The sequence below is a fragment of the Microcaecilia unicolor genome, chromosome 2 (genome assembly GCF_901765095.1).
Source record: "Microcaecilia unicolor chromosome 2, aMicUni1.1, whole genome shotgun sequence".
Lineage (NCBI taxonomy): Eukaryota > Metazoa > Chordata > Amphibia > Gymnophiona > Siphonopidae > Microcaecilia > Microcaecilia unicolor.
The window spans coordinates 439,508,157-439,796,514 of NC_044032.1; the positions used below are offsets into that span (position 1 = coordinate 439,508,157).

Sequence of the window (288,358 nt, forward strand, 5' to 3'; positions counted from 1 at the left end):
GATTCATTTCTATAGCACTAGTAGATGTATGCAGCACCACTGTACACTTGAACATGAAGAGACAGTCCTTGCGCGACAGAGCTTACAATCTAATCAGGACAAACAGGGCAAATAAGGGAATTAACTAAGGTGGGAAAGATAAAACATACATGGGTACTGTACTAGTGAATAAAGCAGCATTAGAAAAAGGTGGACTTTTAGCCTAGAGTTGAAGAGGGCCAGACATGGAGTTTGACGTACTGGAAGTTTATTCCAGACAAAGAGAGGATGACCTGGGAAAGGCTTGGATAATTTCCTAAAAGTCCATAAGCCATTGTGAAAATGGACTTGGGAAAATCCACTGGTTATTTCTAGGATAAGCGGCATAAAATCAGTTTCACTGTTTGGGGACCTTGCCAAATACTTGCGACTTGGACTGGCCATTGTTGGAAAGAGGATACTGGGCTTGACTGACCTTTCTGCCCTAGTATGGGCAACTCTTATGTTAAAAGATTAAGTGACGGTGAAAGGGGATATGGGTAATACTGCTACTCTAATAAAAAGACAATGAAGGAACAGGAAGATATGTTTAAAGCTGCCTCATGGGTAGAGAGACTGGCTCCAAGAGCACTGTTTAAGGGTTGTTTGCTAGTCTCTTTAATGAACACTTTTTATCCGGAATGCTTAAGTTGCATATTGAAATATTTCCCATTAGCAAATGTCTTACTAATATACAGTAAATAGTACAATAAACTGTTTAATAGTTCAACCAGCCTTATTCACAGTTTTTTTTTTTGCGTTTCCTGGGGAGAAAGGAGGGAAATCCCACCGACTAATACCTTTCTTCCCTAGGTGGATGTCACCAGGGAACAACACCTGAGGATCTAACAGAGCCTGCCAACAGGAGACTTCAGCCAGGTTGGACACATGCAGAGATGCTCACAAGAGGGCATTACATTGGCATTGCATTAGCTAGTTTTGTAACTCACGTTATAACTGCATTAAACATCTAAGGTGGCTTAGTAAATAGGCTCTTTCGTGCAGCATGGCAAAAAACATGGGCTTGAGAACTAGGAGAGAAGGATGAATTTGCCTAATAACATTTTGGAAGAGGAAAGGGGGGCACATGGAGGAAAGGAGATGAAATAATGACGATCCCCAGTGTGAACATGATTGAATTTTATACAGAAACAGAGCCAATGTTGTGGTTTAAGAAGAGGAGGTACATGGTCTTAATGGTGTTGGAGACTGGTAAATCCAAAAGAAAGAGAAAACAACCCCCTAATCAAAAAGCAAAATCAAAACACAACCAACAAGAAGGGGGTGGACCAATGGCTCCAATGAAGGATATTTATTAAAAGATACAGTAAAATGACAAAGACTTGATGCAGTCTACGTTTCGGCACCACAATGCTGGAGACAGGTAAGTCATGCAGATGAATTCTGAAATGCTGGCAATGGAGAAATATCATTCAGCAGTGCACCCATGAAGAGTGGATAAGGGCTCTGGTACTGTGCTTGGTTAAGAAGGGATGGATTTTATATCATGGCTTAATGATTATGAGGTGAGTGACTAATGCCACATAAACATATCAATTGCAGTAACTTGCCTTAAGACTTCAATTTTTTTGTGCATAAATTTACACTAGTAAACTTTTCATGAACAAGGTAACACACTATCATTTTAGCTCATGCTTAGATGTCTAAAAAATGCTATGACACTAATCATGGGTAACTGATGATGTCCTAGGGCTTGAGTGCGAGTGCTTTCAATTTAAGAGTGCTAGGGTACTTGCGTGCCAAGTTTTCAGAGGATCATGCTATCTGTGATTGAAATTTTGTACTATTATAACATGACTTTACAGTCCGACAGCATGCTTGAGGGCTTTTTAGGTACCTAACCAAGGGACTGATGCTCAAAACTAATGCCAGTGGTAAAAGGGGATTAGTAACAGGTTTGCATGCACGTTATTGTGTGTCGCATGCTCTAACAGTTTCAGCTCGGGCACCAAAACCTTTAGCACAGACTGTATTTAAATGTAGTCATTAGTTACCTGGTAGCCATGCTAAAAAAAAAAAAAAAAATTCTCAAGCGCATTTAGCATGGGAAACTTTCTGCCAGGTTCAGGGTAGCATTAGAAGGGTTGGTTAATAGAAGAGGTGTCTCATGGCTCTCCCTTCAATTCGATCATCCTGACCTGGATGGGCCCCTCCCTAAAAAACACTGGCGGTTTAATGGACCCCCTCCCCAATTGTGAGCATAGCATTCTACCACATAGAAATTTGATAGGCCCCTGCCCCACCCCCAAATCTTAAAGAACGAACTGGTGATCTGGTCCCCCTCTCACAAAATAGCTGGGTGGTCCAGTGGCATAACCGGGTGGTTGTCTAGCCCACCCTCTCTCTCCCATACCTTTCACTGGAAGCAGGAACAATACCCACTCGCTCCTGCTTCTCTGAGCTGCCATCTTCAAAATGGCAGCACCCCACCCCCACATAGGGCAACCTGGGATGCACTGGGCAGGGCCTAACTACCATATAAGGGAGAAATTCCTTTATATGGTAGTTAGGCCCCACACAGTGCATCCCAGAATGCCCTGCATGGGGTAGGGCACCTCCATTTTGAAGATGGCAGTCTGGAGAAGCAGGAATGAGTTGACATTGCTCCTTCTTCCAACAAGAAGTACAGGGATGAGGGTGGGCCAGGCTACCACTAGACCACAGATCAGACTGGTCGGCCGGCCAGACTGCTGGACAACCAAGTCAATTTGACTTGGTGTAGGGGGGCCACTGCTGAACTGCCAGGGCATTTTAGGTTGGGTTGGGGTAAGGGGCTTGCTGCACCATTTTAAAAATTTTTGCAATATATGTTTATTAAAGGCACAAATTGCAAAAAGCAGAATACAGCTATAGCAAACCAGCCTTACAAACCAGATAAACACACAAGAAATATTATCAATATAACCCAGACCAACCCCCCTCCCCACATCCTGTAGGGCCTGCTTCCCTCCCCCCCCCCCCCCCCCCTTTATCAACTTTCCTGTCAGTGCATCAGCCAATCGCTGCTTAGGTACAGACAGAAACATTAGTGCTGAGAAGCAAATTACTGTCATGATTTTAAGGTGGCATTGATTTTCATGCTCATTACTCTGAGCATACTGTGGCAATTTTTCCGCACTAAGTTCATGGTAGAGTGAAACTCTACCACAAACCAAGACCAGGAGTTTGAGTTCCTTGGAAAAGCTTTAGACCAAATATAGGTTAACAAAATCAAAATTTAATGTCAGTACAAATGAGCCCTTAGGCCCAAGACATCCCTTAGTATGAGGTTTGCTGTTGAAAAGATAGCATCATGAAGATACATTTGACACTTTTCTACCATGCAGGGAGAAAAACAAAACCCAGTGCATACCAATATATATTTTCAATATGTCAAAAAACAGTGTGACTAGTATAGATCAATATGGTTGCTAGGGATGTCTTTGGTTTCACAAACTGTGGGGAAAGGGATTGAGGCTTCTTATGCCAAAGGGAAATTAGGGAACGGGATAGGAAAGAAGGAAAATGGAGAATTTTTCTACAGCGCTATGGGAAGACAAGGAGTTTATAAACAAGGCAGCTTAAGTGTATGCAAGTGCTTATCCAAAATTCAATTTTTAGAAAAATAACATTCCAGATTTGAAAAACGTTCTGGTCCTGGCCCTCCCAATCATTAAACTAAGCTACCCCCCCCCCCCCCACACACACATACACATACTTCCAAGGAACAAGAACAATCTGAAGTCAATGTCTTTCAAGCTCTTCTGAACTCTTATTAAATGTAAATCTTGTTGTAAATTTGACATACTAGATTTGATACGATTTATCAAGACTTTCACATAAGGGTAGAATAATCCAGCGAAAGCTACATACCTGTAGAAGGTATTCTCCGAGGACAGCAGGCTGATTGTTCTCACTGATGGGTGACGTCGATGGCAGCCCCAGAACCGGAATTCTCCCTAGCAACAAAGAGTTTGCTAGCCTCGCGCTCCCATGCGCACCGCGCATGCGCGACCGTCTTCCCGCCCGAACGCGAGCATGCTCCTCAGTCCAGTAAAAAGCAAAGAAAGGGAAGACACAACTCCTAAGGGGAAGTGGGCGGGATTGTGAGAACAATCAGCCTGCTGTCCTCGGAGAATACCTTCTACAGGTATGTACCTTTCGCTTTCTCCAAGGACAAGCAGGCTGCTTGTTCTCACTGATGGGGTATACCTAGCCCCCAGGCTCACTCAAAACAACAAACATTGGTCAACTGGGCCTCGCAACGGCGAGGACATAACTGAGATTGACCTAACTTAAACTGAGAGTGCAGCCTGGAACAGAATAAAAATGGGCCTGGGGGGAGGAGTTGGATTCTAAACCCCAAACAGATTCTGCAGCACAGACTGCCCAAACCGACTGTAGCGTCGGGTATCCTGCTGTAGGCAGTAATGAGATGTGAATGTGTGGACAGATGACCACGTCGCAGCTTTGCAAATCTCAATAGTGGCTGCCTTCAAGTGGGCCACTGACGCAGCCATGGCTCGAACATTATGAGCCGTGACATGACCCTCAAGAGTCAGCCCAGCCTGGGCATAAGTGAAGGAAATGCAATCTGCTAGCCAATTGGATATGGTGCGTTTCCCTACAGCCACTCCCCTCTTGTTGGGATCAAAAGAAACAAACATTTGGGCAGACTCTCTGTGGGGCTGTGTCCGCTCCAGATAGAAGGCCAATGCTCTCTTGCAGTCCAATGTATGCAGTTGGGGCGGGTATGAGGACGGGGAAAGAATGTTGGCAAGACAGCTGACTGGTTCAGGTGGAACTCCGACACCACCTTCGGCAAGAACTTAGGGTGCGTGCAGAGGACTACTCTGTTATGATGAAACTTGGTATAAGGAGCATGAGCTACCAAGGCTTGAAGCTCACTGACTCTGCGAGCTGAAGTAACTGCCACCAAGAAAATGACCTTCCAGGTCAAGTACTTCAGATGGCAGGAATCCAGTGGCTCAAAAGGAGGTTTCATCAGCTGGGTGAGAACGACATTGAGATCCCATGACTGTAGGAGGTTTGATGGGGGGCTTTGACAAAAGCAAACCTCATGAAGCGAACAACTAAAGGCTGTCCTGAGATCGGCTTACCTTCCACACAATAATGATATGCACTAATCGCACTAAGATGAACCCTTACACACAGAGTTGGTCTTGAGACCAGACTCAGACAAGTGTAGAAGGTACTCAAGCAGGGTCTGTGTAGGACAAGAACGAGGATCTAGGGGCCTTGCTGTCAGACCAAACGGTAAACCTCCTCCATAAAAAGAAAACTCTTTTTAGTGGAATCTTTTCTGGAAGCAAGTAAGATTCGGGAGACACCCTCTCAAAGACCCAAGGAGGCAAAGTCTATGCTCTCAACATCCAGGCCATGAGAGCCAGGGACTGGAGGTTGGGATGCAGAAGTGCCCCCTCGTTCTGAGTGTTGGAAAACACTCCAATCTCCACGGTTCTTCGGAGGACAGCTCCAGAAGAAGAGGGAACCAAATCTGACGGGGCCAGAAAGGCGCAATCAAAATCATGGTTCCGAAATCTCACTTGAGTTTCAGTAAAGTCTTCCCCACCAAAGGTATGGGAGGATACGCATACAGGAGGCCCTCCCCCCAATGAAGGAGGAAGGCATCCGACGCTAGTCTGCCGTGGGCCTGAAGCCTTGAACAGAATTGAGGGACCTTGTGATTAATCTGAGTGCAAAAAGATCTACTGAGGGGGTGCCCCACACTTGAACGATCTTGCATACTACTCTCGAGTTGAGAGACCACTCGTGAGGTTGCATTATCCTGCTCATCCTGTCGGCCAGACTGTTGTTTATGCCTGCCAGATACATGGCCTGAAGAAACATGCCATTCCGGCGAGCCCAAAGCCACATTCTGACGGCTTCCTGACACAGAGGGCGAGATCCTGTTCCCCCCTGCTTGTTGATGTAATACATAGCAACCTGGTTGTCTGTCTGAATTTGGATAATTTGATAGGACAGCCGATCCCGGAAAGCCTTTAGAGCGTTCCAGACCACTCGTAACTCCAGAAGACTGATCTGAAATAGTCTTTCCTGGAGGGACCAATATCATTGGGTGTGAAGCCCATCGACATGAGCTCCCCACCCCAGGAGAGACACATCCGTAGTCAGCACTTTTTGCGGCTGAGGAATTTGAAAAGGATGTCCCAGGGTCAAATTGGATCGAATTGTCCACCAATGTAGGGATTCAAGAAAACTCGTGGACAGGTGGATGACGTCCTCTAGATTCCCGGCAGCTTGGTACCACTGGGAAGCTAGGGTCCATTGAGCTGATCTCATGTGGAGACGGGCCAAGGGAGTCACATGAACTGAGGCCATGTGGCCGAGCAATCTCAACATCTGCCGAGCTGTGATCTGCTGAGACGCCCGCACCTGAGAGACGAGAGCCAGGAGATTGTCGGCTCTTGTCTCGGGAAGGTAGGCACAAGCTGTCTGAGAATCCAGCAGAGCTCCTATGAATTCTAGTTTCTGTACTGGAAGAAGGTGGGACTTTGGATAATTTATCACAAACCCCAGTAGCTGCAGGAGTTGAATAGTCATCCGCACTGACTGTAGGGCTCCTGCTTCTGAGGTGTTCTTCACCAGCCAATCGTCGAGATAGGGGAACACGTGCACTCCCAGCCTGCGGAGAGCCGCCGCTAAGACAGCCAGGCATTTTGTGAATACTCTGGGCGCAGAGGCGAGACCAAAGAGTAGCACATAGTACTGAAAGTGCAGCGTTCCCAGATGGAATCGAAGATACTGTCTGTGAGCTGGCAGTATCAGAATGTGAGTATAAGCATCCTTTAAGTCCAGAGAGCATAGCCAATCGTTTTCCTGAATCATGGGAAGAAGAGTGCCCAGGGAAAGCATCCTGAACTTTTCTCGGGCCAGAAATTTGTTCAGGGCCCTTAGGTCTAGGATGGGACGCATTCCCCCTGTTTTCTTTTCCACAAGGAAGTACCTGGAATAGAATCCCAGCCCTTCTTGCCCTGGTGGAACGGGCTCGACCGTATTGGCGCTGAGAAGGGCGGAGAGTTCCTCTGCAAGTACCTGCTTGTGTTGGAAGCTGAAGGACTGAGCTCCCAGTGGGCAATTTGGAGGTTTTTAGATCAAATTGAGGGCATATCCTAGCCGGACTATTTGGAGAACCCACTGGTCGGAGGTTATGAGAGGCCACCTTTGGTGAAAAAATTTTAACCTCCCTCTGACCGGCAGATCGTCTGGCACAGACAGTTTGATGTCGGCTACGCTCAAGTGGAGCCAGTCAAAAGCCCGTCCCTTGCTTTTGCTGGGGAGCTGCAGGGGCCTGCTGAGGCGCACGCTGTTGACGAGAACGAGCGCACTGGGGTTTAGCCTGAGCCAGCTGTCGGGAATGTGGACTGTACCTGCGCTTATTAAAAGCGTAGAAAGCATTCCTCTTTCCCCCCAAAATATCGTCTACCAGTTGAGGTAGATGCTGAAGGAACCCGGTGGGAGAGCTTGTCGAATGCGGTGTCCCGCTGGTGGAGCTGGTCTACCACCTGTTCGACCCGCTCACCAAAAATATTATCCCCCCGGCAAGGCGCATTCGCCACTCGCTTCTGGACTCTACTGTCTAGGTCAGTGGCACGCAACCATGAGAACCTGCACATCACTATACCTTGAGCAGCGGCCCTGGATGCAACATCAAAAGTATCATAAGCACCCCTGGACAGGAATTTACTACACGCCTTCAGCTGCCTGACCACCTCCTGAAGAGGCTTGGCTTGCTCAGAAGGGAGCTTGTCCACCAAGTCCGCCAACTGCCGCACATTATTCCGCATGTGGATGCTCGTGTAGAGCTGGTAAGACTGAATTTTGGGTAAGACTGAATTTTGGACACGAGCATAGCAGAATGGTAGGCCTTCCGCCCAAAAGAATCCATAGTTCTAGACTCATGCCCAGGGGGCGCCTAGGCGTAATCCCTAGAACTCTTGGCCTTCTTAAGGGTTACAAATCCACCACCCCAGAGTCATGAGGCAATTGGGTCTTCATTAACTCTGGGTCCCCGTGGATTCGGTACTGGGACTCAATTTTCTTGGGAATGTGGGGAGTAGTTAATGGCTTCACCCAGTTCGTCAACAATGTCTGCCTAAGGACATTATGAAAAGGAACTGTGGTGGATTCCTTAGGTGGAGATGGATAGTCCAGGACCTCGAACATCTCAGCCCTGGTCTCATCCACCGTCTCCACAGGGAAGGGAATGGTCGTAGACATTTCCCAGACAAATGAAGAGAAGGAGAGACTCTCCTGGGGAGAAAGCTTTCTCTCAGGTGAGGGAGTAGGATCGGAAGGCAGACCACAGGACTCCTCATCCGAGAAATAACTGGTGTCCTGCTCTGCTTCCCACGAGTCCTCTCCTGCTCTGCTTCCCACGAGTCCTCTCCATCGGTATCGGACATGAGTTGGTGAATCTCGGTCTGAAGCTGGGCCCGTCTCGATGCCGAGGAACGATGTCCTTCGTGGCGGTGTCATGAGGAAGACCCCCGAGCCGCAGGCGACGAAGCTTCCTCCAGCGACATCGGTGGGGAGTCAACCTGGGTGGTGGCCGATACCGGTGCCGCAAGTGGTACCAGGGTCGGAGACCTCACCACGGGCAACCAGCCAACCGCTGCCTCCCTCAACGCTACCGACGGCGCAAGTACCTGCGGTACCGGAACAGACGGTACCGACGGCACAAGCACCTGCAGTACCGGAACAGACGGTACTGACGGCGCAAGCACCTGCGGTACCGGAGATGGTCGCAACAGCTCTCCCAGAAATCTCTGGGAGTACGGCCCGGAGGCTCTCGTTCAGAGTAGCTGCAGAGAAAGGCAAAGGAGCCGGTACAGGCGACGACGACGACAGAACCTGTCTGGGGCTTGGAGTCGGTACCGGGCTGTCCTAGGTAGAGCGCACCGACACCTCCTGAATGGAGGGTGAGCGATCCTCCCGGCGTTGGCGCTTTTCGGGTGCCGAAGTCCTTGGCGTCCCTGAGCTCTCGGTAACGTGGCGGGAAGGTGACTGATGGCGATGCTTCTTAGCCTTCACTCGAAGCATGCCAACGGTACCCTCCGGTACCGAAGAGGAAGACGTGGAATCCACACGCCTCCTCAGGGCCGGGTCCGAAGAAGGTCGATCCCGGGGGGCCTGTAGAACAGGAATCCTTGAAGCAGGTGGAGACCCGTTCGATGGCTCACTGCCACCAGCATGGGACCTATGAACAGCCCTTATCTGTACTCCGGACGTCGATACAGTCTCCGGTATCGACATCGATACCGGCGATGACCTCGATACCGCCGACTCCGTCGATACCGAAGGACTGGACCTGGCTCCGAACAAAATGTTCCACTGAGCCAATCTCGCCGCCCGAGTCCTCTTTTTCAATTGGAAGCACAAAATACAGGCATTGGGACGATGACCAGCTCCCAAACACTGAAGACACAAAACGTGTCTGTCAGTGAGCGAGATTGTCCGGTTGCACGACGTGCACTTTTTAAAGCTGCTGGTAGGCTTCGCGGACATGGGCGGAAAAATCACGCCCGCGAGGTCGAACGCGATGGTGTCGAATAAAAAGGACACCAAAAAAAAAAAGGAAAAAAGGTGTCCCGCACGGGCGGCCCAAAATGGCCACTGAAGAAAAAGAAAGAAAACTTACGGGTGCAAAGTTCTACGAAAAATAAAGGAAAAAACTTTTTTTTTAAACAGAAGATCGCGGAAAGCGAAAAGAGGCGAAAAAACTCATGGGGAGTCCGTAAAACCGCAGCGAGGGGTCTCTGGGGCAGAGAACAGCAGCGAAGCAGTGTCCCGAGCCGCGGAAAAAACAAGACTAAGGAGCACGCTCGCGCATGCGCGGTGCGCATGGGAGCACAAGGCTAGCAAACTCTTTGTTGCTAGGGAGAATTCCGGTTCTGGGGCTGCCGTCGATGTCACCCATCAGTGAGAACAAGCAGCCTGCTTGTCCTCGGAGAATCAATTATTCAGGCCATTAATGTAGGGATGGTTAATTCCAATCTCTGTCCAGTAGGCATTCTTCAAAACAACTTTCTACTCAGAACTCACTGCAATCAAGAATGAACCATCTCCAGCTAAGCTTAAGCTCAGTTTCAGGTCTGCAAATATTTGCCATAAACTTATGAGGTATTCATAGTCAGCTTTGACACAGTGGGGCTATTTTTTTTTCTAACAATGAGTGTAGATTCATTTCGGGGAGGATATGCGCCAGAAATCTCAGCATCTTAGTATTTGAACATTTGAAGATTTAGGGCCTGACTTATCAAAGTTCCTTCCCCATTCTCTGTCTACATGAAAAAAGCTTAGGAAATCACTCTCTCATTCCATGAATATCAGTTGTTTGAACTGAATCAAAATGAACAAAAAAACACCATTATGGAAATTCAAATTAGGGAACAAGAACTCAGATTTATCTAAATCAAAGCAATAATAGCTTCCATTATGCTAACCAACGTGTGCAAGGTGACCTAATTAAACTGATAAGACAAGCCTGAGAGCCTGTCTCGAAGGTCCCAGTTAAACGAGGGCTGGGTCTGTGAGTAGGCTTGGGAAGGAGCGAAGGGTCAAGGGCAGCGGCTATTGGGCAAATTAAAGAAAAGCTGCGTCTCCGCAAACCATCCTGGCTTAGGGATTGGTTGAGAAGGTGGTTGGAGGCAGGCGATCAGTGCTCCTTATAGGGACGGCCCCCTCCGAGGCTCAGGATGTTCCTGATCCTTGGATGTGGCTTTCCTGCCCTTCCGCCCAGTTTTTTGGGGTTTGGAGGGGTGGGTATGACTGTTTTGTACTTTAGTTTTGTCTTTTAGGTGGCAAGTGTTGGGGTTGTCACAGCAGCAAAAAACCCGAGCTACAGGAGCAATGGTTCATGGGGGATAAGCCAGGTCATTGAAAGGTGGGTCGTGTGACCCTGATTAATGTGTGGAGGTCTACAGAGGCTGGGGCTCTTGCTGGCTGGGCTGAACAGGAAGAGGAAGGTTAGCGGTGACCACGGGAAGCAGATTTGCTGTTTTGCTGTCAATGCAGACAGCGGCTGTGTTTGATGTTGATACCTTTCACCAGCTGTAGCTCGGGGGGGGGGGGGGGGGGGGGGGGAGGGGTAGATTATTCACCGATGTGAAATGTTTGAAAGTTGTTATTAAATTAAGCTTTGGCCTACTGTTATCCCAAGTTGGTTTGTATGTGAGTTTTTATTGACTGATGAGGTTGGTCTAGAGCGGAAGAAAATAACTTCGGAGAGGAGGAAGGGGAGGTTGGTGTGTACCCTGATGAACAGGTCCCAGATCCAAGTGTTAATGTAAACATCCATGCTGCTCTGCACCACATCAAAAGAAAACCCTCTATTTTCATGAAGCTCATACTGAATATGAAGTAGGTGATCCACTTTCAATAGCAACAATCATGCTCAGGTCTTAGGAAAGTCAATGATATTGTTTCTTCAGATGTTCTTCTTTTTTTTCCTTTCTAGTTACTCTAGCAATTTTTTCATGCATTATCTTTTATTATGAATTTGAAACACAATGAATAGAAATGGTTTTTATAAAAAGTCGTCATTCTGGGATATCTACTACTACTACTATAAATCATTTCTATAGTGTTACCAGTCGTATGCAGCGCGTCACAATTTAACATAAAGAAAAGACAGTCCCTGCTCAAAAGAGCATACAAACTAAATCAGGACAGATAAGGGAGAAGGGTAGGACAGACAGATAGGACACATAGGGAAAAGGACTATTGAAGAGAGGAAGACAAGATAAAGGTTACGAGCAAGTGACAAGTTAGGAGTCAAAAGCAGCATCAAACAGGTAGGCCTTTAGCCTGGATTTGAAGGCGGCCAGGGATGGAGCTTGACGTAACGGCTCAAAAAGCCTATTCCAGGCATAAGGTGTGGCGAGATAAAAGGAACGGAGTCTGGAGTTAGCGATGGAGGAGAAGGGTGCAATTAGGAGAGATTTGTCTAGTGAACGGAGTTCCTGGGAAGGAGTGTAGGGAGAGGTGAGGGTGGAGAGGTAGTGAGGGGCTGCAGAGTGAATACACTTATAGGTCAATAAGAGGAGCTTGAATTTTATACGGAAACGGATAGGGAGCCAGTGAAGTGACCTCAGGAGAGGGCTGATATGGGCATAACGACTTTGGCGAAATATTAGTTGTGCAGCAGAATTTTTGAACAGATTGAAGAGGAGAAAGGTGGCTGAGTGGAAGACCTGTGAGAAGCAAGTTGCAGTAATCTAAGGGAGAGGTGATGAAAGTGTGGAAGAGGGTTCTGATAGCGTGTTCAGAGAGGAAAGGGTGAATTTTGGCGATATTATAAAGGAAGAAATGACAGGTTTTAGCAAATATGTGCAGAGAAGGAGAGGGAGGAGTCGAAGATGACCCCAAGGTTATGAGCAGATGAGAGAGGAAGAATGAGCGTGTTGTCGTCAGAAAGAGAATGGAGGAAGGGGAGAGGTTGGTTTAGGTGGGAAGATAAGGAGCTCAGTTTTGGACATATTGAGCTTCAGGTGGTGGTGAGGCATCCAGGTAGCAATGCCAGAGAGGCAGGCAGATACCTTGGACTGGATTTCTGCCAAGATTTCTGGTGTGGAGAGGTAGATCTGGGGGTCATCAGCGTAAAGGTGATACTGAAAACCGTGGGATGAAATCAGAGCACCAAGGGAGGAAGTATAGATGGAGAAAAGGAGAGGTCCTAGGACAGATCCTTCAGGTACATCCACTGACAGCGGGATAGAGGAAGAGGAGGATCCACCAGAGTATACACTAAAAGTACGCTGTGCGAGATAAGAAAACCAGGAGAGAGCAGAATTCTGAAATCCAAGCGAGGCTAGCGTGTCAAGGAGTAGGCTGTGATCAACAGTACCAAAAGCAGCAGAAAGATCGCGAAGGAGGAGGATAGAATAGAGCCCTTTGGATTTAGCCAGGAATAGATCATTGGAGACTTTAGTAAGTGCTGTTTCAGTTGAATGAAGGGGACGAAAGCCTGATTGGAGTGGATCAAGAATAGGTTGAGAAGAAAGAAAGTCAAGGCAGCAACGGTGGACAGCACGTTCTAGTATCTTGGATAAGAAAGGGAGGAGGGAGATGGGGCGATAGTGGGAAGGAGAGGTAGGATCCAGAGAAGGTTTTTTGAGGAGTGGGGTGACTACGGCATGTTTGAAGGCATCAGGGACAGTCGCAGTGGAAAGTGACAGATTAAGGATATGACAGATGAAAAGGGTGATAGCAGGAGAGATAGTGTTGAGTAGATGAGTGGGAATAGGGTCAGTGGAGCAGGTGGTTAGTTTTGAGGATGAAAGAAGTAGTAAAGTTTCTTCTTCAGTGATTTCGGAAAAGGAAGAAAAGGAGGCAGGGGTAAGAGGGTTGAGAGAGTGGACTAAGGGAAGAAGGGGTGGAGGAGAGCTGGTTGTGAATTCAAGTTTAATCTTGTGAACCTTATCATGAAAGTAATCAGCCAGAGTCTGTGGAGAAATTGAAGGGGGCGTTGGAGGAGAAGGCACTTTGAGGAGAGAGTTTAGCGTGGCAAAGAGACGTCAAGGGTTTGAACCAATAGAGTTAGTAAATTGGATGTATAGTCCTGTTTGGCAAGTTGGAGAGCAGATTGGAAGGAGGTCAGCAAGAATTTGAAGTGTATGAAGTCAGCATGGGCACGAGATTTAAGCCAAAGGCGTTCAGCAGAGCAGGCACAAGAGCGTAGGTAGCGGATAGTAGGGGTCAGCCAAGGTTGGGGTTTTGTATGTTTTAACGGGACGAGACACAGGAGGATCGAGAGTGTCCAGAGCAAATGACAGAATAGTATTATAGGAAGAGACAGCCTCATTGACGGTCTTGGTTGACATAGCAGTAGAGAAAAGATTTGAGATACTGGAGGACAGGGTAGAAGGGTTAATAGCCTGTATATTCCTAAATGTGTTGGTTAGAATAGGACGGGACTGGGGAGGAGGGTGTTGAAGTGTGAAAGTTATAAGATGATGGTCAGATAGGGGGAGAGTTGAGGCAAGGAAATTGGAGGGTGAGCAGTTGGAGAAGAGTACAAGATCAAGACAGTGGCCATTCTGGTGAGTAGGGGCGGTGCAGCACAGTTGAAGATTGAAGGAGGATGTTAAGGCAAGGAATTGAGAAGCAGAAGAGTCAGAAGGGTCATTAGCATGAAAGTTAAAATCCCCAAGAATGAGGGAAGCAGATGAAAGTTCAAGAAAGATATCGAAGTATAAAGGGCAATTCTATACACTAGACACACATTTATAATGGTATGTGCACACACACATGCATGCAAATGATGATATTCTGCCTAAGTGCTATTCTGCAAATATCTGCTCAACTTACACAGCAGGAATTTGCAAGGGGGGTTTACACAAAGGCAGAACATAGGCAGGGCTCCTACTTACACGTGTAACTTAGATAACTTATATGCATTATCTGACAACACTGATGTCAGCTCTACAGTTGGTGTAAGCATGGGTGGCAACATGTTAGGCATGCCAATGCTGAGTTGCACTTGTATTCTATAATAAACCTAGGCATCTTAGTTCCATTATAGAACTGGCACCTACTGCATGGCCTTGGGCACCTAAATGGAAGCATCCAGTTGCAGAATTACCCCCATAGCGCTTATGAACTTCTAATCCAGATTCATACCAATCCCATATTTTCAAGAAAGGAGACTAAGTTTGAAACTTTCAGAACTGATAGGAATTTTAGACTTTCTAGCCATGTGGCTATAAATGAAGCTATATTAAATACTTATTACAATGCTCATTTCACTTTATGTTTGCATTTATATGCGGAACATTTTGAAATGACTGAATGCCACAAGGAACAGTAATCTTTAGGGTTGAAGGTCATGTCATAAGAGATAAAAAAGTGCATGCTACAGAAATTGTTTCAGAGAAACAAATGCTGTAATTAAAAATATAGTAGAAAGCATGAATGTGTGTGGTGTATAAGGAATCAACATTGTCTTACATACTATACAATACAGGGGCGTGTCAAAGTATGGAGAATGTGAGCTGCATTTTCTGCAGAGTTTTGTAGAATTAGATGAGGTATTCTATCCTGAATATTCCAGTGTAAAAAAATATTAATATTAGCTATTATAAGATTGGTACCTCCACTGTCCAATAAACACAAAAACAAAAAACTGTCCATGAGCATCAACTGATGCAAGTCTTTGGTACTTTATGTGCAAAGCAATGCTTCAAAAGAAACCTTAGGATTATAGATGGATTTAAAACTGTGCACAACACTAAATAAGGAGTTAATGGAGTCAGGAAATGCTTTGTGTCTTACACTGTTAGAACAAGTCCATGAGACCTTCAATCAATTGGAAATGGCATGAATAATGGACTGTGTTAAGAACTCTCTCTTTTAATGGGGGATATGAAAGGTACATGTTCAAGTCCTGCTAATAAAAAAAGAGAATTTAAAAAAATGATTGGTATGTGCAATCTTCTTCGTAATATTGTTAAAAAGGTTTCCCTGAATGTTTAATGGAAGTCTGAAAACAAGAAAATTACAAGTTGACATAGCAATTTCTGAGTTTAAGGTCAAACATTTGCATCCAGCCATTCTTTTATCTCTGGCTTGTTTCGCTTTAACCACTCAATATTGCTTTTTACTGTCTCAAGAGCCTGCTTCCTTGATGCTTCCCCTGCCCCAGCATCAGGATACTTCTTAAAGAAATTTTCCATCTAAAAAGAAAAAGAAAGTGAAAATGCAAAATATTAGCCTGTTGATCTGCATACCTGCAAAGTATCAATGGAGTATTCCACTTGCCAGGAAATCTATTGGCCCCTTACCTGCCAAAGCTGGAGTTCAGTGTTGAAAGCTCCTGTTATTCTTGCTATTAGACGACCAAGATTTCTGTCATTGATGGTATACCTGCAAAGTCAATGCAGAAAATCAAGTTTTAATCTAAGCACTTATAAATGCTAACAATCATATTCCTTTTTTTCATCCATGGCATTTTAGAAATATATTAGTTGTGCCAGAAAACTATGCCTTCTTGTAAAGACAAATCACCAACAAATGTCCAAAGCACAATAAAACAATCTTCAAAAGAAAAACAACAACATCTCAAGTAACACTCATAAATAAAGTTCAAAAATCATGAAAATATTGTTTGACGGAAATGAACCAGGATAATGGAGGCAGTGGATTTCAACTTCATAATCATCAGGAATGTATTTATAAATTTATCTTTAAAAAAAACTTATACCCTGCCTAATAATCTAAGCAGCTTACAAAAAAAACATACATAAAATAATTTACAAAAAAATAAAAACAGAGAAACAAAATACATGTTACCACAGAAAACCTGTAATTACAATCGACCTTAGGGATAATCAGATGATGTCATTATATTCCCAAAACAAAAAGAGAAGAGGAATCACAAGCTAGTATCAAACTAACCAAACTTTAATAATAGTCAAGATTACATATAAAAGAAGTATCTACAGCCCAATGGAACATCAGCTACATGGAACAGACTCCAGTATTAACTTTAACTACAATTAGCCTGACATGTTTCAGCCCTATAGCCTGCTTCAGGGCACAATTGCTGCGTCAGTCGTATACTGGATAGTGGCACAAACTTAATACCCTTTTCAAGAGCTCACAGCAGCACTGCAATATGTAAGTTATTACAGGAGTCTAGTATATAGCTGGTATTTCATCTGACTATAGATAATTGTTGGTTTGATACTAGCCTACGATTCCTTCACTTTTTTCTTTTTGGTTGGATTTGCTACTTTGTTTTTGAGTATAAACAATCCATTACCAATTTTTACTTAATTAATGCCTGTTATTTCAAAAACAATGACCAAAAAGAATTCTAAATCCAAATCTTACAAACCAGTGATTTCTTAAAAGATACTCAGCTAGTGAGCATGGGTTATGGAAAGCGTTGACAGAACATTTACTGCTGCCTGGATTTATCAATAAGCAGTATAGGCTAGTGTCTATCAGCAACCACCCTGCAGCCCTACACCTTCTCTATGCAGTGGGGGTGAGGGTGAGGGGGGAGGAGGGAGGGAAGCTGCCAGGGGTATAGATCTACTGCTCAGTTGCCTCCTTATTCAGCTCAGGAAAGTACATGCACAAATCAACATCATTTGTATATGTACTTTTTCAATGTAAATTTATACATATTTTTGAAGTTGTAAAACTAGAGGGGCATATTTTCAAAGCACTTAGACTTACAAAGTTCCATAGGTTACTATGGAACTTTGGAAGGTTAAGTGCTTTGAAAATACGCGTCTATGTGCACAGGTGCCAACTCTGCCTAATCACACCTTTAGAAGACAGAGGTGCCAAGATTTAGGCACCAAGATATTGTCATATATGTTTAATGGCACTTGACATATTGTCTTTTCTACAAAGAGGTCAAAGCGGTTTACAATCACACTAATAAAAGTAAAATCACAGTAATAATAATAAAAGTACAACGAATGAAAAGAACTACTACGGTGGGCAGGAAAGACACATTCAACAAAATATTTAGTCATACAACTCAAACTGTATAGTTAAAATAATAAGCAAGAACTACTGTGCTTGTACTATGTTACAGGAGGAACAAAGAAAAAGACTTTTAATCTGGAAGGTTATCAAAAGCCAGTTGAAAAAAAATAGGTCTTTAACTGGGTTTATACCGCGGGAGTGAAAACTCAGATCTAAGTTCTGAGGGTGACTTAATCCATAAGTATGGTGCCAGAAAGTAATAGGCTGCTTTCCTAACAGATTCATGGCATATGACCTTAGGAGGAAGGAATGACCAGACAATTGGAATCCAAAGATCGGAGGGCTCAAGTTGGGGTATAGGGAATGATCATGAAAGATAAATAAGGTTTTCCTGTATTTAAAACTTTTATGTGTAAGGAGAAGGATTTTAAATCATGTTTGATATTTCACAGGAAACCAGAGAAGTTGTTTCAAAAAAGGGGTGACATGATCAAATTTCTTTACTTTATAGAGTAGCCGATAAGCAGTATTATGCAGTGTTTGTAAGCGGCACAAATGGAAATGAGGAAGGTCATTGTAAATCACATTGCAGTAATCGAGTCATGATATAATGAATGCCTTACTGTAGACAGGTGAGCCCTTGAGGCACTGTACACCTTAGTGTGCAAAACAAGGGCACTACTATTTGGTTTCATAATACTTGGAAAGAAGAAAGTCAAAGGAGGAGTCTGGTTTAGGATTACCTTAGTTGTTTGAGCAAAAGCATAATCATATAGTCAGGCACACTAAAAGGCCCTGTTTACTAAGCAGCGTTATAGGAGCGTTAATGTTTTTAACGTGCGTTAAACATGTACACACGCTAACCAAGTACGTGCCTACAATATCCCTATAGGTGCCTACATGGTTAGCACACGCACTAAGTGTAGGCGCACTAAAAACACTAACGCACCTTAGTAAACAGGGCTCTAAATAAGCTATGGAGTGAAAAAAAAACAACAAACAAATCTAAATATGTACACTAAAGTAAAGAGACATTAAAAAATGTAAAAACTGACATACCTGCTTACTAAATATTCCCAGTTGAGCTGTACCCAATTCCAAGCCATAGTTTTTCCATATTTGTTGTAAGAGATATATTGCAAGACCGTGAATACATCCTGACTTTTGATAAGAGTAGTGTTATAAATATAGTTCAGATACCTGCGGGGAGGGGGGGGGGGGGAAATAAAGACATCATTTAGAGACCTTCACATCTTTTCCTTGGGATTATGTTGCTCCCTGCTTGTACAGTCCAGGGTGGACACCAACGACTAATAAGCAACTCTTGTAGTCATCTCATGTGTGCCCTTGCCCAAGGGACCACTTATAAAGTTGATGTCATGGAGCCTGGCAGGTAAACTTTTCTTCCGAATGTCAAACAGGACTCACAGTTATTCCAGAGACTGAGATGGAAGCAGCTGGCTCTTGTCAAAATTGACTATCCAACCAAGAGCTTGAAGAAACAGGAGCACTCGAGCAGTGGCCCAGATACTTTTCTGATGCTCTTATCAACCCAGTCATCTAGATCAGTGGTTCTCAAACTTGTCCTAGGGGTCCACCAGCCAGCCAGGTTTCCGGGATATTCCTAATGAATATGCATGAGACAGATCTGCATGTCTGTTACCTCCATTATATCAAATGTTTCTCATGCATATCCATTAGGAATATCCTGAAAATCTAACTGGCTGATGGTCCCCCCAGGACAGGTAGATAGGGATGGACTGATTTCCTCCCGACAAAGGACCATCACAACCACCATGACCTTTGAAAAGATTCTGGGAGCTGCTCTTAAGCTAAATGGCATGGCTTGAAGTGATGGCGTTGAATAGCAAATCTAAGAAATTTCTGCTGAGGTCCAAAATGAGAATATAGAAATAAGCCTACTTGATATCTACAGTAATGAGGAGCTTGTTAACATGAACTATTGCTGACAGAAGGCAGGGTCTCCATCCTGAAATGTAAAACTCAAACGACAAGAATTTACCTTATTGAGGTCTACAATAGGTTGGAAAGGTTCCTTCTTTCTTGGGAACTACAAAATAGATTAAATATTTGCATAGATCTATTTCTTCTTTGGGCACCAGGATTACTGCACCTATGTCTGGGAGAGACATTAAGGTGGATTCTACCACTTGTCTTTTTAGAGGACTGTTCCAGGGGACGCCAAGAAAAAATCTCTGGTAGGGCAGGAATACTCCGATTTGTAGCCTTCTTTGACAATTTCTAGCACCTACAAGTAAGGGGCGTATGTGCGTGGGGCCACAGGGGCCTGGGCCCCCGCAGATTTCGCCCCGGACCCCCCTACCGCCGTTAACCCTCCCGGCCTACCGCCGTCACCTACCCCCGAGGTCCGCTTCCTCCTGCCGGCTTTTTAAAATATTGCTTCAGCTGGCGGGGGACCCCAACCCCCCGCCAGCCCAGCCGCGGTCTTCTTTAACTTCTTCATCCTCGTCGTACTGTGAAAGCTGCATGCATCCTTAGTTCCAGTTGGACGGAGTCTGACGTCGCAGCACATTGTAACGTCAACGTAGTGCGACGTCGGACTCCGTCCGACTGGAACTACGGATGCATGCAGCTTTCACAGCACGACGAGGATGAAGAAGTTAAAGAAGACCGTGGCTGGGCTGACGGGGGGTTGGGGTCCCCCGCCAGCTGAAGCAATATTTTAAAAAGGCGGCAGGAGGAAGTGGACCTCGGAGGTAGGTGACGGCGGTAGGGGGGGGTGGCGGCGGCTGGGGGGGGGGACTATAATGTGCCCCCTCACTCTAGCCCCTGCCCCCCCTACCGCCGAACCTCAGATACGCCCCTGCTACTAGTTCAATACTATCATGGTCAACTCCTGGAGGAAGATGGAGAGACATCCTCTAATTACTATTTCCAAGGAGCAGACATGGACCCAATCATTGGTTTATTTGATTTAGAGGACTGTTCCAGGGGACGCCAAGAAAAAATCTCTGGTAGGGCAGGAATACTCCAATTTGTAGCCTTCTTTGATAATTTCTAGCACCTACTAGTTCAATACTATCATGGTCAACTCCTGGAGGAAGATGGAGAGACATCCTCTAATTACTATTTCCAAGGAGTAGTCATGGACCCAATCATTGGTTTATTTGAAAGGCATTTACAAGGTAGGAACTCACATTCCTGCTTCTTATCCTTCAAAAGGAAGGCTGTCTTGGTTGAAAATGAGACCACTGGGAAAAGCTGGAACGTACAGTAATGCCTTATGTCCTTGAGATTTGGTCTGCCCATGGAAGGCTTAGAAGACTATTTCAGTTTATCCTCGATAAGCCTATGTGACTTTACCTCTCCCAAATCCCTAACAATTTTATTCAAGCTCGTCACGAAATAGTAACTTACCTTTAAACTGCAGCTTATTGAAGCGAAACTTAGAAGCCAATCAGCCAATCAGGTTTTCAGGATATTAAATTAATGTTCATGAGATCAATTTGCATAAACTGCCTTCTTGGTATGCAAATCTCTCTCATGTATATTCATTGTGGATATTCTAAAACCCTGACTAGCTGGGGTTCCCCCAGAACAGGTTTAGAAACCCCTAACATAGGAAGAACTTAGAGACTTGAAGCCTTAGGGCATCTATCTCAAAGAACAGTTTAAGTGCTGCATCTACTATACAGTCCTGTAAATCCTTAAGGCTAAGCCTCCTTCCACAAGGACAGCAGTTTTCTTAGTTACAGCTTGTATCACAGCATAATTTTCGCTTGCTCTGCCCACCTTAAGAACCACATCAGAGGAGTCCCACTTTGTGAATACTACATCCAGAATAGCTCCATGCACTGGAAAGTTTGTAGGTGGTCCTTTAAACCTCCACATTATGGAACTCCGCTGAAGAGAAGGCAACTAAGGTGGAGTAGGAGAAATTTCCAAAGCTTGTAAAGGCAGAGAGATAAATATTCAGCCAGCGGCGAGCAGCATTTTTTGGCCAGCATTGGCAATATGCCTGGATATTCAATGCCGATTACGTGTGGCCGGCTATCACTTATCCGGTTAAGTTTGATATTCAGCACTTAATTGCCTAAGTGAAACCACAGATTGGATCTCATAAAATACAGTCTTGTCTAGTTTACTTAAATGGCGATATTCAGCACTTAACTAACCGCATAAGTGCTGACTCTGCTTCTAGAAAGCCCACAAAATCGTCAGCTATGGCTTTTAGCAGCACTAACCAGTAAAGTGCCGCTGTGTATCAGCGGATAGCCCAGCACCCTGGCTAAATTGCTTTGAATATCGAACCCCTAGTAAATCAAGAAAGATAGATCATCTTTCTGAAAAAAGCCCAGTAATTTTAGAATCATCCCCTACCTCTGAAGGACGTTTCCCTTTTTCTAATGGATCCTTTATGAAAGAAGATCAGAAAAAAGAAAAGGAGCAGAACTGAAAGACAAGAATGCTGGGATTCTGTTTCCAGAACATCTAGTTGTTTCAATCTAGTCATGTAGCTAGACCTTGATTTTTTTTTCCTTTTTTGGGGAGGGGACCTCTTTAACCCACTCCCTCTGCTCTCTGCCAATGCTCTCCATAACCCTCCCGCGACCCCCAAATATCTGAGCTGGCGAGGATCTCCCAAGTCTTGCCAACAAAACAGGTCCTCTACCAGCAGCCCTTTCCATGGGCTTCTGCCTTATTGGTTCCCAACCCTCCATGCATGTGCAAAAACTTAGCATGTCTGGGGAAGAGGCCTGGTGTAGCAGTAGCTCATTGAAAGAGCTGCTGACTGCCAGTGGTGGACTTCTGCTGACAGACCTGGTGACCCCCACCAGCCAAAGCAGCAGATGGTGCCACAATTTTTGGTGGACCTGAAACCAATGTGGTGGGAGGAGGGCAGGCCTCCCCAGTGGCTATGCCACAGTTCCAATCTCATTCCTTTTGAAGGAGCAGAGTCAAGAAACAAGAGATAGTGGAAAGAATCTTGACTGATTCTTTTTCAACAAATGAAGTTATAAATTAAAATCAGGGGGAAAATAGACCACATATCAGGCAAAGAAGAAAAATTACTAAAACTCCCCCTAGTGATGGAGAAAATTACTATAAATAGTTTGATAGAAATTTCATAGTTTCTGGTAGTGTTTGAGGTCACCATTTTTACAATGCAGCTAGTGGGGGCAGGAGCAACTCGGGATGCTCCTTCTCCGACGAGGCCACTAGACCACCAGGGCTTTTAGAAGGTAGGTCTGGGGACAACCTACAGGTGGAGAAAGGGAAGGGGGAAGGGGAGGGTGGAGCTGGTGGGCGGCCCCAGGAGGAGTGGGTTTCTTGTTTGGGGGGGGGGGGGGGGGGGGCGGCAGCGGCTAATTTTGACTATGGATTTGGTTTTGGCTAGAACCAAAACCACCGGTTTTGATCAGCCTCTATTGCAAATATGTGCTACACAAGATAGTCATGTGTTTACAGAATGGTACTTTGGTGGCATACTGGCACATAGATGCATTCCAGCTGATATTCAAAGTGATTTAAGCAAGCAGAAGAGGCTCCTGCCCACTTAAATCACCTGTGGTCACCTATCCCCTGATATCCAGTAGCACTAAACAAGGCAGTATTGCTGAATATCACCTTTGACTGCTGATAAAATAAAAATGGACAGGCCAGGGATGGTATAAGGGGGGGTGGCGGCGTTAGGGATGAGCTTGGGGTCATGGGTGCCGGCATTCTCATAGCTATGTGGGCAAATTTAGGACACTTCAAAAGCTATCCTAATTCTGCCTGCTTAGCTATGCAGGTGCTGGTGGCCACATAATTTTTTTTGTGCCTTTTAAAGCATCTCGATCAACCACTCAGTCCCCCGACAAAGCACTCTCCTTCCCTCCCCCCTCCCTTCAGCCTGCCACAATGAAGAAGCTCCCCAACGCCCACCTACCATCTAGGTAGGCCCCCCCAAGCCTACCTGCTGTCCCTGGGAGTCATTTGGAGCAGAAGCAAAGTCCTCTCCGCTCCTGCCCCTTGTGGCTTCCCTACAAAAATGGCTACTGTGACCTCTCATGGCAGCTTATAGTACTATACAAAGTACTGCAAACTGCCGAAGAGGTCAAAGCAGCCATTTTCATAGGAAAGTTGCGAGGTGCAGCAGCGAGTGGCACCCCACAAACCACTAGGGACATTAGGTAGGCCCGGGGAACCTACCAAGAGGCCAGGGGAAGAGACATCTTCCAGGCAGTGAGCTGGGGGGATGGGTGAGGGGGAAGGGAAGCAGAGAGCTTTGTCAGGGGGCCATGAGGGTGATTGGGGAGCTTTACAAAAGAAAAAAAAAAAAGGTTATGTGAGTGCCAGCCAATATTTAGCCAATGCACACTTAACTGTCTTATGTGGGCCCTGGCTGAATATTGTCCGGGATCCGCATAAGCCCTGGCAGCCAGCATCGACCATCTTATATACTGATATTTGGTTCTGCTGCCCGGACATGACCTGGCACTGAACATCCATAGCTAATCTAGCTGCCGATAGCATTTAAAATAACGCTGACAGTCACTGGCTAAATATCAGCCTGATATATGCTAATATATATGCACAATTTATGTGCGTAATGGGCACATGTTAACGCCTAGTTTACAGACTTACCCATTTTCTGCTAGATTCTATATAGCGTGCCCAATGTTCTGCACTGAAATCTAAGCGTATTCCATAACAACCTGCGTAACAATTGGCTTACGAAGCTAATCAGCATTAACAGCACCTAACAAGCAATAATGAGCACTAATTCGCAATAATTAGAAGTTACAAGCACAACTCGCTAAGCGTATTCTGTAATGAACTGTGCCTAAATTCTAATGCATACAGTTCAAAAGGGGCATGGTCGTGGGCGAGGAAATGGGCATTTCATGGTCGCTCCAAAATTTACACCATAGTCATAGAATATGGCCTAGCTATGCCACATTTTTGTTGGTGTAAATGGAGACACATAGTTTTAGGCATTGGGAAATCAACTAAGTGTACTCTACATACCGCGCCTAAATCTAGGTGCTGCTTATAGAATACATGTTTACCACATGGATGTTTTTTAGGCGCTTTATATAGAATCTGGTCCTTTGTGTGTATAAATTGTGTGGCTACAATTGTGTTTTCAGTAGCGCATATAATTCTCTATTGCTTATGTCTGACTTATTCTTGCTGTACAACACCTTGAGTAAATTCCTTCAAAACGACGGTAAATAAGTTCTAATAAATAAATAAAAATAAATATGTTTGGAAGAGTTTACACTTCTTCCGAGGCATTTTCTTCAGTCTTTTTCCAAGACTGTTCTTACTTGGCTGACGTATTGACATGCTATTTGAGGAATTTGTACTAACAAATAAGACTCCTGAGGCAGGCACTTTTGCCAACACACGTTGCTGTGTCGAATCGTTTAGTGATCTTTTTTTGAATAAACCCGGTGTATGAAATTCTCCGACTCCCTCGTGTCCTTTGAAGTGTCTTGTTTACACCATTTCTCTGTTTGCCCTTCTAAGTCCGTAGTGTTCTTCATTCCTCCACCTTGGTGGTTCATCTTAAGATTTTTTTTCTTCAGTCCATGCACAATTAAGCCATGGAATTTGCTGTCAGAGAATTTGATCAAGGTTAGGAGTAAAGCTGAGGTTTGGACATGTTTCTGGGGGACAGAGCCAGTATAAAATTATTAGCCAGACTTTCAGATCTCTACCACTTATTTCTGGGAGCAAACAACCTAACATTTATACAAAACTAGTTAAAAAAGGCCCGTTTCTGAAAGAAATGAAACGGGCACTAGGATAATGATGATGTAATTGCAATTATGTTGTTAACTGAACCATTACCAAAAATCAGGGTATATAATGAGTGTGTGTGTGAGACAGTGTGTGGGCACTCCCTTCCACATCAATTCGCCCTTTTCCCATCAGCTTCCTCATCCTCAGTGCATCATCCTTTTCCTTATAGCTCCCCATCCTGTCTGCCATTAGCTCACTACCTGATCACCCTTTTCACCCACAGACAGATGATCAAGAGCCCCGCGCTGTTCCAAACAGCGCTCTAAAATAGCGCTGGAACTGCGCGGGTGCACTATTAGACCTATGATCAGAGATAATGCATGCAAATTTAAGCAGCGCAATTATCTCTGCTCATGGGGTAGAAGTGCGGGAGAACTGTGCCTGAGCATGCGCTCAGCACAATCCTCCCACACTTGACAGGTCTGGGCTGGAGACCAATGAAAAGAGAAGGACGCCCATCTTTAAATTGGAAGATGGACATCCTCAACTGCCCTGTTGCAGGGACGGCCAAATTTCAAGGGGATGTCGGAGGTATAGCGACGGGGAAGTTGAGGACGTCCAAAATTTGGACGTTTCTGTGACGAAGCAGTAGAGGACGTCCAAATTTTGAAAGTTTCTGCAATGGGCAGTTAAGGACGTTCAAAACTGGATGTTTCTATGAGAAAGACGTCTTTCTCATAGAAACATCCAATTTTGGACGTCCTATCTCTGCTCATGGGATAGAAGTGCGGGAGAATTGTGCCTGAGCATGCGCTCAGCACAATCCTCCCGCACTTGTTTAACAGGTCTGGGCTGGAGACCAATGAAAAGAGGACGCCCATTTTTAAATTGGAAGATGGACATCCTCAACTGCCCTGTTGCAGGGACGGCCAAATTTCAAGGGGATGTCGGAGGTATAGCGATGGGGCAGTTGAGGACGTCCAAAATTTGGATGTTTCTGTGACAGGGCAGTAGAGGACGTCCAAATTTTGGACGTTTCTGCAATGGGCAGTTAAGGACATCCAAAATTGGATGTTTCTATGAGAAAGACATCTTTCTCATAGAAACATCCAATTTTGGACGTCCTTAACTGCCCATTGCCAAACCGTCCAAAATTTAGACATCCTCAACTGCCCTCGCTGGCAGGTTTGCTGTAGGGGGGAATGCTGAACAGGGCTCACCATTCCTCCCCAATGATCTGCAAATCCTAACGCCAGCTCGGAGCTGGCGTAGGGTTTGTCGCAGCCAGCAACCCAATCTTTGGCGCGCTGGACGCTGAAAATTGGGGATGAATGCGTTAAGCGCTGATTAGCATGCATTTGCATGCTACTTGCGCTAAGAGCCCTCGAGCGCGTTGTTTCACGCACTCGAGGGCTCTGATCATGGGGCGGTAGCAAACGCCAGCGTTAGTATGGTGCTAACAATCTCTAGCGCCGGCGTTTGCTTTTGATCATCTGCCTGCCAATGTCCAAGTCTCCATCTCCATCCTCTCAATCAATCACTGCTGTTCCCCCAATCTGCTTTTCCATCCCAGCCTCCATAGAGAATGTGTGTGAGTTTTCTTTCTGTGGTGTACCTGTTGTGTTGCAACCCGCTGTCCTTTGCCTCTCAGTCTTGTTTGATGCTTTCCTTTCCTGTTGTTGGCCGCTGCCGTTCAGCTGTTACTGGCGTTCAACAGCTGAAGCGGCTCCCGCTGTTGTTGCCCGATGCCGTTCAGCTCTCACTGTCGTTCTAGGGCTCAAGAGGCTCCCGCTCTTCTTTTTTGCCGCTGCCTTTCAGCTCTCACTGGCGTTCAAGAGCTGAAGCGGCTCCTCAAGATCAGCATCTCTGCCCTCTCTTCGTTATTGTGGTCGTGCGTTTCCAGCCTCCCTGCTTGGAGTAGGCTTCTAGTGCAGGCCAGTGACGTCAGGAGATGGTTACGAACGCAGTGAGACACATTGGAACGTTGCAGGAGCAAATTATTATATTAGATAAGTTTTCTTAAGAGCAGTCCCTCTCCTCCCTCCCAGCACCCTGTATTTCAACAAAGTTTCTCTCTAGTTTACATCTGGTTTTGAGGCATATATTGAAGTCAGTGACAGGACAGAGCCTTTCCTCAGATTTCTGCTCTGTGCTACACAAGGCATGGAATATATATAGCATATGAAAAGCCATTTTAGTGAGAAAATTCCATTCAGTGTACCAAACAAAGGCTTCACCTACCTGTCTAAAAGGGTAACACTGTTCACAGAGGCCAGTCCATACATCAGCTTGTCTTTCTCTTGAGCTAAAGAGGTAGTCTGGTACTTCTCAAACATGTAGTTCCAGGAATGTTCATCACCTGAGTGTGCCATTGCATAGCGATATACCAGTAGCCTGATATTTACTGGAACAGGAATGCTAAAAAACAAAAAACCTAAATAAACACTGGACAGTGAATTTGTTCTGTATAACAATACATTCCTCAGAGAAAGCAAATTCTTACCTTATTCCATCTGTTTCATTAAACCAGGAATTAAAATATACAGTTGCGTTACTCAGGGCCTCTGTGTCTTCCATTTTGCAGGCAAATCCCAGAACAGTGGAACGAAGTAAGCTGTAAAAATCAAACAAAAGCAATATTCTTTAGTGTTTAAAGTAGAAATATAGGGGCAATACTCTGTGGCTGTGGTCAGCATTTAATTTAAACACCACCCACAGCATTTAAAGGAATGCGTATATTAGAGCCACTAAGAGAATAATTTTATAAACCATTTTGCTGTGTAAAATGCTGATTAACATGGGTAAATGGGCTCTTATAATGAACAGTCGGCATGCTCAAGGAGTTTGGGTAGAATGTGGGCAGAGTTGTCTTTCTGTACATGCGCTATAAAGTACAAGTATAATTTACATGCTATTTAGACTTGCTCCTGAATATGTAGATATATTAGCACCCACAATCTAGGCTTTATTTCTGCTAGATTTGTGCTATTAGTTTACAAAGATATGTAAGCATCCTTATAAAATAGTAAGTTTTTAAAAATTAAGTGCTTAGGTTAATACATTTTTTAAAATAAGGTGCCAAGGTTAATAGGGTAAAAAGGCACCTATTTTTAGCTTTTGAAATTTTTTTTTATAAGGGTGCATCTAGTTTAAGACAGCAAGTAGGCACCTGAGAGCACAAGTAACTGTCTGCACCTGGATTATTTATGAACGCACGCAAATCAGTGTATTTTATAATCTATAGGTGTATCTGTCAACTGTGCTTGTGCTCTGCCCAAGCTTTGCCTCTGTACTCGCCCATCATGTCAGTGCGTGCACTTTTATGACTATCAGAATTTTATAATGTCCATTTATACATGAAAATGATTTAATAAAATTATTCCCTATAATGTATAGACAGTGACGCTGAATTATGTATTGGCCGCTGATCACCAACTCCACTTTCCATTTCATTTAAGCCTGCTATTCAGAAAACTTTACAGCAGGGTTTCTCAACCCAGTCCTTGGGACACACCAAGCCAGTCAGGTTTTCCACAATGAATATGCATGAGAGAGTTGCATGCATGCACTACCCTCCAGTGTAATGCAAATCTCATGCATACTCATTGCAGATATCCTGAAAACCTGACTGGCTTGGTGCATTCCAAGGACTGGGTTGAGAACCCCTGCTTTAAAATAAGAGGTTGATATTCAGTGTGGTTTAAGTGGGCAGGAAAGGTTCCTGCCAAGCTAAACCAAGCCAGCTACCAATATTCAATGGCAGTTAACTGCCCAAGCACAATCTGGGCAGTGCTAGAGGAGTCAGGGTGGAGATAGGAATTATGTGGGTACTAGCAATATTCAGTGCTAGTTCCCGCAGAAAAGACAGTCCTAACTTTGCCCACTTTAGTTATGTGGGTACAGCACTGAATATCCGGATCTGTTTTAGCAGATGGCAATCAGTGCTTAGAAAAATGCTCACCGCCACTAGCTGAATACTGACTGGTAAATGTATAAATTATCTGTGTAATGGCTGACTATCACCACTATTTTGATAACTTTTTGGTGTCATTCCATCCTTCACTACAATGCCAGGTCAGTTACACGCATTTTCACCCTGGCACTTTCCACATGTGTTTACTGGCCACTAGTAAATGTACAACTCTATTTGAAAAACAACACCAGTCCTAAAAAAATATATATATATTTATTGATTTATATACATACATAGGGCATGTTTCAGATTTACACGAAATGCTGTATGCTTATGGCAAGGGATCAATGGATAGTAGATGTGAGATGAGTGTGCAATAAAGATGGCCAGCAGATGGCAGGAGCTATATATAAAGGGAGTTAGGAGCTGAGGGTTTAGTCCATGAGAAGAGTGAAGGAAGAGGCAATTCTGTTCTCATCCACTAAGAGGGCAGATGATTAAGAGCAGAGAGTTCCCCTCAATCATAAACATGTCAAACGAATCAGCAGGTGTGAAAACAAGGATTGGAAAATTGCTTCTGAAAGCACCATCAATAAGAACTATAGAGACTGTGACTACCACCAAATCTGGGATCCCAGTATAAACTGACCACACACAAAAAAAATTGTTGATGAACTTTCAGCAAATATACACTGAATCACTATGGGGCCCTTTTACTAAGCTGTGGTAAAAGGGGACCTGTGCTAGCGTCAGAGCATGTTTTTGATGCAAGCTACGGCTCCCTTTTACCGCAGCGAGTAAAAGGCTGTCTATTTTTGACAAAAAGAAATGGCTGTGCAGTAAGTGAACAACTTACCACATGGTCATTTCAATGGGGAGCCCTTACTGCCACCCATTGAAATGGCAGTAGGGACATCTGCACTAACACAGCGGTAACTGGGCAGTGATTACCGCCATTTAAGTTCCAGTGCTACAAAAAAAATTCCTGTAGTGCCGGAAATGGCACTCGCTGGGGGTGGGAACTACAACGGGCTCCTGTGGTAGTTCTGGATTGGCACACGTCAAGACCATTGCCACGCACCAACCATGTAGTAAAATGGTCCCTATATGAGTTGAAGAATTTGTCAGTTCTACAAAAATTACTACATAAATCCTTTACATGAAAATTCTTATATTGCTACACATTTTATTTTATATAAAAAAGGAGGAAAAAGACCTCAAATGTCCCAACTTTGGCATTTCATATTTTGTTCTTAAGCTGCCATACAACGGACTCTGTTTTTCTCATCTGTCTTAAAAAAAAACCTTCCTCATCATTTTGCATCAATATTGTGCACTTATATCAAACTCGTATGTCAAAATCATAAAAGCATTCTTAAAGAAGCACTTTGCTTTAATTTCTTTCTGAAAAATATTTATGAAAAAGCATTTAGCTTTGATTTCTTTCCCAATGAGGACCTCCGTTTCGCTCGCTCACAAGCTTCGTCAGAAGGCTAAGTGTCAATGTTGCAGTCGTGTCAGTGCGTGCTTGTCTGACATTGCTGCCTGGATGTCTCAACGCCACCTGAAATTAAATATGACCAAAACCGAGCTTCTCATTTTCCCCCCCAAACCCACCTCCCCACTCCCCCCGTTTTCTATTTCTGTTGATGGCTCTCTCATTCTCCCTGTCTCCTCAGCTCGAAACCTTGGGGTCATCTTTGACTCTTCTCTCTCCTTCTCTGCTCATATCCAGCAGACCGCCAAGACCTGTCGTTTCTTTCTTTACAACATCCGTAAAATCCGCCCCTTTCTTTCCGAGCACTCTACCAAAACCCTCATCCACACCTTTGTCACCTCTCGTTTAGACTACTGCAATCTGCTTCTTGCTGGCCTCCCACTTAGTCACCTCTCCCCTCTCCAGTCGGTTCAAAACTCTGCTGCCCGTCTCATCTTCCGCCAGGGTCGCTTTACTCATACTACCCCTCTCCTCAAGACCCTTCACTGGCTCCTTATCCGTTTTCGCATCCTGTTCAAACTTCTTCTACTAACCTATAAATGTATTCACTCTGCTGCTCCCCAGTATCTCTCCACACTCGTCCTTCCCTACACCCCTTCCCGTGCACTCCGCTCCATGGATAAATCCTTCTTATCTGTTCCCTTCTCCACTACTGCCAACTCCAGACTTCGCGCCTTCTGTCTCGCTGCACCCTACGCCTGGAATAAACTTCCTGAGCCCCTACGTCTTGCCCCATCCTTGGCCACCTTTAAATCTAGATTGACAGCCCACCTCTTTAACATTGCTTTTGACTCGTAACCACTCGCCTCCACCTACCCTCCTCTCTTCCTTCCCGTTCACATTAATTGATTTGATTTGCTTACTTTATTTATTTTTTGTCTATTAGATTGTAAGCTCTTTGAGCAGGGACTGTCTTTCTTCTATGTTTGTGCAGCGCTGCGTATGCCTTGTAGCGCTATAGAAATGCTAAATAGTAGTAGTAGTAGTAGTCGTAATCAAAAATAGTGCTGAGCTTCAAAGCATGGCGTTTTCTGGTTGCAAGACGCCAACATTCTGGTGTTTTCCCGATTGCAAGAATGTTGGCGTCTTGCAACCAGAAAACGCCATGTTTTGAAGCTCAGCATTATTTTTGATTAAGTACAATTGCAACATTGGCATTTAGCTCTCTGAAGAAGCCTGTGAGAATGTAAAACAGAGGTCCCCATTGGGAGAGAAATCAAAGTTACAGTAAGTGCTTTTTCACAAATGTTTTTCAAAAAGAAAGTAAAGCAAAGTGCTTCTTTAAGAATGCTTTTATGATTTTGACACATTTGTGAGTTTGATGTAAGTGCACGATATTGATGCAAAATAAAGAGTAGGTTTTTTAAGACCGATGAGAAAAACGGAGTCCGTTGTACGGCAGTATAAGAAACAAATATGAAATGCCAAAATTGGGACATTTGCAATCTTTTTTCCTCCTTTTATATATAATTTTTTTTAGTAATATAAGAATTTTTGTGTAAAGGATTTGATAGTAGCTTATGTAGTAGGTTTTGTAGAATGGCCAATTCCCAGTATAAAAAGACAAAAAAGTAAAGGGCTCAGTAGGCTATTGGTGTACTGCAAATCTCCCGGAATTTACAAATGACTCAACACGTCCTAAGAGACTGACATAAGACTGCTTAATCCTGTAGTTGTTCAAACTAAGAACTTCTTTTTCCAGAAGTTCTTCTTGCTTAAGTTACTATCAGTAAAATCATCTGAGATTTGGGCACCACAGAATTATGTTCCATGTGCTGATTTCACAAAAAGGAAATTTAATCACTAGGGGGTGCCCTTTTACAAAGACACGTAGGCCCCTACGTGTGTCCGTGTGTCAAATTGGCACAACCGCATGGCTACTGCGTGCCCCGGGCAGTAATTCCATTTTTGGCAAGTGCCCAAAACACGCAGTAGAAAATATTTTCTAATTTGTTCCGCAAGTTGCTTACCTAGCGGTAATCGGCAGTTGGTGTGTGTTGGATGCTTAACGCCTAGTTAGCACATGAGACCTTACCACTAAGTCAATGGGTGGCATTAAGATCTCAGGCCGAAAATGGACGCACACTATTTTTAATTTTGCTGCACGTACATTTTCCAGCTCATTAAAAAAAATCCCTTTTTTCCAGGCGCACTCAGGAAATGGACCAGCGCACGTCCAAAAGTGATTGTGAATATTTGTCAGACCAAGTAGTCAGATGGTTACAAATATAGCACAGTGAAAGCGCCAAACCTCTCCAAGTGATTTTCTGTATCATTCCAACCAAGTGAATCTGTGATTGGTTTAACTTGATGGCGAAAATATTCCTGAAATGAAAAAGAAAAAAAAAGTGTAAGTTTTTTTTTTTGTAGATAATACATTTAGGCCATCATTTTACAAACCCTATTCACATTTGATAAGTGCATAAACTGACACTTAGATATTTATGCAAAATAAACATTTATGTCTTCATTTTACAAAGCTGGGATATGCACATATCAAACTCAAGTATGTGCGAATAGCAAGGGGCATGGTCTGGGCATGTTTTGGACAAGACAAAGCATGGCAAGTTCATAGACATTTATTCCCCATTTCAGAAGGGGCTAGATTCTATATATGGCACCTGAAAATTTCACGTGGAAAAAAAATACACATAGGCATAGTCTCTAAAGTATGCCTAAATTTTACAGAATAGGCTTAAATTTCCACATGGCTGAGCGCTTCTCCATGTGACCAAATTTAGTTCCAGCCATTTATGCCACGTTTTACTTGGCGTAAATCCTGAAGCCTAAATTAGGTGCAGAGCGGGTGTATTCAATAACAATGAGCATAGAAACGTCCATGCCTCCTTTTCAACTTTGCGACTTAGAATTCATGTGCACCACACTACAGAATACGCTTAGCAAGTTGTGTGCGTTAATCTTAATCTTAATGTCAATTAGTGCTGATAATTGCTTAACATCCAATTGACAGCGCTGATTAGCTACTTAACCAATTAAGTTACGTGTGTCATAGAATATGCTTTGATTTGAGTGCCGAAATTAAGGTTATATATAGAGAAAGAGAGAGAGAGAAAGAAAGAGTGGAATTAGAAAAGGTACAGAGAAGGGCGACGAAAATGATAAAAGGGATGGGACGACTTCCCTATGAGGAAAGGCTGAAGCATCTAGATCTCTTCAGCTTGGAGAAAAGATGGCTGAGGTGAGATATCAAAGAGGTCTATAAAATAATGAGTGGAGTGGAACGGGTAGAAGTAAATCATCTGTTTACTCTTTCCAAAAATACTAGGACTAGGGGGCATGTGATGAAGCTAGAAAGCAGTAAATTTAATACGAATCGAAAATTATTTTTCCGCTCAACGTGTAATTAAACTCTGAAATTCGTTGCCAGAGAATGTGGTAAAGGTGGTTAGCTTAGCGGGGTTTTAAAAAAGGTCTGGACGGCTTCCTAAAGAAAAAGTCCATAGACCATTATTAAATTGACTTGAGAAAAATCCACTGCCATTTCTGGGATAAGCAGCAAAAAATGTATTGAACTTTTTTGGGATCTTGCCAGGTATGTGTGACCTGGATTGGCCACTGTTGGAAACAGGATGCTGGGCTAGATGGACCTTTGGTCTGACCCAGTACGTCAACTCTTATGTACTTATGTAATCCTGGCAGTAAATGTCTATGTCCTAAAAGATTAACATTGGGAGTTACGTCTGCTACTAAGCACATTTAGTACAACTACTGCGAAAGTTCCACACTGCCCAGAACACTGCTGCAAGACTCATCCTGGGCAAATCGCGCATGGTTCCCGCGCAACCTCTACGTCTCAATCTGCACTGGCTCCCAGTTAGAGAGCGAATCGCTTTCAAGCTCTGCACCTTAACGCATAAAATTATCTACGGTCTAGCTTCGGAATACATGATTCCTCTAATAGACCTCCCACCTAGAAATGCCATCAACACAGCCCGCACCTATCTCCAACTTCATTATCCGTCTTGCTGGGGTGTCAAATACAAGCTTCTTTTTGCCTCTACTTTTCACTACTCCAGCCCGAAGACTTGGAATGCTTTACCTCTGAACCTAAAATCTCAATCTGATCATCACCTTTTCAAGAAGATGTTGAAAACGTTCCTTTTTGAAAAAAACTTACTCCATTAGTAATTCTGCTTATTAGTCACCCTAATTGTTGTTAGTGTCCTCTCCTTATTCTGCTGTAAAATTCATGTGTTGTACTTCTCTACTTTTGTAATTCACGTAAGCCACATTGTGCCTGCAATTGTGGGAAACTGTGGGGTATAAATGGACCATAAATAAATAAATTTGGTAAACAGCTGCTATTGAGCAGTACTCCACTGGATATTTTTTTTTTTTTTTGGGGGGGGGGGTCCCTTAATTTGCACTGTTTTTTGTCCCCTCCAAATGCCAAACTGGCATGAAATAAGTATTGGGACAGTGGCGATCCTAGGTCGGCTGACACCCGGAACGGATCGCCGCTGCGCACCCCCCTGGGTGCAGCGGCAATCCGCCCCCGCCCAGGGTGCAGCACGACACCCCCCCTAGCGAATCAACCCCTCCCCCCGTCGAATCAAATCCCCCCTTCCGGCGCATCAAACACCCCCCCCCGGGTGCCTTCTTGGCTGCTGGGAGCAGCTCCGCTGGCCCTGCTCCCTCTGCCCCGGAACAGAAAGTAATCTGTTCCGGGGCAGAGAGAGCAAGGAACCAGCAGAGCCCACAGGTACACGGCAGCCCCCCCCCCCCCCCCCCCCCCCCCCCAGCAGCGTGCACCCAGGGCGGACTACCCCCCGCCCCCCTTGGTACGCCACTGCATTGGGATAATTACTGTGTTTCAGGTTGCAAAGATAACCATTTATGTGCTGGCTTTGAACCCGCCAATTTTTTATATGTTTATCTTTCTAAAATGGATGTTTATGCTGCACACACCTGGTGTAAATATCCATTTCTCCCATATTTTAGAAAAAGCTCTACAGTGGCAGATTCTATGGTAAAATACAGATGAAACTTGAGAAACACTGATCTGCATGTCTCAATTTCTACTTCTATGACCTGTCTAAAACATATTTAACTTTCAAATAACATTGTTCCCTCCTCTGCATTTTCTGCAAATAAAGGCCTTGATCTCAAAACGTCTCTTTCCTTTTCCAAGAACCATTTCTTAATTTGAATTCCCACAAGCTATTGATTAGATTTTAAAAGAATATTTGCCAAAGAAGCATCTAAATACTGAAGTTCTCCCTGTGTTGAAGTGTGAGCAAGCTGCAATGTTGGGCCTTCTTTGCCTGGGGAAAAACAAAATTTCAGCAAAGCAGCAAAGAAGAATTCAAGATAGAAGTCATGTGACAGCCAAAAATACTTTCAGACACTTTTACACTGATACGATTACCAGGGGAAAGTATAACCATATTGACCAACATGTTTTGTTAAAGCTAGAAATTTTATACAGGGGCTGAAGAGGAGGGGCCAAGATGGTGTCGGGTGTGGACCAGGGGCGTATCTGCGTGGGGCCACAGGGGCCTGGGCCCCCGCAGATTTTGCCCTGGCCCCCCTCCCCGCCGTCAACCCTCCCCCGCTGCTTACTTTTGCTGGCGGGGGGCCCCAACCCCCGCCAGCCGAGGTCCGACCCGCAATCTCCATATTTCGTCTTCCTCCGTGGCCATGTGCTTCAAGGAAGTAACTCTGCAGTGCTGATTGGTTGAATCCAGTTCGGCGTCTGACGTCGCTGCGACGTCAGACACCGAACTGGATTCAACCAATCAGCACTGCAGCGTTACTTCCTTGAAGCACATGGCCACGGAGGAAGACGAAATATGGCGATTGCGGGTCGGACCTCGGCTGGCGGGGGTTGGGGCCCCCCGCCAGCAAAAGTAAGCAACGGGGGAGGGTTGACGGCGGGGAGGGGGGAGGCAAAAATGTGCCCCCCCTCTCTGGCTCTGGCCCCCCCTACCGCCGGATTCCAGATACGCCCCTGGTGTGGACACTCTGCTCTGAAAAAGAGGAAAGGTGCTACCAAGTCTATGCCTCCAGCTCCCTTTTGGATTCCAAATGGCTTACCTTGGAGGCTTGTCAGGTTTGGGCTGAGACAGCTAAAGGTGCAGTTACTTTAGCCAAGACCACAGCAAGTAGCACAATTCTCAGTACCGATGAGGCGTCATTGAGCCCCATCAATAGAGTGGCTCCGTAGGAAACGCAAAATTAAAACCTCAGCAGAGAGCTGGGTAGGACGGTTTCCAAGTCAATCACAGAAGGAGGGTTAGAGCCTTAGCAGGGAAAGTTGGGAGCGAACACAGTCCTGGCCAATGAGAGGGAATGGAAGCAGGAGGAGGAGTCAACAGTTCTATAAAAGAGAGAAGACAGAGACCAAAGAGTGTAGTGCGCCTGTCTAGAAGACCTGCAAGCCTGAAAAGGTATAGACCTGTCTTGCTATTTTCCTGTCTTTGAACTGTAGCATTAAGACCGACTGGGAATGATTTGGTCTAAACAAGAACTGTTCTTGTTTTGTTGTTAGCACCTGCCAGTGGAAGACATATTCCTGTAAGGAGGAACAGATTTCAGGAAATATGAGAGTAGTGGCAGGTAGGCTAGCAAGCCTGGCCTTTCTTCCCCCCCTCCCCCCATTAATGATTAACGGGAAACATTTGGTTTTTTGAATCAAGCAAACCCTGAGGATTGTTACCATGTGTTTCTTTTGTGTGTTTTGGACCTTGATGTGAACTGTGTAACACCCTAGTGATCTAGGGAGGACTAGAACATTTTTGCCTTCCCACAGGGGCTCGTCCTGGGGAAAGGCATAAAGGAACCTAAGTCCAGAAGGGGACCTGGACTCAGTACTGGAGAGAGACTGGGCAGGGCCGCCGAGACACAGAGCCAGGACCGAGGCAGGGCCGCCGCCGCCCCCTCCCCTCAGAACAGAGTCACCGGACTTCTCCCTCCTACACTTGGGACGCAGCCGCCAGGCCCAACCTGGAATGCAGCCACCGCTGCTGCCTCTCTCTCACTCTTGGGCTGCCACCAGATCCCGGCACCGAGCCCCCCTTGGAGGCCAGGGAACAGCAGATGCACTGATGTGCTGGGACCGGTTCCCGATAGGCGCAGGAGAGAGACAGACCCTGGGGCCTGATGCTAGGCCTCTCTTGGAGGCAAGACCTGGGGAATTTTGCCCCCCCCCAGCGGCTTTGAGACTGGGTGACTATTGATAATCCGTTTTGTGTGGGAGTGCCAGATTTCAAACTCAGGAACTGTTGGTCAGCCGGAGGATATTCGCAGCCAGCTACCATTGAAAGAAATCCAGAGCAGAGGGTGCATCACTGTCACGTTCCACGCAGAAGAGACATTAAGACTTTCTAATGCTTAAGCCTAGAGTATTGGCTCGTTAAAATTTCCTTATATTTGTTCTGTCTTGTTTGAGAGTAAATCTTATATATTTTTAACTGTAGACAGCTTCAACAGACTTTTAAGTATGGAAGACCTGCTTTCCAAGGTTTCTGTCTCCTAGAGTAATTAATGCTGTTAGGTTGGCTGTTCGGCTTCTTTTCCTGTAGTGCATGCTAAAATATTATTGATATTTTGCCTTTTCTCTTGTGGTATCCCCCCCCTCTTTTTCTGTGGACTAAATAAATATTTAGATTTTTTTTCTTTTAGGTTGTAATTTTCATTTGTATTATGTATTTCTTGGATTTTTATATTCACTTGGATTCTAGTAAATTGTAATAATTAAAACGCATAAACACGTTTTTAAAAAAGATATTTTATACAGGGGTAAAAAGAACTGCCACAACAGTGAAACTATCATTGATCCATCAGCCAGAGGAAGCAGTGGCCCCATCCAGACCTTCAACTTTAGAGAAGCCAACAGTGGCAAGCCATGCAGGGCTGACATATGAAGGGGTGTGCAAGGCATTGGCATTTTGATCTGGCAAAGAATTATCATCCGCTGTACATTACACAGGAATGGTGGCCTGTTCATACCTACTTGGAGTAATTTGAAAGAAACCTCAAATGTGTTGTTGCCAGTGCAAAGTTGGACGCCAAACTAGGAGGTAGTATGCTAGCATCCTCCTCCTAGCTGTACATCAGATGGAGTGAGGGGGAAGGGAAAGTAGAGACATGGAACTGAAGGTTAGCTTGCTGCAGGCAAATTTACAAGGAGGATGAGGAGATCCTGGGGGGATTATTTGGCCCTGCTTAACTTTCCATATTCAGCAGTAAAGAGCGAGAAGTGACCCAGCTGGCCAGCCAAGTTAAGTGGGTACTACTGACATTCTCCCCTAATTTAAGTCTGTCCCAGGACAGTTTACTTTTTAGGTGCCCAAATTTACTTGTATGGTAAACACAGGCAGTGGCGTAGGAAGGGGGGGCGGTGGGGCGGTCCGCCCCAGGTGCACGCGCTGGGGGGGGGGGGGGGGGGGGGGGGAGGGGGTGTCGGCTCGCTGGTTCCCTGCTCTTTCTGCCCCGGAACAGGTTACTTCCTGTTCCGGGGCACAGAAAACAGGGAAGCAGCAGAGCCGACGCAGCTCCCAGTGACGTGCACTGGGGGCGGATCGGCCCTCCCGCCTGCCCCCTGCTGAAAGGTAGGGTGCGTTTCCGGAGAGGGGGGCGCCATGCCCTGCACCCGGGGGGGGGGGGGGGGGGATGCGCAGCGGCGACCCGCCCCGGGTGTCAGGCACCCTCGCTACTGCACTGAACACAGGTACTCAGGTTCAGTGAATTTTCAAAGATCCTAATTTAGGCACCAAACTCCTGAAATAAGATACGTTGGGGGCTAACATTTTCAGGGCAATTACATATAAATATTTAGAATAATGGTATATACGAACATATGTGTGCACATAGATGCCAATAGTCTTCCTAAGCAATGATCTGTAAATATGCGGTATGTTACATAGCATGTACTTGCCAGGTGGGGTCTGGGCAAAGTATGAGTGGGACTCTCACTTACACATGTAATTTATAGAATACATTTAGGCATGAGCACTTAACACCAGTACTATGGTTAGTGTAAATGGTCACATCTAAATTCTACACGTACATCTGACTTGTTAAAGAAAAGTAGGCGCCTACTTTATAGAACAGGTACCAGATAGGTAAATTACAGTATTCTGTACGTAAGTAATTGTGTGTTCATGCTCCACCCAAATGCTGCTCACGTGTATGCCCAAACGCAGACTTCATGCTAACATATACATATAGTTAAAGAATAGCACTTAGGTGACGTGGAGGGGCATAATCGAAAGGGGCGCCCAATTTTTCCTGAGGACATCCTGGTGAAGGGGCAGGGGAAACCCGTATTATCGAAACAAGATGGGCATTCATCTTTCGTGTCAATAATATGATCGGGGACGCCCAAATCGCGTAATTTAGGTTGACCTTAGAGATGGTCGTCCACGATTTTCAGCGATAATGGAAACCGAGGACGCTCATCTCAGAAACGACCAAATCCTAGCCATTTGGTCGTGGGATGAGCCAGCATTCGTACTGCATTGGTCCCCCTGACATGCCAGTATACCAACCGGGCACCCTAGGGAGCACTGCAGTAGACTTCAGAAATTGCTCCCAGGTGCATAGCTCCCTTACCTTGTGGGCTGAGCCCCCCCAAACCCACTCCCCACAACTGTACACCACTACCATAGCCCTAAGGGGTGAAGGAGGGAACCTACATGTGGGTACAGTGGGTTTCTGGTGGGTTTTGAAGGGCTCCCATTTACCACCACAAGTGTAACAGGTAGGGGGGGATGGGCCTGGGTCCGCCTGCCTGAAGAGCACTGCACCCACTAAAACTGCTCCAGGGACCTGCATACTGCTGTCATGGAGCTGAGTATGACATTTGAGGCTGGCAAAAAATATTTAAAAAGCTTTTTTTGGGGGTGGGAGGGGGTTGGTGACCACTGGGGGAGTAAGGGGAGGTCATCCCCAATTCCATCCAGTGGTCATCTGGTCAGTTTGGGCACCTTTTTGAGGCTTGGTTGTAACAAAAAAAATGGACCAAGTAGTCGCCCAAGTGCTCGTCAGGGACGCCCTTCTTTTTCCATTATCGGTCGAGGACACCCATATGTTAGACACGCCCCAGTCCCGTCTTTGCTACGCTTCCGACACGCCCCCGTGAACTCTGGTCGTCCCCGCGACGGAAAGCATGGAAAGCAGTTGAGGACGCCCAAAATCGGCTTTCGATTATGCCGATTTGGGCGACCTTGGGAGGACGCCCATCTCCCGATTTGTGTCGAAAGATGGATGCCCTTCTCTTTCGAAAATAAGCCTGACATTGGCATATACACATGTATGTGTGCACATACATGTACCTATTCTGGTATTCTAAACATTTACGTGTATAAAACTGGAACATAAATTTTAGCACATACAGATATAAACGCCAATGAGTTTCTATGTTACTATTTGACTCCCTGGCTGTTGGAAGTACATAATGAATTCTTCTCCATCTTGGACCAACTTTCTTCCTACCAATGTCACAATTGTTTTAATTTCAGCACCTGAAATTTGGGATAGAGGTCATTATCATCCTGGAGCATGTCTGTGATGTATGATAAGGAAGATGTAACTCTCTGCCAAGGCAAATAATCTTTTTCCTTCATGAGATATTTTGTCAAGTTCAGAGCAACTGAGTAGTTCACAATGTCAGCACTGAGGGAAAAAAAGAAAAAGATATTATTATAGTGTGCATTAAAAAAAACACTTCATATGTGATATGGATGTGAAGGTGCACTGTTGTGATGATGGTTATACTGCATACATGAGGTAACTTATTAATAAGCAGCTGACTGGTAGCGCTATAGAAATGATTTGTAGTAGTAGTATACACAACTTTGATTTTGTTTTTCAGAAACTGAAATAATTTTAATAAATGGGCCATGTGTGTGGTTGACCAATTTTCAAATATAGGTGCTATGGCTGTTAATGGGATTATGTAATTTTATAATTGTGCAGACATGTGGAAAATGCAAGCAACCTTGCCCACTGTGTGACCATAAATGAATCTTCAAAAATGAGAAGTGTGCACATCTGCTTTGAAAGTTACTGCAAACAATTTATGTGCTTACACTTACACCTGTTCTTCTACAACACTCCAAAGCTTTCTGGGTTAATATTCATGAATATACAGTTGATTTTCAAAAGTATGTACGTGTATTCAAACCTTGCTCCAATGTCTCTGCTCAGCCTGGGTAAAGTTGCAGGTGCATAGGTTGTGAGTGAGTACCATCATACAAACACTGCATACAGACATTCATAAATGTCGATTTCTGCATGTAAAATACTGCTTTACACATAGAAAAGGTTTACAGAAATCACCCTGCTTCTAGTCTGTTCTTCCCCCATTTGCATAGAGGCAGGTTGCTTGTTGTTTATATGTATACTAGTACAAAAGGGCCCGTTTCGGAAACAAATGAAACGGACGCTAGCCAGGTGCTTACCGAGGGGTGCACCGGGATCTCCCAGAAGTGCTGTTTTGGCGCCGCTGTCTCTACCGGCCCGCCCTCAACGTCATAGCGTTTTGACGTGAGGGCGGAGCTACAGTTCCCTCTCGGTGTTTTATTTTTGTTTTGGGCTCGCCGCTACTCCGCCGTGTCACCCGAAATTCGGAGGGGGGCTCCAGGATCTCCCTCGAAGTCCTGTTGGTGTTTGTTTTTTGTTCTGTCCTCGCCGCTACTCCGCCGTGTCACCAGAAATACCGAGAGGGACTCCGGGATCTCCCTCCAAGTCCTGTATCAGCGCCGCTCTGTCTACCGCCCCGCCCTTCACATCATCGCGTTGTGACGCGTGGGCGTGGCATACAGAAATGGGGAGTTGGATGGGCTTTAGCAGCACGAATCCACGATCCCTTTCCTGCGGAGGCGCATATGTGTTGTCGGCTGCGGGGCGTTCCTGGTTTAATTGGCACTTGTGTTCTGTGGCGCGCGGTGTCGTGACGTAGTGTCGACGTCATGACGTTTGACGTGAGGACGTGACAGACAGGTATGGGCAGTGGAGAGGCTTCATCACCATGAATCCATGAACCCTTCACAAAAGTGGGTGGAGCTTGGGGACTTCATTCGAACGTTGGGGTTGCGAATTATGTCCGGATGGGGCATGGCTGAGGGCGGGTGTTTGAGTGAGAGTGAGAATGAGTGGTGTGACAGGCTGCAACAGTACAGGGCTTCAGTGTTTCCCTGCCACACAGTGAGTTTCAGAATTGGAGGTGAGAATTATTTATATACTACTACTACTACTTAACATTTCTAGAGCAGATATTGAACATTACTTATAGCCAGGTTTAGTCCCTGTGTTTTTAAATAGGATAGGACTACAAATCTTTATCATTCAGTAGTTCTCTTTGATAGGCTCTTCCTAAGCACATGGCCTAGTTCCCTGTATGTTACAGGACTCACCTTATTGGCTAGCTTGATTTTCTAAGCTTTCTGGATTCTGGGTAGTTAGCCCCTCTTCTTTTCTCTCCTTCGAGCAGGGGGAATCTGTCAAAAGCATGCTTCTGTATGAACTGTAACTAAGCACTGTACTTTGCTGCATGAGCCTTTCAAACCCTTTATAACATCATCAAAGTTTCATCAGTTTAAAAGTAATTACAACATCTACTCTCTCTCTCTGCTGTGTGCTGAGATCCCCACTGGCTCCTCTTGCATACATGGTGAGCTGGTTGAGAAAAGACTCTCTAGTCTGTGGGCAGAAACTCATGTTCAACACTTCAGAACTGTACATCATTTCCTTTGATTGATTTCGCATTAAAGAAGATTTTGGTTCAAGAGTTCCGAGTCTTTACAGTGATGTTGTAAACTCTGGTTTAACTGACAGTCAAGCTTAGTGTTTGCTATCAGCACTTTTGCAAGGACTTAACATAGTCAATATTCAAAAGCACTTGTATGGTCTCCATCAAGAGCTGGACCAAGCACTTGGTTTGTAAAATTTTCACTGGTGAACAGTAAAATGTTTTCAATATAAATATATAGCCACAGTTTATCTGTTTAATTTGAGTAAGGATTCTTGGAGTGTTCCAGAGTTGGGGACAACAGCGATAAGTCGCTATGGGGTGAATTCTATAAATGGTGCCTAAACAAATTGGCACAAAAACACCCTGATTAAGCAGTATTCTATAAGCCGCACCTAAAGTTTACAGAATAACGTTTCAGTGGAGAGATCATGCAGAAAATTGAATACCGCCATTTGCACAAATGAAAATATAATGCAAATGCCTGTGCCCAAATTAATACGTGGAGCACCAATATTCTATAAATACATGCTCAACTCAAAACCATGCCCACTTTTCCAGGCCATGAGTAAATTTCAGGCACAGATCCCATGCCTAAATTTAGGCGTGTCAGGCCCAATTAAATCTAATTAGTGCCAATAATTGCTTGTTAAAAAGCCAATTATTGGTACTAATTGGCTCATTCTATTAAATTATGTGCACAAAATCAGGCATGCGCTTAAATTTGAACGCATGATTTTTGGGGACTGTTATAGAATCAAGGGGTATCTGGATAACTTTCTCCACATAAGTTGACCACCCTCTAGCAGGAATACAGTCTCACAGCCCATGTGTCATGTTAGCACTTCTTCCCTTCCTTTTACGGTTTAGATATTTTTAGCTGTTTCTAATGGTTTCTACACATCTTCCTCTATATTTACCTAATAAATTTGATATGTAACATAGGTCTCCTCTCCCCTTTTAGCATCTCCTCTTCTGCTCCTCTATTGGTCTGATGATTGTAAACCACTTAGTAGTTATGATTTGTGGTATATATTAAATAAAAGTGAACTGTGACCATATAAATAGCAAATGTAGTTCCAGTATAGGAACCTAATGATGACCCCACTAGCCAAGTCCTTATCCAACCAAGGCCTTAACTCTTTCATCTATGCAGACGATGTCACAATATTCATTCCTTACAAATCTAAACAGAAATCACCAACGAAATCAAGATCAGCTTGAACATCTTGGACTCTTGGGCAAATGCATTTCAACTAAAACTAAACAAAGAAAAAACACACTGTCTCATCCCTACACAGCGTGGATAACCCCACTATTATCAACACCCCAGATTATACCCTCCCTATATCAGACAGCCTGAAAATCCTCGGCGTTACAATGGACCGCAACTTAACACTAGAGAGCCAAGTGGCATCCACAACAAAGAAAATGTTACACTCAATGTGGAAACTCAAACGCGTGAAACAATTCTTCCCAAGGGGAACATTTCGCAACCTGATACAATCAATGGTACTAAGCCATGTAGACTACTGCAATGGAATTTATGCGGGATGCAAAGAACAAACCTTAAAGAAACTTCAGACCACTCAAAACATGGCAGCTAGGCTTGTCTTCGGAAAAACGCGATTTGAAAGTGCAAAACCCCTTCACGAAAAACTACACTGGCTCCCAATCAAAGATCGCATTGCTTTCAAAATCTGCACTCTGGTTCACAAAATTATCAACGGTGAAGCTCCGGGATACATGATAGACTTGATCGACCTACCAACTAGAAACACATCCGAATCAACATGAACGTACCTAAATCTGCACTACCCAAGCTGCAAAGGACTCAAATACAAATCAACTTGCGCATCCAGTTTTTCCTACATAAGCACACAACTGTGGGACGCATTACCAAAAGCCTTGAAAACTACGAACGACTACCTAAACTTTCGGAAAACACTTAAAACTAACCTGTTTAAAAAGGCATACCCTACCGATCCAACATAAATGCCTGATCTCTGCAACACAACAAAACTAAAGAACGTAATGGACATAACACAACTCTTCCGTTGTACGATTCCCTAGTGTGGCTGTGCCACAAACTTTATCTTACCACAACATCACTTTGTATTTGTTTACACCGGAATCTGTAATGCCTCTCCGGTACTATGTAAGCCACATTGAGCCTACAAATAGGTGGGAAAATGTGGGATCTAAATGTAACAAATAAAATAAAAATAAATAAGTAAATACGTATAATTTGAACCTGGACCCCCTAGTTCTCAGCCCACTTCCCTAAATATTAGGCTACTCCTCTGTCTGCATGAACTTCTATGTGACTATTTTATAACATGGATGTTCCTATGTTGCCACACAAAAAAACAGCACCACGGGCCTTTAAAATGGAACAAAGTTCTTTAATGAATGAGCCTTGTTTTAAAAGATATATTGAAGACATTTTATTAAATGAATGCTGATGTGAGAAACATATACATGTGAATTAAAGCCCTGTTAATCCTTTGCCACTATTCAAGATGCCATTTGTATAATTAATTGTGACTGGTAGATAACAAAATAAATGCAAATTTTTAAGGTATTTTGTCATTAGCTAAAATACCATTATAGCAGTTACAAATAAAGTTTACATAATTAATTGCAATTGGCAGATAACCAAATAAATATACCCAGAGCTTCAAAAGATAATAGAAGCCCTGTTTATGTTATAATATATAGATATACATATACACAGATACATATGTATATATATGCATATATATATATGTATATATATATACACATATAGTGACAAAATGCTGTTTTTTCAAAATTAAGATCAAGTAATGCCACTAGATATTATATTTTTGGCTTTTATATTTGAAGATGTATATATCTATTTATTCTGTGCTGATTTGAATGTTTTTGAAGGCTCATGATATTATCAGTGTAATGTTTGAAATTTGTTGTATATTTTAAAATGTTTTAAAAAATTATTTTTAAATTCAGTTATAGCCAGTATTATATAATATGGCCTTTCTATAAAATATATTATTAATAATTAAAATAAGCATTTTAAACATATATTAATATATGAAACATTTTTTGTCCAAAAGTAAGGAATATTGTAGATGAAAATATTCGAGTTATTCCCCAAGTTTTCCACGTCATCACTGTGGTGAGTTACCATTACCATTTTTGTTTTGATTAATTATCCATTTATTTTCAAATTACTATATAATAATATATGAGAATGTTAAATTATTAAATGCAATGTTAAAATATTAAATGCTTTAGGTGTTTATATAGGCTTATATATGTATGCTTGATGAGTCTAAATATTATTTTTAATTCTTGGTTTTATTCATTATATGTTAACAATTTTTAAAAATATATTATTTCTATGTTTTGTATTTTATGTAGACCCCTGACGCAGGTGCTAGTCACCGAAACACGGCCCGTGTCATTTAAGGGTCAAGGCTCATTCATTAAAGAACTTTGTTCCATTTTAAAGGCCCGTGGTGCTGTTTTTTTGTTTGGACTTTAGTTTGTACTTTGTTCCCTCTCTTTTGTTATACCTATGTTGCCACAAACATATCCATGTCATTTTCTTTTTCCCTGTTCATAATTTGGATGTTTCAGTTTGTAAAATGTATGTTCATGCCGGATGTCTCCAGCACATGAACATCTATTTCTCATGTATTTTACAGCCAGCTGTATGTTGGCAGATTCTGTTCTAAAACACGAGAAATGGACATCCATATGTGATGAACAGACTTGTAAGTCCATATTCTAAGTTGGACGTATTTTCTAAAATACTGCTTCACATCTTGTTATTCCTATTTTTAGGATTCAATTTGCCATCTCCAGGTTTACTTCACTGATTGTACTTATGCTTTTATTTCATCATTTCACTATTGTTATGCTGTTGACAAAAGTGTAAACTTCATGTCAAACTGCCTTGGGAGAATTTAACCATAAAGGGGCTTAATAAATTTCACCAAATAAATAAATACATGCTATATCTACTTCAAGGCAGGCGATACTTTGTGGGTGTTATGTGCCAGGACCAACCCATGCTGCACTCAGCCCATTCTCCACCCCAGGAATGCCTGTGTCCATACGACACACAAGTAGGTGCTGTTCGTTCTCAATGACTTATTTGTATACACATATATCCCAGACAATTCTGTAAATGCCAACTTGAACATGTAAAATGATGCTCTACATGCCAAATCCACTATCAACTCATGCTCATAATGCTTTACATATAAGACCGCTCCTATATGATTAAAATTTAAGCACTTTGGGGTGGGTAGGGTCTAATGTTATCTATAGAGTGGTGTTATTCAGTTGCAAAAACAGCAGAAATAAATTATCTAGATAAAGTTCTGTGTATTTTTAGTACTTCAGGATTGCTAAAAAAAAGTGTAGGTGGCTTTAAGCTGCAGCAGCCTATCCGGTCCAACTCAGCAGTGGGGTTTTGCTACTTCTGCATCAGGCACCAACGAAATGGCTGACGCTTCTGGGTTATCCAATTTTTACAGCTTAAATGCTACTGTGATTTTTTTACAGCTTTGCTATAGTGGTTTCAGCCATTTCCTCAGGCCTTGATGCAGACTCAGAGAACCACAAGTGTGTCTTCAATATTCTTCAGGCTGGATAGGTGAAGGCCTTCATGGAAAAAAGTTCATTTGATCAAGGTACACGACGTGGATGGTTTGCCATTGAGCGGTATATCTAATTAAATAAACCTTGAACTTTTTTATTATTTTCCTTTTTTAAAAAAATTTTTTTTTTTTTAAAGAACTGTTAATTTGTGAAGGCATTTTTGAGCTTTGAATTTTTTGCTGCAATGATATGGACCTTGATTGAAAGGGTATTCTCTAGTATATGGTTGTGCATATGATTTAATAAGGGTCCCAGAAAACAGCAAGGCAAACGATCTTCAAAATCCAACGTGGAAAATGAGCCAGCAGATCAGTATAATATCCAAAATATTTTATTAAAAATACCGTATGTTAAACAGTTGCCCGACACTGTCTGGAGACATACTTGTACACTCATGTATGTAAAACTAAGTACAATATTTGAAAAATAGAATGAGGACTGCTGACTGAAAATATAGGAGCTTCTATTTAAATAGCCAAGTGCACATTTGGCAGGAACTCCCTTTTTTCTGAAGACCTCCTTTTTCACTGAGGTAGAACTAATCGAGGGCATCTTTTACTAAGGTGTGTTCACGTTTTTAGCACACGCTAAAACTGTGGGCGCGCTAAACCTTAGAGACACCAATGCATTCCTATGGGCGTCTCTAACGTTTAGCGTGCCCACAATTTTAGCTCGCGCTAAAAACATGAACACGCCTTAATAAAAGACGCCCCTACTTCTTGATGTTTTATTAAATGTTGCTGTATCAGGTAATATACTGAAGGCTCATAAATGAAGAACCAAAGCTTAGGAATTTCAACAGCAGGCTTATATCTAGGAGGCATGATTTTGTCAACCTCAATTTAGGAAATTTTCATCTGCCCAAATAATGGGTCTCTGTGTATGCAGGGTTTTTGAAAATACATCCCTATATTTTTAATAAAACCAAGCTGTGCGACCAATACATCTGTTTTGAGACATAAATGACAAAACTACCTGTTCATTTAGACCCATCCTGTGCAATTAATCCTATTACCACAGTTACATGAAAAAAAAATACTGTTTTAACTGCCCATGCTGTACATACCTTGCCAAAGCAAAAGCGTCATCGAAAAAACCTGCACGATCAGCTTCTGAAAAACTCTAAAGAAATAAAGAAACAGACTAGATCAAACTGAAGTTCTAACAAGTTTGTAAAAATCAAAATGTGAATGCTAGAGAGAGAGACATACAAGTCTATTAATGAACCAATTAACGAAAGATACAGGGGCTCCTAACTTAATCAGGATTTACCTAAGTGAAAAATTTCCCCTGCTGAACACCTCAATTTAGGGGCCTTTTTTGTAGGCTATTAAATTTAGATGCCACATTAATGGGTAGGATTAGATCAGAGGGTGAAAAGTTAAGACCTTAGAGCTGATTTGTAGCACTAGTCAACAAAATGGTCAATCACTATAGGTTGATTTTCTTAATCCTTCCCTTCCACCTGAATTTACATTGAAGTGCAGACAGAAAGGTTGACATCTCTCTCCCCCCAACCCCCAAGAACACAAGTCTTACCTCTCACAATGACATGCACCTGTTTGCCATACCATGCCACTTATTTGTATAAAGTAAATACCCACAGAAGGTGATCTCTCCACAGGAGAAATGAAAGTCAAATAGACGAACAGTGGATACCAAAAGAAGTCCTCTCACAAGTTTTACATTTTATATATTGATATATGTACACAATGAGTTTCATGTATATGTTTTTTTTTTAATTATCATGTTTATGTTTATTTATAGACCCCTGATGCAGGCCGTCACAGCCGAAACACGATTCGTGTCGGGTCATTTTTATAGATTTGAATAAAGACCTTGTTTAGGAAACACTACTTGTGAGAGAACTTCTTTTGGTATCCACTGTTTGCCTTTTGTATAATTAATAATCAACTGTGATTAGAGAACATTTTCATATGGAGATATCAAAATTTTTTTTATGCAGTAGAAGTACACAAAGGTATTAACAAAGAGTACAGAATTTTACATGGATGTGTTAAGGCTAGGGGAGATGCCATTAGACTAACAGGAAGCAGATTTAAAACAATTTGGTGAAAGCAGTGGTACAATTTGTTGCTGAAGGATGTGGTCAAGGTGTCTATGATAGTTGGGTTTAAAACAGGTTTGGACAATTGCTTGTTAATCTTTTGTTATCAACTGAACTACAGACATTCTTTTGGTAGTGTATCCCATGGGGATTCGCCACCTCAGTATGTGTGTACTGCATACTATTTCACTTCAAGGCTACCACCCAGCAGAGTTCAGCACAGCTCCCACACAGGTATATTTTCACACACATAATTTCTAAGAAAAGGTTTGATTCCTATAATTCAAGTACATGATGCTTTCTGTGACATACCATATGACTCTGGAATAGAAAATCTGCCAGATCTTTCCAAGTTGACTGCTCATAATTGACACGGAAAAATCCAATATGTGCTGGGTTTATTTTCAGAATGCCATCCACATTAGTATCTGTCAACTGGATTCCTGTTGCAAAAACAAAGAGAGGGGTTTGGAGAAGGAAATTTGTGATTCTTGATTTTGTATTACACACCAACACCTTTATTCTATAAACCTGTGCTCCAAACTGGGCGCTCAGCACACAAAGTCGGGCATTCAAGTTATAAAGTCAGTTGCTTGTGTAACTTAATAGACTAATTAGACACTAATTGGTATTACCAATTATTGGCTATAATTGGTGTTAACTAATGCTAACTGGCTCTAATTAGTTATACATGTAACTGTCCATAGTTGGCATTTCATAAAATATGAGCACAAAACCCATAGTGTGCAACTGAAATGGAGAGAAGCATGGAATGAGGTGGGGCCTAGGTGAGTTAGAGGTGTGCCCAGAATTTATACACACGTGTTATACAATATTAACAGTTATACATCTAACTGCCTACAATTAGGCCTAGGTGTTCATGCCTAAAGTTAAGTACCTAACTGGTGACTTACACTAGTATTCTATAATGGCAATAATGCATCCAACTGCCATTACAAAATTTGCATTTAGCTTGCACCATCTCAGCAACTAACTTTAGGTAACCTATAGAGAATTACCCCCTATATGGTACAGTCTATAACTGGGTATCTGCATTTATGCAGCCATTGCACGCATATATTAATAAAACACTGTCACACATGCAAGTCTACTTATCCATGAAAGTAACAGCAGGGTGCCTAAGCACTATTCCATAAGAGTGCATTTAAGTGGCATATCACATCAATGTCAGAGGGGCATATACATGGACATACAAGCATAATTTGCAATACTGTAAGCTACACATGTTCCTGCTGCATTTTAAGTTTTCACAGTTAAGCCAGTTCTATGACTGGGATAACAGAAGGCGCGTAACGCTAGAATTCTGTAACAAAATCTAAGTAACAAGGTGCTGCTTTAGAATATCCTCCTATTCCATGTTATTTGGGGCCCCTAAATGGAGGTGTCCTGTTATAAAACTGCTCACTATGGGGTCAATTCAAGAAAAGTCGCCTAAAGTTAAGTGCCAAATTTTGTGTGCTAAGCACAAATTCTTAATGGCAATTAAACACACATAATTGCAGATATAAAATGCTAGCTTAAATTGGCATTTACTCCCCAACAATTAGGCATGACCACTTACACCATATTTATTTATTTATTAGGCTTTATTTACTGCCTTTTTAAAGGAATTCACTCAAAGGCAGTGTACAGTAAGAATAGATCAAACCTGAGCAGTAGGCAATTAGAGCAGTAAAAATATGTATGGAAGATGTAAATGCAGCGCCTAAATGCAATGCCTTGCATGAAACAAGTGCGTGTTAGAATATTCAGAATGCCCTTGACATGCCGATGCTTCTCTCTCACATGAACACCCCCTATGCAGTTATGTGCTAGACAATTAGTGGGTAATTCTACAAAGGTTGCCTAAAGTTAGACGCTAAGCATGAATTCCATAATGGCAATTATAATCATAACTGCCATTACAGAATGCTACTTGTTAAAATTTTGTTTATATAAGTACATAAGTAATGCTATACTGGGAAAAGACCAAAGGCCCAACAAGTCCAGCATCCTGTCCCCGACAGCGGCCAATCCAGGTCAAGAGCACCTGGCAGCTTCCCAACCGTACAAACATTCTATACATGTTATTCCCGAAATTGTGGATTTTTTCCAAGTCCATTTAGTAGCGGTCTATGGACTTGTCCTTTAGGAAACCGTCCAAACCCTTTTTAAACTTTGCCAAGCTAACCGCCTTCACCACGTTCTCCGGCAACGAAATCCAGAGTTTAATTACGCGATGGGTGAAGAAACATTTTCTCTTATTTGTTTTAAATGTACTACACTGTAGTTTAATCGCATGCCCCCCTAGTCCTAGTATTTTTGGAAAGCATGAACAGACGCTTCACATCCACCTGTTCCACTCCACTCATTATTTTATATACCTCTATCATTAACAATTAGGACGATACCACTATCTTTGAAACAAATAAAATTTTACCATCCGAAGTGGCTCAATCAATAAACAGTTGCTCATTCAACTTGTTGCTTCAACTATTTGACTTTTTTAACTTTTTTTTTTAATTATTATTTCAACTGCTTTATATATATATTAAACCATGTGTGTAAAGAAGGAAAAAAGCCTCTGTATTCCCGTTTTCAGTACGTATTCGTGCCTGTTAACTGGGATAGAATCTTCATAGGCTCAAAAAACCTTCTATTATTTTTTAATCAACAAAACCAAATTGTTATGACAACACTTATCCTTTAGTGTCGTCCTTGCCGTTGCAATTTAGCTTCACTCTAAATATGCCGACGGGGTCCCGTTTCGCCGTGCAGGCTTTCTCAAGGAACATTTGAGTCCAGCTAGATTGAAGGAGAGATCTAATTCTATAACAACGAGAGGGCACTTGAAATGCAATAGTTGTAGTAGCTGTAATATGATGTTGGAATGTAAGGAATTCATAAATCCAGTAGATGCGGTAAAATACCAAATTAATTCATATACCAATTGCAAGTCGGATCATGTTGTCTATCTATTACAATGCCCTTGTCTTAAGATCTATGTAGGAAAAACTACCAGACAACTGCACACAAGACTTCTAGAACATAAATCTTGTTTGAAAAGAAAACAATTAGGTTCCCCCCTGGTAGCCCATTCGAACACTTTTAAACATGAGTTTGCTGAATATAGATGTTTAGTACTTGATCAAGTGGTGGCAGATATCAGGGGGGGCCACAGAGCCAGATTACTTTTACAAACAGAACAAAGATGGATCTTTAGACTCAAGTCTCTTGAACCCAATGGTTTGAACACTACAATCCAATGGGCCACATTTTTATAACAGGGGCCCTTTAAGATTCAGTTCAAAGTTGGTAGATAAAGAGCCAGCCAATTAGAGAACAGTGACATCACAGTGGAGTAGCATAAAGGCGCCATTTTCAAGGATAGCGTTGTTCAGATAGTGAGCACGACAGGGCTGAATAAGTAGGTCAGAAAAGCAGATTACGAAACGTCATCATAAGCAGGAGGGTGGCATTCAAGCAGGAGCTAACTCATACTTTTGTTTGTTGAAGCAGATTGACATCGTAGCAACAGATGTTTCCCTTGAGAAAGCCTGCACGGCGAAACGGGACCCCGTCGGCATATTTAGAGTGAAGCTAAATTGCAACGGCAAGGACGACACTAAAAGATAAGTGTTGTCATAACAATTTGGTTTTGTTGATTAAAAAATAATAGAAGGTTTTTTGAGCCTATGAAGATTCTATCCCAGTTAACAGGCACGAATACGTACTGAAAACGGGAATACAGAGGCTTTTTTCCTTCTTTACACACATGGTTTAATATATATATAAAGCAGTTGAAATAATAATTAAAAAAAAAAGTTAAAAAAGTCAAATAGTTGAAGCAACAAGTTGAATGAGCAACTGTTTATTGATTGAGCCACTTCGTATACCTCTATCATGTCAGCCGTCTCTTCTCCAAGCTGAAAAGCTCTTGCTTTTAGTTGTTTCTTATGTACGTTATTTTGTAAACCGCCTAGTACCTCGCATAGAGCTGTATTATCAGCTGTGAAATAAATAAATAATCCTAAGTTTGCACTTTAGCACCTGACTTTAGACACGAGCACATACACTATGTCAAAGGCTGGTTTAAATACCTACATGTAACTGAGTATTCCATAACCTTAGTGCTTAAGTGCTCGGCAAACCCCTAACCTGCTCATATCCTTCCCATGTCCACAAACCTCTAGTAGATGCACACTAAAGGAATTAAGCATCAAGGTTACAAAATTACAATTAAGGGCAGTGATACGTTTAACTGCAAATTAGTGCCAATTAGGACCATTGAACATGGATTATAGCTTATTGGTGGTTAGTGCCATTTAGTACGTACTTTAACAATTAAGTTACACATGCAACTGACATTCTATAACTTGTGCACACAAATTTGTGTGCTAGGCGCAAAAATGTGTATGCAAGATTACAGAATTTGAGGGTTTATGCATGTGCTTTATAGAATAAGTTATCACTTACATGTGTAACTGCAAATGAGTGCCAATTAGTGCTAGGTAAGGTCAATTATTGATAGCTATTGCCAATTAAGCACCAATCAAGAGCCAATTAAGTTACATCCATAAACAGTATTAAATCTATGTGTGCACCATTTATAGAATTAGAGGGAACATAAGGCAATGTGGAGGGGCATTTTTGATATAACATCTAAATTCAACTTTGGACATTTTGCACAAAATGTCCAAATTCAAGTGGCAAATATAGCGATTTTCGAAACAGAAAAATGTTTATCTTTTTGATTTGAAAATGACCATTTGCTACAAGTTGTTGTACTCAATGTGTCTATTTTTGGACCATTTTCGGAAAAATAAAGCCTAGTAAAAAACACACAAAAATCAAACCATAGGGATGTAGGAGGGGCCAACATTTTTAGTAGACTTGCCGCACATAAAAGGTCCCAGGTACACATCTCACTGTTGCCCCCTTATCTTGTATGGTGAACCTTCCAGAACCCACCAAAAACCTACTGTACACCACTACAATAGCCCTTATGCCTGCAAGTGTCACCTATATCTAGGTACATTTCTAGGATAAGCATCATTAAATCTGTTTTACTTTTTCGGTATCTTGCCAGATACTTGTGACCTGGATTGGCCACTGTTGGAAACAGGATACTGACTTGATTGACCTTCAATCTGTCCCAGTATGACAATGTTTATCTTCTTATGCACTGGCCCTGCAATATATGCGAGGAATCAAACCAAAGTGAAAGAGGCCAATCCAATAGTAAAATATCTTTAATAAATAGCTGCTGTATTCATCAACAAAGGCAATTTAAACACTACAGAACACTTGGCTGAGAGCCCTGCAATGATGAAGTGCTGTTACAGTTCCTCCACAATGTGTACAGGAGTCTAGTTTGACAGTCACACAGCTCAGCATTTTTTTCTTTTAGTGATACAGCTACTTGTGACTCCTGATGCAGGCATTGTTGCCAAAACCCATAGCAGTGTCGAGTCCTTGTAGGTTTGTGCTACAGATCACTGTAGATGAACAGTATTTACAAATTAAAGACTTTTTATGACTGAAGAATTTAATTGCCTTTTTTGATACATACAGCAACTATATATTAAAGATTTTTTTTACTATTGGATTGGCCTTTTTCACTATGGTTTGATTCCTCAGTTTTTTTACCCTATTGTTTGTGTAGGGATTTTATCCTTCTTTTTTTGCCCCTGAAATATGTGTCATAGATTTTATAAGCTGCATGGAAAAATACTTCCATGATTTGTTTATAATCTACTGATTGTTAATTTTATGAACTGTCCTCTTCTTTAGGTATTTGAAAGGTTAAACAGTTATTCTCTATTTAACTTTTCCACTCAACTCATGATTTTATACTAGGGCTGCGCGTTAACCATAGCATATTTTACTATTTGGCCAAATGTGAGTAATGAAAAATATTATTCGGATGAATACGAATAATGGGCATTAAGCTTTAACATAACAAATAAAAGAAGCAGTGTGAAATCAGAGATGAAGGGGCCAATATTCAGCCGGTGTGATGCAACCCGAGTACGTGCCACGTTCTGTGCAGACCCTAGAAATTCAATGCCGGGCCATTTCTAGTGACTGGCATTGAATATCCAGGGTATTTTTGGCCAGTGCTAATTTAACCATGTCACAAAATACCTAGCTATCCGCCTGGGGCTACCCCATGGCCACTTAGAGGGTCTATCCCCAGCACAGCTCAGGTCTACCTCTACCTGCTGCTTGTGCTCTACACTAACCTCTTTCCACCGACTGTTTCCCAAACGCCTCTGGGCGACTCTCCCGCTCTCAAGGTGTTCCCTAGTGATTTCTAGATTACTAGGGCCACACTCCCAGTGGTCCCACAGTTCTTAGAAAACACTCACAGACCCAACACACAAACCACCAGGATTCTTAAGAGTCCAGATAAGCAGAGGTAATAAACTAAAAATGTTTAGTGTCATAAAAAATTAGAACAAGGAACAGAAAAGGTGAAATCAACAAATAGGTAACAAACAGGATTACTCATAAAACAATCTAAATATTTGTTTACTATCTAAATAGTACCTGGGGAGTTCAATACATATAGCTGCTCACAGGTTACCAAATATAATTGTTCACAGGGCCTCAGCAAAGAGATCTTTCTCTCTTTTACCTGGCTAAGACTGGAGAAAAGCCAGTAACATGCTAGATGAATTGAGCTCCTGGGTCAATCAGAGCCCAGAAAGTTTAAAAAGTATAATGTATCTTACTTCCTATCTGTGTTAGACTAAAAAAACAAAAACAAAAAACAAGTAATTTCTTTGTAACAGCTTTAAATATAAACATGCACTACCTGCTGGCCAAACTAGAGAAATACCCTTCAAGAAATAATACAGTTTACAGGCTTAAAACCCACTGTTCTGCCACAAACCAGTTAAGCGAACATTCAGTGTTGGCCAGTTAATAGTAGGCAAAGATAGGATTGGTATTTATGTGGTCCGATTTGCCCACTAAACTAAGCCAGTCAGCGCTGAATATTTCCAGTTAAGTGTCGAAACGCTATTTAACCGCTCAGTGGCCATTTCTGGACGGTTAAATAGCTTTGAATTTCAGGAGGCAAGTGTTTATTTCAGTAAGATTTAGTACAATAGAGCCCTGCATTATTCGTATTCAAATTTAAATCACTATTCTGCCAAATATGAATAATGTATTCAGGGCACTATTCGGGGCTAAACTGAATACAAGTATTCGGTACAGCCCTACATATTATACACTCATAAGATAGCGCACATGGCATCAGCTTGCAATTGTTTTATCTTTTTTATAAGCTTAGCTATAGAACTGTAATACATGAGTTTATTTGTAAGGTGCTCCAAATGTATTCTTTAAATGTATTTAGCTGTAATGTTTAAGGCGTTGCCATAAAACCATTTTTTTAAAATGTGATGAATGATCCTGTTTTTTTACATTTTTATAACTTGCAATAGTCTCTATTTTTTAGTCAGGCATAATGAAATTGAGTAAATAAATATTAATGCTTACCTGCAGTCTCAGATTTATTGTAGAATACAGCATTCTCTGTTTTGTTGACAGATGTGTACCATTTCACTGGAATATTCCACACATAGCTGGAGTTGTACACAAACATTAATGACAAACTGTAAAACTGATGTATACAGATGTATGTGACTTCCATTTCTAACAGTACAAAAGTTTCTGCAAAGAGCTTACAACAAAATTATCCCTTTTATGTAAAACAACTGCCTCCCCCACTATTTTACTATGAGGCATTACACATAACTGGGTGATAGGGAAACCAGTCTGGCAAATTCTCACAGCTAGGAAATCATAAATAAATAAAGCTGGACACTGACACAGAAACAAGACATTTCTGAGGACAGTCTTCAGCTCTCTACATAGGTAAATACAGACTTTCCCATAAACTGGTCTGTTTGAAAACTGCTCACCTCAAAGTGGATAAGTGCAAGGTATGAAAACTGGTCCCTATCTGTGCAACATTTTAACACCTCTCCCACTGAGATAAAGAAAAGAATATTTGTTGATATACAATAATTAGTACAGATATGTCCGTTCTAATATTTGACCCAAAATTACTAAGGGGCTTATTTTCAAAGCACTTAGACCCCGATGCTCAAAACTCCGGCACTGCATAGAACAACGCCGAAAGCCAGCACAGCGCTGAAAAATAGCGCAGCAAAACAGCTCCTTAATGCTCAATGCTAACAGCATGAAAATATAGGCACGCTGTTAGCATCGAGCATTAGGGAGGACTGTGCCTGGCGTATGCGCTCAAGAGTTGTGCATTAAGCACAGCTCTTGTGCACATGCCCAGTCAAACGTCGAGGGCAGGGGGGGGAGGAGGGAAGGAAGAAGAAGGGCTGCTAGTTACCTCTGTCTTCAAAACTCTGGACTTTTAAGTCAGCAGCTGCAGAGCAGGGGGGAAGCCGCTCCGCTTTGGGCACCTTGCGGGTTTAGCAGCGTATTCTGGATTGCCACTCATGGAGGGATCAGGAGCTGAGAAGGAAGAGGATTGGGATTATGGCAGCCGATCTGCCAACTTTGCTGGCCACCTTGGCTGGATGGTGTGAGTGGGTGCACTTGTGTGTGGCTGCCCTTATCTCTGGGGTTTTGTGAGGGAGCGACTTGCAGCAGTGCAGCAGCAAGCAGCAGAGAAAAAGGGGCAAAGGCCAGCCAGGCTGCTTCATAAAAACTCTTAACACCAGCTCCAAGCTGGTGTAGGTTTTCCAGCAGTAAGGGTGCCTTTCTTCATTGCACTGTTTGCTGAACATCGTAAGGGAATAGAAAATGATTACAGCAGCATGCTCACTGCACTAATCCTTGGTGCACTTGCTGTTTCCCGCACTCCCAGCCTCAGCATTGTGTGCTAATAAATGCAGGCGCTAGTCTGGCGTGCGTTTACCTCTGAGCATCTGAGCCTAAGGCTTACAAAGTTCCATAGGTTACTATCCAGCTCATTTTCAAAAGAGAAAGGTGCCCATATTCCGACCCAAATTGGGAGATGGGCGCCTTTTTCCCGTGGGCGCCCAAATCGGTACAATCGAAAGCCGATTTTGGGCGCCTCCAACTGCAGTCCGTTGCGGGAACAAAGTTGGCGGGGGCGTATCGGAGGCGTGGTGAAGATGGGACTGGGGCGTGTTTATCGGCCGAGGAGAGATGGGCGCCCTTGGGCGATAATGGAAAAAAGAAGGGCGTTTTTAGCGAGAATTTAGGTCACTTTTTTTTTACCCTTTTTTTCACGAACAAGTCCCAAAAAAGTGCCCTAAATGACCAGATGACCACCGGAGGGAATCGGGGATGACCTCCCCTGACTCCCCCAGTGGTCACTAACCTCCTCCCACCAAAAAAAAAAAAACAACTTTAAACACTTTTTTTGCCAGCCTGTATGCGAGCCTCAAATGTCATACCCAGCTCCATCACAGCAGTATGCAGGTCCCTGGAGCAGTTTTTAGTGGGTGCAGTGCACTTCAGGCAGGTGGACCCAGGCCCATACCCCCCCTACCTGTTACACTTGTGGTGGTAAATGGGAGCCCTCTACACCCCTCCCCCAAAACCCACTGTACCCACATGTAGGTGCCCCCCTTCACCCATAAGTGCTACGGTAATGGTGTAGAGTTGTGGGGAGTGGGTTTTGGGGGGGGGGGTTGGGGGGTCTCAGCACCCAAGATAAGGGAGCTATGGACCTGGGAGGTAATTTAATGGTTTTTTTTTTTTTTTTTTTTTTTTAGAAGTGCCCCCTAGGGTGCCCGGTTGGTGTATTGGCATGTGAGGGGGACCAGTGCACTACGAAACCTGGCCCCTCCCACAACCCAATGCCTTAGATTTGTTCGTTTTTGAGAGGGGCGCCTTTGGTTTCCATTATCGCTGAAAACCAAGGGCGCCCATCTCAAACCCGCCCAAATCCTAGGCATTTGGCCGGTTCCAACCGCATTTTCTACAGAAAAGATGGCCGCCCATCTTTTTCGAAAATACTGTTTGGACCACCCCTTCTCGTAGACGTTCCTGGAGATGGGCGCCCTCTTCCGATTATGCCCCTCCACGTAACTTTGTAAGTGCTTTGAAAATACGCCCCTAAATAAACAAAAAATCAATCAATCAGAAGGTACAGATAAAAATGTATAGTGAAAAATACCCCTCCTTACAAACTTCAAATAATATATTTTATCTTCAGACATAGAAGGATTAAAAGATCTGGAAAAAGTGAATTGCAGAAATGCTAAGCGAAACATGGCCCATGTCGGTGAGGGGTCCTAATTTTAAGTCAATCTTTTTTTTTAAATTAAATGCTATCCTAAATCAAAGAATATATTTTATTAAAAGTTAATGAGAATTTATATTATGAACTTTAGTGAAACCGATGACAAAGTTTAGTGAATCATAAGGCTGTGATCCATATGTGAAAAAAGACTCGCCACTGAGGTTTCTGAAGAAATTGGATGTTTATTTGGGCATATAGTATGGAGTGTGGTGCTGAGTTAGAATGGTTATAAATGATTAAATAAACCATATTAGCACTAGGATTTTACATGTGTTTGTTAACTATCCCCGCTATATTTACATTTTTTTCAGACCTATTTGTGAATTTCAAGAGGGCCTGTGTAGATAAGCATGCAAAGTCTGTTTAGCTATGGCATGCAATGCCTGTATAGTGAGAGTATGCTGATCCTGTGGAGTTTATGAGATGCCAATCTCGTGAAGTTATGAAATGCTACTCCCATGAAAAGGCAACATGCCAGTACAATTGAGCACTGGCTTGTTATACCTAAGGCAAGTCAAGCCCCATGCAATCAAGGTATGGTAAGGCCCTCCCCCCGTTTTCTATTTCTGTTGATGGCTCTCTCATTCTCCCTGTCTCCTCAGCTTGAAACCTTGGGGTCATCTTTGACTCTTCTCTCTCCTTCTCTGCTCATATCCAGCAGATCGCCAAGACCTGTCGTTTCTTTCTTTACAACATCCGTAAAATCTGCCCCTTTCTTTCCGAGCACTCTACCAAAACCCTCGTCCACACCCTTGTCACTTCTCGTTTAGACTACTGCAATCTGCTTCTTGCTGGCCTCCCACTTAGTCACCTCTCCCCTCTCCAATCGGTTCAAAACTCTGCTGTCCGTCTCGTCTTCCGCCAGGGTCGCTTTACTCATACTACCCCTCTCCTCAAGTCGCTTCACTGGCTCCCTATCCATTTTCGCATCCTGTTCAAACTTCTTCTACTAACCTACAAATGTACTCTGCTGCTCCCCAGTATCTCTCCACACTCATCCTTCCCTACACCCCTTCCTGTGCACTCCGCTCCATGGATAAATCCTTCTTATCTGTTCCCTTCTCCACTACTGCCAACTCCAGACTTCGCGCCTTCTGTCTCGCTGCACCCTACGCCTGGAATAAACTTACTGAGCCCCTACGTCTTGCCCCATCCTTGGCCACCTTTAAATCTAGACTGAAAGCCCACCTCTTTAACATTGCTTTTGACTCGTAACCACTTGTAACCACTCGCCTCCACCCACCCTCCTCTCCTCCTTCCTGTACACATTAATTGATTTGATTACTTTATTTTTTGTCTATTAGATTGTAAGCTCTTTGAGCAGGGACTGTCTTTCTTCTATGTTTGTGCAGCGCTGCGTACGCCTTGTAGCGCTATAGAAATGCTAAATAGTAGTAGTAGTAGCCATGCAACCTCTATGCTTTTTTAAAATTTCCTTCTTTCTTGGTTAATGTAGGCTGTATTTGAAGACGTATTTCTTTAGAATTTGTATTGTATTTGATTTTGTATGATGTATGTTTTACCTTTTTATTGTAAACTGCCTAGACACAAAAGCATACTGCAGTATGTCAAATTAATTAATCCAATCCAACATATGCCAAGCCAATATCATCAAGGCTTGGCAAGCCTGTATCACTATGAATTGTGTACAGATAAGGCACAGCAAACCCACACATCCAAGGTGCATCAAGGCAGCACCATTAAGCGTGTCCAGTGTGGGCATGTACAGCATGCCACATCTGGTGCTACAGAAGAGTGCATGAGGGAAGCCTAGATGATCTTCAGGATAATAGAATAGCAAAATGTTAGAAGCTTCATTGCGGAGGTAGGGCAGAAGTACAGTATTTTAGTCAATTTTATACCAGTCTGAATCCTCATACGAACCCACAGAATTGGAATCCTTTTTACAAACTCTTCCATCTCCGAAATGGAACTCCAATGATATCAAACACATGCAATTTCCAATTACCTCTCAGGAATTTATGAAGGCAGTCTCCCAATTAAAAACTAAAAAGGCACCGGGACCTGATGGCTTCTCTTGCGAATTCTATTACCTTTTCCAAAAAGATATCTCCACACACTTACTCTATTTTCAATTGCTTGAATCAAACCCCCCTCTATTACCAATCGCTTTGCAGAAGCAACTACTGCTGTATTACCTAAACCAAATAAAGATCCCACCTTGATTTCCAACTATAGACCAATCTCCTTACTCAATGCAGACTATAAAATTTACGCAAAAATATTATCCAACAGACTTATCAAAATCATATGAAAAATTATTCATTCTAATCAAATTGACTTTATGCCTCACCAACTTATTACTGACAATTCAAGACTTGTTCACCAGCTCTCCATCCTGTCTAAAAGCTCTTTCTTCTCCTGTCATCGCCTTACTCATTGTGTGGAGAAGGCATTTGATAGGGTAGAGTTGGCCTTTTTGTTTAAGGTACTTGATTGGTTTGGGGCTCCAGACTTTTTTACGACTCAAGTTAAATTGTTACATTCTAGTCCAACTTTTCATATTATGGTAAACAACTCACTTTCACTGCCTATTTTATTGGAGAGAGGAACTAGAAAGGGCTGCCCATTCTCACCTCTCCTTTTTAACATCATCCTAGAACCTCTTCTTATTGCAATTAGGGTGGCTACAGACATTAAAGGTATTATATGTTGGGAGACTCTGAGATAAAAATTTCTACTTATACAGATAATGTGATGGTTATACCTCTCAAATTCTAATTTGTCGCTGAATGCTCTATTTAAGCTTATATCAACATACATACATCAGTTGCTTTTTTGCAGGAAACGCATCTAGATGCTAAGGAACATTCTAAACTTCATAGGTGGTGGGTGGGGACATCTTATGCCTCGCATGCAGTGGTCATTCTTCTATGCATATATAATCGTTGAAACTGCTGACACAGTAGTATTGAATGGACGTTTTGTAGCAATTAAAGTTACTGCAGCAATTAGTGACTTCATATCAAGTTCGAAGGTTTTTTTTGGCCAATGATGAACAGAGGATCATTCATGATCCGTTTAAGCTCCAGTAGATTGTGAGGCCATTTTTTCCTTCGTTACATGCAGTTTTTTTCTCTGTTATATGCAGTAATTTACTATAAGTGCATTTAAGTACATTTTCATCACAGTGAAGATATTGTTTGTTTAAATCCAGCACTTCCTTCTTGCTACATGGGCGTTGGCAGTGTTCTTGCATCAAATCTTTCTGGGCAAACTGGTCTGATACAATCAATAAGTATTAGAGCACCCCCTTTTGTTTTCATTCGAAGTGTTAGCCCTTTTAGATATAGCCTTCTAGGAGGGAAAAGGGGAACTTCTCTTCATATGACAGGTATATATCTTGGGGAATAAGTGCATTCTCTATCACTGGTTGGGAGATCAAGGCCCCAGTTTTGGTACTGGAAAAATAAATTTCACGAGTTAATGGTGTGGGAATCATATGGAGCCCAAGGTCATCCTAAGAGACAGAAAACATTTTTGCTCATCTGGGGGCCCTATTTATTTCCCATAAGGCTCGCAGTCATATTTTGAATTGTCTTGAGTGTTAAGTGAGAGCTAGTGCTCAGTATACCAGCCATTTACGGGGGGGGGGGGGGGGGGGGTCTCGTTTTTGGTCCGTTGAGTTGACTGGGGCCCTTCAGAATCCCAGATCCTGGTTAACCGTGGTGATTTGGCTTTATTATTGGGGAGCGGGGTACCATGATGCGGTAGTCTAAGTTTATTGGAAAAACAAAAAACAACTTTTGGAACGTGTCTGAGGTTGTTGGATCTGAATTTCACGTTGGAATTACTGCATTTCTCCTGTACTTGTTGATTGTACCACTTGGTTTGTCATCAATAAAAATGTATTAAAAACTAAAGGATTTAAGATTCAGGCTAAAAGGATGATGAAGAAGTTGTTATGTAGGGGTTATCCATCTACAGTGGTAAGAAGAGCTTACAAGAGGGCAAGATATTATAATAAAGATTTGCTGCTAGAAAAAAAAAAGTGTAGAAAAACCTGTAGATAACACTGTGTGTTTTAAGATTTTCTTCTCAGGGTTCTCATGTGGCATTTTGAAAAAGAATTGGGGAATAGTGCAATTAAATCCTTTACTTCAACAATCACAATTACAGATTGGTATCACTAGAGAGAACAGTTTGAAGGACATTTTGAGTACCACGTTCTTTAAGATGGAATGAAGAATGTTAAAGAAATATGTTTTGCCATTGGGTCATTTTAGATGTATGTCTTGCAACATTTGTGATTTAACATTACAGATCAAGGACTTTCAAAATTTTGTTGATGGGAAAGTTTATGTTTTGAAAGTTTATTAATTGCAAAACTTAGTACATTGCTTATATCATTAAGGGGGTCCTTTTACTAAGGCATGCTAACAGATTAGCACATGCTAAATGATATGATGCACATAAGAATATACCATACATGTCTTATATTCCGCTATATCTCCATAGGATTCATTGCGGATTATAGAAAAAGAGAACATCCCAATAAGATGGAATTACAGAAAATACCAAACCATTTCAAATTACATTGATTCTAAATCTGTAAGCAATAAAGTCGTCAATTCTTTTCTAAAAATAAAATAAGACCAAATAAATCTGATCTGATTTGGCAGATCATTCCAAATTTTTGCTGCCAGATATTGAAAAGAATTATTAAAATTTTTTTAAGTCTAACATCTCTAAAAGTGAGAAATAAAATACTGGTATTAATTCCGGCACCCCGACATAATAGACTTGACAAAATAGCCCCACGAAAAAAGCCAAACAAAACAGCCTTGTAACAAAATGGCCCTTCCCTCAAAATAACCCTTGACAAAATAGCCCCCATAGAAAAAAATAACATCACAAAAAAAAAAGATAAACTACAAGTGAAATCTTCATTGATAAAGGCTCCTACCAGCATTGCATTGTATAAAGCATATATAAATAAACAAAATTCAATAGCTACCAACTGGTATTCATGATCTGTTGCGCTGTTTTAAGGAAACTATTCTTCCATCAATATGCTAATTAAAAAAAAACAACAATATTGCCATCATTGCTCTGCTCAAATGGTGACGGAACCCATGAGGGAGGGAGCGACGCTGGATCTGGTACTCACAAATGGGGATAGTGTGTCAAATGTCCGAGTGGGTGCCCACCTGGGCAGCAGTGACCATCAAACAGTTTGGTTTGATATGACGGCTGAAGTGGAGGGTGGCCACTCAAAACTTAAAGTCCTGGATTTCAAGCATGCTGACTTTAGTAAAATGGGGGAATACCTGAGGAAGGAGCTGATGGGCTGGGAAAACGTACGAGAAGTGGAAGGGCAGTGGTCCAGGCTGAAAGAAACTATAAATAGGGCCACAAACCTTTATGTAAGGAGAGTAAATAAAAGCAAGAGAAAAAGGAAACCGATACGGTTCTCCAAGAAAGTGGCTGAGAAAATAAAAGCTAAAGAGTTGGCGTTCCAGAAATACAGAAAAACTCAAGAAGAGAAACACGGAGAGGAATACCGGATGAAACTGAAGGAAGCCAAGAGAGAGATACATCTGGCAAAAGCGCAAGTGGAAGAACAAATGGCTAGAAAGGTAAGGAGGGGTGACAAAAATTTCTTCAGGTATATTAGTGAAAGGAAAATGACTAAAAAAGGAATTGTGAGACTGAAAGATGCTGTGAACCGCTATGTAAATAATGATGAAGGAAAGGCAAATTTGCTAAATAGATACTTTTGTTCTGTTTTCACTGAAGAAAATCCTGGAGAAGGACCACAATTGACTGGCAAAAGTACATATGAGAGTGGAGTGGATATACCACTGTTCACAGAAGAGAGTGTGTATGAACAACTAAGAAACCTAAAGGTGGACAAAGCCATGGGAACGGACGGGATCCACTCCAGGATATTGAGGGAGCTCAGAGAGGTTTTGGCGGGTCCTCTTAAAGATTTGTTTAATAAATCCTTGGAGACAGGAGAGGTTCCATGCGATTGGAGAACGGCAGAGGTGGTCCCTCTTCACAAAAGTGGTGATAGGGAAGAAGCTGGAAACTACAGACCGGTAAGCCTCACTTCGGTTATTGGAAAAGTAATGGAAGCGATGCTGAAGGAAAGGATAGTGAATTTCCTGGAAGCCAATAAGTTGCAAGATCCAAAACAACATGGTTTTACCAAAGGGAAATCGTGTCAAACGAATCTCATTGAATTCTTTGACTGGGTGACTGGAGAATTGAATCAAGGACGTGCTATAGACGTAATCTACTTAGATTTCAGCAAAGCTTTTGACACGGTTCCCCACATGAGGCTCTTGAATAAACTGGACAGGCTGAAGATAGGACCTGAAGTGGTTAAGTGGATTAGGAACTGGTTGACGGACAGAAGCCAGAGGGTGGTGGTTAATGGAATGCGCTTGGAGGAGGGAAAGGTGAGTAGTGGAGTGCCTCAGGGATCGGCGCTGGGGCCGATTCTGTTCAATGTATTTGTGAGTGACATTGCCGAAGGGTTAGAAGGTAAAGTTTGCCTTTTGCAGACGATACTAAGATTTGAAACAGAGTGGACACCAGGGAGGGAGTGGAAAACATGAAGAAGGATCTGCAGAAGCTAGAAGAATGGTCTAAGGTTTGGCAATTAAAATTCAATGCGAAGAAATGCAAAGTAATGCACTTAGGGAGTAGAAATCCACGGGAGACATATGTGTTAGGCAGGGAGAGTCTGATAGGTACGGACGGGGAGAGGGATCTTGGGGTGATAGTATCTGAGGATCTGACGGCGACGAAACAGTGTGACAAGGCAGTGGGCGTAGCCAGACGGTTGCTAGGCTGTATAGAGAGAAGTGTGACCAGCAGAAGAAAAGAGGGTATAATGCCCCTGTATAAGTCATTGGTGAGGCCCCACCTGGAGTATTGTGTTCAGGTTTGGAGGCCATACCTAGTTAAGGATGTAAAAAGAATTGAAGCGGTGCAAAGAAAAGCTACGAGAATGGTATGGGATTTGCGTTACAAGACAAATGAGGAGAGACTTGCTGACCTGAACATGTATACCCTGGAGGAAAGGAGAAACAGGGGTGATATGACACAGACTTTCAAATATTTGAAAGGTATTAATCCGCAAACGAACCTTTTCCGTAGATGGGAAGGCGGTAGAACTAGAGGACATGATATGAGATTGAAGGGGGGCAAACTCACGAAAAATGTCAGGAACTATTTTTTCACGGAGAGAGTGGTAGATACTTGGAATGCCCTCCCGCGGGAGGTGGTGGAGATGAAAATGGTAGCGGAATTCAAGCATGCGTGGGATAAACAAAGGAATCCTGTTCAGAAGGAATGGATCCTCAGAAGCTTAGCCGAGATTGGGAGGCGGGGCTAGTGCTGGGCAAGACTTCTACAGTCTGTGCCCTGAAAATGGCTGATACAAATCAAGGTAAGGTATAGACAAGTAGCAGCACATATGAGTTTATCTTGTTGGGCAGACTAGATGGACCGTGCAGGAGTAACAGGGACTGCAGACAGGTACAAAAAATATGTTCGGGCCAGGGTGCAAAACCTAGGAGTCAGGTCAGATATTTTAGGTGCCATGACAATCTGGCTCCTGGGGTCTTAACTTGTACAGCGCTGCGTAACCCTTGTAGCGCTATAGAAATGCTAAGTAGTAGTAGTAGTAATTTGTCAAGCCCTGCTCTAGTGGTTGGTGGAGACCAGCTTATCTTTAGATATCAAAAGCAAGACTTTTTTTTATTCCCCATCACAAGCAATTGCATATTGATTTCTTGCTAGTTTCTAGTAGATTAATATGGCAGTCTTTATATATTCTTTTCATAGGTATCGTCAATAAAAGTGAGACTTACTTCAGGTCAGAAGGAGGTTGAGAAGAGTTTGCATTGGGGTCCAACAGGAAACGTTTCTGAGTGACTTTGAATTTTGATTCCACATTTAGAACAGGATAACCCATCTGCCTGGTCCAGGTGTCCATGACATCTTTCACTGGTTTATCACTTACCTAAACATAGCAGTTTGCCACATTCAGAGAGTTTAAAAAAAAAATCCATCCCCTCAACCAGACTAAGGCAAGAGTGCTCTAATGCATACCATTCTCATGGATTCCCAGAAATCATCAGTTCGGGCATTTCTGAATTCAAACACCTTCAGGTACGTCTAACAAAGCAAAACACAATAAAATATTCTGAATTTCTTGGCAGAACAGTTATTCCACAGTGGAACAGGGTAAGGTTGTAGTTGTTTCACATGCTACAGGAGTACCAGCATTCATTTGCAACAGAACTCATTTGCCATCACAATGGAACAAAGTTCTTCTTGGCTAATAATTAATGTGCTTTTTGGTAGTAGCTGCAAAAAGGACAAGACCACCCTATTTGTCCTGGACAGGTTTTTTTTCCTGTTTTTGAGACAAAAGTGCCTCACCGCAAACTAATCATTTGAAATTAGAATATAACTAAATCTGAGTGGGTGGCACACCTAGAACAGGTATATTTTATAAAACAGCATTGAATTTCATTTTCTGAATTAATTTAATTTATGTTAATCAGCCCATGTTTACACATCTAGTTAGATCTTCATTGTATCACCAGAATTATGGGTCTAAGGGGCCCTTTTTGGGGCCTTTTTACTAAGCTGCAGGAAAAGGGGGCTCTGCACTAGTAGTGGCAGCCAATTTAGCCGTGCGCTAGAGCCCATTTTACTACAGTGGGTAAAAAGGCCAAAAAAAAAAAAAGAAGTGGTCATGCAGTAAGTTCGCACTTGCCACATGGCCATTTCAGGGGAAGCACTTACCACCACCCACTGTGGTGGTAGGGGCTCCCGCGTTAACCCGGTGCTGGGCCAGCGGTAGTTCCAGGTTGCCGCACATGAAGCCTGCGGTGAGCTTCCCACGCTTTAGTAAAAGGGCCCCTAAGAAACTATCAATAGAAAATTTTGAGTTTTAGTCTGGTGAATATCGGGACAAATTTTTTTTTAGAAAAGTTAACAGTGAGTGGTAAATGCATCATTCACCTACTTTTTACTTGTGTATACCCAACACAATTTTATAAGAGCCATTTTCCAAGTGTAGAACATGGTTTGCTCATGGAAAAAGCTTTATAAAATTACCCCTCCCCAAAATGCTCATCTATAAACTGGAACTAAATGAAAAACTCCGAAAATACTCTGAAACGCAAAGCATTAGGACCTTAGTTCAACCTAAGTTGAAATATACTTAGTCAAGAGTATATTTCAATAAACTACTCTATCAAATCTGTTTATTAAAGCATATTAGAATCGCATGTTAATGCATAATTTTAACACAATTGTTATGCTTGAATAAAGGACATAAACCATTTAGTGAATTGTTTCTTACTAATGGCACACTGTATTAACATTGCCATTAATATATACACTGGAACAACATCTCCAAAGTGTAGCTTTTTATATTAGCTTGTTAATATGGCTGCATTGCTGAATTCAAAATCTTATTGAAATGTAATGCACTTTATAAGCACATTGAAAATGTGTACACATTACTCAACAATAACGATCAGAAAAGTGTAACAATGGTAATCTGACATTCGTTAAGCATCTCTGTTAGTGCTAATACACTTTGATGAACTAAATTACTCATATAGATCTCTGTGCTTCATCATTAACAAAGCCAATAAAAAACAGTCATACTTGACAACCTTCCCGAAATGTTTCAGGTGTAATCCAATCTTGAAGCATTCTTAAAATGGATGCGCCCTATGAGAAAAATAGAAAAAGAAAAACTTTAAATGACCAAAACTTAAGGAGTCCTCTTGATTCTGCAGGAAGATGTTAAACTTGGACTGAATTTACCATCCCATATGCATGAAAATGTGGGGAATTCCTTGCTCCATCAAATCCTTTCCATTTAGGTTGTCTGGCATAACCACTGATAACATGAGAAGCAATGGAACAGGGAAGCAGGTATCCTTGCCTGTCCTGCTGCTCTGTTGCCAATGACGGAGATGAAAACACTCCAAACTAATGCTGCAGCGCATAGTGTGTAGCAGTAGGTGGAACTCATATCGTCATGTTCCACAGCAGTAAACACATCCACAAGCACCATTACGCAAAAATGACAACTGTTCAAACACACCTGTAATTCACTTTCAAGTTTTAGGCTCCCTCTATCAAATCAACAAACACTCTAGAAAGATGCTTTTATACTTGATTTCCCAGGACCAATTATGTGATTAGCAATTAGGGCACTGTGCTTTGAAAGCTGAGACTTCCTGTGTTCTTTGTGTTAACAATTTCATTGCGCCATTGTTAGGCCAATTAAACTCTTCATCATGGAATGTGTGTCTTCACCGTACTCTTTTACGTTAATTACTACAAACAGGAAGTAAAGCTGACCTCTTAAGCACACTATCACCATCTTGGCTTTTTGCTTGACTACGGTTTCTGCTTTTGGTCATCTGTAATATACAGTGGTGGAAATAAGTATTTGATCCCTTGCTGATTTTGTAAGTTTGCCCACTGACAAAGACATGAGCAGCCCATAATTGAAGGGTAGGTTATTGGTAACAGTGAGAGATAGCACATCACAAATTAAATCCGGAAAATCACATTGTGGAAAGTATATGAATTTATTTGCATTCTGCAGAGGGAAATAAGTATTTGATCCCCCACCAACCAGTAAGAGATCTGGCCCCTACAGACCAGGTAGATGCTCCAAATCAACTCGTTACCTGCATGACAGACAGCTGTCGGCAATGGTCACCTGTATGAAAGACACCTGTCCACAGACTCAGTGAATCAGTCAGACTCTAACCTCTACAAAATGGCCAAGAGCAAGGAGCTGTCTAAGGATGTCAGGGACAAGATCATACACCTGCACAAGGCTGGAATGGGCTACAAAACCATCAGTAAGACGCTGGGCGAGAAGGAGACAACTGTTGGTGCCATAGTAAGAAAATGGAAGAAGTACAAAATGACTGTCAATCGACAAAGATCTGGGGCTCCACGCAAAATCTCACCTCGTGGGGTATCCTTGATCATGAGGAAGGTTAGAAATCAGCCTACAACTACAAGGGGGGAACTTGTCAATGATCTCAAGGCAGCTGGGACCACTGTCACCACGAAAACCATTGGTAACACATTACGACATAACGGATTGCAATCCTGCAGTGCCCGCAAGGTCCCCCTGCTCCGGAAGGCACATGTGACGGCCCGTCTGAAGTTTGCCAGTGAACACCTGGATGATGCCGAGAGTGATTGGGAGAAGGTGCTGTGGTCAGATGAGACAAAAATTGAGCTCTTTGGCATGAACTCAACTCGCCGTGTTTGGAGGAAGAGAAATGCTGCCTATGACCCAAAGAACACCGTCCCCACTGTCAAGCATGGAGGTGGAAATGTTATGTTTTGGGGGTGTTTCTCTGCTAAGGGCACAGGACTACTTCACCGCATCAATGGGAGAATGGATGGGGCCATGTACCGTACAATTCTGAGTGACAACCTCCTTCCCTCCGCCAGGGCCTTAAAAATGGGTCGTGGCTGGGTCTTCCAGCACGACAATGACCCAAAACATACAGCCAAGGCAACAAAGGAGTGGCTCAGGAAGAAGCACATTAGGGTCATGGAGTGGCCTAGCCAGTCACCAGACCTTAATCCCATTGAAAACTTATGGAGGGAGCTGAAGCTGCGAGTTGCCAAGCGACAGCCCAGAACTCTTAATGATTTAGAGATGATCTGCAAAGAGGAGTGGACCAAAATTCCTCCTGACATGTGTGCAAACCTCATCATCAACTACAGAAGACGTCTGACCGCTGTGCTTGCCAGCAAGGGTTTTGCCACCAAGTATTAGGTCTTGTTTGCCAGAGGGATTAAATACTTATTTCCCTCTGCAGAATGCAAATAAATTCATATACTTTCCACAATGTGATTTTCCGGATTTAATTTGTGATGTGCTATCTCTCACTGTTACCAATAACCTACCCTTCAATTATGGGCTGCTCATGTCTTTGTCAGTGGGCAAACTTACAAAATCAGCAAGGGATCAAATACTTATTTCCACCACTGTATATCAAATCAAAACTGTATTATTTGTCTGTGTAGATTATATTATGTATTTAATCTTGTATTTGCGGTGTTCTCCTGTATACTAATCATGAGTTATACTGTTTTTCATCTTATGTAGCCAGTTTGTGGGTTTGCTGTGCTTTCCTGTAATGATTGGAGTTCTAATGTTTGTCCAATTTGTACTTATTGTATTGCTTCTTTTTATAAATTGTAAACCGTTTTGTCTTGCAGTAGCAATAAGATACGGTATATAAATTGATGTAAATAAATAAATAAATAAATAAAATAAATCACTTTTTCTCGTGTCTTTTTGGTCCTACACACTATTTCTTATAGTTTTACACTCTTCAGATTAAAATCTGGAAGGTAACATAACATATCTGAATGACATATGAAGCCACTCACCTTGCTATAGGATATACCATCAAACACAGAGGTTATTTCAGGTGGCGTTGACACACCTACAACAATAGGGTGGGAAGACTGCAAAGCATCGTCCTTCATCACAGGCAACACATCATCAAGTAAAGCCTGATCAAGCTGAAATATGAAGAGATCAAATTATGCTAGACATAAAAACCAGTGCTCAGTTGTACAGCCTAAAGCATATGTACACATTTCATATTTCTATACTGGAACTGTCTTAAAGGTGCTTTTATAACCGTTTTGAACCTTCTGTGCCAGTGACTTAACCCAATCAATTTGGTTACATAGCATCTGGTGACTCAGACTGTGTGCCTCTGGAGGAGGGGCAATTGTGTACATCTGTGTGGTAAAAGGAAAAAAAAAAAGAACACTTGGCTTACCTTGAGAGCTGTCTGAGCTAAGACAGGCATTTTCAGAATTGGTTTGATTGTAAACTGATGTGACCTGTGTCATATTCTTAACATCTACCTGATAAACTACTGACTTTCCCTCCTTCTATTCTATCCTATTAAAAAAGAATAGACCTGTCTTTTCACTTGCAGAGGGTCTGACTCTATAGTCCCAACCACCCCTAGGTGCATTTCCTTTATATAGGACCCCTTTACATAGGACAATCAAGGGAGAAGTATCTTCATAACACCCTAATTGGTCAATCATATTCCTTGTTATCCCCTATCACAGTTCACCTTTTCACACTAGTGAATCACATCAACATAACTTTCATTCAGTGTAATACATGTTCTGCTTTAACCCTAAGGCAAACTAACTGGAACCTTACGAGATTTTCCTGTCTCCAAGTATCAGGTTTGAAAGATGAGATCAACAAACTCAAGAAGGAACTGGCTACAATTAAAGAAGCATCCAGGATTACTCAATTCCCAGCCAATTTACGACCACCATTGCCACAGAAAATGAAACAACAGAGGAAAAGATGGGTCACAATAGGCTCTGGTAGAGTAAGAACTGTGACACAGAAGTACTCGCCCTCTCAACTTTTGCCCGTCTAATTCTTTTCCTGCATTGCATTATAATGATGCTGAAAAAGAAGTACTGAGATGGAACCAGAGGTAATGAAGGTAGCACAACCCAAGAAACATCCCCCAGACAATGACAGATTGGTGAAAGCAGAAAATTCTTACTGCTAGGAGACTCCATTATCAGAGGCATTAACTTACGAACACAGTTTAAGGGTTCCAGCCTAGTGAAATGCCTTCCAGGATCCTCAGCTACCGACCAAATACTGAACGTGATCTGAGAAGAGAGCAAGGCTTCAAATACTGTGTTGTAATTTACCTGGGGGCAAATGACCTGGCTAACAATATAGCAAGTTTACAACACAGAGAGCGTTCCAGAAGCTTGGGGAGTGACTGAAATCTTTGGTTCGGACTGTGGCTTTTTCTGAAGTAATTCCTACATGAGGGAAGGGAGAGGAAAAACTATGCAAAACAGTGGAATTCAATAAGTGGCTTAAGTCTTTGTGTAAAGAAGGTGGATTTAGATACATAGGAGCATGGGGGTAATATCTGAAAAAATAACAAGTTGTATTGTAAAGCGAATGCTACATACCTGTAGAAGGTATTCTCCGAGGACAGCAGGCTGATTGTTCTCACTGATGGGTGACGTCCACGGCAGCCCCTCCAATCGGAATCTTCACTAGCAAAGTCCTTTGCTAGCCCTCGCGCGCCCGCGCGCACCGCGCATGCGCGGCCGTCTTCCCGCCCGAAACCGGCTCGAGCCGGCCAGTCTCATATGTAGTAAGACAAGAGAAGGGAAGACACAACTCCAAAGGGGAGGCGGGCGGGTTTGTGAGAACAATCAGCCTGCTGTCCTCGGAGAATACCTTCTACAGGTATGTAGCATTCGCTTTCTCCGAGGACAAGCAGGCTGCTTGTTCTCACTGATGGGGTATCCCTAGCCCCCAGGCTCACTCAAAACAACAACCATGATCAATTGGGCCTCGCAACGGCGAGGACATAACTGAGATTGACCTAAAAAATTTACCAACTAACTGAGAGTGCAGCCTGGAACAGAACAAACAGGGCCCTCGGGGGGTGGAGTTGGATCCTAAAGCCCAAACAGGTTCTGAAGAACTGACTGCCCGAACCGACTGTCGCGTCGGGTATCCTGCTGCAGGCAGTAATGAGATGTGAATGTGTGGACAGATGACCACGTCGCAGCTTTGCAAATTTCTTCAATAGAGGCTGACTTCAAGTGGGCTACCGACGCAGCCATGGCTCTGACATTATGAGCCGTGACATGACCCTCAAGAGCCAGCCCAGCCTGGGCGTAAGTGAAGGAAATGCAATCTGCTAGCCAATTGGATATGGTGCGTTTCCCCACAGCCACTCCCCTCCTGTTGGGATCAAAAGAAACAAACAATTGGGCGGACTGTCTGTTGGGCTGTGTCCGCTCCAGGTAGAAGGCCAATGCTCTCTTGCAGTCCAATGTGTGCAGCTGACGTTCAGCAGGGCAGGAATGAGGACGGGGAAAGAATGTTGGCAAGACAATTGACTGGTTCAGATGGAACTCCGACATGACCTTTGGCAGGAACTTAGGGTGAGTGCGGAGGACTACTCTGTTATGATGAAATTTGGTGTAAGGGGCCTGGGCTACCAGGGCCTGAAGCTCACTGACTCTACGAGCTGAAGTAACTGCCACCAAGAAAATGACCTTCCAGGTCAAGTACTTCAGATGGCAGGAGTTCAGTGGCTCAAAAGGAGGTTTCATCAGCTGGGTGAGAACGACATTGAGATCCCATGACACTGTAGGAGGCTTGACAGGGGGCTTTGACAAAAGCAAACCTCTCATGAAGCGAACAACTAAAGGCTGTCCTGAGATCGGCTTACCTTCCACATGGTAATGGTATGCACTGATTGCACTAAGGTGAACCCTTACAGAGTTGGTCTTGAGACCAGACTCAGACAAGTGCAGAAGGTATTCCAGCAGGGTCTGTGTAGGACAAGAGCGAGGATCTAGGGCCTTGCTGTCACACCAGACGGCAAACCTCCTCCATAGAAAGAAGTAACTCCTCTTAGTGGAATCTTTCCTGGAAGCAAGCAAGATGCGGGAGACACCCTCTGACAGACCCAAAGAGGCAAAGTCTACGCTCTCAACATCCAGGCCGTGAGAGCCAGGGACCGGAGGTTGGGATGCAGAAGAGCCCCTTCGTCCTGCGTGATGAGGGTCGGAAAACACTCCAATCTCCACGGTTCTTCGGAGGATAACTCCAGAAGAAGAGAGAACCAGATCTGACGCGGCCAAAAAGGAGCAATCAGAATCATGGTGCCTCGGTCTTGCTTGAGTTTCAACAAAGTCTTCCCCAACAGAGGAATGGGAGGATAAGCATACAGCAGGCCCTCCCCCCAATCCAGGAGGAAGGCATCCGATGCCAGTCTGCCGTGGGCCTGAAGCCTGGAACAGTACTGAGGGACTTTGTGGTTTGCTCGAGATGCAAAGAGATCCACCAAGGGGGTGCCCCACGCTTGGAAGATCTGGCGCACCACTCGGGAGTTGAGCGACCACTCGTGAGGTTGCATAATCCTGCTCAGTCTGTCGGCCAGACTGTTGTTTACGCCTGCCAGATATGTGGCTTGGAGCACCATGCCGTGCCGGCGAGCCCAGAGCCACATGCTGACGGCTTCCTGACACAGGGGGCGAGATCCGGTGCCCCCCTGCTTGTTGACATAGTACATGGCAACCTGGTTGTCTGTCTGAATTTGGATAATTTGGTGGGACAGCCGATCTCTGAAAGCCTTCAGAGCGTTCCAGATCGCTCGCAACTCCAGAAGATTGATCTGTAGATCGCGTTCCTGGAGGGACCAGCTTCCTTGGGTGTGAAGCCCATCGACATGAGCTCCCCACCCCAGGAGAGACGCATCCGTGGTCAGCACTTTTTGTGGCTGAGGAATTTGGAAAGGACGTCCCAGAGTCAAATTGGACCAAATCGTCCACCAATACAGGGATTCGAGAAAACTCGTGGACAGGTGGATCACGTCTTCTAGATCCCCAGCAGCCTGAAACCACTGGGAAGCTAGGGTCCATTGAGCAGATCTCATGTGAAGGCGGGCCATGGGAGTCACATGAACTGTGGAGGCCATGTGGCCCAGCAATCTCAACATCTGCTGAGCTGTGATCTGCTGGGACGCTCGCACCCGCGAGACGAGGGACAACAGGTTGTTGGCTCTCGCCTCTGGGAGATAGGTGCGAGCCGTCCGAGAATCCAGCAGAGCTCCTATGAATTCGAGTCTCTGTGCTGGGAGAAGATGGGACTTTGGGTAATTTATCACAAACCCCAGTAGCTCCAGGAGGCGAATAGTCATCTGCATGGACTGCAGGGCTCCTGCCTCGGACGTGTTCTTCACCAGCCAATCGTCGAGATATGGGAACACGTGCACCCCCAGCCTGCGAAGTGCTGCTGCTACTACAGCTAAGCACTTTGTGAACACCCTGGGCGCAGAGGCGAGCCCAAAGGGTAGCACACAGTACTGGAAGTGACGTGTGCCCAGCAGAAATCGCAGATACTGTCTGTGAGCTGGCAGTATCGGGATGTGTGTGTAGGCATCCTTCAAGTCCAGAGAGCATAGCCAATCGTTTTCCTGAATCATGGGAAGTAGGGTGCCCAGGGGAAGCATCCTGAACTTTTCTTTGACCAGATATTTGTTCAGGGCCCTTAGGTCTAGGATGGGACGCATCCCCCCTGTTTTCTTTTCCACAAGGAAGTACCTGGAATAGAATCCCAGCCCTTCTTGCCCAGATGGCACGGGCTCGACCGCATTGGCGCTGAGAAGGGCGGAGAGTTCCTCTGCAAGTACCTGCCTGTGCTGGAAGCTGTAAGACTGAGCTCCCGGTGGACAATTTGGAGGTTTGAGGCCAAATTGAGGGTGTATCCTTGCCGGACTATTTGGAGAACCCACTGATCGGAGGTTATGAGAGGCCACCTTTGGTGAAAAGCTTTCAACCTCCCTCCGACTGGCAGGTCGCCCGGCACTGACACTTGGATGGCGGCTATGCTCTGCTGGAGCCAGTCAAAAGCTCGCCCCTTGCTTTTGCTGGGGAGCCGAGGGGCCTTGCTGAGTCACACGCTGCTGACGAGAGCGAGCGCGCTGGGGCTTAGCCTGGGCCGCAGGCTGTCGAGAAGGAGGATTGTACCTACGCTTGCCAGAAGAGTAGGGAACAGTCTTCCTTCCCCCGAAAAATCGTCTACCTGTAGAGGTAGAAGCTGAAGGCTGCCGGCGGGAGAACTTGTCGAATGCGGTATCCCACTGGTGGAGCTGCTCTACCACCTGTTCGACTTTCTCTCCAAAAATATTATCCGCACGGCAAGGCGAGTCCGCAATCCGCTGCTGGATTCTATTCTCCAGGTCGGAGGCACGCAGCCATGAGAGCCTGCGCATCACCACACCTTGAGCAGCGGCCCTGGACGCAACATCAAAGGTGTCATACACCCCTCTGGCCAGGAATTTTCTGCACGCCTTCAGCTGCCTGACCACCTCCTGAAAAGGCTTGGCTTGCTCAGGGGGGAGAACATCAACCAAGCCCGCCAACTGCCGCACATTGTTCCGCATGTGTATGCTCGTGTAGAGCTGGTACGACTGAATTTTGGCCACGAGCATAGAAGAATGGTAGGCCTTCCTCCCAAAGGAGTCTAAGGTTCTAGAGTCCTTGCCCGGGGGCGCCGAAGCATGCTCCCTAGAACTCTTAGCCTTCTTTAGGGCCAGATCCACAACTCCAGAATCATGAGGCAACTGGGTGCGCATCAGATCTGGGTCCCCATGGATCCGGTACTGGGACTCGATCTTCTTGGGGATGTGGGGATTAGTTAAGGGTTTTGTCCAGTTCGCAAGCAATGTCTTTTTTAGGACATGATGCAAGGGAACAGTGGACGCTTCCTTAGGTGGAGAAGGATAGTCCAGGAGCTCAAACATTTCAGCCCTGGGCTCGTCCTCCACAACCACCGGGAAGGGGATGGCCGTAGACATCTCCCGGACAAAGGAAGCGAAAGACAGACTCTCAGGAAAAGAAAGCTGTCTTTCAGGAGAGGGAGTGGGATCGGAAGGAAGACCCTCAGACTCCTCGTCAGAGAAATATCTGGGGTCTTCTTCCTCTTCCCACGAGGCCTCACCCTCTGTGTCAGACACAAGTTCACGGACCTGTGTCTGCAACCGTGCCCGACTCGACTCCGTGGAGCCACGTCCACGATGGGGGCGTCGAGAGGTAGACTCCCTCGCCCGCATCGGCGAAGCTCCCTCCGCCGACGTAGTCGGGGAGCCTTCCTGGGAGGCGACGGCAGCCGGCACCGCACACGGTACCGACGCCGGAGACCTCACCTCGGGCGATGGGCCAGCCGGCGCCACGCTCGACGGTACCGGTGGCGCAAGCACCGCCGGTACCGGAGGGGTAGGGCGCAACAGCTCTCCCAGGATCTCTGGGAGAACGGCCCGGAGGCTCTCGTTTAGAGCGGCTGCAGAGAAAGGCATGGAAGTCGATACAGGCGTCGACGTCAGAACCTGTTCCGGGCGAGGAGGCTGTTCCGGGCTGTCCAGAGTGGAGCGCATCGACACCTCCTGAACAGAGGGTGAGCGGTCCTCTCGGTGCCGATGCCTGCTGGGTGCCGACTCCCTCGGCGACCCAGAGCTCTTGGTACCGACACGGGAAAGGGACCGGTGACGATGCTTCTTCGACTTCTTGGAACGAAGCATGTCACCGGAGCTTCCCGGTACCGACGAGGAGGACGTAGAATCCAGCCGTCGCTTCCTCGGGGCCGAGGCCGAAGGGGGTCGGTCTCGGGGGGGGCTGTACCGCAGGAGCCCTCAGGGTAGGGGGAGACCCACCCGAAGGCTCACCGCCACCAGCAGGGGAATGGACAGCCCTCACCTGCACTCCTGACGATGCACCACCGTCCGACGACATCAGCAGACGAGGTCCCGGTACCACCGATGTCGATGCAGCTATCCGATGTCTCGGCGCCGATGCAGAGGGCCGATGCCTCGATGCACTCGATGCACTGGCGGCCGAGGATGAAACTCTGGACGCTGAAGACGTCGATGCACACGATACCCCCAGTGCCGATGCCGACGAAGAGCCCGAGAACAAAACGTTCCACTGGGCCAATCTCGGTACCTGAGTCCGCCTTTGTAAGAGGGAACACAGACTACAGGCCTGAGGGCGGTGCTCGGCCCCCAGACACTGAAGACACGACGCGTGCCTGTCAGTGAGCGAGATTACCCGGGCGCACTGGGTGCACTTCTTGAAGCCGCTGGAAGGCTTCGATGTCATGGGCGGAAAAATCACGCCGGCTAAATCAAAATCCGAAATGACCAAAACTTTGAGGGAGAAAAATCTCGACCGAGGCCGAAAAGAGGCCTACCCCGACGACGAAAGAAAACTTACCGGGGCAAAGACTGAAAATACGGGAAGGGGCAACGAAACCGGAGGGGCTTCCGGAGCACTTCCCGAAGCAATTACTAAAGATTTTCCGAAGAAAAAATACGTCACAGAAAAAAGGACGCGCGAGGTCGACTTTCCGGGGCTCGACACGGCGGAAACACAACCGTACCGAGTGCGGACAAAAGAAGACTGGCCGGCTCGAGCCGGTTTCGGGCGGGAAGACGGCCGCGCATGCGCGGGCGCGTGAGGGCTAGCAAAGGACTTTGCTAGTGAAGATTCCGATTGGAGGGGCTGCCGTGGACGTCACCCATCAGTGAGAACAAGCAGCCTGCTTGTCCTCGGAGAATGATGGGCTACATCTTTCTGTGACAGGAAAAAGGATCCTTGGGGACAAATTCTGAGGGTATGTTTCTAAACATTTAAACTAGAGGGTGGGGGTAACAAAAAAAGAAGGACATTCAGAAAGTCATTCCCAGAATAAACATGATGGCAGAGGGAACGGTCATCTAAATATTGAAACCTCCTAAACTCACAAATGCTCATAGTCTAAGTAAAAAGGTTCAAGGCTTGCAAGCCCTGATGTTTGAAGAAAACTTGGACATTGTTGCTATTACAGAGATGTGGTTCAATGATTCCCAAGAACAGGATGTGACCACACCGTGCTATAATCTTTTTAGGAAATATAGAGAGGGCTGAAGAGGTGGAGGAGTGGCGCTGTATGTGAGACACAATATCAGAGCAGCTGAAATGCGGGGAACCTGGGGAAAGGAAGAAGCTTTATGGATCATCCTGGAAAGAGAAGATGGAACCTGTATCCACACAGGGGTTATCTACAGACCTCCGGCACTAATGGAGAAGCCAGACAAGGATCTGATAGAAGATATTCAAAAGATTGGTATGAAAGGGGAGGTGGTACTGTTGGGAGATTTCAACTTGTCTGATGTGGATTGGAATGTCCCATCGGCAGAATGGTCCATGTCAGATCCAAGAAATAAAAGGAGACCTGGGAGATGACTCAATGACTTCCAGTTGGCAAACTGATGAAAACACAAGCTTTAGTAGATAAGTACCAAGATAAAACCTGAAACGGGACCGTGTTTCATAGGATGTAGCCACCTACCTCAGGGGTCACAAGCACTGTACATAAAAATATCAATAAATAAATGGGCAAACCCCTATCCCTTTACCTCCATCAGGACCTAGCTCCAGTGCTCTCCAACAGTTAGATATGATACAAGCTATGGGAGACCCTGAACAACCCCCACTGTAGTGGTAAAAAATACTGGTCACCACAGAATGGGTAATGGTGTCTAGATCCTTCCTTGAAACAAACAGATGCAATCAATAAATCAGTCAAATACACTAAAAAGTAGCCCACACTATAAAGCAGTGTTTCCCAAACCTGTCCTGGGGGACCCCCAAGCCAGTCGGGTTTTCTGGATATCCACAATGAATATTCATAGTAACATAGTAGATGACGGCAGAAAAAGACCTGCACGGACCATCCAGTCTGCCCAACAAGATAACTCATATGTGCTACTTTTTGTGTATACCTTACCTTGATTTGTATCTGTCTTTTTCAGGGCACAGACCGTAGATGTCTGCCCAGCACTAGTCCCGCCTCCCAATCACCAGCCCCATCTCCCACCACCGGCTCTGCCATCCAATCTCGGCTAAGCTCCTGAGGATCCATTCCTTCTGAACAGGATTCCTTTATGTTTATCCCACGCATGTTTCAATTCCGTTACCGTTTTCATCTCCACCACCTCCCGCGGGAGGGCATTCCAAGTATCCACTACTCTCTCCGTGAAAAAATACTGCCCGACATTTTTCGTGAGTCTGCCCCCCTTCAATCTCATTTCATGTCCTCTAGTTCTACCACCTTCCCATCTCCGGAAAAGGTTCGTTTGCGGATTAATACCTTTCAAATATTTGAAAGTCTGTATCATATCACCCCTGTTTCTCCTTTCCTCCAGGCTATACATGTTCAGGTCAGCAAGTCTCTCCTCATACGTCTTGTAACACAAATCCCATACCATAAGAGATTTGCATGCACTGCCTCCACTACATGCACATTTATTTCAAGCATATTCATTGTGGATATCTTGAAAATCTGACTGGCTGCAGGTTTGGGAACAACTACTATAAAGTATGGGCCCGATATTCAAAGTGATTTAACTGGACAGGAGGGCTTCCTGCCCTGCCAAATCATTTCTGCCTGCTCACCTGCTGATATTTCAGCAGCACTTAACCAGACAGTGCTGTTGAATATTAGCACTAACCACCCTTGCACTATCCTGTTACTGGGCAGAGCCGGTACTTAACCAGTTAGAAGTGATATTCAGACTATTAACTGGTTAAGTAAGCAGATAAAGCCAATACAGCAAAAAAGGCTATTCCAACTTTATCCATGGGGCTAACCAGGCTCTGGTCTGAATAGCAACAAACCCCACTAGTAGACTATGGGCTCATTTTCGAAAGAGAAAAACGTCTGTCATAAAGCAGCATTTGGGTGAATTTCCTCTCAAAACGTCCAAATCGGTATTTTCGAAACCTGAATTGCAGACGACTATGTAGTTTGTCTGCAGTGCGTCCAAATCATAAGTGGGTGTGTCGTGGGCAAGATTAGGGCGTTCCTAACATTTGGACATTTTATAGCCATAATGGAACAAAACGAAAACGTCTAGGACTAGAACATGCTGTGATCTAGACCTGTTTTTAGAACAAACACACAAAAAGGTGCCCTAAATGACCAGTTGATCACTGGAAGGAATCAGGGATGACCCCCTTACTCCCCCAGTGGTTACTGACTCCCCTCCCAACCCCTAAAGATGTAAACAGAAATATTACTTACCAGCCTCTATGACAGCTGCAGACATTATAGCCAGTTCTATTAGAGCAGCAAGCAGGCCCCTGGAGTAGTATAGTGGTGGGTGCAGTGCACTGTAGAGGGGGACCCAGACCCATATCTCACTCTGTTACACTTGTGGTGGAAAGTATGAGCCCTCCATAATTCACCAAAAGCCTACTGTACCCACATATAGATGACACCTTCACCAATAAGGGCTATTGTGGGGTACTGGGTTTTGGAGAGCTCAGCAGACAAGATAAGGGGGTAACAATGAGATGTGTACCTGGAGTTTCTATATAAGTCCATAGCAGTGCCCCCATAGCTCTCCTGAGATGTCTGTGTGGACAGTCTACTAAGATTGCTGGCTCCTCCTAAATCCCAATGGCTTGATTTTTGTGCATTTTGAACTTGGACCATCTAGCAAATGCCCATTATTGAAAAAAAATGACATTTTGCCGTTTCAAAAATGGCTATATTTCTTATTCCAATTGGAGGAAAAGACCTCAGCAGTCACATGCTTACCCCCTCCTTTTTGTAAAAAATTTATCAAAACCCTTGAGAGATTCCAACCTTCCCCAGGACTAATACAGTTACTAATTCTCTGTACAATGAAAACTAACTGAGGCTAGTAAAAATGATAGAAAATACTACTTCATTCTTAAGTTTTGCTCTCATATCATTTATGGTGGTGTAAAAGAGAAGTGCCAGTGTGGACCACTTAAAACAGGAGCATTCCTCAACCTTGGCAAAAATTTCCCTACTACACCTTTACAACAGGCAAAGGACAGACTTGTTTAACAAGATGGTCACCGATTTACTGATTGTTAACATTTTTACACTATTTCTTACCATATGTTCTAAAATACCAACTACGACAGAATTTCATTGAACTTTGTATGTTAACACAGATATGGCAATAAAGACTAAATTACCATATTCCATTCTGGATGACTGGCATTTACTCCCACGTATTCAAAGAAGCTAGCAAATCCTTCATTCAGCCACAGGTCGTCCCACCAGTCCATGGTCACAATATTTCCAAACCACTGAAGCCACAAAAGGAAGAAATATGTTAGTACCAGTTACATCAGTATCAAATTTAGAGAACCATCTTATATTTCTCTTAGGTGCCACAGGACTGAAATTTAATGTCAAGCTACTGTTTAAAAGTAGAAACTGTGACTCTCAGTAACACCATTTTCTCAACCACACAAAAAACCCCCCACAAGGAAATGTTTGAATATTTGATGATACCTAGCTTTTTTCCTTTGATACAGAAATTTTTTGTTTACATTTTTATTAACCATTTTTTTATTTAACACCACAGCACAACATTGAATAAAGTTATGATTATTACACAATGGCAAGGCACATTTTTAAATGATTTCAGGCAACGGCATGGCAGTTGCAAAAACGTTTTAGGACATTACAAGTAAACTTAATTAATTAGTCTGTGTGTCTTTAGGAAATATGAAGACAGGATTGTGTGTAGGAGTCATGGGTAGAAATTTTGAATTAAATTGGATTATTGATTCAAATGTTTTGGAGAAAAGGCACACTTCCAGAGAAAACAGGGAGAGATAAATACATACTGCCCATGGTACTTGCAGGCTCATGGGTACCTTGCTCTAGTTGGCCTAAAAACTGATGTTCTTACCCAGAATTTCCCTTTCAAACTGCAGACTATTAGAAGAGTACATGTAATTTTGTACTTTAGTATGTCACACCTGGATTGAGGTAAGTGCAAACTAGATGTACTGAAGTGTACATACAGGAATTTCAAAATAAAACCCTACATATGTACTCTTTCCTCTCCTCTTTATCCACCCACATTTTACTGTAATAAGGCAGGGAGGGAATATTAAAACCACGTTTACCAATGTAAAATCTTTTGAACATTGATCAAAAGCTGTACTGAGCTGCAAGAAACCTACAGTGAGAGGAACCTTCAAAGTGAAAAAAAAAAAAAAAACAGTTGTACGGGAATTTATATGGAATACATCAGATTTAGCATGTAAGCTCAAGTCTGTGAGTAGCCACTCGCTTTAAAAAGTTCTAACTAGAAAGGTTTCCATCTGTTATTAAACAAAAATTTGGGCATGAAGCACAGAGATATGACTTCTGTATAAGCCAAACTCCCTTTACTGAAACTAGGGTTAAAAGCACTCAAACTGTGCCACTATTATATCATATAGCTCTGCTTGATAAGTGACCCACCCCCACTGCTCCATAATTTAAGTCAGAAAATTCAAATAAAAATTAATACCTTTCTTTAAAATTTGGGTGCAGGTGTGCCATATATGCTAAAGAGTTTTCACATTTTGAACTTATGAAAAAATAATATTATTCAGAATGAACAGAAAACAGGACTGGAACAAATGCCCAACATGCACTGAAATCAAACTGCCTCCTCAAAGTGTCAAATACCTGCTTATTCCTCAATTTTTCTAGACAACACTGACAAACAAAAGGCAAATTATCCTTTTTTTCCCAGTTTTGTGCTTATCATGACAATAATGGCCTTCATTCCTAAGCTAGCATATGTGAAGTATGATCATAGTCTCTCAAATTTACTGCTTACACTTGGCAGTACTTGCACCATGCCAAGGAGCTTCCTTTGGAAGTTCATATGATGTAACATGTAGAGACAACATATCCAGGTGTTCTTGAAAATTATTTTTAACAACGCCTGAATCTTTCTCCCTCCTTTTCTGCATCTCTGACTGCACTTCTTGATATTAAGGGTCTTATCTCTTTCTCCTTAATTCACAGAGAGGGTCTTTTACTAAGGCGTGCTGTTTTTTGCGTGCACTAAAATTGTGGGCGCGATAAACATTAGACACACCCATAGGAATGAACTGGCGTCTGTAATGTTTAGCACGCCCACAATTTTAGCATATGCCAAAAACATGAGCGCACCTTAGTAAAAGACCCTCAAGAGTAATTTGTTTGGAACTGGCCTCTATAAAGCTAAGGTACTTACCTGCAGCAGGTGTTCTGAGGACAGCAGGCTTTATATTCTCACAAGAGGGTGACGTCGACCCATGTCACCCTGTCCTGGATTTATTAAAGTATAAACAGAACTTTGTGGACTGTGAGACACACTCCACCGCAGATGTGCGAGCGCTGTGAACACAGTCTCCTTAGTTTTATACTACAGCAAAAATAAAGTAATAATAACAAAGGAGACAACTCAAAGGGGAGGTGGGAGGGATTGTGGGAATATAAAGCCTGATGTCCTCGGAGAACACCTGCTACAGGTAAGTACCTTAGCTTTCTCAGAGGACAAGCAGGCTAATGTATTCTCACAAGTGGGGAATCCCTAGCATCTAGGCTCACCTAAAACAACAAACACTGGTCAATTGGGCCTCGCAACAGCAAGGACATAACACAGATTAACCTGAAACTATATACAATCTGAATGAGAGTGCAGCCTGGAACAGAATAAAACGGGCCTAGGAGGGTGGAGTTGGATTCTAGACACCAAACGGATTCTGCAGCACTGTCTGCCCGAACCGACTATCACGTCAGGTATCCGGCTCAAGGCAATAGTGTGATGTGAATGTGTGGACTAAAGACCACGTCGCAGCTTTGCAAATTTCTTCAGTGGAGGCTGACCTCAAGTGGGCTACTGATGCAGCCATGGCTCTGACATTGTGAGCAGTGACATGAGCCTCTAGGGCTAGCCCAGTCTGGGCATAAGTGAAGGAAATGCAATATGCCAGCCAATTAGAAATGGTGCATTTCCCGGAGACCCCTATCCTGTTGGGATCAAAAGAAACAAAAGTTGGGTGGACTGTCGCGGGGCCTTGTCTGCTCCATGTAGTAGGCCAATGCTCTCTTGCAATCCAAGGTGTGCAAGCTGGTTTCACCAGGATGGGAATGAGGTTGGGGAAAGAATGTTGGCAAGACAACTGACTGGTTCAGATGGAACTCAGACACCACCTTTGGCAGGAAATACGGGGCGTGCAGAGGACAACTCTGTTGTGATGACCTTAGTATAAGGTGCATCCATGTGATGACCTTAGTATAAGGTGCATCCATCACTAAGGCCTGAAGCTCAATGACTATGAGCTGAAGTAACAGCCACCAAGAAAATGTCTTTCCAGGTCAAGTACTTCAGATTGCAAGAATTATATGGCTCGAAAGGAGCTTTCATCAGCTGGTTGAGAATGACATTGAGATCCCATGACAATGGTGGAGGTTTGACAAGAGGCTTTGACTAAAGCAAACCTCTCAAAGCAAACAACTAGAGACTATCCAGAGATGGGCTTACCTTCTACATGCTGATAAGCACTAATTGCTCTAAGGTGAACCCTTACAGAGTTGGTCTTTAGACCAGACTCTGATAGGTGTAGAAGGTATTCAACCAAGGTCTGTGAAGGGCAAGCAAGGGGATCTAGGGCCTTTGTCTCACACCAGATGCCAAACCTCCTCCATCTGAAGGAATAGAACCTCTTAGTGGAGTCTTTCCTGGAAGCCAGCAAGACCCAGGAAACACCCTCCGAAAGACTCAAGGAAGCAAATTCTAGGCTCTCAACGGCCAAGCTGTGAAAACCAGAGACCGGAGGATGGGATGTAGAATTGGCCCCTTGTTCTGCGTGATGAGGGTCAGAAAACACTCCAATCTCCACGGATCTTCAGAGGATAACTTCAGAAGTAGAGGGAACCATTTATTCTGCAGCCAATCAGAATCATGGTTCCACAGTCTTGCTTGAGTTTCAACAAAGTTTTCCCCACTAGAGGTATGGGAGGATACGCATACATAAGACCTGTCCCCTAACTGAAGAAGGCACCTGACGCTAATCTGTCATGGGCCTGAAGCCTGGAACAAAATAAGGGACCTTATGATTGATCTGAGTTGCAAAAAGATCCACCGAGGGACCTTTCTGCACTATGTCCATATTGAGAAACCACTTGTGTGGCTGCATTATCCTGCTCAGTCTGTCGTCTAGGGTATTGTTTTTGCCTGCCAGATAAGTGGCTCAAAGAACATGCCTCGAAGGAACATGCCATATTGGCGAGCCCAATGTCACATCCGGACGGCCTCCTGACACAGAGTGTGTGATCCAGTGCCCCCTGCTTGTTGGTGTAATACATTGCAACCTGATTGTCTGTTTGAATGAGGATAATTTGATGAGATAGCCGATCTCTGAAAGCCTTTAGAATGTTCCATATCTCCCAGAGCTCCAGGAGATTGATTTGAAGATTCGTTTCCTGGATGCCACATCAAAAGTGTTGTAAGTGCCCCTGGCCAAGAACTTTCGACACGCCTTCTGCTGCTTGACCAACTGGCAAAGTGACTCTGCCTGCAACGGAGGGAGCATTTCAGCCAGGTCTGACAACTTGCACACAGAGTTTCACAAGTGGATGCTTGTGAAGAGCTGGTACAATTGTATACGAGAGAAGAGAATCAAAGCCTGGTACATCTTCCTACCAAAAGAATCCAGGGTTCTAGCTTCTCTACCTGGAGGTGCTAAGGCATAGTCCATGGAACTCCTGGCCCGTTTGAGAGCGGATTCCACCACCAAGGAATTGTGAGGCAACTGAGGCTTATCAAAACCAAGTGTGCTATGAATCCAATACTGGTTGTCGATCTTCTTGGGAATGACTGGGACCAACAGAGGAGACTCCAAGTTCTTAACAAGGACTTACTGGAGTACCTCCTGGAGAGGGACAGTCACAGCCTCCCTAGAAGGTGATGTGTAGTCTAGGACCTCGAGCATTTTGGCCCTGGATTCGTCCTCCACTTCCAAAGGAAAGAGAATAGCATCAGCCATTTCCTTAACCAAAGAAGGAAATGAAAGGCTCTCTGGAGAAGACTTTCTCCTTTCAGGTGGAGGGGAGGTTCAGAGGGAATGCCATTGGACTCATCAGAGGAAAAAGTACATTCGATCCTCCTCTGAATCCCATGAGCGTTCCTCTTTGGTGTCAGAAAATACCTCCTGATGGGAGTGTTGAGACTGAACCTGCCTCAATGTGAAGGAACCATGTCCTTGAGAACAGCATAGAGAAGTGGGTTACAGCCTTGACTCTTGCAAAACTTCCTCCACAGACGTCGAGGGAGTGCCGGCTTGGGTGTAAGTCGACATCGGAGACACATGCAGTATTGGTGTTGGAAGCAGACTGAGGGCCAAGCTGTAGGCAAGGTAAGTGCAAGAACCCCCCCCCCCCCCCCCCATTGTAAACCGTTGTGTGAGGCCATCCAGCAGCTCATGGAGTAAGGCCTGGATGTGCTCGAGTGCCAACAACGAGAAAGGATGGGTGCCGGCTCAGGCACAGGTTGCAGAACCGCTGGTGTCGATGTGGGAGATAGGTCTTGGCTGCTAGGAGACTAGCTCATCAGCACGTCTTGTATGCAGGGGGAGCGGTCCTCCTGGTGCCGACAATTCTTGGGTGCCAAATTCTTTGACTCCCCGAAGCACCTGGCGCCATGTGCCAAGGGCGACCGATGACAAAGCTCTTGGCCTTTGCCGGAAGCACGTCACACAGGCTCCTCTGTGCCGACGAGGAGATAGTTGAATCCACACGTCGCCTAAGGGTCGGGTCCCATGATGGACAGTCCTGGAGGCCCTGCACAGCAGAAGGCCTTGAGGCAGGTAGAGACCCAGTTGATGCTTCACTGCTCCCAGTATCTAAGAGTTTAGCAGCAACCATACATATCAACGCTCAATGTCGATGAACTGGACTTGGCTCCAAAAATCTTCTCACGTTGAGCCTCTCTGGAAATCTGGGTCCTCTTCTTCATGCGAAGACAGAGAACACAGTTAATGGAGCTATGGTTGGGCCCAGGACACTGTATATACCAAGAATAGGTGTCTTTCCCAGACACTGTCCGACTGCACCAGGTACAGCGCTGAAAGCCACTGGGAACTTTCGTGGACATGAAAAGAAAAATTTCTTCAGCTAAATTAAACGAATCGGTGTTGCCTAAAAAAGGCGCAAGGCACGACAAAAAAAGAAAGGGAAAGTTCCTGGCTGAAGTCAAGGTCTAAAAGCGGCCTAATGACCAGGGCCGGCGCTACCCAGTAAGCGCAGCGGGGGGGAGCCGACCTCTGGAGGATGCCACAAACCATGCTTACTACTGCTGGCAGCTCACAGTTCCAGCCCTAGCTGCAGCCCTCAGTCCCCACCTGCCCACCCTCAGCTCCCCGACAGCCCTCTTTTTGTTCCTGCTGCCCTGCGTTTAAATCTTTTATTTCATCTCAAAATCAAAGCGGAAGCAGTGGCAGAAGCAAAAGAAGAAGGCTGGAAATGGAGTTAAGAGAACAACCAACAAGATCAGAAAAACAAAAAGACACCAGACAACAAAGGTAGAAAAAAATCATTTTATTTCATTTTAGTGTTTGGAATATGTCCAATTTGAGAATTTACATCTGTCGTCTTATTGTGTATAGCAATGTGTTTCTTTCTGTTTTTCTGGTATTGTGCTGCATGCAGAGTCTAGCTTCTTAGTATTTCAGGTTAATTTTTGAAGAATTTGAAGCAGGGCTATCTTTGCTCTGCAAGTGTGACTGTAAGGCCAAGTGTCTGAATAGGGATCTCTTTGTTAGGTTCTGAGATTTTGATAACATATTGTGTTTCAGATTTGGCAAGACTGTTCTTCTAATTCCTGGTCTGTATGCTAATTTGGTTTGTGTCATTTTTGGTATACTGGAGCTGTAACAGATTACAGAAATTATTTATAATGAAAAAAAAAACACAAGTTATTTTTCTTCTCCTATACTGGTTTAATACTTTCAATGATGCCTGTTTACATGCACCATAGCTGGTGAATGGAGTGTGGCTACTGTAGGGGCAGAGCCAGAGTGATCCCGCCCCTAAGGTTACCCATGAGTACCAGAACTTTTTTTCCTACAAAAAAAAAAAAAAGCACTGGGGGCAGGTGTCTGGTAGCGAAGGAGTTTGTGTTGCTCTCACTGAAGGGAGGGGAGAGAGAAGGTGCTAGACGGGAGGAGGGGTTGGGAGGAGAAAGGAGATAGATGATGTTGGATGGGTAGGGTGCGCCGACTATTAGGCTGCAGGGGGCGCCAGAAACCCTAACACTGGCCCTGCTGATGATGATGATGACAAAAAATAAAGGAAACAACCCTGGGTAAAAAGAACTAAAAAAAAAAAAAAAAAACCTTAGGGAAAACAAAAAAAAGGAGGTTCCAAAAAGGAATACAATGGGAGAAAAAAATTTACAAAAAATAGCCAAAAGACATCATAAAAACTCTTTAAGACCGAAAGAGGAGATAGAAAAAAAAAACGCCCTCTCTTGTCCTCAGAGAATCAGTGTTTTTCTGGTTGGAATTTCAATGGCATAAAAAGGTATGTATGCACCTATAGAGAAGGGGGTAGACCAATGTGGTTCCAAATCAAGTGGTTTATTGATAGATAATAGCTAAAAAAAAAAAAAAAAAAAAAAAAACTACTTGCTTTGGAACCCCATTTGTCTACCCACTTCTTTTTGTTTTTGTAATGTGGACTGTTTAGGGGGACACTTCTGCTCTCTCTTTGTTGTTGTTGCTCCTATAGAGAGCCATAAAAACTTTGTGTGCTTTGTGAACCTTCTTCCTAAGCATGAATTTTTCATAAAAATGTAAATGCTGGAGCATTGTAAATATTTCCATTTTTATTTCTTCAGTACTTCTGCCAACGTAACACAAGTCATATTTTCTTCTCGTAGAAACACAATTATGTCAAATCCTGATGAATTTTTGCAAATCTGGGGGGACTCCCCCCCCCCCCAATATGCCATGTAACACAAATAGCCTAAAACAATAAGCAGATTCTGAACCCAGAAAAGTGACTGAACCTCTTCATTGGTTATTGTAATGAGCATCTATGCACAAAGACCAGCCTACACCAACATGATCTGATAAAATTAACTTCCTGAGTCAAATTATTTGAGTGTCTTTGTAAAAGTTAGAACAAAATATTTGACCAGAAAGTTTTGTTGGTCTTATAAATCACTTCTAGGGAGGCTGGATTAAAGGCCCAGAATAAATGTAAAATGCATTCCTGATCTTAACAGTAACATTCAAAGTGGTGTACAATTAATAAAAGCAAATGCACGCATACACTCAGCATGACTGAATATAAACAAAAAAAATCAGCTTCAACAAATTGTACCTGGTGTACAAGTTCATGAGCAACCACAGCTGCAACTCTCTGTTTGTTCAATGATGAAGATTCAACAGGGTCATAGAGTAGGTTGGTCTCTCTGAAGGTGATAAGACCCCAGTTCTCCATAGCACCAGTTCCAAAATCTGGAATAGCTATCATATCTAAAACGAAATCAGCAGAACTATTTCCCATACAACTTTTAAATAAATGGTCAAAAGTTATAAATGACATTTTACTGGACCAACAATATATCTGTGACCAGTTTTCTACTCCTTTCATCAGGTCTAATGCAAACAGGCAAAGTGAAACTTAACCCTCCATTGCCCCATGCAAGCCGCATTGAGCCTGCCATGAGTGGGATAGCGCGGGGTACAAATGTAACAAAAAAAAAAAACATACAATTTGGAATATTTCTTTAGGGTACATTTAAAAATGTACTCTCCGTACATTTTCTGCTGTCTGCATACAACATCTCTGGAGCATTTGCATAGAAGAGGAGATGCTTCTCTTTCAATGCTATGCTTCTTAGATAAGCAAAAGGTGGATATACAAAATAGTGGTTGATCAATTAGTGGAAGTGTTCTGCAGAGAAAAGCACAGTCTTATGGGAATTTTTCTTTTTTATTCCTTTTACCTTACCTTTTGTTGGATTTTCTTAAACAAGCATATAAAGTTTACAGTGTATTTTTTACTTGCACATTAATTTTAGGTGTGGTGTGGTTCAATTCAGTACCTCATGCATACCTATGCTTCTTTTTCTAGCTCTTATTATATAGATTTCTTTATCAAAAGTGCCTTACATATGCCAATAATTCATCATGTTTAACTTTAAAACAAAGGCATAGACTCTGTTCTCGCACTGCAGTAAACAGACAAGATAGGCAAGCCTTGCAAAGAGCAGTGGATAAAAAGGTAGTAGTTTTGTCTTTGATATGAAGCAATTGTAAATATTTTATAAAAGAGAAGTTCATGGATCCAAGATGGTGGACGTGGGTAGAGGTAACATGGACCTCTAACTTTTCTTTCTCAATATTTCCTTTGATATGGGCAAGCAAAAAGGAGGGCAGCAGTGGAGAATTTCCTCCGATTTCAGCTGCCCCCTACGCTGGGTCCAAATGACAATCTTCTGGTCCGCATTGCACAACATCAAATTAATCCACTGCACAGCCTGCAGGGACCATGCCCTCAAGGAGGAGGAGTTGGCGCATTCCATTAAACCAGAAGTCTCTGAGCCCACATTCACGTACTCCGCCCCCATGACCGAAGCAAGTTCCCCAGTCCTCTTGGCATTAAGCCTCTTAGAAGATGGGGAATGGGCAGCAAAAGAGGAAAGAGAGTGGCTGCTTGTTGTAGCTGCTCCTGGGAGTACCGCAGGACAACATGGTGGTGCAGGACAAGAAGCGCAGCTCCATGGAGGAAAAAAAAAACTCATCACAGTTTGATTTTGATGAGGTGAGAGTGGGTGAGGTAGGAGACATTACTTCACCTAAAGCTTTACATGTTCTCCCTGCTCCACTTTTGGAGAAAATAAAGATCTCTCTGGACTCAATTTGACGCCAGCAGTGATCCTTTTTGTGCTTTATTGCCGACACTGGATTTGAACTTAACTCAACTTCATCTTCATTCCTGAAGATATATGACAAAGCACTTGTGACCCAAGACAGGCGGCCCTCTGCCGAAACATGGCCCCATGTCGGATCTTTTTGCTGTTGGGACTTTGGTTTTACACCTGTTGTACCGGAAGTTCTTTGGCCCACCAGTACTTTGTCTCTCTTTTTAAGCATTTTTTGTAGGGGTTTCTTCTCTCCTTCTTGGTTGATATTTTCAATATGACTATGTCCCAGAAAAGTCTACATGTGGTCTGTGCACAATTAAATTGCTCAATGACCTACCTTGTACCTACATATATCCAGTCACAATTTTAAAAATGCCCTTTTACATGCACACAGAAAGCAACATTGCTTAACTGTAACAAGTCTTTCTCCATACACAGCAAGCAGTGGCAGAAGATCATGTTATGGGTTCCAAGCAACAATTCTGAAAGGGTCTCTACAGTTGGGGGGGGGGGGGGGGGGGGGGGGAGTCCAGCTTTGAACATCCAAGTGTAACTGCAAGAGTGCTCCTTGTGTGCCAGGAGCCGCCTGGGTAGACTTTACACCACCAATAACAAGATTTAATTGGGCACACAAGAAGGTAACATCACAAAATGCCAGGATGGAACAGATTTCCTAGAGCTCATAACTAATGTAATGCATTGAGCATGTGATGCTTCCTGTGCATAGCCATTTCCGCAATCAATTCCATCATTCCAGAAGGACTGCAACACTAAGGGAGGTAGGAGGAATTGTGTGACCAATTAATCATATTACAAGCAAGCATGATATAATTCAAGCACAAAAGTGAGTGATTCCCGAAATCATGGCCACTCTACTGTATAGATTCTCTGGCCATAGATTGTGCAAACTGGTCCAGATAAATCGTTGAGTGTTGCACAATTCACAAAGACAGGCTGCTTGGGTTGCACGATTGCATTGATTGCCTCCTCTCTCTGACAAAGCCTTACATAAGGTCGACATTGAGATGGTTCTGTCTGGAGACGGGTATAAAAATCTTCTTTCTGAAATAGTAACTTCTTCCATACTAGGATATTTTGGTTCATCTAGAGGAAGAGGTAAATTCTGTATCCTCCTCAGACAGATGTTGTACAATGATCTATTATAATGCCTACAGTTTCTTTGTCACCAAAGCACGTGTCACCATGCATATGCTAGTTTAGCATGAACATCTTCACTCAAGCCAGAGGCCCAGTCTTAGCAAAAAAATCTTGTAGCAATAGTGGAAATTCTCAATGAGGCACATCATGCACATATGCTGAGTGGACATGGTGTCTTCCACAGTCATGCGTTTCTGGGGAGTACAGCAGTTAGCTCAGACTGGGACTTCGTAGGTAGGTCAGAAGAAAACCCCTGCAGCCTCTAAAGGATGGTGTGCATTATTGCACACCTGGACAGAGTCTCAGAAGACTGTTCACAAGGAGCTAACTAACTAAAAGTAGACAAAGTGATGGTGCCTGATGGGATACATCCGAAGGTACTCAAGGAACTAGGAGATGTTCTGGTGGCTCCACTGTCTGCCCTCTTCAATGTTTCCTCAGAGTGTGAAGGGCAGTTGTGGTCCCTCTGCACAGGAGCAGAAGGAGTAGGTTGGGAATTACAGACCTGTCAGGCTGACCTCGGTGGTGAGTAAACTAATGGAAACTCTTCTAAAGCAGAGGATTGTGAGGTTTCTCGAAACGAATGGTCTGCAGGACCTGAGGCAGCATAGCTTCAACTAGAGGCAGATCGAGTTGGATGAATCCAATTGATTTCTTTGACAGGGTGAACAGTCATGGGAAAGGGAAATGGGACTTGATATACCGCCTTTGAGGTTTTTGCAACTACATTCAAAGTGGTTTACATATATTCAGGTACTTATTTTATACCAGGGGCAATGGAGGGTTAACTGATTTACCTAGAGTCACAAGGAGCTGCAGTGGGAATCGAACTCAGTTCCCCAGGATCAAAGTCCACTGCACTACCACTAGGGTGGCACGCTAGATGTGGTGTACCTAGATTTTAGCAAAGCCTTTGACATGGTTCCGAACAGGCGACTGATTAATGAATTGACTGCCCTCGGTATGGGATGTAAAGTTACTGACTGCATTAGAAACTGGTTTGATTTGATTACTTTATTTTTTGTCTATTAGATTGTAAGCTCTTTGAGCAGGGACTGTCTTTCTTCTATGTTTGTGCAGCGCTGCGTACGCCTTGTAGCACTATAGAAATGCCAAATAGCAGTAGTAGTAGTGGTAAATGGAGCTTGCTTTGAGGAAAGGGATTTTATTGTGGTGTACCGCAGGGATCGGTCCTCAGGCCGGTTCTTTTTAACATCTTTGTGAGTGATATTGCAGAAGGGCTGTCTGGTAAGGTGTGTCTCTTTGCAGATAATACCAAACTCTGTAATAGGGTGGTGAAACTTGAAGAATGGTCCGATAATTGGTAACTAAAGATTTAATGCTAAGAAATGCAGGGCACGGTACAATATCGGGGGTGAAGTGCTTCTGTGTATGAAAGGAGAGCGGGACTTAGGGGTGATTGTGTCTGATGACCTTGAGGTGGCCAAACAGGTGGAAAAGGCGACAGTCAAAGCCAGAAGGATGCTTGGGTGCATAAGGAGAGGGATCACCAGCAGGAAAAAAAAAGAGGTAACAGTGCCCCTGTATAAGGCTCTGGTGAGGCTCCATTAAGAGTACTGTGTGCAATTCTGGAGACCACACCTAAGGAAAGAAACAGGATGGAGTTGGGCCAGAGGAAAGCGGTCTCAGTCATAAAACATGGGGACAGGCTTATGACACTCAACATGCATAAGCTGGAAGAGAGGGAATATGATAGAGATGTTTAAATACCTCAGTGGCATCAAATGTACAGGAGGTGAGCCTTTTTCAAATGAAGGAAAATTCTGGAATGAGAGGGCATAGGAATAAAGTTGAGAGGAAATACGCTTAGGAGGAATCCAAGAAAATACTCCTTCATGGAAAGGGTGGTGGATGTATGGAATGTTCTCCCGGTGGAGGTAGTGGAGAAGAAGACTGTCAGAACTTAAGGAAGCATGGGACAGGCTCCCTAACAAAAAGGAGGAGTTAGTGGTTACTAAGGAAGGGCAGACTAGATGGGCCATTTGGCCCTTATCGGCCATCATATTTCTAGGTTTCTAAATAGAGCTGTTGAGTTGCAATCCAGGCAAACAGCATTGCTTCCTGAAACACCGTTTCCCCCCGATCCTTAACATTTTTCATTGCCAATTCAACCATTGCAGAGGAATGCAACAACTGGACTTTGTTGAACTTTATAATTTAGAACCTAATTTCTATGAAAAAGACTGAAGTAGTCACTGATGTTTGTCATTTCGCAAAGCTGATTTCCATGCAAAAGGCTGTGGGCAGGAATTACCATGGTGGCCTTAGATGCCACTATGAATTTCCACAGCTCAAAAACACCAGACTGAGGTGGTTTTTCCTTTTGAAGAGAAAAGACTCTCATGCCATGCATTGAACAAATCTTGGGTAGGAAATGTTCTCAAAGTAGACTCATTCCAAAGGCGGAAAGAGGGAAAACAGACAAAGAAATTCCAGTTGAAAACTCCACTCCCCCCAAAGGAGACACTACTCCTGGGATAAAATACATATCTGAATCTGGAAAGGTTTCTAAGGCCTTTGAGAGACCTCTGATCACAGAGAGGGAGAAGGAAAATAATGTTCCATTTGTGGTTCAGAATCTAGGGAGAGTAAGAGACACTACAGGAATCTGAAGTGTTACTTCTATGAGCAAGATATTGAACAAAGTCATTGAAGACCTTTGACAATGAAGCTGTTCAGGCATACAGTGAAAATACTGGGAAGATTCACTAGCTACTTTGACTAATACTGAGTAGATATCTTTAGGTCTAGGACCTCAGATTGTCATGCATGCAAAGAGAATGCAGACTCCAGGGGCTTGAAAGGCAAGCAGAATGTCCGTATGAACGCTGTGCTAGAAAGAATTCTATATAGTAGAAGTAAAAACATGACCCATATTTAACTATGAAGCAGTACTTGAGGATGAAGAACATCAAACTCTGTGCTAAAGAGTTTTACTTGGCATAACTGCCTGCAACTAAATTTTAGTTGCACAGACAAGCACTTGGCATATTCTATAAACCTTGTGGAAATGTAGACATTCTATAAAGCAATCCTAAATTTAGGCATACTTTATAGAATACACTTAGGCGCATTTTTTTTTAAACTAATTTTTTATTTTTACTTTTTTTTAGGCGCGATATATAGAATCTAGTCCTTTATGTGCTGGGTTTTTTTTTAGGTAAGCTACATGCTCACCCACAAAGAGGGGAAAACAAATCCTTCCATAAAATAAGTCAAACCAAGAAAAAGGGACAGAAGGAGCCAACCACCAAAAGCCAGGATGTCACAAAATGGCTCAATTTATTAAAAATAAGTCTTCAAGGAACAATGTCCAATGAAACTGTACAATATCCAATAAAGTACATAAAAAGTAGTATAAAATCCTGCTTATTTTCGAACGAGAAGGGCGACCACCTTCCGACACAATTTTGCCCGGCTTCAACTGCTTTCCGTCGCAGGGCCGGCCAAAGTTCAAGGGGGCCGTGTCGGCAATGTACCAAAGACAGGACGGGGGCGTGGTTAAGAGATGGCAGGCTTCGGCCAATAATGGAAAAAAGAAAGCCGGCCCTGACGAGCATTTCACCGACTTTACTTGGTCCCTTTTTGTTCACGAGCAAGTCTCAAAAAGGTGCTCCAAATGACAGGATGACCACCGGATGGAATCAGGGATCACCTCCCCTTACTCCCCCAGTGGTCACCAACCCCCTCCCATCCAAAAAAAAATAAAAAAACATTTTTTTGCCAGCCTCAAATGTCATACTCAGCTCCATGATAGCAGTATGCAGGTCCCTGGAGCAGTTTTTAGTGGGTACTGCAGTGCACTTCAGGCAGGTGGACCCAGGCCCATCCCCCCCTACCTGTTACACTTGTGGTGGTAAATGGGAGCCCTCCAAACCCACTGTACCCACATGCAGGTGCCCCCCTTCATCCCTAAGTGCTATGGTAGTGGTGTACAGTTGTGGGGAGTGGGTTTTGGGGGGCTCAGCACCCAAGGTAAGGGAGTTATGCACCTAGGAGCAATTTTTGAAGTCCACTGCAGTGCCTCCTAGGGTGCCCGGTTGTGTCCTGGCATGTGAAGGGGACCAGTGCACTACAAATGATGGCTCCTCCCACGACCAAATGCCTTGGATTTGGCCGGGTTTGAGATGTCCGCCATTAGTTTCCATTATCAGCGAAAACCCATGGAGGCCATCTCTAAGGCCGGCCCAAATGTTGAGATTTGGCCAGCCCCGACCGTATTATCGAAACGAAAGATGGCCGGCCATCTTGTTTTGATAATACGGTCAGGTACGCCGCTTTACGGGGCCGTCATTAGAGATGGCTGGCCCGGTTCGATTATGCCCCTCCACGGGTACTTGTAAATATAGATGATCCAACACTGCAGTGTTTCAGCAAAAAGGATAATGATTTCAGGTATTTTATTTAAGTTTCTTTAGCGGGGTGCGGCTGTTACAACTTTTACATTATGTATTCCTGTCTAATGCTGTCGGTTTATAGCCACTAGTAGCTGGAGTTCATTTCTTATATTTAAATTATATCTATTTTTTTCACTTTTGATACATATGTAGTATTTGCCGATCATTCTGGATCACTGTTTCACCTATTTTACATTCAGTCACTTTTCATAAGATGTGGTCAGTTTTACATTTTTGTGGCATATAAATACATCTTAACATTGCAATGATTGTTTCTTTTGTTAACTATACACGTTTCATCTTAGGAGCATGTTAACCTTTCGGTCAAACATATTTCCCTTTAAAGATCCGTTTTTCTCTGTGGTGCATTTACGTACTTACATTCACACTAGGAGTATCAGTAAGCCAGTGCTGCTTATTTATTTATTTAAGCCTTTTTCAATAGACTATATGGTAATGTTTAATACATTTTTTAAATCATTATTACCTTCGGCTCCAATTTTCCCTTAGTGCCACATTGTTGCATTTCTGTATTTTTGTTATCCTTCTAGCTGCACATCCAGTGAGATGTTTGAGTACTTCTCTAAAGATATGTTTTTATATTTATATTTTTGGTACGTGTTCTTCATTGGATATTGTAAATAACTGGACTACACTGCACAGTTTTAATTGAGCATGCTCACCAGTCATCTTTCCATGTGGTCCTCTGTTTAGGTGATATAAAATTGTCCACTAATAGAGCTATGTTTCATTATTTTTATATGCCATTTTTTTCATTACTACTGGTCTCACATTGGTATCACTTTCTATTCTTATCCTATCTGAACCAAGATTCACATATTTTATATTCTACTTTTCTAAGGACCCCTGAAAAAGGCACCAACATTATCCTTTTCGCCGAAGCACAGCAGTGTTGGATCATCTATATGTAGGAGTACCCATATTGTACAGTTTCATTGGACATTGTTCCTTGAAGACTTATTTTTAATAAAGTGAGACATTCTGTGACATCCTGGCTTATGATGGTTGGCTCCTTCTGTCCCTTTTTCATGGTTAAACTACATGTTGACACCATCACTGTGGGATTAAGTTATGCTGATTCTCCTCCAGTTTTTAGACACTCGTACATATTTCATCATCACTGGAGTTATTAGTGTTATTATTTGTCATGGGATTTCACCTTTTCACTAAGGAGCAAAACAAAGTATGAGGAGCCTTCAAAAAAAGGAAGAAGAACTTCAATCAAATGTTTAGATGAAACAATCATAAAAGTGGACCCGACACGGTCCATGTTTCGGCGCACAGCGCCTGCGTCAGGGGTTGCGAAGTGTAGCACAGAGCTTTTGGATGTGGACTTGAAACAGTATACTGTACCACCGTGCTATCCCGTCACACAATATCAAGTGGAAATATACGTCAAAGAGGCACACACTTATATGGATCATGGTTTAAATATCATCCAGCTCACTAATGTTTAGTGCTTTATGTAAGTCACCACTTTAACACATATACATTCTTTGGTCATCCTCTGTATGTCACAAGTGCAATTTATGTCAACATTTGATTTCCATAATATTTTGTATAGTTTGGATTGTACCATATATATTCTGATGTTTATGTTGTAGTTTGACCCCAACGAAAGCACTGTGATGCTGAAACACAGAACGCATCGGGACTTTTGAATAAAGCACATTTGTCCATTTCAGTCTTGAAAGCCCTTTGTGCTTTTTTTCTGCTGCTTCGTGCTGTGTACTTTGACCCTCTCTGTTGTACATTGGAATCTTGCACTTGGGAATAACCTCTGTGCTGAGATGCTGATATTTCTCAAGAACATTAGGGTGTGGCTTAGAAGTAGTCTTATCCTTAGACCCATGTGGCTGCAGCCAAGATGACTGCACCGAAGTCAAAATGGCTCCTTTGGAAGATGTGCTGGACTGGAAGAGCCCAGATACTGTAACTCAATGACTGAGCTTTTGAAGACACTGCAAAGAGTTCTTAAGGTAACATTTTTGTGTATTAGAAAATATTTTGTCTTTGTTTTACACATAGCAGAGCTTGTTCTTTACCTTATATTCACAAAGGTAATTTTTTGAGCATGTGAAGACATTCTCCTGAAATGCTTGCATTCAGCATGGTTGTGCTTGAACCCCAAACAAATAAAGGGAAAAACAATTTCACAGCTTTTCGGTTTATTCATATATGTCCTGTAAGCCCCAGTTTTCAAGAGAAATAGCTTCCATCCTTATTCCCGATGTATGTTTCAGTCTGCAAGTGATTTTGGACAAGCCTATCATTTCACCTGTGCATAAACCAATTAATATCAATTTATGAGTGCCTTTCCACCACTTTTGTTGTGTATATATCATTATACTCCCCCTGCTCCTTGGCTTATGTGGGGAAGACGTCTCCCGTGTTCTAGATGCGTATCAAACATAGAAGCCAACTTGTCAAACAAAATGCCAATGCTCTCATGGTGGATCACAGTTTAGAGAGGCAGCATCATTTCTCCGATCTTTGATTTGCAACTAGAGATCAAATCTATCCATCCCCACAAAGTGGGGGTTTTGATTTAAGAATGCTTCAAAAAGATCAATGTTGAATATTTTATTTGAATGCCCCATGGATTAAATATGGACATAGAAGAGGTAATTCTATAAAGGAACATGTACTTTAAGCAGTAATGTACATGGCCACTTTGAAATATATTTAAACTTTTATGTGTGAACATGGAAACATATGCACATAAATGACCTATAATAGAACTGTCTTCTTGAATAGTACATGCTATGACATGATGGTATATACTTTGTCAGTGGGTGTACAGAGAGGTGGAGTATGGGCAGAGTATACAACTCACATGTAGTGTTGCCCTGAGGCTAGCATAAATATCTGTACCTGCCACTTACTCTTGCATTTTATATAGAAAAGTAGACAACCTACTTTTCTTTATAAAATAGCACCTTTATAAAATAAGATGGTAAAAAGGCACCTATTTTTCCTTTATAAAATACAAGAATAAGTGGCATAAAAATATGAGAGACTCTAGAAGCAGATAATGATGTATAATTTGTAGACCTATTGATCCATTATGCTGCTGAACTGAGCGGTTGAAATTTGCTGCCTCTAAAATTGCATACTTTTTTCTTGTATAAAATTAATATTCTGGTGTAGATTTTTCCATCTTTTTGTAGTTTAAACACCATCTCTTTGCGTTTTATATTTGCTTTTATGAAATAGGCATAGACAGACAATTTTCTGGAACTTTGGCAATGGTGTCCTGTCCTGTGAAACGATTTCACAAGATTTAGAAATAAATTACTGAATATGATCCACAAGATGCCACAAGACCTAGCCCTAACTAGGCATTTTGATAGTTACTAAAAAGACTGAGTTTAAAAGATAAATAAGAGGTTAAAGAAGTTGCGACAGTGAATAAAAAGGATAAATGGTAACAATTACCTAATTTTGGAAGAGAATAGCTCGTGTTAAAATAATTCTCAAAGGCATCAAATATAGTTTCTGTAACATTGGCTGCATATTCCGCTGTATGTTTTTGCAGTGGCTGGACATAAATCCTGAGCTGTGAATAAAAAGGAAACCGTTCTTTAGTACTTCACATGGGGTAACCTTGTATCAGGGCATCCATTAAAAAAAAAAAAAAAAAAAACTGAACGCACCTATTTTACACACAAACGTGCCTCTAACAATAGGGCTGTGTCAATGGACTGCAGCTTCCTGAGCCAACATTTGTATTGGCACCCCACCCCCCCCCAGCCATGATCCAGTACCTCCCCCTCTATCTCAAGTTTCAAGTTTAATTTACTCTTAATATACCGCATCCTAAGTGCATACCATCTGAGCATTACAATCATGAAAATTATAATGAGGAAAAGAACTACATTAGCAATTGGCCAGAAGGAAAAAAAAGGGGAGGGGGAGAGAGGGCAAGGAAGACACTATATTGCAGCTTCAATGAACTGAGGGAGACACACAAACCGCCAGGCCTCAAGAACCAAACTAGAATCACAAGGGCTCAGACACAAAGGCTTCTTTAAACAGGAGCATTTTGCGGCCAGTTTTAAATCCATCAAGACTGGTTTCTAGATGAAGGAGAAGTGGAAGCGAGCTCCAAAGTTGTGGACTGTGTACAGCAAAGATATTAGAACAGATGGTTTCAATATGGATATGCCTTGAAGTGGGAGAAGTTAATGGATGATGAGTCAAGGACCTCAAACTTCTAAACGGTGTGTAGGGAATTAGGAAGAAAGAAAGATAAGGTGGCTTTCCAGTGTAAAGTACCTTAAATGTTAAGAGAATGATCTTGTAAGTAGTGCAATAAGAGATCGGTAACAAGTGCATTATAAAGGAGAGCTGTCACATGACTATACTTGCGAGAATTTGTCAACAGGTATACGGCTAAGTTCTGGACAAGTTGCAACCGACGTTGATCCTGGGCTCTTAACACTGTGAAAAAGATCATTGCAGTAATCTAGCCTAGAGATAACCAGAGAGTGGATGATGATGCAAAGTGCCAGAACAGCAAAATGACACAGAGTGGGATAGATCATATGAAGCTTAAAGTAGCTAGTCAGAATCGCACTAAAGATGTGTAGAGAATGTCTGAGAATTTTGATTGAATCCACAACTGGGACTGCAATTCCCAATATCAGAATTGGTGCAGAAAGGGTAGCTACACAAGTGCAGACAAGGACAAACAGATATCTAACATATGTAAGACTGGCTTCTTTGTCCTCTGGCAACTGCGTACAGTGTAACAATATTTTGACCATAATACATTCCATCCACTAATTCTCTCTTTATTAATCACTAGGTTAGATTACTACAATATTGCATATTTAGATAGTTTCTGTGCTAATTTGGAAAAAAAAACCTCCAATCCATTCAAAACACAGCTATTAGACTTCTGTGCCACACCCACAGATTTGATCATGTTTCCCCACTAATTCAAAATCATTATTGACTCCCTACCTGAGCAGCGAATAATTTTTAAACTACTGACACAGGACTCATAACCACATTATCTGGAAACTCTTACTATTCCGTACTCACCTACCAGTCTTCTTCGTTCCATAAAATGATCATCTAGTTCTTTCTGGCTCCACATTTGTTCACCTTGAAGCTACCATCACGCTTTTTATTTCACAGCCCCTTTCTTTTGGAATTCTCGCCCCCTAAACACCCGTGCTGAATTATCATGTAAAAACTTATTAAAAGCTTGCTGAAAAAGCTAGGTTTTTATAGAAGATCTGAATTCTACCTAAGATTCAACATCAGATCACTACGGCTGAATCCACTGCTTTTCCACAGTATGGCCTGCAAGAGCTCACCCAGAGAGTCCTCTTGCGCTGATTAAGTTCATTGTGCATCACAATAAAAATATACAGTATCTGAGGTAAATACAATACAGTAATAGTATAGTATTAGAACACACATCAAAACCTTTATCCACACTCTTACCTCACCCTTAGATTACTGCAACTTGCTTCTCACAGGTCTCCCATTAAACCATCTCTTTCCTTTTCAATTTGTTCAAAATTCTGCTGAATGACTTATATTCCGCTAGTGTTGCTACACTCACATTAGCCCTCCCAAGTCACTTCATTGGCTCCCTGTTTAGACATACAGTTCAAACTCTGCTTATTGACTTACAAGTGCATACATTCTGCAGCTTTTCAGTATCTCTCCACTTTACCTCTCCCTACACCCCTCCCCGAGAACTCCATTCATGGGGTAGGTCTCTATACATTTCTCATCCATTCCCAATTCTAGACTCTGTTCCTTTTATCTTGCTGCACCATATGCCTGGAACAGATTTATTATCAGTACATCAAGCTCTCTTTCTGGTCATATTCAAATCTAAGCTAAAAGCCCACCTTTTTCAGGCTGCATTTACCTCCTATTCACCTGTTCAGTAGCTATGTCTGTTTTAATCATTCCCACAATAAGTAATTCCCTAAGCCCTTATTTGTCCGTCTTGAATCAATTGTAAGCTCTGTCGAACAGGGACTATCTCATACATGTTTAGTGTACAGTACTGGATACGTCTAGTAGTGCTATAGAAATAAGTAGTAATAGTAGCAGCAGCTTTCCTTTATATGGCTACTTGCTAAGGCAACTCTTGGATGCTATGTTTGCCACCCAATTGTTGAGCCACAAGGACCTCCACACCACTATTACCAAGGCCATCCCCCCAGCTACGGTCTGAATGAGATCGCAGAGCCTGTCAGCTAGAAAAGCTGCCCCCATCTCAAACCAGGCTGCCTCTGATGGTACCTCATCATCATCTTTTACCATTTCAATGGGCAACTGTTTGGTCCATTGAAAACAGGCCCTAGCCAACAAGCTTCTGAAGACCATGGCAAGTACTTCAAAGGCCTGCTTCAAGTAAAAATCCATCCTACGGTACTTAGAAGTCTTCCTGGTGACTGCAGAGACCAGAATATCCACCTCTGGAAAACGCAAAACCTCCTTTTCTGCCAATGGGATGGGGTAAAGCCTCACCACAGACAAACTTTCAGCCCTGCATCAGGGGTATCTCATTTCACTGTAATTATTTCATTTATAGCCCTATACACCTAGAAGGCTTGAAGGGGCATTTGGATCCCCTCCAAGATGGGGAACCTCAATTCTGTGACCTCCACCAGCTCTGTATCTGAGATCTTCAGCACTTGTCGGGCCTGGACATCAGGGAGGACAATTCATTCCTGTGAAAGATTCACACAACCGAAGCATCTTCTGGAATCTCCCAAGTCCAGTCTTCTGGTTCCACTAGCTGGGTACAAGATCCTGGGGCACCCAGATGCAGTGAGTCCTCAGAAGCCAATGCCTCTCCATCAAGCCTTTTTCCAGCGACAGCTGCAGCCTCTTGACTCCAGGAACACCTGTCTCTGATTTCTGGCCCTTCTCTGGAAGCCCTGGGGATCCTACCAGCTGCCCCTTCCTCATGAAGTACACTTTATGCATGAGGTGAATCCAGAATCCTGAGGGAGATTTTCTCAGGAGTTGACTTGCTACATTTAGAATCCAAGTCCTCTCTGGCCACCTCTGAAACATCCAACTCTCTAGCCCTGCACAGCACTGGTGGATTTGCCTCTTCTTCCTCTGGTGATCTGATTTGCTTACTTTATTTTTTGTCTATTAGATTGTAAGCTCTTTGAGCAGGGACTGTCTTTCTTCTATGTTTGTGCAGCACTGCGTACGCCTTGTAGCGCTATAGAAATGCTAAATAGTAGTAGTAGTAGTAGTCAAGAAATAGCAGCATTTCCCACCAAAAGAACATCCTTCATAGCCTTGGGGAGCTCCCCAGATTGAGGGCTGAAAGACCCAGCTCCAAGGTCTACAACTGCCTGCTGCCAATGGCATCCAAAATCGAGCACCTTCTTACTCCTGGGTTCAAGTGGCAGCCACCACATTCACAAGCAGTCCCATACACTCAGAACACATGGCCATGGCAACCACAGAACATTGTAGCCCCCATGGCTTCACACACCCTCACTGCCACCGCAGGCAGCAACCTTACATTAGCAGTCGGCACCAAGCCCCGAGCTTTTTTAAAGTAGACAAGGGAATCTTCATTTTGTTTTGTCAACTTGCATAAGATACCTTAGGCCAAGTTGATTGCACTGCTTCTTAAACCTCCAGGTTCTAGTGCTTTCATTGTTAACTGAAGAGTCTCTCACTACTCAGGTTTTTAAGGTCACACATTGGATTCTAATACACCTAGGGGTAATCAAAGAGGTATGGGAAGGACAGCAGAGTATTCAGTGCCCATGCAACCTAGATAGTGGAGAGAGCTATGTAGAGCCATAAATAGGGGTAGGCAAGAGAAGCAGCCACCCAGGGCACGAAGTCATCTGGGGAAGAAAAATGACTGACACGAAAGTATGAGGTAGGAGAAAAAAAAATTTTCAGTGCACATTTCTCCTATCATCTAGGATGTGAGGGACAAGAGGGAATATGGGTCAAAGTGTAGGAAGTGAAGGGAAAAAGGAGAGGAGATCAAAGTAGAAACAGGAGGAAAACTAAACTTGCCTACCCCAAGTGCTAAAAGGCCTAGTCACTGTTCAAATCCCAATGATCAACGGTGAAAGGCTATAAGACATAGGAGACAAAAAAGCAAAATTACAAGATATATGCAAAATTTGCTTATCAAAACTCAGGTCATTCAAGAGAACGTCAGAAACAGTTAAACAAAAACAAAAAAACTGAGTACTTACAGGAATTCTTCTGCTGGATATTTTTTCTATGAAATCAAACTGATGCACAGCAAAGCACACCAGGTAGGTGCTCATGGGTACAGACTTTTGAAAGGTAGTTATATTCCATCCCTTCTCATATGAAACAGAGCTCTAAGGAAAGACAAGGAAATAATCTTAATTTTTGTCATCAACATTACAAATAGTTTGAGATAGGAAGCTGCACCAGATTGAAAGATCTTCAGAATTACTTCTCTAGCTTCACACTGCTTCATGCAGACCCTTCAAAATCCACAAAATTGAACAAGAAGGGACTGCCAGAATACTTTTTCGTTTCCTACTATACAGACATATATCTATGTTTATGAACATTTATCTATTCACATAAGTATCTGGAAAACTCAGGGTTAACATTTACGTCTTAAAATTGTAAGAAATTGCCTTTAATGAGCTGTTGAGAAAGATGCAAATCTCTGCTATTCTCACTGACCTCTCGAAAAGGGCCTAATCAGTGTGAACATGATTGTTTTTGGAAGCTAAGAGAGGCCCCAGGACGGAGGAAGTATAAAGACTTAAAAATACAAGGTGCTTACCTTTAGATTAGGACTACTATTGACAATTGTTTTTCTCCTCCAGTTTACAAATTGCATATAGAATGTTTAGTTTACTAAGACGACGTCAGAATTGTTATAGTTTCCATATCAATAGTTGAGAAAAATATTATGTTATTAGACACGTTTTGCTTTTCATAAAACCATCTGTACCCTGTTGTCAATCGAAGATCCCTGTCCTTTGTATTTTTGCTGTCCATAAACAGAACTGTTTCATTACCTCATCTGTGGTTTCAGAACTATGAATTTAATCATTAGCACCTATAGATTGGGGAGACTTAGAAGCAGAGAGATGTCTCTACTAGTCTCCCACCTTAAGAAGATTCCTTATGCAATTCTAAACTAAAAGACCCATTTCACTGACCACTTGTAGATTGTATTTTACTTTTTAGAATCGACTTTCGTCACACACATCCACATAATCTTTTCACTTGCATTGTAAAAACCAGTATACCAATCAAATTGTGATGACTGACATCAGAAAGCATTTGAAAGCTTTTTTTTTTTTTTTTTAGAAAATATTTTTATGTTAGTTTTAACTACAGTTCTTTAGCAAATATTAGCTCTTCAGGGATTGTGCAAACTTCTTGAACATTTTGTTATCTGCACAGAGCGTAAAGATAGTTGCGGAATATAAAAGTATACTACTGACAGATATTTAAAAAAATTTCCATATTAGTCTTTTTATTTGATCAGTCATGAAGTCTAATAAATCCATATTCCACTATCCACACTTTCTCACAGGACAAATCAGGTTGCAGATGTATGCAGCAGCACAACCTCTCCATTGTCAACTGTTCTGTACTAGCCCTCTCAATTCCTGCTATGACATCAGCATTTAGAATGGGGGAGGAAGTGGCAGACAAGAATCTGAGCACCCTCCTGTAGGCAAGAAAGCACCAAGCATCATTATCTTATACAACTGAACTCCCACATTTTCAAAACAAATTATATAATCTGCACAGCTGAAATTCTTCTGTAAGAAAACCTAATTAGGCTCGGATGCCATACATTTCTTTTGCTTTTCAGAGGAGTTGATTCTCTTTTTTCAATTTTCAACAGTATATTAAGGAAATTGAAAATATCAATGGGTACAGGAATATATAAGAGAGTCAAGCACTCCAATGGTGCTGCAAAACATTTATAAGAGCAGTGTGAGACCCCGAGCAAGGGTTGGGAGTGGGCCAGTGAAGTAACGTCACTAGACAACAAAGTATGAATGCAAACGTAGTATTATTTAAAGAAAGCCTCGGGTCTGTTTCCTCTCACAGGCCTGAGATGTAGAGTAAGAAAACGCCTGAGGTTTGATATATTTTAGTATTAACAACCTCTGGCAGTAGGCCAGGCAAATCTTCAGCTGCTGGGGTGGCCACACCCCCCAAACACAACCAATGAATTCCAGTTTTCTGTCAAACTTCAGATCTGGCTCCCACCAGACCTTAAAACAAACTTAGAAAGTTCTCTTTTGGCAGCACAAAATAGTACTTCTGTCTCATAATGCTGAGGTTCAAGTCTTCTTTCCCCTGGGCTTCCTTGTCCTCAGCCTGGCCCCTTCTCTTATACTCCCAGGTAGGGGCTCTGCCCTTCCCAGCTCACCTGCTCCTGGGGCAGGTCTTGGGCTCTTAAGGTGGTACAGAATATTGTCGGGACTGTTCTTAAGGTGGCTCAAGCTATCGGAGGGACTTTACTCGAAGGAGAGGGGCAGTGTTCTATAAGCCCCCTCACACATGCAGTTAGTATCAACAAGGTTTGGGGCGAAGCACTCCTGAGTTTCAGCAGAGAAGGCTGCCTAAGACGCTTATGGCCACATCAACCATTTTATATAGGGATCAATATTCAGCCGGTAGCAATGAGCGTTTTGCAGACCACTACTACTACTACTACTACTTAACATTTCTAGAGCGCTACTAGGGTTACGCAGCGCTGTACAGTTTAACAAAGAAGGACAATCCCTACTCAAGGAGCTTACAATCTAAAGGACGAAATGTCCAGTTGGGCAGTCTAGATTTCCTGAGTAGAGGTATAGTGGTTAGGTGCCGAAGGCGACATTGAAGAGGTCGGCTTTGAGCAAGGATTTGAAGATGGGCAGGGAGGGGGCCTGGCGTATGGGCTCAGGGAGTTTACTCCAAGCATGGGTGAAGCAAGGCAGAAAGGGCGGAACCTGGAGTTGGCGGTGGTGGAGAAGGGTACTGAAAGGAGTGATTTGTCTTGACAGCGGAGGTTGCGGATGGGAACGTAAGGGGAGATGAGGGTGGAGAGGCAGGGAGGGGCTGCAGATCGAGTGCATTTGAAGGTTAGTAGGAGAAGCTTGAACTGTATGCGGTACCTGATCGAAAGCCAGTGAAGTGACTTGAGTAGAGGGGTGATATGAGTATATCGGTCCAGGCGGAAGATAAGACGTGCAGCAGAGTTCTGAGCGGACTGAAGGGGGGATAGATGGCTAAGTGGGAGGCCGGTAAGGACTGGGTTGCAGTAGTCAAGGCGAGAGGTAATGAGAGAGTGGATGAGAGTTCGGGTGGTGTGCTCAGAGAGGAAAGGGTGAATTTTGCTAATGTTGTAGAGGAAGAAGCGACAGGTCTTGGTTATCTGCTGGATATGCGCAGAGAAGGAGAGGGAAGAGTCGAAGATGACTCCGAGGTTGTGGGCAGATGAGACGGGGACGATGAGAGTGTTATCAACTGAGATAGAGAGTGGGGGGAGAGGAGAAGTGGGTTTGGGTGAGAAGACAATAAGCTCGGTCTTGGCCATGTTCAGTTTCAGGTGGCGGTTGGACATCCAGGCAGCAATGTCGGATAAGCAGGCCGATCCTTTGGCCTGGGTTTCCGCAGTGATGTCTGGTGTGGAGAGATAAAGCTGGGTGTCAGCATAAAGATGATATTGGAAACCATGAGATGAGATCAGGGAGCCCAGGGAAGAGGTGTAGATTGAGAAGATAAGGGGTCCAAGGACAGATCCCTGAGGAACTCCAACAGAGAGCGGGATGGGGGTGGAGGAACAACCATGAGAATGTACTCTGAAGGTAAGGTGGGAGAGATAAGAGGAGAACCAGGAGAGGACAGAGCCCTGGAAACCAAATGAGGACAGTGTGGCAAGAAGTAAATTGTGATTGACAGTGTCAAAAGCGGCGGATAGATCGAGGAGGATGAGGATGGAGTAGTGACCTTTGGATTTGGCAAGTAACTTGGACAGGAAGGGTAGGAGGGATATGGGGCGGTAGTTGGAGGGACAGGTAGGGTCAAGTGATGGTTTTTTGAGGAGTGGTGTGACTACAGCATGCTTGAAGGTGTCAGGGACAGTTGCAGTGGAGAGAGAGAGGTTCAGGATATGACAGATAGGGGGGGTGATAGTAGGAGAGATGGTGTTAAGTAAGTTGGTGGGGGTCAGAGGAACAGGTGGTGCATTTCGAGGAGGAAAGAAGATGGGAAAATTAGGTTCTTACCTTGGTAATTTTCTTTCCTTTAGTCATAGCAGATGAAGCCATTACGTATGGCTTGTGTCCATCAACCAGCAGGGGGAGATAGAGAGCACTCAACTTTTCACAGTGCCTCATGGCCAGCTAGCTCCACTGCCTCTTCAGTATTTGAAGCTTCCAAAGCAGTATGGCAAACCGCAATGGGAATAACATGAACTTTCCTCACAGCGAACGATGGCCCCTTAACAAGAGCATGAACTCAAAAGGAGGGAATGAACACATCCTCCTGGACGGAATAAACTCGTCCTCCTTATTGTATAACTGGAGGGGATACACGCAACCTCCTGGAGGAAATAAACTCATCCTCCAATACATAAACTGGAGGGAATGGACTCATCCTCCTATAAGAGAACATGAATCCTGAAAACTGTTTTTCAACTTTCTCCCAAGGAAGGAACTTCAGGAAACAAGAACAGAACCTGAAACAGATTCACAGCATACAGACAATCATACAGGGAGGGCTCATGGCTTCATCTGCTATGACTAAAGGAAAGAAAATTACCAAGGTAAGAACCTAATTTTCCCTTCCTTGTCATCAAGCAGATGAAGCCATTACGTATGGGATGTAACAAAGCAATCCCTATATAGGGTGGGAACAGGTCACACCACGCGCTAGCACTTGTGCTCCAAAACGCGCATCCCTCCTAGCAGCCACATCCAGCCTGTAATGGGCAAAAGAGAGCTTAGAAGCCCATGTTGCTGCACTGCATATCTCTTGAGAGAGTGCTCCAGTTTCAGCCCAAGAGGAAGAAATCGCTCTGGTAGAATGCGCCTTAAAGGCTACAGGCGGAGACCGGCCGGCAAGCAGATAAGCTGAAAAGATAGTTTCTTTGAGCCAGCGGCCAATAGTGGCTTTAGACGCTGGAGACCCTCTGCGAGGACCTGATAGCAAAACAAACAGATGATCATAGATCCTGAAAGAGATAGTAACTCGCAGATACTGCAGCAGAGTCCTGCGCACATCCAACAGGTGCAACTGCCCAAAAGATTCTGGAAACTCCTCCTTATCAAAGGAGGGCAAGAAAATAGGCTGGTTTAGGTGAAACGCTGAAACCACCTTAGGCATGAAGGAAGGCACGGTCCGAACCGTGACCCCGGACTCTGAGAATTGCAGAAATGGGTCTCTACAGGACAGCGCCTGGAACTCTGACACCTGTCTCGCCGAAGTAATGGCCACAAGAAAAACGGCCTTTAGTGTCAAATCTTTCTCCGATGCTCGCCGAAGCGGCTCAAAAGGAGAAGCCTGCAGGGCCTTCAAAACTAGCCCCAGGTTCCAAGCTGGACAGGGTGCTCGCACGGGAGGCCGGAGCCGAAGCACCCCACTAAGAAACCGTGCCACAGCTGGATGAGCAGCTAAAGACACGCCTTCAACCTTACCACGAAGGGAGGCCAACGCTGCCACTTGCACCCGCAGGGAATTAAAAGCCAAGCCTTTTTGTACACCATCCTGCAAAAAGTCCAGAATCGGCGAGACAGGAGCCCGCATGGGTGAGATCGCTTTTGAAGCACACCAAGACTCAAACTGGCGCCAAATCCTGGCATAAGCCACGGAAGTGGAACGCTTGCGGGCCTGCAGGAGAGTGGAAATGACTGTTTGAATAGCCTTTGTCCATCAATTGCGCCCTCTCAATCGCCATGCCATAAGACCAAAGTGGCAGGTGTCCTCCATGGCTACCGGGCCCTGTGACAACAGGTTCGGTACCAGAGGTAAAGGAAGGGGAGCCTCCACTAGCATCTGTCGGAGGTCCGCATACCAAGGCCTCCTGGGCCAATCCGGGGCGATGAGGACCACTTCTCCTGGGTGCAGCCAAATCCGCAGGAGCACGCACCCTATCAAGGGCCACGGAGGGAACACATATAGTAGGCCCGGAGGCCAGGACTGAGTCAAGGCATCCAACCCTGCCGAGCGAGGATCTCTCCGTCTGCTGAAGAAGCACGGGACTTTGGCATTTGAACTTGTCGCCATAAGATCCATCACAGGCTTGCCCCATTTGGCACATATCTGCAGGAATACTTCGTCTGCTAGTTCCCATTCTGCTGGATCGATCTGATGCCTGCTTAGATAATCGGTTTGCATGTTGCTCTGACCTGCAATGTGAGCTGCAATGTGAGATGCAGCTCGGCCCAGTGGCAAATCTGTTCAGCCTGCGCGGCCAGTGCTCTGCACTGAGTGCCGCCTTGTCGATTTATGTAGGCCACTGCTGTCGTGTTGTCCGACATCACTCTGACAGCCAATCCTTCTGGGGTCACTTGAAAGGCCAGAAGCGCCTGAAACACCGCTTTCGACTCCTCGGGTGTCCATAGACCCTGGGCATGCTTCCCCTTGCAATGTGCGCCCCAGCCCTTCAGGCTGGCATCTGTCGCTACTAGACACCAATCGGGGAGCGCCAGCGGCATTCCTCGCTGCAGCATGCTATCTGAGAGCCACCACTCCATGCTGAGTCGGGCCGCAGGGAGCCAAGAAAGTCTGCATTGATAATCCTGAGAAACTGGAGACCATCTTTGAAGTAGGGAATACTGTAGAGGTCTCAGGTGTGCTCTCGCCCAGGGCACCACTTCCAATGTGGCTGTCATCGATCCCAGCAGCTGGACAATGTCCCAAGCTCGCGGGCGGGGCATCCTCAGGAGCAGACGGACCTGATTCTGAAGCTTGCACCGCCTTAGCTCGGGTAGGTATACATAGCCCGAGTCTGTGTCAAACCTGGCCCCCAAATATTCTAGAGATTGCGAGGGGGTCAGGTGACTTTTGGCCATATTGACGACCCAGCATAGAGATTGAAGTACTGAGACCACTCTGGCTGTAGCTTGATAGCTCTCTGTTACAGAGTCTGCTCTGATGAGCCAGTCGTCTAGGTACGGGTGAACCCTGATACCTTCTCGCCTGAGCAAAGCAGCTACTACCACCATTACCTTCGAAAAGTTTCAGGGAGTTGTGGCGAGGCCAAAAGGCAAGGCCCGGAACTGGAAATGTTTTCCCAATACCGCAAACCTCAGAAACTTCTGGTGCGGGGGCCAAATTGGTATGTGCAAGTAAGCTTCTTTCAGGTCTAGAGACGTGAGAAACTCTCCTGGCTGTACCGCAGCAATGACGGAGCGCAGGGTTTCCATGTGGAAATGCCACACTCTCAGGGACTTGTTTAATTCTTTTAAGTCCAGAATAGGGCGATGTTATGACCCGGTAGTAGTGAGCCCTTGTGCCCCGACAGAGCACGGCAGAGATGGAATGCTACCGCACTCAGTCAGGCAGCCAGACAACCCCTAGCTTCACCTGGAAAGGGACCACCGTTCACCGGGAGTTGAGCTCCCAGCTGCAGGCGGCCACCAGGACTTCTGGAACCGGCTGGGTTGCACAGCCGCTGACCAGGATGGCAAGAAACAGACACAGTCCAGAACCAGATACTCCGACAGGCAAAGAATAGTCAAAATCAGTCCAGGGTCAAGGCAGGCAGCAAACAAGCAAAATCCGAGAAAACTAGCCAAGGTCCGGTGCACAGGTAAACAGGAACAGAAGAATAGTCCGTGAACAGCACTCCCACAGCAACTCCTCAGAACAATTGAGGCCGAAGCAAAGAAGGCCTGGAGGCAGTGCTTTAAATAGTGAAGCAATCAGAGCAAACCAAACTCAGGTGCATCCAACACGGCAGCCCCCATAAGAGATCCTCCCACGACCAGATATGGAGTTCCTTCCTGTTCTCGTTTAGACAAGATGGCTGCCCCCTCCTGAGCTAGCCAAGATGGCTGCTGCTCTTGCTCCAAGCCGGATGATGGCTGCCGGGTTAGGAAACAGAAACCGACCCATCCTGGAGAAGTGTAGCAGAGCGTAACAGGCGAAAAGACCTACCTTTTCGCGGCACCACAAAGCAGATGGAGTATCGGCCGTAGCCGTGTTTGGCGGTAGGTACCGGGGACACGACGCCTAACTGAATCAGACCTTGCAAAGTCTCCTCTACTGCCGCCCGTTTGGCGGCAGAACCGCATCGGGACTCCACAAACACGTCTCTTACTGGGGCGTTGAATTCTATTCTGTAGCCATCTCTGATCAGGTCCAGAACCCACTGATCTGAGGAAATATTGGCCCACTCCTCGGCAAAGAGGGAAAGACGTCCTCCGATGACAGGAAGCGAGGAGGGGGCCGGCGCACCATCATTGAGAGGGTCGCCCCTGAACTCCAGGCCTAGAGCCGGTGGCTGCGGAACGCTTGTCCGAGCGAAAGGAGTTCCTCTGCTGAAAACGGGCACGAGAAGTGAACTCAGCAGAACGCCCCGGGCGGTACCTTCTAGCTTCACGGAAGCGAGGTCTATAAGAGGAGTGGACCGCCTGGCCCTTGGAGGAAGGCCTCTGCCTATCTTCGGGCAAGCGCTGGGGTTTAGGATCTCCCAGGCCTTTAACAATTTTTTCCAACTCCTCACCAAATAGGAGAAGGCCTTAAAAGGGCAACTTCACCAACCTTTGCTTAGAGGCCATGTCCGCTGCCCAATGTCGTAGCCAAATAAGACGGCGAGCCGCCACTACTACTGCCATTTGTTTAGCCGAAGCTCTGACAATATCATAGAGGGCATCAGCCAAAAAGGACAAGGCCGACTCCAGCCGCGGAGCCACATCCGAGAAGGGCTCCGCTCCATCTCCGGGCTGGTCCGCTGCCTGTTGCAATCATGCCAGGCAGGTTCTAGCAGCATAACAACTGCATGCAGACGCCCGAACAGTAAGACCTGCAATTTCAAAGGACCGTTTAAGTGCTGCTTCCAGCCTACGGTCTTGTATATCCTTCAGGGCAACTCCTCCTTCCACAGGGAGGGTAGTTCTCTGTCACCGCAGTGACTAGGGCATCTACTTTAGGCATTGCAAAGCGAGCCAAATGCTCCTCACACAGAGGGTAAAATTGCCCCATAGCCCTGGAAACTTGCAAAGGTCCCTCAGGGTCAGCCCACTGAGCGGAAATAAGCTCTTGGATGGAGTCATGCAAAGGAAAGGCTCGAGCAGGCTTTTTGGTACTAGCCATCCTAGGATTCACAGAGAAGGCCATGCCACTGTCAGGCTCTTCAATAGAAAGGACCTGTAGGGCATCTGAAATAAGCGCTGGCAGCTCATCACGGTGGAAAATCCTCACCGCGGAGGGATCATCCAGATCCTGTGGTAATTCTGCACCTGACTCTGGCTCCTCAGACCAGAAGGCTTGCCAGAACTCTCCGAATCCTCACAGCCCAACCACGGGGGGAAAAAAGGAGGTGCACCACAATCTGAATGGGAATTAGCCCTTCTACGCTTTTCTTTATGCCAATTATCAGGGAAAATAGCCTCAGCGGTCAGTCCCAGGCCAGAATCCACCGTGGGGGGGGGGGGGGGGGGGTAATAGAAGGGGCCTCAGACGACCCTTGAGGGAGAGCTCTTTTCAGCATGTATGCTTTATGCAATAACAACACAAAATCAGGGGAGAAAAACTCGCCCCGGGCACCCAGATCCCATCCGGGGCTAGCCGCTCCCTGAATAGCCTCAATTCGAGGTGTTCTCCCCCCCCCTCCCCCCCCGGGCTCAGGGCTCTCCATCTCTACGGAGGCTGCGCCATGCGGAGAATTCAAAATGGCGTCCGCTGCCAGCTCTGAGCGGGCAGAATCATCGCTCGCCATGCTCGGGCCGGCTCTTACACCTGTACAGCACGATTTACAGAGCCCCGCTGCTGATTTGCGCTTGCCACACTGGTAACAGCGCTTTACATTCTCTGCAGCCATTGCCGAAAACTGCGGGAAAATTCAAAATGGCGGTTTCGCGCCAAAAACGCCCCGATCGCGGGCCCACCCCGGAGGAGTTAGAAAACACTCTTACCTCACCGGACCGAGTATCACAGCTCCAGTCCCATAAAGAATCAAAGGAAAACCTCTGTTCCAACGTCGCTGCGCCAAAGCGCGACGCAACTTTTTTTTTTTTTTTTTTTTTAACGCTGTGAGGAAAGCAGAGGTAATAAGAACTCCGGAGGCTCAGATGAGTGGGAAAGGCGAACCAATGTGCCTGCATCCACTGAGTGGGAAAGGACAGGGAAAAGCAAGCTAATATGTCCACATCCACGGGGGCATGGGTAAGGCAGGGAAAAGGCTAGCCTATGTGCCTTCAAAGTGAAGCTGCTATAGCCTCTAACACCCCGGCTAACAACTGGCAAGCCAGGAGCCACCCCAGGCAGATTTTTGATGGAGCTCGAAGAAGCTGCAGCCACCCTGCTTGGGGAGATAGAGAATACTGAAGAGGCAGTGGAGCTAGCTGGCCATGAGGCACTGTAAAAAGTTGAGTGCTCTCTATCTCCCCCTGCTGGTTGATAGACACAACCCATACGTAATGGCTTCATCTGCTTGATGACAAGGAAATACGTTTTTCTTTTTCGAAAATGACCTTCTTTCCTATTCGGATTTTGGACATTTTTTGCAAAACTTCCAAAGTTGGACTTAGACGACATATCGAAAATGCCCCTTCACATCAATCAGAAACCAAAAATGATTCTGTTAGAGCATTTTGTAATGCAACAATTTAAACCTCATCCTTTTATGTGGAAAAAAAAGGACAGAAGTTCAAACATAACTTTCAGACTGCTTATGGACCTATGACATGAAAACTGAGCATTCTCAATATTTTGGATCCACTACTTTATTCACATTTTCCCAGAGATAATCACATATATATAAAATAGAACACATTTGTCACCAAACTTCCTACAACAAAAGTCTATAAATAGGATTTTTCCTGTTATGAGTAGACTCATTTTCTCTAAAACATACCAATACAGGCATATTTGAAAGTGCCTCGTACTGCTCCTCATGGATGATAGTTATGTTAAAGGTTGCTTTTTTGTTGGGCTCATCAAAGCAAGGAAATGACTTTCGTGCATCTGTTGGTTCATGATCTGTAGCTGCTATACTCCTGGAGAATAAAAAATATATAAAACCTATATAAGAAATATTGATTTATATTCTATTGAAGTTCAGAAGTGAACATTCTTTAGAGCAACCACATGAAGCAAATCAAAATGTGTCATTAAAACCCAAACAAGGACAGTACATAGAGATTTCTAGCTCAGACCATTTGCACAGATCAGACATGCCATGGACACAACCTATTCTTATCACCAAGACGCAGGGGAAATGCCACTGCTGGGATACAGTGAATATATATCCAGTTTTGTTTAATAGGTTACAACATTTGATATACCACTCTTCAAAAATACCAGAGTGGTTTACAAACCAAAACTTAACAGAAAATAACTCCATGAATTTAAGAAAAGCTACATTCACATCACTCATCCAAGAACAAACAGATCTCTTCTATCTACAATATTTACACTCCAACAAACCTTCAAACACTATCCAGATCTTCCATCATATACCCAGGATAGCCAAGAGATCCAAAGGTTTGTTGAAAAAAAACATGAGCTTTCAATTTCAATTTAAATTGACTTATCCCACAACTCATATAGTAATTGATTCCATAAGTAAGGAGCATGCCAAAAATAAGCACTGCCTTGTGTTAGAGACACATGCTTGTAATGAACCAAGAAGGACCAGAGTCCTGTTTTTCAGTCTGGCCATGCATAGAAAAAAATGGTGGCAGACCTTAAGTATCACCTAGATATGATTTTTGACAGTACTGGGGAGCAACTAGCTGTCTTGATAAATGTGGAATGACTTAGGAAAACATAGAAGAGAGTTTCTGAAAGCCAAATTTAGACTCTGAGGTAGGTAAATGAAATTAAGAAACTCCAGAGTCACATATTCAGAAATGCTCCCCATTCCACATGCAGGACCCAAGAGGCTATGAGACGATGGCAAAGAGATTAGATCTGATAGGAATTGAGCAACCTTCTGGAGAAGGAGTTACCTATTTCGAAAAGATGGGCTCTGCTTTAACCAGGATGGAACCAGGCTGCTGGCAACACTTAAAAAGGAGAGAGAAGTTTCTAAACTAGAGACTTGGGGAAAGCCAACAATTGTGCAGGAATGCATGGTTCAGAGTGAGGTACCTTTGAAGGACACCTTCAAAAAACAGAAGAGCATCCCAATAGAGTGGTTCTAACAAAGCAAAAGTCAGTCAGGAGACTTTAAGGGGACAGCAGAGTAAAGATTGCAAATTATCCCTGTCAACTGTAAAAAGCAGTAGCCTGAACTGATTTCTTGGCTGGGGCTCTGCTAAGAGATTCCAAGAAAAAAATCTGTCAGAGTAAAAAAAACTCCAGTTTGTAGCCTTCCCTGATAATCTCTAGGACCCACTGATCTTGAGCGATTCTGGTCCACTCATCTTAAGAGTTAGGCGACCACCTATCAAAATGTCGGAGTTAACATGTGCACCTTCACTGGTTGGGAAGAGGAGGCCACGGATCTCGTCACCCCAAAAGGAAAATTTACCTTGCTGAAAATGGGATTTAGAAAAAGGAGAAAGAGCATCTAGGCATCTGCTGTACACTGCCTTAGGTGAATCTCTTCATAAAGACAGTTAATAAATCCCAATAAATAAATCTCTCTCACAAAAACAAGACCTAGAGTGGGAAAACTGATAAGAAGATTTTGGCTTTATCTTCTGACAGACAATGGGGTTCATTTTCAAAGTACACAGACTTACAAAATTCCATAGGTTACTATGCAACTTTGTAAGTGCTTTGAAAATATGCCTCGAAGTGACTTAACATCCCCTAAGTCATTAAATAGCTTCTCTAAGTCTTCATCAAATAACAAACTTGCCTCTAAAGGGTAGTTTGGTGAGAGTTAAACTCAGCCACATCTGCTCCAAAGAATTTGTCTCACAGAAATTACTAGCGCCACATGTTTCACAGAAGCTCTGAGTAAGTCATACAAGCCATCAGCCAAATAAGTTAAACCCACTTATAGATTAGGAAAAATCTATGAGGATCTGAGTATAAAGTAATAACAGCCACTTGCTGAATTAAACAAAGACAGACTCTAGTAGCTTAATAGCCTGATACGGATGCCTGAAAACATAAGGCCGCAACCTCAAAGGACATCTTAAGATATACTTCTATTCTGCAGTCTTGCATATCTTTTATAGCAGTACCTCACTGAACAGGTAGTATAACCTTCTTAGTTAATGCGTGATGGTTTTAATTTTGCCGTATTTCCATTTTCCGGCACAAAAAATGCCTTTTTTCCAGGTGCACTGAACAAATGGACCTGCGCATGTCCAAAACACAAACCTACACCAGCACAAGCCACTTTTAGGTGTGCATTAGTAAAAGGGCCCCTAAATGACTACTTCATGGAGCTGCTGGTTCAATGACAGACATGAGGGGGAGCTATTGTAGATCTAGTCCTCAGGAGAATGCAGGATTTGGTGCAAAAGATAATGGTGTTGGAGCCATTTGGCAATGGTAATCATATATAGTATAGCTTGGTGAAGACGAATATACTATATAGACAAAAGACATCACGTGACAATAGACTGTTAACCGACATTCTTAATGGATGGCCCATACAGGGGGAGAATCAGCAAAAAAAGGGGAGAGGGGTGCTTTTGCCATCATGCCAGCCCTCATATGCTAGGATAAGATGTTTAAAAGGGGGTTTTTTTTTTTTTTTTTAGAATTTTGAGTAGGAAGACTGTTCACAAGTAGTGCGGTAGAGCAGGGGTCCTTAAAAGTGTACAGGAACCATAAAATGTTAACTGACCAATGAAACCTACCCCCTTCCTAAACCATATGTCCACTAGACGGCTACATATATTGCTGTTAGTCACTAAACAATGCCAACATGTCACTAAAATTACAATAGTACACAGTTATTAGGACAGTTATTCGTGGTATAACTGCCTTCACTCTATCCAGAAAGTTTCTTTCTCCGTACCCCATTTGACCTCTTCCCACACTCCTTGGGAAGCATGGATTCCAGAGGGTGGGAGATGCAAAAAACAAAGCCAACTCTCAGGTCAAGCATAAAATCAGAAGCCACAAAATAGACCAAAGTGACATCTGTGAGACATTACTTTTCATGACCAGAACACTGCACTAATGATCTTCTGAATAGCATACTTAAAAGAAAGATTAAAACAATCCAATGATGCAAGACTTCTAAAAAGCTAATAATCAGATACAATGAAACCAAGAAGAAACCAGGCCAAAATATTTAAATCTTAAACACATTATAAGCCAACAAAATTTCTATCGTCAACACTTTCTGACCAACCTCTTCCACCCCCCCCCCTCCCCCCCTGTATTTTCACCTTCGGACTATAATTGGAATGAACGTTTTTATGATTCATTAACGTTTTCTAATATTGCCATCTTTTGCTCATTCTATCCAGACCTGAGGAAGGGCATTTTAGCTCCTTGTCAAAAAATGCATAAAGTTACTCCAATTAAAATATAATCACCTTATATTGTTTATTTTTATTTGTATTTATTCATCTTTATTTCTGTAGCTCATCCCCCCCAATCAAGTGTTTCCCTAACCTGCTTTTTAACAACCTCTGGTATATCTTGTCTGTCACTGTGAAAAAAAAATGGAGAAAAGTGCAATTCCACCAGTTCCTTGCTAAAATGGTCCAGCAGTTATTCTGCCCTGACCGTGGTTTAACTATGAGGAATCTAAATATAGGTTCTATAGATATCTGCACTTGCAAAGGACAAGTAGCTATTTCACTTTTTTGTGGGGGAGGGGCACTTTTTATGCCACACAGAGATCGTGATGTGAAAAACGTTTTTGCCTCCTCCTTGATTATCCCTATTGCATGTCACGCTGGTTTCTGATCTTTCAACAAAATGTAATATTAACACAAAGGGAACCCCAGTAAACACATAACACAGCTTTTACGTTGCTACATAATTTAAGGAACAAAGTTACCCAATCCCATATCACCCATGTGAAAAAGTAACTGCCCCCTTAGTTTCAACCAAACCAATTGACCAAATTTAATTGAGAATTAGATTCGGCTGATGGAACAGCGCCAGGCTTGACTGCAGCCAGCCCTGTTCAATCTAAATCTCACTACATATTGAACTTTAAAGTGAGTAAACTAGTCACCACAAAGTTTCTGCAAGAACGCAACGCTATGATCAAAGGAAATGCCATAAGAGATGAAGAATAAAAGTTGCAGTGAAGTGAAAATACACATGAAGATAAGGTCACATTGTACTGCTTTAATCACTGGTGCTTTAACAGTGGAGTGTATGGTATATACCCACGTGATAGTGAAAAAAAGTCTTTGCTTGAAAGGATGGATGAAGCTTTCATTTTGACTAGATATTGGGAATAGTGTGATTTGACCTAATATTTGTACAATTAAAAAGTGGTGAAAAACAGTTTTAAAAAATGCATAAAATTCACAAATGAGAAGGAGTAAAATTGTGGGGAAGCTAATGATGTATAGAGCTAATTAAGTGAGACGAAAGGATTGGCATTTCTCACCAATATCAAGCTTGGCTGATTGGTACAGCCTATACTGAACCTTCCCTTACTCTTCCAAATTCAAATTTTTTGTAGATATTCATAGTAGTCCCTGTGTCAGCTGCAAAGAAGTGGGATTGATCCAGTTGTTAGTACTGTCTGCATTTCTCTCTCCCCCGGGGCTCTATACATTTTCAAGTGATTTACTTCAGTATTTATCCTCAAGGAAATATCTGCATGGCAGTGCATTTAGTTTTATTCTGCAGAACATTTTTCCCAATTGACATCTAGGTCATCTTTATTACAAGATACTGATACTGGCAGTTTGGGTACATTTACTGAACAGAAAGATCAGTGGATCAATTTACAGCGTACAGTGATCTGGATGGAGTTATGTAGTTTATTTCTTATAGAATATATAAAATGTCAAAAGAATACTCTGTGGTCTTCGAATTCAGAAAGAGCCAAGGGTTTTCACAAACAATTTGATATTTCTTGATAAATGGGCAGCCATTTTGAATAAATGTGCCTTAGATTTAATGGTCCTTATAGTTGATGCCATTCAGGAAACTACTGTAGAAGTCACTTGCCAAGCTGATAAATTGTTTAATGATTTGCAAGCGGACACACAGGCAAAGAGTTTTCAAGGTAACTTGCAAGAATATCAACAGGCCTTGGAACAATTTAGAACAAAGCTAAAGCAAAATAAGATAAAGTTTCAGCGGGATGCGCAGAATGATGCTCACGGTTCTATATACCAATGGCTGGAAAAACTGAAAGGTACAGAACAAGCATTGCCAGCAGCACAAGCCAAGCCAGTCAAGAAGCACATGTCCTTTGAAGAGTTTACAGAGGATAACTCTAAAAGTGGTAATGATGGGGAATTAGCCAGACCTCATCAAGGAACTGGCAGCAAGACCTTTTTTTCAACAGGATCCATACTCCAGCAGGAGGAATACGAGGTCATACAAACGGAGGGGCTGAACACGAAATTGGACAGACAGCAGGGGACGAGCTCAGACACAGTTCTCCAGCCCCAAGACTCGATAGTGGTTAATATCTCTGGGATTCCGTTAAAGAACAATTATCCTTGTTAAATAAAAGTTTATCCTTCATACCATCTCAGTGACATGATCCCTTCACAGTTAGAAGGGACATTACAAGGATTATTAGATCATTACAAATTAGATTGTTCTTTGCTGAGTCCCTAACACAAATGAGTCCTTATTTCAGGCACGTTCCACTTGGGGAAAAAACAAAAGAACGGAAGAATCCAGAAAGACCAAACTCGAAGATATAAAAAGCCAAATTTATTGCAAAAGACCCTACACAGTCCGTGTTTCGGCCAAGGAGGTCTTCTTCAGGGGTCCCAGCCTGTTTTTCTTCCTTGAGCACACAGTCCACCACAAGTCCATAGGGTTTAGCCAGCTCTTTCCACTTGTGGTGGACTGTGTGCTCAAGGAAGAAAAACAGGCTGGGAACCCTGAAGAAGACCTCCTTGGCCGAAACACAGACCGTGTAGGGTCTTTTGCAATAAATTTGGCTTTTTATATCTTCGAGTTTGGTCTTTCTGGATTCTTCCGTTCTTTTGTTTTTTCTCTGTTGTTTTTACGGAAGAATTGGACTCTCTTTGTTGTTTTTGGACGTTCCACTTGGACCCCGCTATCTCCACATTTAGAGATCTGCTCCTTTGGGACATAGAGCTAATGGAGAAACATTCTCATACCAAGTTCTATAATAATTTAACACAATTAGAAGCCAAGGCATTGACTCATGATTGGTTATTAAATCAGCAGGTAATGGGGATGTGATTGTAATGTGGTATCATGATGATTACTTACGTGACGTCATGCAACATTTAGAAAACGAATCAATGGTACTCCCTAAACAAAGATCCAACATCTGGGCTTATGACTGAAACCTCTGAAATGATGAATGAGGCCTTCAATCAAGGCCAATTAACTAAGTCAGAGCATAAGTTTTTGAAGGTCAAATATCCCAGTATACCTAATTCTACATGGTTCCTAAAATTCATAAAACATTACACAAACCACCACGAAGCTCTATTGTGTCCCTCAGGGGTACAGTTTTGGAGATGTTGTCTACATTTTTAGATCATTTTATGAAGGCTTTAGTCAGACTAGGTTGTATACATGGGATACCACATAATTTCTTAACAAAACATGTGATGTTCAAGGTCTTACCACTGATCATCTGTTGGTTATATTGACATTAAAACTTTATACACAAGTATTCCACAAACTTAAACCATTAATTTGGTCCAATGTTTACTGGAAGTCAGTCAAGCGGGACATAGGGTTTCAGTCCAATTCTTGACTATCATCACCACAATCATTCTAACTCGCAACTACTTTAATTTTGTTAACAAGTTTTAATTACAAAAACATGGGGTAGCTATGGGAACAGTGGATGCCTCCAGTATTGCTAACCTTTATGTTGCAGAGTTTGGACAAATGAATATCCTTCTCATTGGTTTATTAACATTTTAATATGGGTATACTTTATATTTATTTATTGCATGTGTATCCCACCTTATCCCACCTCTTTGCAGGCTCAAAGTGGCTTAGATGATTTTTTTTGTTTTGTTTTATCTGGACATCATCAGAACAAAGATTTGAACAAAGGTTAAAAGAGTTTGTAGAATGGATTAATTCTTTGGATAATAGTGTACAGTCACCCATCATGAAGAAAGGGTTACATTTTTGGATACGTTAGTTTACAAGTTTAATGGTAGATTGACCGCATTGTTTTTCTAAAATCAACTGACAAGAATAATCTTTTGAGATATTCCAGTTGTCATCCTTGTCAATAGAAAAATGCAGGACCTATTGGCCAATTTTTGTGTATTAGAAGAATCCGTGGATCCTTACAAGAATTTCAGGAAATGGCCAAGGAATTGGGTCTACGTTTTAAGGAGAAGGGATATCCTAGAAAGGCGATACAAGCTTATTTTCGAGCATGTTATGCTAATCCAGAATTGTTATTGAATTACAAGAACCACAAGAAAAACAGATTTGTGTTCTCTCTCATTCAGACAGATCAGCAGCCATAGTGTGCTGTATCAATAAACACTGGCATATCCTCCAATTACATCAGGTTTTTCATCAAGGACCTTGTGTTGCCTTTTCTAGGGATAAAAATCTGGCTAGTCATTTGATATCTTCTACATATACCTCTGTACAGAAAGCAGAGGGGGCCCCTTGTAAGGGGCATCAACCCTGTGGTCATTGTAAAGATTGCCCTATGTTTCTAACTTGTGATACAGAAAGTATATCATCTAAAAAATTCCACAAATTGTGGTTCTATGTTTGTTATATATGTCATTATATGCCCTTGTTCGAAACTGTATGTTAGGAACACCACTAAGACGATCAGACAAAGGTTGAATGAACATCGTAGTAGATTGAAAACCAAGATACTGACTGCTCCGATGGTGCCATACTGTATTGATCAACAGCACGTTTTCACAGATATGAGATGGTGTATTACTGAACAAACACCAGGACAATTCCAGGGAGATTGCAAAGCCTTTTTGCCTCTGCACGAACAGTACTGGATTTTTCAATTAAGTTCTGTTTTTCCCATGGGATTCAATGGAATGCCACTGTGTGAAATGCAGGGTTTAACAAAGTTGGATGAAACAGTGTGATGTCATTACGTTAATGATGGATATATATCTTTTAGGTTTCTGCACTGCCATGATGGAGACCCGTTAAGCAAAGTTTAAAATCTAAGGAATGGAAGCACTGGCGTCCCTGATGAAGGAATAGCTGAAACAGGGTGCTTTGCTGGACGTGCGCTGATCTGCAGTCAAGTGAAAATACACATGAAGTTCACGTTAATTGAGAATTAGATTCAGCTGAGCCAGGCTTGACTGCAGCCAACCCTTTTGAATCTAAACCTCACTATATACTGAACTTTAAAGTGAGTAATCTAGTCACCTCAAAGCTTCTACAAGAACGCTACACTATGATGAAAGGAAATGCCATAAGAGATGAGGAATACAAGTGGCAGTGAAGTGAAAATACACATGAAGATAAGTTCACATTTTACTGCTTTAATTACTGGTGCTTTAATAGTGGAATGTACGGTATATACCCACATGATAGTGAAAGAAGTCTGTTTGAAAGGATGGATGAACTAATATTTGCATAATACAAAAAAGTGGTGAAAGACTGTTTAAAAATATATAAAATTCACGAGAAGGAACAATTGTGGAGAAGCTAATGATATATAGAGATAATTAAGTGAGCTGAAAGGATCAGCGTTTCTCACCGATATCAAGCTCGGCTGATTGGAACAGCCTATACTGAACATTTCCTTACTCTTCCAAATTTGAATTTTTTGTAGATATTCATAGTTCTTTTAATCCCTGTGTCAGTAGCAAAGAAGTGGGATTAAGTCAGTTGCTAGTACAATTACTGCAAGGGCACATTAACAACTCATCTGGAAATCACAAAACATCCTCCAAAGTTCAATCTCGCCTCATTTAAGGTCAATTCATGATGCCACATTAAAAGACTGGGTAAAAATAGAGTTCACAGGCAAGTAACAAGGCTGGTCTCACATTTGCAAAAGCACACCTGGAAGATTCTCAAGCCTTTTGGGATAATGTTCTATGGACAGATGAGTTAAAAGCAGAACTCTCTGGACAAGCAGGTCCCATTATTCTGGCATTCAGCATTCAACACTAAAAGCATCACCACATCATACCAACAGTCATACATGGTAGAGGTAGAGCAGTGGTGTGGGGATGCTTTGCTGGCTCAGGACCCCAAAAAACATGCCATTAACAAAGGAACCACGAATCCTAACTGTACCAGAAACTTTTTAAGCAGAATGTCTGATCCTCTGTCCATGAGCTGAAACTGAAGCGTAATTAGGTTATGCAGAAAGACAACAATCCAAAATACAAAAGAAAGTTTACATGTGAATGACTAATGACAAATAAAATTAAGGTTTTGGGTTAGACTAGACAAAGTACTGACTTGAACCCAATAGAGATTCTGTAGTAGGCCTGGAAATGAACAGTCCATGCTTGAAAACCTTCAAATGTGTCTGATTTAAAGTAGTTCTGCAAGAATAAGTAGGCTAAGATTCCTCAACATATGCAAAAGACCAATATCAAATTATTGAAAGCCTTTGGCTGCAATTATTGCTGCTAAAGGTGGTACACTGTTATTAAGTTTATGGGGCAGTTACTCTTTTCACATAGGTGATAGGGGTGTTGAATAACTTTGTTCCTTAAAGAAATGATAATGTAAAAGCTGTGTTGAGTTTAAAGGGTAAAGGATCACGAATTTGATAAACCACCTTTCTTGCTACACACAAAAGCTGTTTATATATTTATAGTGAGCTCACAAGACATTTGTAGTTAGGGTAATGTAATGTTGAGATATGTGACTTGCGCAGGATCACAACCAGCCACTTGGGTTGCCCTTGTCTAATATTACATTTTGTTGAAAAAAAAATCAGCAGCCAATCGGAGTGACAGAAAGGAAAAGGAGGGGGAATTTGTTCCAAAGAATGTGAACACAGATACAAATAAAGGATACTAAATAAATATATTTTGACTTATTTTCACAGCTAAATCCACTTTGCAGAGGTCAGGACCGAATGAACAAAAAATGGCTTACTTAATTTATGAAAGTACTGTCAAGTTAGTCTAACAAAACGGTATCATCTTTATTTATTTATTTATTTATTTTTTTTTGGGGGGGGGGGGGGGGGGAAACACTTGTTTTTATTAACCTTTACTGCAATACATTAGGAGAACCGACCAAACTGCTTTATCCGCAGACAAATCGAACATATGCGTTTTTGATTTTTTTCAGGAGGCTATGAGCAGAATTAACGGTCACTAAGAAACCACACACACAGATAAAGAGGAAAAAAAAATGTATGAGTTATTACTTGACAATTCCGTTTTCCAGGTAGGTAGTCCTGTAGAAGCCGACCAGGCTGCCGTTCAGCCTGCCGTCGAACAACAGGTTGAGCCGGAAGTTGCCGGAGCTGGGCTGCAGCTCCTCCGCCGCCTCCACCACCACGTACTCGTTGGCCAGGTACTGGAAGCAGCTCCGCAGCGGCACCAGGCGGCCCGTGCGCGCTTCGATTAGGGACGGGGTCAGGGTGACGCGCGTCTCGCGCAGGTGCAGCCACAGGTGGCGCGTGGCGCGTTCCAGGCGCAGCTCGATGCTCACCGCACCCCAGTACGAGTCGTCGGCCATGTAGACACTCAGCCTCAGGTTGTAATGCTCTGGGATAACGTAGTCCGGTAGCCGGAAGTTTTTCCAGTCCCCCTGGTCATTGGTGCTCGGAGGGCAGGGGGGACTGTATTGGGGAGGGGTGCGGGAGGGCGCCGCGGACGGCCCCAGGGTGGGCAAGGGTGGCGCGGACGGCCCCGGGGTGGGGGAGGGTGGCGCGGACGCCCCCGGGGTGGGGGAGGGTGGCGCGGACGCCCCCGGGGTGGGGGAGGACGGGCAGGGCTCAGGTCGGGTGAGCCCCACGCCCAGCCCCACCGCCAGCCCCACAGCGGCCACCGTGGCACAGATCAGAGCCACGTGCTTGCCCCGCATGCAGTAGCGCTTGGTCTTCCACCCGTCGTCGTCCATCGCCAGCCTTTCCATTCCTCTTTGCAAACTCTTCTCAGGAGCTGAAGTACAAAAAGTAGCCGAAACCAAGTAAATTGCGATAAAAGGTCTATCCCAAGCTTTTTAGAAGTAAACTCCGTAGATTTGTGTATCCGTTTTTTTTTTCTGGAGTGTTTTGCCTCTTTTTCGCGTTCAGATGCACAGCTTGAAATTGCAGCCTGCCCGCTGCGGTGCGAGAGAAGAGTAGTACAAGGCTCCCGGCTGGCAAAAGAGGGTTGGTGATGTTCTCTTTGCTCCTTTATAAATGCCGCATCTTCATTCCCTCCCCCTGCCTTTCGGTGCTGAGTTAAACATAAATCGGCGGTGCAGTGTTATCAGTAGTCGTCACATGCTAAGACTCCGTCAGCAACTTTGAGATGGAGTGGACCACACAAAGAAAAGGGTAACAACTAAACTCTTCCATCATCTGTCTGTCCTTTATTGCAGTGGCGTCTTTCTTTGGCCAGAAATATTTGGGATGGCACCAGGGGTAAGCTATGTATGTGTCAATTTCGCATACCATACCATACCTCCCCCCCCCCCCCCCCCCCCCCCACACACACACACACACACACACACTTTTAAGTTAGCATGATAATTGATAACGTCATTGAACAAATCCTTCTGTATGGGAGTGTGCTGTATTCTACAGGATTAGTCAGAATCTTTATATAAACCCTGAAGGTACTGTTCTATAACCACAAACTTCATGTACCCCAGCAATGGAGTTATCCTTCTTGGAACATGTCATACAGAAAATATTCAAATTGTGATTATCACCTTATGAACAGCACAAGCTCCTTCCACTCCACTTTGTTTAAAGCAGACAAGTTTTAGTTTGTGTGGTGACTCTATAGCAGTGATGGCGAACCTATGGCACGCGTGCCAGAGAGGGCACATGGAGCCCTCTCTGTTGGCACGCGCGCCGCCGGTCGCCTCACCCGAAACTTAGCCCTCCCACCCACCCGGCGTCAAGCTTCAAGTTTTCTACTTATCAGGATTAGGTTACTGTTTTAATTTTATGTCTGTATGTTCCTGTGTGTCCTGTGATAAATGGCATAAATTAAACCAGCTAATTATTAAGGAATCATTTCTTTAGTTTTAAATTAGTGCTTTAAGGTTACCCCGCGAGATTGCCTATCAACTGCAGTGGTAGTAAATCTCAAAGGAGTGTTTTTTTTCCAGGATTGTATATTATTTCATTTAAGCAATGTTTGTTTGATTTGTGACGTGATGTTAAATACCTGATGGTTTTTGATTTCCGGTAAATTGCTTTCACTAGAAGTGCAAGCACTTTTTAGTTATAGTAGCTATAAATAGATTAAGGGTTTACGATAATTTATCTTTGTTAGCTCCGGTACTCACATCCAGATTCTAAATCTGGATAAGACAGATAAAGTAATAACCTTCTCCTCTTTTCCTCTCCTGAAGTATTAATTAATTCTAATTACACCAGCATGAAGTTTTAATACGAAAACTTAAACTTACAGTTTTTATTTTGATGTATAGTCCTATTTTCAGTCACCATAATATCCAATGCTTGCAGTGAGCAGTAAACTCAAATTCCATATCATCAAGCTGATCAATCCATAGACTGGTGGGTTGTGTCCATCTACCAGCAGGTGGAGATAGAGAGCAATCCTTTTGCCACTTATTAAGGTGGGTGGGAGAGAGGCCTGCGTGGTGCTTGGGTGGGAGAGAGGCCTGCGTGGGTGGGAGAGAGGCCTGCCTGGTGCTTGGGTGGGTGTCCTGGTGCTTGGGTGGGAGTGCTGGGAGGGAGGGAGGCTTGGGTGGGAGGCCTGGTGCTTGGGTGGGAGTGCTGGGTGGGTGGGTGCATGGCCTGGTGCTGGGTGGGAGGGAGGCCTGCCGCTAGGAGGACAGGGGGGAGAGGAGGGTGGCTGGAGGGGAGGGCAGGGGGAGAGGAGGGTGGCTGGACATGGGCGGCTGGAGGAGAGTGGCTGGACATTTGTGGCTGGAGGGGAGAGGAGGGTTGCTGGACATGGATGGAGGGAAAGAAATGAAGAAAGGAGGAAAGTAAAGAAATAAATGGAAAGGAAGCCCTGGAAACAGAGTTAAGAGAACAGATAGCAGCAGAATCAGCGACTAGGACCAATATGGATAGAAAAACAAAATCACCAGACAACAAAGGTAGAAAAAATCATTTTATTTTCATTTTAGTGTTTGGAATATGTCCAATTTGAGAATTTACATCTGCTGTCTTATTTTGCACTGGGTATACTGGAGCTGTAATAACTTACAGAAATGATTTATAATGAAAGAAAATCATGTTATTTTTTTCTGCTATACTAGTATAATATTTTCAATGATGTTTGTTTATATGTGCCAAGGCTGGTGTAAGGGGGTGTGGCTATCATGGGGTGGAGTCATATGTGGTGACCCTGCCCATAATGAGTACCAGCACTTCGCGATGAGTAATTAGATTTTGGGTTGCTGTTTGGGCACTCAGTCTCTGAAAGGTTCGCCATCACTGCTCTATAGGATGCGGAGACCACTAGTCCTGAGCATTTTTATTTTGGGTGACAAGGGCCACCTTTTGGCAGCCTGCTTTCAAACAGACCAGACACTTTGCAAAATAACAGAAACCCAGCAAAAAGTCACTCAAAACCTGTACAGGAAAAACTTACCAAACCTAACAGCCCTGACCCACCTGTGAAAAAGACAGAACACCAGAAACCCTGCTACTGGGAAACTGGAAAATGCTGGAGTGTTACACAGTCCTGCACAGACACTACATTTTAGCAGAATCCTTCACCCTCTTTCCTTCCCATTCCAAGTGCAATATGTCCCCTTCCCCTCTTCCCTTCTGTCCATATGCTGCATGTCCCCTCTCCCTTCCCTTTTATTCATGTGCAGCATGTTTCCCTTCCCCTATCCCTTCCATCCATATGCAGCATGTCCCCTCCTCTCCCTTCCCTTCTATCCATGGGCAGCTTGTCCTCTCTCCTCTCCCTTCGTGCAAGTGCAGCTTCTTCCCCTCCCCTGAGGGTCTGTCATCACCTCCTTACCTCACTGTCTGTCATCCCTTCCTCCTCATAGGCCCTAAATGAGTTTATCTTGTTGGGCAGACTGGATGGACCGTACAGGTCTTTATCTGCCGTCATTTACTATGTTATTATGTATGTTACAAACTTACAGAGTTCACCAGCATTACAGGTAGGGATTACAACAGCCTCCCTCCAGCGGCTCCGAGGCTTTCCCTCTGCCACATCCTTCCTACGTGGCAACAGGAGTTTGCGACAGAGGGAAGGACCCGGGGGCTGACCGGAGAGATCCTGTTGTAATTGCTGCTAGGCCGGCAGTGCTGGCAAACTCTGTAAGTTTGTAGGGCTTGTGGGGAGGGAGTGAGGAAAGGAGATGTGCAGCTTTGGCACTAGCTTTCACTGGGGGTGTAAAGGGGATGCCAATAAAATTTGTCCCTGTAGCGACGCCTATGATGTGGAAGCTACTTAGATTGCACTTGACTTTCCATTTCTCAGATGTCTTACTAAGGAATTTTGATCTTAAATATTTGGGGTATTGTCCCTGTACAGTTAAATAATGATTGTAAGGATGTGGAAAAGTTGTTGCTGAAATCATTTAAATAATGCTTTAATTTTGAAACCTGTGTGTATGGAGTCTTGGAAGTCTTGTGTTGTTAGTGACCTGTTATGGAACTTTTCTGGAGTAGTATACCTCCTAAGTGGGTTTCAGAATGTTTATGAGGCTAGGGGCTTCTCACCCCTTTCTCTGGGTCCATGTTGGGTAGAGGAGACCCCCCCCCCCCCCCACACACACACACACAAAAGACCAATGGTCCATCTAGCCCAGTATCTGCTTCCAACAGTGGCCAATTTAGCTCACAGGTACCTGGCAGATACCCAATTAGTAGCAACATTCCATGCTGCCAATCTCAGGGCAAGCAGTGGCTTCCCCCATGTCCATCTCAATAACAGACTATGGACTTTTCCTCCATGAAAGAGTGAAAAATTGATTCACTTTTATGCATTGTACACCACTCAGGATTTTATAGACCTCATTCCTATCCCCCCTCAGCCATCTCTTTTCCAAGCTGAAGAGCCCTAACCTCTTTAGCCTTTCCTTACATGAAAGGAATTCCATCCCTTTTTTCATTTTGGTTGCTCTTCTTTGAACCTTTTCTAATTCCACTATATCTTTTTTGAGATATGGCAACCAAAATTGAACCAAAACACTTCAGGTTCAGTCCCCCTCCAAACCTGCATCACCCCCATTAAATGGCTGGCGGGGATGCCGAAGCACCTCCAGCCAAGAAAATTCAGGTTCAGAACCACCCACCTCCTTCTTGTGCTGCTGCTGTAATCAGAAGCCAGCAGCGTGCCTCCAGCAACCGATGCCGGGACTTCTTGCACATGCTCAGTTTGGAGCATGAAATGTTACACTATACTCTTATTTTCACCTCTTGCACAGTCTCACTACAGAACTGGCAGATATTCTTATGCACCAGCTTGCCTGAACACTACTCACTTCTGCCTCCTTTCTGGCCTTAAAATGGATCACGTGGTCCCTAAACAAAGAACCAATAAAAAGCAGATTAAAAAATGAGACACTTCAGATACAACAGTTTACACAGTCCTTCTCCTTTACTGCAGTAAATGTACACGCTCTTGAAAGAAAATTAAAATTTCGTAGGTAACAGGTACTATTGTTGTAAAGTTTGCTTAAAATGCAGTGATTTGTCATCCAAACAAGGGAAAGTATTTGCCTGGCTAGATACCAACTTTTAGATGCAAGCAAGAACACGACTAGCCTAGTTCATTTCAGCTAATTCATCTCTGCTAGATGAGCTCATGTGTATTACCTTCTTGGGATACAAAATTGACTGTAGTTGCATGGGATTTTTTAATTTTTTTTTAATCTGCCATCCTAGAGCATATCCAAAATGACTGACATGTAGCATCTATCACCAATGAAAGGGAAGAGAGTACCAAATCCAATCACATAAATATAACTCTCAAGGTAATTGGCAAAAGAAAACTCTCAAAAGAACACAATTATAACTCTGTGAGGTGCATTCGTACTGTTTGAAAGGGTAAGGGAAAAAGCCTCTGATTGAAGCCCAACCTCCAACCCAATAGTTATAGGTTAATAAGGGACTAGCGAGCAGGAAGTTTGTTCGTGAGTGATTATTTCTGGTTACTCACGCCTTGATACAGCACTTCTCTAGCGAAACTATGGCCAGAGTTGGCGTGCTGAACCAATGACTCACACATTTCCCTGCACTCGCACTTGAAAGCTAACTTTGGATTTGATTCTTTCATGTTTTATTTGGATCCCTCATATACTCTGTGGAGATAGCATTTATGTATATCAAAGGTTTTTTTGCCTATGACAAAAAATATACCCAACATTTACATACATAAAAACTCCACCCTTGTTATTAACCTATAACTACTGGGTTGGAGGTTGGGCTTGAATCAGAGGCTTTTTCCCATACCCTTTCAAACAATACGAATGCACCTCACAGAGTTATAGTTGCTGTGTTCTTTTGAGAGTTTTCTTTTGCCAATTACCTTGAGAGTTATATTTATGTGACTGACATGTAGCATCTGCCTCCTCATTGCTCTGGTTTCTCTGATAAGTTTTACTTATTCTTTGACTTACCGCATGGGGAAAAAAACGTAAGGGAGCGCAGTGGTATTTTGTGGAGACTTTGATGCCATTTCCAGTTCGATGGATAGCTTTTTTGCTCACTGGACCGAGGTAGTGGTTTTTACTCCGAGGAACTTGCTGGGAACTGCTCTGGTGGAAGGAGAGCTGTTGTCACCCCAAGAGCTCCCCAGAGGAGTGGTTTGTCCCACCTATGCTACAGGCTCCAATTCAGCTTTTAGCCACAGGAGTGGCTCGGAAGGAAGAGACATCTTGTGGCAGGTGTTTGTGACCTCTGACTGGTACTCTGGGAGTAGAAGGAAACAAGGGGCTTCAGATTGCTTCAATGGGTGCAGCACCTCCTGTTTGCAGTGCTCCTTTAGCCTCAACACTGGTGAGATCTAAGATTTTTACACTAGAAACTTTATGGGAAGGCTTTTCAGGATTGGAACAGTCCCTTCTAGGTCTTATAAGAACTATCCTTCAAAAGATGGAGGTAGTAGGACAACAGTATGGCATAGCTCAGGATGATATTAGTGATTTCAAACAACATGGCTCAGACATTGAAAAGAATATTCAAGAGGTTCAATTGAGAGAGTCTATCACTATATAGCATATGGCTACAATGCGTTGTAAACTGGAGGCTCTAGATAATTCCAAAAGAAGGAAGAATTTGAGTTATAAATTTTCCCTTAATTCCAACAGTATCAGCAGTAAATATGTATAAAAAAAATTTGTTACAAAAGTGTTGAAAGTGCCAAGTGAATCGGTTTCTCCAGTATCTAGAGCATACTATCTCCCACAGACGAAAAAGAGAGAGGGTGCAGTTCAAGCCCCCTCTCTAGAAATGGATAGTTTGGATTCGACTGATTTTCTTCAAAGATCTGAATCTGACCCCGTGGTTGCAACCCTTTTGGTAACGTGTACTTAATCTAGATAGGGACTGGCTCCTTAAAATGTTTTTCCATGCAAAAGATACTACCTTTATGAATGTTAAAGTTCAGTTGTTTCCTGGTGTTTCGAAGGACAACCAAAAAAAAAAAAAAAAAAAAAAGGCGATGTCTTCTACTTAAACGTGCAGTTTTGAAGATAGGGCCATTATTCTTTTTACATTATCCATGTAAATATTTAAATATCAGGGGTTCAGTATATTTTCTATGAACCACAACATTTGACTACCTTTGTGACCTCTAAGTTTCTTCAGTCCCAGCCAGTTAGAGCTTCCACTGGAGTTGCTGTGACTAGTTTTCCTGGAGTGTAGAATACTAATAACCTTGAATAGTTTATAGCGCTGCTATGTAATGTTAATTGTCCTTTTTTTTTTTCTTTTTCCTTTATAAGGTGCTTTTGGATCCCACAATATGTTGTGGACTAGTATAGATTGGAATGTTATTTGTATTTCCTTTATGATCATTTCCTAAAGATATATTGTATTTCAGTTTCTTTCCTTAGCAAGTTTTGTTGTGACTATAAAATGAATTCTCAATAAATAAAAAAATTTTTAAACAAATTTCATCCTCTGAATTAGTGGACTCAGATTAAACAAGTTAAACTTGCAGAACAGGTGTGAATGTCTTACTCCTGTCCTTGTCTGTATGTGTCATTCTAGCTTACAGTGCTAGCAAGGACATATATTTTTCTCACAAAAAAAAAAAAAAAAATGCAAGCAGACAGACAAGATGGCGTCCGGAAGGGAACGCTAGCCAGACGGCTCGTTACCCGTTTCCCCTCAAATCCTTAGAAAAATTTTTACCTTGCGATGCCGAAACGGAGGGGCAGGCAGCGGGTGACTCCCTCCACAGCTGCCGTGGTTTCGGGACCGATGGACCGTTTTGCGCAGCCTGTGGGTGCAACGGGGCAGGATTCCTCGCTGCAGGAGGGAGCAATGGGAGGTTCCTTGCTCCCTCAGCTTGAGGCCGATATCACCTTCAGCCCCGAACAGCGGAGTCCTCCGATGATGCCGGCAAGGGGTCTGCAGCAGGGGCAGGAAGCACTCGGTATCTCTGACCTGGAAGTGCATTCAGCAGAGGGAACTGCAGCAGACCAAGAACTACCGGCTGTGGAAGTCGGAGGAAAAAGATTCAGTGAATTGCTGGCTGGGAATCAGGAGCAGACAACGAAGAGAGACTTGACTGAGCTTACTATACCCAGTAAGTCATTTTTGCCTTCTAAACCTGGGAATATAACTCTTGACTCGATTTGGGAAGCCTTGGTAGGACTTGAGAATTCTTTTACACAGAAGATATCTCAGGTGCTACAAGTAACTCAGTTGCCTTTGGAAAAAATTGAAGCTTTAGAAACTAGAATGAGTAACACTGAAAAATCTTTAATTTCATGTAATGAAGCACTAAAAACTTCTCAACAAATACAATCAAATTTGATAAAAGAGAACATTATCCTGCATCAAAAGACTGAAAATTTGGGAAATCAACTAAGAGCTAAAACTCTTAGGTTGATTAATTTTCCAAAAACTACACTAATGGCTCCACTAATAATGTTTAAAAAATATTTATCAGATATTCTAAAGATTCCTGAACAAGCATATCCTCCAATTTCAAAAATTTATTATTTGCCTCCATATAAAATTGAGAAACAAAAAGGTGTAGTGGACCAACAAGAACAAAGACCTGATGCTTCATTTGACATGTTGAACTTAACGCAAGAACTTCAAAAAGAAGAAATGACAACGATTCCAGCAACATTGATTGTCTCCTTTGTGTTAGAACCCGATCGTGATTGGGTTCTTAAACAATTTTTCCGTCATAGAGATGAACTCTTTATGAATAGCAAAATTAGAATATTTCCGGATATTGTCAGAATAACACAAAGGAGACGTCAAGCGTTTTTGAAGCTCCGCCCAAGGGTCCTACAGTTGGGAGGACTATTCTGGTTAAATTTTCCATGTAAATGCGTGATTAAAGTTAACTCAGTCAAATATATTTTCTATGATGCAAGTCAATTGAATAATTTTCTTGATTCTAAGTTTGCAGTTAATTCTAGTCAGCAATTGCAGGCTCTGTTTACATCTACTCCGTAATAAGGATTATAACAGGCATATTATATTCTCTTCCCTTTTTTTTTTTTTCTTGATCTTATGTATTAATGAAAAAAAAATTTTTCCTGGAATTGTACCTTGTTTTTTTCTCTCATATTGTGGACTTGAAATGGATGAGATAAAGTAATTACCTTATATTTTGATTTTCCTATGAAAATGATGTATACTTTCTTCCATTTTTTCATTTACAAGTGTTCTTGTAATAATTTGTTAAAACTTATAAATAAAATAATAAAAAAAAAAAAAAATGCAAAAACAGTGGGAAGTTTAATCATGTGGCTGCCTGAAGATGACAGAGGCATATTTTCAAAGCACTTAGATGTACAGAGTTACTACATAGAGGCATATTTTCAAAGCACTTAGATTTACAAAGTTACGTGGTAACCTATGGAACTTTGTAAGTCTTTGCAAAATGAGCCCCAAAGTAAGGAAGGAAATGCAAATCTCCTAGCACTACCAAAAAAAAAAACTGAACAGGAAAGGGACCCTGTTATGTTGCCTTGTTCACTGTGCTCTGCGTCTGGAGGTTACAGATTAAAAAAAAAAACCAACTCTGAACCACTCAGTGGATGGTGACCCTCACTCCACACACTGAGCCTGACAATCCCACCACACTGCCACCAAAAAGAAGGACAGGTCTGTCACGAAATGCCTAGCCACCTGCCTGGGGTTATCCCGTGGCCACTTAGAGGAAATATCCCCAGCACAGCTCAGGTCTGTGTGCACCTGCCGCTTGTGCTCTACACTAGCACCTTCCTCCCATCGACTGGGTCACAAACGCCTCTGGGTGAGTCTCCATTTCTCAAATTATCCCCAATGATTTCTAGGCTACTGGAGGCCACACTCCCAATGGTCCCACAGTTCCCAGAAAGCACTCACAGACCCAACACACAAACCACCAGGATTCTTTATCAGTCTAGACAGAGAGACAATAAACTAAATATTGTTTATTGTCTTAAAAAATTGAACAGTGGAACAAACAAAGTGCAATCAGCAAACAATAACAGGTAACTGAAATATAGATCAAACACTAACTAAACATTTGTATACTTTCTGAAAAGTACCTGGGAAGATTTGGACATATAGCTGCTCACAAGTTATCAAATGTAACTGTTTACAGGGCCTTAGCAAAGAGATCTGTGTCTCTCTTCTTCATGGCTAAGACTGGAGCAAAAGCCAGTACTCTCCAATTGAAAATGAGCTCTGTAGAGCACATCTTCACTGAATGAAACTTCTAAAAGAGAGAGCATTCCCTTTCCTATAACAGCTTTAACATAAAACATGCACCACCTGCTGGCCACTAGAAGAAATACACTTAAGGAATTAAGGCAGGAAAATATCCAATACGTTTTATAGGCTTAAAACACGTGGAGGGGCATAATTGAATGGGGCACCCAAGTTTTCCTGAGGTCATCCTCGCCGGACGTCCCTGCGAAGGGACAGGGAAAACCCGTATTATCGAAACAAGATGGGCGGCCATCTTTTGTTTCGATAGTACGGTCGGGGACACCCAAATCTCCACATTTAGGTCGACCTTAGAGATGGTCGTCCCCGATTTTCGGTGATAATGGAAACCGAGGACGCCCATCTCAGAAATGACCAAATCCAAGCCTTTTGGTCAAGGGAGGAGCTAGCATTCGTAGTGCACTGGTCCTCCTGACATGCCAGGACACCAGCCGGGCACCCTAGGGGGCTTCATTAAAAGCTCACAGGTGCATAGCTCCCTTACTACTACTACTACTATTTAGCATTTCTATAGCGCTACAAGGCGTACGCAGCACTGCACAAACATAGAAGAAAGACAGTCCCTGCTCAAAGAGCTTACAATCTTCTGTCTGCCCTTTCTGAGCTAGCTCTGGCTCTCTGTGCTGGCTGCATCCAGCAGCATGACACTAATTGCTTTACTATACTGCACCTGTGGGTGTTGCCTGGGTTAGCTCTCTCTCTCTCTCTCTCTCTCTCTCTCTCTCTGTCTCTCTGTGTGCTGGCTGCTTCCAGCATGACTCTAATTGCTTCACTACACTACACCTGGGTGTGGGAAGCCTCTCTGTGTTTCACTGTGCTTTCTGCCTGCTCTGTGGTTTGTGCCTGAACAGCCTCCGTAGTTACTTAGAGATTGCTGCAGCTGCGCCTCTGGTGTCGAAGGGCTTTATTAAGCACTTAGAGACTGCAGCCTTTGCATCGTCTAAAGTCCCTGGTATGTTAGAGTGCTCTGTGCACTGCTACATTGTCCAGTTCAGTGTGAGTTCCTAGCTTATGACTAGTTAGCTCGGGCACAGCTTTGCTTGTTAGCCTGTGTACATCTTTACTAGTTCTCCTGTGTTTGCTTAGTGTGAGTTTCTAGCATATGACTAGTTAGCTTGGGCACAGCTTTGCTTGTTAGCCTGTGTTCAGCTTTACTAGTTCTCCTGTGTTTGCTTAGTGTGAGTTTCTAGCGTATGACTGGTTAGCTTGGGCATAGCTTTCCTGTTAGCTTGTGTACAGCTTTACTAGTCTTCTTGTGTTTAGCTTTCTGGTTTTCCCGTGTGTGTTTTCTTTTGCTTCTGGAGCTTCAGCCCTAGTCCTGTCTGTTGCCAGTTCTCCTTGTTACTGGAGCTCCAGCCATAGTCTTGCTCCTTGACCTGACCACTGCCTGTACCCAGATATTCTCTGCTTGCTCCTTGACCTGACCATTGCCTGAATATGACTACTCTCTGCCCGCTGTTTGACCTGCCTACTGCCTGGACCCGGACATTCCCTGCCTGTCTACCTTGCTTTCGCCTGGGTGCACTTCTGTATCCTGACTCCTATTGTTCCTGCCTGCTAGTTCCAGTTCCGATTTTCCTGTAAGCCCTGCTGGCTGCCCGAACCTGAGGGCTCAACCCTCGGGGAACGGTGGCTAAGCGTAGGTGAAGCCTAGGTCCAGCAGGTTCCAGTCCAGTGGGCTCCACTCCAGTGTGTTCCAGTCCAGCAGGCTCCACTTCAGTGCGCACCCGTCCGGTGCGTTCCAGTCCTGTGTATTCCTGTGCAGAACTCCAGTCCGGAGTTCCAGTCCAGTCTTGCCTCATCTCTACCTTGAAGGTGACCTTGCCTGCCACTGCCGCTGCATGGTAGTGGTCCAAGGACTCACGAACCCAGTGCTCCCGGGGAAGAAGCCTGACAGAATGCCAAGATCCTCGAGAACGCAACACTTGAGTTAATTGAGAAATTGGAAAGTGGAGTTTCAATTGCATAACTTTATGTAAAGTATGGCGTCACAATTTTAGTAAATTGCTGGAAAAAGTTATTGATTGACACAGATTCTGACATGTAACGTGGAGGGGAATTTTTAATATGTCTTTGGATGTTTTGCTTAAAATGTCCAAAATTCAAGTGGGATATATAGACATTTTCAAAACAGAAAAAGTCTTTCCTCCCCCCCCCCCCCCCCCCCCCCCCAAATGGCTGTTTGCTAGATGTTTTTGTGCTCTGTCCATTTACCTTTTTGGTCCATTTTCAGGAAAAAAATGTCCAAGTGAAAAACGTACAAAATCAAGCCACTGAATGTAGGAGGAGCAGGCATTATAAGCAGACATCCCAGGAGAGCAATGGGGCACCATAGGTGGCACTGCAGTGGACTTAAAATAAATGCACCCAGGTACACATCTCACCATTGCTTTCTTATCTTGTCTGCTGAGCCAGCCAAAACCCACCCAAAACACACTGCCCCCAACTGTATACCACTATAATAGCCCTTATGGGTGAAGGGGGCACCTATATGTGGGTACAGTGGGTTTCTGGTGCATTTTGGAGGGCTCATAGTTTCCAACATAAGTGTAACAGGTAGGGGGAGGTATGGGCCTGGGTCCACCTGTCTGCACTGCACCCACCACTAGACTATTTCAGGGACCTGCATGCTGCTCTAATGAACCTGAGGCTGGTAAGTAATATTTTAATCACATTTTTGGGGGTGGGAGGGGGTCAGTAACCACTGGGGTAGTAAGCAGAGGTCATCTTTGATTCCCTCAAGTGGTCATTTGGGGTACCTTTTTGTGCCTTATTTGTTATAAAAACAGGTCTGGACCAAAATGTCTTAGTTTTAGTCCTGGAAGGTTTTGTTTTGTTCCATTATGGCAGAAAAATATCCAAGTGTTGGAACAGCCAGATCCCACCCTTAACACACACCTGACACCAGTGGCGTAGCCATGGGGGGTGCCAGGGGAGCGGCCGCTCCCCCAAACGGAGTTCTGCCAGCTCCAGCACCTATTTTTTTCTCAATGTGTTGCATTGAAAATGTGCGCCAGTGCCGGCGGAAGTCCGCTCTCGCTCCCCCCGCACCGTCAACCTGGCTCCGCTTCTGCCTGACAACCCCCCCCCCCCCCCCCCTTTGATTTGAATGCACTTCTGAAGGACTTCATAGAAAAACGTCTAAAAATTGGTTTTGAAAATACCAATTTGGACTTTTTGTGAGAAAAATGTCCAAATGCAGATTTATGCCACTTTTTGGATGTTTTTCTCTTTTGAAAATGAGCCCCATAGTAACATAGTAGATGGTGGCAGATAATGACCTGTACGGTTCATCCAGTCTGCCCAACAAGAAAAGCTCATAGCATAAGGTATGATGTGATTCTACATATGCATACTTGATCTTGATTTGTCCTTGCCATTTTCAGGGCACAGACCATAGAAGTCTGCCCTGCATTGGCCTTGTTTTTCAACTATTGAAGTTGTCATCAAAGTCCACCTCCAGCCCATCCAAATCTGTCCAGTCAGGATCAGGGCATAGACCATAGAAGTCTGCCCAGCACTGGTTTTGCTTCTCAATTACTGGTGTTGCCATCTAATTACTGCTAAGTTTGTTTGGTTCCATGCCTTCCGTACAGGATTCCTTTATGTTTATCCCATGTATTTTTGAATTCTGTTACTGTTTTCATCTCCAAGCATCTACCACCCTCTCCATGAAGACTTTGAAAGATTTTGATTTTCATTATATTTTGCGAAAGGGAAGGAAGACTGATGTAACTGTGGATGATGGTTAGGATTGGTTAGATGAAGGTGAAGCAGATACGGGCTATTAGATGCTGTTGATTGAGGAGATAGTATAGGAAGTAAGTGCAGAAGACAAAGAGAAAGAAGATGCAGACGAACCAGTAATGAAACCTAAGATGTCTCATGTTTGTGAATGCATTGATATTCTCATCACTTGTATTACATAGAGGCGTATTTTCAAAGCACTTAGCCTTACAAAGTTCCATAGGTTACTATGGAACTTTGTAAGGCTAAGTGCTTTGAAAATGAGCCCCATAGTAACATAGTAGATGACGGCAGAAAAAGACCTGCACGGTCCATCCAGTCTGCCCAAGAAGATAAATTCATATGTGCTACTTTTTTTATTTGTACTGTCCTCTTCAGTGCACAGACCGTATAAGTCTGGCCAGCCCTATCCCCGCCTCCCAACCACCAGCTCTCGCACAGACCGTATAAGTCTGCCCAGCACTATCCCTGCCACCCACCACCGGCTCTGGCACAGACCGTATAAGTCTGCCCAGCACTATCCCCGCCTCCCAACCACCAGCTCTGGCACAGACCGTATAAGTCTGCCCAGCACTATCCCTGCCACCCACCACCGGCTCTGGCACAGACCGTATAAGTCTGCCCAGCACTAGTCCCCCCTCCCAATCACCAGCCCCAGCACAGACCGTAAATGTCTGCCCACACTAGCTCCGCCTCCCAACCACCAGCTCTGCCACCCATTCTAGGCTAATTCTGAGGTTAAGCCTTATGAACACATGAGAGGTTTACGAGAAATTGTGATTCAGGAGCAGGAAACAGCTCAAGCTTTATAAGTTCTTTCATCCTGTAATGCCTGTGGAAACACTGTCAAGTGAGCCTGAGGCGGCATCTAGCTCAAAATAAGTAATATGTCCATTATTCATGGTAAGTACAGCATTTTTACATCTAATTTATATTCATTTTTATGTTTTAAATCACATATAAAAAATTATTAGGTTTCTTATGATTTTTGTATATATTTGCATTTTCTAAACTTTTTCTGGAAACTATGGACAATCAGCCATTATGGACACCTTCTCCCCCCAATTAATCCATTGGAGCATCTTGTCCTACAACTGATAGGGAGGGCTACTTTACATCTAGTTCTGGAATGCAGGATCTAGTGGAGGAGTCACTTAGAAATTAGAGATAATATTGGAGAGCCAGAAATATATAAAGCTATTACAGTAATACATAACTTTAAAACAGGATACAGCTGACTTGGGTAAAACAGGTACCTGCCCTCAGGTACAAAAAATAAGCCAAGATATGACTATTTTAGAAGTAAAAGAAATAGACAAAGGCTTAAAATCTTTGACTTTGAATGTTCAATCACAAGAGAAGAATTTCCAACATATGCAACTGCTTCAAAGTAATTTGGTTAAAGACTTAACTAATCTGAAGAGGAAGACAAAATTCCTTGAAAATTACTCAAGAAGTAATAATTTGCGATTTTTGAATTTTCCTCAACAGTTTGCTGTTTCCCCTCGTGAAATGTTAAAAAAAATTACATTAAAGAAATATTGGAGGTTGTGGAAGAGAGTATTCCTCCCTTCTCGCAAGTATACTATTTGCCTGTTAAATTAGATTGTAATCAACAAAATCAAGAAAAACAGTCATTAGACGTCTCTACATTTTTAGAAACTTCAGATACAGAGCAAGTTACAGCAGCCACTTTGTTGGCCGCAGTGGTATTGGCTCCAGATAAAAATTGGATAATGAAGATGTTCTTTAAAAATAGGGAAAAGACTTACAAAGGTCTAAAAATTCAAATTTTTCCGGATGTATTGATGGACACCCAGAAAAGGCGGCAGCAATTTCTTCAAATGAAAACAGAAGTGCTTCAACTGGAAGCTACCTTTTTCCTAAGATACCCTTGCAAATGTGTGATAAAATACCAGTCAGTTAAATGTGTTTATTATGAACCCTCTCAGCTTGCAGCTTTTATAACATCTAAAAGAAATTCTGAGGGTTGGATTCACTCAACCCTTATTGGGCTCTTGTAATGTAATATGGAATTAAGTCACGTCTGACCATAAATATATTTAAAAGTTCCTTGATCTCCACTATTTAGGGATCTTGGACTCAAATTGTGGACTTGAGAATGGTTAATAAGAGAATTTTTTCCCTTTATTTGTTTATTATTTAAATGTATATTTTTAAAGTAACCAAAGTTTTCTGTACAAGGGATATAATGCCTTGTTTAATAATAGAAATGTGTATAAAAATAAAATTTAACAAAAAAACCCTTTAAAACAGGAGACTATAATCATAAAATATGGACTAGAGAGAAGGAAACTAAAAGGAGAAATGATAAGGATTAATAGCCTGCTTGAAGTAGGGGAATTGTTTAAGAATACAATCTTGGAAGCCCAGATAAAATGTATTCCATGAAATTAAAAAAGGTTAAGGAAGAAAAAATTATCTGCCAGAGTGGCTAAATAGTAATATGAAAGCGTACTTTAAAACCAAAAAGGCATCTTTAAAAATGGAAAGCAGGATCAAATGAGGAAAATAAGAAGGCACAGAAACACTGGCAAATTAGAGTTAAAATATTAAGGTGGTCCTTTACTAAGATGCACTAGCGTTTTTAGCTTGTGCTAAAATCAGCTGGCGCTAAACACTGAGCCACCCATTATATTCCTATGGGTGTCTCAGCATTTAGCACCAGCTGATTTTTAGCTCTAGCTAAATAAAAATGCTAGTGCACCTTATAAAAGACCTCCCAATAAAGCAGGTAAAGAGAGAATTTGAGAAGATACTTGCTAAGAAAGCAAAAGCTAATATTAGAAATATTTAAATGCAATTCTATACACCTACATGTAAGTGCCAGTTGCATGCTAAAATTATAGAACAGGAACACTTATGCAAATGAATATAAAATTCATTAGCATAAGTGCTAGGCAGGTGCTCAGCAATATTCTGCATGAAAGTTGCATAGTGTGTAAATGGAAGGGGTGTGCATAGGAGGATGTGCATCGGGGGGCATGTCAAACATTTATGCACAGCGGTTATAAAAAATGTGTATTTACACACTAAAGTGCTACATTTAGGAACGTGCATTTATGCCTGCTTTAAGATATGGCGTAGGTAGGTGCACCTAAATTTTAACATGTAAATGCCAACTTAAGCTACTATTCTTCAACAGAATCTGGGCATCCGGATGCTGTTATATAATTCACATTCAGCACGTTGCATTTTGGCACCTAAATTATGGCACACTTTATGGAATTGATCCCTAAGAAGAAGAAGCCTGTGAGGGCGTCCGTTGGACTCGTAGATGATTGATTGGTAAAAGGGACACAGGATGGAGAAGGTCATAGGTGAAAAACTAAACAAATTCTTTGGGTCCTGTTTACTAAGGTGTGTTAGTGTTTTTAGCGCGCCTACACTTAGCAAGCGCGCTAATCTAGGCACCTATAGGGATATTGTAGGCACATACATGGTTAACGTGCATTAAAAATGTTAATGCGCCTATAACGCTGCTTAGTAAACAGGTCCCTAAGTCTGAAAAAAGTGCTAGAGAAAATTAACAGACTAAATAGTTGCACATCACTAGAACCTGATGGTGTTCATTCCAGAGTTTTAAGTGAACTAAAATATGAAATTGACTACTTGGTGATCTGCAACTTGCCATTTAAATCTAGTGAGGACAGAAAGGTAGCCAGTGCCACACTAATTTTCAGAAAGGGCTGTAGGGTGATCCAAGTATCTATAGACTGGTAAGCCTGATGTGAATACCACATGAAATGGTGGAAGCCTTGATACTAAGAAAAAATTCTGGCCATGTAGATAAACTTCATTTAATGGGAAAAAGATAGCATGGTTTGAAAAGGGAGGACATGTCCAACTAAGGGGCATTTTTACTAAGCCGCAGCAAAAAGCCTGCGGTAGTGCGAGCGCCTCATTTGGGCACGTGCCAGGCTAATTTTTACTGTGTCCTGGAAAAAGGGCCTTTTTTAAGGGGCTGGAAAATGGACATGTGGCAAAATAAGAACCAGTGCACGTCCATTTTTGGCCTGAGACCTTACCACCACCCACTGACTTAGTGGTAAGGTCTCACACACTACCCAGGCAATAGGCATGCAGCCCACTGCTATTTACCACAAGGTAAGCACCATGCAGTAGAAAATAGAAAATATTTTCTACTGCATGTTTTCAACACGTGCCAAATTCAGAATTACCACCCGGGGCATGTGGTAGCCAGGCGGTAATTCCAATTTGGTGCATGCTGGACACGTATAGGCCCTTACGCACCTTTGTAAAATGGCCCTTAAATCTCTGCCCTGGGGGGTGGGTACAGGTATAGCCAGTAATCTTTTTTATATTTATGGCAAAATCTCACTGCCCTCTGCCATCCTTTCCCTATGCGCACAGAACAAAGTTGAAGGGTTTCTGGCAATTGGGTGAAGATCCACTGAACAATCTCTAGACTTGCACAAGCAACCCACCCTTGAAAACGAACCAAAAGAGGCTGGTAGGGATTCAGCAGCTGGTCAATTCTGTAATTTCTAACTGAAGAAGGATCTCTCCTAACATGGTTTACAGATGATAACACAGCAGTTAAAACACTGCTACCATGAGTAGGAATCTATACTGTAGCTGGTTCCTGACTCATCTATCTATATATATAAAACTCACCCTCAACGTTCTATTGTCTGCTGACGTCACTGAAGCCAGTTCGTATGTTCGAAGCTCTGAAGCCACGAAAATCACAGTCTGTGGGACCCGCCCTCGCGTCAAATGTTATGACGTTGAGGGCGGAGCAGATTCTCACCTCCAACGATCTACTCAGGCCACAAACTCCGGATTTCCACACTGTAGCTCTGCTCCGCCCTCGCATCAAAACGAGATGACGTCGAGGGCGGGGCACGAAAACCGCCACCCTCACAGAGCTACAACGGAAACAGCAGCGCTGCACGCCACGAACCAGGTAAAACCGCGATGAGCCATGCAGCCATGAAACCCTTGCTAGCGCCCGTTTCATTGCGCTCAGAAACGGGCCTTTGTTTACTAGTTATAACATATACCAAACTGAACAAAAAAAAAGTTAACAAATTTTAGTTCCTGTTATAACGAATGTCATTGAAGTAGGGTTTCATTAAGTGTGAGTTATCACTAGCCACATTTTATAGTTAGTATCTGCTTAATAGGTCAAGACTAGAATTAATCAAGTACAATAATCCTATAAATAACATTTATTTACACAAAATAACTAGAGACAGAACAGTATTAAATAAACAGGATTAAGGTGAGGAAGCACTACTGGTTTATATTCTACTGCTGCACAAAATAATATACCAAGGGATGAGGCAATTATCATTTGTGAAATAAATTAAGGAATAATTCCAGTAGGTTGGTGTATAAGACTGTTCACAAAGAAGTCTAGTTGCAAAAAGCAGAATCCAGTTATAGCAAAAAATGTTGTACCTGCTGGCAAATGGATCCAGTCTGCATTTTCTCAAGCCAACTTCTCCCTTCTACTTGAAGAAAGGGGCCAATGAGAAGAGACAGTGGGCTTGGAGCAGTTTTTTCACCTCTCCATATTTACACCCTGTGTGGACACATCATTCACTCAGCTGTTGATATGACACTGCCCCAAAGTATGAGTACAGAGGATCTTTAATTGTGAAATGACTGAAAAAGCAGACATCAACTTGAGATTATGGCATTGCACCGGGATGTAAATCTGGAAAATTAGATGGACTTTATTATTTTTAATGTTTTATTGAGCATTTGTTATACTACCATTCATTGTATACATCATGGCAGTTTACAAGCTATTTATTTATTTTACACATTTCTAACCCGCCTATTAACTATGGGTTGCAATTAAAACACATAATCACAATATAAATCATCATATTAAAAAATAAACATACATGCTGCTCGACATCATCACAGAAGCTGCCTTTTACAATTCATGCCAAAAAGCCTGAAAATGTAAGTGTGCTAGAATATTGATGCCTGAACAATAAGCTAAAAATAAATATTAAACAAGTATAGCATAAAATTCTAAAAATGAGAAGATGTTTAAGAAGACACACAAAATGTTTGAAATTAAACAGTTATCCTTTTTGATTGTCATATTCTACAGGGTGAGGCAAAAAAGTAACCCCTTAGAGTTGTTGTTGTTGTTTTTGCTGTTTCCTCAGTAACTGCTTGGAATTTCAGTGTGAAATTTTACAGCTTTATTTGTTGTTACTATCTACATTTATGTGCTGAGTGGAATGAGATTATCTTTGAACAGCAAAGTTACAGACTTTTTAGCATGACCACCCAGCGAGTTTTGCATGTTCAAACATATTTGCACTGTAAAACTACCATTATTTGTAAAAAAAAAAAAAAAGGGGGGGGGGGGTTACCAGCTTACTGTTAAAGATATCACTGTGACATAGACTTTTGTCTGGAGAGCAATGTTGGAGGCCTATCACAAGCTTCACCCAAGCTGCAAACAATTGCTGAACTCAAGAAAGCACTGCAGATGATCTGGGACAGTCAACCACAGGGACTGATCTTCCCAAAGTGACTGAAGGCCTGTGTTAAAGATGGGGGTGGACACTTGAAGCATTCATTGTGACTGCAAAATTCTGACACATTGTTAATTGCATCGTTTGAATAACGTTATTGTACTGTGTTTTAGGTCGAACTTGTTTAACACGCAAAAATCGCTAGGTAGTAACGCTAAAATGTCAGTAACATCAACACTGCTTAAGATAGTTACATATTAGTATTAAACAACATTTAATTAAGGAGCCCTTTTACCAAACCGCGTAGGTGCCTATGCGTGCCCAATGCGCACCAAATTGGAGTTACTGCCTGGTTACCACATGGCCTTCGCGGTAATTTCAATTTTGGCGTGCGTCTGCTATGTGTATCTGAAAAATATTTTTTATTTTCTGGCATGCGGCAGCTACGCGCATCAAGTGGCATTTGATGCGCATAGACCATTACCGCCTGGTTACCGCGTGAGATCTTACCGCTAGGTCAATGGCTTGCGGTAAAGGTCTCAAACCCAAAATAGACGTGCAGCAATTTTCATTTTGCTGCATGTCTGTTTTCAGCAAAAAAAAAAGGCATTTTTTGTAGGTGTGCTAAAAAATAATTCTGCACGTGCACAAAACCGGTGTCTACACTACCACAGGTCATTTTTCAACACACCTTAGTAAAAGGACCCCTAAATAAGTGCATAAAATTTCTCATTGTGTTTGCCCCTACTCAGTGCTCACAGGTGTATCAGAAACAATAGAAATGTGTTTCCATATATTACTTCCTTTTTGTTAGCTATCAGTGATTAATCAAAGGTTCATTTGGGTCTAACAAGCGATTCAGAGCAGGAGGAAAGGCTAGAGAAGCAGAGGGAAAAAACTGAAATCTTGACTTGCTTACATAAGAACATAAGAATAGCCATACCGAGTCAGACCAATGGTCCATCTAGCCCAGTATCCTGTTTCCAGCAATGGCCAATCCAGGTCACAAGTTCCTGGCAGAAACTCAAATAGTAGCAATGTTCCATGCTACCAATCCCAGGGCAAGCAGTGGCTTCCCCATGTCTGTCTCAATTTCAGACTATGGACTTTTCCTCCAGGAACTTGTCCAAACCTTTTTTAAACCCAGATACCATAACTGCTCTTACCACATCCTCCGGCAACGAGTTCCAGAGCTTAACTATTTGTTGAGTGAAAAAAATATTTCCTCCTAATTACCATGTAACTTCATTGAGTGTCCCCTAGTCTTTGCACTTTAAGAAAAAAAATTGATTCACCTCTACTCGTACACCACTCAAGATTTTGTAGATCTCAATCATTTCTCCCCTCATCCATCTCTTTTCTAAGCTGAAGAGTCTTTAGCCTTTCCTCATATGAGAGAAGTTCCATCCTCTTTATCATTTTGATCACCCTTCTTTGAACCTTTTCTAATTTTGCTATATCTTTGTTGAGATACGGCGACCAGAATTGCACAGAATACTCAAGATGAGGTCATACAAATGAACAATACAGAGGCATTATAATACTCTTCATATTATTTTCTATCCCTTTCCTAATAATTCCTAGCATCCTGTTTTTCACAGTTGAATTTGTATGCCATAGGTCTCCTTTGATCTATTGGCATCCTTTTTTTTAACCAGATTGCAAGCTTGTGATAATATGATATACAAATCATTTGCTGTCCACAGGTATAAAGCCATTTTATTGCAGATATGGCAGTTCTGCAATAAAGACCAGTATTTGATCAAAAGAGAGTGTTTTCCACATGAGTACTCAACAGATGAGTCCTGATCTTTAAGATATATTTTATCTTTTATTTTATTTTGGAGTTTTATTGGGAACGTGGTGATATTTTACTTTCCAATGACCTCCTGATGCTGGCCGAGATGTGCTAAAACAAGGATGGTGTCATCTTTCTTTTAGCTTTACTGTTGAGTGGAGGAGTGGCCTAGTGGTTGGAGCCCAGGTCTTGCAATCCAGAGGTGGCCAGTTCAAATCCCACTTTTACTCCTTGTGATCTTGACTAAGTCATTTAACTCTCCATTGCCTCAGGTACAAACTTAGATTATGAGCCCTCCTGGGACAGAGAAATATCCAGTGTACCTACTGAAAAAGGTGTGAGCAAAATCTAAATAAATATTATCAAGGAGGTTGAGGTTTGATGTTCTAAAACTATTTTTTTTAATGTTAAAGTTTATGCAGGATAAATACACACTCAAGTTATTGTAGTGTGAAGGCACATTTAACTTTTGTAGGAAAAGTGCTCACTATACTGTAATATGTTCTACATTCCTGATTTTTGTAGTTCAAGTTTTGCAAGAAATACTGAGAAAATGCAGCCAGATGGGAATCCTAATAAGAAAAAGAAGGACCTAATATCCAGTAGATTAGAAAGGGAAAAACAAAAAAAGCCTGAACAAGAAAAATTCTGAAGTTTATTGAAGCAAGTATTTTATGATTATTAAAGGTAAAATTAGCTCTTACCTGATAATTTTCTTTCCATTAGTCTCAACAGATCAATCCAGAGACTTGTGGGTTATGTCCCTCTAACAGCAGGTGGAGATAGAGAGAACCTCAGAGGTTTACTATATGTGGTCATGTGCAGTCACCTTAACTTCAGTATTGTCGATACCAAAGCAGTGGAAGACAAAAGAGGAAGTCCTCTCCTGCCTGCATAAAGCCCATGTAGGCTCCTCAACTGCTCCTGTGGGAGGGTAACAGAAGGTTTCCTTTATGTTTTGAATTGATAATTTTTGCCTTTTTTTTTGTAGCCACAAATCAAATGAAGAAATCTGATGAAACTGAGGCAACTAGAAGAAAACACTCAACCCAGAACAACAAAGGGCAGGCCTCTGGATTGATCTGTTGGGACTAATGGAAAGAAAATTATCAGATAAGAACTAATTTTACCTTCCATAGCGTCCCAAAGAGCAATCCAGAGACTTGTGGGATGTACCAAAGCAGTCCTCAAGTGGGGCGGGGTACTACAACCTCAGCAGACTGGAGCAATGATACACAGGCCACGGTTACATGCGCTGCCATGTAGAATCTGGAATGCCTAGCGCTGCCACGCCAAGCCTGGCAGGGGAAGGACAGCAGATCAAGTGGGCGATCTGCAAATGCCATCCACGGCAGGACAGAGGACCAAGTGGCCGAACTACAAAGGGCAGCCACGGAAGCCAGATGGGACACAGAAAAGGAAGTCAACTGTGCTCTGGAAAAAGCGCTGCCACCCACAACGGAAGAGACAGTCCCATTCAGAGGCCAGCTGAAGAAATTGCCTCTCTCAGCCAACGGCCACTGCAGCTCTTGAAGCCAGATCCCCTTTCTTGTGACCAGCCAGAGGACAACATGAGGGTATGCCGGGAGGCATTTCTGCTCAGCAGGTCAGGAATCTGATTATCCTAGCGCAGTGTGGGTGTTTAGTAAGAAGTTGCCACCTTCCTATATACCTAAGGCTCTCCAGGTTCTGAATTTGTCTGCTTCTGATCCTGCCACCGCTACATCTGCTAATCCACTACAGTCTTTAGCAGTGCATAAGGCTATGTAGGAAGTCAATTCTGCTAATTGGGTCATCCCAGGCACTGCCCCACTATGCAGAGACGTAGCTAGGTGGGGTGCAAGGGGAGCAGCTGCTCCCCTAAAAGAATTTTGAATAAAATGGCACTTATGCGGAACAGCTCTTCAGCTTCACACAGATGCCTATTCTACAAAAGGTATGCTTCTCCTGACATCAAAACCGCTATGCCCACATCTGCTAATCTAAAAATGGCGAGCCTTCTTAGGGGTACCTTCCTTTGGTCCCGAGCAAAGCAAGAAGCAAAGAGTTGACCAACGGAACTCGCTGGTCACTTCCAAATAGTATAGGAGCATATGGTGAGCATCCAAGAAGCGGGAAGAGAAAAAGGTGGAATGGGCTGAAAGGCAGAAACCACTGTATTATAACCAGGTCACCCTTCCAGATGGGACCAAGGCTGTTCCTGCTTAGCTTCAGCTGCATTTCATGAGCTGAGCTCTCCTGCACACCTCCTGGATCAGATTGGCTTCCTCTCACTTAGTCTTTCCCTCCATTGGTCAGGGTCAGTATAGCCCTTAGTTTCTTTCTCCACCCGCTTCCAGAGACTTTAACACACTCAAAGTTCTTATAAAAATCCAAGGCTTTATTGTTCAAGCTCTTTAAACACAGTATTAACTGTGATTGCATCAGTTCTTCCAGCATGAATAGTTCAGCTTATTATTAACAGTCATTATTGTCACATAGTTCAATCCCTCCTCCAGCACAGATAGTTCAGCTTATGCTTAACAGTCATTATTTCCAGCAAAGTTCAGTCCTATTTTCCACATGACAGTTGCTGACTCTGCTAACCCCACAGCACTTTTATAAGCAGACAGTTTCTGGGTTAGTTATTTCCACCAGCCTCCTCTCCACTGGCTCACTTTAGCCTCCCCCAACATCCACAGTCTTGGCAGTACAGAGGCCACAAAAGCTTTTACCTTTTCTCGAGTCTGAGCCCAACCAGCCTCTTCCATACACTCCTCTCCCCCTTCTCCTTCCACCTCCTCTTTATTACAATCCATCTCCTCCTCCTCCCCAAGCTCCACCAGCTGTTCCCCATCTCCAGGATCAGACCTCATCTCCCAATCAGTCATTCCTCCCTCCCCCTCCTGGGAGTTCAGCTGACCCTGCATTGGCTTCTGAGGAGTGTAGTTTCTCTCTTGAACTAAAGCTTTCTCTGTCAGTTTGGCCCCTAGAGCATGCACCGCTCTCCTAGCTGGGTTAAATGACCGGGGATGCTGATGGCTGAAAGAACCCCTATCCCCTTTTCCCCGCATCAGCACTCCAGAGTGTTCACCCCACCCCCCTGCTCAAATAATTGCCAGTCTTCTCTTGTCCTGCACTGGCAATTCGAGATAGAACATCTGCATTTGTTAGAAACTTGCCTGATCTATGCTCCACCTGGAATTGATAGGGCTGTAAGGCCAGATACCACCGTGTGAGACGACCATTACTATTCTTCATCTGGCCTAACCACCGCAGAGGCACATGATCAGTAACCAGAGTGAATCTACGGCATAGACGGTCGCTAGCCCAACTGTTTGGGGAGGCTAAAGGGGGCGGAGCTTACCTCCATACGATCCGTGGCAGCGACGTCAATGAAGAAAAAGACTACAGGCTTGCCGCCAGCTTCTCCCTTCTCTCTGCACACAGTGTCCCGCCTTCTGCGGTGATGTATTTCCTGTTTCCGCAAGAGCGGGACACTGTGTGCAGAGAGAAGGGAGAAGCTGGCGGCGAGCCTGTAGTCTTTTTCCTCATTGACGTTGCTGCCACGGAAATAAAAGATGAAAATGCGCGGGGCGAGAGGGTGGGCTGCACCACAAGCGGAAGTCGACGATTGGGCTGGGGAGGCTTAGCCTCCCCAAGCCTCTTATACGGGGCGCCTATGATCTACGGCCATCTAAATAGTAATGGCACATCTACACTGCCCATTTTATGGCCAAACACTCCCTCTCTATGGTCGCGTACCGGACCTCATGAGGTAGCAGCTTCCAACTCAGATACATAAGGGGATGCTCCTGTTCCTCATGTACCTGTGATAATACTGCCCCCAAACCTATCCCGGAGGCATCAGCCTGCAGCACAAAGGGCTTAGCAAAAATCCACTGCTCTCAGCAGGGGTTCTTGGCCTAGGGCCATCCTCAATTCATTGAATACCCGTAGCCTTTCCTCCTCCCATCGTAGACTGTTGGGTGCCCCCTTCTGAGGTTTATTAGTAAGGGACGTAGCAATGGAGGCAAAGTGGGGTATGAATCTCCTAAAGTATCCTATTAAGCCCAAAAGAACTCCTTAACTGTTTCTTATTTTTGGGGCATGGAAATTTTTGGATACTCGCCACCTTATCCCAGAGAGGAGTTATCTGACCATTTCCCACCCAGTATCCCAGATACTTAACCCTCTCCTGCCCAAAACAGCACTTCTGAGGGTTCAAAGTCAAACCTGCTTGATGGAAAGCCTCTAATACCGCCCTCACCCTTATGATATGAGAGGGCCAATCCTCACTGAATGATGACATCATCCAGGTAGGCAACAGCATACTGCTGATGTGGTCTTAACACCTGGTCTAACAACTGCTGGCAGGAAGCAGCCACGGAATTAAGGCCAAACGGCATGCGTTTAAATTGATAGAGACCCATAGGCATGGAGAATGCTGTCTTAGGTCTGGCCTCCGGAGTCAGAGGGATCTGCCAGTACCCTTTGGTCAAGTCCAGGGTGGACAGATACCTGGCAGTACCCAACCAATCCAGACGTTCGTCGGTATGTAACATCGGGTAGGCATCGGAAACCGACAGTGCATTAACCTGCCTAAAGTTGATGCAGAACCGCCACGTACCATCGGACATGGGCACTAGCATCACCAGACTCGACCACGGACCGACAGATTCCTCAATAACCCCAAAATTTAGCATCTTCTGTACCTGCAGGACAACCTCTTGTCTCTTTGGGGGTGAGAGCCGGTAAGGTCTCTGCCTGACCACCCTGCCTGGCTCAGAGATGATATCGTGCATGATGAGTCACAACATCTTGAAATTCCTCCAGAAGTGCCTGAATCTCTTTTTGCTCACTTTCTGGCAATATAGTAGCAATTTGAGGCTCTCCTGCCTTAAATATCTCAGTAATCTGAGGACCTAATTCCTCCTCAGCTTCTACCCTATTCTGACTCAATAGCCCCCTTCTCTCCTGCCAAGGTTTAAGCACGTTAATATGATATGTTTGCCCTCGGCCTTGCTCATTCCTCACTAAATAGGTGACCGGACCTAACTTCTTCTCTATGACAGCAGGACCCCGCCAGCATCCTGTGAACTTATGAGGCGAGTCCGAAACCATGATCAACACTTTGTCCCCTACCTCCAAGGCCCGCTCCACCCCTTTCCGGTCATAATAGGCTTTCTGGTAGTCCTGACTCCTCTCCCACTGTTGCTGAGCACCGCTGCTCAATTTATGCAACCTCTCCTTCAGCTTCACTAGGTAACTCACTACATCACGATCCTCCTCCGGAGGAGGAACCCACTGCTCCTTTAACACGTCCAACACTCCCCGGGGTGATCTCCCATACATTAATTCAAATGGTGAGACTCTCAGATAGGACTGAATGTTCTCCCTACACTCATGCAAAACCAACGGTAATAATAGATCCCATTCTTCATGGGAGGAACCCAACCCTTTCCTCAACAACATTTTCAATGTTTTATTGAACCTTTCCACCAGGCCATTAGCCTGAGGGTGGTAAGCCGCTGTACAAATGTGCTGTATCCCGAAGGCCTCCCATACTTGGGCCAGGGTCTGTGACATGAAGTTGGTCCCCCTGTCTGTAATCATTTCCCTGGGAAACCCAACCTCACAAAAGATCCGAATTAGCTGGGCCGCAATAACTTTAGCTGAGGTGGTACAGAGAGGCACTGCCCAAGGGTACCTTGTGGCCATATCCATGATCAATAAGATATAGGAATATCCCCTTCGGGACTTAACAATAGGCCCAACCACATCCATTGCCATATGAGTAACAGGAGTTCCGATGCGAGGAAGTGGCTGTAGGGGCACTCTACTCGGTAATTGCTCGGATACTCTCTGACACTGCCCACAGGAGCCACAAAATTGTTCTACCTCTTTATACACTCCGGGCCAATAAAACCGATTTAATACCTGCCGGAGAGTATTCTGAGCCCCCTTATGTCCCCTCAAGAGATGATCATGGGATACGCGCATCACCAGGTCCCTGAACCCCTTCAGTACTACCAATTGTTTCTGAGGTTCCTCTACCCCTCTTAGACATGTCACCCGGTATAGTAACCCCTTGTCACTAACAAACTAAGGGAAGATGGCTTCCCCTTCCTGATCCACCCGTTCCCAGGCATATTGCAATGTCTGGTCATCTTTTTGTTCTTTGGAAAAATCAGGAAACCTCTCTAATACTTGTTCTGTATCCCCTTGGAAACTTCCCTGATTAAGGAGCTCTTGGCAATGCTGTCGCCTTTGCTCCTGAGCTCGCTTCTTTTGCTGAGAGCCTCTCCTCGTCTTCTCCGGCTGCCCCACAATCTCCCCTTGTGCTAAGGACAGTTCTTGTTCTTTCTCCTGCCTCTCCTGTGATCGGGTAGATACCAATGCTTGTTTACCCCCAAGACAGCGTGTAAATGGGGCCCAATCCCGTCCCAAAATAAGATCCTATGGAAGCCTAGGGAGTACAGCCACCTACACCCAATGAAGCCCGTCCTGGTCCTGTATGTCTACTAGCCTGACCGGATACCTCGAAGAGGCCCCGTGTATGCACTGAATAGACACGGACCGGTTACCCCGTCTAAGCTGCCCTCCTCCTTTCCTGACAATCTGACCCCACAACTTCTGGGAGCACATTGTTTGGTCCGCCCTGGAGTCTAATAGTCCTTTCACCGGGACCCCCCCTATCTTAACCCAATGCGTAAACTGGGGTTCCTTAGAGGAGGTAACATGAGAGATGAGTCCCAACTTAGCCTTACAATCCCTCCTCACATGCCCAGGCCTCCTACATTGGTAGCACATTCTATCATCCCCCTTAGGACCCTCTTTACTCCACCCAGGTCCTTTAAACACTTTACCCCGAGCACCCAGCCAGACACCCTCTTGACCCTCTGAATATTGTGACTCTAGAAAGTATTCAAAACCTTTGATAGCTTCTTCCAGAGTCTCACATTCCTTTCTTATCAAGTTCACCCTGATACTCTCTGGTATAGCCTCTAAAAACTGCTCTAAAACCAGATCTTGCATTAATTGAGTCACTGACCTCTTATCAGGCTCCAACCATTTTGTAGCCAAATCCATCGCTTCTGAGCCAAGGCCTTTGGAGTCTCCCCCTCAGCCCACCTCCAGCTCTGGAAGCGTCTGCGATAGGTTTGTCTGCTTACCCCATAACGGTCCAAAACAGCAGTTTTCAGTTTCTGATAATCCACAACTTTCCCTGGCGACAGGCTCCAAAAAGCTGCCAGGGCCTCTCCAGACAGGGCCGGAGCCAGTCTAATGGTCAATTGCTCTTGTGGCCAGGCTGCCGCCAGCGCTAATCTCTCAAAAGTCCCAAGATAGTCGTCAATGTCATCATGCTCTGTTAATTTGCCCCAGGGCAGCCAATTGACCCGTCCAGGCTCCATGGTCCCAGGCACTGCCCCATTACCTGTAGACTCCAATGGAGTACTCTCCCTCCTCTTCAGGGGTAACATTTCCTGCACCAAATCCAGCAAAGGTTGTTGCGCTCAAGAAGCAGCTAAGGAGTCGTCTAGAAGTTTCTGAGCCATCTCTTGCTGCTTTTGGAACTGGTGGGCCATAAAGGACAGCAGCTCCTTTGGATCTATGTTGTCTTAACCACGTAACACCTGAGAGAAAGGGGAACAAGAAAAAAAAAAACACTCTCCAAGTACGGTTTCCAACAGCAAAAGTCCCCTGGAACACCCTCCTTCCGGTTACCGGAGTCCTGTATATGCTTACCGGAACACAGAGAAATCACACTTCTTTCACTGGCGGGTCATTCAAATCAATCCCACCACTGCCACCATATTGTAACCAGGTTACCCTTCCAGATGGGACCAAGGCTGTTCCTGCTTAGCTTCAACGGCTTTTCATGAGCTGAGCTCTCCTGCACACCTCCTGGATCAGACTGGCTTCCTCTCACTCAGTCTCTCCCTCCATTGGTCAGGGTCAGTATAGCCCTTAGTTTCTTTCTCCACCCGCTTCCAGAGACTTTAACACACTCAAAGTTCTTATAAAAATCCAAGGCTTTATTGTTCAAGCTCTTTAAACACAGTATTAACTGTGACTTGCATCAGTTCTTCCAGCATGAATAGTTCAGCTTATTATTAACAGTCATTATTGTCACATAGTTCAATCCCTCCTCCAGCACAGATAGTTCAGCTTATCCTTAAAAGTCATTATTTCCAACAAAGTTCAGTCCTATTTTCCACATGACAGTTGCTGACTCTGCTAACCCCACAGCACTATCTTTTATAAGCAGACAGTTTCTGGGTTAGTTGTTTCCACCAGCCTCCCCTCCACTGGCTCACTTTAGCCTCCCCCAACATCCACAGTCTTGGCAGTGCAGAGGCCACAAAAGCTTTTACCTTTTCTCCTTGAGTCTGAGCCCAACCAGCCACTTCCATACACTCCTCTCCACCTTCTCCTTCCACCTCCTCTTTATTACAATCCATCTCCTCTTCCTCCCCAAGCTCCACCAGCTGTTCCCCATCTCCAGGATCAGACCTCATCTCCCAATCAGTCATTCCTCCCTCCCCCTCCTGGGAGTTCAGCTGACCCTGCACTGGCTTCTGGGGAGTGTAGTTTCTCTCCTGAACTAAAGCTTTCTTTGTCAGTTTGGCCCCTAGAGGGCGCACCGCTCTCCTAGCTGGGCTAAATGACCGGGGATGCTGATGGATGAAAGAACCCCTATCCCCTTTTCCCCGCATCAGCACTCCAGAGTGCTCACAGTATGCAGAAAAGACAGTACTGTGTGCCCGTCACCGGTAGAAATTCAGAGGATCTCAAACAAATGAAGTTGGGGGTTCTGAGAACCTGCCTGGACTAGATTGCTAAAGAAAACTAGGTTGCCCAGGACGATAACCCTGATGTCGTAAAGATAAGAGCAAGCCTGACCCGACCGAAAAGAACTTGTAGACATGTCCTCAGGAAGACGCTGAGTCTATAAGTCACCCAGGTCTTCCACCAACTTCATGGAGTCCTCAAACAGTAGTTGCCCTGAAAAGTGAGCTGAACCAGCCATCGTTAGAAGCTACATTCACCACCCAGCAGCGCAACCACATCAAATGACAGGCTGTGACCGCCAAAAACATCTGTTTGATGCCCAAAAGAAATCACAGAAGAAAACTGGCAATTAAGCCAGCCTCGACTCTACATCTGGCAAGTCAGGAGGCGGTCGACTGTCTGTCTTCTGGAAGGGATCCGAAATCTGTTGCCGCCAGCTATGGCACACCCTAGCAGCCTACAAGCTGCAGATAGCCACCTCCAGGGAGAGAGAACTGAAATATCAGCAGAAAGCTGTGTTGAAACCACCCATTGAGACAAAGTTGGCTTGAAGGGAACCATAGAGATGGAGACCAACGCAGAGAAGGAACCCCTGAAGTGGTCTGATACAGACTCAGGCCAATGGGAGAATGTCCAAGAAAGAGAACCTTGTGCCCATAACTTGAACCTATTCCCATATCCTGGACCTAGTAGGGAAAGTAAAACCTGACTTGGGTTGGCATCTGTTGCTGAGGAGAAAAAAAAAGAAAGGACTTCCCAAGCCTATATGGAACAGCACTCCCCAATAAGCCAAGATTTGTGAGGGAAACAGCTGACTCTTGGTGACACTGATTACCAATCCTAAGGACTGAAGACGAGTAGGTATCTTGGATGACGTTTGCAGAGTTTCTTGATAAAAAGAGCCACAAATCAGCTAGTCACAAGGTATGGATGAACCTGCTATCCAGCCACACGAAGGGAAGCTGCCACTACCACCATGGCCTTGCAAAAATGTCCTCGGCAACATGGAAAGGCTGAATGACATGGTTATAAATTGCTAAGATCCCTCTGCAGAAAAGAGCACTGGGAATATGAAAGTAAGTTTCCTTGAGGTCCAGGGAGGCTAGAAACTCTCCTCACCAGACAGAATTATTACACACTGCAAGGTTCCCATTGTGAAAAGTTGAACCGTAAACACCCTAGACTCTTATGATGTCCAAACTCAGCTGGAAGGAAGCTACCTGGTTGAAACTACAAAGCAAAGGGAACAACTTCCCATTCCCCAATTGCAACTGGGGACAGACTCGACTTTGCCTAAAGGAAGAAACGTTGGCAAGGTGGCAAGAACTGCCTGACAGTATCTGAGCTTGCATGTAGACTCCAAGAAAAATTTGTAGTGAAGTCCAGGTTGTAACTGTGTGATAGAAAAACTAAGACACATCTGAGCTGAGGTAATCTTGGTCCACTCCTCCTGAAACCAGTACAGGAGTCCTACCTGAGGACTGACCTGAGACTCCATCATTGGAAGATGCAGCAGGCATAGGTTGACCTGGAGTTGAAACAGAGCTCATTCTACCAGCAGCCAGGTGGCTTGTCATAGTGGAAGTGGAGACCCTGAAAGTGGTTTTCCTGGCCCTACAAAACCTACAACAAAACCAAGCGGATTAAAAATCATCTTTAAACTCGTCCCCTGGCATCTCCGAGACTTGGAAGTCCCTCAGGTCTTTACCCAACTGCTCTAGATCTTCTCCAGTCCCAAGATTACTTCCAAAAGGCAGGTTGCCAAATGTGACTTGGAAGCCACATCAGTGGTCTGATGCCTAAGCCAGAGCTAACTTCTTGTAGATAGGGACAAGAATTGGCTGGTGTGACTGTGCACTATAACTGCTGCACAATGGAGCTAACAAGTGCAGCTGAGAACCAGAGACAGATGGTGTAGCAGATAGCAAGCTGCAGTGGGTTGTGAAGCAGCACCCCTAGAGCTCTGTGCTTACTCTCAACTGATTGCAACAACTATTAAGCTACCTCTACACTGAAGTAACTCCTGGACTTCTCATAAAATTTAGGTACCCCATACCATGAAAAGGTACCCCATGAAAAGATGCCAAGAATTCCATAGAAGCAATTAGAGGTACCTGGTATGCTGCAGATACCGGGGTAGCTGAGGCTAGTATGCGAAGGTGTGGCCAGTATCAGTGTGCAAAGAGAGACAGAGAAGGGCAATCTTTAGTACAGTAGAGTTCTGATAACTGTTCCAGTCATGCAAGAACTGCTTGGCCAGGCAAGCAGTAAGAGAGAATGAAATAAAGTATGTCCCACTGGAAACCTAGCCGAGCCCACAGTTTCTAATAGGATGGATAAAACCAGCCATGCACTTGTAATCTTCAGGCTGAAAGGCCAGCCACCCACATGAATAAAACTAGTTTAATGTAAACAGTACACACAGAGCAAATGCCACCAAGGCAGCACAGAGGGTGCAGGATTACCATGGAAACTGAGAGAAACCTGAGAGGCCTGCACTAGCCTCAAAATGTAACATTTCTCACAGAAACATGGAGTCAATAGCCCTAAGCCTGGCTGACTAAACAAACTGTATACTGCCATGCTCTGAGAAAGAGGAAGAGGGAAAGAGTGAAAAACCTAGAGTAGGATCCCTAATCTTGATCCCTTTCTCCCCTCCATTAATGATGTACACACACCTGAACCTCCTCAAGGAGGGTCCAGAAATATTCTTAGTGTAAATCACCTAGTGAAGGACAGGCATCTCTACCAGAAGACTTTCACATAGTCAGTACTTTCCAAGCTGCAGCTTAAGGCTCTCGCTGCTGCAGAACAGCTGCAGGGGACTAATAGGTCTCCGACCTCACCCCTGGAAAGTTGCGGGAGACTCAAAGCTGTGGGAGACACGAGGACTCCCACAGGAGTCTGCAAACCACCCCAGGCCTCCTTTCATAGAAGCCCTTAAATATCAAATATGAAGAAACTGGGAGTTATCCACCCCAGTTCCCCAGTCACATTTCTGAAAAAACCTACATATAAAACTGCCTGAATCGCAAGCAAAACAGGCCGCAGGGGAGCTTTGGGGCTTCAGCATTGCCACGTGGAGTGGCAAGAAAGATGGCACCCTCAATCCTCCCTGCCCTGCGCGCACCAAAATGAGCACACTGCTCCACGGAGTTGGGCTGTACAGTGATCTCCAGCACAGGAAACTGCAGCAGCCCAGTGGTTCCCACTACCAGGTTTTGCTATGCCCCACCAGCACAGAAGGATAATGACTATTCACCCCCTTGGGAAATCACTGTCGCATGCTAAGTCGGTGCTCACACCATTTAGCCAGTACTGCAAACCGGCATGAGCTTGCCGTGCTGGACAAATCAGACTGAGGAGATTTTTTTTTTTTTTTTTAACAGTGCTCAAACAGCTTTTTTTTTTTTTTTTTTTAAGGCAGGAGAGTATGCTGGAGCAAAAGAAACCTCAGACTCCTTTTAAAGTTAGGAGAGTGAGAACCACAAACCCCAGTCATGCAGAGAGGAGGGGTTGGTGGGGAAGGAAGGGAGGGACCTGGCACCACCAGGTGTGCACCCAAGACCAGGACACCTCAGACCCCAGAAGCTCGACTAGACCCTGGGGACTAGGCCAGGAGCCAATCATTCCAGAGCTGCACAGATATGACCATCCACCTGCTAGATAGAGAGAATACAATACTGACGTTAAGGTGACTGCACATGACCACATATAGTAAATCTCTGACGTTCTCTCTATCTCCACCTGCTGGTAGAAAGACATAACCCACAAGTCTCTGGATTGATCTGTGGGAGGCTATGGAAACTCCAGTTATGTGTTATGGAGTAATTGGTTGATATATCAAACTCATAAATGTCTTACAGAACTTGATCAAACTTTAGAGGCTCTATTGCATAAATCCAATCAAACACCAATATGTCATAACCCTTAAGTTAAATAAATGAAAGATGATCACTTGGCAGCAGCAACAACAGGAAAATATTTGGACATTGGCACAACTATATGACATTAGACATTTAATGGATTTTGTGACAACCAAATCAAAATTCCACCTTCTTGCCTGACAATACTTTACATGGATACAGCTAGCACACTGCCTGAACCATTCAAAAACATCTAAGGATGTCTCCATCACTGTCTCAGCTAGCAGCCTTGCTCTTGGCCTCTGGGCTTGAGGCTTCTAAGCTTTATCATTTGCTTTCTGAACAAATATGTCACAACCTTTGATAGTACTGGAGACAGTTTGGGCTGGAAAACAGAAAGTTAATCTTATGTCAGAGCAGTGAAGCAACTTTTGGACAATTACCAATCAAGCGGTATCCTCTGCTGCTGCAGTACTGCAGTAGTCTATCTATGAGACTTTGGGCAGTTTGGACCCCTGTGAAACTCTTTAATGCAACAATTGATATCTTCGCCTATGTGCTGGTCTTGTAAGTTGGAGAAAGGCAGTCTTGCACATATGCTATTCGACTGTCCTAATACCCTTGTCTTCTGGAGAGAAGTCTGCAAAATCATTTCAGTTATTTTCTGTCTAGAAGGAACTGTAACCTACCTTACTGTAGTCCTTCCTGGCAGTATGCTGTCACTTTTGCAAGCGCAATTACACATACTTCTGGCTTAGCACAGCATACGGTTCTGCAATATTGGAAGGATATCGTTTCTTTAAATGTTTATTTTTGGTGGCAGTCAGTTTTGCAAGTGCACAACTGTGAGCTAAGCATGGCGGAAGACACATCTAGATATCAAAAATATTGCTTTATCTAAATGCCAATAGAACAATATTCTAACGTTTACTGTAGACCTACCTTTACTTTAACATATATAAACTGATGTTTTGAAAGTATTTGTTTTCACTTAGGATAATCCTAGCCACTACTCACTTGCCCTGTAGCTAGGAAATTATAGACCGGTGAGTCTGACGTCGGTGCCGGGGAAAATGGTAGAGGCTATTATTAAAAACAAAATTACAGAGCACATCCAAGGACATGGATTACTGAGACCGAGTCAGCACGGCTTTTGTGTGGGGAAATCTTGCCTGACCAATTTACTTCAATTTTTTGAAGGAGTAAACAAACATGTGGACAAAGGGGAGCCAGTTGATATTGTGTATCTGGATTTTCAAAAGGCGTTTGACAAGGTACCTCATGAAAGGCTACAGAGGAAATTGGAGGGTCATGGGATAGGAGGAAATGTCCTATTGTGGATTAAAACTGGTTGAAGGATAGGAAACAGAGAGTGGGGTTAAATGGGCAGTATTCACAATGGAGAAGGGTAGTTAGTGGGGTTCCTCAGGGATCTGTGCTAGGACCGCTGCTTTTTAATATATTTATAAATGATTTAGAGATGGGAGTAACTAGCGAGGTAATTAAATTTGCTGATGACACAAAGTTATTCAAAGTCGTTAACTCGCGACAGGATTGTGAAAAATTACAGAAGGACCTTACGAGACTGGGAGACTGGGCGGCTAGATGACAGATGACATTTAATGTGAGCAAGTGCAAGGTGATGCATGTGGGGAAAAATGACCTGAATTATAGCTACGTCATGCAAGGTTCCATATTAGGAGTTACAGACCAAGAAAGAGATCTGGGTGTCGTCGTCGATCATACACTGAAACCTTCTGCTCAGTGTGCTGCTGCGGCTCGGAAAGCGAATAGAATGTTGGGTATTATTAGGAAAGGTATGGAAAACAGGTGTGAGGATGTTATAATGCCGTTGTATCGCTCCATGGTGCGACCGCACCTTGAGTATTGTGTTCAATTCTGGTCGCCGCATCTCAAGAAAGATATAGTGGAACTGGAAAAGGTGCAGTGAAGGGCAACTAAAATGATAGCGGGATGGGACGACTTCCCTATGAAGAAAGACTAAAGAGGCTAGGGCTTTTCAGCTTGGAGAAGAGACGGCTGAGGGGAGACATGATAGAGGTATATAAAATAATTAGTGGAATGGAACAGGTGGATGTGAAGCGTCTGTTCACGCTTTCCAAAAATATTAGGACTAGGGGGCATGCGATGAAACTACAGTGTAGTAAATTTAAAACAAATCGGAGAAAATATTTCTTCACCCAACGCGTAATTAAACTCTGGAATTTGTTGCCGGAGAACGTGGTGAAGGCAGTTAGCTTGCAGAGTTTAAAAAGGGGTTAGATGGTTTCCTAAAGGACAAGTCCATAAACTGCTACTAAATGGACTTGGGAAAATCCACAATTCCGGGAATAACATGTATAGAATGTTTGTATTTTGGGGAAGCTTGCCAGGTGCCCTTGGCCTGGATTGGCGCTGTTGTGGATAGGATGCTGGGCTTGATGGACCCTTGGTCTTTTCCCAGTGTGGCATTACTTATGTACTTATGTATACTTAATTATTCTGTTTACCTGTCTTATTTAGATTGTAAGCTCTTTGAGCAGGGACTGTCTTTTCGTGTATGGTGTACAGTGCTGCGTATGCCTTGTAGAGCTATAAAAGTGATAAGTAGTAGTTGTAGTAGATAATTTCAGTTTTTACTGCAAAATGCAGCTATCCTCTTATATTCAGCTTCCATCTGTCAGGTTTTGTTCACTTATCCTATTGATTAACCACAGATATGATTATTCTTGATGCTTGGTCATTCTATTCAAAATAATCATATCCATGTATATTTTGGAACTGTATTTCCCAGTAAAACATAAAGTTGGACAAAAAACAAACAAACAAACAGTGATGCAGGCACCTTAGAAGGCAGCACCCAAGAAAAAGATCTAGGTGTTATTGTAGAAAATGTGCTGAAATCTTCTACCCAGTGTGTGGTGGCAGCCAAAAAAGCAAACATAATACTAGGGATTATTAGGAAAGGGATATAAAATAAGACAATAACATAATGCCTCTGTATTTAGGGTTACCATATGGCTCCAGAAAAGGAGGCCAGTCTGGGTTTTACTTCCATTGCTTTCAATGGAAGCAAAACCTGGACTGGATCAATGTGTCCTCCTTTTTCTGGAGCCATATGGTAACCCTATCTGTATTGCTCCACATTTTGAATACTGTGTGCAATTCTGGTTGCTGTATCTCAAAAAAGATATAGCAGAATGAGAAAAGGTTCAAAAATGGGTGACCAAAATGATTCAAGAGATGAAACGTTTCCCATATGAAGACAGGCATAAGAGGTTAGGGCTCTTCAGCTTGGAGGGGATATGATAGTGGTCTACAAACACTTAGGGGCCCTTTTACTAAACTGTGGTAAAAAGTGGTCTGAGCTAGTTTTGGGGTATGAAATTGCTGTGCACTGCGGCAAAAAAAGGCCTTTAAAAATGGGGTAGTAAATGGCCGTGTGCTAATATTTACTGCCTGAGCCTTTACTGCCACCTATTTAGTAGGCACTAAGGTAGAGTTACCATATGGCTCCAGAAAAAGGAGGACAGATTGAGCCAGTCTGGGTTTTACTTCCATTGCTTTTAATGGAAGCAAAACCCGGACTGGATCAATGTGTCCTCCTTTTTCTAGAGCCATATGGTAACCCTACGTGACTAAGGGCTCACATACTACTCGTGCAGTAATTGGGCAGCACATGGCAATATGGCCGCATTGACGATTGCCACTGGGAATGCCCCCTGCAGTTTATTTTCAACTTTGGGAAACTGCGCACACCAACTTCAAAACTACTTCCGGGCTCCCACACTACCTTGGCGGTAGTGCTGATGTGGCACATGCTATCCATAGGGTAGCCCTACCACAGCTTAGTAAAAGGACCCTTAGGGGTATGTTTACTAAGGTGCGTTAGCATTTTTAACGTGCCTGTAAATTTAAGGCGTGTTAAATGCTAACATGCGTATACATTTCTATGGGCGTTAGCGTTGAATGCGCGTAAACCATTTACACGTGTTAAAAACACTAACGCACCCATAGCACCGCTTAGTAAACATGGGCGTTAGTGATGTAGAATGGGTAAACATAAATTGATTTTTTTACTCTTTCAAAAAGTAAAAAGAGTAGAGGATATGCAAGGAAGTTACTTGGTACTACTTTTAAAACTTTTAGTTCCAATATTTTTTTATTTGATTTTATCAATGAAACAGAACACAAATGGCTAAAATGTTAGCCAATAAACAAATATGAACAATAAACTGAGCATCAAACAATATACACATCTGATACAAGATAAAAATATCAATTATGATGATTACGGATTAGTAACGATGGGTAGGTAGTCATATCGTGAAAACAGACAGTTAAGAGTACATGTCTACACAAGAGTACTACATATTTGATCTTGAAGGGGAGTCCATATTTTCCTGTATTTAGTTATTGAATTATACTTCTCAGCCGCTGCATATTCATACTTGGCAAGTATGCATACTGAGTTCCACCATGTTAAGTAGGTAGCCTTGGATAAGTCTTTCCAGCAGAAGACAAGTATTCTTAAGGCCACTTGGAGAGGTATATCTAAAAGTTGTGATTGATATTTATCCAGTGGACAATGTATAGCTAATGATCCTAATATGGCTATTTCATATAAAAAGGGCTCCAGGATCTTCAATGCAGATGATATGGTGTTCCATATTGATCTCCAATATTCTTGAATGAAAGTACAGGAGTAGATAATATGTTTAAGAGTTCCTTTATCTTTATTACATGACCAGCATTTTTCCGTGTTGCTTTTGGGAACTGATGCTTTCAGTTTGGCAAGTTTACTTTTAAATACCCAGTGTACCTGAATGTAACTCACTGAGCTACTACTGAAAAGGTGTGAACAAAGTGTAAATAAAATAAATAAATAAACAGGAGAATGTGGGCTAGAATCAGCCTGTACATTGGCAGAAATTTCAACAGATTTGGGATTCTCTCTGGATGGTAAATGCCACACACAGCACGCAGTACCACCGAGAGACTGAGCCAGGCCCGGGGCAGAATCATCACCGCCACCGCTGCCTCCCCAAAATTGTCATCACCACTGCCGCCACCACCCTCCCTCCCTCTTGCCCGCTCGAAGTACCTTAGAAGTACCTTAGCTGGCATTGCTGAGCATGTGCGGCCTGAGGGCCCAGCAGCTGCTAGGCAGGCAATGCAAGGGGGGCCCAGTGCTGGAGTTTTCTCTTTCCTGCACCTGTCGGGATGCAATCACCCGGGTCCTGTCAGGAGCAGGAGAGAGAGAGAGAGAGACCCCTGCGCCAGGCCCCCCTTGGAGGCCCAGGGAATTTTGCCCCCCCCTGCTCCACCTCTCGGCAGCTATGATGGCACATAGTTGGCTTTTGAATTGTTAATATATCTTTATAATAACCACTACTCTTTTGCCAATATATATACTGTCAGGTTCGGATAAGAGTCTACCAAATCTGGAAGTACAGTTCAACTGTTTTGCAGAATTGAGGTGGGTGAGAGTGAGGGATCCAGTGAGAGTTACAGTGTGTGTGTGTGGGGGGGGGGGGGGGGGGTTGAGTTATAAAAGAGGGGGGAAGGGTAATTCAAAATCTGTATTCTACTTTTGTTGCAAATTTTATCTCAATAAAAATTATATAACAAAATTTTTAAAAATGAACAGGTGGAAATGTTTTTTTTCACTCAATGAATAGTTAAGCTCTGAAACTCCTTGCCAGAAGATGTGGTATCAGCGGTTAGTGTATCTGGTTTTAAAAAAGGTTTGGACAAGTTCCTGGAAGAAAAGTCTATAGTCTGCTATTGAGCTAGGCATGGGGAAAGCCACAGCTTGTCTCTGGGATCAGTAGCATGAATCTTGCTACTATTTAGATTTTTTCACGTACTTTTGACCTGAATTGGTCACTGCTGGAAGCAGGATACTGGGCTAGATGGACCATTGGTCTGACCCAGTATGACTATTCTTATGTTCTTATGATCATTCAAGTATAATGCAGACTTCTGATCTAACAGTGTTACTATGTAATATTAACCATCATTACAAGTTCAGTTTTTGCTAGGTAGGGCTGTCATAATTCCTAGAAATAATACAGCACTATTTCCAATTTGGAAAACAATAGAATGTTTAAAAAATAATGCTCTTATCCCTCAAACACAAATAACTTCTGCCTCATGAGTAAGTGCTGCCTACCATGAAAACTGCAGGAAAACAGCAGACCACCAAATGAATATGTTACCATGTTTCGCCTACAAAAGCTGCCCCAGGTAAACACTGTGAGCCTAGAAATCAACAGGAGCTGCTTGGAGGCAACTGGCCAGTAATTGCTTTTGTAGGGAAAATGTAGCCACATCGGGTACAATCTTTCTTTGATGCAATAAAAAGTAGTAGTAGTAGTAATAAAAGCTCTTTTTTTAAGTAACTTGAATTTTATTGAAAATTTGACAGAACATATAGCATCCTTCAACTGTAACATGCTGTAGTCATATTAAGGGGCCCTTTTACTAAGCCGCGTAAGCATCTATGCATGCCCAATGTGTGCCAAAATGGAGTTACCACACGGCTAGTGCATGGCCCTTGTGGTAACTTTATTTTTGGCGCACATCTGCTATGCGTGCCTGAAAAATATTTTTTATTTTCTGGCACGTTTCAGCTACGCATGCCAAGTGGCATTTGGTGTGCGTAGGTCATTACCGCTCAGTTACCACATGAGACTTTACCTCTAGGTCAATGGCTGGCAGTAAGGTCTCAGACCCAAAATGGATGCACGGCAATTTTCATTTTGCCGCACGTCCATTTTTGGCAAAAAATTTTAAAAAGGCATTTTTTTGCAGGTTCGCTGAAAAATAATTCTGTGTGTGCCCAACACACACATCTATACTACTGCAGGCTAGTTTTCAGTGCACCTTAGTAAAAGGACCCCTAAAACATTATATAAATTTATTTAGATTTTGCTCACACTTTTTTCAGTAGTAGCTCAAGGTGAGTTACATTTGGGTGCACTGGATATTTCTCTGTCCCAGGAGGGCTTGCAATTTAAGTTTGTACCTGAGGTAATGGAGGATTAAGTGACTTGCCCAAGATCAGAAGGAGTAGCAGTGGGACTTGAACTGGCCACCTCTGAATTACAAGACTGGTGCTCTAGCCACTCCTCCACTCCCAAATCACATCTCAAATCAACACTAACAGAAGCAAAAACCTCACTAATACCTCCTGAACTCCTGCTGTATCCACAGTAAAAGCTTTTAACTATTATTTGGTCTTCATTTAGTGGTCTGCTGTTTTTCTGCTGCTTTGTGCATTGCAGATTCCTGTCTCTGTTGTGACCCTGATAACATTAAAACTCTTCTTTAACAAGTAAATGATGAAAAAATGAAAGTATGAATGAACCTGTCAAAATAAATTATAAGACAAAGTTTAAATAGCTTATGCTCAGAGCAGTCAAACAACGCAGGCCCTTCTTTCTCTAGTACTGTGAAAAGAATTGAAGATTGTTCGTTAACTGGACTTTACACCCAAACTGTACTAAAAGGACAAATAAAAGTGCAAATTGGAATGACCTTCTCATTGCAGCCCTTTGTAGTTTGATTTTTTAGGTACAAAATCATTTTGGAGCATGTTTTCAAGGCTTTGGGGAGAAGTTACTAAACTACAGTAAAGTATGTCACACAGTATCGTAGGTTTGTGATTACTGTGGTAAATGAATAATGGAACTTGCAATCAACCTTGCAAGCTGCATTATTCTGCTTCCCGGGAGCATCAGGAGAACCTTCCTAAAGGGGCCAGAGCTGATTACATATGAAGCACAGACCCCCCCTCCCCCCAACACACACACACTTCCATCCTCCTTTATGCCACCAAAGGCCTCGTCCAAACAGATCTACTACTACTATTTAGCATTTCTATAGTGCTACAAGGCATACGCAGCGCTGCACAAACATAGAAGAAAGACAGTCCCTGCTCAAAGAGCTTACAATCTAATAGACAAAAAATAAAGTAAGCAAATCAAATCAGTGAAGGAGTGGCCTAGTGGTTAGAGTGGTGGACTTTGGTCCTGGGGAACTGGGTTTGATTCCCACTGCAGGCACAGGCAGCTCCTTGTGACTCTGGGCAAGTCACTTAACCCTCCATTGCCCCAGGTACAAATAAGTACCTGTATATAATATGTAAGCCGCATTGAGCCTGCCATGAGTGGGAAAGTGCGGGGTACAAATGTAATAAAAATAAAATTAATGTGTACAGGAAGGAGGAGAGGAGGGTAGGTGGAGGCAAGTGGTTACGAGTCAAAAGCAATGTTAAAGAGGTGGGCTTTCAGTCTAGATTTAAAGGTGGCCAAGGATGGGGCAAGACGTAGGGGCTCAGGAAGTTTATTCCAGGCGTAGGGTGCAGCGAGAGAGAAGGCGCAAAGTCTGGAGTTGGCAGTAGTGGAGAAGGGAACAGATAAGAAGGATTTATCCATGGAGCGGAGTGCACGGGAAGGGGTGTAGGGAAGGACGAGTGTGGAGAGATACTGGGGAGCAGCAGAGTGAGTACATTTATAGGTTAGTAGAAGAAGTTTGAACAGGATGCGAAAACGGATAGGGAGCCAGTGAAGCGACTTGAGGAGAGGGGTAGTATGAGTAAAGCAACCCTGGCGGAAGATGAGATGGGCAGCAGAGTTTTCAACCAATTGGAGAGGGGAGAGGTGACTAAGTGGGAGGCCAGCAAGAAGCAGATTGCAGTAGTCTAAATGAGAGGTGACAAGGGTGTGGAATGAGCGTTTTGGTAGAGTGCTCGGAAAGAAAGGGGCGGATTTTACAGATGTTGTAAAGAAAGTAACGACAGGTCTTTGTACAGCGCTGCGTAACCCTAGTAGCGCTATAGAAATGTTAAGTAGTAGTAGTAGTAGTCTTGGCAATCTACTGGATATGAGCAGAGAAGGAGAGAGAAGAGTCAAAGATGACCCCAAGGTTTCGAGGTGAGGAGAAAGGGAGAATGAGAGAGCCATCAACAGAAATAGAAAACGGGAGGAGTGGGGAGGTGGCCCTTCTTTCTCTAGTACTGTGAAAAGAATTGAAGATTGTTCATTAACTGGACTTTACACCCAAACTGTACTAAAAGGACAAATAAAAGTGCAAATTGGAATGACCTTCTCATTGCAGCCCTTTATAGTTTGATTTTTTAGGTAACAATCATTTTGGGGCATGTTTTCAAGGCTTTGTGGAGAAGTTGCTATCCTGTGGGGGGAATTCTATAAATTGCACCTAAAAAATCGGCGCCAAAACAAAAAGCGCATAGCGGTATTCTATAAACTGTGCCTAAAGTTAGGTGTGGTTTATAGAATAGCACTTAAGCCCAGGAATCACAACTATATTTAGGTGTGGCCATTTGCACCAATGAAAATATGGTGTAAATGCCCACACCTATATTATTGTTTATTATTTAATATACTGCTTTCTTTGTAGACGAACAGAAGTGGTTTACAATAAAAACTACGAAAGTTAAAAGCAGGAAAGGAACTCCAGTTAATGACAGGAAAGTACAAACAACAAAACATCATACACATTTCAGCTTCAGAAGTTGGAGAACAAGGACAGTGTTGGGCAGACTTCTACAGTCTATGCCATGAAAATGGCAAGGACAAATCAAGATCAGGTATACATATGATGTATCACATACCATATATAATGAGTTTATCTTGTTGGGCAGACCGTACAGGTCTTTATCTGCCGTCATCTACTATGCTACTACGTTGCTATGTTACATTAAAACCAAATAATCATTATAGTTCTCTCGGTCTCTCTAGAACACACAGTCATTTCACATAAAAAGGACATACACACAGCATTAATTACAGTGTCTAATTTATAAGGGCTGTTCCCCCACTGCAGGACAGCCTACCTTCACGTCTTAAATGCTAATTAAAAAAGATAGGTCTTTAAAGAGGCACGGAATGACAAATGAGAGGATTCTAAATGAAGAGATACTGTGGCAAAGAGTTCCAAAGCGAATGTGTGAGAGGGGAAAAAATAGGCACTAGACATTGTAGATTACTATCTTATGTAACCTTGGAGGGATGGGATGACCAATCTATTGTTATTCAATGACCGGAGCATGGAATTGTTAAGGATGCAAGAAAAGCAGGGGTATTGTTATGGAGGATCTTATGAGTCATGGTAAGGACTTTAAATTTAACACTGAACCTCTACTAGTAGCAAATGCAAGCGTTTTAGAGGTGGTGGTAACATGATCATAATGTTGTGCTCAACAGATGATACGTGCCATGGTGCTTTGTAAAGCTTGAAGACGTTTGAAATTGTGCTTTGTCATGGCCGGACACAGAGTTTGATAAACCTACTCAAGAAATCTATTCCAGGCATACACCACCTAATTATATGAAAAGCATAAAAAAATGTGTGCACAGTTTAATTGAATAATGAGCGAATTAGCACCAATAATTGGCTTTTTAAAAAGCAATTCTTGGCACTAATTAGATTCAATTAACATGAATCTAATTAATGCCATAGGCGGATCACGTGGAGCTCCCTTATTCTACAATTACGTGCTTAACTAAAAGTCATGCCCCCTAGCCACCCCGATCTGCCCATGGCCCTCTCATTTCCATTCCCTCTTTTCCGACTTGTGCGTAAAATTTAGGTACGTACATGTTAACTGAATTTAATTGGTGCCAATTGCTTGTTAAAAAACAAATTATTAGTTCTAATTAGCTCTTTATTCAATTAAATGCGCACACATTTTTTAGTGTTGTTTATACAATTAGGGGGTGTATGCCTAGGATAGATTTCTTGAATCAGGTCATCAAGCTCCGTCTCTGGCCATATTCAAATCTAGGCTAAAAGCCCACCTTTTTAAGGCTGAATTTAATTCTTAACCTCTATTCTCCTGTTCAGTACCCATGTCTGTTTTAAATAGCTCATTAATTCCTTATTTGTTCCGTTTGTCTGGATTATCTCATATGTGTTTTGTGTACCGATCTACATATATCTAGTTGCACTATAGAAATGATCACCAATAGTAGTAATAGTAGTGGTAGGGAGTGAATACCATTGGCCTAGAGATTCTGATTTTCACATGGGCAATTATAGGTACTGTGGTACAGAGTTGTGCTTGCAACAAATTTGGATGTGTTCACCCACAACTGTAAACAAAAACATTGTAAATCCCAATCTGTTCCAATAAAAATCTTGTCTAAGGTATCATTTATAAAGTTTATTTCACATTGACTATTTTCGAATATGTTAACTATTGCATATAGGATTTTTTTTTTTTTTAGCAATACTAGGTAACTCAGATGATTATGAGCAGTTCTTATTTCATCCAGTGTGACTCAAACTAATGGACTTTGCAACTAACTGTAGATTGATGTCTCTTTATAATCCCTTTACTGTTACCAGATAGATTACAGTTTTATGGATGGTGGAACTAAATACATGCATAAATGCTGATAAGCCTGCATGATAGCATTTACAGCCTTCCAAAAATTGTGCATTTTGCCCTTATGCAAATTAACCAGCTGATAACATCTTGAAAAATGTACTTACGAGTGAAATAAACTCCCAATGCATTTTAAAATCCATACGTTTATTGGTTCTGTCTTAGTTAATGTTCAAGGATTCCAATAGTTTTAACACAATGCAATTAAACCTGTTTAGTGGTATCTTTAAATCCATCAAAGTATGATTTAGAAATGTTGCAGAGTTTATGGAAAAATCACAATCTCCTATTGAGCAAGGGATTTTAAATTTCCATATAGATCTTTGTGGTATCTTGTGGCTTGGCCGTATCTGCTCTGACCCAGGGGACAGAGACAGACACCTTAAAAGCCTGACTGCATCCTTCAAACAGAAAGGCTACAACCCCAAAATAATCTCCAAGAATATTGCCTCCTCCCTCAAAACACCCAGGGAGAATCTGCTACAGTACAAGGAGAAAAAAATCCACAGACAGAATCCCCCTTGTAGTGACATACAATCCAGAGCTGGAAAAACTGAGGAAAATCATAAGAGATCTACAACCTATACTCCAGGAGGATGAATTACTGAAAGAGATATTCCCATCCCCACCAGTACTGGCCTTCCGTCAGCCACCCAACTTAAAACACAAGCTAATCAGAAGTAAACTTCCATCACAGACTGAAAAGGAACAGAAGGGCACACGTCCCTGTAATTTATCCAGTTGCAAACTATGCCAAAATATTTCACAGGACCCCACAGTTATCCACAAAGGAAAGATATTCAACCTAAAGGGATCTTTCACTTGCTCATCTTCTAATGTGGTATATATCATTCAGTGTAAAAAATGTAACGAAGGATGCTATATTGGAGAAACAGGCCAGATGCTTAAGACAAGATTCAATTTACATAGACATCATATGAACAATACAGCCAGTAGGGCCCCCACCCCGGTGGGACAGCACTTCACAGAACCAGGACACTGTACCAGTGATTTCACAGTGAGAATACTGAAAGGTAACTTTAAAACCATACAAGAACGTAAGACCTTTGAAGTCAGAATGATTGAATATTTTAACACCCAACAGAAAGGACTTAACAAGGATCTGGGGTTCCTAGCCCATTATAAACCATAAAGCTGTATGTCTCTGTTGATCACCCCACCCCACCTCTCACCTATCCTGTTAGAATATCAATGATATGCTTTGATGTCCCCATGCATACCTCCTACCCACCCCCATCCTCCCACCCTGTCAGACTGTCATAGTAATGCTTGAATGTTTTCACTTATATACCAGGGGCGTATCTGCGTGGGGCCACAGGGGCCTGGGCCCCCGCAGATTTCGCCCTGGCCCCCCTCCCCGCCGTCAACCCTCCCCCGCTGCTTACTTTTGCTGGCGCCGAGGTCCGACCCGCAAACGCCGTTTTTCGTCTTCCTCCGTGGCCATGCTTCCAGGAAGTAACGCTGCAGTGCTGATTCGTTGAATCCAGTTCGGCGTCTGACGTCAGACGTCGAACTGGATTCAACGAATCAGCACTGCAGCGTTACTTCCTGGAAGCATGGCCACGGAGGAAGACGAAAAACGGCGATTGCGGGTCGGACCTCGGCGCCAGCAAAAGTAAGCAGCGGGGGAGGGTTGACGGCGGGGAGGGGGTGGAGAGAGGAGGCGGCGGCGGCGGCGGGGGGGGGGGGAGGGAGGCAAAAATGTGCCCCCCCTCTCTGGCTCTGGCCCCCCCTACCGCCGGATTCCAGATACGCCCCTGTTATATACACTGTCAGCTAGCACATTTGCTTATTTCCAATCTGACGAAGAAAGGCAACCTTCGAAAGCTAATCAAGAAATGTATTAAGTTATGTCCAATAAAAAAGGTATCATCTTATTTTCTTTTCCATGTTTTATTTTGTTTGATTTCTATTGATAATCTTATGATCAGGAAAGCCCCTAACCTGCTTATAATCGAACGAGAATAACGCCCAAGTTCCGACCTAAATCGGGAGATGGGCGTTCTTCTCACAAAAACAAATAAAGCGGTATAATCGAAAGCCGAACGTTGGACGCTTTCAACTGCACTCCGTCGCGGATGCGGACAAAGTTGACGGGGGCGTATCGAAGGCGTGTCGAAGGCGGAACTGGGGCGTGGTTATCGGGCGAACAGAGATGGGCGCCCTTCGCCGATAATGGAACAGTTTTGAGCTAGAATTTAGGACACTTTTCCTGGACCCTGTTTTTTGACGAATAAGGCCCCCAAAAGTGCCCTAAATGACCAGATGACCCCCAGAGGGAGTCGGGGATGACCTCCCCTGACTCCCCCAGTGGTCACTAACCCCCTCCCACCACAACAAATGATGTTTTACAACTTTTTACTTTCACCCTCAAATGTCATACCCTCCTCCCAAGCAGCAGTATGCAGGTCCCTGGAGCAGTTGTTAGGGGGTGCAGTGGACGTCAGGCAGGTGGACCCAGGCCCATCCCCCCCCTACCTGTTACAATTGTGCTGCTTAATGCTACTAGTCGTCCAACCCCCCCAAACCCACTGTACCCACATGTAGGTGCCCCCCTTCACCTCTTAGGGCTATAGTAATGGTGTAGACTTGTGGGCAGTGGGTTTTGAGGGGGATTTGGGGGGCTCAACACCCAAGGGAAGGGTGCTATGCACCTGGGAGCTCTTTTACCTTTTTTTTGGTTTTTGTAAAAGTGCCCCCTAGGGTGCCCGGTTGGTGTCCTGCCATGTGAGGGGGACCAGTGCACTAAGACTCCTGGCCCCTCCCACGAACAAATGCCTTGGATTTATTCGTTTTTGAGCTGGGCGATTTCATTTTCCATTATCGCTGAAAAGCAAAAACGCCCAGCTCACACCTTGACGAATAAAACATGGGCGTCTTTTTCTTTTAAAAAATACGATCCGCCCCGCCCCTTCACGGACCCGTTCTCGGAGATAAACGCCCATGGAGATAGGCGTTTCTGTTCCATTATGCCCCTCTAAGAGTACTCTACCCACTCTACCCACAACCATCAGTAACAGGATTTCCCTTCTAGAGGGCTGTCACCCATCTTAACCAGAAGCTGAGCATTTACCAAAGGTGAACACAGAACCAAAGCCCACAGTGCATTCCCAACCATGCCACCATTCTCCCCCTCTCCTAAACTCATTAGGATCAGGTTTTTTAAAGTCCCTTATTCTGATCCAGTTATGTCCATTCAGTGTGTGTTCATCATGGCTCCCACAAGTTTTATTCCCTTCAATGAATTAATCCACTCATAATGTGTAAAAGAGCTCCCAGAATTCTGCCTGTCAGTCTCTATTTACATGCATGCAGAGCTACGGGACCCATCCTACTCCTCCAAATGTAACAATGTTTAAACAGCCACATTCCTGTGCAGCTCTACTAAGGCAAGCAAACCAACAGTTATTAATTCAGAAAGAATAAACCTTTGTGTTTTAAAACACTTTACCAGGATTTCTTCTATCTCCTTATCTACTATAATCAAACTCACCTCCAACGTTCTGAAGCTGACTCCGTGGACGGCCAGGGCCTCAATAATGCCGCCACTTCAACGGAGCTAATCTGGGGACAGTATAATCGCTGGGTGGCTGGAGGGGAGAGGGGCAGGGGACAGATGATAATCGCAGGGTGGCTGGAGGGGGGGCAGGGGACACAGGAGAATCGCTGGGTGGCTGGAGGGGGGCAGGGGAGACAGGAGAATAGTTGGGTGGCTGGAGGGGGGCAGGGGAGACGAGAATTGCTGGGTGGCTGGAGGGGGGCAGGGGAGAGAGGACAATCCCACACACTCTCTCTCACACACACACTCGCACCCAGTCTCACTCTCTGTCACACACACACACTTGCACGTTGCTGCCAACCACGCAGAGGGGGGGGGGGGGAGAGGCAGGGGGTTCTGAGATCACAGGGGAGGGGAGGGGAACGCACAGGGGGGGAGGGGATCCTGAGACCAGAGGGGGGGAGGGTGTCCTGAGACCACAGAGGGAGGGGGGAGGTATCTCTGTCACACACACACACTCTCTCACAGTCAGTGTCTTTCTCTCTCTCACTCTCACACAGTCTCTCACACTGTATCACATTCACTCTCTATGTGTCACACAATCACTCTCACACACTCTCGGTCTCACACACACTCTCGGTCTCACAGAGAGTCTGTGTATCGCACACATACTCTCACACACACTCTCTCTCACACACACACACTCTCTCACACACACAGTGTATCTGTGTGAAACACACTCTCTCTCAGTCACTGTCTCTCACATACGCACTCGCACACACTCTCATTCAAACACACACTCTCATTCTCACACACACACTCTCTCACAGACACACTCACACCCAGACTCACTCTCTCTGTCACACACACACACTCGCACATTCACTCTCTCTCACACAGTCACTCTCACACACACTCTCTCAAACATACACACTAGGAGGAAAACCTTGTTAGCGCCCGTTTCATTGTGTCAGAAACGGGCCTTATTTACTAGTCCTATATAATAAAACACACCTCCAACATTCTGAAGCTGGCAGCGTGGACAAAAACCTTGAAGCATTCATGCTCATGTTTCCATCTGCTGACATGATGACGTATCGCACCTACGGCTGCATCACAAACGACTGTACCCAATCACAGCACAGCAGCAGAGTCCTTAAGAACACAGATTACTTCCACACACCGCACTCCACCTCCTCCCCGAACGACTACCTCCCATTAAGAAAACAGATTATCTCCACCCTCCTGACTACACACACAGTAAATCAAAGCGTCAGGTCTTTAAACATGTGAATCTGTTAAGTAACGCGAACCATTTCAGATGCACCTGCTACTCCAAGACCCTGTTCAAGCAGTAGAAAAGAAACCCACAGGCATACAAGGGAGGTTGCGTTAGTTTTCAGATCAGAGAGAGAATTCTAGCTGCTGTATTAGCCCACATGGATCTGTGGAAAGTAAGGGTTTACAAGCAAGCTGTAGCGAGACTTTTTATCCGGCTCTGTTTAACAGGTCAGTGGAGAAACAACACCCACCCATTAACACATCAGTTCAGAAGTCGACCTACCCCATTAAGAAAACACATTATCACCACCCTCCCGTCAGCAAACGCCTGAGTGCCTACAGACCCCCATCCTTCCAAACATCAGTTCAAAAGTCGTCCTACTTCTTCAAAATCACAGCACCCTCCCAACGAAGCAATAAAGAAGAAAAAAAACAATGCAGGCACTGCCCTTAACACACACACAAAACAAACAAAAAAAAACACACACACACACACACTCACTCTCACCCTAAATATATAACCACCCTTCTCCCCCTCTTACACCAAAACACTGTCAGCTCAACAACCCACCCACCCTTTCCATTCTGACAACCCACCCACCCTTTCCATTCTGAGACACACACACACAACATAACAAAAAAAAAACACTACCAGTCTACTCCACCCTCTCTCACTTTCACACTCACACAAACACTCTCTGTAAAACATACACAGACACACTCTCTGTGTCACAAACATACAGAAGCAGAATCAAATATCACAACACAAGCCCCATCCACAACATATGCCCCCAACCTCCAGGCCAACAAAAAACACAACTGCAACTGTAAAACAAAACAAAAAAAAACACACATCCAGACAGCACCCCACCCACAACATTACTACAGCATACACACCCTCGCACTCCAATTTTGACCCAACTTCTTTCACTTCCCCCCCAAAAAAACTATCTTTCAGAAACATCTCTGTATCTCTAAATACCAAACAACAATACCGCCCCACACAACCCCCCCCCCCCAAATCCTTAATAAAAAAACATACACAAAACAGATGCACAACATGAACAGATGGATACTCACTCTCTCTCCCACCACACACTCACATTTCTCCACCCCCACCCATTATTTCCCCCCCCCCAAACGACAGACTGAGACAAAAACACAAGATCACACAAACACAGAAACTCACAAACTACCACTCAACACAACCCTCTCACACTTTCAGAACAACAAAAACTATCACTGTGACACACAGCCACACACCCTGTGACACACACACACTGATGGCATGTAACCCAACACCACACAGACCCCCTCACCACTCTCATTCACACATACTCCTTCCCATGCAACACACACACACAATCAAACTCAATTCATGTAACTGCAAAACTTAATGTCTCCTAACACACTCACTTCATGTAACTGCCAAACTCTATGTCTCCTCACAGACTACAAAAACAGGGGGAAAAAATAACACTATCCATTTCATTTCTAGCAAAACACAGGACACACAGAAAACAGCAAATGTGCCAACAAATGTTCAACCTACGAAGAAACACACTTATGAAATAAAAGGACTGACACTTAGAACCACACTACGGAGAAAACCCATGCTCACAATCTCTAATAAAAGGTATGCAACTTGGTCAACAACAGAGGAAAGAACAAAAGGGAAGACAAACACACAAACACACACAATCAAGCTCATTTTCAAAGCACTTAGCCTCCCAAAGTTCCATAGAAACCTATGGAACTTAGCCTCCCAAAGTGCTTTGAAAATATGCCTCAATGTGTCACACACACAGACACACTCTCTTACACACACAAAAACCCCAGGCAAACACACACAAACTACATGTGACACACACATGAACTTTCACTCTCACACACACAACCACCACACACCTCCACCACAAAAACACACCAGAAAAACAAAACACACACATACACTGATGCAGAACATGTACACTCACACACTATCTCTCTCACTCTAAATCACCACTTCAACAAACAACACAATCAAACACAAACATCACTTCAGTACACACACTGTGATACACACACACAATCTCACAAACAGAAATAACAAAACGAGTAACTTCATTCAAAAATATATCACTCACATTACAACTACAATTTATAAATGCCCATCTCATTTTTCCCTATCAAGTGCATACAGAGAAACCAAGCAGTATGGTGAAACGCTAACAAGGAAAAAGGAAACACAGAAGAAAACACAACGGAGTGAAACTGTGAAGAACAGACCAAAAGAAAAAAAAGGACTCCCAGGTATGCAAATTCACACCAAACAAAGAAAGGGACATGGGGGAAAAAAAACCCCCACATATTTGACCCAATGACCCAGTTTCAAACTTACAATCACTATCACACACACTATCTCTCTGTCTATGTCACACACTCTGTTTCTCTATCAAACACAGATACTCACAATCTCTCAAAAACATACTGTTACTGACATGTAATCAATATATGTGACAAACAAACTCACACAGTGTCAAACACACATACTTACAATCTCAGACACATTCAGTATATATATAGCCCATGAAACACACATAGGCAGTACTACTACATACTACACACAAACAAACTGTATTTCTGACCCTATCAAACATGCTGAGTCCACACATTTTAATATTTAATACATAAATATACAATTTAAAAAAACTTAATAACTTACAAACACAATAACAAAACAACAAACAGTACAACAACAACAACAAAAAAACAAATGAAATGGCACATAACACAAAAATGTAAAATATTCATTACCAACACAACACAATTATAAAATAAACCACTTTCAATACAATCATTGCAGAAATCAAATATCTTGCTAGCGCCCGTTTCATTGCTCACTGAAACGGGCTTTTTTTACTAGTTTTAAATAAAACCCACCCACAGGGGGTTTTCATATGTAACCCTGTTTTGCCTGGTGAGCATCAGGGAGGACTTTTTTTTTTAAATTGTTGTATGAGGTGAGGGCCAGGACCAGCAAGCTAGGAAGCCAAAGGGCACTGCAATTCACTCACTCAGCACTCTCCTCTCATCCAAAAGTCAGTCCAGGCCAGATTTTTAGCTTCTGAACCACAGGGTTTACTTAACTTGGATGATGTAGAAAAGCATGGGACAGCTTCTAAGCATTAAATGTTTACAGTCACTAGCACAATAATGCAGTAATTTTAGAAGGGATATTCATAAACCGGTACTTAAATGTTTATTTTGCATAAACGTTTAAGTTCCCATTTTACAAAGCCAGGATATGCAGGTCAAAAATCCAAGTACATGCAAATGGCAAGGGAGTGGGGTCTGTGCATGTTTTGGATGGATCCAGGGTGTGTTTAGAAGACACGTGTTTAATTAGTCCCCTTTTCAGAAGGGGAATACATATTGATGTCCTAACAGATCGACATGAGGATTTACACCTTGTACCTAGTACATTTAGGTTTTAGCAAACTGCTCCTATTCAGCAGCACTACAACTGGAGGTGAGATTACCCTTCAATCCACCAGTGTTTTTTATCCCCCCCTCCCCAAATCATCTGTATTTTAGAACAGCCTCTATGTCAGCAGAGTCTGTTCTAAAATACTAGTGTAATTTGAGAATTCCCCATCTGAATGTCTCCATTCTAACATCTACGTCCTTTCTAAAATGGGACTGTAAATATAGCAACCAGCACATGGTCTTTAGTAGATAGTCTGGTGAACTCTCTGCCTTGATAGAGATTCTTTGCAAAAGTCCTTTGCAGCTCTTCTCTCTCTGGACCCTCTTTCCAGAAAAAAGCTGCTTTGCCAGTCTCTTTCAGGTAATAAGACTCTTTGAGCCTTCAGGTACAAAGTTATTTTTGTATTGGATTTGATTTTTCTTAGATGAGATGTCTTTGTCCAGGTAGGTGTTGCTGGAACCCTTCTCAGTCTCTTCTGGCTCCTCCAGGCAAATCTCCTTACTGCTCTTCTGTATCTCCTCCTATAAAGGTAGTTCTGGTGGTCTGGTTCCCTTGTCCCCAAACCAGTTCTATCTGGATCAAGCGTTAAAGTGACTCTGTTGCTGTTTCCACAATCCGCTTCCCCTGTGCACCAGCCGAGCTAGCCAGTCACTATCTCCTACTTACTTTATATGGTGTGGTGGCCAGGGGAGCAAAGAGCCAAAGATAAGGCTACTACCACTTAGGGTTATCATATGTTCTCTTTTAAATGGACTCTGTTGGTATTACTGCACCGGCAGCTGCTAGTGTGGCTTTGTAAAAGGGGGGGGGGGGGGGGGGGATAAATTTGTGTAACCCACCCTGATATGCTCATCTGGCTCAGCTCCTCACCCTGGGGAGGTCTCTCTCATCCACATACACTCCCCAGGGGCTGGGAGATTCACAAACAAATTTCTTTTTCTTCCACTCACAGCTTGCTCTCTGGTAGTCTCAAAGTGAATGGGCTGTGTCGGCATTTCTGTGCAGCTTTGTAAAAAAGGTGTGTGTGTGTGTGTGGGGGGGGGGGGGGGGGGTTAGATTATAAACCCCTCAGGAACAGTGAAAACTTAACTACTACTGAAAAGGCCTGAGCTAAATCATGTAAAAAATTGTTCCTTTTTTAACCTATTTGTTGAAAAGATTTGTGTCTATTCTTTGTTAAATATTTAGAACTCTTATAAATAAAAAAAAGGACTATTAGTTCCATTTCAGAATAAATGCCTCTTTCTATGGCAATTGACACCCAGCAGATATTTCACTGTGTGTTTGTTCATCTGAGAAGACAGAAGAAATTACCTAAGATTCCTATGGTACCTTGACAATTAAACCAGCAGTGAAATTGCCAAGTACAGAGTGAGCGTGCATTGTTGACATCATCTGCAGTGACTGTCCATGAACTCAGAAGATCAGCACAGAAAAAGAACAGGCAGTTCCGGAACAGATATTTATATGCGTGATGGACTTAAGCCTATTTCTACAGAGGAAGAGGCCATAAACCTGCTTAACAGAATACATGAGATGTTAGCCTTTCCTAGCGTGAGGCTTCAAAGAATAGATTTCAGTAAGGTAATAATAATGAAGGTATTCGCCTCAGAGGACCACACAAAAGATCTGAAGGGCATGGAACTTGGAATAGACACACCACAGTTCAATGAATATTTAGCCTGACAAAGTTTATTTTAATAGTAAGTTCTGGCCTGTTCTATAAGGGTGCATGTAACTTATATGGAGTCCTTTTACTAAGCTGCAGCAAATGGTGGTCTTAGCATGTCCTTACACGAGTTTTTCCTGCACACTAAGGCCATTTTTACCACATCTGTAAAATGGCCAATTTTCTATTTGTTGTATTAAAGGCCATGCACTAATGTTTTGTACAGATCTACTCCTCAGGAGCTTAACCGAGATTGGATAACAGAGCCGGTAGTGGGAGGCGGGGCTGGAGGTTGGGAGGCGGGGATAGTGCGGGGCAGACTTATACGGTCTGTGCCAGAGCCAGTGGTGAGAGGCGGGACTGGAGGTTGGGAGGCAGGGATAGTGCTGGGCAGACTTATACGGTCTGTGCCAGAGCCAGTGGTGGGAGGCGGGGCTGGTGGTTGGGAGGCGGGGCTAGTGCTGGGCAGACTTATACGGTCTGTGCCCTGAAGAGCACAGGTACAAATCAAAGTAGGGTATACACAAAAGTAGCACACATGAGTTGTCTTGTTGGGCAGACTGGATGGACCGTGCAGGTCTTTTTCTGCCGTCATCTACTATGTTACTATGTTACTAAATATTTTGGAAAGCAAAATGTCAAAACTCAAATGTTAAAAAATAAATATTTTGCTTAAGATGCCAGTGAGAACAGACTGATATATCTAAATTAAATAAATTGAAACCTCAACTGCCAGGAAGGATCCAAGACAACAACCTCTCCCTCTAGTGGTTTCTATCACAAGTTTCTAACCAGCTCCCAGAAAAAGAAACAATAGAAAACAAGTCCACATAGGAGAAAAAAAACTATTGTTCCCCCCAAAATGGGCATTGGTAATCGTTATAATCATAAAACAGTCTCTCAAATGGCACCTATTTCATAAAGGTTAAGAATTTCATTCTTTCAAAAACAGTATAACCCCCACTGTGAACAGTAAAACAAAAAAGTCACTTAGCTCCATTTCCTTCCTTAAAGCTGAAGTCTTCAATCAGCACCATTGCTTTCTCAAGAAAAGAGTAACTGTGACGCAGCTGAAAATATCCATGACGAGGTCCTCCTTGTTTCACATTGCTTCATCAGGAGGATACTTGAAGTTCGGTCTCTGTAGTCAAAATGGTGAATTTGCTGCTAGAAGTCACAGCAGCCAGTTTGGAATTGGAGCCAGCATGGGTAGGAGTAGGGTTACCAAATTTATGAAGACAAAAAAGAAGACACATTAGTTCATGAACACAGATCAGACAGTGACTGGCTTGCAGTACAGCAGTAGACAATCTACTTTTCAAAAACTTCCAGATTTGAGTTTGACTGAGTCTGAACCCGAGTGTACTTATCAGAACAGTGGATATCCCTCAACAACTTTGGCCGGCTTCTGAGATACATGTGCAAGGCTTTGCCTAACATATGCTTAAAGTTGTGATGTACAAACAAAATTCTTTTGACAGATTCAACCAGCAGGGAAACAAAGAGGAGATCAGCAATGCCTTTTCTGTCTCTTTAGCATCCCCCATGTGTCCAGACTAACTAATAGGCCAGAGATGGTTTCTTTCATTATGTAGGTAGGTATGTTGGATATATACACATAAAAGTAAAAGATATTTTCCTAACAATTAAAAAACTTGGATAACATATCCGAAAAAGTCCAAAATAGAAGACGTATGGTAATGTCACAGTTGTGCCCAGGTTCCTGGCTCTCAGACACCTCGGTCCCCGGGGCTTAGACCTGGGGAATGCTGCGAATTGATGGTTTACTGGTTCCCATGTTCCAGAAGATATGCTGGTCCGGTCCGGATCTTCCAGCCCTCCAGATTGTTTTGGGAGTTTTTTGGAACTAAGCAGTACCCGTACCTGGTGAACTCCCTTGTGGGCTGCCTTTATTAACCACCTGGGAAGGTCCCTAGTTGCCTTGCAACAGAGGTCCTCAGAGGAGTTCCTTTGATGGAAGTTGTTTGCAGTGCTGCTGAGCTTTTCCTGATTTAGGTTTTGACCCTGCTTGTTTACTGATTTACTCTACTGTCTGCTGCCTGCCCAGACCCGGCGTGGTTCCTGGCTTACTCTGCCCTCTTCTGCCTGCCCAGACCCGGCTTGGTCCCTGGCTTACTCTGCTGTCGGCTGGCTGCCTGCCCTGACCCAGCTGGGTTCCTGGTTCTTTTATCCTGCTGGTCCCTGCAGTTCTGCCTTCCTGCTCTGTCCGGTAAGTCCTGCCGACCGCCCGCACTCTGGGGCTCAACCCCTGAGGATCGGTGGTCAGGTGCAGGTGAAGTTTGGGCCATTTCCGGTCCAGCTGGTGCCAGCCTGAGCTGCCTCGGTGGCAGCCTCCGTCTGAAAGTTCCAGCCCGGGGTTGCCAGGACATCTGTTCTTCCTGTCCTGTGTTTGGGTGATTCTCCTGCCGCTGACGCTCCTCGGCAGTGGTCCAAGGGCTCACTAACCTAGAGGTACCGGGAGAAGCATGACAGGTTACCTTAGGTAAGAGCAACTGTGGATTGCTCTTGCACCGACTGGCCCTTAGACTGTCAGGGTGGAATGGTAGGCCTGGGGTGGTGGGGGGCTGCTTCTGTTTGTGGAGGGAGGGAGGAAGTAGGAGTTTCTTCAGTTCAGGGGAGGATGGCGGAGGAAGTGGGGGCTGGACCAGTTTTGATTTCACCTTTGGTTTCAGCCAAAACTGAGCAGTGAATTTTATCCAATTCAATTTTGGCTGAAACCGAAAAAACACCTGGCCAGGCTCTGCTTGTTTCCAGTATCTTGTCAGAGGAAGGGCTCTTAGAGGATGGGCCAGTAACATAGCCAGATGGACAAATTTGGGTAGGCCTATAGGAAAAATGGGTAGGCACAAAATGAACTCTCTGCCCCTGCCCCTTGCTCTTCACCTTCTCCCCACCCTCCAGGCACCACACCCCAAACTCAAAATATAAATACTTGAGATAGTTTTCCTCAGAAATATTTCCTTAATTATTACTTCGAAAGGAGTGAAGCCTGTGAAAACTGGGATTGCTTTAATCAGTGAGATTTGAATAAGAGACTTGAGTATATGTATCGTTAAATAATTTCTGGTTTTTAAAAGAAAGAGAATGTAATCAGATGTATTATTTCTAACTAAAACCTGGACAATAAGTATGTTCTCAATGAAATGAATTGACTATACGCTGTATTTGGTCTTGAGGAAGCCAACCAGATGATCAATGTGGAATAATGTATTAGATGAGTAATATCTGGGGATAATCAGGTTAATATCATGTTTTCTTTTTTTCTGTTTACTGTTTAATTGATCTCCTTGTCTTATTTCCCTCTCCCTATTTTTCTTCACTTTGTGGTCTAAGAAAGAGAAAGATTGTATATAATCCATATATCTAGTTGGGATTGTTTCTTCTTATATTGTATTAATGTGCAATCATCTCTGTATTACTGTTTCACAAGTGACCCTTGTAAAATGAAAAATTATAAATAAATGATTTAAATAAATAAATAAATACTTGAGATGATGAGGATTCCCAATCCCTTCCAGCTAAAGGCTTCCTCTGAAGGCACCCAGAACTCTCTGCTACCAAGCTCAGAAGTTGATTGTAGGATTCCTGAGCTGATGATGCCAGCACCCCACACACACTCAGTTTTTGCATACATGGGGTGCAGGCTTTGGTGGCTCAGGATTACTGCCTCCAATTAAAAATCTGAACAAATGTGGTGTGCCAGCACCGATGGCTCAGGAATGCTATGGCCAACTACTGAGCTTAAGAATATAAGAACAGCCATACTGGTTCAGACCAATGATCCATCTAGCTCAGTATTCTGCTTCCAGTAGTGGCCAATGCAGGTCACAAGTACTGGCAGAAACTCAAATAGTAGCAACATTTCATGCTACCAATCCTAGGGCAAGCAGTGGCTTCCTTCATGTCTAGCTCAATAGCAGACTCTGGACTTTATTTATTTATTTTATTTGTTGCATTTGTATCCCACATTTTCCCATCTATTTGCAGGCTCAATGTGGCTTACATAGTACCGTGATGACGCTCGCCAATTCCGGTATGAGAAATATAGAGTGGTATTGCGTAAAAGTTCATGAGTGACAGATTAAATTAGGAAGTCAAGGAGAAAGAGTTACGTTTTGTCCAGTTCTGGTATGTTTCGTTGTGTTGCAGGGGTCAGGTGTTTAGGTTGGATCGTTATGGTATGCCTTTTTGAACAAGTTGGTTTTTAATGATTTCCAGAAGTTTGTTAACTCTAGGAATGTGTCTAAACCTTTTCAAAACCTAGATACTCTAACAGCTGTTACCTCATCCTTTGGCAATGAGTTCTAGAGCTTAACTATCCTTTGAGTGAAAAAATATTTCCTCTTTAGCCTAACCTCATACGAGAGGAGTTCCATTCCCTTTATCATTTTGAACCTTTTCTAATTTCTCTATATCTTTTTTGAGATATGGTGACCAGAAATGAATGCAATACTCAAGGTGATGTTGCACCACGCATTGATACAGAGGCATTATAATATTCTTGCCAGCACATATTCAGAGCTATTTAACTGGCCAGGAACGGCTCCTGGCTTGTTAAATAGCATTTAGCCAGCTAAGCGCTAAAATTCAGCACAAGATAGCCGGTTATCTCCACCGAATATCAGTGCTTAGTGCATAGCACCTAACCAGCTATATCATGCTACATAACTGGCGAGCCGTGAATATTCAGTGCTTCACCAGCTAAGTTTCACGGCCAAATCGGACCGCCTAAATAGCAGTCCTATCTTTGGCCTCTATAAACTTAACTGGCCAGCGGTGGATATTAACTTGGCCGATTAAATTTAAGCTTGCCAAAAAAACCTGGATATTCAATGCTGGTCACCAGAAACAGCTTGGCATTGAACATTTGGGCTCAGTGCCAATTGTGACACTTAGTTGGCTTGCCTCCCACAAGCTGAATATCAGCCAGTTGGTCTTAGCCTAGTGGTTAGTGCAGCAGACTTTGATCTTGGGGAACTGAGTTTAATTCCCACTGCAGCTCCTTGTGACTCTGGGCAAGTCACTTAACCCTCCATTGCCCCAGGTATAAATAAGTACCTGTATATACTATGTAAACTGCTTTGAATGTAGTTGCAAAAACCACAGAAAGGTGGTATATCATATCCCTTTCCTACCATAGGAGCCAACTTTTCAAAATGATTGGGGGTGCTGAATTGTTTTTTTTTTGCAGGCAGTGCGTTTCTCTCCCCCCACTTCCTTAAAATCCTGTCTGCTGCAGTCCTCACCAGGGCAGTGGCAGCGCCACTCATAGGCTGCCTGCAACCTGCACCAGGACTTTTTCCCTGAACAGTCTCACCCCTCAGTCCTCCTGTACTGTGCAAATATAAAGAGATGCAAATTCAAAAACTGACATATTTCAATCACTATACTATAGGTTAACAAATACAAATAAAACAAAAATGGAAATATGATAATATCATTTTATTGGACTAAATACATTTTCAATTAGCTTTCAGAGGCCAAAACCTCTTTCCAAAGGTCAGGACAGTATACTGCTGTTACGGTATTCTGTTCTGACAAGGGAAAGGAGGGTTTGGTCTCCAAACATTAGTCAAAAATGTATTAAAATTAGTCCAGTAAAGATATCACCTTATTTCCATTTTCTGTATTTATTAACACAGATACCACTAGCCACTACTCAGTTGCCCTCCCCTTGTCCCTTCCTTCCTTCTCACCCAGTACTTCCCTCACCCGTAACTGTTTTGTCTGTCTGTATTATTTAGATTGCAAGCTCTTTGAGCAGGGACTGTCTCTTTGTGTCAGGTGTTCAGTGCTGCGTGCGTCTGGTAGCGCTATACAAATGCTAATAATAATAATACCACACTACTTTATCCCAAGGTAAGGGAGCTATAAACCTGGGAGCAATTTGTGAAGTCCACTGCAGTGCCCCCTATGGTGCCCGGTTGGTGTCCTAGCATATCAGGGGGACCAGTGCACTACCAATGCTGGCTCCAGTGGCGTAGCCATGGGGGGTGCCAGGGGAACGGTCGCTCCCCCAAACGGAGTTCTGCCAGCTCCGGCGCCTATTTTTTTCTCAATGTGTTGCATTGAAAATGTGCGCCAGCGCTGGCAGAAGTCCACTCTCGCGCCACTCTCGCTCCCTCTTTGCCATCAACCTGGCTCCGCTTCTGGCTGGCTCCTCCCACGACCAAATGGCTTGGATTTGGTCGTTTCTGAGATGGGCGTCCTCGGTTTCCATTATCGCCAAAAATTGGGGACGACCATCTCTAAGGTCGACCTAAATTTCGCGATTTGGGCGTCCCCGACCAAATTATCGAAACGAAAGATGGACGCCCATCTTGTTTCGATAATACGGGTTTCCCTGCCCTTTCGTCAGGACGTCCTCAGGAAAATTTGGGCGCCCTGTTCGATTATGCCCCTCCACATAGTTTTAGCTGCCAGTCCTCCGATACTGAAGAACACAAACTCTAGCTAGTATTGTTCAAAGAAGCTGTGCTTTACATCATCATTTATAGAAAAGCCCTCAGAAACCAAAGGCAGATTGCCAATGGTATTGAACGCTTCATCCATTCCGACCCTCCAGTTACAGTGGGGGAAATAAGTATTTGATCCCTTGCTGATTTTGTAAGTTTGCCCACTGACAAAGACATGAGCAGCCCATAATTGAAGGGTAGGTTATTGGTAACAGTGAGAGATAGCACATCACAAATTAAATCCGGAAAATCACATTGTGGAAAGTATATGAATTTATTTGCATTCTGCAGAGGGAAATAAGTATTTGATCCCCCACCAACCAGTAAGAGATCTGGCCCCTACAGACCAGGTAGATGCTCCAAATCAACTCGTTACCTGCATGACAGACAGCTGTCGGCAATGGTCACCTGTATGAAAGACACCTGTCCACAGACTCAGTGAATCAGTCAGACTCTAACCTCTACAAAATGGCCAAGAGCAAGGAGCTGTCTAAGGATGTCAGGGACAAGATCATACACCTGCACAAGGCTGGAATGGGCTACAAAACCATCAGTAAGACGCTGGGCGAGAAGGAGACAACTGTTGGTGCCATAGTAAGAAAATGGAAGAAGTACAAAATGACTGTCAATCGACAAAGATCTGGGGCTCCACGCAAAATCTCACCTCGTGGGGTATCCTTGATCATGAGGAAGGTTAGAAATCAGCCTACAACTACAAGGGGGGAACTTGTCAATGATCTCAAGGCAGCTGGGACCACTGTCACCACGAAAACCATTGGTAACACATTACGACATAACGGATTGCAATCCTGCAGTGCCCGCAAGGTCCCCCTGCTCCGGAAGGCACATGTGACGGCCCGTCTGAAGTTTGCCAGTGAACACCTGGATGATGCCGAGAGTGATTGGGAGAAGGTGCTGTGGTCAGATGAGACAAAAATTGAGCTCTTTGGCATGAACTCAACTCGCCGTGTTTGGAGGAAGAGAAATGCTGCCTATGACCCAAAGAACACCGTCCCCACTGTCAAGCATGGAGGTGGAAATGTTATGTTTTGGGGGTGTTTCTCTGCTAAGGGCACAGGACTACTTCACCGCATCAATGGGAGAATGGATGGGGCCATGTACCGTACAATTCTGAGTGACAACCTCCTTCCCTCCGCCAGGGCCTTAAAAATGGGTCGTGGCTGGGTCTTCCAGCACGACAATGACCCAAAACATACAGCCAAGGCAACAAAGGAGTGGCTCAGGAAGAAGCACATTAGGGTCATGGAGTGGCCTAGCCAGTCACCAGACCTTAATCCCATTGAAAACTTATGGAGGGAGCTGAAGCTGCGAGTTGCCAAGCGACAGCCCAGAACTCTTAATGATTTAGAGATGATCTGCAAAGAGGAGTGGACCAAAATTCCTCCTGACATGTGTGCAAACCTCATCATCAACTACAGAAGACGTCTGACCGCTGTGCTTGCCAACAAGGGTTTTGCCACCAAGTATTAGGTCTTGTTTGCCAGAGGGATTAAATACTTATTTCCCTCTGCAGAATGCAAATAAATTCATATACTTTCCACAATGTGATTTTCCGGATTTAATTTGTGATGTGCTATCTCTCACTGTTACCAATAACCTACCCTTCAATTATGGGCTGCTCATGTCTTTGTCAGTGGGCAAACTTACAAAATCAGCAAGGGATCAAATACTTATTTCCCCCACTGTATACCTTCTACGATCACTATACAACTTTGTATTTGTTATCCACCGACTGGGCAAACGCCTTTGACGGTACTATGTAAGCTACATTGAACCTGCAAATAGGTGGAAAAATGTGGGGTACAAATGCAATAAATAAATAAACCAAAAATAAAATTCATTTTTTCCTACCTTTGTGGGCTGGCTGTTTACTGTTTCTAATTGTGTTGGTCCCAGTCTCTTGTTTCTTCTTTCCTCAATCTTAACTCTCCCCCCCTTTCCATCCAGCGTCTACCCCCTTTCTCTCCCCTTTCCTTCTAGCATCTGCCCCCTCTCTTCCCCTTTTCTATCCAGTGTCTACCCCCTCTTTCTTTCCTTTCCATCCAGTGTCTGCCCCCTCTTCTCTCTTTCCATCCAGCGTCTATTTTGTCCATCCATGTGGTTTTTCTCCTCTTTTCCCTTTCCCTCATCTCTGTCAGTATGCATCTCCTTCCTCTTTCTTCCCTCTCCTCCATCCATGTCCACCATTTTTCCTCTCTACGCCCCTCCATCCATGTTCATCTCACTTCCTCTCTTCCCTCATCTCCATCCATGTCCAGTATTTCTCCTCTCTCCTCTCCATCCATGTGCATCTCCTTCCTCTGTTTTCCCTCCCCTCCATCCATGTCCAGCATTTCTCCTCTCTCCCCTCCCCTCCATCCATGTGCATCTCCTTCCTGTCTTCCCTCTCCTCCATCCATGTCCAGCATTTCTCCTGCCCTCCCCTGCATCCATGTCCAGCAACTCTCCTCTCTCCCCTGCCCTCCCCTCCATCCATGTCCAGCAACTCTCCTCTCTCCCCTGCCCTCCCCTCCATGTCTAGCTATTTCTCCTCTCTCCCCTCCCTCCCATCCATGTCCAGCAATTCTCCTCTGCCCTCCCATCCCATCCATGTCCAGTGATTTCTCCTCTCTCCCCTGCCCTGCCCTCCCCTCCATATCTAGAGATTTCTCCTCTCTCCCCTCCCTCCCATCCATGTCCAGCGATTCTCCTCTGCCCTCCCCTCCCATCCATGTCCAGCAATTTCTCCTCTCGCCCCTGCCCTCCCCTCCATGTCTAGCGATTTCTCCTCTCTTCCCTCCCTCCCATCCATGACCAGTGATTCTCCTCTGCCCTCCCCTCCCATCCATGTCCAGCAATTTCTCCTCTCTCCCCTGCCCTCCCCTCCATGTCCAGTGGTGCTCCTCTGCCCTCCCCTCCATGTCCAGTGATGCCCCAAACCCCACCTGCCCCTCCGAGTTCCAGTTCCAGCCCCCCCCCCTGCTCGATCTGCCTGCCCTCTTCTCCCTCTCCTTTGCCTTCCTGCACCCAGCCAGTGCTTAAAACTCATTTTACTTGATTGAAGTCATGATGGCAGTGAAAGAAGCAGAGCAGGCTCGCCTTCAGCCTTCCCTCTCAGCGTCCCACCCTTGTGGAAACAGGAAGTGAGGGCGGGATGTTGAGAAGGAAGGGGAAGGCTGAAGGCGAGCCTGCTCTGCTCTGCTTCTTTCACTGCCATCACAACTAAAATGAATTTAAGCACTGGCTGGGCGGCATGAAAGCAAGGAGGGCTGTTGAGGGAGAAGAGGGCGGGTAGGTCGGGCTGGGGACGTTTGAACCAGAACTTCGGATGACTGACGGGTTTCAAAATATTGGGGGTGCTCGAGCACCCACAGCACCCACGGAGTCAGCACCTATGTTTCCTACCATCCTATTTGCTTTTTTGTCCGCCACCACATACTGGGCATAAGATTTCAGCTTATTGTCTACAATGACACCTGGATCTTTTTCTTGGATGCTGACTCCTAAGGTGGACACTAGCATTAGGTAACTATGATTCAGATTATTCTTCCCAATGTGCATCATTTTGCATTTGTCCACATTAAATTTAATCTGCCATTTGGATGCCCAGTCTTCCAATTTCCTAAGGCAGTGGTTCCCAAACCTTTTTGGTTCACGGCGCCCTTAGTGTCCATGCAATTTTTATGGCGCCTCCCTCCTAAAAAAAGGTATTCTGGGGGAAAAAAGTTTTCATGGGTGGGGGGGGGGGGGGGGGTACACCTTTAATCCCCTGTACATTGAAAGAACTGCCTTGTACTCCTACTCAAATATTGCTCTGCTACCTGATCACTTTAACAGAAAACATTTTCAGTATAAAATCAAAGTAACAACTATCAACACCTACAAACAGTATTCATATTGCAACAGAATGACTCACTGCTGTCTGCTGCAGGCTTGTTCAGTTGTTGCTGCCTCTTAGTCTTGCTCCTTTACTGGTGTTCATGCCTCCAGCACAGCCCCACTCAACTTCAACCCGATCACCCCAATGATGTCACTGGGGGCTGAACCAGAGATTGTCCAGAGCAGGGCCTGTGGAGATGTTCTCTCAGAGGCAATCAGAGAGTGTGCAATTGTTCTGGATGCCTTGAAGATAGTCCTGGTATATTTAGAAAGAACAGCAGGCACAGCAGAAATCCATCAGTGTAAGCCCCCTGAACATCAAACCATGCACCTTAGTGATAACACTGGGGGTGGGGACAGAGATGGTCTGGAGCAGGACCCATGGAGTTATTCCCCTGGAGGCAAGCAGAGAGTGTGCAGATGGTCATGGTGCCTTTAGGATGAGCGGCAGGTATATCAGAAATACTCTGTTGCTTTCACTGACTCCAGGATTGCTCCCTCAGTCTGTCTCCTGCTCCTGGGTGCCGGGACCCTCTCTCTGCTCTGCCACCGGCCACAGAAACTTCCTGTGACAGGAAAAAGGACTTGACCTGTGGCCGGCGGCAGAGCAGAGTTAACATGTTAACATGCGATAACCCAGGTCCTGGCGCACAGGAGCAGGAGACCAATCAGCGTGCACTTATTATGGATCTCCCTCTCCCTCCGCGGCACCCCTGTGAGTTTGCCATGGCGCACAGTTTGAGAAATGCTGTCCTAAGGTCTTCCTGCAATTTTTCACAGTCCACATGTGTTTTGACAACTTTGAATAGTTTTGTGTCATCTGCAAATTTAATCATCTCACTTGTCATTCCAATTTCCAGATCATTTATAAATATCTTAAATAGCACCGGTCCCAGTACAGATCCCTGAGGCACTCCACTATTCACCGTCCTCCATTGAGAAAAATGGCTATTTAACTCTACCCTCTGTTTTCTGTCCAACAATTAATTCCTAATCCACAAAAGAACATTGCCTCCTGTGTTCTGTCCAACAATCAATTCCTAATTCACAAAAGAATATTGCCTCCTATCTCATGACTTTTTAATTTTCTCAGGAGTCTCTCATGAGGAACTCTGTCAAAAGCTTTCTAAAAATCTAGATACACATCAGCTGGCTCACCTGTCTGCTGCTGGATGCATATTAATGCTGCCACTGTTCTGCTGTGTTTTCTAGGATTTACAGCCCCCTCTGGTGTTTTCAAGACACTGTACTCTCCTTCTGACTACCTCATCCCAATCACATGACCCTGTAAGGTTTCCAATTCCTGGATTAGTTCTCACTTCACTATATCAAGGGCATAGTATATCTCTCTTGGGGTCAGTGTGTGCCAATATGTTTTTTCTTCTGCTCTGTTTTCCCCAGATTATTGTCTATTTCTGCTCTACTAGTGGCGGCCATGTGAGACTCGCTGCTGGTAAGCTTCTTGCTCCTTTCTTGGTTCTTTTTTTGTCTATACCACACCTTCCCAAGGCTCCAATCATCCTTGCCTACCCATCCCAGTACTTTGGGGTTACCGTCCTACTCCCTCTTGGTATAAGCAACGGTCTCCTCCTCTGGTTGTCCAGTTACTGTTTCAATCACTTCAAGTGCCTCCACCCTTGCCAAATGATGTTTCCATTTGTCTCCTTAACTGCAGATCTTTACGTTCCAAAACCTTTCTTATCCATGACCAGCTTACACTGAATAAGATTTTTCTCCTCTGTCTAACGGAAACATGGATAAGGTCGGGTAAGGAATCACATTTCTATGCATGTCTTCCTCTACATTACAACGTCTCTTCAGACTCTCGGTCCTCAAAACTGGGAGGCAGTTTGGCAATAATATATTCCACTGCCCTGAAAGTATCTGAAATTTCTTCCTCATTCTGCTACCCAGTTTCTGATTGTTAAAGTTGACGCAGATACACCACTGTATATTCTTCTGTTTTACTGCCCTCCCTCTCTTTCTGCAGATGGCTGGGAAACATGCCGACAAGCTCTATGAAAAGCCACTATTGTTTTGCTAATTTACTTATCCCTGGAGATTTCAAATTCATGTACATAATCCCTGTGCTAAATCCTTCTGTGATTTCTTTCTGATTTCTCTTTGTGTCAGTGGATTTCCTTTCTGACCCATGTAGCTGGGCACAACTTAGATTTGGTACTTACTATGCAGGACTCTCATGATTGTCTTACAGCATTTTTCTCCTCCTCCCTTCCCTGGACCGATCACTATCTCATCCTTTTATAACTCTTCCTACCTTTACGTTCTCTAACACAACCAGTGTCCAATTGCTACTGGACTAGGGCTGTTTCTCAAGTTGATGTGTCATCTCTCTATTACTTTCCCACATTCCCCTGGACTTTTGCTCTAAAGCTCTGAATGATCAAACCAAATCCTAGCATTCCATTCTGTCAGAAGGCCTTGACAAGGTTGCTCCGCAGTCTTAACGACATCATAGCTCCACTAAAAGGAAACCTTGGTATTCATCTAATCTTCGGCTCCTGAAGTGACAATATTGTCAAGCTGAAAGAGTTTGGAAGAAGTCCAAGACCCCATCCAATCTCTTAGAATGTCGTCTCCTTCATCATGATTATAATTTTCACTTTAAAAAGGAAAAGAAAGGTCGCATCGCTATGAAGTTCTTGACATCTTCTCATCTCTCTTAGGACCTCTTTTCTGTCTACTGGCAGGTTGTTACACCAAAACTTGCAAATACTGCACTCAAACCTCCTTCAGCTGAAATTCTCTTTATGTTCTTTACTAATAAGATAAATACCCTAGTGAAATCTCTCATGGTGATATTGGGTCCCTCTGTGCCACTGGTAGGACCACCTTCATTTCTTGATTCTCCTTTTACAGACTCACATACAGGCTCCTCTACCTGGTCTTCTTTAAAAGTTCAAGCTCTTTTTTCCTTAAAAAAAAAACCCCCAAAACATGTCTTCCATGAAAACTACCTACTGCCCTTGTGATCCTTTCCCCTCTTCCTGGCTTAAGGTACCAATTAATCTTAGCCTCTCTTCAGGCCAAGTCCCTGACCTTTAGAAACAGTCTTTAATTTGCCACAAATTAAAAAAAAAACCTCCCTTGACTCTACTATTCCTGGTCATTATCGTCCAGTTTCAAATCTTTGTTATATGTCAAAAGTACTAGAAAAGATAGTATTTGCTGTGTCAATTGAAGCTTGTACTGACTGAATATAACTTGGCAAAGTTAGTTCATGCTTTCATTACAAGCAGAATTGATTATTGCAACTCTCATCTGGCTGGACCGAGTAAATCTAGTCTTTAACATTTGCAACTGATGCAAAATACAACTACTCATTCAATAACAGGATCTAAAATATCTGATTTCATCACTCCAGTGCAATGGCTGTGTGCATCAGTTTCAAACTGTTATGTTTGGTTTATAAATCATTCCAATTGGGTTGTCCAGTTTAGCTTGGTAATAAGCTGAAAAAATATATTTCTCAAAGAGAACTTCTCTCATCACAAACAAAAATTCTTGCAACTTCCGTGTCTTGGCATTATCAAACTTTCGTCTACCAGACAGAAGGCATTCTCATATGCTAGGTTTCATCTTTGTAATTCTCTCTTCTTAATTAACTTCAAAATGCCTCCTCATACCTTGCTTTTTCCAAACTTTTAAAAACTTAGTTGTTTAAACAACATTTTACTTGATTCTATGATTTTATTTTATTCCAATTGCTTAATGTGATGTTTGCACTGTAATTGAATGTTACTTGAAAATTGTAAATTGTAAACCTCTTTGACACAATAGTTTAAACATTTTACTTGATTCTATGATTTTATTTTATTCTAATTATCTACTGTGATGTTTGTACTATAATTGTATACTACTTGTAAATTGTAAACCACTTTGCATAATGGTATAAAGTGGTATATAAAGTAAATAAATCTCATCCACTCCAGTGGTCTGGCATCTCTCTAGCTTCCTCTCTTTCCTTGTCCCTCTCCCACAGTCTGGCATCTCTCAATCTCTTCCCCCCACCAGGTGACAGACCTTTAAACTTGTCATAATTTGTCAGCAGCAGCAGTGTTGAAGACAGACTGACGCCAGCTATTTCAGGTCTTCCCTCTACTACATCCTGCTTCCTCTGATGCAACTTCCTTTTTCTGACCAGTGGGATATACACAGAGGAAAGGGCTGGAACAACAGGTGGCAGCCTGTCTTCAGCACTGCCAGTGCTGGTGAATTATGGCAAGTTTAAAGGATGCTGACCTTGGGGAGAGGGAGACAAAGCGATACTCAAATACAAATCAACTTAGGCGTCCAGTTTTTCCTACATAAGCACACAACTGTGGAACGCATTACCAAAAGCTTTGAAAACAATGAACGACCACCTAAACTTCCAGAAAACACTAAAAACTAACCTGTTTAAAAAAAGACATACCCTACCGATCCAACATAAATGCCTGATCTTTGCAACACAACAAAACTAAAGAACATAATGGGCATAACACAACTCTTCCGTTGTACGATTCCCTAGTGTGGCTGTGCCACAGGAACTTTATCTTACTACAACATCACTTTGTATTTGTTTACACCGGAGCCTGTAACGCCTCTCCGGTACTATGTAAGCCACATTGAGCCTACAAATAGGTGGGGAAATGTGGGATATAAATGTAACAAATAAATACATAAAATAAATACTGGCACCTGCAGGGAAAGGAGAAAGAGGAAGAGATGCTGGATGGGGAGGAAGGAAAGAAAGGACACTTTTAGGATCCCTGGAAAAGGGGCAGGAGAGAGGGAAGAGAAAAGGGCACTTGCTGGATCCCTGATGGAGGGCAGGTGGGTAGGAAGAGAGAAGAAGATACGCTTTTTGCCTTGGGGGAGCAGGAGAGAAGAAAGAGAGATGGACAGAAGCTGACCTAATGGGAGGAGGGGGAATGAAGTAAATGAAGAGAAATGAAGGGGGGGGGGGGAGAAGAGCAGGAGGAAGGGAAGAATTACAGGAGAGGGAGAGATGGGGACACAGAGGTGATGCTTGATATGGGGATGGGGGATATAGAGTTGCAAAGAGGTGATGCTGGACATGTGAGAAGGTAGAGACACAGGGGGCAATTCAGGACACATGAGGTGGGATAAGGGCACAAGGGCTATGCTGGAGAGAGGAGGAGGAATATAGATACAGAGGGGAAATGCTTAACATGGCAGAAAGATAGCGGAAGAGACACAGAAGGGAGATACTGGACAGGATGGTAGGAACACAGAAAGAAGATGGACAGTGGACTTTGTGAGAAAAGTGACAAATGGACAAGAAGACCCTGGTGTCATTCATATTTTTTATATTTTCTGTGATACTTTCCTTCACCCCTTGACCATCTGGATGCCCATTATTTACTGGGGTTATAAGCTGGTCAGTACCTAAAATATGAATGAGTTATAATGTTTTCTCTCCTTAAAAGTCACAGTGTCAAATCTAAGTTTATTAAAAAATTGATATACCGTCCTAGTATGGGGGACCTTCAGGGCAGTTTACAATGTACAAATAAAATAGCATAAGTCTAATAAACATAAATAACAGCATATAAAGTAGGTAAAGAATGAAAAGATTAGAATACGGGGGAACAATATACCAATATATTCATGCATAAGACAATGAGGTAATGCACATCTGGCAAGGAGGGCCATACATATTTCAGTTAGTGGCAAGCTATATTCTAGAATTCTAGACCAACATGTAAATAAGTATATTTATAAGATAAAATTTTGTCTGGTTCCACATTTGCAAGAGAGTAAAGAGAAGACAGAGGAAAGCAGAAATCAGAGACTGGGACAAACATGATAAGAAAAATAAAATAAAATGACCAGACAACAAAGGTCAACAGTGTCAGTTTTTGGAATGTACATCTGCCAGAACTACTGCTAGAGAAGGCTGAGGCCCACAAGAAAAAGTCACTCATTTATTCTCCAGCATAGCGACAGTAAATCTCCAGCTTTGGGATGGGCCGCCCTTGGTGTCTCTGCAGAACCTGTAGGACACAACTGAATAGATGAAAGTCTGCCATCTGATGAGCCAGAGCAACCCCAGAGCAGCAGACCTATTCCCAAATAGCCCATGGGATGGATGCCCTGCCACAATGGACATATACAGACATGCCAAGTCTCCCACATTCATCAGGAGAATCCTGCAATGGCATGTTATTTCCCACATTCCTGCCAGAGGGAAGCTCTCCCACTGAGCAGTCACCTTAAATACTGAACATGGGGTAAATATGCAGGACACTGGAAGATAAGGAGATGGGGGGTGCTAAATATGGAGGAGGGAACAGGGAGATGGAGAGGGAATGCTGGACATAGGGGATTATATGTTGAATAGGGGGGAGAGAGATTAGATTCAGTGAAGGCTTAGAAAGGAGAGAGTGATAGGGAATGACAGGGCTGGGTTTGGCAGGGCTGGGTTGAGGGAACAAGAAAGCTGTAGGTAGGTGCTATAAAAAAAAGTGGTTGATAGAAGTGAAATCTGGATAGTGAAGCAGAAAAAAATGGAAGAAAGGGGGAAGGAAGAGATCCATGATTACAACTGGATGTTGGGAAGAAGGTGAAGACAAGAGGAAAGCGAAGAAATGGCAAATGGACAGGAGATCTTGGAAACAAAGTTAAGAAAACAAGCACAAAGGAAAGTAGAAATCAGAGCATGAGACCAACACAATTAGAAAAAAATGGCCAAAGGTTGAAAAAAAAATATTTAAAATTTTGTATTACAATGTCAAATTTTGCAGTGTATATCTGCTATCTTTATATTTTGCATGGTACATGGGCAAATATTTCTATTTTACTGCTGTTGTAAAGCATGCAAGAGTCTAGCTTTTAGGTGATATTTTGGGGTTGCTAGGCCCCTCTTGTTTTTGTTGGAGCAGAAGGATATTTTGTGGTGGCCAACTCCTAAAGTTTTAAAATTACACCAAATGGAAACAGGGGTTATTTTTCCAGGCTTAGGAAAGGCCTATTGACAACCAAGTCGAACTGCTCCTTTGGACAATGAGGCCAGAGAACTGGGATCTCATTTGCTTGAGGTACTGTAATATATGTAGACACATGAATGCTACTGCCACAGAGAGATCACAGCATCCGAGACAGGATGCAGGCAATGCAGCAGCATTCACATTAACACTGTATGTACTCTGTGTCAGACACTGTGGTCTCTCTGTGACAGCTGGGTAGCTGGGGACAAGGATGGAAAGAAAAGAGAAGGTGTGAGTACTGGGGATGGAGGAGGAGGAGAAAAAGGAGTGTGACTGCTGGAGACAAGACAAGATGAGGCAGCAAATTACACAAGTGTCTGGATGAGTGTGTTGGTTGCTCCTGCTGTTCATACTCCATTGCAGTAGACAGGAGCGGACTGACCATTCGGGCAACCAGACAGTGCCCGAGAGCCCAGAGGCTCTGCCCGGTTGCCGGCCACCGCTGCAGCACACTATAACCTACCCCTCCCCTGGTCCTACCTTAAAGGATCCTGGTGGTCTAGTGGCCTGCAGGTGGAGGGGGGAGGCAGGAGAGAACACTCTCCTGTCAGGTAGAGGTATCCTGTTCATTTCACAGGCATGGGAAAAATAAATACACAAACTCAGTTCTTACACACACAGACTTTCTCCTGTGGCCTGCCCCTGCAGGACCATGGCATGCATTACTGTCTTTTGAAAAAGCAGCACACTCAGCTTGACTGTGGCCTGGATTCCCAGAGATAAAGTTCTGTCTCTCGCAAGATAACATTCATTAGCTGATCTCGACCTTAATGTTCTGCAGGGTTCCAAGATGAACTTTGCCTGCCTGACTGTAGCGTTCGTAAACGTCTGTAAGTCACTCATATGTAGCATAAGCATAGGCAGTAGGAGTCGGACTCCACTTCTTCCCTCTGGGCCTCTATAATGTAGCACCTTCAATCGTCTTCCAGCTTCAGTATCTGATAAGACATGCTTACTTCTGGTTGGGGGACTAATGTTACTAGTACTACTAGTGCCACCAAGTACAGCCTTAGTTTTCCCTCCCTCTTTCTCTTACCTTCTGTCACCTCCATATTCCTCCCGCTTGATAAGGACATGATTGATGTGCCTGCCCCAAGTAGTAGCACTGTGTGGTGTGGTGCCAGGCACACACACACACAGCATACTAGACACTGCTTCTCCGGCAAAAGAATAAAACTAAAGACAAAGTTATACTGCTATTCTCTCTGTGCCTTTGTAGCTATGGGGCCATGGGGCAGGGTTGCCAACCTCGCTTTTTTCCCCGCGAGTTTGGGCTTTTATTGTTTTGGAACTTGTGGGTTTTTTCCTGAATCTGTGGGTAGCTTGTTTTGGAGCAGAACAACTCACATATGCTGCCAGCGGCCTGAGCCATAATTCTGGCATCTTGCAATTGGCTGAGCTGCGGTCTCCTGGGGCAGGACAACAGGTGCTAACAGTGCAGAGCCGGCATTCAGAAGAGGGTCAGGGTAAGCACTGTTTCCGGTTCATCTAATGCCCGGTAGTTGAAAGGGAAGTAGCTGGGTGAGTGTTTTAGCATATGATTAAACTTCACAGCATGTAAAAAAAAAAATTGGGCTTATTTTGTGTCTTGTTTTTGAACTGGTATCGCTTATCGTTTTGGGCTTATTTTTTTAAGGGAAAACACTTCTTTTTCCACAGCGACATGGCAATACTACCAAGGGAGTGCCTCCTTCTGAGAGTGACAATAGCAGTGACACACAAAGCACACTGGACGCTGCTACCTCTGGCAAAAGTACAAAACTAAAGACAAAGTTGTAATGAAGTGCTCTCTCTGCTTACTTTGTGGCTGTAGGGCTCTTCTGCCTGGCAGAAGCACAGAACTAAAGACAGAGATGCACTGCTCTCAATTAAAAATACCAAGCTGTACTGCTCTTTCTGGCAAGCCTGAAATACTTTCTTCTGTCTCTCTTTCTCCAGTCTCCTCTGCTATGTCTTTCCCAAAAACATAAACCCTAAAAAAAGACTTTGGAGAGCTGCCTGCCTTACTTTTCTATAGTATTCTTTCCAAATTAAAAAAAAAATGCTTACACACCAATTGACTGATTCATTTTGCACGTTGGAAGTAGTATGCATGCATGCACTGTGAAACCATTCCCTTGCAAACAATATCTCACCAGGAAACAGGATTTCCAGCATCATCTGCATGCATTACTTGCATAGTGAAAACTCTTGCACTCATAGGAGCTAGCTCTATGGGTGCTGAACACCCGCAATATTGGCCAAGCAACTTCACTGGATCTAGGGAGAGGGTACAGTGTGTATTTATTTATTTACAATGCTTGATATACCAAAATGTATCCAACGATGGTGTCTATGCTGTGTACAATAAAAAGAAAAAGGAAACTGTCACGACCACAGCCGTGCCCTGACTCATCATTTGTTGTTGGTAGGCATCAGGGCCAGGCTCTGCATCTTTCCCTGGGTCTCCAGGTCATCTCTCCGGCACAGTGGGCTGCTGACACCGTGGCCTCAGTCACTTTGCAGCATTCTGATGTTGCAGGCTCCCTTGTTCCTGTTGCTTCCGGTGCTGGCTGACGCTGCCCCCCCCCCCCCCCCCCCAGATGCACATGCATACCCCAGTTCATCTTTTAAAGGGCCAGGGCCAGCTGTGGGAGAATCTCAGGATGTTCAGAGATGACACCAGGAGCTGGGGCCTTATATGGAGTCCTGGAATTCTTCTGCTTTGCCTTTGCAATGGGTTGTCTGGCCTCATCTGATGTAGATTTGCAGCCTTGTTCCAGTCAGCATTTTTAGCCTTGTTCCTGCCTTGTTCCAGTCAGTGTCTTTAGCCTTGTTCCTGCCTTGTTTCAGTCTTGTCCCAGACAGCGTCTTCAGCCTTGCTCCAGTCTTGTTCCAGAAAACAAGAAGGCAACAGGCCCACTAGATCCAACATGGAAAAGAAGGAAGAAGCAGACCTTATATAGAAAAATAGTTCATTTGTTGGTTGGTCAAAGCACCCAGGATTCACAAACCATTGCCCGACATGGCCATGTTTCGCCAAAAGTACAGTCTGCGTAAAGGGAGTTGTATCAAATAACTTAATCAGAGATAATTATGAATTTGTCTCTTCCTGGGTCTATTATTATGGTTTCAAATGGACCCAGGAAGAGACACATGTCGGACATTGGTTTGTGAATCCTGGGAGCTTTGAACAACCAATAAATGAACAATGTTTCTACATAAGGTCTGCTTCTCCAGTCTTATTCCAGACAGCATCTTCAGCCTCGTTTCAGCCTTGTCCAGTCAGGTGTTCTGGTCTCTAGGCTCCCGTTTTCTCCAGCCTTGTCAGGCCGCCCCCAAGGGCTAAGAGCTACTCTCCGGCCTTGACTCCATTGGGCTGCCCCCAAGGGCTCTTCTAAGAGCCACACTCCAGCCATGCCTCCATTGCACTGCCCTAAAGGGCTCTTCTACAGCTACTGTCTGGCCTTGTCTCAGTCAGGGCACGACTCACCTGCCACCAGTCGGGACCTACTTAGCCTTCAGGTTGGGTATGCTGTGCTCTTGGCTACAGCTCACCTTCCCATGCCATGACAGGAAATGAAACAAGGCAAGGATAGAGAGGGGGAAGGGTTGTCAGACAGTAAAGATAAATATTAGGCAGGAGGGAGGCCAAAGACCTGCAGAAAAGATGGGTCTTCTGTTTGGCACACCCACTCATTTTGCAATGTTGCTGCCAATGTCTGCCTGCACTTACAAAGGAAAAACCCCTCACACAACCACAGGATTCATCCATTTGCCCCTCCCCCATTACAATGCAACAAACACCTATTAAATTAGCTTGAGTAAACACATTAGAGAATGATCTGGGACAAAGTTTTTCCCCATCCCCGACCTGTCCCCATGAACTCTGTCCCCATGGGCTCTGTCTGATCCCATCTGCACAAGTCTCGAACAGTTATAATTTAATATTTAAATCATTTTTAAAAATTATTAAAAAGCAATATTCTGTACAGCTGTTGTTTTATAAATCACAAACAATATAGAACAATTAAAATGGCGTCAAAGTGAAAAAGGGTTGTTTTATCATTAAAAGACAAAATGGACATTGTGGAGAAGTTAAGGAAGGGAGTGTTGTGGAAAAATTTGGCAGGAGAATATAATGTAGGAACATCAACAATATATGACATAAAAGGACAAAGTAATGCTATTCTTAACTATACTTTAGTTCTTGAAAGAGGAAGGAAGTTGTTCAAGAAAAACCATGGAAAGGTCACCTATTGAACAGGTAGATAAAGCTCTATAGCTCTGGTTTTTGCAAAAAAGATCATTGGGCCATCCAAATTCTGGGCTGCTATTAGCCGAAAAGGCAATGTTTTACAATCAACAACTTGGAACATTATTTTAAACAAATCAGAAAGACACAAAGGAGAAGAAGATGACTATCTAGCTTATTTTCGAAAGAGAAAAACGCCTATAGTGTGACCTAAATCGGGAGATAGACGTTTGTCTCGCAAAGGCGCCCAAATCGGTATAATTGAAAGCCAATTTTGGGCGTTTCCAACTGCACTCCATCGCGGAAACGAATAAAGGTGACGGGGGCGTGTCGTAGGCGTGGTGGAGGTGGAACTGGGGCGTGGTTATCAGCCGAGGAGAGATGGGCGTCTTTAGCTGATAATCGAAAAAAAGGCGTTTTTACCGCGATTTTGGGTCACTTTTTTTGAACCCTTTTTTTCACGAACAAGTCCCAAAAAAGTGCTCCAACTGCCCAGATGACCACTGGAGGAATCGGGGATGACCTCCCCGGACTCCCCCAGTGGTCACTAACTCCCTCCCACCAAAAAAAACCCCTTTACAAACTTTTTTTCCAGCCTGTATGCCAGCCTCAAATGCCGTACCCACCTCCATGACAGCAGAATATGTTTGATCCTCTCACAGCCTTTCCCTGGGTCAGATGTGGCTCTTGGGTGCACTACAGGGTCACATCAGCATTGCATTGTGGTGGGTGTAGGGTATTGGGCTCCGTGATTTCATTAGCTTGTGTTACAGTCTCACGATGTTGGTAGTTGGTAGGCTCTTCTCCCATGGTGCTTTTCCCCCTGTCTACTGGGTCAGAGTGTACCCTGTTGTGTTTCCTGTTGTAGTCCATGCGGTAGTGGCCATTTTTGTAAGCCAGTTTTAGTTCCCTTTCCTGTGTTAGCCACATTAGACAACTTAGTTCTTCCCTTGAATGTGGCTGAAAGAGGGCATTGTACAGCATTCTGCCAGCTCTGACCTACTGCTCATCTCAGTACCAGGGAGACTCGTTGCCAGTGGGGCACAACCTGTGATCTGCAGTTAACTGTGAGTAAACGCGGTTATTCCAAAAAAGGACGTTTTCGGAGAGATTAGTCTTCAGGTGTCAACTGGTGTGCCAATGTTATATAGCAGCAACCAGTTCTAGAGGCCTGCGTGTATACAGGTGCCTGGAGCACTTTTAGTGGGTACCGCAGTGCACTGCAGCCAGGTGGCCCCAGGCCCATCCCCCCCCCCCCCCCCGTAACACTTGTGCTGGTAAATGGGAGGCCTCCAAAACCCACTGTACCCACATGTAGGTGCCCCCTTCACGCCTAAGAGCTATGGTAGTGTTGTACATTTGTGGGTAGTGGGTTTTGGGGGAGGGGGTTGGGAGCTCAGCATCCGTGGTAAGGGAGCTATGCATGTGGGAGCTTTTTCTGAAGTCTACCGCACTGACCTAGGGTGCCCAGTTGGTGTCCTGGCATATCAATGGGGCCAGTGTACTACCAATCCTGGCCCCTCCCACGACCAAATGGCTCAGATTAGGACATTTTTGAGCTGGGCATTTTTAGTTTCCATTATCGCTAAAAAAAAAAACAAATGCCCAGCTCAAAAACGTCCATTTTTTCGAAAATACGGTTCGGCCCGCCCCTTCACGGACCCGTTCTCGGAGATAAACGCCCATGGAGATAGGCATTTCCGTTTGATTATGCCCCTCCACGTCTTTAAAAACTTTGCTAAGGATGTTCTACAGGTTCCTGGCTGCTCCGATTGTGATGTAGAGAATGTCAGCGAATGGATATGCAGTGATGCTAATGATCCAGGGTATCAGATCATAACAGAAGATGAAATTGTGGAGTCTGTACAAGACAAGAAACACGAGGAATCATCACCAGGGACCAACATATGCAGAACCTTTTGAATGTTTAAATACAGCGATGGCTTGGCTGGAAAAGCAAGAAGAAAGCAGTGTGGTCCAGCTCCTTTGTCTAAAGAGACTACAAGATCTTGCAGCAGAGAAACGAAAATTGGCACTGAAACAATTAAGAGTTATTTCCTTTTTAAAACAGAAATACAGTATGTAGTTTGGTATTTTTTCCCATTTATTGTTGAAAATAAAAAATAATTTTCAACATACAATGCTCAGACTGTGTGCTATTTTCAAACAGATAGGTCCAATCTTTTCTAAACGATTTGTCCAATCATCCAGATTTTTGATTATCTGGACTGCTCCCTGCCGAGGTTAGTCCAGATAATCCGTGTCCTACTGTATAGAATTGTTTATGACTCCAGAAATAATCATTTGTATGTTTTAGTTTGCCTTTACACTAACAACCCTGCCCCTCTGCATGCTGTGTCGTAGGTCCATGTAATTAATCTTCAATATGTTCAAATGAGACATTACATTACACATCAGTTTTATATTCTGCAAAAGCCTATTCATTTCCATGTGGATCACAAGAGACAAAGGGGCCATTTTACTAAGCTATGTAGACGCCTACACCAGGGGCATAGCCAGACACCCAATTTTGGGTGGGCCTGGGCCCAAGATGGATGGGCAGAAGAACTCCACCTTGTCCCACAAATGATTTGGTCTCTCCCTCTTTCGCCTGCATGCCATATGGTCTCTCAAACATCCTGCCTCCCCCATATACTTTTTAAATAGCAGTTTTTCACTTTCAGCGAGCAGCAACTAATACACACTGCTCATGTTGGCCCCATAGCCTTCCCTCCGATGCAACTTCCTGTTTCCACATAGGCAGGAATACATCAGAGGGAAGGCTGTGGGGCCGGTGCGAGCAGTATATAATAGTCGCTGCTCGCTGCAGGCAAAGATCTGCTATTTACAAGGTATGCAGGAAGAACAGTTGTTGGGAGTTTTCGGCTGATGGGGCTTGGGGATCTCTGCCAGCCACATCATAGGTATGCTGCTACTCCACCCAGGCCCACCATTGGCTACGCCACTGGCCTACACACATCCAACACGTGTCAATTCAGAACTATCACCCAGCTACCATGTGGCCCAGGTGGTAATTTCATTTTTTACGTGTGTCCAGTATGCACTCTGGAAAATCTATTTTATTTTCCAGCATGTGGCGCTAACCAGGTGGTAATCAGCATTGTACACGTGCTGACGATTACTGCCCATTTAACGTGTGAGCCCTTACTGCTAAGTGAATGGGTGGTGGTAAGGTCTCCGGTCCAAAATGGATGCACACCAAATTTCATTTTGCCACACGTCCATTTTTGGCCAAAAAAAAGAGGCCTTGTTTGCAGGTGTGCTGAAAAATGGACCTGCGTGCATCCAATACATGCGTCTACAACAGCATAGGCCGTTTTTCGGCAGACCTTAGTAAAAGGACCCCAAAGAGACTGAGACACAATTCGGGAATTACAAGTTTGACATCAAAATAATCTCCAAGAATATTGCCTCCTCCCTCAAAACACCCAGGGTGAATCTGCTACAGTACAAGGAGAAAAAATCCACAGACAGAATCCCCCTTGTAGTGACATACAATCCAGAACTGGAAAAACTGAGGAAAATCATAAGAGATCTACAACCTATACTCCAGGAGGATGAATTACTGAAAGAGATATTCCCATCCCCACCAGTACTGGCCTTCCGACAGCCACCCAACTTAAAACACAAGCTAATCAGAAGTAAACTTCCATCACAAACTGAAAAGGAACAGAAGGGCACACTTCCCTGTAATTTATCCAGTTGCAAACTATGCCAAAATATTTCACAGGACCCCACAGTCATCCACAAAGGAAAGATATTCAACATAAAGGAATCTTTCACTTGCTCATCTTCCAATGTGGTATATATCATTCAGTGTAAAAAATGTAACGAAGGATGCTATATTGGAGAAACAGGCCAGATGCTTAAGACAAGATTCAATTTACATAGACATCACATGAACAATACTGGTGCCAGTAGGGCTCCCACCCCTGTTGGTCAGCATTTTACAGGACCACGACACTGTACCAGTGACTTCACAGTGAGAATCCTGAAAGGTAACTTTAAAACCATACAAGAACGTAAGACCTTTGAAGTCAGAATGATTGAATATTTTAACACCCAACAGAAAGGACTTAACAAGGATCTGGGGTTCCTAGCCCATTATAAACCATAAAGCTGCATTTCTCTGTTGATCACCCCACCCCACCCCTCACCTATCCACACCCATCCTGTTAGAATATCAATGATATGCTTTGATGTCCCCATGCATACCTCCTACCCACCCCCATCCTCCCACCCTGTCAGACTGTCATAGTAATGCTTGAATGTTTTCACTTATATACACTGTCAGCTAGCACATTTGCTTATTTTCGATCTGACGAAGAAGGGCAACCTTTGAAAGCTAATCAAGAAATGTATTAAGTTATGTCCAATAAAAAAGGTATCATCTTATTTTCTTTTCCATGTTTTATTTTGTTTGATTTCTATTGATAACCTTAAGAGTGGACTAACACGGCTACCACACTCCTCTACTTAAGTTTGACATCAGTAACTAGAAAAATCAGCCTACAAGTTTTCTAAATAAAAAAGTGTCGCTGTTGCAGTTGGGTAGGCATTTCCGGATTCATGCCCTAGTTTGAGCTGTCGTCAAGTTAGGAGCATGCTCAATGTGCTTTCTCCATCCAGTTTCAGAACTGAGTGACTGTATTTGAAAGAAGGGATAATGAGGCACATGGATATTTTAACAAACAAAATCTAGTATGAGAATCCATGCAGGTATCTGTCTTTCATTCATTTTTCACAAAATATGTAGCATACCTCAAAGCTACATATTTTAGCATAGGAAGTAATTATTTTTATTCACTGATGTTGATGAACATCTTATGATGAGATACTAAGTACAAAATCTTTTCCATCTATCATCCAGCAGTGAAAGGGATTTCTTTCCATGCTAAGACATACCATTAATCTGAATTAATGTTTACTAAATATTTTCCATTAACAATAGAACCTTCCTTGTATTTTACTTATTCAAAAAGCCTGTGCTCATCACTCTCTGAAATTTTCCATGTCAAAGAGTTTATACTTCGTTTCCAACACATACATATTGCTATAAGCACATACATTTTTCAATATTTTATTTATACATACTTTCTCTCTACTTTCCTAAAATTACTTTTTAGGAATAAATTTTGTGCAAGCCATGGTTTCTGTTTCAAAATCCACCTAAAAGCTACAAACATACAAAGAACCTGCATATACCTACATCAACTAACACAGTGATATATGTGGGAAAAACTAAGAGCATGATTAGGAGCATAAACCCTTTAAATGTTGGTCCATTGTGCATATATACAATCCAGTGTGCACTGGTGTTTATTTAGGAGGATATGGGAACATCTGAAATGGAGCTAATCAAACTGTCCTCAGGATCTACATATATAAAATTACTACTACTACTACTACTTATCATTTCTAAAGCGCTACTAGACGTACGCAGCGCTGTACACTTGAACATGAAGAGACAGTCCCTGCTCGACAGAGCTTACAATCTAATTAGGACAGATAAACAGGACAAACAAGAGATAAGAGAATATTAAAGTGAGGATGATAAAATAAGGGTTCTGAAAAAGTGAATAAGGGTTAGGAGTTAAAAGCAGCATCAAAAAGGAGGGCTTTTAGCTTAGATTTGAAGACGACCAGAGATGGAGCTTGACGTACTGGCTCAGGAAGTCTATTCCAGGCATATGGTGCAGCAAGATAAAAGGAACGGAGTCTAGAGTTAGCAGTGGAGGAGAAGGGTGCAGATAAGAGAGATTTACCCAGTGAACGGAGTTCCCGGGGAGGAATGTAGGGAGAGATGAGAGTGGAGAGGTACTGAGGAGCTGCAGAGTGAATGCACGTATAGGTCAATAAGAGGAGTTTGAACTGTATGCGGAAACGGATAGGAAGCCAGTGAAGTGACTTAAGGAAAGGGCTAATATGAGCATAACGACACTGGTGGAATATTAGTCGTGCAACAGAATTTTGAACAGATTGAATAGGAGAGAGATGGCTAAGTGGGAGACCTGTGAGAAGCAAATTGCAATAGTCTAAGCGAGAGGTGATAAGAGTGTGGATGAGGGTTCTGGTCGTGTGCTCAGAAAGGAAAGGGCGAATTTTGCTGATATTATAGAGAAAGAAACGACAGGTTTTAGCAGTCTGTTGAATATGTGCAGAGAAGGAGAGGGAGGAGTCGAAAATGACCCCAAGGTTACGATCAGCTGAGACATGAAGAATGAGAGTATTATCCACAGAAATAGAGAATGGGGGAGGAGGAGAGGTTGGTTTAGGGGGAAAGATGAGAAGCTCAGTCTTGGTCATGTTTAGTTTCAGATGGTGCTGAGACATCCAGGCAGCAATGTCAGACAGGCAGGCTGATACTTTGGCCTGGATTTCGGCTGAGATTTCTGGTGTGGAGAGGTAGATCTGGGAGTCATCAGCGTAAAGATGATACTGAAAACCATGGGATGAGATCAAAGTACCAAGGAAAGAAGTATAGATGGAGAAAAGAAGAGGTCCCAGGACAGATCCCTGAGGTACACCAACTGACAGTGGGATAGAAGTAGAGGAGGATCCACTAGAGTATACACTAAAGGTACACTGGGAGAGATAAGAAGAAAACCAGGAAAGAACAGAGCCCTGAAATCCAAGTGAGAACAGCGTATCAAGGAGTAGGCTGTGATCAACAGTGTCAAAAGCAGCAGATAGATCAAGAAGGATGAGGATAGAATAGAGACCTTTGGATCTGGCCAGGAGCAGATCATTGGAGACTTTAGCAAGCACTGTTTCAGTTGAATGAAGGGGGCGAAAGCCAGATTGAAGTGGATCAAGAATAGCTTGAGATGAAAGAAAGTCAAAGCAACGGCGGTGAACAGCACGTTCAAGTATCTTGGATAGGAAAGGGAGGAGGGAGATGGGGCGATAGTTGGAAGGACAGGTAGGGTCCAATGAAGGTTTTTTAAGGAGTGGTGTGACTACAGCATGTTTGAAGGCATCAGGAACAGTCGCAGTAGACAGTGAAAGATTGAGGATATGACAGATTAAAGGGATGACAGTAGGAGAGATAGTGTTAAGTAGGTGGGTGGGAATAGGATAGGAGGAACAGATAGTTAGTTTCGAGGAGGAAATAAGATGTTTAGCTTCCTCTTCAGTGATTTCAGAAAAGGAAGAAAAGGAGGCAGAGGTTGGAGGGTTGAGAGAATGGACTAAGGGAAGGAAAGGTGGAGGTGAGCTGGTTGAGAATTCAAGTTTAATCTTGTGAACCTTATCATGAAAGAACTCAACCAGAGTCTGGGGGGAAAGTGAAGGTGGGGGGGGGGGGGGGGTTGGAGGTGAATGCACTTTGAGGAAAGAGTTCAGTGTGACAAAGAGACATTGAGGGTTTGAGCCAAGAGAATTTGTCAACTGGATGTAATAGTCCTGTTTGGCAAGTAAAAGAGCAGACTGGAAGGAGGTCAGCAAGAATTTGAAATGTATGAAGTCAGCATGGGCACGGGATTTCAGCCAAAGGCGTTCGGCAGAGCGGGCACAGGAACGTAGGTAGCGGATTCTAGAGGTCAGCCAAGGCTGGGCTTTGGTACGTTTTACAGAATGGGGAATGGGAGGAGCGACAGTATCCAGAGCAGAGGAGAGAATAGTATTATAGGAAGAGACAGCCTCATTGACAGACTTGGATAACATAGTGGTAGAGAAGAGATTTGAAACATTGGAGGACAGAGTAGAAGGGTGTTTGAATGCTAGATACAGGGTCAGCTCCTATCCAGCCAACTTCCTCCCACCTCATCAGATCCTACTCAGCCAGATTCCCCCAGCCTCCCCACCACTCACCCATATGTATCACCTCCCTTCTAGCCAGCTCCCCAGCAACCATCAGCCAACCAGACCCAAAGCATCAGCCCCATTCCAGGTAGCCCCCCCCCCAGCTAAAGTATCACCCCCCTTCTAGCCAGCCCCTTTCATGCCCAAAGCATCAGCCCGCTTCCAGACAGCTGCTCCTATGGCATCAAGCCCCCTTCCAGCTCCACCACCACCACCACCACCACCAAAGCTTGCTCTCTTCTTTACTATTCCCTCCCCTGTCATAGTGCCCCCCCATGGAGGTGCTAGACACAGGTATGCAGCTCACTTTTCACCCCAACCCACAGCACCCCCCTGTGTACACCCCCCCCCCATCTGCGACATCCCTCAGCGTACCCTCCTTCTTTCCTCTCTCCCCTTCTTCAGTACAAACAAAAGAGGAGGAGAGCATCTGCACTGGATCTATCTGCAGAATTTGAACAGCATGGGACACAGTAGTTGCTCTCCCCCTCTTTCACTTGTACTGAAAACCACAGAAGATGGAGAGGGGGAAAGAGAAGAAAGAAGAAGGAATATTATGGAAAGTGTGTGTATGTCAGGGGTACCTTGGGGAACGGGAAAGTGAAAGAGAGCTGTATGCATTTCTGTGCTGGGGGTTATCTGCAGTGGTGAGCCAGTGAGGCAGGCTTTTAGTGTGCTTGGGCTGTATTATTATTATTATTATTGGTATTACGATTATGAATAATAACTCTTGAAGGGGCATAATCGAACGGAAACGTCTATCTCCATGGGCGTTTATCTCCGAGAACGGGTCCGTGAAGGGACGGACTGAACCGTATTTTCGAAAAACATGGACATTTATCTTTTTTTGAGCTGGGCGTTTTTGTTTTTCAGCGATAATGGAAACCGAAAGCGCCCAGCTCAAAAACGAATAACTCCAAGACATTTATTCGTGGGAGGGGCCAGGATTCGTAGTGCACTGGTCCCCCTCACATGCCAGAACACCAACCAGGCACCCTAGGGGGCACTTTTACAAAACAAAAAAAAGGTAAAACAGCTCCCAGGTGCATAGCACCCTTCCCTTGGGTGTTGAGACCCTCAAATCCCCCTCAAAACCCACTGCCCACAAGTCTACACCATTACTATAGCCCTAAGGGGTGAAGGGGGGCACCTACATGTGGGTACAGTGGGTTTGGGGGGCGGTTTGGAGGGCTCCCATTTACCAGCATAAGTGTAACAGGAGGGGGGGGGATGGGCCTGGGTCCACCTGCCTGAAGTCCACTGCACCCCCTAATTACTGCTCCAGTGACCTGCATACTGCTGCCAGGGAGGTGGGTATGACATTTGAGGGTGAAAATAAAAAGTTGTGAAACGGCATATTTTGTGGTGGGAGGGGGTTTGTAACCACTGGGGGAGTCAGGGGAGGTCATCCCCGATTCCCTCCAGTAGTCATCTGGTCATTTAGGGCACTTTTTGGGGCCATATTCATGGAAAAACAGGGTCCAGGAAAAGTGCCCTAAATTCTCGCTAAAAACGCATATTTTTTTCCATTATCGGCGAAAGGCGCCCATCTCTTCTCGGCCGATAACCACGCCCAAGTTCCGCCTTCACCACGCCTTCGACACGCCCCCATCAACTTTGTCCGCATCCGCGACGGAGTGCAGTTGAAAACGCCCAAATTCGGCTTTCGATTATACCGCTTTATTCGTTTTTGTGAGATAAACGTCTATCTCCCGATTTGGGTCACAATATAGGCGTTTTTCTATTTCGATTATAAGCAGGATAGCCTGCTATTCTAATATGCACAGTGGGCTATAACTACCATACATAATTCAATAAGACATTACAGACACAAAACATGCAATCATAAAACTCGCTTCATAAAAGTAATCTCAAATTATCTCAGAAACATTTATCACGAGTGTGCAGTGTTGTTAGTTAAGCTTGAAATATCATAATGCTCCATCGATAATCTTCCAAAATAATCAATATGTACTTACAAATCTTATCCTGGGTAAGCAAGCTGGAACAGATAAGTTTTCAAGCACTTCCTAAACTCCCCTAAGATGGCTATTAAACCTAAATTCGAAAGTAATGAATTCCATAATTTTGGGGCTACTTAATATTAGGTTTCAATTTGAGGTTTTCAAGTTTTCCTCTTTTATTGTATTTATGTTTATATTTGTACATTTTACCATTGCTATGCAAGTTTGATATTAAACTGTATCTATTGTACACCGCCTTGGGTGAATCTCTTCATAAAGGCAGTTAATAAATCCCAATAAATAAAGAAGTCTCATATAAATGGGCATGTTGATAGTTCGGATAGCCAATAAACAATGACGTTCCTATCTAAGCACCTTATGTGGCTAATAAACTCATAACAATGTAGCTACCACTATAGGTACCTTATGTTTAAGAGTTTTGTAATCAATGTAACCCATGAAGCAATGGAGTAACAGAATCAAAACAGCTTCCGCTCATCAATGTTTTAGCCACTGAAGTCTGAACTATTTGTAAAGGTTTTAATGCTGACTTTGAAAGCTCCATCAATATTCCATTACAGAAATCAAAATGAGGACCTATCAAAGAATCGTATACAGTATATATATATATATATATATATATATATATATATATATATATATATATATATATATTCTCAAAACTTAAATCACAGGACTGCTAAACAGTTTACAAAAATTCAAATATTTCTAGAAGTGGAAGAAAAAGGATAAGAAAAGAAGCAGATAAGAAAAGGAAAAATAGAGGAAAAGGCAATAAGAGAAAAAAATATTGGAATAAGAACTAAGGAAAGGCAGGATGAAGGAGGGAATCATCATAGTAGGTATTCTGGAATACACTATGGGGCTCTTTCACTAAGTTGCGTAAACATCTATATGTGCTCAACACGCTCCAAAATGGAGTTACCACCCAGCTATCGTGGCTCTTGCAGTAATTTCATTTTTGGTGCGCATATACGATACACATATCCAAAAATAATTTTTATTTTCAGATGCGCGCCAAGTGGCATTTGATGTGCGTAGGTCATTACCGTCTGGTTACCGTGTGAGACTTTACCACTAGGTCAATGGCTGGCGGTAAGGTCTCAGACCCAAAATGGATGTGCGGCAATTTTCATTTTGCCGCACGTCCATTTTAGGCAAAAAATTTTAAAAAGGCATTTTTTGTAGGTGCGCTGAAAAATGATTCTGCGCATGACAAAAACACACACCTACACTACCGCAGGCCATTTTTCAGTGCACCTTAGTAAAAGGACCCCTAAATATTTAAATGATGGAATTATAGACTCAATCCTTATGTATATAACCAATGCTATTAAAGAGAGCTATAATTGAAGAAGATAACCACTATACTAAATATATGTCAAAATTAATCATATTTTATCAAGAGGGAAAATATCTTAGTGGCTCTCATATCTCCTATATGGAGAATATGGAAGAACGTCTTTCTCTCTATTGCTGGACTTTTCACTACAGTATTGTGCGTTGTATCAACCCTTGTTATACTTCCTCCTTTTCTTTATTTTCATAGATTTATTCCTCTTTTGGTGCCAAGAGTATACTGAATTATAATTGTAATCTGTCTCATCTCTTTTATATTTGTCAAATTTCATATTATTAACATCCTTCTTAAATCTTTCAAATTGTAATTCAAAATCATGATGTAATTTCTTAAAGCATATATCATGGCTATTCCAGAATACCTAATGCTATTGAAGAGAATAACCAGTATACAAAATATGTGTCAAAATTAATCATATTTTATCAAGAGGGAAAAGACCTCAGTGGCTCTCATATCTCCTATATGGAGAATATGGAAGAATATCATAATATGGAAAAACCTCACGAGGTTACCACCATCATTGGTCATAAAACCCCTCTCAGTACTTTTTATAATAATTATTACACCGTCAGTACTGAGATGATTTTTATGACCAATGATGGTCCCTTCTATGGAAAATATTTCTTTCTGTATTAATACCTTTCAGGTATTTAGAGGTCTGTATCATATCTTCCCATTCCTCCTCTCCTCTAGGGTATACATATTCAGGTTTTCTAGTCTCTTCTCATATGTCTTTTGGCACAAGCCACATACCATTTTTGTTGCCTTGCTCTAGACCACTTCTTCTTACATCAGAGGGACCATATCCGCTCTTCTCCAATCCCACGGAACCTCTCCCATCTCCACGGATTTATTAAACAAATCTTTAAGAGGACCTGTCAGAACCTCTCTGAGCTCCCTCAATATCCTGGGATGGATCCCGTCCGGTCCTTTGGCTTTGTCTACCTTCAGATTTTCAAGTTGTTCAAAAGAACTTTATTCTGTGAACGGTGCTATATCCACTTCATTCTCATAGTTACCTTTGACAGTCAATTGTGATCCTTCTGCAGGAGTTTCGTCTGTGAACACAGAACAGAAGTATTTGTTTAGCAGATTTGCTTTTTCCTCATCATTCTCCACATAGCAGTTCACAGCATCTTTCAGTCTCACAATTCCATTTTTACTTTTCCTCCTTTCACTAATATACCCGAAAATTTTTTTGCCTCTCCTTGTTTTGTCCTCAGACAGCCTTGCACTAGTTTATAATGTGATTCTAAAATGTGTGTAATTGTCACGTCCGTGGCCGTGACCACCTTCAGACTTACCCTGTTTCTGGGAGTCAGTGTCTGTGCTGGCTTCTGCTTGTCTCTGTGTCTGTGTCTGTCTTAGGTTCTCTCTGGCTCTGTGTGCTGATTGCCCTACTGAACCTCACCTGTGTGGGCTATGCCTCTTCCAAGATGGCTGCCGCCTCTTCGTCTCTGCCAGTATCCAAGATGGCTCCCGCTGTTACTTTCTATGGGATGCCTGCTCTGAGTGTCAAGCCTCTGTTTGGTTGCAAGGTGATTGCTGCAGCTGTAGCTCTGGTATTGAGGGCTTTATTAATCACTTGGAGACTACAGTCCTGGCCTTTGCATCTCATCTAATCTAAAGGTCCTGGTGTATAGAGTGCCCTGTACACAGTTTCAGTGTTTGCTCTGAGTGAGTTTCTATGTTTGTCTAGCTAGCTTAGGCACCGTGTGGCTTATAGCCTGTGTATAGCTTTGCTAGTGTTCTATGTTTGTTCAGACTAGTTAGCTTAGGCACCGTCTGGCTTGTTGCCTGTGCATAGCTCTACTAGTTCTCTGTGTTTGTTTCCAAGGTATGACTAGTTAGCTTAGGCACCGTCTGGCTTGTTGCCTGTGCATAAGCCTACTAGCTCTGCCCTAGTTTTCTACTGTGGCTTTGTTTCCCAATGGTATGACTAGTTAGCTTAGGCCCCGTCTGGCCTTGTTGCCTGTGCATAGCTCTACTAGTTCTCTATGTTTGTTTCCAAGGTATGACTAGTTAGCTTAGGCACCGTCTGGCTTGTTGCCTGTGCATAGCTCTACTAGTTCTCTGTGTTTGTTCCAAGGTATGACTAGTTAGTTAGGCACGTCTGGCTTGTTGCCTGTGCATAGCTTCTAGTTCTCTGTGTTTGTTTCCAAGGTATGACTAGTTAGCTTAGGCACCGTCTGGCTGTTGCCTGTGCATAGCTCTACTAGTTCTCTGTGTTTGTTTCCAGTGAAAGACTAGCCAGCTTAGGCACGTGTGGCTTGTAGCCTGGGCTTAGCTCTTCTAGTTCACTGTGGTTGTTTAGTGTTTCGACTAGCCGCCCTTGCTAGTTCCTACCCCAAGACCGTGTTTGTTCCTAGTGTAGACTAGCCGTCCCTGCTAGCCATTTTCCCAAGTCTGTGTTTGTTCCTAGTGTTAGACTAGCCGCCCTTGCTAGCCATTATCCCCAGTCTGTGTTTGTTCCTAGTGTTAGACTAGCCGCTCTTGCTAGCCACTATCCCAAGACTGTGTATGTTCCTAGTGTTAGGCTAGCCGTCCTGCTAGCCACCTCCAGAGACTGTGTTCCGTTCAGCTAGCCGTCCTGCTAGCCCTCCTGCGGAGACAGTGACTTTAGCTAGCCGTCCTGCTAGCCACCTCCAGAGACAGTGTTGAATCCTGCCGACTGCCAGAACCCGGACAGACCCTGCTTGTCTGCCTTGCCTTCACCTAGGTGCCAGGGGGCACCCCTGGACCTTCATTCCTGCTGTTCCTGTAAGTCCTACCGGCTGCCAGAACCTGAGGGCTCAACCCGAGGGGGAAGGCAGTCAAGTGTAGGTGAAGCTTAGGTCCAGGGTGTTCCAGTTCCGTGGGTTCTGCTCCAGTGTGTTCCAGTCCAGCGGGTTTCACTCCTGTATGTTTCAGTCCAGTGGGGCCACTCCAGTGTGTCCAGTCCAGTGGGCCCCACTCCAGTGCGCACCCGTCCGGTGCGTTCCAGTTCCGAGTGTTCTGGTGTAGAACTCCAGTCCGGAGTTCCGTTCCAGTCTTATCTCCTCTCTACCTGGAAGGTGATTTTGCCTAAAGGACTCACAACCCCCGCGCTCCCGGGGAAGAAGCCTGAAGGTATGCCAAGGTCCTCGAGAGCGCGGCAAGTGCGAGAGACGCGACAGGATGCAAAGGCCATGAGTTCGGCGAGATCATCGGTCCAGGTGGCTTTATGCCCATAAGTCCGTGCCCTATGGACAATCCGAGGGGAAAGTCTGATTATTTTTTTTTCGATTCCAAGGACAGTCTAGTTTCTATTTTGGATCCCTATTTAAAGCTGTGGGAATACCGAGAGGAACTTCTGTCGAATCCAGCCTTTACGGCTACTCCTGAAGCAGCAGCGGAGAAAAAGCGTGTCTACCGGAGTCTGGGCCACTATAACCCAGTTTTTGACCACTATAACCCAGTTTCTGACATGAATTCGGCCATCACGCTCTGTGAGTACCGCCGCAGACTTCGGGAAGATCCAGCTCTGTGGGATACTCCGGCGGCTGAGATCGAGAGAAGACGCCGGAAACGTTCTCCGCCCGGGTCTTTTCAACCACCTCAGCCAAGTAGCCGGCCGTACCATGGTGGGGTAGCTCTTCGTCGGGATCCTAGTCCACCGATGCTGAGTCCAGTTCGAGGAGGGTTTCCGGTGGAGCCTTGGAAGCCTTTCCGAGTAAAGCCTCCAGCCAAGCCGCTGAGGTCGGGCCGAGGGAGGCGTCGGACCAAGCCCCTGACTTCAGGTCAAGTAGCGCTGCCTCCTAAGCGCCTAAGTCCAGTCCAGGGGATGCTTCATACTGAACCTCCTATTCCAGTCCAAGTAACGAGGAAGCTTAAGTCTCCGAGTCCAGTGCGAGGGACGCTTTCAATGGAGCCTCGGATTCCTATGCAAGTGGCGCTTCGGGTCGAGCCTCCAGTCCTCATTCAAATGGCACGCCCTCTGAAGTCTCAGAGTCTAGCCCGAGGGAAGCCTTCGATGGAGCCTCAGATTCCTGTGCAAGTGGCGCTTCGGGTCGAGCCTCCAGTCCTCCTTCAAATGGCACGCCCTTTGAAGTCTCCGAGTCCAGTCCGAGGGAGGCCTTCGATGGAGCCTCAGATTCCTGTGCAAGTGGCGCTTCGGGTCAAGTCTCCGGTTCTTGTTCAAGTGACCCGTCCAGTCAAGCCACTGAGTCCAGTTCGAGGGGGGCTTCTAACCAAGCCTCCGGTGCCAGTCCACAGGGTGGTTCAGGTGGCACCTCCACTTCCAGTCCTGAGGGCACCTCCAATCAAGCTCCGAAGACCAGTTCGAGGGGCACTTCAGATCGAGCCGCCGATCCCTGTCCAAAGGGTGTGTTCGGCCAAGCCTCAGTTAAAGTTTCGTCCCTGCCAGGAGGCAGAGGGTGCCTCGAGTTGCAAGTCCAGTCAAGATGCTGAGTCTGGATCGAGTTGCAGTTCCAGCCAAGATGCTGAGTCTGGACCGAGTTGCAAGTCCAGTCAAGATGCTGAGTCTGGATCGAGTTGCAAGTCCAGTCAAGATGCTGAGTCTGGATCGAGTTGCAAGTCCAGTCAAGATGTTGAGTCTGGACCGAGTTGCAAGTCCAGTCAAGATGCTGAGTCTGGATCAAGTGGTAGTTCCAGTCAAGATGCTGAATCTGCACCGAGTGCAGAGGTCAGCCAAGATATTGAGTCTGCTCCTGAGGATGAGATGACGTTCCAAGAGGACTATGATAGACCTTGTTTTGATTCAGCCTGGGAGAAGACCTCCGAAGCAATAGCTGAGAGAAGGTGTGTTCAACGGCTTGGGGGCCGGAGAAACCCATTTTCTGCATTTCAGCCTGCTAGCATGCTCTGGGGATCCCAGGGCCGTCTCCTCTTGAACCCTGCTCGGCAGACGCTGCCTGAAGCTAATGTTAGAGAGACGTCCCAGTCTGGCCAGAGGGGTGCGTCCAGCCCTGCAGCTGAATCTCTTCCAAGTTCCAGTTCTAACCAAGATGCTGAGCCTGTTCCGAGTTCCCGTTCCAGTCAGGCTCCTGAATCCAGTTCCAGTCAAGGGGTTGAGGCCAGTCCGGGTTCCTATCCCGGCTCCGTGTTGGATGCCAACCCGGGTGCTAGGTTCAGATCCATTTCTGTTCAGACTTCTAGCTCCTGTCACGATGGGAATGCCACTTTGAGCCTCAGCCCAGCTTCTGATGTCAGCTGGGGTAGTGACTCCAGCCCTGTTCCTGTCATTTCATGGATTTGCCAAGAGGTTCAGGACATTGTGGGTTCCCTCAAGAGAGGGTTACTTTTGAATTGTGTTCCTCTGGATGCTTCCATGTTCCTGAGGTTGCCCCGGGGTGACTCGAAAGAGCTTCCTGGTCACAAGTTCTACTTTTGTCTGCCAGTTTTGAACTTCATCGTGACTTTCAGCCCAGTGATCTATGTCTGGCTTTTGAGACCTATTAGGAAGTTTCACCATAGTTACCCCTGGATACCTGACCGCCTCCGGGAGGCCGAGAAGGGGGTCTTGAGGAGGGGATACTGTCACGTCCGTGGCCGTGACCACCTTCAGACTTACCCTGTTTCTGGGAGTCAGTGTCTGTGCTGGCTTCTGCTTGTCTCTGTGTCTGTGTCTGTCTTAGGTTCTCTCTGGCTCTGTGTGCTGATTGCCCTACTGAACCTCACCTGTGTGGGCTATGCCTCTTCCAAGATGGCTGCCGCCTCTTCGTCTCTGCCAGTATCCAAGATGGCTCCCGCTGTTACTTTCTATGGGATGCCTGCTCTGAGTGTCAAGCCTCTGTTTGGTTGCAAGGTGATTGCTGCAGCTGTAGCTCTGGTATTGAGGGCTTTATTAATCACTTGGAGACTACAGTCCTGGCCTTTGCATCTCATCTAATCTCATCTAAAGGTCCTGGTGTATAGAGTGCCCTGTACACAGTTTCAGTGTTTGCTCTGAGTGAGTTTCTATGTTTGTCTAGCTAGCTTAGGCACCGTGTGGCTTATAGCCTGTGTATAGCTTTGCTAGTGTTCTATGTTTGTTCAGACTAGTTAGCTTAGGCACCGTCTGGCTTGTTGCCTGTGCATAGCTCTACTAGTTCTCTGTGTTTGTTTCCAAGGTATGACTAGTTAGCTTAGGCACCGTCTGGCTTGTTGCCTGTGCATAGCTCTACTAGTTCTCTGTGTTTGTTTCCAAGGTATGACTAGTTAGCTTAGGCACCGTCTGGCTTGTTGCCTGTGCATAGCTCTGCTAGTTCTCTGTGTTTGTTTCCAAGGTATGACTAGTTAGCTTAGGCACCGTCTGGCTTGTTGCCTGTGCATAGCTCTGCTAGTTCTCTGTGTTTGTTTCCAAGGTATGACTAGTTAGCTTAGGCACCGTCTGGCTTGTTGCCTGTGCATAGCTCTACTAGTTCTCTGTGTTTGTTTCCAAGGTATGACTAGTTAGCTTAGGCACCGTCTGGCTTGTTGCCTGTGCATAGCTCTACTAGTTCTCTGTGTTTGTTTCCAAGGTATGACTAGTTAGCTTAGGCACCGTCTGGCTTGTTGCCTGTGCATAGCTTCTAGTTCTCTGTGTTTGTTTCCAAGGTATGACTAGTTAGCTTAGGCACCGTCTGGCTTGTTGCCTGTGCATAGCTCTACTAGTTCTCTGTGTTTGTTTCCAGTGAAAGACTAGCCAGCTTAGGCACCGTGTGGCTTGTAGCCTGGGCTTAGCTCTTCTAGTTCACTGTGGTTGTTTAGTGTTCGACTAGCCGCCCTTGCTAGTTCCTACCCCAAGACCGTGTTTGTTCCTAGTGTTAGACTAGCCGTCCCTGCTAGCCATTTTCCCAAGTCTGTGTTTGTTCCTAGTGTTAGACTAGCCGCCCTTGCTAGCCATTATCCCCAGTCTGTGTTTGTTCCTAGTGTTAGACTAGCCGCTCCTGCTAGCCACTATCCCAAGACTGTGTATGTTCCTAGTGTTAGGCTAGCCGTCCTGCTAGCCACCTCCAGAGACTGTGTTCCGTTCAGCTAGCCGTCCTGCTAGCCCTCCTGCGGAGACAGTGACTTTAGCTAGCCGTCCTGCTAGCCACCTCCAGAGACAGTGTTGAATCCTGCCGACTGCCAGAACCCGGACAGACCCTGCTTGTCTGCCTTGCCTTCGCCTAGGTGCCAGGGGGCACCCCTGGACCTTCATTCCTGCTGTTCCTGTAAGTCCTACCGGCTGCCAGAACCTGAGGGCTCAACCCGAGGGGGAAGGCAGTCAAGTGTAGGTGAAGCTTAGGTCCAGGGTGTTCCAGTTCCGTGGGTTCTGCTCCAGTGTGTTCCAGTCCAGCGGGTTTCACTCCTGTATGTTTCAGTCCAGTGGGCCCCACTCCAGTGCGCACCCGTCCGGTGCGTTCCAGTTCCGAGTGTTCCGGTGTAGAACTCCAGTCCGGAGTTCCGGTCCAGTCTTATCTCCTCTCTACCTGGAAGGTGATTTTGCCTAAAGGACTCACAACCCCCGCGCTCCCGGGGAAGAAGCCTGAAGGTATGCCAAGGTCCTCGAGAGCGCGGCAAGCGCGAGAGACGCGACAGTAATGCTTTGCTGTTATTCTCATTTCTAAGGACTATCATTGCTGCAGTTCTCACTCTGCAAAGATATGTGAGCAAGGCATTGTGTATAATGTAGTTCACAGGCAATTCAACCACACTTGCCTGTCTGTATAAGAACGGTTACCACTGGGTGTGAGGCTGCCCAGACCTCTTTTCTCTCCTGTGTCTACCTGCTACATATCATTTTTCCTGTTCAGCCTTACTATCTCTGTCCTCTGTCCTGAGAGGTCAGCCAGGTATAACCTTTCCCTCCAATCGAGAGCCGTCCTCTAGGACCACCCCTTGCTACCCGATGGCAGGCTCTGTCCCCATTGCTCTCTATCTGCTCCTCCCTGAGCCTTTGCGAGGCTTCAACACCTCTTTCTCCCTTCAGCCATGAGGCATTTCACCATCTTGCTACAGACATGAGGCATCCACCATCTTGTTCCAGACTGCTCTGTCCTGCTGAAACTCCCTGCAATGAACTTGGTTTTTTACCTTGAAAATATCTCCTCCCTAATGAGATATCACACATTCCAGTCACCAAGCTTTGAACCACTTCTATCTGCTCAACTATTTCTCACTTGCAATAAAGCTACCTCTCCTCAGATCTCCACCTCCAACAGCTCTCAGATTACGGAGTCTCTGTGCCCTGGAGCAGCACTTCTGAACATCTGACTGTGAGTAAATTATCTGTGATTCATTCAAAATAAAAGATACTTCAAAGAAATAATAGAGACTTCAGGTGTGATTGGTGTGCCAAGGTTATACTCCAAGCTATCATAGACTTTGCAGTAACAAGTCTAGGAGAGGCTTGAACACTCCTCCTTACAGTTCTAGTCATTTGTTCTTCTGCTTTTGCCAGACATAGATCTCTTTTGGCTTCTTTCATTTTCATTCAGTATTCCTCTCTGTGTTCCTCTTCTTGAGTTTTTCTGTATTTCATGAAAGCCAGCTGTTTTGCCTTTATTTTCTCAACCACTTGCTTGGAGAACCATATCGGTTTCCTTTTTCTGTTGCTTTTATTAACTCTCCTCACATAAAGGGCAGTAGCTCTATTATAGCTCCTTTCGGCCTGGACCACTGCCTTTCCATTTCTTATATACCCTCCCAGCCCATCAGCTCTTTCTTCAGGTACTGCGCCATTTTACTAAAGTCAGCATGTTTGAAATCCAGGACTTTGAGATTTGAGTGGCTACCCTCCACTTTAGTTGTTATACTAAACCAAACTGTTTGATGATCACTACTTTCCAGGAGGGCGCCCACTTGAACATTGGACACACCATCCCCATTTGTGAGCACCAGACCCAGCATTGCTCCTTCCCTCATGGTTTCCATCACCATTTGTCAGAGCAGAGCACTTTGAAAGGCATCCATGATCTCTCTGCTTCTAATGCTACAGATGTAACTTTCCAATCCACATCTGGCATGTTAAAATCTCCCAGCAACAGCTCCCCCCTTCCTTTCTCAACTTTTGGATAACTGTAACCAGATGTTTATCTAGTTCCTCCGATTGTGTCGGAGTTCTGTAGACAACACCCATGTGGACAGATGTTCCATCTTCTCTTATCGAGGTGATCCAAATCACTTCTTCCTTTCCCCAAACTTTCCTGCATTTCAGTCACTATGATATCGTTTCTCACATACTGATTTACTCCTCCATCCTTTCAACCATCTCTTTCCTTCCTTAATAGATTGTAGTCTGGTATGTTTGCATCCCATTTATGGAAATCACTGAACCATGTCTCAATGATAACAACATCTAGGTCTGCCTCTAACATCAGGGCTTACAGATTATGAACTTTGTTGCTTAGACTGTGAGCATTTCTGGTTATTGCTTTCCAGCTACATTTTAGTGGCAGTCTAATCTTCTGTTTAGTTCTTTTGTTTAATCTCACTTCCTGCTGTGTTGGTAAGAAGTGATTCACTAAGACTGTTGTTTTTGTTGTTTTCATTGCTTTCTGTCACGTCTTATCTTTGGCTGGGGGTGACCACTAGAAGTGATCAGCCTCCATATGCCATCCCCGCCTTCTAGCTGAATGCCTAGAAACATATTGTCTGAATTTCTCAACAAGGATTCTTTTTCCTGCCACAGTGAGATGCAGCCCATCGTTACAATACAGTCTTTTGTTTTTCAATGTATTGCCCCATCCTCCTATATAGCTTAAACCTGCTTTGAACCACTTATTGAAAGTCTCAATATTTTGTAAACTTTTCTCTCCCTTTCCAAAAGTAGGTAATACTTCAGAAAAAGTTACTGTTTGTACCTCTCTCCCAGCTCTTGAAAAGTTCTCTGCACTACAAGTGGGGTATTATTGGCTAGGTCATTTGTTCCCAGGTGGATAACATCATCAGTGTTCCTTAGTTTAATCTCTGATTATAGTCAGTATTTGCCTGGTTCTCCTGGTAGTTGAGGAGCCTGGAAGGCAATTCACTTTGTTGGGCCCCTTGAACTGTGCTCCAAAGTTAATGCCTCTGATAATGGAATCCCCTAACAGCAACAGTTTTGTGGTATGAATTTCTTAGCCAAATCGACTATTGTAATGCACTCTATAAGGGCCTTTGATCTAAAGATTTGAACTAAGTGTACGAAGATGTGAAGAGCTGACTGTTGGAGTAGGGGACTGATTGAGTATATCATGAGAAGTTTATAAAAGCAGAGCTGAACTGAGGAAATTTGGCACCGAAAGTTAAAACCACAATCAAGTGTCACCCTCAGCTACTTCAAAGGTATAAATGAGACACAAGAAGCCAACCTCTTTCTGAGGAAAAATTCTCTAGAAGAGGAGGTGGTGATATGCAGCTCCAATGGAGTACAACTTGGAAAAACATCTTTCTGAAAGCATGCGGAGGTGGTAGAGGCAAAATTGGTAATTAAATTCAAGAAAGCACAGGATAATAAGCACAGTTAAGAAGTGAAGGAAAAGACAGAAATCAACTGGGGTCTACGGCACTGCATCTGGAGTGAAATCAGGCAGATTGGCTGGGCCTAATCATTCTTTCCTGCCGTCCTGTGCTGTTTTTACATTTCTGTTTCATTACTGATTTTTGAGCCAACGCCATCATAACTTGTACATCCCTATTTTCTGTGCCAAGATTTTTTTTTTGTTTTATTTTCATGACAAGAAATTAATTTTTTCTCTCTCTCTCTGGTAAAACCCAGTTTTTCTACTTCAGCATCTGTAAGCCTTTCACTGTGTGTACATAAGACCATTTATGTTTACCTAAGCTGGCAAACTAATTAACTTGTTAGCTCCCCCAAGCCATGAAGGACACAGTTGAACTGGGTCACTAAATAATTGTCGTACTGGTACAAAGCACTGTTTCTATACTCTGTAAATTATCGTAACGGAAAAACATTTAACTTAGAGCTGACTCAATAGCATTTAAATTAATTTTAAAATTAATTTGAAAAATTTACATTTAATGAGCCAAAGAGACACTCTTTCATCACTCTTTTCTGAACAGAATGTTATTATGTCCCTAAAACACTTCAAATAAGTCTATACAATAACTACAAAATCAATAAAGATATCTAAGGAATATGGAAGTTGCTTTGTTAAGTAATTATAACAAGTTTTATCTCTAAAACAGGTTTGGAACAGGGCAACAGTTTAAGAATCTGATAAAAACATATCAGGATAATTACTGGAGCACAGACATAATTTTATTTATTTATTTTTGTGTACTACCTAGACTTAAGTGGTTTACAATTTCTTTTAAAGGTACTGGCACTGTCCTTAATGGGCTCACAATCTAAGTAGTATATTGTATGTGGGACAATGGAGGGCTAAGGGGCCCTTATATAAAGCTGTGGGAAAAAGGGACCTGCACTAGCGGCCGGGACCACTTTTCCCGCGCACCAGGACCATTTTTTCCACAGCCAGTAAAAGCTCCCGCTCCAAAAAATGGCCACACGGTTGAGATAACTTTTACCACATGGTCATATGGCGGGGAGTCCTTACCGCCACCCATCGAGATGGTGATAAGGGCTCCTGTGCTAACCCGGCGGTAACCGGTCAGCATGCGGCAATGCCCGATTACTACCGGGTTAGCACCGCACAAGCCATTTCTGGGGGTTTTCTTTTTCCCCCGGAAATTACGCATACTCGGGGCAGGACTACCGCCGGTAGCCGCGTTGGGCTGGCGGTAGTCCTGGAAGAGCGAGTGGTAAGTCCGTGCTAGGCTTACTGCCGCTCTGTAAAAGGGCCCCTAAGTGACTTACCCAGGTTCACATGAAGCTGCAGAGGGAATTGAACTTGGTTCCCCAGGATCTCATCCCACTGCTGACCATTATGTAGCAGTGGGAATCAAACCTCCAAACATGGTTCCCCAGGTCTGCAACCTTCTGAACTAACCATAAGGCCACGTTTCCATTCCATAATTTAAAAAAAACAAAACAAAACAAAAAAAAACCAACAACTTACAGCTTATTGTAGCAGAAATTCCTAAACAAATGAAATTTCAATTGTTTCTGAAATTGAGGGTAAGAAGAACTTAGTCAAATTTTCACATTCACTCCCACTGAGAGAGACCCTATGCCATAGCACAGTTGTTCTCAACCTTTTTTCCAGTCAGAACACACATGATGGATGATACACACATCCATGAAACATTATATACATGACCCTAATGGACCATTTAATCTGATACAGTATTTTAGTTCATATATGTTAAATGTAAACATGATCTGCATCCACAAAAACCCTATCTCCCCCCCCCCCCAAAAAAAAAAAAAAAAAACAGGTTCAGATCATAAATAACACATTTTCTCCATGGAAGTTACCATACAAAAAAAAATCTGATTCTCATGTTATCTGAGTAATAGCAAAATAAATTTCTCCACTACCTGGCACATTCTGAAATAACACAAAATCTGAAAAAAAAATCCTCAACATACATGTAGCAAATTTACTATAAAACCATAGCACTGATTCCTATGATTTAAACAATAAGAGCACTACTTAAGAACAGGCAGCACTATAAATAGTACACAGGGCCCTAGAATACCAATACACCTGCCACCTTATAATTGAAAGAGAAAAACGCCTAGATTTCGACCCAAATCGGGAGATAGACGTTTATCTCGCAAAAACAAATAAATCGGTATAATGGAAAGCCGATTTTGGACGTTTTCAACTGCACTCCATCGCGGAAGCGTACAAAGTTGACGGGAGCGTGGCGGAGGCGTGGCGAAGGTGGAACTGGGGCGTGGTTATCGGCCGAGGAGAGATGGGCGCCTTTCGCCGATAATGGAAAAAAAGTATGCGTTTGTAGCTAGAATTTAGGGCACTTTTCCTGGACCCTGTTTTTCCACGAATAAGGCCCCCAAAAGTGCCCTAAATGACCAGATTACCACCAGAGGGAATCGGGGATGACCTCCCCTGACTCGCCCAGTGGTCACTAACCCCCTCCCACCACAAAACATGATGTTTCACAACTTTTTATTTTCACCCTCAAATGTCATACCCACCTCCCTGGCAGCAGTATGCAGGTCCCTGGAGCAGTTGTTAGGGGGTGCAGTGGAATTCAGGCAGGTGGACCCAGGCCCATCCCCCCCCCTACCTGTTACAATTGTGCTGCTTAATGCTTAGTCGTCCAACCCCCCCCCCCCAAACCCACTGTACCCACATGTAGGTGCCCCCCTTCACCCCTTAGGGCTATAGTAATGGTGTAGACTTGTGGGCAGTGGGTTTTGAGGGGGATTTGGGGGGGCTCAACACACAAGGGAAGGGTGCTATGCACCTGGGAGCTCTTTTACCTTTTTTTTTGTTTTTGTAAAAGTGCCCCCTAGGGTGCCCGGTTGGTGTCCTGGCATGTGAGGGGGACCAGTGCACTACGACTCCTGGCCCCTCCCATGAACAAATGCCTTGGATTTATTCGTTTTTGAGCTGGGCGCTTTCATTTTCCATTATCACTGAAAAACAAAAACGCCCAGCTCACAAATTGTTGAATAAAACATGGATGTCTATTTTTTTTCGAAAATACGGTTCGGTCCGCCCCTTCACGGACCCGTTCTCAGAGATAAACGCCCATGGAGATAGACGTTTTCATTCAATTATGCCCCTCCTGGTAAAACATAACAAGTGGGACTCTACAGAGTTCTGTTGCAGAAACTACTTGTCAACACAATATCACACCTTGGTCACACACCAAATAGAGAACAAATTAGAAATATAAAGACAAAAAATGAACTGGGAGCTCCAAGAAGTCAAACTAGGCATATACCACAAATAGGAGAAATAAAAATAGAAATGTTTTTCCTCTTGTACTGAAAAAAAATATCCATGATGCATATTTCACAAAGCTAACATATTCCACCAAATAAATTCAAAATAAAACAAACTGTCTTCCCTTGTTGTCTGAGTACTTCGTTTTTCCAAGCATGTTGGTCCGAGCTTCTTCTTTTCTGCTTTCCTGTTTGTCTTCTGCTCTCTTTCCTATGAGTGCGGTCCATTTGCTCTTTCTCCACTTGCCTTTTCTTCTATTCCCTTACTATATCTGACGCTAACATATTTCCTTTTTCTCTCTTTTCTGTCTCTACTCTGAAATTTCACCTTCTCACTCTTCAGTCCAACACCTATATTTCACTTAAAAGTACCTATCAGTTCAAGCCCAGCCGGTGCTGCTCTGACATATATAAATTCTTTTGCTATATGAATAGACTAAGCAACCATCACATGGTGAGAAGACTCCTGACGCAGGCCTGAACGGCCGAACCACAGCTGTGTCGAGTCCTTTTCTCCCTACTTTTCTATGGTTAATAAAGCATATATTTTTTAATTTTCATATTGAAGAAGTGTCGTCTTTTTATATATTTATATTTTTAAATATATATTTTTTATTATTTTTATGTTTTTGTTATATTTTTTATTTGTTGTTTTTGTTAGTCATCTTCGCTGTTTTGCCATTCAACACAGACCAAAAACACATTTTAAACTTAAAATTTAAACATTTTAAACCCAAGGGGCTTTTTACCTTGCTCCCCATATGTGAAAAAATCCACCTCCACCTCTCAATTTGGTCCAGGTATCCCATTGGATCTCCATTTTAAAATTGCCAAAAATCATGATTTTCCCTAGAACTCCGGCCAGGCAGTCCAAAAATTTGAGCTCCGGCGCTATTCTAAGCATGTGCAAAGTTCACACATGCTCAGTACCACTCCACCCAGCAGGCTAGGCCCAAAGCCGGCCATTTTCCTGCCGCGTGCGCCTGCCTCTCCTCATTCACGGCTAGCGAGCCTTCATGGCTGGTCGCAATTTTTGCTGGCTCCCGGCCCCGATTCTCCAGAGACCCTCTACTGACCACTGGCCACCAGGGATTGGGACGAAAATGGCCCAAAGAGAATTGGGTCCACCTGCCAGTCCCGGATCACTTCCGAACCCTGAAAAGAGGTCCCAACTAGACAAGAAAAACCTGAAGTGGCCCCAGACCCTGAAAGCAAGACAAAAAAATCTCGGGCCACTGCGGCAGTCCCCAGAGTCCAGAATATATATATATTAACCCTTTTACAATAGCAAGTTTAGAGCACAGAGAGTGTTCCAGAAGCTTGAGGAGGGACTTGAAGTCTTTGGTCAGGACTGTGGCTTTTTCTGAAGTAATTCCTACCTAGTATACCTACTACTAGTACTATTTAGCATACGCAGCTGAAAGTAACCCATTTTGAGCTACTACTGAAAAAGGTGTAAGCAAAATCCAAATAATTAAATAAATATATGTGGGAAGGGAGAGGAAAGACTTCATAAACCAGTGGAATTCAATAAGTGGTTTGAATCTTGGTGTAAAGAAGAAGGTTTTAGATACATAGGAGGATGGGGTAATATGTAGAAAAATAAAAAGCTGTACTGTAACGATGGGCTACATCTTTCTGTGACAGGAAAAAAGGATCTTTGGGGATAAACTCAGAGGGTATATTTCTAGACATTTAAACCAGAGGGTGGGGGTGACAAAAGGAATCAAGGGAATTCAGAAAGTCACCCCCAGAATAAACATGATAGCAGAGGAAAAGGTCATCTAAATATAGAAAACCAACCAAACTCATTTAGCACATGGAAAGCAATGAGCACAAATGCTCGTAGCCTAAGTAAAAAGGTTCAAGATTTGCAAGCCCTGGTATTTGAAGAAAAGTGGATATTGTTGCTATTATAGAGATGTAGCTCATTTATTCCCATGAATGGGATGTGACCATACCGGGCTATAATGTTTTTAGGAAGGATAGGGAGGGCCGAAAAGGTGGAGAAGTGATGCTGTATGTGAGAAACAATATCAGAGTAGCTGAAATGCGGGGAACCTGGGGAAAGGAAGAAGCTTTATGGATCATCCTGGAAAGTGAAAATGGAACCTGTATCCAAGTGGGTGTTATATACAGACCCCCGGCACAAATGGAGAAGCTGGACAAGGATCTGATAGAAAATATTCAGAAGCTTGGTATGAAAGGGAAAGTGCTACTGTTAGTTTTCAACTTTCCTGATGTGGATTGAAACGTCTCATTGGCAGAATCGGAAAGAAGTAGGGAGATAATGGATGCCTGTCAAAGTGCCTTGCTGAGACAAAAGGTAATGGAACCCATGAAGGAAGGGTCAACGTTGGATCTAGTGCTTACAAATGGAGGAAGTGTTTCCAATATTCAGGTGGGTGCCCATCTATGTAATAGTGATCATCAAATGATATGGTTTGATGTAAGGGCAAAGGTGGAGTGCGGGCGCACAAAACTCAAAGTACTGAATTTAAAACGTACTGATTTTGGTAAAATGGGGGAATACCTGAAGAAGGAACTGATGGCATGGGTAAGCATAGGTGAAGTGGAAAATCTGTGGTAAAAGCTGAAAGCTGCTATAAACATGGCAACTGATTTGGGTGTAACTTGGGTGATTTATTGAGCCCTAATGATGTATGGACTCAAAAGAGAGTATTATATTCTGGAAAATGGAATCACAAAAAATGTGGTTACTGTGCCACATCATGTTGATGGATAGTGAATTTGTTCACTCCAAAACTGGTAAAAAATGTATTTTGAAGGCTTCCATCACTTGTGAATCTGTAGGAGTTACAGTATATAGTTGATTTGGTGCCCTTGCGATCTTATGTATATTGGGCAAACAACTAGGAGTTTGAAACAAGGTTTGATGGAACATTGCTCCTGCCTGAAATTGCATAAATGAGAAGCAACCTTGGTATCACATTGTGAGTTGGAGAACCTTCAGTTTGATATGCTGCAATGCATTGTTTTGGAACAACTAATTCACTCTAGGCGTAGGGGTGACTTTGGACGTTTATTACATCAATCTGAATAGAAATGGATTTTCTTCTTTAATTCTGTTGAATCATATGATTTGAATGTCAGGGTAGAGTGGTCTGCCTTTTTTAGGGGCAGCCCCAATGATGTTGTTCTAACAAGCTTGAAAGAGATTGGTTGCCCTCTGTAAGAGTAGGTGGCGCTCTAGTCGTTTAAAATACTGCTGGCTTTTTTTGTCAGTTACTATGTCTGAGAGCTGGAAGCAGTGGCCATGACACAGGACTACTACCCCTGATGCAGTTTTGGCAAAATGGGGAATCCCTGTTGGGTATTGGGGACCCTTGGATATGCTGGTTTAATTCTACAGTTGATAAGAAGACAGAATGAGATAAGTGGATTATAAATAGGTTACGGTTACTATTTTTGAAAATAGTGACTAGAATTAAGGTTTTTTCTGCCTGTGAATATGGACATGTCTTTTTTTTTTTACTCTGTTTGAGATTTGAAAAGATTTTATTTGCACCTTGATATAGTGGAGTTTTTTTAGACCCATGATGGTGAGCTGTGCATAAGCTTTAGAACTTTGTTGGCTAAGTGGCTTTACTGAGGTCTTTTTTTTCTCCAATTTTAGACATTTTCCTCATCCAGTGTAATTTCACATGTGCTGTTTGGTGGATTTTGTGGATTTTCTGAGTTAAAATTTAATGCCAAGAAGTGCAGAGTGATGCACTTGGGGTGCAGAAACCCAAAAGAGAGATACCGGATAGGAGGGGAGAGATTGGTAAATTTGACTCAGGAGAGGGACCTTGGCAAAACGGTGTCCAAGAATCTGAAGGTGATGAAACAATGTGACAAGGCAGTGGCCATGGCCAGAAGGATGCCAGGCTGCATAGGGAGCAGTATAACCAGCAGAAGAAAGGAGGCATTGATATCCTTCTACAAGTGAGGCCCCACTTGGAGTATTGTGTTCAGTTTTGGAGGCTGTATCTTGCTAAGAATGTAAAAAGACTTGAAGCGGTACAAAGAAAAGCTACAAAAATGGTATGGGATTTGCGTTACAAGACATATGAGGACAGACTTGCTGACCTGAACATGTATACCCTGGAGGAAAGAAGAAACAGGGTGTTATGATACAGCCATTCAAATATTTGAAAGGTATTAATCCACAAACAAACTTTTTCTAGAAAAGGTAAGGCAGTAGAACTAGAGGACATGTATTGAGGTTGAAGGGGGGCAGACTCAGGAATAATGTCAGGAAGCATTTTTTCACGTAGAGGGTGGTAGAATGCCCTCGCGCGGGAGGTGGTGGAGATGAAAATGGTAATAGAATTCAAAAATGCAAGGGATAAACACAAAGGAATCCTGTTTAGAAGGAATGGATCTTCAGAAGCATAGTGGAGTTTGGGTGGCAACACCAGTAATTGGGAAGCAAAGCCAGTACTGGATAGACTTCTACAGTCTGTGCCCTAAAAATGGCAAGGACAAATAAAGGTCAGGCATACATATAAACCATGTGTAATGAGTTTATCTTGTTGGGTAGACTGGATAGACCTGCCTTCATCTACTATGTTACTATATTACTATGTTTAGATTAAACACTGCAAGTTTATCAAGAATTGCTCCCAAAGGCAAACAAGATATACATTTTTGCCAAGTACCTAAAAATTTGTTTCCAATAATTATGAATAGGGGGACAGCTCCATAAAGCATGAAAAAATGTTATATTTGTACTTCGACACTTTAAACATGCAATAAAATGTAGATTACCCACGTGATAAGCCTATTTTTGAGTGGCATAACCCCGAAGCAATGCCCTAAATTGACACTCCCTTAAATCAGCAGTGTGAATTGATATTGGGATATTGGCGATAATAAGTTTGAAATTGATATTTAACCTAAACCCCAGACCATTTTCCCATCTACTAACTCTAGTCCAATGGTTGGCCCTCGCCAGTGGTTTGCTGGAGCAGGCTCTCACAGGCTCTCGAGAGCCGTTCATTAAGTTTTTAAGAATTTTGGGAGCCGGTTCTCCATGGCTACTTTAACAAATGGATCCCAAAATGTGGGCTTGGGCCCCTCCTGAATTCTCTTTTACTTTGCTGGCAAGAGAGAGCCCCCTGTTAACAATTTACCAGCACACCCCTGGCTCTCGCACTTCGTCAAGTTAACCTGGTAAATAAGTCAGAAACTGATAGCCTATCGTTTGCAGGGGAGTCTAACCAGGCTTGCTAAGTTTTTCCACAGTGTGTACAGAGTCCTGTTTTAGATAGGGAAGTGATATAGTACAGTAGTTGGTGATATGCAAAGAAATCTGTAGGCATAGCAAAATTGGTCTTCAAAATGTCAGGAAAGCCCAATATATTCCTTCTCTCCAATAATACGTGTTCTAAGTGAGAAATTCCCCCTTTCTCCCATCTGATACATACCTCTGAATCCATATTGGATTCATACCTTGTATTGGGAGTAGGTCTGAACTATGTGGTTTCTGATTCTAAATGGCTCTCAAAGGAGCCAGAATTATACTCAAATTTATGTATACTGCTACTTATCATTTCTATAAATGTAGATGTATGCAGTGCTGTACACATTATATGCAGGTACCTCTCTGTCCCTAGTGGGCTCACAATCTAAGGTGTTTTATGTACCTGTGGAAATGGGGAGTTATGTGACTTGCCCAGGATCACAAGGAGCTACAGTAGGAATCAAACCCAGTTCCCCAGCATCACAGCTCACTCCACTAACCATAAGGCTACTCCACCACTCCAACATGGAAGAAGTGATTGTGTAGATTCATGAAGCAAATAAACTACTACTACTACTACTTAACATTTCTAGAGCGCTACTAGGGTTACGCAGCGCTGTACAGTTTAACAAAAAGGACAGTCCCTGCTCAAATAGGGCACTAGGGGGCTAGAAACTCTCTTTCTTTAATAAATTAAAGGGGTGTAGTCATTTGTGTCTAAAAGCCAATCTTTTAAATGTCTCAATAAACAAGTTTTAATAATAGAACCTAAATTGGGGAGCTCCAAACCTCCATGAAACCAATGACCAGATAAAGTCTGAAGTCACAGTTTAGGTTTCTTCCCCTGTCAACAAAAACATTGAAATTGCATAACGTCTTTTTTGTAAAGGTAACAATTGCAAAACATATACCCATTTCGGGAAAAGAGACATTTTATAAAGACGTGGAGGTGTATTTTCAAAGCAGTTAAGACTTACAAAGTTCCATAGGTTACTATTGGGCTCATTTTCAAAAGAGAAAAACGTCTAACAAGTGGCCTAAAAGCGAAATAGACGTTTTTCTTAGCGGGAAACATCTAAATGCAATAATCAAACAAAGGAAAAAACGTTCTACATCACTAGTGTGTCCAGTTTAGAATGTCTCCTGAGGGGGCATGTTGAAGGCATGTCTTGGGCGGTCTCATGGAATGAATGTCTCCAGCGCATAACAGATAGCAAAATGATTTTACATTGGCAGGAATTCAAACATACAGACTTAGACATGATATAAAAGTGTCTGTGGTAAGAGCAAAGTTGTCTTTAGACCCAATAGCAATTTTATGGAGTTGGAGAGTGGATGAATAATTGGTATGAGAGAAAATTGAGAGTTGTTCAGTGCTGTGTTGCCATTTGTCTGTCTGCCCTAGTCGGAACCTTTTCAACCTTATATTCCCTGATTTGCCTCCTTTGTGTCTCACCTTCTCAGCTTGTCCACCCCTGCTAGCCCCCCCCCCCCCCCCCACCAGCCATAACTACTCCTTCCTCTATCTCCCCCCCCCCCCCCATCTCCTCCCCCTCCACTCACTGTCCGGAAGCCCACACTTCTTTCATTACACCTGTTTGGTGTCAGTCTGTGTTGCTGTCTTCGTCCTGAGTGCTGCTACTGCTGCTGTGTGTGTGTTTGTGAAGACTGTTGGTTGCTGCTTGGAGAGTGAGTGGGTAGAAAGTGTGGCACGAATGTTTGCAGTGGCTGAGAGAGTGATTGCTATGTGGCTGTGCTGTGTGCTGTGTGGGACTGCATTGTTTGTCGGAGGTGGGAGAGCGAGTGTCAGGTTGTGTTTGCTGGTGGTGGGTTTCACCAAGTTGGTAGGGAGACATGAGCAATGGGGTCATTGGGTTGCACCTGTTGTTTTGGGAAATGGATGCACTGAATGCACAGGTGGCTCATATGTTGAAGGAAGAGGAAAGTTTGGAGGGAAGGTGCCGCAGGAGATACTCACATCCCAGAGTTTTTAGGCCCTGTACCTATTTCCTAGACCTTACTAACCAGCAGTGTCTCAATAGGTACTGCTTTGACAGAGCTGCCATTCAGCACCTTTGAGACCAGCTCCAACCCCTCCTACAGGCCAGGACCCATAGGAACAATCCCATCTCAGTCTGCCTCAAGATCACTGCCTCTCTCTCTTTTGGCCACTGGTAGCTTTCAGTCTGTGCTAGCTGTCAACGTGGGCCTCACCCAGCCTGCCATTTCAAATTGTCTCACCTATGCCCAGATGATCAAAAGCCCCATGCTGTTCCAAACAGCGGTCTAAAAATAGTGCTGGAACAGCACAGGGCTTTACCGCCCCTATGATCAGAGATAATAGCATGCAAATGTATGTGCGCTATTATCTCTGATTATTGTTTGACAGGTCTGGGCTGTCAAAAGCCCAGACCTGTCAAACACAGGGGCTGGAGTTCCATGGGACCACCAGATCCCAAACAGCATGGCCCTGGTGGCGTAGTACCCCCACCCCGAGCCAGCAACACAAGTTCAGGGTGGGCTGGAGATCCGGTGGATCTCCAGCCTCCCTAACCCCCCCTAGCATCCCCCCTTTTCCCTGTCCCTCCCATACCTTTGTGTCGCGTCCATCGCTCCTTCCGGCTCCTCCGCCATGGGGGGCAGGAGCCAGCATCCTCCGCGGCGAGGGGTAGCGGTCCGGAGACCACGGCGGGGAGCCGGGGCCCGCCGCAGTGATGGCCGTTCCGTCCGGGACCGAGGCCGGAGACTGGCGAATGCGGCCGCCGGTCCCTCGGTCGCCGGCTGTGGGGGCTATGTTTGCGCCGCCGAAGGAGGCGGCGCCGAGGCGCGATGGCCGGCGTCTTCTTCCCTCCCGGGCGGGAGGGCCCGGAGCTCCGCCTCTGTGGTGCCGGATTGGGAGGCCAAGTTGGTGGTCCCGCCTGGGGAATAGGACAGAGCCAATCAGAGGGGCTCTGCCGATACCCAGGTCTGGATTGGTCGGCTGTACCTACGGGGCGGGGCGGCTGATGTAGTACTGTATTTAAGGAAGGGAACTGAGCTAGAACTTTGCTTCAGGTTCTGTTCCCGAGGCCAATCTCTGTGGTTCCTGTGTTTCGTCGTTTTCCCGGTGTTGCTGATTTTGGACTTTTGGACTGTTTCCTGGTTATCTCTGCTAGCTGCCTGCCTAGACCTCTAGCCTGACTTTGACTTCTCTACTAGCCGCCTGCCTTGACCTCGTGCCTGACTCCGACTACGCTGTTAGCTGCCTGCCCTGATCTGCTGCCAGTTTGTGGACATCTCTATTCCACCTGCCCGCTTCTCTCCTGGTTCCAGTCCAGGTCAGTCCGTCAACCCCGCGGTTCCTGAAGTCCCGTTGACCGCCTGCAGCTGGGGGCTCAACCCTTGGTGAATGGCGGTCACCGTGGGTGAAGACTTGGGGTTGCACGGCTGTCCTTTGAGGTCCTTCAGGGCCTTACGGGACCTAAGGGCTCACCCTCCTTGTGGACAAGACACTTTGTTGGAGGAGGGAGGTAGACTTCCTCCTCTTCCAGCAGCACCGCCTCAAAAATGGCGGCGCCCAGCCCTGCCCAGTGTATCCTGGGATGCGCTGGGTGGGGCTTCACACCATATAAGGGAGAATGTTGGCGTTTTCTTAGTATTTTCTCAACAGTTTTGCTAGATTGAGCTTTTTATATAAACTGATTTGCTCTGTACTCATCTCTGGGAATATTTTGCTGGCTCAATAGAACTCCTGATGAAGGATTTGGGTGCCGAAAAATGGGCCGTGTTGGGTTCAGTCTGTCAGCTTTGGATTAAGAAATTCATTTTTTTGATCACCTTGGAGATTGTGGTTGGCTACTTTCACTCCAATGTTTTTCTTTTTTGTTTTTACTGCTACAGTTGCTTAGTAAAAATTATAAACAAACAAACAAAGCCTTAATGCCCTTGGTCTCACAGGTATTTTCAAATAGCTAACACTTATGTGAGATACAAATGAAACACTAAACCTTTGGATTGATTTTGAAAAATAAATTACAGATTATACTTGAAAATTGCATTTTTTTTCAATGAATGTTTTATAGAATTCATACAATCTCAGACAAACAATTTTTGTAATTTGTAAAAAGTGGTAAACTTTAAATAGCCTAATTTTATCCTACCCTAAACATTGGTGATATGTGCTGTACCCTTTGCAGTCTATAATTCTTTGCAACCCAATAAGCAATATCAGGATCAATAATGAATCTGCACAACTCAATTGCAAGTAAAAACCTTCAATCTTTACTAAAACTGCAAGCTGTAGCAATTTGCTCACAGTAACACATAAGGAAAAAAAAGGCTCCAGAAGTATGTTAAGGACCCTAAGTTGTGGAATGTTCTGCCTGTTGAGCTTCACTCTGTGCAGAATATTACTCAGTTCAAGAAAGAATTGAAAACCCATGTTTATCCCATCATATGGGTTATTACTATACTATACAGTTCTTCTATTCCGCAAAACACCTGACCAGTTCGTTGCAGATTACATAAAGAAGACTGAATCAAAACTTTCCAGGAACTACAATAAGTGGAGTGGAGAAGTGGCCTAGTGGTTGAGCACCCGTCTTGTAATCCGGAAGTGGCTAGTTCAAATCCCACTACTGCTTTTTGTGATCTTGGGCAAGTCACTTCACCCTCCATTGCCTTAGGTGCAAACAGATTGTGAGCCCTCCTGGGAGAGAGAAATATCCAGTGTACCTGAATGCAACTCACCTTGAGCTACTACTGAAAAAGGTGTGAGCAAAATCTAAATAAATTTCAAAACTTCTCAAATAGCCATAGTTTTAACAATTTACAAAAGGTTAAGTAATTCAAGATAGTGTGAATTTTCAGAGGCAGAAGCTTCCAAAGTACCACAGCCCAATAATATAAAGAAGAATTGAATATATATTTATATTTATGCTGTCTGATTATTTTTTATTTTTTATTTCTTTATTTATACATTTCACATATACAGTACCAAGAACACCTCTTGTACAATTTAGGAGAACTGTAAGTACATCTTTACACAGGAAATCTCTACCCCCAACACACTCTCCCGCCTCCCCTGTTAGTCCACAACTGAAGCCAGTGACCAAGCCACTATTCTGGGAAAAATTAAAACTAGAACAATCCAACAACAAAAAAAAAAGAGACACTGAAGGGAGACGTGGAAGGCAATTATAACTGAGGTGGAGATGCATTCGCCGCCCCAGGTGCCAGAGAAGGAGCCCCCCTGTCCCCCCGGGAATCCAGGAATGCTTTCAACTGCACAGGTTCAAAAAACACATACTTTACAGCATTCAACTTCACCACACATTTGCAGGGATAATTGAGCCAGAAAAGGCCCCCCAACTGAAACACAGTGGGGCGCAACTTAAGAAAAGCTTGTCGCCTCCTCTGCGTTACCTTGGTCACATCAGGATACATCCGTACTTGTACATTCAAAAATTTTTTTTTCCGAAATTTAAAGAATAACTTCAAAATCCTATCTCTATCTAACTGTGAAACAAATGTCACTATAAGAGTAGCCCGCTCCCGCCGCTCCTCTTCACCCTCCAACTCCCGAATAAAGTCCAAAGTGTCAAACCGCCCAGCAGACTCCTCACTAGCAGCCTGCTCGCCCTGAGCCGCTCGCTTAAAAGGTTGCAAATAATAAATCTGCGAGATAGGCGGGCACGCCGGCTCAGACACCTTTAACACTTCAAAGAGATATTTTTTAAAAGTCAATATCGGTGCAGTCAGCTGTTGTTTAGGAAAATTTATCACTCGCAGAGTATTAGCCCTCTGCCGATTTTCAAGCGCCTCAATCTTCCTATGCAACCATTTATTTTCAGTAATCATGGTTGTTTGTACCGCCTGAACCGATTTAATGGCCAAATCATGGGCCTCAGCTCTTTCTCCCACTGTCTTTATTTGCAGTCCCAATTGGGTAACAGTCTCAGTTGGAAGCTGAGAGGCCTGCGACAGTAATAACATTTTCTTGGACAATGAAGTTTCCAAAGTAAGCAAAGCATCCCAGATAGTTTCCAAGGTAAAGTTTGGAGGTTTAGGCAAAAGTGAAGACTTACTCAAAACTTCAGCACTCCTCTTGGATCCCAAAGAGAAACCGGCCCCCTCCTCCAGATGGTGTCCCCCTGGAGCACCGCCGCCCTGCACGCTGAAAATCCCCCCTTCCGGGGTATGCTGCGCGCTCCTGCCCGAAGCAGGTCCTGGCACAGGGCCGCCCGCCCCCTCCTCGGAAGCCAGGAAGCCCTGTCCGCTCTCAGCTTGCACCGACGCAGGCATGGGAGGCGGTTCCCTCACCTCCTGGCTGAGCTCCGTCTCAGGCAGCAGGGACGCTTCACCTCTCTCCGCCCCTCCCGACAGCAAGACTCCCGAACTCAGCTGGCTGCCTCCCACCACAACAAAGCGGTCCATCGTGCCCGAAGCGGGTCCCGCGAGTGCCCCAGGACCAGGCACCCGCTTACCCTTCCGCTTCGGCATTCTGCAGGTAAACGGGACTCAGGAAAACAAACACCACCGAGCAACCTCGCCGCACTCCCTTCAGGCCGCCATCTTGGTCGGTCCTACACCTTTTAAAGCACTCTATGCTGTCTGATTGAAGGAAACTGTAGCAATGTCAATTTACACATAGAATAAGAGGAATTAGAACAAAGCAAATTTGCCCAATCAGTAAGATAGAAAGGGGCTAACTCAGTTAACACTTCGCAAACAAGAGAACAAAGTTTAAACTGAGCCCTGGCTTCAATCTGAAGCCAGCGAACTTCCTAAGAAGCAGATTAGCAGATTCAAATCTAGAAACTGAAAAGATAAGATGTGCTGCAGTATTTTGTACCAGTTGTATTCTACTCACTAATTTTTGTAGACAACCCTCAAATACAATATTACAATAATCCAATCTGCTTAGAACTAATTCTTGAACCAGCAACCTAAATTCAGCAAATCCAAAAACATTTTGAGTTATTCTTAATTTATGCATAGCAAAGAAAGATTTTTGTACAATCTGATTTGAAAAGATCAATAAACTATCCACTTCAACTCCTAAGATTCGTGAAGAATTCTCAAAAACTAAAGAATCAGTTCCTATTTGAAAATTATGTGGAAAGTTTAGACATTCCAGTCCCAGCCATAAAAACTTAGTTTTTTCTCGATTTTTGTTTTAAACAATTAGTAGTAATCCATTTATCAATAAGTCTGACACAACCCATCATGCTATTCAAGGTGGTGACCCAATCTTTAGCTGTTGGTAACAATAAAGTGATGTCATCTGCATAAATATAAAAGAGTATTTTTAGCCGCTCAAGCTCCATTCCCAAAGGTTGGAGCAACAGGTTAAACAAAGTGGGAGACAGTGCAGATCCCTGTGGCACTCCACAGCCGGGCCTCCAACTGGTGGTAAAACAATCTACCCTTTTCACATATAACTACGTACTGCCAAAAAGCATCTAAACCAAGACAGCACTGCCCCACCTACTCCCAACTCACTCAGACAAAACAACTAAAGATCATGATCAACCAGAACAAATGCCGATGAAAGATTGAACTGAATAATAATAGTGTTTTGCCAATTGCTCAACAAAGATTTACCATAAGCAATCATAGCCTCTAGTACGGGTTCAGTACTATGATTCTTTCTAAATCCCAACTGAGAGACATGGAGAATATTATGAGTATCAATATAATCATCCAACAATTTTATCTCTCTAATTTTCGCATAAACAGAGGGATAGAAACAACTGGTTGATAGTTGTTAACAGAAAATAAATCATCTCTAGGATTTTTTTGAATTGGGGTAAGCACAAATTTCCCACAAGAGGGTGGAAAATGTCCGTAAGTTAAACTAAAGTTAAACCATTCTGTAAGCCTATAATAAAAAGATGGAGATATCTCTTTTATAACATAAGTAGGGACAATATCCAAACTACAATGAGATTTTACACACTTGGTCAATAATAATTGAATGCCAAAACTTTGCATACGGGTAAAAGTATTCCATTCACGATCTGCTGGGATCCCCTCATTACTTCCCCATTCATACATATTCATTGCATTATTCAACTGCAATTATGATCTTATCTTAGAAAACTTATTTCTAAAACACATTAGCGGTTGACCTATTAGAATGATGCTATTCTGCTTTTTGGTAATGAATGATTCTGTACTAATGTTGAGTAATTTATTTTATTTCATCTCATTTGATTTGTATTGTTATATTTTATTTTTTTTATGTACCTTTGTTCCTTGCTTAGAATATTTTAGATCTAGCGGGTTTGAAATAAAGTTTTATGATGATGATCATGATGATTAACTGACTTTACTTTCACTCTGTGAGATGTGCTGAGAGCACAGCTATTACTATATTTTAACAAGTCTTTGCACTAAACAGTGTCCCAATTTGCTTTCCCTACTGTATTACTAGTAACAAGCATGACATCATTGGTGCAGGTTGTGGTTGCAGATTCCAGGATTTCCAGCTCCAGTAGATCACTTCAGAAAAACTTCACTGGCACTGCACTATCTTGAAGTCCTCACCATACATTCATTAGCACATAATTACAAACAGATAATAACTTTAAGCACTACATAGAGCAGTGCAAACAGACTTCCACCTGGCCTCTCTAGCAGTAGCAGGATCAACTGACTGCCTGGACATGCTCAGTTTGCAACAGCTATACCAACTTAAAAACTTCATAAACTTGCATTTTCTTCTGTCAAATAGGATACCATTTGTGATTGCAAGATTTATTGCATTGCTTATTTATTTTTGTTACATTTGTACCCTGTGCTTTCCCACTCATGGCAGGCTCAATGCAGCTTGCATATTGTATACAGGTACCTATTTGTACCTGGGGCAATGGAGGGTTAAGTGACTTGCCCAGAGTCACAAGGAGCTGCCTGTGCCTGAAGTGGGAATCAAACTCAGTTCCTCAGGACCAAAGAGTCCACCACCCTAACCACTAGGCCACTCCTCCACTCCAACTTAATTTAACTCAGTTTGCAGTTGAATCATAATAGGCTTACAAGCTATATATTCTAGCGTATTCCTGCACAAACAGAATATTGGTAACTCCAATTCATTTTCTTCAAGAACAGTTACAACTCTCAGTTCAATTCCTTTTGTAACAATAGGAAATATAGAGTGTTATCCAGGGCTGCAGAGAAGGGGTGGGGGAATTCCTCAGGCCCGGCCTCCAAGGGGGAGAACCCGGCGCCGGCAAGCTTCTTCCTGCTTCCTGTCTGTCTCTCTCCTGCTGCTTGTGTGTGTCAGGACCTGGATGATTGCATTAACACGATAATCCAGGTGGTCGGATTATTCCCACTGCAGCTCCTTGTGACTCTGGGCAAGTCACTTAACTCTCCATTGCCCTTGGTACAAAAATAAGTACCTGGATATATAGAAACCGCTTTGAATGTAGTTGCAAAAACCTCAGAAAGGCGATATATCAAGTCCCATTTCCCTTCCCCTTCCCTAGTATGAGAGAATGGGGCAGCAGTGGCCTAGGTGGGGGTGGGGGTAGGGCGGTCTTGCCCCAAGCCTGGCTATGTCTCTCACCAGCCCTGGTGTTATCTTACCTTAAATTGCAAATAGATAATAACTTCAAGGATTGCACCTAGCAAAGCAAATAGATTTCTATCAGGATCAACTGACTGCATGGACATGCTCAGTTTGCAGTGTTACAGAGACCACACCATTTGTAGCACTGCATAATCACAGAGTCCATTAAGATGGGGTTACATGGAGGGGCATAATCAAAAGGGATGCCTAAGTTTTCCTGGGGAAGTCCTCGCAGGACAGCCCTGTGAAAGGGGTGGGGAAACCTGTATTATCAAAACAAGATGGGTGTCACTTTTCGTTTCGATAATACAGTCTGGGACGCCCAAATCCTGAAATTTTGGTTGAACTTAGAGATGGTCATCCTTAGACTTGGTCGTTTCTGATTTTCGGCAATAATGGAAACCGAGGATGCCCATCTCCGAAACGACCAAATCCAAGCCATTTGGTCATGGGAGGAGCCAGCATTCGTAGTGCACTGGTCCCCCTGACATGCCAGGACATCAACCGGGCACCCTAGTGGGCACTGCAGTGGACTTCACAAATTGCTCCCAAGTGCATAGCTCCCTTACTATGTGTGCTGAGCCCCCCCAAACCCCACTACCCACAACTGTACACCAGTACCATAGCCCTTAGGGGTGAAGGGGGGCACCTAGATGTGGGTATAGTGGGTTTCTGGTGGGTTTTGAAGGGCTCACATTTACCACTACAAGTGTAACAGGTGGGGGAGGGGATGGGCCTGGGTCCACCTGCCTGAAGTGCACTGCACCCACTAAAACTGCTTCAGGGACCTGCATATTGCTGCGAGGGACCTGAGTATGACATTTGAGGCTGGCATAGAGGATGGCATAAAATATTTTAAAGTTGTTTTTTGAGGGTGGGAGGGGGTTAGTGACCATTGGAGGAGTAAGGGGAGGTCATCCCCGATTCCCTCCGTGGTCATCTGGTCAGTTCGGCACATTCTGAGGCTTGGTCGTAAGAAAAAAGGGACTAGTAAAGTTGGCCAAGTGCTCATCAGGGACGCCCTTCTTTTTTCCATTATGGTCGAGGATGCCCATGTTTTAGGGCACGCCCAAGTCCCGCCTTTGCTATGCCTCTGACACGCCCCCGGGAACTTTGGTCATCCCCGTGACGGAAAAGCCAGTTGGGAACGTCCAAATTGGCTTTCGATTATGCCCGATTGGGCGACCTGGGAGAAGGACCCCATCTCCATTTGTGTCGAAAGATGGGTGCCCTTCTCTTTCGAAAATCAGCCTGATAGTTCCCCCTTTAAAACTTGGTGTTCTCAACAGTAATTTAGGTAACTACCTATACAGTCATGTCTCCTGCTATATTAGCGGGGGTTTATTTGGCTTTAGTTAACTATTGACAGTACGTACATGCTTCAGCTAGTCTTCTGGTGAGTTTTATCACTTTATGAGAATATAACTCTTTGGCATCTGGCTTTGGAATTACCAAAACGTCTTGGCAATTTTCTCTCTTGTCATGATCTCCATAACTGTGGAAGTGACTTTGCCATCCACCACCAGATCTCTAGAATCACTTGTAGTGTTGTCCTCTTGCACTGAAGATGAACTAGTTTTCATTAGCTCTACCCACCAGTCGGGATAGAATTATTATGCATTTGGGTTAAGTCTCATATTAGCTGTATGTCATCGTGTAACCCTGGGTTAGTTTGGGGAACTATGAAGAGTGAGCCCTGGGCAGTAAGTCACTAGGAGAGTAACGGGAGGACCTAGGAAGAGCTCAGAAGATATAAAAGGGAAGTCTAAGGCGAAAGGATTGTCCTTGGTGCCTGAAGTCTTAACTGACTACAACCCCCTGACAGGTGACCCATGGAATCATAAGGGGGGTTCCGGTATGCTATTTTACTGAATTGGATTTAAGGGCAGATAACTGTCAAAGTTGCAACAGTGAATAAGGAGCCACATTTCGGGCGGAACTGGGGAGTCTGACCCAACACCAAGGCTGGGTAAGATATCTGTCTACCCGTGACTGAATCAACATCTTCAAGGTAATACCTTGAAGAGAGAGAGAACAGTTAGAAGGAGCCATTTCTTATGGTACTGAAGTACATCAGAAGAATAAATCCATTGTGGGCAAGGACAGGCTACAAGACAGGCTTATGGTTCTGCATTTGAGTACAACCCAAATAAGAACTATTGCTTTTGATCATCTTGAAAGCATAAGTGGAATTATAATATGGACTGTAATAAGATCAATGCAGCAGAGTCATTGGTTAATAAGTTAATAAATGTTTCAATTGCTCTATATCCTCCAGAATGTTGTGTGTTTCCTGATTTGTAAAGCCGATAGGGACCCGGACCTAAGTAACAGTATACTGAGCCCACTGCAAGTTCTGGGCCAATGCAAACCTAATTAATTGAATGCTGACTGTAGAGTTGAAATTGTAAAGAGAGCATTGTCTGACTGGTGGCCTGGTCTAGAGCTAACCCGGATTAGAGGCTTGGGTTAAAATCAGAACTCAAGATCTCTCCAGTTATAATCTGATCTTGGCACTCATCCTCTCTAATGGAATCATCCACATTGTTATAAGATCCTTCCTTCTGAGCTGTTATATATTGGTTGGGTAAATTAGTTGACTCATCTTCAAGATCAGCCTGTTGTCTAGAAATGAATCCACATGGTTGCAGTAGATCTGTATGCAATGTTCTTTCTGGTCCATCCCCTGTTTCTGGTCTCACTGTGTATACTGGTAATTCCCCATTTTGCTTTACAACAATGTACACTGAAGGCTCCCAATGATCAGCAAGTTTGTGTTTGCATCTCAGCTTTGTATTCTTAACTAACACTATTACCTTCTTCCACAGGGGATGGTATCACTTTTGCATACCATCTTAGTTTGTTAGCCAATCAATTCTTTTATGCATCTGCAGTAGCTAACTTGCATGCATACGTTAACCTTTGACACAACTCCCAAACATATTGATGATGTGTTTTAGAATAATGTCCCACTGGGCTAATATCAAGCATAGGTCTATTGGATGTCAAGGTTTTCTTCCAAACATGAGGAAGAATGGGGAAAACTCAATGCTGTTGTTGCAAACCTATTTTCACAAGTGTTCCTTATATTTATCCTCTAGCATACCTAGCATCTCTTGTAGGTTCAATTGAAGCGTTCAATTGGGTTGCCCTAAGGATAATATGGAGTAGTTCTTGATTTGGTGCCTGTTATTTATATAGCTCTTCAATGAGTTCTGATTCAAATTGGCTTCTTGGTCACTATGGATTCTTTTGGGATACCCACAGTGGCAGATAAGTTCTCCCAGAGATTTGCGGCAGTGGTCCTTGAAGTCTGGTCTCTAGTAGGATAGGCTTGAGCATATATAGTGATCTATGACTACTAGGATATTGCTGGTGTCCTTAGCATTGGGTTCTAATGTTATGAAATCAAAGCATGCTAACTCAATGGGAGCATAAGCTTTGATATTCACCAATGGTGCTGCTTTCTCTGCCTTGGCCTTCCTTCTAACATACATTTCCCATGTTCTAACCCATTGTTCTAGTTCACATGCCATCTTGGCCAATAGTAGCAAGCATGAGCCAAATCCAGGGCTCTTTCACATCCCAAATTACCAGTCACATGTGCACATCTTCCAATGCTCTTTTGCTGTGACTTTTTGGAATCACCAACTGATTATATGGCTCTCCATTTCACATCACATTTCTATGGAGAACTCCATCTTTGAGATGCAGTCTCTGCCACTCCTAGAAAAATAGTTTTATTCTGGATTTCTTGGCTTCTATCCTTGTCCTTAGGCTTGTCATCCATCTCTAACATCATTATAACTTGAGACAAGCAAGGGTCTTTCCTTTGAAACACCCTTCAGTTGTCCAAAGTAAAACCCGGCAATGTAGATTATCCTGGCCTGTATCATAGCTATCTGGAACAGCATCTTCTCATGCAGGCAAAGATTCCACCAGTGCAGAAGGAGGGTTACTGAAATCCGAGTTTGGAGTATGGTGCTCCAACTATGGTATCACTTCCCATGTCTCCTGAGGCCTGTGCCAGGAATATAACAGAGATCCATATCCTGCTATTCCATCTTCACACAGGACATCATCCGGGATACTCATTCCTCATTCTTCAAACTTTCTCTAATTAGTCACCTTATTTTTTTAACTCCTCTTACTCTCTTACCTATCTATATGTTCCATCTTTGCTTATAACCTATGCTGTCTAGTAAAATGTTCTATTACGTATTGTGTTGACATTGTAAGTTGTATACTACGCCTTACTTTGTATTGTTATTTGAATAATTTTACTGCTGTAATTGTCTATTGCTTATGTTTGATTTACTCTTACTGTACACCGCCTTGAGTGAATTCTTTCAAAAGGCGGTAAATAATCCTAATCAATAAGTAAATATTCCTTATTGTTCTCAGTATGATCATATGGCCTCCTAGATAGCCATCAGCATCTATGTTGGTCTTGCCAGGCTTATAGCTAATATCACAGTTGTAGAATGAGAGAGCAGCCAGCCATCAATTGTAGCATGCAATTCAGCAGTAGTTAAGATACATGTCAAAGGAGTACTATCAGTCACAACCTTAAACTCTGCTCACAATGGATGGGATAATTGTGCTCACTTTGGTGTAGCACATAAAGTACAGGTAACTTCCAATTGGCAAAAGCCAACACAGGTGCAGCTGTGAGCTTTGCCTTCACATCTTCAAATGCCTTCTGGCATTCTGGAATCCAACAAGCACCCAGTGGCTGCTGACTTTGCATCTGAATACTCTTCTTGTTTTCTTTGCCACTTACCAATCCCACCAGCAAGTTGTTCAGTGACTTCATCAATTGCAAATATTGATCACAAATCTTCAATAGTATTCTGCAAAGCCAGGAAGGAGCTTAACTCCAAAATATTTTTTGGTGGTGACCATATGGTAATAGCTGTGAATTCTCTTTGTCTGGAAGTATCCTTTTCTCAAAGATATGATGTCCAATAATTTACAGATTTATAGAATAGCTTACACTTAGAGGGAGACAGCTTCAACCCACATTGGAAAGCTGTTGCAACATTGTCATCAGCCTTTCTTCATGCAACTCCAGTGTGTCAGGGAAATTATGAGATCATCCCAAATGCAACAACCTCCTTTAAATTTATGTCAGCTATTACTTTCTCTATCATCCTCTGTAACTTGCTGGCTCATTTGTCATCCTTGTGCCATTCTCCTAAACTGCCAATCCCAAGGGTGTAGTAACTGCTGTTTGGGCCTGTCTGCTTCCTCTACCTCAGTTTGGTAATATCTGTTTTTAAGATCTAACACTGAGAACCATTTGCTGCCTGATAAAAGAGCAAATGTCTCTTCAGTTCAGTTCTGGGTAGTGGGTATGAGTCCTTTCTAGTTATGTTGTTAATTTACAATGGTCGACTACCATCCTTAATGCACCATTCTTTTTATCTGACTAATACCACAGATGAAGCATAAGGGCTGTCAGACTCTTCAGTTTTTCTTTCCTTGCCTGGCTGTGCTAGTAATTCTTCTGATGTTGCCAGACATCTTCAAAATCACCTGGAGTTAATTGACGTGTACATTCTTGAATGAGGTTGGATCGGTGAGGTTAATTTTGCGTTATTTCTGGCACACAGCAACATGAGATCATGACAAGAAAAGCTCCTGGAACGTGTTGATTAATCCTCCTTTCTATGCATTGCTTGACTTCTTTAATTAAGGGAGAATTCCCAAAGTCTAAGGCAGGGCTCGACAATTCCCAGGTGCCAGGTCGCCATGGCACCTAGAAATTATGCACTGGCATCTGGGATTAATGCCCCTCTATATTTTAGTGTTTGGGTTTTTTTTGGTAACCTGCATGTGGTATGCTTCTGCACGCAATTCGTCTCTCTATGTAAGCTTGAGCCACACAATGCAGGAAACTCGGGCTGTACCTTTATCCAGCAACCTGGATTGCCACCACCTCCAAAGCAGGTTCCATGGAACCAAAACGCCTGCTCCTTATATAGTGGGCGTCGGGAGCTTTTACTATTTTCAGCGCTGTGCTGATTCGATGCCAGATCGATGTCAGCTAAGCATACGAGTTGCTGTTTGTTGTTTGCTGTTTTTTCTTTATTGTTGAACATATTTTAAAGATGGTGAAAAAATTAAAAATTAAATATTCATAAAAAGGTTTTGACAGCTTAAGAGGCAGATGATTAATCTACACTCAGCGCTGCAGATCTGAAATAGCTAGAGGATATAGGAGATCACATAGCCAGTCTACTTTGGTTTATTATGCCTAAACACTGATTTTACTTTGTTTACTTTGTGGACTTGATATATTATATACAATTGTTGCCTACTATTTGAGTAGCCCTATTTGACTTTTTCACCATTGATGCTCATTAAAAACACTCCCTTTTGCTGTTTCAATTTTCTGTCTAGGAGTGTTTAAAATTTCCCTTATTTTTGTGGTAGAAACCCAAATAGTAGCAACATTCCATGCTACAATTCCCAGGGCAAGCAGTGACTTCCCCATGTCTAACTCAATAGCAAACTATTGACTTTTCCTCCAGGAACTTACACTAACCACTCTTACCACATCCTCCAGCAACAAATTCTAGAGCTTAACTATTCATTGAGTGAAAAAATATATTTCCTCCTATATGTTTTAAAAGTATTTCCATATAACTTCATTGAGTGTCCCCTGGTCTTTGTACTTTTTTTGAAAGTGTAATTAATTGATTCACTTCTATTTGTTCTACATCACTCAGGATATAAGAGAAGTTCCATACCCTTTATCATTTTGATCACTCTTCTTTGAACCTTTTCTAATTCTGCTATATATTTTTTGAGATGCATCGACCAGAATTGAAAGCAATACTCAAGGTGGAGTATCATGGAGCTGTACAGAGGCATTGTAGTATTCTTGGTCTTATTTGCCTTCCTTTCCTAATAATTCCTAGCATCCTGTTTGCTTTTTTGGCCACCGCCGCACACAGGGGAGATTTCAATGACACCTAGATCTTTTTCTAGGGTGCTGACTCCCAAGTTGCACCCTAGTATCAGGTAACTATCATTCGGATTATTCTTCCCAGTGTGCATCAATTTGCATTTGTTCACATTTGCCCAATCTTCCAGTTTCCTATGGTGTCCCTGTAATTTTTCACAGTCCGCATGTGTTTTAACAACTTTGAATAGTTTTGTGTCATCTGCAAATTTAATCACTTCACTTGTGATTCTGAATTCCAGATCATTTATAAATATGTTAAATAGCACCAGCCCCAGTACAGATCCCTGTGGCACTCCACTATTCACCCTCCTTCACTGGGAAAATGGCCATTTAACTCTACCTTCTGTTTTCTGTCCAATAATCAATTCCTAGTCTACAAAAGAACATTGCTTCCTATCCCATGACTTTTTAATTTTTTCAGGAGTATCTCATGCGGAACATTGTCAAAAAGTTTCTGAAAATCTAGATATACTACTTCAACTAGCGGACCTTTATCCACATGTTTATTCACACCCTCAAAGAAATGAAGTAAATTGGTGAGGCAAGACTTCCCTTTCCTGAATCCATGCTGACTCTGTTCCATTAAATCATATTTATCTACGTGTTCCGTAATTTTATTCTTTATAATAGTTTCCAGGCTTACTGGTCAGAAATTTCCTGGATCACCCCAAAAACCTTTTTAAAAATTGGCATTACATTTACTATACAGATACTATGGTCAGTTTTAATGAGAGGTTACAGATCACTAACAGCAGATCAGCAATTTCATGTTTAAGTCCTTTCAGTACCAGGGCCGGCCCTAGGGTTTCTAGCGCCCTCCTGCAGTCTATTAGTCGGCGCCCCTACCCATCCAGAGGCGGGTTCACTATGGCTCCGCCCCCACAGTAGACACACCCCTTTTACCAGCCATGGCATCATTGAAAATATTACACCAGTATAGAAGAAAAATAACTTAGCACACAGACCAGGAATTAGAAAAACAGACAGTCTTGCCAACTCTGAAAAACAATGTGTTATCAAATTTCAGAATCTAACAAACAGATCCCTATTCAGACACTTGGCCTTGCAGTCACACATGTAGAACAGAAATAGCCCCTCTTCAAATTCTTCAAAAATTAACCTGAAATCCTAAGAAGTTAGACTCTGCATGCAACACAATAGCCTTCCCATCGAGCACAGCTTAGGATCTAGCTAGGACAGACTTAATCAGCATAAACTGATTAAGTTCTGCAATCTGAGTTGGACAGACTAACAGGAGTTACTGAAGTGGGAATGAGAGATAGGTGATGGTTAGGAATTGAAAGCAGGCATCTAGCCCTCCTGTCCTGTGAGTTGCTGTGTTGGGGGTGGGGGTGGAAAAGGGTGGGTCAGGTGCAGCACTAAACAGCAGTCTCTGACAAAACAAGGGTCCAGGCTCTGCTGTGCTGTCTCTATCTGAGCCCTCTCTGGGCAGAGGACAGAGGTTAGCTGAGCTCCCACAAGTTATTTCAGAGCCAGATTCAGTTGGAGCAGTGACGTCCTCTGACAAACACAATGAGGATATTTCTCTGCTTGGGAGGGGGAGGGGACGGGACGCGCTGATAGCTTTGGAGCCAGACTGAGATGAGCAGCAGAGATTAGATACTCAGCAGAGCTTGATTGCTTGCAAAGTGACGCCCTTGAAGGCATGCGCCCCCCTGCAGTGCTTACCCTGCTTACCGGGTTTGACCGGCCCTGTTCAGTACCCTAGGGTGCATGCTATCTGGCCAGGTGATTTACTACTCTGTGATTTGTTGATTTAGCTCTGTACATCTTCCAGGTTCTCCAGGATTTCTTTCAACTCCTCCGCATTATCGTTCTTGAAAACCATTTCTGGTATAGGTAGATCTCTTACATCTTCTTCTGTAAAAACCAAAGCTAAGAATTCATTCTGTCTTGTCCCCCTGAGTACCCCTTTTGCTCTTTCATGATCTAATGATCTAACAGTTTCCCTCACAGGCTTTCTGCTTCTGATGAACCTGAAAAAGTTGTTACTTTGAGTTTTAGCCTCTGTGGCAAGTTTCTCTTCATATTATCTTTTAGCCTTCTTTATCAATGTTTTACATCTATCTTACCAGTGCTTATATTGCTTCCTATTTTCTTCATTTGGGTCCTTTTTCCATTCTTTGAAGGATGTTCTTTTGGCTCTAATAGCCTCTTTCACTTCATCTTTTAACAATGCTGGCTGTTGGTTGCTGTTCTTTCCACCTTTGTAATATGTGGAATACATGATTGGGGCTTCCAAGAGGGTATTTATAAAAAACGTCCATGCCTGATTTAAAGTCCTAATCTTTGCAGCCAATCCTTTTAGCTTCTTTTTAACCATTTTCCTTATTTTATCATATTTATTTATTCGCATTGCTTGATATTCCATAACTTGCCCATGAAGGTGACTATGCAGTTTACAATTCTAAAAACAGTAGATTTTTCTCTTGTGACATCACTCCAGATATTAGATCAAATTCGATCATGTTATAATCACTGTTTGCCAGCGGACCCAAAACTGTTACCTCTCGTACTATGCCCTGTATTCCACTAAGGACTAGATCTATAATAGTTCCCTCTTTTGTTGGTTCCTGGACCAGTTGCACAAGAAACAGTCATTTATTATGACTAGGAATTTTGCTTCCCTAGCGCTCCCTGATATAACATTTATCCAGTCTGTATTGGGGTAATTGAAATCACCCATTATTATATTATTGACCAGTTTGCCAGCTTTTCCAGTTTCTGTAAACATTTCTTCATCTGTCTGTTTGTTCTGTCCCGGCAGACAGTAGTACAGCCCTACCAGAATACCCTTTCCCTTCACACATGGAATTTTTATCCATATTGATCAGTGGCGTTCCTAGGGGGGGGCGGTGGGTGCGGTCCGCCCCGGGTGCATGCTGCTGGGGGGTGCCACGCGTGCCTGTCCTTCATTCGTTCCATGCTCCCTCTGCTCCGGAACAGGTTACTTCCTGTTCCGGGGCAGAGGGAGCATGGAACGAACGAACGAAGGACAGGCGCGCGTGGCACCCCCCAGCAGCGTGCACCCGGGGGGTTCTTTCGCTGGGGGGGTCCTTTCACCGGGGGGGGGGTTGCGCTGCACCTGGGGGGCGGGGCGCATCGGCGATCCACCCCGGGTGTCAGCCCCCGTAGGAACGCCACTGTAAATTATGAGGCACTACCTCTTGAGGGGATCTTTAAATACAGTTGAATTGTTGGTATGTGATTTAGTGTTAGTAAGTACTTGAAATAATTGAGTTGAAAATATGTAAAAATATCACTCATAATACAGAAATCCATTATTAGGTGCACATGAAGGCATTACTGTCAATACAAGTATCTAGCAGCCGGTCTCAATCCCTTTACCATCATGCTAAAATGATACTTTGAATGCACTACGAGAAAAATCTACTCATTGGCCTTCAATCTCATTCACTGGGGTGGTGCATCTTTCTCCTCAGGATGGGCCACTCTTGATATCTGTAGTCCAGCAGCTTTCTTACTTCCTCCCAGCCTCCCCTGTAGCCAATGTTTTTAAAAACAGCACATTGGTGAGGAGCTGTTTCTAGGCTATGCTGCTAATGCCAGTCCATCCCCTTCTTACATGGACCTCCTGTTTCCGAGGGGCAGACCCACCAATGCACAGCCTATGCAACAGAAGCATAGAAAAGTTTGTTAGGTAGAGGGATAAGAGCCATACAAGAGACTATGGGTAGGAAAGAGGGAAGGGAAGGTTTGTTACTGAGAAATAAAGACCACCACCAAAGGTTCTATACATTGCTTTATTCCATCCATAATTGCTGCTTACAATAGATGTGATCACTGTTCCCTCTAAGCTGAGCAGGAGTCCTCTCTATCTACAGTCTTGCCAGTTGGTGGTACTATTTCACTATCACATTTTCAATAGTGAGGGACAGGCAAACTCTGCAGGACTCCAGGGGACCCTGCCTGTCTCTAGCCATTGACAACACAATATGAACCCCCCCCCCCCCCCACACACACACACACACACACTGGCAATAATGCAGTTGGAGGACTCCCACTCAGCTTAGGAGGAACAGTGGATGTGATGCATGATTTTTACATTTTACATTTTTACATTTTTACATTTTACACAACAAAAATACTAATATCTATTCATTGTTTTATGTATTAAAGTAAATGCATATATTTCCAGAATACTGTGAACACTGTTTTAGTGCTCAATTCCCTGGAGTGTATGCAGTGTGCTTCATCAGTGACAGAGGTTACTAGGGGAAGGCAACTGGTGCAGCTGCACCAGATCCACCCGGTACAGGGGTTTTTGTGATGTTCAAAAGTGCCCCTTTCATCTGGCTTGGCTGTAGTACCTGAGGGAGTTCCAGGGAAGAGGAGGGATCCTAGCTCAGACCCTTGCATTCCTGTGTGATTAGAAGTCAAAAGTCTATGTTTCCAGGAATTCAAGGGGTATGTGATCACCAGTGATGCAACTGAAGACTGCCAAGGTGGACGAATTATTCTTTGGCTATTGGAATTGTAGTTATGATAAACAAAGTTATTACATAGTGAAGAGTGTAGCCATGCTAGGGGTAGGCTACCGGAATTAGGACTGTGGATAATAGACTTGAATTGGAAGTACTAATCTTGTGAGGAAACAGGGCTGATTATTCTCCTTGTATGTATATAAATAAAAGTACTTTGACTTTTACCTACAATCTGTGTGTGAGTCTGCTACACTTGTGTGAAGTCCTGTAGCCAGCTGTTTGCCACACTATCACCCCCCCCCAACTTACACAACTATAACATACACAAAAACTTACACCCTTCCTATGACATATACATACATACATACATACATACATATACAGTATATACATGCATACCACTTATATTCCCTAGGATTCCCATATAAACATTCCATTGTACCCCCAATATGTGCACACACTGGACCATATACATCTCACTTCTGCCCCCCCCCCCCACCACAACACACATAAGCATACCTATCCCTTATATCAGGGATGAGTGGGGCCTCAAGGGCCACAACACAGTCGGGGTTTCAAGATTTAAAGATTTCTGTCAGAATTCATGAAAGCGTGGGACAGGCACGTGGAATACCTTAGGAAAAGGAGGAGTTAGTGGTTACTGAGGAGGGGCAGACTGGATGGGCCATTTGGCCCTTATCTGCCATCATGTTTCTATGACTATGCATGAGATTGATTTGCATGTACTACTTCATTGTACGCAAATCAATCTCATGTATTTATTGTGCAAATCTTGAAAACTTGACTGGGTTGTGGCTCTTGAGGAACGTGGATGCCCACCCTGCCTTATATCTACCTCACGCATGCATAAAAACACACATATCACCCACCCCCTTTCCATAGGCTCACAAACTTCCTATCACCCTACTGAAACACACATCACCACACTGCTCCCCACTGAGTCCCTCACACAGACAAGCTTGAGTCTGCCAACCATGAAAGAGGAAAATAGTTATTGTGTTATATGTTCAGGTGAAGTCTGAGTTCAAATTTATATGACAGTGCTCATCTGACAATTGTCTCATGAGTTTGTACTGGAAATCTTTTCACTTCTTAGTCATCTTTATTTATTGATTTACTTACAGCCTTTATCAGTTTGGAGGCAATAGAAGGTGGATGCCTTTCCTTTATTAATGCTCCTTTAAAATTTCGTCTAGAAGACAGAAGCAAAGCTTATGTCCCTTTGGACTAAGCTAAGAAGGTTTCTGTATATGAGCTATTAATGGATTTAAGACAGAATTAACTTTGGGAAAGAGAGATTCTGTTTGAACACTGGCATATACTGAAAGCTAAATCTACTGCAACAAAGCACTGTGCCAAACCATCACTACGTGCAAACAAAAGAAGTGATAGAGCTGGTGAATACTGACCCCATTAAAAGGCACAAAATGAAACATTTCTTTATACTGATAGAAGAAGGAAATTAGAAATACTTTAAATGTTTATGTTGCAACAACCTGATTTGTTAATCCAAGGAGGATAAAAATATATCAAATAAAACAATGGATTTTTTGTTGCTCAGACTTAGTTATATACATGTTGAAACTACCCTGTGGGCTGGAACATGCAGGAAAAACTAGCCAGCACCTCAAAAAAGCAATATGTGAACTTCCAAATGAAACTCATTCATACTGAATAGTTTAATCAGTGCATCTACTGTAGTTTCATGCATATATGTACAGGGCTTGAAAAGAGGTGGGGGTTTTTTTTTTGTTTGTTTTTTTAAAGGAAGGAAGGAAGAGAAAGAGTTAGAGATTCTACAACTGAAAAGAGAAGCATGCTGGTTATTTGCATTACAAGCTATGGGGTTAATTCACCCAAATTGTGAGCTTTGCGGACAAAGAACCTTTATTATCTCATACGGAAGAAAACTGCCTATACTCTCTCCCTCTACTTTCACCTCATGCATCTCGGGACTGCTTTCCATCAAGCAATCACATAGTTCTTGATCTTTATCAGCTTCACTGCAGGAGGTACAAACTTTATTATCCTATTCCTGATATGCAGGGTCACGCACCTGATAGTACCAAGAACTGAAATTAGGCAGAAGAAACACAATAACCATGCTCTTCTCATGATGCATCAATTATATGCCTAAATGATTAGTATTTATGTGCACAATTGCATATATGCATGTAAATGCCAAAAAAAAGCCACCTAAGTGCTATTCTGCAACTATGTGCATATCTTACATTGTTGTATATTTTATAGATGTACACATGGGCAGAGCACAGGTAAAACTTGCACTTATGCACATAACTTACAGAATACTGTAAGTTAGGTGAATATCTCCAGCATTTTAGTGCGAGCACTTATACCAGCTCTGTGGCTGGCATAAATGCTTGCACAGAAATTATAGGCATGTATTCACGAGTTAACGAATTACTATCCCCCAAACAATCACCAGAAAGTCTGATCACAGTTCTAGCTCTATACGTTTTCATTTAAATATGCTTTGTAGCACTCATGTTAAAGTATATGCATTCATTTTCATATGAATGGTAAAACGCAATGAACAGGGGCATATTCAATTAGTTTCTTCATTGCTGAACTGAATGGTTAGGGCTAAGATTTTGGTTGAATTGCCCTTCCCTCCATTCATATTTCCTAAAGGCATGGCTGTGGATACAAACACAGTGGAATCACTTTGGGAGGAGGAGAATGAGAAGGGGTGGGGGAAAAGTCTGAAACAAGAAGCACTTTAGCCAATCATGTTGAAACTTTTGACAAGCAGCCAAACAAGTCTATCCTGCCTGACTTATCCAAATCCCATGGGTGATGATGTCAGCAGCCGGGCTAGAAGAGGATCAGGGGGCAGACTGGCAGCGTGCCATTTCCTCTCAGGGTTTTAGAGACTAAAGAGGACCTGTGCTTGCTCCACTGCTTCAACAAACAAGGAGATGTTAAAACTAAAAGAAAAAAATTATACAAAGATCATAGCTCTGCAATAGAAGTAGACACGTTTTGTTTTACAACTTTTGCAGTGTTTCTAGCTGTTATAAGGTTACACTCTGTGTGTACCTGTGGGTGGGCTAAGTAGTGACAGGTACAGAAACACTATTTTAAACTGGCTCTCATCTTTTTCAGTAGAAGATCAAGATGAGTTACATTCAGGATCAATAGGTATTTTCCTGCCCTTGGAGGGCTTATAATCTAAGTGGTCAATATTCAGCCACTGGCAGTCAGTGTTTTTTTAAGCACTGACTATCATCAGCTAAATTAGACACAGATATTCAATGCTAGGCCATGCCCAAATATGAGAAGACATGTGCTGACCGACGGCACTTATGCAGGTCCTGGATGATATTTAGCTGGGACCCGTATAAGACACTTATTTGGGCCCTGGATGAATATCAGCTGGGAGTCACATAATGGGATCTGTCCTTCTCCCCTTCTCCCCACCTGTTTCCTACCCCCCCCCCCCTCCAGACCACTCCTACAGGCTGATGATCAAAAACCTTGCGGTGTTCTGAATAGCACTGTAAAATTAGCGCCAGAACAGCTTGGGGCAATAGTGCCTCTATGATCAAAGCTAATAGGTTGCAAATTTATGCGCATTATTAGCTTTGATCATCAGGGAACTTCTGTGGGAGGATTGTGCCTGGGCATGCATAAACCCAAAGCACAATCCTCTCACAAAAGGTGTTTGACAGGTCCGAGCTGTCAAAAAAAGCCTGGACCTGTCAAACATACCGATGCAGACTGGAGGTCCAGTGGACATCCAGACCCTCCAACGCCCTCCCTTGACAGAGGCCCTGGTGGTCTAGTGCCCCCCCCCCGGCAAAGGACCAAACCCCCCACCCCTGACAGGAGGGGCGGTGGTCCATCGGGGGGTGGGGGTAGGGTTGCCCACTGGGCCACCAGGGAGTTTTTTGTGTTGGGGGGGATATAGGTCTACCAGACCTCCAGTCCACCTTGTGCCCTTGTGTCCAGGGTGTGTGTGAGAACTTGGGGGGGACACTAGGCTGCCTTGCTTAGCTGGGGGAGAACAGAGGAGAAAGCCTTAATCATAACACCATCTCTGAGCTGGCGTAGGGTTAAGGCGCTATTACATCCATATGATAAGAGCATGGTTCTCTGATCATACAGGTGGAATACCGCCGAGCTCATTTAAATCTAATTTAAATGAGCTCTGCAGTGTTCCCCAGTGTGCTCATTGTCACGCCAGGGCCCATGCTGTGCTGGTAAATGCGGGTGCTAGTCCAGCGCTAGTGGCCTGTAGCGCCCACATTTACCTTTGATCATCAGCCCACTAGGGAGGTAGTGCGGACAGAAGGTGAACCCCCCAATCATTTGCCCATGCTTGCTGTGCCTGTAAGATTACAGTGTGAACTCTATCGGTAGTCTTGTGATACTACTGCTAAGGGTCAGCCTTCCATATAAAGAAGAGGGCTTTTGCAGGTTTTTCTGGCTGTTGTAGGTAAACTCCATGTCTGTATGCTAGCGGTTCAGGAGTGACAGGGGCAGAAGGCTTAATGTTAGGATTGCCTCTGGCTCTGCCCGCGGACCGCCCCTTCATTACCTGGCTTTACAATGGCTAGTTAAAGACAAAATTCAGTGGCATTACCTGTGCATATCAGTGCTCATCCAGCAAAGTGTGGTTTAAGCAGGCAGAATATTGACCCACAATAAATAAATAAATAATACTTTCTATTCTTGTAGGAAGTACTCAGTGATGCCTTAAAAAGGTGCTTATGTAGTGTAAACCAACTTCTTTTTTTATTTTTTATTTGAAGACCTCAGTTCAAATGTAGTGTGGAGCTATGTGATTTCTTGGCTACCACTCTGCTATCGTCACCAGTCTTCGATTTTTTAAAACTTTGACTTTTTCATAATCATTTTAGAGATTTCAATGTTATAAAGAGATTGTATTAATCGACTGTGTCACTTATCTTATTGCAGAAAGTTTTCAAAGGGGATTTTTATATTTGACATGGCATCATGTTTCGCCCAGCGGCTGTATCAAGAATCGTCCCCTGTAACAAACACAATGTGTTAGATTCAAAACATACTTATTGAAAAAACAATGTCTTCAAAAACAGTAGTTACCAAAAAGTATTTCTTCCATCAGTGCCGGCAATGTACTTTCTTGTCTGGCCAAGATGGCGGTGGTGTTATTGAACAGCTGGTTATAGGATCAATTAGAGAAACCGCCAATCAGGGTACATGGCTAGACCAACGTCATCTAGCTCAGCATTGAGACCATGCGGTGTAATAGTATTCAATGAGAAAATCCAAATTTGTTCTTTATAGTTGAGTTTTTGTTCTGAATTTCTGCCCTCCCACCCCTCTTCTAGGAAGATCATTAGTAGAGTGGAGCAGAAACAGTGCCCTTTCCAGCTATGTTCAAGGGGCTGTGCAGAGTGGGCTGGGGACTCCTCCAGTAGCAGAATAGCAGTGGCAAGAACTACTACTACTACTACTACTACTATTAGCATTCTATAGCGCTACAAGGCGTACGCAGCGCTGCACAAACATAGAAGAAAGACATTCCCTGCTCAAAGAGGTTACAATCTAATAGACAAAAATAAATAAAGTAAGCAAATCAAATCAATTAATGTGAACGGGAAGGAAGAGAGGAGGGTAGGTGGAGGCGAGTGGTTACAAGTGGTTACCAGTCAAAAGCAATTTTAAAGAGGTGGGCTTTCAGTCTAGATTTAAGGTGGCCAAGGATGGGCAAGATGTAGGGGCTCAGGAAGTTTATTCCAGGCGTTAGGGTGCAGTGGGACAGAAGGCGCGAAGTCTGGAGTGGCAGTAGTGGAGAAGGGAACAGATAAGAAGGATTTATCCATGGAGCGGAGGTGCACGGGAAGGGGTGTAGGGAAGGACGAGTGTGGAGAGATACAGAGGTACAGAATAAAGGAATTCTGTTCCCAAGCTCCCAGCCCCTTCATCAAATTAGGTGGCAGACCTGCAGTTTCTGACCTGCATCAAAGTAAATCATTATGGAGGATATGGGGTGGTATTCAGCAGCACTGTCAAAGGGCAAGCGGTAGAGCATCAAAGTTCATTGAGAAAAATGATTGTTTTGGATGACCAGTCCCTACAGGTAGTTGAGAACCTGGGGTTTAAGAAGCTGCTGCATTCTCTTAGCCCCAAATTATGAAGAGCACGTCACAACAACTGTTAGTAGATGGGTGATCCCTAACCTGTATAATTCGTTATATGCCCTGTGGTAGAAAGAGCTGCCAAAACTCAGAGAGTAGTATGGGGTTCACAATGGAATACAAATTGAAGCTAAATTTTTGGCATGCATATCCCTAACTTATTTGATTCTATACCATAAGAACATGAGACACATGAAAGAAAAAATTATTTATAGAAGAAAAACACTTTAACTGATTGTTGCATGGGATTCCAGGAAGCAACCAAGATTATTAGAGAGGAGGTTGAGAAACTGTTATGAGGGAAATTTTCAAAAAGCTTTCGTAATTACAAACTATGCAAAAGCTTTTAACATACATACTTTGTGCAGATTTTCAAGGAGAAACAACTCCACAAGTTTCCCTTTAAAATAAAAGAGTCTGTGTGATTTTGCACCTGCTTTTTGTGCAAGAAGCCATGTGGGGAAGGTAGAGCATGCACCACTGAACATTGACTGAAATCTTTGGGGAGGTTGAAATTAACATTAATGAGCACAAGGCAGTGTGGATATTGACTTTGCCTCTTCTTCTCTTTTTCATTGGCCTGGTGGATTCTTAAGTGGGGAGTATGGCACCAAAGGCTACCTGTCTTTACACCTTAGATTTCAAAATTAAACATTACAATATTAAGGCCTCCTTTTACAAAGCCGCACTAGCAATTAAGAGCCCATTCAATTCCTATGGGCTTTGTCACATTCAGCGCGCAGTAATCACTACCGTGACTTTGTAAAGGAGCCCTAAGCCTGTGAAAGAAAAATATAGAACCATCTCACATCATGAGGAAATAAATCCTAGACGTATAATTTCATTTTGCCATACTAAAGTTCAGATGACAACAGATCAACACTAGCTGGCAGCAGTCAGTGTTTTTTTTAAACACTAATCACTGCAGGCTAAATTAGACCTGGATATTCAGTGCCGAGCTTTATCCAAGCACCAACACCATATATACAGTCTTTGTTAGCACAGGAAGCATATGGGGTGGCAAGTGTCATCCCAAAAAATTGCCTTGTCACCCCAAAATCTGCACATCTCCCACAACTCCGGCATCACCCTCCTTACCTCCCTTTGACCTCCCTCTCTCCCTGCGAGCCCTACAAACTTACAGAGTTCACCAGTACTACCGGCAGTGATTACAACAAGATCTAACCAGCCAGCCCTGGGGTCCATCCCTCTATCAAAACTTCCTGTTGCATGAAAAGGATGTGTCACAGAACGCAGGAGAGAGTCTGTAGGAGAAAAGGAGGACAGTGAGAAGTACTGAGGGGATTCTGGATCCGCAGGGTGAGAGAGAGGGGAAAAGCTGCACTTGGATGTAAATGGAAGGGAAGGGAGAAGGGGACATGGTGCCTTGGATGGAAAGGAAGGGAGAGGGGAGGGGGACATGGTGCCTATGGATAGAAGGGAAGGGAGAAGGGACAAGCTGCACATGGATGGAAGGGAAGGGAGTGGGGAAGGGGACATGGTGCCTATGGATAGAAGGGAAGGGAGAGGGGACAAGCTGCACATGGATAGAAGGGAAGGGAGATGGACATGGTGCCCATGGATAGAAGGGAGAGGGGAGGGGGACATGGTGCCCATGGATGGAAGGGAAGGAAGAGGGGAGAGGCATATGGTGCCCATGGATAGAAGGGAGAGGGGAGAGTGGAGGGGGACATGGTGTCCATGGATGTAAGGGAAAGGGAAGAGAGGGGGGACATGGTGCCCATGGATGAAAGGGAAGGGAGAGAGGAGAGGTACATGGTGCCCATTGATAGAAGGGACGGAGAGAGGAGGGGGCATGGTGCCCATGGATAGAAGGGAAGGGAGAGAGGAGAGGGACATGATGCTCATGGATAGAAGGGAAAGGGAGAGGGGAACATGGTGCCCATGGGTAGAACGGAAAGGAGAGGGTAGAGGGATGGTGCCCATGGATAGAAGGGAAGGGAGGGAAGGGGGGCATGGTGCCTATGGATAGAAGGGAAGCATTTATGAACCACTAGTGCTGAGACTAAGAAGCCTATGGACTACATAAAGCCTTATTAGAGAATTATGCTGCTATGTGAAACCTGATTAGGGAGTTGTGCTACTAAAATGAATCCCTACTAGGTGAACTGCATTAATATAAAACTGTTTAAGGTTTAAAAAGATGCAGGCAGTAGGATTAAACCAGTAAGCAGCTGGAAGCAGACAGAAGCTGAGCTGGGCTAGACTACTCCTGTTTTTTTAAATGAACGGGATCCTATAGAGAAAGAAAATGACTGATTTGTTTTGTTCAGAGAGAGAGAGGGATTTAAATTAATGGCATGTTGAAAAGTCTCACTACTTTTTAAACACTGGGAATACTGCTTCAAAGTAGCTGGAACTCACTTGGAAGTTGCAAGATAGGAAGTCTGGAGAAGTGAGAGTGGTCCTGCCAAGGTACCCCAGAGGTGCAAAAAGCCTTCCCATGACCAGCAGGCAGCTTGATCCTTCAGAACTATCATACTGTCATTAATAATTTAATAAAATAACACAGAAAAACACCAGAACTCTAATTTATCCCACAGGAGAGAAAAGGCAGAGATGGCCAAAGGAGATGAGGATGTCAAGGGCTCATTTTCAAAAGAGAAAAATGTCTCAAAAACGGCATTTGGACTTTGAATGGACTGTGTTGGCATTGCCGTGCGGCAGCTGCTAGCATGGCTTAGTCAACAGGGCGGGTAGGACATTAAGGGGCCCTTTTACTAAGCTGCACTAAAAGGTGGCCTGCGCTATGACTAGCACATGGGTTTCCCCACTTTTAAACGCAGCTGTAACATGGCTGGGCCATGCGCTGATTTCTCAATTAGCACATGGCCATTAGCGTATGAGCCCTTACCAACACCTATTTAGTAGGCACATGTGGGTGGAGTAGCCTAGTGGTTAGTGCAGTGGACCTTTGATCCCGGGAACTGAGTTCAATTCCCACTGCAGCTCCCTCTGACTCTGGGCAAGTCACTAACCCTCCATTGCCCCTGGTATAAAATAAGTAACCTGAATATATGTAAACTGCTTTGAATGTAGTTGCAAAACCTCAGAAAGGCAGTATATCAAGTCCCATTTCCCTTTCTCTATTTGAGATTCTACATGGAATGTTGCTATTCCACTAGTTGCAAAAAAAAAAAACAGAAGAAACCAGTCTTCGCAAGAATACCAACAGAAACAAACAGCGAAGATGACGAACAGAAACAAAACAAAAAAATGAAAATCAAAAATATGTAGAACAACATCAAAATCTAAAAATAATCATAAAATATGTATTTGAAAATATAAATAGATAAAAAACAACAAGCAGTGGAATCAAATGCATTTATTGGAACAATACCCGACGTAGCCACGTTTTGCCCTCAGGCTGCGTCATGGGTACAAACTATCAAAAGCGTATATAAATATATCATATACCACTAGTAGTTCCAAAAATCTAGTTCCATTTATCTGCTACTTCCAACTGAACTGATATGCATTAGCTAATGCATATCAGTTCCAGTTGGAAGTAGCAGCTCCTTGTGACTCTGGGCAAGTAACTAACCCTCCATTGCCCCTGGTACAAAATAAGTACCTGAATATATGTAAACCGCTTGAATGTAGTTGCAAAAACTTCAGAAATGCGGTACTATCAAGTCCCATTTCCCCTTACACACTATGTAGGCACACGCCAATATAGCTGCGCTAATTGATTAGCGCTGGACATGCTACTCCCTGCCTCCTAAACACACCCCCAGCGCTGGGAAGCCTGTGCAAAATGCCAACTCTACAGTAGGATGCCTGAGCACGCCCCATGGTAGTGCATTCTCCCTCACAGTAAGCACACATTAGTGCTTATTGTCGCTTAGTAAAAGGTACCCCTAAGTGAGAGTCTAAAAAAACCCCTATAATTTATTCCAAGAATTTCTCTTATGTCAACCTGGCCTTGAAATGGGGATTTTGTAGTTCAAGGGAAACTCTGTACAAACAGGTTATTCAGTCTCATGGCTTATATTTTATCCTAATAACGGTGTCATATTCAAATGCTCCATACCTATTAACAGATTGTTTTTAAACCTCTCTACAAACTTCTTTATAAAAACAAAACAATATGGAAAGGCATATGAAAGACTGATAGGTATCATCTTTAAACATGAAAATGTTGCTACTAAATCATTGATACAGCCTTCTATTATAGGAATGAAAGAATTGCTAGTTGCCATTAAAGTGTCTCAACTATATTTCATCAGAAGCCGTAAGGGACCGACAGCCTGATCTGAGCTAGTGCACTGTACCTGAACATTAATGGCACAATCAATCACCAGCAACCTACATTCAAAATCTGCTCTAAGATATCTACTACCCTTAATTACTGTTTAAAAAACAGGAATAAGTATAAACTCACTACAAAATCTGAAATATTTGTTAAAGCAAAGCTCAATAATCTATGGAGGCATATTAACATTAATAAATCAAACAGCCTTATAAAGGGATCCACGCTCAGCTTTGGGTGCGAGCAGTTACTGTAAATCCCAGTATGCAAGTTGGATGCTGATCCCCCTAAATTCTATAACACTGCATGCATTTAAGGGGACACCCCTGACCTGCCCATGTCCCTCCATGGCCACGGCCTCTTTGCAGATTCTTGCAAAAAAACTTAGGCGCTATTCTATAAATGTGAGTAAGTGTGTTTTTAAGTGGATCTGCTGTTACTGCCCCATTTCAGTGCCTTGCATCCGTTAGAACGCTTTTCCACTCTGGAAGTATCTCCTAACTTTCGGTGCCATATATCAAATTTTCCCTATTATGTTCAAATGTACTTACTTCCTTTCTTCCTTTATATAAACCAAAGAATCACAACTGGAGATAATCTTTCAATCTTTCTGAGGCCCTTACAAAAATCTGTAAGCCCATGGCAAACTCCATAATATAGTAGTTTTTAACGAAAACAAGTAACTATGGCAACATTAAGAAACCTATAACTTCTAAAATAAAATTCTTGTGGTTTGACAAGCCCCAAAGAGCCTCATACAAACAACCTTCTATTTAAAAGGCATCACCATACCCAACTGAGCTATGCAGTTACTTGGGTAGAGCTAAAAAGCTAAGTTACTCATCTGTAGTAGGTGTTCTCTAAGGACAGCAGGCATATGTTCTCACAAATGGGTGATGTCATCCACTAAACAGCGCAAGCAGGCTGCTCCCTATAATGACAGGTCCAGACCTGCCATAATATTTTGCACGGTAAAGGTAGGCATTCAGATCTGTGCATTGCTCGGAATGCTCATTTTAATGCTAATGAGCTCCTTGCAATGCATTTGATAGGGTTTTTGGTAGCTGCTAACAGCACTCGTTACAGCCATGGAAAACCCCTTTGTGCAAACGGGTCTAAAGCAAACGTTTGTGCATCAGGCCTGACACTTTTGGCAGAAGTAAGAGTTATCAAGAACAATACTTTATACATTAGGAATTTTAGAGAAAAAGAACACAATTGTTCAAACGCAGGTTTCATGAAAGAAGAACGTGGAGGTCCTATACCACCGGAGACAGTCTGATGGAAGGATTAGTGTGATATAAACCTTTCATGAATCTAGTCATCAAGGGATGCACTGCAATTGGTGTATTATCAAGTTTAGCACGATGGCACTCAAATGTACTTTGACTGAGTTACTCTTGAAGCCAGAGTTGGAAAGATGGAGGAGGTATTCCATCAGAGTAGGTATAGAACATGAGAAAGGGCTGAGTGACTTAGAAGTACTCTAGAGAGCAAACATTTTCTATTTTAGGAGTAACATTTTCTTGTGAAGGGTTTTCTGGAAGCAAGACGTATCTGAGAGATTGCATGGGAAATGTTTAAAGAGCGCAGTTCTACATTGTCAGGTACCATGCCATGAGGACTAGAGAACAAAGGTTCAGATGAAGAAGGGATCCTTCATTTTCTGTTATGAGGGCTGGAAAAGGATCCAGCCTGGATGGTTCCTTGGATGACAACTCTTGGAGTGGAGGAAAACAAATTTGTCAAGGCCAGTAAAGAGCAACTAGAATCATGGTTCCTTGGTCTCAACGGAGTTTGAGAAGTGTCTTCTCGATTAGGAGCACTGGGGGGAAAGCGTAGAGAAGATCCTTCCCCCAGTGAAGCAGGAAGGCATCTGGGGCTATGCGGTTGGGAACACTGAGTCTGGAACAGAATGGGAAGTTTTTTGTTCTGAGGAGAAGCAAACAGGTCTATCTGTGGTGTTCCCCACTGCTGAAATATCTGGCGGATGGCTAAGGTGCTGAGAAACCATTATGGGGTTCAAGGACTCTGCTGAGCTTGTCTGCCAAGACATTCTGTTTTCCAGCTAAGTAAACAGCTCTGAGGAAGATGTTTTGGGAAGCTACCCATGTCCATATCTGGAGTGCTTGCTGACAAAGGAAGTAAGATCTGGTTCCTCCCTGTGTGATCAGAAAACACATTATCATCTGATTGTCTGTGCATACTGGTATTGCATGGTTGAGAATTCAATCCTGGAAGTCTTGAGAGCATTCCAAACTGCTCACAAATCCAGGAGATTGATATGATACCTCTGTTCTTGTGGAGATCAAGAATCTTGTGTATGGAGACCATCAAGGTGTGCTCTCCACCCTATCATGGAAGCATCTGTGGTGAGAACCTTGTGATGTGGAAGAGGTTGGATTGGGAAGCCCCGAGTTAGATTGCACGACACCATCCAATACTAAAGAGAGTGGCAGAGCTGTGGAGAAAGGTGCTCTGTGGCCTGAGTCCATTGAAAGGAGAACATCCACTGAGGAACTTGAAAGTGAAGGCGAGCCAATAGTGTCACATGAACTGATGAGACTGATGAGGCCATGTAACCAAGGAGGAGGAGCATCTGACATAAAGATATATGAGTTGCCTGGGATATCTGAGAGGAAAAATGTATTATATTATTTGCCTTCTGCTGAGGACGGAATGCTGAGTTGTTTTGAGAAGAGCCCCTATGAATTCCAAAGTCTATACCGATTGAAGATTCAATTTGGGGTAGTTGACTACAAATCTAAGGAGATCTAGGAGTGGCATTGTTGACTTCATGGAATCAGCAGTGGATTTCTGAGAGGCTGCCCTTATTAACCAGTCATCTAGGTAAAGTAAGACATGGATGCCCATCACTGAAGTGCTGCAGCTACAAATACTAGACACTTTGTGAACACTTGAGGTGCTGAGGCCAAGCCAAACAATAAGATTGTGTGCTGATAATGTAGAGACCCACAGTGGAACAGAAGATATTTCCTGTGGGTGGGTAGAATAGGTATGTGGATATATGCCTTCTTGAGCTTTAGAGAGCAATGTCAATTATTGAGCTGTATCATAGGGAGTAGTGACCCCAGAGATACCATGCCAAAATTTTCTTTATGGAGAATTGGCCATATTTCTCCTGTCTTTCTGGGAGTCAGATAATATCTGGAGTAGAACCCTCAACCACTGTCCGGTGGAGGAACTGGTTCTATTGCATTCTGCCAGAGGAAGGCCGAGAGCTCCTCTTGTAATAATTAGAGTTGGAAATAGTTGAAATGAGACTCTTTTGGTGGATGATCTGGGGGTCTTGCTTGCCATCGCAGAGCGCCATGTTGGATTGGGTATAAGTGATTGGAAGTGATGAAAGCCCACCTTTGATGGAATAGAAGAAGTCTCCCTCTGACAGGAAGGTTTGTTGGTATCAACCACTGGATGGTGCCAATTCTCTTTAGGAAGGAGTCAAAAACTAGGCTGTTGTTTTGACCGAGAAAGTGTTTGGGACTTCTGTCTACACTGCTGCCTCAGACTGGATCATTGAGGTGTAGAGCATTGAGGTGGAGGAGGCATAGGGGTAAAAAGACACTTAGAAGAAGAATAATTAGAGCATCTGTAACCTTCTTGAAATCTTCTAGTAGAAGAGGAAGGGTAGTAGTCTGTGGTCTAGATAATGTTTTTATTATATCTGTATGTTTTTTTATTAGATTGGTATACTGCTATGGATTTGTAGCCTGCTTCACTGACACAGACTACTCAATAATTACTGTGGATTCTTTTGGATTCGTATTAGGTAAATGAGACCTTTATTAGAGGTTCTAAATTCTACAATGATTAAAATACATACAATGATTAAGCTATATACACACGATGATTAGCTATATAACTAAAAAGAAACAATACCTATCTATAAACAGTCATTATATCACTGGTCTCTACATCTAAGCAATGCTAAGAGTTCCTAGACCAGGAAAAGAAGCAATAATACACTATAAACAATCATCGCTGGTCCTTACATCATCCAGGCTCTTATCATCAGCTGGGGGGCCCCTGTTGACAGCGAAAGCCAGGAGTTTCTTTGACCAGGAAACATGGTTCTCTGCGCAGTTCATACGTTACTCACAGATGAGCTCCCAATTTCACTGAAAGAAAGTCCCCTTTTTATTAGGCTTAGAACTCATGTTCAGAGCTAAAGAAAATTACAGAATGCTTGAGAATAGGTAAACAAGCCATACTGTGGGAATGTGGTCACATGTTTCCAAGTCCAGATGGCCAGTCTGAACTCGAAAACAAGCACCATCCCCCTCTTCACATACCAAATTAATTAGAGCTGTGTCTTATCTTCTACATTCCAACTTATTTTCACACAATCAAAGTTAAACAGAATTACTTCTAATTAAAGATACAGACCCCGAGTGCACTGGTCGGTCAAGGCAGAGTTGAAAAGCATTCTTTAAAATTCACTTTTATTACAATTGACCACTTCCTCAATCTTGTCTTCATGACATGCTAGGCGCTCCTGGACAGCAGATTCAAGGGCAGAGACTCTGAGCCAAGACAATCAGCACATCGCTATTGCTAGAACAGAGATGTGAGAAAGGATGTTAAAAGTATCAAAGGCCTGTCTAGCAAGGTATTTATGACAGGGACAAAGCTTTCTGTGAAGTGTTTGGAACTCTACTCGTTTATCAAAGGAAAATAATCATCAAAAGATAAAGAACACTGGATAAGATATTTCAAGTAAATGGTGGAATATTGCTGGTAATCTAAATTGCACTTGGTTAGCATTGTGGCTTAGAAGGTTTTCTGCCAAAAGAGTCTAAAGTTCTTGCTTCTCTTCCTGGAGGAGCAGGAGAATAGGATCTGGCACTGTGAGTGCATTTTAAAGCAGACTGTTTTGGTAGCTGCATCCTTTCAAATCCGACACGTTTTTGTATTCTATACATTATGTTAATTTTCTTTGGGGCAATTTGGGTTTTCAGAGGGGTACCCCAATTTTTGAATAAATTGGTTTTCATAACTGAATGGAGAGGAACTGTAATTCCTTCTCTTGGTGGGGAAAGATAGTCAAGGACCTCAAAATGTTCTGCTCAAGGTAATTCCTCTGTGTCCAGCTTGAAATGAGCCATTTCACAAACAAAACCTGGAAAGATTGTACTTTCTATGGGTGATTTTCTTCTCTGAGGTGACAGAGAAGAATCAGAGGGAATGCCATAGGACTCCTCATCTGAGAGGTCCTGTAGGTCGTGATCTGTACTTCAGGAGACATTTGAGTTGGACTCTGCAAAGTACAGCTCATGAGGAGTACATAGGAGAGAGTGCCAACTTGTATGTCAACTATGCCTTGAACTGCGTCAACATTTTAGCTTCTGATGTTGGAGACACTCATCTGCCGATGACGACGCATGCATCAATCAGGTTTGAGCTGCTCCCAATGGTTGACATCGAACCAGAGAATGGGACCTTTCCCGTGACTGTCTCTCCAATGTATCCACAGGCTAGGCTGAGGTAGGTACAAAGGCTCTCAATGTAGAGCGGCAATTGTGGCACGGACACTTCCTGTGCATCGATGGCATGCAGGGGAGGTGTGGATGAGGGTCTAGAGGGACAGCAATGGCGATGCTTCTTAGGCTTTTTGCGCTGCAGGTCCCTCGATGCTCAAAGTACCACTAAGGAGGACATAGAGTCTTGGCTTGAACGTGGCATCGAGTCTGATGCAGCACCATCTTGATGCTACATGGGTGCACTCGAAGTAGATGCCGATGCAGGTTTCGTGTCTTTGACCAAACCTGCCATGCTCGATACTGATGCTGAAGTTGATGCAGAACCAAAATGTTTTTGACATCGGATTCTGCGACTTTAATGGAGATTTTCTGCATATGCTGACAAGAGGTTACAGTGAAATCTCGGTGGTCTGGACCTTGGCACTGAACACACCAGTTATGGGGGTCTTTGCCTGAAATAGTCCGATTACATGGAGCACGCTTTTTAAAAACCACTTAGCACCCTCAATGACATGGAGGGAAAAATGGTTGATACAAGGTCAAAAGGCTCAATGCCCAAGGAGCTCGAGTAATCGTGTACCTGAGAAAGTTTGAAGGTTCCTGAGTAGATGAAAGATCTCAGAGGCCCCTTGGGCCAAAAAATAAAAAATCAAAAATATCAATAAAAATGTTAGAATGAGTTAAACTATGACAAAAACAAATACTTATGAGAAAAATTTGACCCGAAAAAGGAAGGCACCAAAAAGTAAAATTTAACACGTTGAGGAGAGATTAAAAATACAACCTCTCTGCTCTGCGTTGGGCAGAACGGCACCCGCAAATGCACAGTGGGGCACTATCTTAAAGATTGAAAGTGGCAGTACACTTTGGCAGTGTTCGCACCAGGCACTGTTGGATGACATCACCCATTTGTGAGAATATCATGCCTGCTTGTCCTTGGAGAACATTGGATTCAACCTACATTGTTAGCTCTCTTTTGTTGTAAGAGTAAGCTATGTCTGAAAGGCATAAGTGTGAGAAAATAAAATAAATAAAAAAGGAGCTAAATAGATTAGTATAAATAATTTATTACAAAAAAAAAGTATGAGGTCTAATTCCTGGTTTAAACCTTCCAGGATGACAACTTGTAAGTCATAGTAACATAGTAGATGACGGCAGAAAAAGACCTGCACGGTCCATCTAGTCTGCCCACAATAAACTCATATGTGTATACCTTACCTTGATTTGTACCTGTCTTTTTCAGGGCACAGACCGTATAAGTCTGTCCAGCAGTATTTCCCGCCTCCCAACCACCAGTCCCGCCTCCCATCACCGGCTCCGGCACAGACCCTGTATAAGTCTGCCCTCCCCTATCCTAGCCTCTCAACCACCAACCCCTCTTCCCCCCGCCACCCAGTTTCAGCTAAGCTTCTGCGGATCCATTCCTTCTGCACAGGATTCCTTTATGCCTATACCACGCATGTTTGAATTCCGTTACCGTTTTCATGTCCACCACCTCCCGCGGGAGGGCATTCCAAGCATTCACCACCCTCTCCGTGAAGAAATACTTCCTGACATCTTTCCTGAGTCTGCCCCCCTTCAATCTCATTTCATGTCCTCTCGTTCTACCGCCTTCCCATCTCCGGAAAAGATTCGTTTGCGGATTAATACCTTTCAAATATTTGAACGTCTGTATCATATCACCCCTGTTCCTCCTTTCCTCCAGAGTATACATGTTCAGGTCAGCAAGTCTCTCTTCATACGTCTTGGAACGCAACTCCCATATCATCCTTGTAGCTTTTCTTTGTACCGCTTCCATTTTTTTAACATCCTTCGCAAGGTACGGCCTCCAAAACTGAACACAATACTGAACTGAACACAAGTCAAAAATTTAACATTGTTCCTCTCTGAGTAAAACATTCAAATTGACACCTCTCCAACTGGGAACAAATCACAAAGAATTTTAATTCCTCAAAAGTGTGACTGTTCTGGATACATGTTCAATTAAGGGTGCCATCTTTATCTTCCTATTTATGCTGCTCTTATGCTTTATCTTTCTGGTCCTTACTTTCCTTTTTGTTTTGCTAACATATAACATCTTGTATGGACACTGTACTATGTAGCTGGCATGACTAGTATTACAGTCTTAGTGATGCGTAATGCAAAGTTTACATTTAGTAACAGACCTCCGGATTTTATATAATGCACGGTGAGTTGTATGCATTAAATTGGGCGCATGTCCAATTTACACATGCAACTAAATTGAGTAACGAGCCAATTAGTGTTGCTAATTGGCCGATAACCAATTATCAGCACTAATTAGCATTAATTGGAATTTACGCGTGTGTAGCTGAAAAGGGGAATGTTGTGACATTCCTCAAATTTTTGCACTTGGTCATAGAATTCAGGGGAACGCACCTACATTTAGGTGTGGTTATTTACACCAGGTTTTCAGTAGAATAAATGGCTGCACCTAAATGTAGGCACATTTCTCGGCCCTATGCGCTATTCTATAAACTGCGCCTAACTTTAGCTGTGGTTTATAGAATAGTGCTAAGCTCTATTTTGGATGCGCCTATTTTTTAGATGCCATTTACAGAATATGGCCCCAAATGTATAAATTCTGAAAGATGCAAAGTATTGGGGCATTTTTTACCTTTGCCATAACTGAAATGGCCATACAGACTAGTTTCTTGGATTCTTATTTCAGGAAACACAGAAGGTACTAATCCTTTCTTTAAATTCTTATTGAGAGAATAGGCTATTGTCAAATGCTTATTTTTAAAACACTCACTTCCTTCAAGAATGTACTAGTAACAATCATTTCTATAGCACTATCCAGCTTATAATCGAACGAGAATAACGCCCAAGTTCCGACCTAAATCGGGAGATGGGCGTTCTTCTCACAAAAACAAATAAAGCGGCATAATCGAAAGCCGAACTTTGGACGCTTTCAACTGCACTCCGTCGCGGATGCGGACAAAGTTGACGGGGGGAGTGTCGGAGGCGTGGTGAAGGCGGAACTGGGGCGTGGTTATCACCCGAACAGAGATGGGCGCCCTTCGCCGATAATGGATGCGTTTGTAGCTAGAATTTAGGGCACTTTTCCTGGACCCTGTTTTTGACGAATAAGGCCCCAAAACGTGCCCTAAATGACCAGATGACCCCCAGAGGGAGTCGGGGATGACCTCCCCTGACTCCCCCAGTGGTCACTAACCCCCTCCCACCACAACAAATGATGTTTCACAACTTTTTACTTTCACCCTCAAATGTCATACCCTCCTCCCAAGCAGCAGTATGCAGGTCCCTGGAACAGTTGTTAGGGGGTGCAGTGGACGTCAGGCAGGTGGACCCAGGCCCATCCCCCCCCTACCTGTTACAATTGTGCTGCTTAATGCTACTAGTCGTCCAACCCCCCCCAAACCCCCTGTACCCACATGTAGGTGCCCCCCTTCACCGCTTAGGGCTATAGTACTGGTGTAGACTTGTGGGCAGTGGGTTTTGAGGGGGATTTGGGGGGCTCAACACCCAAGGGAAGGGTGCTATGCACCTGGGAGCTCTTTTACCTTTTTTTTTGTTTTTGTAAAAGTGCCCCCTAGGGTGCCCGGTTGGTGTCCTGGCATGTGAGGGGGACCAGTGCACTATGAATCCTGGCCCCTCCCACGAACAAATGCCTTGCATTTATTCGTTTTTGAGCTGGGCGATTTCATTTTCCATTATCGGTGAAAAGCAAAAACGCCCAGCTCACACCTTGGCGAATAAAGCATGGGCGTCTATTTTTTTTTTTAAAATACGGTTCACTCCGCCCCTTCACGGACCCGTTCTCGGAGATTAACGCCCATGGAGATAGGCGTTTCTGGTCGATTATGCCCCTCCATGTGTATTATATGTAGGTACTTTCTCTGTCCCTAGGGGGCTCATAATCTAAGTTTTTGTACCTGGGGAAATTAACGGTTAGTGATTTGCCCAAGGTCACAAGAGCTGCAGTGGGAATTGAACCCAGGTTGCCAGAATCAAAGACCACTGCATTAACCATTAGGCAGCTCCTCCTTTAGCAGGTCTATGTCTGATTCTGAAAAATCTGAAGAAGACTCAGAAGAATCCAAAGACTCTGAGGGCTCCTATACTTTCTCTGCACCCATTTCAATATCTCTACACGCATGTTTCTCTAAATCTAAACATTTTACCACTCTTTCCAAATTATGCATAAACATCCTTCAATTGCTTGTGCAAACTCCTACCATCTTCTTGCTCCTTTCCTTAAATCCCCTTTTTTGTTATTACCTGCCTTAGAATATTCCAAATTCAATTCAGAATCTGAAGAATCCAAACTAGCTGATCCCTCACCCTCTGTTTTTCTTTCTTCCAATAACTGTTGCTTCTTCAGACTGCTAAAAGCCTGCTCGTCACACCCCTCTCAAGTAGCAACCACTTTAGACTTTTTTCTTTGTGGTATGCTTAACTTGCTGTCTGGTTACTGTATCTTTACCCTTGCCAACATTCTTATTCCTCCCCTTAACCTTACTTTTAGAGTCCTTAATTCCCACTAGGTCCAGGCACCTCTTCATCCAATTCTACCCTATTTTTTGACGCTATCTTTCTTGCACCAGTCAGTAGCTGCTCCATAAATTCCAAGTACAATTACCTCAACCACCAGAATACCAACAACTCTCAGTTTCTTCACTTTCCTGATATCCCCAATTAAAAACCACCCAAAATGAAGCCAAGCTCTGACTTCCTTCAGAAAGGTTCGAAGGTTCGTGGTGGTGAAGCCACCAAAATCGCTCCGGGCCCCGCCCTCAAGGGCGGAGCAATGGCACAACAACGAAGGGGTTGGCAGGGAGGGAGGCAGGGAGGTGGGGGGGTGGGAAATCACTCCGGGCCCCGCCCTCGAGGGCGGAGCAATGGCAGAACAACGAAGGGGTTGGCAGGGAGGGAGGCAGGGAGGCGAGGGGGTGGGAAATCACTCCGGGCCCCACCCTTGAGGGCGGAGCAATGGCAGAACAACGAAGGGGTTGGCAGGGAGGGAGGCAGGGAGGCGGGGGGGGGGGGAATCGCTTTGGGCCCCACCCTTGTGTCAAATGTCATGACGTTGGGGGCGGAGCAATGCCAGAACAACAAAGGGGTTGGCCAGGGAGGGAGGGAGGGAGGGGGGTGTTGGCGACGAAAACCTTGCTAGGGCCCGTTTCATTTGCTCTGAAACGGGCTTCTTTTACTAGTATATATATAAAGGAGACTCTGTGTGGTCTTCAATTGGAGATATATGTATCAACTGCTTAGCAAACAGCTCACAAACCTTGAATTACAGCACTGCTGACACTTTAAATAAGCAATTTAAAAAGGAGATAAATAAAGTATGAATAATTACAAAAAAGATATGAAGTTTAATTCCTGGTTTAAACCCCTCCTTTGCATATAATATTCCTTCATTTTCCATGCAAGGACACACAAATTTCAGGGGGCTCATGGAAACACCTTTGTGGATTCTTTTAATATATAAAGACAGTGGCAAAGCCACAGGGTGGACCTGCTAGCTGAAGATCTCCTGGCAGAAAGAACACTTACACATAGTCCAGCCAGCAGTGTCACTGAGCCGCTGCTGCCTTACCCCTCGTGCATGCTCATTTTGCAAGCATGCGCGGAGGCTGGCCATGTCAGTGGCTCTGGGACACTACCACGTGGGTGTGGAATTAGAACTTCAGAAGAACACAATAGGCTCTGAGGAACCTGAGCATTGTCTGTGCAAAAATACCCCGCCATCTGGGATCCTGAAGCAGCTACACGAAACGCTGGCCATCGTTGGCCCAGGGGTGCGGAGAGTTTAAAGAGACAGCTGATGTTCACTCTGTATTCAACCTGAGTTCTACTGAGATAAGTGACATTATGTTTGCACTACCAGTAATTAGTTGGACTATGAATGTTATAGGATAGTGAATATTTTCTACAGCAAGGATTTTTTCATGAAAAGCATAAATGTTTTTGTTATTGTGGGGAAGGTTTTGCCAATGATAAAGTACCGATTGTTGTGATCAACTCAGTTCTTTAAATCTGCAAGATTTCGAGCTCTTTGAGGCTTTTCCTTCCCTACCATAAATATTTTTGCACAGTTTTCATTTTCATACTGTGGATTAGTCTATGTTGGTTTGTTCTTCTGGGACACTTCCACCAGCTGAGCAGGGTGTAAGTGTTCCAGCTCAGGTATTTTTTTTGTTTGATTGGGGGGCGGGGAGCACCAGAGGGGGCCGATGAGGGCAAGGAAGAGATAAGTTTTTTTTTTTTCTTTTTTCTTTTTTTATTATTTATTTATATTTTTTATTACATCAAGAACATCTTGAATACAGATAAAGACGATTTAGTATCTTAAAACAAAAATTATCAAAGCATAAACTTTAAGGAAATTTAGAAAACAAGAAAAAAGATCCATTACTCGTCTATAGTCCACAATTAACAGGGGGTTATCACAATTTTAAGGAAACCTGTAAATTTTTAGAAGCCAACTTCTAAAATCAAATCATGTTGGCCGGTATAAGCTGTCCAGGCTATACAAACTAACTATGGGGTTGAAGTTACTATTGTCCCTGGTAATGGCTGCAGTGGATCTCCCAACTTTGCTTCTAAGAAGGAATTCAATTGACTTGCCTCAAAAAATACATACTTAATTGAATTTATTTTTATCACACACTTGCAAGGAAAGTTCAGCCAGAATAATGCCCCAAGTTGCATTACTTTTGGTCTCAGTTTAAGAAATTCCTGTCTTTTTTTCTGCGTAATTCTAGAGGGAAGAGATAAGTTGTCAGGCCCACCTTCTTTGGGCTCAGACCCACCCTAAATCTGCTGTCTGGTTACTCTCCTGCATAAAGGACTGAATTCTGTAAATGGTGCCCAAATTTGAGCACTGAAAAAAATTTGGATGCCGTTAACTTACAGAATAGCTCTTAGTCCCAGGATCCACGCCCAATTTTGGATGCAAGGATTTACACTAACTGAAACCTGGTGTAAATTCTCACGCCTATATTAGGTATGGATCTCCCATATTCTATAACACTGCATGCAGTTTCTAGGAATGCCGCTGATTCGCCCATGCCCCCTCTCTGGATCTGTGTGGAAAATTTACACATGCATCATTACAGAATCTCGACTAGGAAGATGCATGGATAAATTTTAATTGATGCCAATTAGCACCAATAATTGTTAGTGCCTAATTATTGCCAAATGTGCAATTATAGAATATGCCCAATGTGCACCATATATGGAATCTGGGGATAAGGTCTTCTTGCATCACTTGCTGTTTTTATCATGCACACGAGGGCTTTTACTTACACACTAAAGTGTATAGAATGGTTCCTTAGTGTAGCCTTGTTGTATTTATTCTCCTTGTCCTCTTCTGCTGTGCTATGCTCCAACTCTTCTTTATTTCTCCCTTCTCGAGATTGCCAGCTAAATCCAGGTTCGCCTGACAGGCTTGATCTAGTCCTGGGTTTACCCCATTGCAGACATGGCCTTGCTTTTCTTATGGAATAAATATAATGGGTAAATCAGAACTATAAGTCCTTCTTTGTAATGGGGTAAACCCAGGACTGGATCAACCCTGTCAGGTGAAGTTGGCAACTCTACATCATTGTTTCCCAAGTCCGGTCCTGGAGTACCCCTTGCCAGTCAGGTTTTCAGAGTATCCACAATGAATATGCATGAAAGAGATTTGCATATAATGAAGGCAGTGTATGCAAATCAAGTTTATGCATATTCATTGTGAATATCCTGAAAACCTGACTGACAAGGGTTTCTCCAGGACTGGACTTGGGAAACGCAGCTCTACATCAGTGTGTTATTTTTTTTCACCACCTACTTAAAACCTTGCTTTTTGAGGTTGTAATTTTCAGCTATGTGATTGAACCTTATCTAAACTGCAATGTGTGCTCCACTGGAATTGACTTGGGGGAAGATAAATATTTGGCTGGCTGGAAGGAACAAGGGAGTGTATGTGTTAGGAAGGAAGGGAGTATGTGTGCTGTCAATGCCAGTGAGGGAAAGAGGGAACGGAATATATGTACTTACAACCAGGGAAGAGGAAAGCAATGTGTGTGCTCCTAGGTATGAAAAGATTGCCTGCACTGTCAGAAGTGAAGAAAGGCAAAAAAAAGTGCATGTTGCATTTACTAAAATGTGGTAGAAGTTTGTGTAATTTATTTATTCTCAGGTCAATATTCAATATTCAAAAGCAATTCTCCACATAGCAGTACCTTCTGTCTGGATAAGTGCCACTGGCCAGGTCTATCTGGAAATTTTCAGCAGCACTCTGCATAGTATTGCAGGAATTAATTAGTGACCTCCCCCAGTACTTCCCAGACAGTGCTGGGGAGGAGCATGTGTGGTCCCACCATTATCCAGATGGTGGTGATATTCGGTCTGCTATCTGGCTAAGCTCTCCAGATAACTTAGGACCTCAAAAAAAAAAACATCCTAAGTTGTGTGGATAGCTTGTCCAGATAACGGACTGAATGTTGCTGCTATCCATTTCATGCTACCAATCAGCACGCTATCCAAATACTTAGAACAGGCCACTATCCGGATACCAGCACTGAACTTCCAGATATTTTTCCTTAACCACTGCAACCAGCTCAATATCAAGCCGCCCCTTATTAAGGGTGCAGAGTTGCTTGTGTGCTGCTGCAGCCAATAGGGTGTGAGTATACATGCAAGTGCTGGTTATGGTTGGGGTATAACGTTGCTGACAGTACAGGGGTGGGTGTGTACTTTCTGCACGTATTACCGGTCAGTTCTTTGTTTCATATCCCCTTTTCCTGGTACTACTCCCTTACATATGTTACATATGGAAAGCAATAGCTTTAAAAAATGTTTTTTAGTGCAGGACACTGGCAATGGTGTTAGCAGTTGTATCCACAGAGAAAGCAGCAATCTCACCACATTTATTATCTCTTGAGTTGCGGCCTATAGCTAATTCCTCTGCTACCACTTTAATAGCAGTGTGTTTTCCTTTTTTAAGCCCTGAGCTTTATACGGGGGTATTTGTCTGTAAACATTTGGAAGATTGTATTGATTTTCTGCTTGCCAGATTTACCAGCAGCTTATCAGGCTGTTGAAGATACTTTTGAACTGCAGCACTAGCCTTCCCCTAACATATAAAATGAAAGCGAGGTGTTGTGATCTGAAATAAAATCCTCTCCTACTGCAAACATAAATGCATGATCTAATCTAACCTATACTTGTGAGACCTCTGTATCGGCATTATTCTGTGGAAAAAAAATGCAAGCTGCTTCGCCTGGACATTGTTGAAAAAACCCTATGGCCTTCATTGCATCGGGACTACAGTGGTAGAGCATATTACAGCGCTACAGTAATGAAAGTTATTCAACTGAGGTAACTGGACGTTTGTAAAGTGCACAAGCAATATCATGCTTTAGTTTATAGCCTTACCCTTACTGACATGCAGCACTGTTTAGTGTTAATAATTAATACTTTCAGTTATTTATCTCTGTCTGCAGCTTGAGATTCCTCTATCCACTCACTATATCATGAATGAGGCGAGCGACATACTATTACAGTGCATCTCATCCCTGACAGTCTTTCTTCCCTAGCTCTCTCACTACTGCAAACATGTTATTATCTAAGGTATGTGTGCTATGTGCACCTCAGCACACCTCAGCATACAAACAGAGGCATCAATCAACGAATACCCTCAACCAGTGGCGTAGCCAGACTTGACAATTTGGGGGAGGGAGGGAGGTCCCAGACTTAACATGAGGGGGCACTAAGCATTTAGGTGTGAGTAGTGATTGGTATACTCCTAAATAATGCCTTAGCCTGCACTTGACAGATTTCTAAGTAAACAGTTCATCCTGCACCAAACATAAACCCCATACATATTTATGGAAACCTTCGGCTCCTTTTACAAAGCCACGGAAGTGATTCCCGGCGCAGCAAATGCGACAAAGCCTATTCCGTTTCTATGAGCTTCATCGCACTTGCTGCGTGGAAATCACTACCCTGCAGCTTTGTAAAAGGAACCCTTTGGAAACACTGACATTTTAAAATAAATTTGCATTATCCCATAACTTAAACTTTGCCATTATAGTAGAGTTGAGTCTGATCAACATTTCAACACACATCACAGTATCCTGCAAATAATTACCACAATGGTACATATCCTTCTACTTTAAAATAAATATAAACACTTTAATAAGCTGTATTAATAAAACAGGTACATACTTTTGTAGCCTAAGAAATCTAAATATAAAAAATACCAACCCCTAACACTGCACACTGGACTATCAAGCTGTTAATTTAAACATATATTTTGCATCCACAGAAATCCCCATAGCTCCTCCTCTAAGAATGGATGCAAAGCAAAAAAAGGGCATTTTCCAAGGAACTTGCCATACAAAAATTTTGATTTTGGTGTAATCTTAATAAAAACATAGATCCTTTCTGGTCCCAAGCATATTGTGAAGTACTATATCCATAATAGAAAGCCTACAAAAATCACTCAGGACCTATACAGCTAATCTACTTCACCATAGCATCACTAACTTACAGAAGTAACACAACAAGGACCCTATCTAGGATAATGCAATACAATAAATATTGCAGTCAGACCTAGAACATCAGTACACCTACTGGGAAACTGAACAAGCTGAATTATTACAGAGGCTTAAACAGAAACTCCAAATGACCACAAACTTAAAATATGGATACGTAGACAAAAATTAAACTTAAAGCCTAAGAAGCCACACTATGCAGGAAGTGTAACACTAGAAAAACAGAAATATAGACAGCACCCTGCACTCTTCAAGCTATAATGAAAGCAGTGTAAATTAACTTTACTGTAAAACTGACATTTTCTACCTTTGTTGTCTGATTGTTTTGTTTTTTTCCAATCATGTTTGTCCCAGTCTCCAGTTTCTGCTTTCCTCTATCTTTTCTTAACTTTCTTTATAAGATCTCCAGTCAATCTCCTACTTCTCTTCCTTCCTGCCTTCTTCACTTTTTCTCCTATATCCCTCTCTGACTTTGATTTATTTTTTCATCTCTCAATCTGCTCAGACTTCATTTATTCTTAATATTCAATCTTCCTTTTTTTAAAAAAACACATCTACTTACAGTTTTTCATCTCCCTCACCCCAACCATCCTATTGTTCATCCTGTTATTCCCCTCTTCCTGCACCTTCTCTTTCTATTTCCATCCTTCAGTACAGCACTCTCTCTCTAGTTCCACTCCTCTGACCAGTATCTTCTCTCTCTTTCTCTCATCCCCTTCTGTCCAGCATATCCCTTACCTCAATCCAGCATCTCTCCCTGTTACCCTGCTCCCCCTCTTATCTGGCATCCCTCCATGTCCCTCTCCCCTTCCATGTCAGCATCTCCTCTATATCCCTATTCCTCCCATATCCAGCATATCCCCTCTCTGTCCCCATCCCCGTCTAATGTCTAGCACCCTCCATCATTTTCTTACTCCCCCATTTCAAGCATCTCCCATCTTTCTACTCACCCCATGTCCAGCATCCTTCAATATCCCTTTTTCCTCCCTACCAGATCTAGCATCATCTCTTTCCCCTCCTCCAAGTCAGCAACTTCCTCCATACCACTGAAGTACATCCCTTCTCTTCCCCTGCATCCCAATTCAGCATCTCCATTATGTCACCTTATGCCTCCCATGTCCACTATATCCTCTTCTCTCCCCCTTTGTTGTCTGGGCAATTTTTTTCTAATCGGGCTGGTCTCAGTCTCTTTTCCACTTTCCTTATGTCTTTTCCAGGTTTGCCTTTCCATTTCTTCTCTTTCCTTTTGTCTTTTCTATATCTGCCTGGCACTAATCTTTTTTTTTTTCTTCACTTTTCTCTTTTATGAGTTTTTTTTATATGCCCATTTAATTTTACCTTCATTCTACATTTCACTCACCTCTAGTCATTACTCTCCTCCTTTCACATCTCATCTACCTACTGGGTTTTCCCATTTCCCTCTCATCTCCTCTCCAGCACTCCCACACCACATACTACCTAGTGAGAAAGAAGAACAAACAGGACTGCTACATATCTCTACACAGAAACCACAGACTAGCAGAATATCACACCTTGGTCAAATGCACAAAACACAAACAAACCCTCAGCAAATAGGAAACAAAGGACCACAGATTAGTAATATAGAGCTGAAAAAACTGAAACGAACTCTCAAGAAATCAGACCTTGCATACAGCAAACAGAGAAACAAAAGCTAAAATGCAACACATTATTAATATTAGCATTTGTATAGCGCTACCAGATGCACACAGCGCTGAACACCTGACATAAAGAGAGACAGTTCCTGATCAAAAGAGCTTACAATCTAAATAATACAGACAGACGAGACAGTTACGGGTGAGGGAAGTAAAGGTGAGAAGGAAGGAAGGGACAAGGGGGAGGGCAATTGAGTAGTGGCTAGGAGCTAAAAGCAATAGTGAAAAGGTGGGTTTTCAGCATAGATTTGAAAACAGGTAGAGATGAAGCTAGACGTTTAGGTCCAGGAAGTCTAATCCAGGCATAAGGTGCTGTGAGAGAAAAGGAACAACGCCTGGAGTTAGCAGTGGAGGAGAAGGGGGACGGCAAGAGAGATTTGTCCAGTGAGCGGAGTTCACGGGGAGGAATGTAGGGAGAGATGAGAGTGGAGAGGTAATGGGGGGCTGCAGAGTGGATGCATTTAAAAGTCAGTACGAGAAGTTTAAACTGTATGCGGAAGCGGACAGGGAGCCAGTGAAGTGACTTGAGGAGTGAGCTAGTGTGGGTATAACGATTCTGACGGAAAATAAGTCGTGCCGCAGAATTTTGGACAGATTGGAGAGGAGAGAGATGGTTGAGCAGAAGACCAGTGAGAAGTAAATTGCAATAGTCTAAGCGAGAGGTGACAAGGGTTTGGATAAGGGTCTTGTGGCGTATTCAGAAAGGAAGGGGCGAATTTTGCCAATGTTGTAGATAAAGAAATGACAGGTTTTGGCGATCTGTTGATCAGAGATGCACATTTCCCAAAGCTGACATATTCCAATTAATACATTCAAAATAAAATACTTTTTATACCTTTCTAGTCTGAGCATTTTATTTTCCCATTGCTTTGGTTCAAGCGTGTTTTCTGCTTTTCTCAGTTCTTTTTCCTGTCCTTGCAGGGTCTCCTGTCCATTTGGCATTTCTTTTCTTTCCATGTTCACCATCTATCTTCCCTCTTCTAAAAACTTTTTGCCCTCCCCAAGTACTAACCTACTAATTACTCATCGCCCGGAGTGTCCACCACTCCAGGTAATAATGTAGTTATCACTCACTAAGTGAGGAGACAAAAAGATACAGAAGGCTACGGATATATGAGAATAATTATTTATTTCCATTTACCAAGCAAGGATACAGGGGACATAAACGTACACTTAGATGACAACAACGCAACCAATGCACGTGAATGCAAGGACTTCCTCCAGTTATGGGACCTTAGTTGGCCTAAAATGCAAGCTACCCATATCAAAGGCCACACAATTGACCTCATCTCCCACAAACTATCCCCAGACTTAAACCTTATACTAACAGACACAGTATGGTCAGACGTACCATGGTCAGATCACTACAAACTAAATCTAACACTATAATGGAGGAAAAAAGGCACATGCATCAAGCAATAATGCACAACCTACACCACGAGAGGACAAATTGACCCTGTAACTTTTTGGCAACAGATATACACTAACGAATGGAAAACACAAACAGACTCCATACATTATCTACTATACTGGGACGACAGGTGCATGAACACACTAGACAAAATCGCACCACTACAAACAAGAACCACACGACGACATATCTCAATACCTTGGTTCAACGAAGAACTGGAGACAATAAAAACACAAGTCAGGAGACTTGAACGAGCATGGAAAAAAATGAAAAACGATCACACACTGAACGCATGGAAACAAATGCAAAGAAAATACAAATATACAAAAGAGCATACTACAAAACCAAAATAGGACCAGACTACAAAGACGCAGACAAACTCTACCAACTCATGAATAAATTATTAGACACCACTCCGGTTCCCACAACCAGCACAGACACCCCATCAGCAGACAACCTTGCCAAATACTTTAATGAGAAAATTATAAAACTGCGAGCAAC

At 43.5% G+C, this 288,358-nt stretch overlaps 1 protein-coding gene across 2 annotated transcripts; it reads right to left on the bottom strand.

Moving 5' to 3' along the window:
- Positions 1–15,503: 15,503 nt before the first annotated feature.
- ENPEP (glutamyl aminopeptidase) lies at positions 15,504–129,978 on the bottom strand. 2 transcript variants are annotated; one of them, XM_030190854.1, is made up of 20 exons: positions 128,870–129,856; positions 118,328–118,469; positions 107,505–107,636; positions 102,727–102,847; positions 92,143–92,297; positions 83,958–84,071; positions 72,768–72,902; positions 69,993–70,058; positions 68,418–68,483; positions 68,177–68,328; positions 57,575–57,660; positions 50,378–50,508; positions 49,064–49,119; positions 41,117–41,267; positions 32,881–32,954; positions 27,722–27,832; positions 27,460–27,636; positions 18,562–18,702; positions 15,843–15,924; positions 15,504–15,734 (listed from the first exon to the last, which is right to left on the bottom strand). In XM_030190854.1, the coding sequence occupies exons 1-20, from the start codon at positions 129,580–129,582 to the stop codon at positions 15,591–15,593; spliced, it is 2,949 nt and encodes a 982-aa protein (XP_030046714.1). In that variant the 5' UTR covers positions 129,583–129,856; the 3' UTR covers positions 15,504–15,590. The 2 variants fall into 2 exon arrangements, with proteins under 2 accessions (XP_030046714.1, XP_030046715.1); XM_030190855.1 differs by lacking the exon at positions 18,562–18,702 and having other exon boundaries at positions 128,870–129,978.
- Positions 129,979–288,358: the final 158,380 nt, after the last annotated feature.

Coding starts and splice junctions, on each gene's coding strand:
- ENPEP (XM_030190854.1), bottom strand. CDS start 129,582: ATGGAAAGGCTGGCGATGGACGACGACGGGTGGAAGACCAAGCGCTAC. Junction 107,637..118,327: donor TTTCAAATATGCCTGTATTG/GTATGTTTTAGA, acceptor GTCTTTCCTTAG/AGCTCTGTTTCATATGAGAA. Junction 15,735..15,842: donor CTGAACTCCAGCTTTGGCAG/GTAAGGGGCCAA, acceptor TTTTCTTTTTAG/ATGGAAAATTTCTTTAAGAA.